This window comes from Rhyacophila brunnea, unplaced genomic scaffold (genome assembly GCF_057557595.1).
Source record: "Rhyacophila brunnea isolate RB1 unplaced genomic scaffold, BYU_Rbru_1.0 scaffold_5, whole genome shotgun sequence".
In the NCBI taxonomy this organism is placed as follows: Eukaryota; Metazoa; Arthropoda; class Insecta; order Trichoptera; family Rhyacophilidae; genus Rhyacophila; species Rhyacophila brunnea.
This window is the reverse complement of record NW_028233170.1, coordinates 30,375,296-30,663,653: the sequence shown is the minus strand read 5'-3', so window position 1 is coordinate 30,663,653 and position 288,358 is coordinate 30,375,296. Positions and strand designations below refer to the sequence as shown.

At 31.6% G+C, this 288,358-nt stretch overlaps 9 protein-coding genes across 12 annotated transcripts; 6 read left to right on the top strand and 3 right to left on the bottom strand.

Annotated features, from left to right (window-relative positions):
- Positions 1 to 4,848: 4,848 nt before the first annotated feature.
- On the top strand, positions 4,849 to 19,810 carry LOC147066277 (protein-glucosylgalactosylhydroxylysine glucosidase-like). The gene is made up of 14 exons (XM_085956033.1): positions 4,849 to 5,124; positions 6,038 to 6,369; positions 9,226 to 9,528; positions 9,820 to 9,920; positions 10,065 to 10,200; positions 10,661 to 10,808; positions 12,289 to 12,436; positions 13,131 to 13,221; positions 14,326 to 14,413; positions 15,059 to 15,253; positions 17,323 to 17,491; positions 18,545 to 18,716; positions 19,239 to 19,379; positions 19,607 to 19,810. Exons 1-14 carry the CDS (start codon positions 4,931 to 4,933, stop codon positions 19,720 to 19,722), a joined length of 2,334 nt encoding a protein of 777 aa, XP_085812159.1. The 5' UTR covers positions 4,849 to 4,930; the 3' UTR covers positions 19,723 to 19,810.
- Positions 19,811 to 24,300: 4,490 nt separating this feature from the next.
- LOC147066276 (protein-glucosylgalactosylhydroxylysine glucosidase-like) lies at positions 24,301 to 52,176 on the top strand. The gene is made up of 14 exons (XM_085956011.1): positions 24,301 to 24,470; positions 28,170 to 28,492; positions 29,204 to 29,494; positions 30,350 to 30,450; positions 31,988 to 32,126; positions 36,958 to 37,105; positions 39,524 to 39,671; positions 40,705 to 40,795; positions 42,748 to 42,835; positions 43,183 to 43,365; positions 45,438 to 45,603; positions 46,374 to 46,545; positions 50,422 to 50,577; positions 52,032 to 52,176. Exons 1-14 carry the CDS (start codon positions 24,358 to 24,360, stop codon positions 52,133 to 52,135), a joined length of 2,223 nt encoding a protein of 740 aa, XP_085812137.1. The 5' UTR covers positions 24,301 to 24,357; the 3' UTR covers positions 52,136 to 52,176.
- Positions 52,177 to 61,386: 9,210 nt separating this feature from the next.
- LOC147066275 (protein-glucosylgalactosylhydroxylysine glucosidase-like) lies at positions 61,387 to 74,919 on the top strand. Its single transcript, XM_085955664.1, has 13 exons — positions 61,387 to 61,489; positions 63,328 to 63,618; positions 65,424 to 65,524; positions 65,729 to 65,864; positions 65,985 to 66,132; positions 67,348 to 67,495; positions 69,294 to 69,384; positions 70,109 to 70,196; positions 70,799 to 70,990; positions 71,482 to 71,650; positions 73,111 to 73,282; positions 74,029 to 74,169; positions 74,275 to 74,919. Exons 1-13 carry the CDS (start codon positions 61,387 to 61,389, stop codon positions 74,430 to 74,432), a joined length of 1,938 nt encoding a protein of 645 aa, XP_085811790.1. The 3' UTR covers positions 74,433 to 74,919.
- An 8,354-nt stretch (positions 74,920 to 83,273) lies between these two features.
- On the bottom strand, positions 83,274 to 87,661 carry LOC147066274 (carbohydrate sulfotransferase 11). The gene is made up of 4 exons (XM_085955255.1): positions 87,069 to 87,661; positions 85,164 to 85,421; positions 84,699 to 84,909; positions 83,274 to 83,703 (listed from the first exon to the last, which is right to left on the bottom strand). Exons 1-4 carry the CDS (start codon positions 87,348 to 87,350, stop codon positions 83,474 to 83,476), a joined length of 981 nt encoding a protein of 326 aa, XP_085811381.1. The 5' UTR covers positions 87,351 to 87,661; the 3' UTR covers positions 83,274 to 83,473.
- Positions 87,662 to 94,804: 7,143 nt separating this feature from the next.
- LOC147066273 (lysophospholipase-like protein 1) lies at positions 94,805 to 99,281 on the top strand. 2 transcript variants are annotated; one of them, XM_085955464.1, is made up of 4 exons: positions 94,805 to 95,051; positions 95,330 to 95,599; positions 97,332 to 97,472; positions 98,728 to 99,281. In XM_085955464.1, exons 1-4 carry the CDS (start codon positions 94,964 to 94,966, stop codon positions 98,922 to 98,924), a joined length of 696 nt encoding a protein of 231 aa, XP_085811590.1. In that variant the 5' UTR covers positions 94,805 to 94,963; the 3' UTR covers positions 98,925 to 99,281. The 2 variants fall into 2 exon arrangements, with proteins under 2 accessions (XP_085811590.1, XP_085811589.1); XM_085955463.1 differs by having other exon boundaries at positions 95,330 to 95,584; positions 98,728 to 98,924.
- Oseg5 (intraflagellar transport protein Oseg5) lies at positions 98,913 to 109,688 on the bottom strand. 3 transcript variants are annotated; one of them, XM_085955461.1, is made up of 14 exons: positions 109,542 to 109,688; positions 109,057 to 109,227; positions 107,246 to 107,417; positions 106,621 to 106,799; positions 106,401 to 106,490; positions 104,874 to 105,011; positions 104,651 to 104,775; positions 103,711 to 103,959; positions 102,551 to 102,714; positions 101,225 to 101,434; positions 100,423 to 100,558; positions 100,190 to 100,343; positions 99,439 to 99,579; positions 98,913 to 99,344 (listed from the first exon to the last, which is right to left on the bottom strand). In XM_085955461.1, the coding sequence occupies exons 3-14, from the start codon at positions 107,286 to 107,288 to the stop codon at positions 99,312 to 99,314; spliced, it is 1,662 nt and encodes a 553-aa protein (XP_085811587.1). In that variant the 5' UTR covers positions 107,289 to 107,417; positions 109,057 to 109,227; positions 109,542 to 109,688; the 3' UTR covers positions 98,913 to 99,311. The 3 variants fall into 3 exon arrangements, with proteins under 3 accessions (XP_085811587.1, XP_085811586.1, XP_085811588.1); XM_085955460.1 differs by having other exon boundaries at positions 107,311 to 107,417; positions 109,542 to 109,685; XM_085955462.1 differs by lacking the exons at positions 109,057 to 109,227; positions 109,542 to 109,688 and having other exon boundaries at positions 107,246 to 107,427.
- Positions 109,689 to 110,098: 410 nt separating this feature from the next.
- On the top strand, positions 110,099 to 111,852 carry Art3 (arginine methyltransferase 3). Its single transcript, XM_085955595.1, has one exon. The coding sequence runs from the start codon at positions 110,235 to 110,237 to the stop codon at positions 111,798 to 111,800; it is 1,566 nt and encodes a 521-aa protein (XP_085811721.1). The 5' UTR covers positions 110,099 to 110,234; the 3' UTR covers positions 111,801 to 111,852.
- A 138-nt stretch (positions 111,853 to 111,990) lies between these two features.
- On the bottom strand, positions 111,991 to 204,321 carry LOC147066270 (dual specificity calcium/calmodulin-dependent 3',5'-cyclic nucleotide phosphodiesterase 1-like). The gene is made up of 13 exons (XM_085955744.1): positions 204,243 to 204,321; positions 193,916 to 194,050; positions 178,958 to 179,132; positions 174,142 to 174,255; positions 169,599 to 169,643; positions 149,987 to 150,236; positions 147,599 to 147,715; positions 146,037 to 146,177; positions 126,280 to 126,449; positions 124,222 to 124,447; positions 118,487 to 118,793; positions 117,456 to 117,542; positions 111,991 to 116,263 (listed from the first exon to the last, which is right to left on the bottom strand). The coding sequence occupies exons 1-13, from the start codon at positions 204,319 to 204,321 to the stop codon at positions 116,193 to 116,195; spliced, it is 1,917 nt and encodes a 638-aa protein (XP_085811870.1). The 3' UTR covers positions 111,991 to 116,192.
- A 48,201-nt stretch (positions 204,322 to 252,522) lies between these two features.
- On the top strand, positions 252,523 to 272,977 carry LOC147066269 (maltase A1-like). Its single transcript, XM_085955743.1, has 11 exons — positions 252,523 to 252,717; positions 255,285 to 255,464; positions 259,562 to 259,719; positions 261,189 to 261,314; positions 262,534 to 262,790; positions 264,461 to 264,659; positions 265,973 to 266,080; positions 267,537 to 267,687; positions 268,841 to 269,036; positions 271,420 to 271,560; positions 272,842 to 272,977. Exons 1-11 carry the CDS (start codon positions 252,525 to 252,527, stop codon positions 272,975 to 272,977), a joined length of 1,845 nt encoding a protein of 614 aa, XP_085811869.1. The 5' UTR covers positions 252,523 to 252,524.
- Positions 272,978 to 288,358: the final 15,381 nt, after the last annotated feature.

Sequence of the window (288,358 nt, the reverse complement as noted above, 5' to 3'; positions counted from 1 at the left end):
AAATTAGTGGGTATACTATCTTCTAAAAAAAACTTTGCTTATATTTTTTTTATTCAACGAATAATTCACAAGATTTGAAAATGTAATACATACTTCGTAATATATCCTGCATCAGGCTGCATCCATGATTCTCGTCCTGCTGGGTGTACTTTTTTCAAATATTTGTTTTAGTATGTATAATATATCTGAGTTTTTTTCTAAATATGAATATTATTTTTTGGCTTTGCAGCAAAGTCGGAAATTTGAAATAGGTACTTACATAATATATTGAAAATGAAATGTTTTTTCTTCTAAGAAATAAATTACTGCTAAATTAGATAAGTATTATGAGTGAATAGTAAACAGGAGAAAGTGATTATATAAAATACATTTTAATCTTTCCAATGAAGGACTTTTTGAGTAATCGTTTAAAAAATTCATGGTATGGGAAAGAATGTCACATAGGTCAGTCTGTGATACGAACTGCTCGATTAATTGGCCTAAGTGAGGAGAGGACATCTTCTTATTCCAAGTTTACTTGTGTATTAGTAATTCTGTCTGCTGGCTAAGAACAAAAATTGCTATTAATATTTTGTGAGCTACCTACCAGAAAAGTGGAAATAATGCTACAAAGCGGTGGTGGTGTTTCGAATTTACCGTTATAGTAATTTAAACATTTAATAATAAATAATTTGACATCTTTCGAAAAAAAAGTGACAGTGAAAATAAAATTCGATACCTATTATAATAGTGGGCCTATATACAATACTTAAAATAAAACGCTACAAAATTTAATTATGTGGTCGAGATAATATTAGAGAAAAATGATACTTAGTCAATCAAAAACAACCAATTAAATTTTGACAATAATCAAAATAAATAACATAATTTATTATGTTTGATGAATATATTATTATTTTGTTTATAATACATTTTACACATAGGTAAGTATATGAAATCTGTGGTTGCAGGGTAAAACTTCTTAAGTCGCGTTTTACGAAATTAAGATTTTAATGTGTGTACAGAATTGTGCTCTTTTTGTGTATTATAGGTTTTGTCACATGTAAGTAAAATAAATAGATATGTTAATTTGTAGAAATAGTTTAAATTCAGAAAATCATTTTAACTCAAAGTGAAATTACTTAAGTATTCAAAACATTGAATATAACCCAATATAAAAAAAATAATTATACTTACATAAATTAATATTGCAAAAGAAATAATAAAAAGATACACCAATAATTAACTTCTAAGATAGCTTATTTTTAAATCGTTGATTTATTTTAAAACCGATTATTTCAGCTGCAACTAAAATGACGAAAGAAAGCACTTTTATCCCTTAACCACATAAATCATGACTGGTTTCGTCTCAGGATATTTTAAATTAATTAATTAAGTTAACTTTGTAAGTCTAATTTATATAAATTAGTTTTTATAGTAGGTAAGTATATTTTATTGAACATATTATTATTAATAATAATTTTGTCGTCAGTTTTTTTTAAATTTGTAATTATTTCTGCCAAAATATTATTTATATGCTCTATTCATACTACGTATTAATATTTTGCAAAATCTATTTTGTTTTTGTGTGTTTCCGACGATTTGTAACTTGTCCACTAATTATTACACATAACGTAAGGTCGACCACAAAACAGATTAATAAAATAGAAATACAAAACCATAGTTTCAGTACACGGGTACAGATTACACTTTTTATGTCATTAAAGATAAATGACGCCAGAGCAAGTCAAGATTTATTTTTCTTTTCTAAAACTCTTACTTTAAGCACTTAGATGCATGGTTGCTACATCAGTCCCGTGTAGCTTTGTTTTGGGACGAGGAAGGATGGCACTAAAATCTTTTTATTCTGACACGTTTATAGCGTCATGGAAGGCGGCCGTGCACAAATCGCGGCTGCATATACATGGCTGGTAGAAATGGGGTAACTGAAATCAGACCTAGCTATTGAAAATATGTCATATAGTAATATAGTTTAAGTCGGCTCGCACATTGGAACTCGTCTCGCCTAAAAACGCATCGAATACGTCGATGTGACGTCATCGTAAACCAAGAAACAAACGTTATTAAATGGACCTTCGCACATTGGCCGTTGCAACTGCGACGCGAGACGATCCGCTGATGCAACATGTCGAATTTCGAACAGCCTGCATGTCGTATCTAATAAAAGACGACTCCGCGCAAGCGCACAGCTGGCGGCCATCGGTCATTTCTGTCTTTGTCTCTGTCTACAATGTCATTGCTCGCTCACGCCGCCGCGTTTGACGTTTGTTCATACAATCAACACAAAATAAATATGGCAGACGAGAGACTTCTCTTTTTTCGTGTTTGACGTTTGCCGCTGGGCAGATGTGCGAGGATGTACGATGCAACATTCGTCGAAAGTCTTAGAACTTTTGATTTATGGCCGTTAGGCACACAAGGCGAATTGTGATGTGCGAGCCGGCTTGTTAACAGTGTATACACTTCCCCACATTAGAGAATTAGACCTTGTTATTACCACACCCAGGACGTAACGCACTTCCCATAATATCATTTTGTTCACTGGTTCTAACCTACTTAACCTGCTTCGTATTATATAAAACTGATCATGTCACTTTTTATTTTGCCATTATTTTAGCGATCAAGACTTTCCATCCTTCTCGATCTTCCGCTTCTCTCAGCCAGCTTCTTCACTTGGTCGCTCCAGTGCGTAGGCGCTCTTCCTGGAGGCCACCCAAGACCATCAGTCTCTCCAGGTTGTCCGGTCCGCGCCGGACAATATGTCCAAAAAAACTGCAGAATATCTCAGATATATTGTCGAGAGCCGTTTCTTATATGCAGTCTCTGGATGATTAACTCGTTTGTCCTGTGTTCTGTCCAAGAAATACGAAGCATTCGACGCTAACACCACATCTCAAAGGCATCAATCGCCTTCTGCTCCCTAGCCTTCAGGGTCCATGACTCGATTCCGTATAAAAATATAAAGAACACTATTATTTGAACAAGCATAATTTTTGCGCCCACGGTGGCCGCGTGGCTTAAGCGTTGGACTATCACGCCGTGGGTCCCAGGTTCGAATCCTGGATCTGGCAAGTACACATAATATTGTTTTTCAGGGTATGAACCTAATAGGTTGAGCAAGTGGCTGACATCCATTTCTCGTAAAACAAAATCTGTTAATACAAACCTGTACTCTGTGGAGGCCCATTTATAATGATCCTATTAGGATCGGACATGGTCGGATTTTTTTTTTTTGCGGCAATCGAAATTCTCCGATCCTTTCATATAGTGAGTGGTAAGACGTGTCATCGCATTTGTTGCAATTTCCGATTCACATCCGCCTTTTCCACTAACGGTCGATACCAGATTTATACAAACTCGTTCACTGTTTCTAGGTTTTGGAGTGTACTTGCTGTTGGTAGAAGGTTAGCCCGATCGACAACCATTAACTTGGTCTTATTCCTAATATAACTGATTACAGTGACGTATATGAAATTTAATAATATTATTGACATTGGGTTGCTCAAAAAATATGTTAGTATATTGATTGGTTGCATTTGTTGATAACTTTAAATATGAGAGTGCTATTTTGTTTATACACTTTATACGTTATCAATGTTATCATTTTATTTTGTAATGTAGGTCATATGTGTGGCTGACAAAAACGTTAAATAGTCACTGCACCGATTGAATAAATTGTCACCGGCATGCAATTCGACCTTTGACATAACAATAACATACCTACCTAATGTCGTTATTGTAATGTAAGTCCCTGAAATATGCATACGTTCGTAGGATGATAATAATAATTCGTGGAATTTAGTATTACACATATGCGCCAAATATTAACAACAGTGATCTTGAAATGTTATTAAATGAGTTTGTTGATAATTTTATCAGTATTTTCTTTCATAATTCTGATAAATATGACTTATTATGAAGCGATAGTTTCGCTGATGCCAACACCAGTTCCATCTTTGATTTTATTTCTTGGTAAAATAATAAACTATACTAGAGAATTTGTTGCGTTGCCTTCGCTACAAGCAGAACCTTCTATCTCTTTCCTTAGAGTCAATGGTATTTATTACATATATTATATTATATTACTTGCCACTCATCAAATCACTTCAAATTTGAGGCATCCAATGTTTGTTTTAATATTTCAATGTGTCGTGTGACATGTCTAAAAGACAATACACTAACGGACACTAACGGCCCAAATAATTATTTTGACCATTAAGGCGTACGCATTTAATAACCTCTGGTGGATGCGACAGCTCGCAATAACTCGTAGTTAGACACCCTTAGTTAGACATGGGGGCCAGATGTTTATCACTAGACTAATAGGCCATCCATGGACTGAAACCGTATACGGTTTCGAACCGTTTGCCATACTAAAGCTTATCTTTTCTGTTCATGGAAATATATTTTCACAAAGTATATTATAAGCATCTGATCGTATCCGTTTATACCATACACTTACACTTACAAATTTAGTGAAAATATATTTTCATGGACAAAAATCATAAGTTTAGTATGGCACACGGATCTAAACCGCATACGGTTTCAGTCCATGGATGGGCCCTAAAAGTGGTGTTTAGTGCTTGGGTATGGAGATTGTACCTGGAAAAGTGGAGCATTCCACGGTTGAAGTGACGAGAAGCTTTAAGTAGTTGGCGGGGTAAAAGTAAAGGTCAGTGGCGCTGGATTTTATTATCCCCGACTCCTTCAGCCTTATTATAAATATTATTATTACCGATATTTTTTTCAAAATGGCCCCCGCAAACAATTTCGTTATAACAACATTATTAAGGTGAAGTCTCCGAACGGAATTTTACCACTATTTTACCACTATTTATAATTTCCAAGATATTATTTTTAAATAAACTTGAATTTAAAGAGCGAATAAAATAAAAAGTGAAAACTAACGTAGTCATAGTTTTATGGTTTAATGACTAAGAGCAGTGGCGGCGCGTGCAAAAGGCGCGCTTGGACAGTGATGTGTATTATGGGGGGCACTGGTTTGTTAGTGTTCGTGCTGCTTGTCGTGCACAGAAATGCTGGGGCGGCGCGAGAAAGGAGAGAAGCCCCTCTACCAGTCATAGTGGATGTAGATCCTTCACCTCATGCTTTTACGACTCACAGGTAAACAATAAATACTTCTTCTTCTCGTGTGCTGCCTTTTTTGGTTACTATCCACTTTATTAGCCATTCTTAAGATAATTTTATATAAGTACCTATTGTTTCCATTACACAGATAGATATAGTATTGATCAGGGGTGGAAAACACTTTTTATGGTTAGTTACCATAAAAATATTAGCAACGATAGGTGGCGTGTCAAAAAAAAAAATGGGTACAAGTCGGTTATGGGGAAGCCAGGCGGGAACCGACTTCGACAAAATTCATGAATTCAAGAGTGAAAACCCAACCTAACCTAAACTAACCCAACCTAACAAATAATCTAGTATATCGACTATTTTCAAAATATGTTTGCCGCTGGTTTCCCCATAACCAACTTGTACCAAAAATTGTTCTTTTCCGCAAAATTTTCAAATTTTGTGCGTGCCAGCGTTATGAGGATTTACGCATTCTGCGTGAAAGACAATATATCACATGGTCACAACTGCTAGTTAGACAGGAGAGATACACATAATTGAAATTACACAAATTTCAATTTTGTTTCAATAAACATTCACAATTATTATATCACGTTTGGGTGTAAGTAATGTTTTTCCTCTTTTGTTTTGTAGACACTTTGTAATGTAACTTTTTAAAATTAGGTACGAGTACCTACCATTAAAGTTTACTATTGAGATCTTGGTGGTGGAGTAGATCTACTACCAGATATTTGTGTTGCATACTCCACTCAATCCGTGTAGCTTTGATTATCTTGCAGGCTTTTTTGAAAAATTTAAATTAAAAAAATATCTGACTTCATTTTCGATTTTTATTTCATGTGGTGTGACATTGTTTCAATTATATATTATATAATATTATATACTAATACTTTTACTGATTTCATTTTAAACAAATAACCCACGTAAATTGTTATTCTAGGCTCCCAACAGATGATCGCTTCATGTCCTCAGTAGGCAACGGTCACGTAGCCACCGACGTGTTCAGCCCCACGGTCTACATGAATGGGCTGTACAATGGCGAGAAAGGAGAGAGTCACAGGGCCAGGATCCCGGCATGGTACAACGTCCGTCTAAACTCCACATTGAGCGGAACACCTCCTCATGGGACCTTCACCTTGGACACCGACGCTGGGGCGTTCTTCGTCAGGGTTGATAGAGAGTGGTCTACGGTTGAGCAGAGGATTTATGCGCACCGGTTTTATTCCAGGGCTATCATCAACCAGATTGTTATAGAGGCTAAACACCGAGCTGGTAAGTATACATAAATTTGTTTATTTATTTATTTTAAAAAGACACGTTGAGTACATAACAAATTATTAATTCAGGACTTTCACAACATGACATTTAGAATAAAAATTATAAATTATCAGTTAGAGAAAAAACAAGGTAGAGAAAAAAAAACAAAGCAAAAAATAGTTTTACACAAAAGAAATAAAATAAAAAAACAACAAACTATAAAACAACAATAATATAGAATTTAAAAAAACAGATAATGGATCGCCAAAATATCTACATTTCTAGGGAGTGCATTGACCAGCCCACAGCCCTCGCTATTGGTGCCTGGTATCTACCAACATATTATTATTTAGTTTGAACAAAGTTTGAAGTAAGAATATATTTATTTGATTACAACAATTTTATTGTTAATCTCTTTAATATTCTTATTTAAGTTTAAATTAAAAATATTGAAAAGACACCTTATTGTGTGGAAATAAAGATTGTAAAAATATGATAGTGCAGCTGAAAAAGGTTGCTAAAAGCGTGTGTACAGTTAGCTATAGAGCGTCAGATAATTTTCCGAAAATATCAACATATTTAAGTATCTAATTTTAAGTGTATTTTACTTCGCTCACTGCATCTAATCGATACACAATGTTGCTATCGGCGGTTATCGGCGGCTATCGAGAGTAGTTTATCATATTTATGTATTCAGATACCTATTATAATTATTTCAATAGGTTAGCCGTCTAAACTGCCTATCTCGCTCTAAAAGTTAACACATCCAAGAGAGGTGATGTTAAAGCATGGCACTTTTTGACGGTTAGTTAATTAAGTTACAATTGTAACAATTAACTACCCTCGATAGCCGCCGATAGCCGCTGATAGCAGCCTTGCGTATATAATAGATGCGCAGACGGACAAATTAACTTTTCGACCAGATGGAACGATGATCTCGCTACGAGCTACGCTCCGGTGCACTGCGTTCCATTTCGAGCCCTAGTTTTAAGCTATTTCGTATCATAGATTAAGATTAAAGTCAAGTACCTAATTATCAAAAAGTGAGATAAATTTTGCTGCATCACATCATCGTTATAAAAACTAAAATGTCATGTTGTAAAAGTCAACATCAAAATAGGTAGGTACTTTTTACTTCTTTATTTACACGCAATGCATTTGATACAACGAGTTCGTATATCTCCCTCTGTTATAGTATTCAGTAATTTGCATTTAAATAAGAGTATTATGTATTTTTGATTCAGGTTAGTGTTGAATATAATGACATGACTAGTAGGTATATATTTGAAAGCTTTGTTAAAGGATTATTTAATTAAATTTGAATAATAATTAATAGTTTACGAAATAATCGTTATCATCTATATCAGCTGTACGATTCAATGTTGATCTTGGCTTTCTTTATCCTGGCAAGGTTTCTTATTTATTTACGATAGATGGTTGATACCTACTTGATAGGCTGAGCATAGTAAGTCCATAATTTGCTATGTACCTATCCAAAATGCACATTGATAAAAAAAATGTATTTGCCAGACTCGAGATTCAGTCCCCTGACCTGTGATATTCTGTGTCAGTCCACCGTGGGTGTTTATTACACAACATAAAACACAAATATTATCCCAATTAACAAATTAAATTTAATTGTCAAATGATAAGAGTTTAAAGACGCCACATAAACAAAGGATTTTTATAGAAAGTGATATTAATTTGTTAATTAATAATTAATCTCTACAACTATAATCAATTATATTATTATTAACTAGCTATTTTTGCGTCAAACTAAAATGATTAGTTTTTTTTTTGTTAATTAAATCATCATTATATTTGTTACCACCAATAGTATCAAATGTGGATGTGGGAGTAACCGTGAAACGTCTTTATAAACTGAATTGATTGTAGTTTATATATTATATTTTTTATAATATTATTATGAAGCATTATGAAGCTTCTAAATCACGAGCTACGAGAATATACATTGAATAATATGGCCACAATACCAAAGATCGATTCAATATAATTTTACAATTTTTTAAGTTACGCACATTTTTATTACTTACTAGAATAGTGAATGTTTTTTCAATTAAATATATTTAACTATGAATTAATCAAATATTTTTTATGCGATCTTCGAAGTAAATTATTAAACAACATTTTAATAATAAATATACCCATAATAGATACCTACGATGTAATAAGAAAAATCGGCACATTTTATAACAATTATCTTTCAATATAAAATATATTTACATAGTTTTTAATGTTTTTTGACTAGCTATGAAAGTAAAATAAGTAAATCCAAAGATCGTGCAGAAACCCATCAAATCCTTTGAAATTTTCAGATACTTGTGTTAGATACATTGCTTCGTAATTTGTCGCTAGATATCGTTGGTGGAACTATTATAGTACTTCACGTCGCCTTATATATTTTCACCAGTAAAATAAAAATAATATAAACAGAATACATAACCAGTTCATACAGTACAGTGGTAATAATATGACGATACATTAATGAAGTAGTTATACATAAAATAAAACTTCGATATCATTCAAAGAATAAATAAACATAATACACAATTATAAAACACTTGCTGTGTACATAGCAACTGAGTAGTTGTTGCAATGCTTGAGTGAATGAACAGAAGAATTGAATATTTCAATATACGAACTATTCGAAAGAGGATGAATTATTGATATTGAGAATGCATTGAGACGTTTGATTCATAATCATCACAATTTTTCGTATTACTAGTGGGCAAACAAAACTGGATCATTCATACTGAAGAGTTAGGGGCAGTCAAATATAGAATTTACAGTTTTAAATATGATCAAAAAGGTAACTGTTTGGGGTTTATGAAAGTTTTTTGCAACCTTTAGCGGATTGGAGAGACCATCTCGCTCGCTACGTAGATCTGAGTTTTCTCCCAGGACCGGACAGCAAGGACATTGAGTTTGAGACGCCTATGGTCCTGAAGGAGGAAAACAGGGTCCTGTTCTCGTCATGTGGGAAAACCATGGTACCAGAGGACAGCCGATACCAGGAGGAAAGGTCTGAAGTCTGCGCGTATTGGACATACGTTCCTGCGCGTCTGGTAGTTCCTAGGAGAGGAAAGGTTTTGCACACCTTTGTGATGACGGTGGACAAGAATAAAGACATAGCCTTGAAGGAAATGACGGATGGTAGATATTTATTTAATTATTTAGAAATAACCAAATATTAAAATTATGTTATTTAATTTATAAATATGTAGACATCTATTGTAGTACTGTGTAACTTTTAAATATTTACCAACAGTGACATCTATTTATTTAATGAAAAAGTGTTGAAAATTTCCCTTATGCAACAAAGATAACTAAATAATATATTCCATGATAATAATAGTATGATTCCATGATAATAAATTGTTGAATCTTTAGTGTAAGTATATTTTATATGCCATTACATTTGTGTGTTGTTGAAGATGACATTAGTTTTACAGGAGATTGGTGACCAACTTTTTACCAAGCATAAGAAGGAATGGAAAACTTTGCACAGGAAGGGAAAAATAACTGTCGGAGGAAATAATAATTTGGTAATTCGGCTTATTATTAATATACTTCCATTACTTCTAATTACTTCCTATTTATATCATTCAAAAGGTACTCGTATTTATAAAATGGTTTTAACAATAATTATATTTATATTCATGATATCAAACCAAATGTTTTATTTTCAGGCAAAAATTGTAAACGGCGTGTGGTATTATTTATTAAGTTCATTACCATCTTTTCACACCAATCAGCCACAAGGCATGTTTTATGGTTTGAGTCCGGGTGGATTATCTAGAGGAGGACTATTAAAAGATTATGAAGGTAAATATTATTATATTGTGCATACTTAATATCTATACCTAAGTAGATGAGTTAGTTAGTTACCGAGTGGTCTTTTTTAACACTACTCACAATGGACTAGAGAGGGCTGAAGGAAGCCCTTGATTCTTGAGACTATTGCTCTGTCATGTGAAAAAAATAAAAATTGCGTTCTGTTCGTAAAATAGGATATCAATATAATAAAATATGTCATTTCGAGAACCGATCTTTTGAAGATTGAAACTTATTAGAATGACATAAATCTATGTACATTTATGGTTTTAGATATTTGGGATACAATAATTACTTATCTGGAGTAACTTTGAACCACTTAATTTCGCTGCATTAGCTTAATATTACTTGCACTTATATTACTTGCCTTGTTTATAGATAATTAACATATGCGCAGATTCATAATTCAAATATTACGTTTTCACATTATTTCTTTTGCCACTTGTTACAGGACATAATTTCTGGGATACGGAGCTGTGGATGTTTCCATCGATTCTTTTATTATATCCAAACCATGCGGATACTTTGCTTCGGTATAGATTGGCCATGGCGCCGGTTGCTGTTGATCTGGCACGAGCTACTAAAAACAAGGGACTCAGGTACAGAACATAATATTAGGTAGACGCCTACATGAAATTTTGTTCAACGACCCATCTTTGGATAGTGATGCAACTGAAATCAAGCCATGACGTCCTTTATAACAGTACTCCGCAACCTTTTCTCACCCACGGCACACTCAAGGTCTTCCCAGAATTCCGCGACACACCACACATAAAATACTTTATATAACATAACATGGACCCCACATCCTGAAGGGGGACCCCGCTCCAAGATCTTCGGCGACTCCCCCTACTTATCGCCAAGGGTGATACTCTAAAATAGCATTTTTCAAATGGTGTTCGAGGTAAAATAATTAATAGTATTGATTGTATGTTTAGCGATTTTTTGTATTTATTATTACATTCACTTGAATTATGGTTAGTTATCGGGATAAGAATAATTATTTGTCGAGTATTGGCACAATAATAATGAATTGTATCCCACAATCGTGTTTTACAATATTAATGCCAGCGAAGTAAAATAGCTTTTTTTTAGTTAGAGCAAATTTGAAATTTGTGTTTATCTCACTTATATGGTTGACCTGCCACGTCGGGCCTCCAGGCTAGAGCCCTGTCAGCCCCTTGTGTACTTTAAATCAAGTACTTTAAAAATTACATTACTTTATGTTTTTTTATTTGATAAATAATTAAATATACATAACACACGACGAAGAACCAAATGTATATATTTCCACGTATTTGTATTATCAATATAATAACTAATTAATGTGATACCTGATGTTGTTTCAATGAACGTAAAAGTTTTATATATTTTGACTTGATATTTGAAAGAGCAACCCGAAGTTCTTGGTCAAGACTCTTCAACTTCAAGCATGACTATTTATTATTTTTAATTATAACTTGAGTTGAAAAACTTTGCCCACCTAGATGTGTCGTATAAAATGAAATCTGAACAGCGATAGCTTTCACGGATAACGAGGATAATAATATGCTTTATTAACTAAAATTCAGAAAATAGCCAATGTAATATCGGCGAAGTTCAGTTTTAGCATCCCGTTGTTTCTCAATTCAACAAATACTTCTCGAATTCATAGAGAAAGCCCTTCTATAGAATTGTCGGCATTGGTTTCGAATCCAGTCGTAGTGATTGTATGAAAGTAATGATGTAATTTTTTTTGTAGCAAAGTTAAATGTTTTTGAAACGAATCCATAAATAATTGCTTGTTTTCAATGGTGGTCTGGTAGGTCCTTTGGTTTATTTGTAGAGATCATTGTCTTAACTCCTTTTAATTCATCAGAGCACATCAATATATTTTCATTCTGATCTTGCATTGTTTTATTAAGTCCATGCAGATGCTCAAATATATTACTAGCCATGTACGCAAATTTGGCTATTAAGTATTGTATAATATATAAAATTATATGTGTATATTATTCAGTTGCATTATTAGTCGTACAGTATAAAAACATTCCAACATGAAATGAGTTTGATCATAATAAATTGGTCGGTCTAGTTTAGGTTCCCATGGGAGAGTGCTTACACTGGTCAAGAAGTAACTCAGCCTTGCTGTCAAAATGTTGCTGAGTTTGAGCATCATATCTCAGGATGTATCGCGTTTGCAGCAAGGCAATATGTTGCAGTAGCAGCAAATGATACTTGGCTCAGGGTAGGTAATTGATAAGATTACAAATGTATTTAATAAACTATTTTTTGTATTCAACGAATAACATCCCAAAGAAATATATACCCACTAGAGAAAAAAAAAATGTTTAGATATGACGCCCAAACGGGATTCGAGCTCGTGCCCACTGGATTTGCACCAATGTGCTCTACCAATTAAACTACGTGTGTCTCATCTAATTGCGACGAAACTAACTAGTAACTTTTTACACCTCTCTATAGGTAAAAAATGCATAACAAATATAAACGAACATAACGCATCACCGATAGTGCACAGATAGTGCATTGATGAGTCGAAAAACATATCTAACTATAGATCCACCGATATAAGTCATCTGCTGAGTGAGGGCGCCACAATATGCTAACATTTGACATAGCATTCAATAATTTTAAGAGCTTAGCTCTAAATTCTAACACCGGACAATTTATGATGGTATATCTATAGCGTCTTATTAGGCCGACACAAATGAAGTCATAATATACCATCCATTTAAAATATATGAACAGCAAAGTAATTTATAAATCTTAATATATTATTATAGAACCATACATTGACATAATAAATTGACTTCATTGTTTCAATAAAAACATTGAATCATACATTTCACTACATATATGAAATATTTAATACGCTAAGCGTAAAAAAGGATGGAATTTATCATATTGTATTTATTTTGTAGGATGGAGGATGCTCGTTAATTATGAATATTGCTGATTTTTGGTTTTCCAGAGCTAAATATAACGAATCCACATTTTACTATGATATAAACAGTAAGTAAGTCAATTTATTAGGTTTTTGATTTATTATTTTATAACTTAACTCTAATTAATAACACAGTAAGCAACCGAAGAAAATAAACCAAACATAATGCTTTATCATTTATATAACGAAATATATATATAATATATTATATACCTACTGACATTTCAACAATCGGTTAGATTAGTGTTTCCCAACCTGTGGAAATGGGGAAAATATTTCGTGGACCGCTAACGCAGAAATTATTTAAATACTATTTTATTTGTTAGGTAGTTTTTAAATCATACATTATAATAGATAGATATCACAGAACAGATAATAAAAATAGAATACCGATAGGTTATATTCAATACGCCCAATGGTGAAGCAGGCTTTTGAATGTGTGAGTGTCCTACGAAAATGAAGCACGCACTATGCACGTGCAATAGTGTGTGTAATACGCCAAGATTAAATGAGCGTAAATGCATAAACCGAGAGCAGTTTTCAGTATTCGACGTAAAACTGATTCTAGACACGTGTGTAAGTTTAACCCGGATTCTTCCTTACTCGAGTCGGTTACCTACTATCGCCTTACCCGTTGTGTATTTCAGTTCCCATTATTTCTGAGTTCCCTGATAGATATACTTAATATATACGTATAGCATTTAGATATGTATATTCTTCTTTCAGTGATATCCAAAACTGAGACCACTCGATTATGTTTATTTTTTCGAGTATTAAGTGCGTATGAAATGACGTGTTCCGTGACGGGATCATTAATATTGCCTTTACGATGATCCTCGTTTTCGAGGTAATATCGATTAGTATTCTGAAATAACTTTATATAAATTAATAATGTTTATCCAGTTGACGTCAACAACAATTGCCAAAAAATATTTGTGGAAAATTTCTGAAGAAAAATTATTATATTGATAATGCTTGGAATTTTGCATTTTAAAATCGCATAATCATTCGTGGACCGGTATAAAATCACTGCGGACTGGCGGTTGGGAAGCACTTAGATAGATTATATTCGATTACATTCGATTACATTCGCTTAACTTACATCAAATTATTGTAAGAAAAAAGGACAATATCAATCTAAAATGTCTATAAGTTTATTTACGTTTTTACAGATGTAATGGGTCCTGATGAAGACCACGTGAATGTGTCAAACTCAGTTTTTACAAATGTTGTGGCTGGATATTCTCTTTATTTGGCTCAGTAAGTATTTTTCATAGTGTCACAATTTATTTAAAACCAAGGCAATTTTAAAGTGCTAATATGCACAATCTCATTAAAAATACAATACTTTACAAATTTTTAACAGTTTTACTCATTTTTATGTTACGAACAAACACGAATTGGTTTTGGCTGATTCTATTATCAAATCCCATCCGGACTGAGTGGTTCGGGAAGGTTTTTGAATGCCCCCCACAACCCGAAGCGGACCCCCAGGCTAGGATCTTTGACGAACCCCTGCCTATCGCTAAAGATAAATGGAGTGTGACGCTCTACAGTAGCGTTTTCCAAAAAATGGTGTACGCATTAAAATTAATGTGTTTTAGTGTTTTTTGTATATTATTTTTTTTATATATATTATTTTGATACACAATTAAAAATTGTATCGTAACAACCACATAATTTTAAATAATAATAACATTGAAGATAAATAGCGTCGCAGGCGACTTTTTTTTTAATTCGAGAGAATTTGTGATGTGTGTTTAAATCACTTATCTGTTCGATTCGCTATGCCAGGCCCTTCCTGAGCCCGGGCCCCCAGGCTAGAGCCCTGTCAGCCCCCCCTTTGTGGGGGCCATGATCATGGATACAACATTGGGTAGTTTAATTATTCTATTTTTTTTTCAGATACGTGTCCTGCTTATGTGGTTCTCGTCCTCCAGCGAGAGCTAAATCCTGGGGCGACGTAGCTGCACGCCTTGCACTTCCAATGGATCCTGTCCTCAATTACCATCCCCAATTTTCTGGATATCAAAGACCAGATAGAATTAAGCAGGCTGACGTGGTGCTACTTGGGTTTCCATTGCAATATTCAATGAACGAGTAAGTACCTGCCGTTCAATACATCGTATTCAGTATTACTTTACACCAACACTTATATGTTTTTTTACTCTTTCCTTTTTCGGTTACAGGCTGATAATATTATTAGTTTTTGAGAAAATATTGTGACGATATTTTTACATGGATTTTATGGTAGGTTAGATTATGTTCAAACGAAGATTATCAAATAGGAGTAATGGAAAAAGCGTAGCGTTGCATCATTTTCCTTTTGAGAGATATTCCTCATTGTTTCAGGTAGATATGAAGTAATTATATTATCTACTATATTTACTGCAATAGGCTACGATGCTAAATTATTATAGATACTTAGTGAAAAAACATTCCAGTGTCACATAGGCATGATCAAATTATATACTTACCTAGATGTATTGTGACCTTATCATGCATGTTGGGCCAATGTAAGTACATATCTCACAGCCCGTTGATGTGATGGAAGACATCCACTATATGGGTATAGACTTATAGAGCATAGACCATCGCAACCACTTTTGAAATCAAAAAAGCTTTTTTAGGTCATATAACAAGATCTTGAAGCCACCTTCATCTGAAATTATAGAAAGTTGAAACGAAAGATGCAACTAGATCAGATTAATGATGCCCAATGACATAAGACTTTGAAGGACGATGGATCGGGTGAGAACCAAAGTGACCAGAACAATATGAAGAAGTGGGGATACTTATGGGGTGATTTTTAAACTGCGGAAACTTGCTGAAGAAACTGCGGAACAGGCGATGGCTATCCACCGGTTTCATCTAACTGCATTATTGGTGACATGTTAAAAGTCAATAACACGGCCACCACGGTAGGCCGAGGCGTGATTGAAAAGAGTTTAGATGCATCTCTTGCTCGGACACGACAAACGAAGAAGAATTCATCATCCTGATGACGACGATAAGACGAACCTGTAATCGCCTATATGTGCCAATGCCTTGTGCATTGGACTACGAGGATCATTTTAGCCTGATTTTTATCATTTAAAAAAACATGCTTACTTGGCTACTTACAAAGATGACTCGGAAAGGACTTAGCTATGCAGTATTGAGGCATTTATGACTGAAATATCCTTTTATTGGTTTCAAGGCTGATATGTTTTGAGATTATATTATGATTATATTCGATTATACATGATAATACATCAAAATAGTGACAGCAGAAAAAAAACAAAAGAACGCAATTTTGAATACAGAACAAAAGAGCATCGTATTTATCAGAGCAGTATTGCCAATTGTATTATTAAAATATCATTGATTATGCAAAGAATATGCAAGATTCCTCACAATTATTACTGTCTAACATAAAATTTACAATATAATCAGTTAATATGGGTTTAATGATTTATTTCCTTCCCAACTCAATAATTTTATTACCCAGTAGGTATTAATTAACCATAACTATAATAATAATAATAATAATTAAGAGGTGAAATTATTTTAATTTATTTTTCGATTGTTAATTATCGAATAATAATTGGAATTCTAAGTGAATCAAGTACTGAGAATAGAATTGTTATTAATTAAAACCAAATTTCGCTGGATTTGTTTTCTTAAAAAATGACAACACATAAATCTTTTACATGCGACTTCATGTTATCGCCATGATCGTGTTGTGGACAGTAGTTTAATAATTATTCACATTGAAAGTAACTTTGACAATTTGCTACGTGTAATACGGGCTGTTCCATTCTTAGTCGCTCCTGTACTGGCCGAAAACACCCGAATCCAACCGAACATCAAAAAGTTAACGTTTATGTTGTCGGACTATACTAATGTGTGTTTTTTAATCTTTTTTAAACATTTTCAATAACTACTCTCCAATTATATTCATTACATATTATTTGATCTAATTTAATTTGATTTATTATGCTTTTTATGTCCGCCTGTTATTGGGACCATCAAATATTATTTTATTATTTATTATAATTATACTAAGCTTAGTATGTGGTTGATCCTGTTGGTTGACCTAAATAAATAAAAAAATGAATGTGGATGAAACAAAAATGCCACTATATAATGTTTCATGATTTCTACATATTTGTTTATGCTTAACATAGATCAACACGAGCAAATGACTTGACATACTACGAACGAGTGACCAGAGAGAATGGACCAGCTATGACTTGGAGTATGCATGCAGTAGGTCACCTGCGACTTGGAGACTACGTTAATGCCAATTCACTCTTTACGAAGAGTTATCAAGGATATGTGAGAGAGCCATTCAAGGTATCGTCACAAAGTTAATATTGTAATCATCACTGAAATATTTTTTTAAACACAATAAATATAAACACATATTGTACCTCCCTATAATAAATAAAGCAAAAATGGGAAACTGGGAAAATGGAATATTACAAAAATATTTGAAAAATTACAAACGGGTTGATTGAGTATGGTAAGATTTTTCAATTTTTTTGTAATATTGATTACCATGACAAATAACAAGGAAAGTAAAACATTACAAATTATATGGAGTTTAGAAGATCTCGCAGCCATGGATGGATACTGCTATCAGTTGTCAAAATAGTTAATTCTTCTTCTTCTTCTTCTTTCTCGGCACTACATCCCGGGGCGGGATTTGGCCTCCTCTACAATTGTCCTCCACACGCTCCTTTCCCTGGCTGCTCCTCTCCAGTCTCCAGCCCTCCCCATCTTTCTCCAGTCCTCTTCGATACAGTCAGCCCACCTCTTCTTTGGTCTGCCCCTAGACCGTTTCCACTGTGGGATCCACTTGGTCATGATTTTAATAAATAAAATAGTTAATAATTTCATTATTTTTCTTCGAGGTCCTTATAGGATAAGGCCAGTCCTAGGCAGGCAGTTGAGGCTTTTAATGTCAGACTGTTATCAGGCGTCGTTGTTAATCATTCTTATCTCCTGATGTTTGATTTATATATTGTGATGTCCGGTTTTCATAATTTAAGTCATGGGACATAAGTGAAAGCTTCGCGTCGATTATATTATTATGTTATGTCTCATTCTGATTGATTATGTAGGTATTTAGAGTCACTTATAACACAATTTCTCCCTTCGATGCTGAATTGATTTACGGACAGCATCTGACTCACATACTTCGAGTCAGTCATTCATTAGTGACGAATGTCTACTTCATATCTCTGTTGATAAGTTAACAGTGATAGAAATATATCTCAATTTCATTAATTTTCTTCGGGGTAAAGGCGTTAATGGAAATGGTACGAGATTTGCAGATATTTGGGATACATTCGTAAACGTCAAACTATCGGACACTTTATGATTATTTATTCTTTTATATTTCAGGTATGGACAGAATACAGAAAACCGCGAATCGGTGCTGTAAATTTCTTGACTGGGATGGGAGGTTTTCTTCAGACCATTATATTTGGCTATGCTGGAGTTCACATACATTTGGACAAATTAGAAATCATAAGACCTCAGCTGTTGCCACAGTCGAGTCGTTTAAAAATAGACGGTAATATGATTTATTTGATCATTAAAATGTGCCCAAAAAAGTTTTCTTTAACATTGTGGTATACATCACTATTTTATCTTATGCAGTGACGTCAATAAATAAAGTAATGTCATTAAACAGATTCAATTTTTTAGTTGTTTACAACTTCATTAGGTAGTTTCGATATTGTATTATTTAATCTCGGTTATCCGGACAAATGAAAAGTCAGTACCCACCGAGCACTAGATATGTTATATTATGGTGCATGCTGTTAGCGTAGCTGGTGAAAAACTCCACGAAATGTAGCATTGTAGAGGTTTTACCCAACTCTCCAACTGACATGTTGTTGTCTACGTTATGTTTCCTTTTGTAAATACCCACATAATACCACATCAACACATCTAAAATTTAATTTTCCGCTTCTTCACGTAAGCAGGTAGTATTTATAGAATTTTGGTTGCGTAGTAGTAATAGTTATTATTGTTCTATGGTACATATTGATATGCTGCCTTCATTTAACGTTTTAATTGTGTTTATTTACAGGAATAAATTATTTGGGCACAAGTTTAGTTTTGGACATAAACCTTTCAAATACAACGTTGAAAGTAACTTGTGCAAATGAAAATGTACCTTTGGTTATTATTATAAGGAATACAAGAATGCCACTAAAAGATGGAACGAGAGGTTTGTATAATATATTAATCCACTAGTTTTTTCTATTGAATTACCTTTGATCTAGCTAAGAAAAAGGGCTTCAGTAAATTTAGAGTGTAGGCGCCAGCGTTGCCTACTAGTAACCTAACCTAATTCAAAATGTATCTTTGATGGTGTCCCCGTGAGAATAGTTAACAATATAGTTTATTTATTATAATAATAATTTCAAAAGTGTGATTTAGTGTCTTACCTTTCAGTAAATTTATATGGAGATGGTCCATTTGAAATTCGAAGAGAAGCGTCACACAAATGCCCTTTGCCGCTGGACCTGATCGGCCAAGCGCGCGGTAAAATTTCACCCACGCCACCATAAAAATAAGTTTGCTTCAAGCAGCCAAAAGGAAATAGTGGGATAGAGAAACAGACTTTTAACGTATTTAGTGGTTTACGAGAACATGTAAAGATGGTCATTTGATTAATATAAATTATATTAATATGACAGATTGTTAACAGGATTTTTTATTGATTTCAATATCCATGTTTTGATTATTTGTGGGAAAATCTTTACATTATTAATTGGTAATTTTAATAACAATTACTGATTGTTATTAAAATATAAATATAATATAAAACTATTCATGTGGATGTGGTCACTATTATATCTTATCACAACGATACATACGATGGCGCAAAGATTTTGTTTATAGAAGGCTGTTTGATTTTTAATTATATTGACTTAGTCTAATGTAAACTTTTCAGATTTGCAGATTCCTGAAAAATAGTATAAAACCCACAATAATTGGAATTGAAATATAATTTATTTTAAATTCAATTTCATTCAATACATTCGATAGTGTAAATTTTATAAATATTTCATTTATTCAGGAATCCTATGATCGGGAATTGAAAGTACTAATCCAGAAATTGAAAATTCTGTTAATCCCTGAAAAATCCCTAATAGGTATTGAAATTATTATACCTATTACCTACAAATTTTATTGATTTTCCATCCATTATACTAAACCTATAGTCAAGCAGTTCATTATTTTATCAAACATAACGGTTGGGTGAAATATTTAGTAGATTGATATAATTTATATTATATTTATAAATATTATTTTCTAAAAATTATCGAGCACTTCTGTTCAAAAAATTTTCCATTCGAGCGCTGGCTGCTATTATACATTATTTGTATCATAATAATTTATTATCAATGTGATTGATTAAGTGTACTAGGATTGAAGAATTTATTATATGAATATAAATGATTATCAATTACCTACCTTTATATATACTTTAATTTTCATAGAATAGGAAATTAAAATATGTAGAATATATTATATTAGGAGAAAATCCGGCAAGATACAATGCTATCTAATTATTGTGTATCTGTAAATCCCTTAACTGATAAACCGTATCATTTTTCAGACATTTTATTATGTATCTTAAGATTTGGTATAATATGTCAATTTAAAAAAAATTATCTAAGTAACATTTTTGCAACATTTTTTAACTTTTAAAAATGTTTACAATTCAATATGTAAGCACATATGTCCATCATATGATTTCTTTGTTTAGTATTTCAATAATTCTATTAAATATGATTATTTATTATGTCTCATATCTAATGGTTACTGTATAACGATGTTAAAAAGTAACGTTATAATGAGTGTACAATTAAAAATTGAATCATATAAATTATTGTATTATTTTTATGATATTATAAATATTATTTTATATCGGTATAAGTGCCTAAATATGTACCTGCTACCCCAAATATGATCAGCTCCAGAATTGCTGACATTTTTTAGTGTAATTATTATTTATTAAAACATGCGTGGTGTAAGATTCTTTAATTTTATTATAGACTAGCTGAAGTACCCGGCTTCGCACAGGGTCGCTTCGTGGTTATATTTATCTTAGATATTTAAAAAATAATAAGAGGTAATTATTTTTTAATATCAAAATATCTGTGTAATACAATATGGCAATATGAAAATAATTCTAATAGGAGTAAAGGTAAACCAAAAGAACACTAAATTAAAATCGAATCCAAAATATGAAAACGTTATTAATTTTATTAATATGTAGTAAAAAAAATCAAAATTGGATGGAACAAACAAACAACAAACTTTGTATTTTATATAATACTAATTTAGAAACCTTCGCAGGTGTGCGCACAGCAACTGACAAAAGTTTCATCGCAAGCGGATGAATGGTATAGGAACGCATACGAATAGAAGAAGAAGATGATTTTCTAATTCAGAAATCTTCGTGGGCATGCGCAAGACAAATCATCAAAGTTTCATTGCAATCGGATTAATGGTATAGGAACGCATACGAATAAAAGAAGAAGAAGATGGTTGTACTAATTCAGAAACCTTCGCGGGCGTGCGCACAACAACTGGTCAAAATTTCATCGCAATCGGATGAATGGTATAAGAACGCATACGAATAGAAGAAGATAGAATAGAAGAAAAAGAAGAAGAAATGGTTGTACTAATTCAGAAACCTTTGCGGGTGTTACCACAATAACTGACGAAGTTCCATCGCAATCGGATGAATGGTATAGGAACCATATGAATAAAAGAAGATATAATGAAGAAGAAGAAGATGGTTTTTATAATTTAGAAATCTTTGCGGGCGTGCGTACAATAACTGACGAAAGTTTCGTCGCAATCGGATGAATGGTATAGGAACTATACGAGTAAAAGAAAATATAATGAAGAAGAAGAAGATGATGATGATTTTTTCTAATTCAGAATCCTTCGCGGGTGTGCATACAACCACTTATCAAAATTTCATCGCAATCGTATGAATAGTATAGGAACGCATACGGGACAGACAGACAGACAAACAGACAGACAGACATTCATTTTTATTTATATAAGATATAGCCTATACTCTTCGCGCAAGTGCAAGCAATAAGTCCACAAAGTTTTATCGCAATCGGATGAACGGTATGGCAGCGCATAAAATACGAACAAACAAACAAACAAATATTGATTTTTATATATTAGATAATTGCCGCCATTTATACGTATTGTTAACAGACTTACATACTTATCTGGAGAACGGCCAAAAATGGAACTACGCACTACTATAGGACGCCATACTGAAAAACGTCATTCGAATGTCAGATTTTGCCAGTTATGAGTCGTGATTGGGTAGTTTTCGACAGTGGCTCCCCCATGTCATTCTCCAGATAAGCTTGTAAGTCTATAAATGTGTTTCTGACAAGTTTTCTACCGGCAAAAATTTTACGTTTTGTTTGTAAATTGACATTTTTCGAATCCTCTCAAATTTTCTTATGGCCAGGACAATTCATAAGTATTTGAACGTATTGATTTATTTCAAATTATAGTAACAAGTGTGATCATTTGAGCTATATGTTATATTATCTAAGCTTTGCGATTGTTTAAGAAATCTTGTAAGTATAAAATTAATACATATTTATTTATTATTTAACGACTGAAAATCTGCCTGGAAACATGCATATTCTAGAAGTCGATAGTCGTTTGTCTGATAAGACTGCGCTGGACAACCTGGAAAAACTCATTAAACATATTGTTAAGGGGCTCGAAATGGACCAGAGCACATCGGAGCGCCGTTCCGGTTCGTGAAATGGGTAAAGTTATCGTCTCGTCGAAAAATTGATCGTCTAAGCTAGCACACTTATTTTTATAACAATACACATACAATTTGATAACTTGTTAAATTTGTTAATATCTTCAGAAAATTGTCGAACGGTCCGGTTCGTAAACTTTTACATTTCAAGCGCTGGTTGAAGTCAAAGAGGACGAGGAAGAGCCATACTGATTGATTAAATGTTCTGTATGCTTAATGTCGAGAGGGGTAGAGTTGTGCCGCGTATTAGGCTGCTGCCCGAAAGCCAAATCATCCGGGCCATGATCCTCAGTCAAAAGATCTCGACGAAAAAGAAGACGAATGATGTTACCAAACAATACATTCGTACATATCACATACATTATAGTATTCGTACGAAATTTAGTGTGCGTAAGCGGTACTTTTAAAATACTCAGTTAGGAGGGCAAGGAGTGGGACCCAGGATTAGTTCCGGGACTGGCATCATGCCACATCGTATACACCAGTGGTGACCAAACCGTGGCGCATTGCATCTTTGCGCCTACTTATTCTGTTGAAGTAGTTTTTAAAATCAAGATATTGCAAGGTTCATTTGAAAATCGTTTTCATGATATTGCTAAAGAAGAAAACTGCATGCTCGCATTTATAAACCCATTTTCACTTAGTGAACAAAATGTAATGCAGATGCCTAGTAACATACAAATGGAACTGATTGATTTAAAAACAGATTCATTATTGAAAATGAAATTTGATGAACTTTTTCCAGATGAAAATGCTTGACAAGATTAATTTCTGGAGTTCATTACCCTGTGAACATTTCCCAGAGCTAAGAAAATTTGCAAAAAGTTATACCTATGTCACTTTAAATCGTTATTATTGTAGATTGGTGCTCCAATAAACGTGTGTTTTTTGAACTGGCATAAATTAATTAATTTAATTGCGTGATTGAGTTATTTCTTTTCCTCCCTTAAGCGAAGCAGATCCTACCCATATCCTTATGTTCCAACCTCAACCATGAACGTAAGAAGGTAGAAAAGGTGCTTGAGTTGTATGGCGCATCTGAACTCGTCTGTGAAAAAAATTGGCGCATGGTATGCAAAAGGTTGGCTACCCCTGGTATACACTAACGTATCAGGTAGACGAAACACAAAAATACGTATATTTTTTAGTTATCATAAAATAAATTCTAATCTATTGTGAAAAGATACGATTATTGAATGTTATAAGTTAATGTAGTGAGTTATACTCAAATAGGTAAACAATGTTATTAAGATAAGCTGGGGTATAATATAATTGAATGTATTAAGCAATATTTTTAGTATGAATTTTATATTGATACTTTGATAGTCTTCATTGAATTATTGTGTTGAATGGACGTGTTTTACCATTAATATCAGACAAGATGGGTGCGATTATATTGGTCGGAGTTTGCCTATATTTGGCCATTGTTAATACTGCATCTCAAATTGTTTATGAGGATACAAATCCACTTGATTATGCCTTCACTACAGACACGTAAGATTTATTCAATAGTATAATATACAGTGGAACCCCGATCTACCGTTCTCGCATAAATCCTTTTCCCGCACGGATCGTTCATTTTTGAAAGTTCCGCCAAACACCCATAAGAACAGTGTTAAGCAATCCCGCATTAACCGTTCCCCAATTTATCGTTTTCCTCGATCTATCGTCTAAATATTATGATCCCGTCACAAATATTATCCCGATTGACCGTTTTTGTTGAATATTTTTCATTTCGCTTTCGTAGAATTGTTTATGTTACATACATACAGACCTTTATGTCGCGTCGCTTTGTTTGCACAGGTCGGTCGGCGCTCAGGCTTGCCTCGATTTCGTATCACGAATTTTTATAAATCGCAACTAAAATGCCCCCTCCCCCCATGGAGAAAACTAGAAGTCTAGTTGAGAAACTGGAAATAATTCAAGACGTCGAAAAAAATCCAGGAAAAAAACCAGTTTAAAAAAAAATATATATTTATATATCCCGCATTTATCGTTTTTTCCAGGGTCCCTTGAAAACCGTAGAATCGGAGTTTCACTATATTATAGTAATATGGATTACAGGGTGTGCGGTGTATGACTTTAGGAGCAACGACGAGATAAGAGAACACACCAAGCAGCCTCTCATTATGCTGAGAGTGAAGAGGCCACGTGTTTTGCCACAAAATTTCGTCGCGCCTATAGTTGAAAATTATTTGCCGTTTCACTGATGTATTGCCTTAAGAGAATACTTCAGTGAAACGGCAAATAATTTTCAACTATAGGTGCGATGAAATTTCGGACTGGCTGCCAATCGGAGAGCGAAAGTCGAACTGTGAACACGTCAATTTGTTTTGTGATGGCGTCGGGGGAATTAATTCTTAAATCATGTAAAGATGACTAAAAAACGTTACCCATTTACTTGAAAAAGAAAACATGTCAATGAATATATTATTATTATTACAAATAGAACAATAAACATAACACTAAATGGACGCATGTTGAATTTTTATGACAAATTATGTTTTGTTCTGCACGCGTCGTTTGCACATTCTTCGCGTCGCGCAATCACGATCGTTTTAGACCGTGCCCCAGTTGAAGTATAGCCCTAATAGAGTTTACTAATGAGAAATTGCAATAATATATATACATATTATATATAACCTATTAATAATAAATAACAATAGGTATTAATAATCCACTAGCAGAGCCAGCTGGCAGTCGCCAGTCTGTCTCGCTAGGTCTTGCAGACGGCTTGGCGGTTTTGGATATTACGAGTTGTGAAGTATGCATAGACGGCGCGATAGTTTTCGTTTCGGGATGGATTTTCATTCTCATCAGACAGTTTGCCAGTTCGCCGATTTGCAAGTCACCACTGCTAATATAAATTTGGGGTCATATGAGTAGTCTATTCTGGAGTCTGGCCTTCACAATATCTTCTGACACCACCTCAGGCTGATAGGCCTGGCAGAACAGCTGGCAATCGCCGATTGCTACCACTGACATTTTAATAGAATATAATATGTGTATATATTGCACTTTTTCATTCATACTTAGTTGTTTTCGTTGAACTAAGACTACATATTATTACACATGTTGTTGGTTAGTTTTTTATAATTCATTAAACCCTGCCTAAGCCAAACAATAGTTGTTAAAAATATTATTCTATGTATTGAAATCGTTACAGCGCTGACGGCACAACTGTTGTGTCCGCATTAGATGGCCATTAGATATAATTAGCATGTTCTTTAAAATTGTTGGTATTCCCAGGGTTTAATTGATTTAGAAAACTAACCAACACCATCAGCTGTAAATTGTAGTCTTATTTCAATATAAACAAATACGTATAACTGACAAAGTTTAGTCTGTACTATCTATGGTTGATCCACCCTACCTCCACCCATCCCCACAACAGGATAGTCTAATTTTTCATACATTTAGATTGTTGCGTTACAATGCGTTTTATTTTTTCTATGGGGGAAGATCCCATTAGATTGAAAAAATGTAAATACCATCTCTCTAATGTCTTTTAAGATACTCATAATTACCACTCTGAAGAGGTGTGTTCATATGCTTTGCTTAGGAGCAAAAATGGTATTAGTAGGTTCTTAATAATACCTACTACTGAATAAATTCCAACATGCTTAATTTGTTATTTGACAAATTATCTGGGTGAGGAAATAAAAATGATATTATTTTTATCACGTACAAAAATGGAAAAGTAGTAGCTACTTACTTATAGTACCTACCTAATTATGGCGTAAAATAGTAATAATTGACTAATTATTATATTATTTGCCAATAAGCGATAAGATATAAGCGATATTACAGGTGATAAAGAATAAATGATACGTAATGTCATTTTTTACAATATTCATAATTTACAATAACATTACGAATTAATTATTTGTAATAAACATCATATTAATTTCATTTATCTACCCTAGCTAAATGTAAAAATAATACTATTACATACTATATCAGGATAACCCTATATTTTATATGGTAGTATGTAATACATATTATTATAATATCCTATATTGTATCTGAAATTATTCATTGATAGTAATACCTATTAAAATTCTCCATTATTATTATTAGCAATGAATATTACGTCATATAATATTGCAATAAATGTCTATGCTATTTGAAATGTCACATCACTGTTCGATGTTTGCTTGGATTTTTACAAATTCTAAATTTGAAAATATACTGACACGTCAACTTATAAGCGAAAGAAAACAAATGATAATCATTAGTCTATTAGCTTGACAGATAAAAGACAGTGACGTGGTTTTAGATTATATTTTCGTAGTAATTAGTGAGGAAATATGCATTTACCTATTAAAATTCTCCATTATTATTATTAGAAATGAATATACGTCATATAAAATTGACGTCATTTTCCAAAATCTCTTAGGATAATAATATATAGGAGATAGGAGATGATTATTGGTAAGAATACATATTGTCTGTCCTGAAATGGTTCCATGACTAAATATAACATGAAGAAACAGAACGGTGACAAAACACAACAGCGATAAATATAAAATATTACTTTTCAGGAAAAATATAACATTTAATATTGAAATTGTCGTATTTCTATTATGTTATATCTATAGTTTTTTAATAACACCGGTTTTCAATACGCCGTAAAAAAAATTAATTATATAATTTCTGAATTTATAATGGCTGGGAAAGCCTCAATTAAACGGGACTTAGCTCGGGGTCGTAAACATAATATGTTCAAAATGCTTGGGTGACTAGGTACAACGAAATAATGAGTTTAATAATTCTGTGGAGTTGTGCATGATTATCAAAATCAAGTAGATAAATTGTTGTTTTTACGCCTAGTGGCTAACGTGGCGTGATTATAAATAATATAATTAAAAATTATATATTAAATATTTATATATAATTTGTTTATAAACTTAAGTTTTATAAATATTTAATTAATAAATAGATACGACAAAAATAAATGTTCTATAGGTATTTCCTCTAGTTGTTCTGTTTCTCATGTTCTGTATTATCCGGTTACCTCCTGAAATTAGTGCCGATGAAAAATGATGTGGTAATTATTATAAAATCATATGTACTTAATCAAATTATTTTAGCATTTATTAAATGGAAAATAATGGACATTGGATTGGATAATATGCAAACACCTTATATTTATTTATCAATGATATTTTAATTGTATTCTTATTTCCTTAGCTTACCGCCTGACCAGCTACTGTGCTATATCGGAAATGGGCATTTGGCCACCGATATCTACAATTCAAAACAAGACACCTTCATGAATGGATTTTACAACGGCAAACGCATCAACAGCCACAGAGCCAGAATACCTAATTTCATTAATGTCAGACCAAATATATCAGATCAAAATCCTACGACCACATATACCCTGGATACGTCCACCGGAGTCTTTAATGTAAAAGTGGAAGCTGAAAATATTTTAGTGACGCAGAGACTTTATGCACATAAATATTACACAAGGGCATTGATCAACCAAATTACTGTCCAAATTCCTCCAGGTAAATATATAAAATGAGTATACAATATTCATTTGTTAAGACCACTCCAGACGATGCTTTCAAGACTGGTAAAGCTTAGTCAGGTTATCCGTCCAACATCTCCATCTCACTGAAAAATACAAGATGCAGACGACATAATCTGGGAACATCCTGAAATGTGTACGGGAAGATACGTGCTGCCCAAGTCAGCCAAACAACTAAAGGGTTCATTCAGCTTCTTGGATGTTATATTTTAGCATTTAAAAAAAACTGTGGCATCACATTGCAAACATGAAGATTATAAGGCAGTTTTGCATCAGCTTCAATTATTATTTGTTACCATTTTAACTTTGCTTCTCTGTCGCTTATGAGGCCCTTAACTTAAAGACATGTAAACTCAGTCAAAGTACACTTGAGTGTGTGGCGACCTCAGTCGTAGGTTACTAGTCTTTATCTCCCGTAATACGCGCGATTAAGACCGGGCGTGGAACGGATGTGGATTTGGTTTAGTGGAACCATTGATTTCAATGACCAAATACGTCGAGTTATCCCAGACTGTCATCCTTCCTGAAAAAGGTCCGAGAGTTCGGTGCAGGCAAACTGAGTAATTTGTTGCAAATTTGGAATGCTCGTCTGTCTAGTCGTTCATGGGAAACTCGGCATCCGGCATATTTATACATTATGTTTTAATATTCACTAAGTAAAATTATTTAAATACTCTTTTGTTGTCAGGTAGTCCGGACCAGAAAATTAAGCTTTCATGGGGTGGTGGTGAAAACACCCAGGATATTAATTTTTTCCTTGGGGGAACGATAACAGTTCATGGAAAAACTGTGTATGAGAATGGTGGTCAGACACGTGATATAGAAGACAGTCGATATCAAAAAGCTCCGATTCCAATTTCCATGTTTATGACCGATATTCCCGAATACATAACCGTAACAGGAGATAAAACACTTGTTCATACACACGTTTATACGGTGGATACCGTCAGGGAAGTGGCGCTGAAGGAAATGTCTGATGGTAAAATAATAAAATGTATTTTATTATAATATAAGTTACAGGATGCCCGTAACTACTCCTTATGGGAGAAAATGCGGTGCGCTGTGAGATTTGTTATTTGGTAGTGACAAAATGGTATTGAGGAAATTTTTAATTTAGGTTTTAATATAGGGAAATATTATTATCATCATAATTATTGTAAATAAGCTATTAAAATCTATCTTGCTCACTCTATCACATCTTACATCTTAGATCTCTCTCGACCATGTCCGATCCTAATAAGATCTTGAGTGGAGGTTCATTTTATTGTATTAACAGATGTAGTTTTTACGAGAAATGGATGTCAGCTACTTGTTCAACCTATTTGGTCCATACTCCAGGTCCAGACTCATGCATACATTGAATAACAATATGTGTACGACGCCATAGGGCATAGGCCGACACTTAAGCCGCGCGGTCATCGTGGGGTTAAATCTACGTAAGGCAAAAAACTAAATTAAATTTTGTTGCTAGATGAAATACATTTAAAAAATTCTGAAGGCAAGTTGTTCTGCTGAGCTTCAATAATACCATCACATACCTGTAGTTTGGTTCAAATTACTTCGAAGCAGGCTACATCACTGCTGTAATGCTGCCGAGAGCTGGTGTAGGCATGCTGCTCTTTGTTCCAATATCTCCAGCGGTCATCTTCATTATTGTTCAGCCGCTAGTTATCCGCTATTGCTGAGGTGTTGGTGGTTTTTAATTTTAACCTTAAAAACTCACATGACAAAGCTGGTTTAATGTGAACTAAATGAGAAAAGTAATTTTACTTTTTAAAAATATTCTGGCAATACAGTAATGAAAATAATCCATACACACCTATGTTAATTGCAGTGTTGAAGGAACTCCCAGAAAATTTATATTTAAAGCACACTTCCGAATGGGAATACCTCTGGAAAAATGGAAAAATCGAAGTTGGAGGAAATCTTAAACTGGTAAGAATAATATACATTGTATGTAATACATAATTTAAATTTTACTTCTTAATCGTGTCGGGTGATGGTGAACCTTTTTATGCTTGCGTGTTAAGCTGACAAAATATTTGTAAAAATGGGCGGCGTGCCAACTGTTAATATTGGGGGAAAATATTAATTTGGAACAGCATGATTTGCTTACCTATTAATAGTATTACCCAATTTATTATTGTAAATGAAGTAATAAACCCCTGTGGCACAGCCTCAATGTTCGGCGGGCCCTCCCTCACCCTGCAGCGGTACTACAAAAGCGACCTACGTGGTGCAGGTCTAACATGGCGGAAGGCGCAAAGGTTGGTGATGGACCGAGGGAAGTGGCGCAAACTTGTGCTTGCCCTATGCCCCAATGCTGGGTCGTGACAGGGTGATAGAAGAAGAAGAGAATATTTTCAAACACACAATTAATACAGTTACCATTAACTTCTGACTTACCTAGTTTATCATTATTTTGTAGAGAAGGAAATGTAGAATCATATTCAATAGCGATTTAAAACAAAAAGTGAAAATCAACTTATCTATTTGTAGTATTGAGGTGACGATATTGTCTCGAGTACGCCTTACCATGGTTATGTATATGAAGAGGTTTTCATGTTCCACACTCCATACTAGCTCCCTCTAAAAAAGCTCTGCTGGCCTTACTCATTCTTAGAGACCCTCAGAGGCTAGATTCGCTTCTCATGTGGACAGTTGGTCTTATTCTTGTAAGACTCCAAAAGTTATGGTTATCGAATGCCGCCATAAAGGTTCTTCTGTATTTAATCCTTGTTTTTCACATTTGGCTACCCATGCATGCCATGTCGGAGATCCAAGGTGTTCGAAGCAGACTTGTATAATATCGAGCAAGCATACTTACTGTATCGCCGAGTTAATAGTACAATACCTGTAGCTCTATTTCAACATGATACTCCAAAATCAATGAAAACAGTGATATAAATGGTTTGAAGCATTCGAAGAGTAAACTATCTCGAGGTATGAACTATCGAATGTAACGTTACATATTATCTTTCTCAGCGGGTCTATTCTATACACAAGGCGACTATAGACCGCTAAGTATTTATTACATAGTATGTATTGAGGTATCATAATTGTTACAATAAGTTAGCCGTCTAAACAGTCAAAACTGTCTATCTCGCTCTAAATTTTATCACAGCCAAGAGAGGTGCTGTTAAAATATAGCACTTATTGCAAAAATTACAACCAACTTATTGTAATTGTTACAATAAGTGCTAATACTTCGATACAAACCTACCCTAGTTAGCCGTTGTAGCAGCCGAAACCAGCATTGTGTATAGAATAGACCCGCAGGATAGCTTTCCTCGGATTTTCTACTGAACTATCACTATGTAATATGTACACCACAGCACTTAAGAAAATAAAGACATATTATTAATTTAATGTATTTATTTTATAAATGTATCGTAATACAGTTTAACTAAATAAATCATGTTTCTGTGAAGCCACATATAAAATGTTTATAATGTGTTATATTTCTGACTAGGCGAAGATTGTCAACGCGATGTGGTACTATCTGATGAGTTCCATGCCTTCTTTGAAGTCTAATCAACCTCCGTCACCATTTGGCGGGCTGAGTCCTATGGGTCTATCCAAAGGCGGTTTTATTAACGGAGCACACGAAGGTGAAGTTACAAAGTATTAATAATATAATTCATATTCAGAAACGTTTAAGCTGCATAAATTTGGCGTCTAGGTAAAGCGCAATCAGACGTGTGGTACCACGAAGCGGGATAACAATGTAGATTTAGTATAGATAATATGTAGAGCTGAGCGTAATAGGAATATCTACAAACATCGTAACAGTGAAAAATTGATTGAATTAATCCAATGCCAAAGATCCCATTAATTAAATAGTCATTATTTTTTGTTATATATTTTTTGAATACGAAGTTCATTTATATAAAAAAAAAACATACTTACATATTTCTAATTATCTGTTTCATTATATTTAATAATGTTTTAAAATAGTATTTCATATTCATTAATACAGCGTTATTCACTTGGAATTGGTTGTAAAAATAAAATTAACATTTATTCATTCATTCATTATTCATTAGGTAATAATTAGAAAGAAGATTTATATGCAACATAAAAATGAGTAGGTATATGCATGCACATAATAATATGCACTAAAAATGAAAATATTTTTTTTTATTGATTTTTCCACCCACTTTACCCAATATTACTGATAAAAATCGAATAAAAAGTTAATAATTTTAATCAATATAATAAAACAACAAAAAACACAAATAATTAATATAAAGTTACCTTACAATTTTACACATAATTGAATAATAAATCCTAAAGTTTTAAACTAAACTCAACTTTAAAAAACAAAAGGGACAATCTTAATTGACCTTAAATACTATTTGCTGTATTTTTTCGAAATAATAAGTTACGATTTTTTTTCAATGTGATTTGGCAATAAAATTTTCCGCATATCTATCGGTATTTGTTTATATGCGGAAAATGACCTTTCTTCCACAGAGGTGATTGTGCAAATTTAAATAAAGATACCTGCGTGCACTTTTCTAGTTAAATCCAGTCTCAAATATGCACAATAAAATTTTACATTTGGATTCTGCGTGCTTCAAAACAGATTTATGTGCAACTCTCATTTCTGTGTATAGGTATACCCACAAAACATGCACTATATAAATCCGCTCCCTAGTTATAATATCATCATCATCAGCCGGGGTCAATCCACTGCTGGATGAAGGCCTCCCCAAGCTTTCTCCAACTCTCTCGGTCCTGTGTCGTCCGCTGCCACGTATTTCCGCCGAACTTTACCAGTTCGTCAATCCAGCGGCTTTTAGGGCGACCCTGTGGCCGTTTCGTACCCCTTGGGTACCATTGGATGACGGCATTTGTCCAGCGGCCGTCCTTTTGGCGAGCAATGTGCCCCGCCCATCTCCATTTCAGCTGTTTGGCAACGTCTATTACATCGCGTACTCTTGTCTGCTTCCTAACCCATTCGTTTCTCTTACGGTCCTTTCGCGTGATGCCCAACATGCACCTCTCCATGCCTTGCTGTGTGACTCTTAGCCTTTGGACATCTCTCGTGTTGAGGGTCCACGTCTCGCAGCCATACGTGAGCACGGGTAGCACACATTGGTTGAACACCCTACGCTTAAGATATAATGGTAGGTCACTCTTGAAAATACTATTCAGACGTCCGAAAGCACTCCATCCCAGCTTTGTTCTTCGAGCAATTTCATCGTGCATGCTTCCGTCTATGGACACCTGCTGTCCGAGATAGACGTAGCTGCTGACTTGCTCGAGTTGGGTGCCAGAAATACAGATAATCGCAGGGTCCGAAAAACAGTTCCTCATCACTTTTGTCTTTGAGACATTTATCTTTAGACCGACCGTTTGACTGACATCCACGAGTTCTTGCATTCTACCTTGGAGGTCTTTCGGGTCTTGTGAGAGTATAACAATATCATCTGCAAAGCGCAGGTGACTGAGGTGCTCTCCATTAATTGGAACACCTTTTTCCTCCCAATCATATTTCCTAAATAAGTCCTCAAGAGTAGCGGTGAATGGTTTAGGTGAAATGGTATCACCTTGCCGGACACCTTTGTTAATGGGGAGAACATGACCGTTTGTGGAGTTTCACGCATGCTGTGGCATCACTGTATATACTGTTCAATATGTTTATGTAGCGTCTGGAAATTCCTTGGTTGCTAAGGGCGTCTATAATTGAGAATTTTTTGATGGAATCAAACGCCTTTGCATAGTCTATAAAACCAAGATATAATGGCAGTTTGTATTCCTGGTGGCGCTCTATGATTTCCCTGACGACTTGTATATGATCCATAGTACTGTAGCCTCTTCTGAATCCGGCTTGCTCTCTTGGTTGGTTCTGTTTCGAGACGATTTGAGAGTATTTTCGTGAAATACAGAATTGGCAGTAGACTAATTGGTCGATAGTTTTTCAGATCTTCAGTGTCTCCTTTCTTAAGAAGAATAATAATGGAGGCATTTTTCCATGACTCTGGGATGTTCTCTTCGTGCAGACAAGACGTGAACAGACGTGCGAGCACTTCGCTCACCGTCCTCCCGGCCCGTTTGAGAACATCGATAGTCAGCCCATCTTCTCCCGGAGCTTTTCCACTCTTCATGCGCATTATAGCATATTCCACCTCTGTAATAGTAACCTCGGGAAGAGGATCTCCATATTCTCCGTTCACCGGAATATCTGAATTGATGTCAGTGTCATCTTTGTATAGAGCGCTGTAAAACTCTACAACAGTGTCCAGTAGATGATCCCAGTTACGCACGATACTTCCATCTTGCGCTTTCAGTGTCGTGATCTGCCGTCTCCCTATTGATAGATGTTGCTTGTTCTTATGTCAGCTCCTTCCTGACGCAACAATTGATTCTACAAGGTTCATATTGAACTTACGAAGATCTTCTCGTATGTTTTTACGTAGAGTTTTGCACAGCGTGGAGTACTCAAGATCATTTGCAACTTGTTGCTCGCTTTTCGTACTCCTTCGCAGCTTCATAAGATCCAACGTTTCCTTTGAAAGTTTGCTTACTCGTTCAACCACAGCAGCAACTGTCTCTTCCGAAGATTCTATAATGATTTTTGTTATTGCCTCGGTGTTTTGTAGGGAGATGGGGTCATTTTCAGCCTGGAAAACCGCTAGCCTGTTCTCCAGCTCTTGTTGGAATTCGACTCTGCTTCTCAAGCCTTTGCGGACTCTGGGCTTCTGCATCAGTTTGGATCTCTCACGTTTGATGTTAAATCGTACTTTACACCTTACCATTCGGTGGTCGCTGCCAGTATTAAATCTGTTAATGACTGTGCAGTCTAGAAAAATATCCTTCTTGTCGGTGAGGATGTAGTCGATTTCGCTGGTTCGTTTTGCTGGGCTTCGCCATGTCCATTTTCGGGAAGGCTTCTTTTTCAAGAATGAGTTCATGATGTAGAGATTGTGGTTTTCCGCAAACTCCACTAACATGTCTCCTCGGCCATCCCTGGTGCTATGTCCGAAGTGCCCGACCGCTACATCATCCTGGTGTTGAGATCCGATTCGTGCATTAAAGTCCCCCATGATGATAGTGAAGTGACATTTCCGTTTATTTTTCAACGTACTGGTTTCTTCATATACCTCCTCCAATTCTTCATCAGGTGAGTTTTGGGTGGGCGCATAAACTTGCAAAAGCAGAATCTGGTATCTTTTGCTGAGCTGAAGTGTTAAACTTGCTACTCTATCTGAAGAGAAATCAAATTCAACTATGCGATCTTTCCAGAGTCTGTGGATTAAAAATCCGACACCGCTTGTGCGTCCGGTCTTAGTCCCATTATAACAGAGTACATGTCCGCTGTGGAGATTGACGATATTGTCTCCTTGTCGTCTTACCTCGCTGAGTCCGACAACATCCTAATGGATTTTTCGAGTTCTTCTTCGAGCTCTAGAAGTTTGGCGTTCCTGGATAATGTTCTCGCGTTATAAATAGGTGGCAATGGTCATCCATCATAAAAAGGATTTCAAGTTATACACATTTATATTTTTATAAAAATCGATGTTTTTTAAAATATATATAAAAAATATTAAAACGATGAATTAGTCAAACATCTAAACGACAAAAAATCTAAAACTCAATAAACTAATTTTTTATAATAAATATGGCCATAAAATATAATGTAATAATAAGATTTGACCCTGCAACGAATTTACATTTTATTACATTTTTTTACAATTGCCAGTTTATCTTTAAATTAAAAAAATAAATAAAAAATCTTTTTATTGTTTTCAGATAGGTACATATTTATTAATTACTATAGTTGAAATTGTAAATTATCAAAAAAAAATCTCAAATTGCAAGCTTCGTATTTTTCCGTAAGGTGCCTCTTTTCGCCTCTGATAGTATAAACATCCCTTTATGATAAAAATGAGGTTGGGGTTGTAAAGTGTAGATGTCTACCAGAGGCACCTAGAGGAAAAATACGAAGCTTGCAATTTGAGACATTAGACAGACAAAGATAAACTTACAATAATAATTATAATAATAATTATAAAAAATGTTATAAAATGTGAATTTGTTAAAGGTTCCCATCTTATTATGACATATTATTTTATGGTCATATGTATTATTAAAATTTAGTTTATAAAATTTTCTATGTTGAATCTATAAGAGATTTTTGACTAATTATTAATATTTATTTAAAAAAATATCGATTTTAACTTGAAATCATTTTCATTTATATCAAATCTTATTTAAGCATGGTCCCAATATTGAAGCCCACATTAGACTAGTAGGTAATACTATTTTTTTCATATTTTTTACCGGATGTTAGCGATATATGTATATGTATATATATATATATATATATTTGTCATTTTCCTAAGCAAATATTTCCTAAGCTTATAGGTAGATACCATGAGTATAAAGTTCTAGAATAGATTGATAATATAACTTATTTTTTATTTTACTTTTCAGGAAGTATTTTTTGGGATCAAGAGAGCTTCATGTTTTCTCCTATTCTGCTATTGCAGCCATCTCTGGCGAAAGATATTCTTCAATATAGACTTAGCAAATATGAAGCCGCACAAGATTTGGCTACCTTATCACATAACTCAGGCATAAGGTAACATTTATTAGTCTAAAAATCTGGAGGAGACAGCATTTACGCTAGATTATTCAAAAAGTTAAAACCCCAGACTTTCGCGCTTTATCGCTGGTGTTTGAGAAGTTAACATGTAAGTGAGATTTCATGTCAAGCCTAGCTTATAAAATGTGGTCTCCTAGGACCTAGAGTTCCCACTGCCAAAGTGAGACTGTCAAAATGTAACATAAATGGCAATTTTATATTCGAGAAATCAGACTTTTAAAATTGTTTAAATCAAATGAAACATGTGAAGCCTACCGTATGAAATACGTATTTTCAATAAAAATAAATTTTTAAATTGTTCTTTAAACTATATAAATCAAATTATCATAGTACATCAGCGGGTCTATTCTATCAACCGCTAAAGTGATAAGGTGGTAGTATTTATTACATATTATTATATTTTGTATTGAGGCATTGTAATTAATTGTAAGCAGTTAGCTGTCTAATCAGTCAAAACTGTCTCTCTCTCTCTCTCGCTCTCGCTCTCAATTTTAGCACAACAAGGAGAGGTGCCGTTAAAATATAGCACAATATAACTTACTGTAATTGTTACAATAAGTGCAAATAATTCGACACAACCTACCCTAGTTAGCGGTTGTAGCGGCCGAAAGCAGCCTTACGTATATAATAGACCCGCTGGGTATGCATACTCGAGTACCTACCTATTAAAATACTTCTTTGTTATTCTCATTGTTAATAAACGTAGTTACTGCACATTTACCCATGTTTATAAATCATCCATGAAACAACAATTAAGAATAATTTATTTTTTGATTATAACTTTTATAATAACTTTCTAGTTGATTAAATAACGCCCACGACAGCCGAGCGGCTAACGCGTTGGCTTATAATGTCATGGGTTCTAGGTAAGAATCCTGGATTTGGCAAATACACATATTGTATTTCAACGTGTCGCTGGAGTCCAGAATATGGTCCTAATAGGTTGAGGAAGTGACTAACACCCTTTTCTCGTAAAAACAAATATCGCTTAATGCAATGTTTCCCACGGTGGGGCGTACGCCCCACCGGTGGGGCATGACGCCTCAGAGGTGGAGCACCACGTTTCAGAGATGAGACACGTCGGCATTTCACATATAAAGGGGAATACTCATCGGTCATACAAAAAAATGCCTGAGATGTACAAAATTGAAATAAACGCAAATTGTACTTAAAATAGAATGAAACCCATTACATAACAAATAAAAAAACGTCAGTATTCGGAGGAATTTTTAAAATTTGGTTTTATACCTGCTGTGCACGACGAATGCCTACCTTTTTGTCTGCTGTGTGAGAAATCCTTAACCAATAACGATAATACAAATACGAAACATAGTACTCATATTAATTCAGGTATTATTTTATTTCGAAATCTTAAGGAAAAATTTAGAAAACGTGCAACATTAACAAATCTATTTTCTGCCCAACTGCAAATTTCGATCGTAGTCTTGAGGCTAGTTACCAAATTTCATTGCTCATCGCTAAATGTGGAAAAAACCATACTATAGGAGAGGATCTAATCAAGCCATCAATATCAGCATTTCTTAAAACAGTTTTACAACAAGATGACAAACTCGTGAGGGCGATGCCGCTCAGCAACACTACTGTTTGCAGAAGAATAGACAAATTGAGTGAAAACGTTGAAATACAGCTAGTTGAAAAGCTGAAAACACGGAAATTTTCACTACAAATCGATGAATCTACTTTAAGAGACAGTGAAGCCGTGTTGCTAGCTTACCTAAGATATATTGATAAGGGGATATTTGCTCGATTGGATATAACTAATAGAGGGGACCTAATGCCGGGTCCACACCGAAAACAAGTCGCGCGACAACTCGTTAAATTTTACGATAAGCATGATAATTATCGTAAAATTTCCTAAGCAATTATGATAATTATCGTAAAATTTAACGAATTGTCGCGCGACTTGTTGCCGGTGTGGACCAGGCATAAGACTGAAATTAACTAAGTTATATACGGACATAAAATTTTCAAAAAAAGATGCCGGTGGGGCATTTGACTTTTGAAAAGGCTACGGTGGGGCATGGCATGAAGAAGGCTGGGAAACACTGGCTTAATGGATACCCCTTCTCTGTGGAGGCTCATAGTATTATCTTCTTAGGATCGAACATCAAAAAAGCAAAACATACTATATATAACATTTGTCTCATCACTTACCATTAAAGTGGTTTCACGGCAGTAAACTCTACGCATACGTTAAAATGTATTCCATCTAAATTTGACTCTGAAATCTTTCTTTGTCTCAGTCGCATGCCGGTTTTGTTCATATCTTACGCTGATCCATTATTTTTTAGCCGGAAAACGCATTTTCGTGATGACGTTCTGTAAAAAATAGTAAAAACCATTGTAGGTACTAAAATTCATAATTTTTCACAGATTCCCTTGGCTTAGTGGGTTTACTGGAGCAGAGCTAAGCGTTGACTGCTGTCCAGAAGGACTTATGATTGATGAACACATTGGAGGATGGGTGTCTTTTGCCGCTCGCCAATATATATCAATGACAAGAGATATCGAATGGCTGAAGGTAACCAGAGATTTTTTTATATTTTTACACAACATAATCATCACGATTATCGAATTCATAAAAATGCAAATATACGTTATAGGACAGTGCCTTTTCAAGGAATATTTTTCGAGCCACGGCACACCATTCAAATTATACATTTTTCGGCACACTGGATAATAGCTACTTAGATACCTACCGACCTTTTCTGAACATACTCATGAAAAAAATATCCAAATGCAACTCTTTGTATAGTAGGTTTTTCGAATAGTATACCTACTATAATATTATAATTGTAGCTATTCTATGCAAGGCTTCAAACTGGAACTGAACCGAAAACCGGAACCGAACCTAAAAAACATATCGATTTTTTCGATTCATTACATGTTCAAAAATACGCTCGTTAACATGATCTTACTCCATATTTCAGTTGTAAATATGCTGTTGTTTTCCATTCGAAATGTGACGTGTGTCAAATTCAAGGCGCAAAGAAATCTTTTACGATCGTGTGACGCATCTCGACACAATTCTTATAATTTATAAGATGTTATTTTAAAAATGTATGGCTACGCCCGTGAGGTGCATCATAACCGTTGGTTTCCGAGCCTGGCGGCGGGCTATCACACAAGTACCATAGAATGATCAAAATTATGCTAGAAAATATTTTATTATTACAAATAGAAACATTTAAATTTTATTCACTCGGAGCTGAACCAAAAACCGAAAACCGGAAAAACCATTTTTTTAACGAAAACCGAAACGAACAAAAAATAACGGTTCGAAGCCCTGATTGTATGATAGGTACCATAGTGATGAATGAAAAATGCATGTTCAGGCATCAATAATTGAAAACGACAAGGCACAAATATATTAACCGTGTTATATATTTGGGATTTTTAATTGTAATTGTAAATAAATAAATAAATAAAAATCTTTTACTATGAATGCAACTACTTACAACACTGTTCTATGGGATGTGCGAAATGTGTTTATTTAAGTTAGCTATCAACTTATTCGAATAACTATGTAAATTACATTTTTTTTTCAATTTCAGCAAGGTGGATGCAAACTAGTCAAAGGTATAGCCGAATTTTGGGCTTCAAGAGTATTCTTCAACGCTACAAGTCGTAATTATGATATCAATGGTAAGATGTTATACATAAGGTCTCTCTATCAATAATTGGCTTAGTTATTGGTAACTTAGTAACTGGTTAGTTTTTGAATCATCGTGCGACATGGAATGCTCAGCAATACCTACAATATTACATTACATAAACATAAGTGATACTGTAGAACCTCGATATAACGGGGTAGAGGGGGGGTCAGTTAAAGTCGAAAGTCGATTATATAAAAATACAAACAAAATCCTGTTTATTCGTCTTCGGATGATAATATATTCAAACGCACCCGTTGTGAAGTGACGTTAATGTTCATGTCGACGCGCTTGCTTTCAGTAAGCTTGGTTTGAAAAAAGAATCAAGTTTTGTTTGTACTTTTGAAGTCTACTATTTTTTATAATCATGTAACAAAGTTGAATTTCGTTATCTGACAAATAGTCAATAAATGTTATTAAATCGTCAAGATGCGATCTTATCATTGATAACTTTGTTTTTGGATATGTTGTTTCTTCTTCCTTGCTATCTTCACTTCTATTCACATTTTCTAAAATCAACAAAACAACTAATACCTGGGTCCTAGGGTCAATTTCATCTACTTCTAACCATTGTAAACTTTTTGAATGTAGTAGTAATAAATGCTATAATTCACATTAATTCGCAATATACCTATGCGGCCAGCGTTGCAAACATCAGTGCCATAGATCTACCATCATAAATTGGCATTTCAGCGAGGGCGCTAGTATGACATTGAGAATATTACCATAACTAACAAAAAAAATGGTAATTTATAATTTTTTATTGGTAGTAGATTTCTGTACAAATATTATGCAATCCATAATTCGAGAAACATGTTGTAAAATTAAATGGCATTTGTAACAAATTTATCCTCGATAGACAATTTTAGTTTCAAATTCGACCGGCTGCCAACTTACGATGGTAGATCTTTACTACGTTCTGTTTACGAGCCATTATGATTCGAATTCGAGGACGAGACGTATGACGTGATTATCATGATCAGAATATTGTTTACGTTGTTACATGTAAATTATACGTAAAACATATCACCGTGGCACAGTTCACCGTGAGCTTTCTTATCGTAAAGAGATGACCGTATACTATACGGTCTCCAATTTTATTAGAATTAATATGAACGATAATTCAATTGTCATAGCTGATTTCGGAAAAATTCAAGAATTTAAGAATGAAAAGCTAACCCAACCTAAGAAATAGTCCAGTATATCAGCTATTTTCAAAATTTGTTTGCTGCTGGCTTCCTGTAAAGTGTAAACCGAGAAGAACCGTGTTTTTAGACATGAATTAATTTTATGTCAGTACTATACGACCCCAAGAGGATGAACGGTCTTTAATATATGGCCATATATTTCCGATACAATATTTCAAGATGAAATGTGATACGGCGAACTGCGTACGTACAAGTTTCTGGACACGTGTTCACAAGCGGTGACACTAGGATTTAAATATGTATAACATTAAAAGGACGTTTTTAACAATTTTCACATTTGACCGGATATTTTGTCCGTTATATCGAGGTTCTACTTGTTATATTTGTTATATACCTATCTACATTATTATACAGTAGCGGCTCTACCTTAGGAGCTCTAGGGGATGGCACCCGGTAACGAGTAAATGAAAATGACGAAAGAAAACAAACGTTTCTTTCATTATCATCAACGGTTTCATTTAACTATACGACATATTTATTCTATTACAAACAGTTTCAATATACCTACCGTAGAAATTAATTAAATATGTAGGTAGGTAGGTACCTAACCTAACCTAACTTCATTTAATATTTTGTTGATGTACGTATAAAAATAGTAGATCAATTTAATCGTTTAATAATATTTTTTACTGTTTCGTAATGCGCGCGAGTCAAAAAAGCTATCTGGACAAGGCCTTAGAGCCGCCACTGTACATATATGTAAACACTTTGCATTAAATTGATGTTCCCTTGGCAGGTGTGAGGGCGCCAGACATCTCATATACAAACGTGAGAAATTCAGCATCTACTAATGTGCTTGCAGGATATGCTCTTTACTTCGGAGAGTATGTGTTTCGTTATATATTATATATTTTTACTTGATAAGTCGTAATATCAGCGTTTTAAATGGAAAATTTTACGATCCGGAGAGCTTGATTTTTCCGAAAATATTAACATATTTATCTAATTTTGTGTGTATTATATAAAAATAAGTGCGTTAGATTTTTTGTTATACTCAACTTATTATTTTTATTGTGACAGAACAATAATCTCGGGGATTTCATGAACCGGTGCGTTCCGTTCCATTTTGAGCCCTGCTAGTATTTATATTGAAGCAAGCCTCTATAAATCATTAGAAAAATCAATATTACAAAAATCACTATTACAACCGTTAATTTTTTTCACATATTAGATACGCATCATGTCTGTGCGATGAGGAATATCCAAAATGGGAAGAAATCGCTCGTCACATTGCTCTTCCTTACGACCAAAAATCTGACTACCACCCTTTATTTGAAGGATACGAAAGACCTGGAGAGACCTACCAAGCAGACACCGTTTTCCTGGGTTTTCCGCTACAGTATAATATGAATTCGTACGATTTTTTTTTTTACTTTGATAATAATGTAATTTATACATAATATGCTTAGAATAACTCTTGCAAAAATTGAGCCATAGATGAATTTGAGGTAAATGTGGACACACCGGATAAAGCCACATTTTTTTCCAAATGCTACTTAAGGCCATAGCTTTCAATTTTTCATACAACCCACCCCTTCTGGTGGCCATTTTGTATTTTATAGGAGCCACCTTGAAATAGCTATATCATCAATATCCCGGCTTTTAATGCACTCAGGATCACAATCATGGTAAATAAATAGACATTTTCAGAGTCAGGGAACATAAATAAACATTTTTAAAATGCATTCATTGAATGATCTATTTAACCTCAAAATGATATTTTACTGGTGTACCAGTGTACTATTTAAAAATTATTAACCACTTACTGAAATCTATAAGTACTGTACTAATCTACTAAATACCAGTGGCGAAGACTCCATACTAGGCGATTATTTAAAGCCTACCTTCTAAAGAAAAATATTTTTTAATTGCATATTGACATAGGTATTTGTATACTTAATCACTTCATTATTTTATGTTCTATAAAAATAATTTATTTTGCCAAGGAGAGATGTTGTATATGTAGGAATGTATTACAGTATTACATAGTTACAAAACAATCTGCAAAGGTATTAAAAAATATACCACATCGCGCCATTTATGTTATGTATAAAGGTCCGATTATGTGTGAAATAATTCAGATTTTTTTTCGTATGGACTTTACGTCTCGTAACCTTCGCAAGTCTGTCGAATTGTATGAAATAAGGTAAGCTTCTCTCGCAAAGCCTAAAACATTCGCGCATAATATTTTTGTCATGACTGCGCACTTTGTCCAAAATCAATAATTAAGATAATTTAAGAAAATAATTTCTACGGCGTTTAATCGAATATTAATAAATACGTATAGATTGTTTCTAAAAATAAAAAGAAAGTTTATCTAATGATTTTTGATGGGTATAAATGTATCGAAAAATACGTAATTTAAACACATCGCTCATTTTTATGTCGTCAGTGAGTTTTTGAAGTTTTATTGAATTAGTGTGTCGTTGTCATTTATTAGTGTATTCATAAGTATGTTACCGTATTATCTTTTTATTTCTCTATAGTCTTATTATAGTATACCTGACAAGTGTGCTCTTTTTATCAGATGTCCACAGCCTACCTCTTTCCAAAAGTCACCCTTCGCCACTGCTAAATACACATTTAGATGCTAAGCTGCCTGACATTTTTTTATCTATTCATACTACAATGTAAAAATTGGTATGACAGTAAATGATTCAATATAATATATTTTTATTATTATGTATTTTATGTTTTGCTGGTGCGACGACAGTCATGGTTTTCGGTTACCATATTCTGGAAAACCGACATTAAAACGGCAACTCGGTAAGACTCGCCTATTAAATCTCAGAAACGGAAATAAAAATGAAGTTGTACCTACACTATGGCATGCAAAATACCAAGGTAACGAATTCGCGTAAAAATATGAAGTGAATTCGGTTTACCGGTAATTATTATGGTATTATTTATATAACATGAAGGTAGTTAATAACTCTTCGAATATCTAAAATTGTTGAAGTGATTTTCACGATATGAACAGTATTACGTTGTCTCAGATCGTATGGTATTTATGAATTTTCTGTGTTCGGAATTTTCGTGTACGGAATCTTCTGTTCACCGTCTCCATTATGTCAACCATTTTGTGCAGCAGTGGATTTAGACGGATTTAGATTTAGAAGATTAGGACGAAGTAACCAATGCGGGTGTAGAGCTTTTTTTTTTTTTAAAGGCGACGAACATTTACGGTATTGAAAATAGGTAGGTACAGTAAAAACGAAACAATAATGCGGTCGGTCGATAGTGTGCGAGCGTATGGGGAGCCGTGATAAATGCCTGGCAGCCGATGACCGCGTATTCGTACGTATACGTTCATATAGAATCGACGAACCGCATCATTGTTTTGTTTTTACTGTACATGATTATTCCGCAGTTTTTTTTTATATACTTTATCAATATGATGAATTTTATTAATTTTTACGTTCAAAGCTCGACTAGATGGAACGATCTGGATTATTATGAAAACACAACTGAAAATGGTGGTGCCATGACATGGAGCATGTATACTATTGGCCAATTGAGAGCGGAAAATTTTGAAAAAGCTGATAACCTTTTCGAAAAGAGCTACGCTAGCCACGTTATGGAACCTTTTAAAGTAAGTTTTTATACGTCAATCCTATCCATAATGATATACTATTAGCATGAAGTCCAATCATTTATAAAATTTATGTACCTATGTGTAATATAATAAAATAAAAATGATCGACACTTGTGTCGGTATTATGTATCACCAGCATTGACCGAGCAGTTACTGCGTCGGCTTTTAATGTCGTCGTTCCCGGGTTCTAATTCCGGACCTGGAAAATTCACATGTTGTTTTTCAATGCGTGTTTGAACCATAGTATGGACCGAATAGGTTGAGCAAGTGGCCGACATCCATTTTCCGTAAAAACACAAACCCGTTAATACAACCTCCATTCTATAGAGGCTCATAATATGATCATTTTAAGATCGGACATGGTTAAAAAATATGAAAAGATGTCAATACTGGAAAAAGTTAAGCGAGTCTGAATTTGAACGATTTTTTTCGGAAACAAAAGCTGCCTGGGCGAAAAAAATCGGTGTGATAGTGATAATTTTTCTTTTGGAAGAAAAGCTGTTCTCGCCTTTCGTGTTTCTTAATCTGTACGGATAATTAAAAATAATAAATACCCACAAACCTACTTAATGTCCTATATTTACATAATATTATGCAAGCGCTCCATTGGCGAGCCAAAAGTCCGAGGACAATAAAACGTCTGACTTGTGTGCCAATGGAGCACAGGCATTATAGTAATCGTATTTATGTCAAGTCATTATGCCAAACTATCTATATAACTCAATTTTACATATTTATAATTTAAATAATATATTAATATATTACAGGTTTGGTATGATATCCAGACACCTAATGTCAGTAGGTTCAACTATCTGACAGGAATGGGAGGGGTTCTGCAGTCAATTATGTTTGGATATGCAGGAATCAGTATCTACTTAGACAGACTGGAGATTACAAGGCCGCGAATTTTACCGAACACCACTGACCTAAAAATTGGCGGTAAATATAATAAAATTATTAGGTGAGGTTATTGGTTTTAAAATCGGTAACTTCCATTTTTAGTTTATTGATATTTTTCTTTTTTTATTCTGATTCTGTCAGGAACTTTTCCATTATAATAATATGTATATTCATAAAATATCTGCTCAGTTTATTAGTTAAATTTAAACCGGATTATACTCATTACTCGCTATTTTTTATATTGCATGACTCACTTTAAAAATGTTTTTTTTAATGATGTTAAACACGTTTAATTTTTGCCATTCCTATATTATTTGATGTAAATGGCACAGCAGAAGTTTCAGGATTATTGGAAATTATGATAAGTTTAACTATTACAGCTCGACTTTTTACTCGTTCTTTAATCGTCCGTAGTAGAGCATAGACAAAGCGGACGACTTATTGTCCTCGGACTTTTGGCTCGTCAATGGAGCGCCTGCATAAAGGTTTTTCCAGGGATAACAATAATTGTATATATTTTTTGTTTGTTTTAGTTATTAAATAGTTGTGGCGATCGATATTTCTGTGAGAACCAAGCAGTATCAGTAGAATCCATGCCATACGACTAATTGTCGAATTAATATTATTTATTACTACTTAGTAAGCATTTTTTCACTTTAGCAATATTTATTAAAGCGAAGTCTTCACTGAGCCTTTATTATTGTAAATTATCAAAAAATGTCTCTAATTGCAAGCTTCGTATTTTTCCGCTAGGTGCCTCTTTAAAAAAGGCTCAGTGAAGACTTCGCCTTAATGTTTATTATATTAGGTTAAAATGTATTTTTCCACTGAGGCCTGAGATACTCAGTGTAAGCATTTTCCATCTCACTCTGTATAGTAGCGTTGAAGGCTAAACTATGTCACTCCTCATTGTATCTCAATCGTGTAACTGTCACTCTGCATCGGGCTATTTTATATTGTGTAATATTGTCTGTACGTACCTACGTAAACGGTGCCTGTCAATCTGGCAAATATACTCGCCAGATCAGCTAACAACTACCAGTCTTCATACTTCCGTTCATTCGCGTATCACTTTCCTCGTCCACTTCACATACTGCCAAAGTGGTGACTTAACCAAGTCGCCAAATACTTTTAGTTAGTATGATAAGCAGAGCCCATACGATTTGTCATACGGTCTGAATGATTTTGAATGCTGCCTGCACAGATAAACGTTCGGCCACCAACCAATGATTTTATAAGAATAACTAGCTGACCCGGCAAACGTTGTTCTGCCATATAAATTATTTCTAGTGAATATTTTGGTTGTTAAATAAAAAATAACGAATGTATCGTGAGTGTGTGGGGATGGGATATATGACAGAAAGAGGAATATAGCGCTGCAGACGATGACCGCCGATAAAAACAAAAAAACATCAACCATTCATTTTCTCAATTCAAAATGAGTAACGATGTTCATAATGAATGAATTACCTGTGACAGGATCTCGTTGTTTAATGTTTATGCAATATCCGTCTTGTCCCTTCGAAAAAATTAGCGGATATTGGAGAGCGTCGTATGAACGGTGTGTGTCAGCGATGAACTCCAGATTATTGTTTCTTCTTCGAATCACGATTTCTCGCGTCGATGTGCGGTCGCAAACCATGATTCCAGCAATGTCGTCAACAACAGGTGCATTGAATCGAAGCACGTGCTCTCTAGCTGGTGTTTTATCAGGATTGATGACAATAGCGTGATTGTCACTTTGCAATTCGTGCATGTGTGCTTTGAAGAATTTTAATAATTCATTGTGCTCATTCAACATGGCGTCCAGTTCGCCGACGATGCGCCTGGCATTAGGCGAATTGAGGCTATTATAGCCGCAACGTACATCCACATGATTGATGTCCTCACCGCCCATGAAGTAGATTTGTAAAAATTTATGTGGTTCGTTTGGCATTGGCAGCAATGAGCCTACTTTGTGGTATACTTGGCCTTTGATTTTGAACGTAGAATGGAATTGTTGACCATTTGCCGCAGTATTGTGAACTATTTCTGTTGCTCCGAACGAAGTCTTTTGGAAGCATGAATTGAATGTGCGAATGGACTTCAGGAATAGGTTTGAATCTGGAACCATGCCGATGAGCAAGCCGTTCAATGGTTCTGGTGGTATCTCAATTTCTGGTAGTTGCACTTTTCCTGATGCGCAATACATCCCGGTTGACTCATGTTTGAATTTGAGCGCATGACAATGGAGACATTCTTTGTTCATAGCACCAATCAGTACTTTCGGATGAGCGGAATATTAAATATCTGGCTCGTACTGGAATGCGAGACGAAGGAACGAAGCGGATGTAAATGTTCGATGTACTTGTTGGCGTTGTCGGTCATTTGCTCTGCGTGTGTTAACTACGAATCGGCGCGCTTGGCTCCGTTCCAATTGTCGTTGTTGATTTCGTTCAGCTCGTGCCTCTTGTGATTAGGATGCACGCAATTGCGACATACTTACACGCACGTTTTTGTTATCTTGTTGGATTTGTTCGTCTGTTCTTTCTGCTCTACTATTTTGCATGTTTGTTGCTTTATTCGTTCGACGGCCCAAATGGCCCCCCTTGAGTCTTGATGGCATTATGCACTGTAATACACGCACATAAAAATAGATAAATTAAAATAAATCGTACAAAATTTTGCACGCACTGCGTTGTGATATGCCGAATGAAATGTCAAAATGACGCGACACTTCTCTTGAATTCTTCTCGGACGTAGCGCCATCTGTCATTCAACAACATAAATAATTTCGTTCTGTTTGAAATACGAACGACGGTAAAATTTGTTTATACAAAAATAATAAAAACGCGAATAAAAAATAGGCGGGTGGGGGTAGGAGGGTGAAAATTTGGGGTTATAGGTATTTTTTGATGCAAAATAATAAAAAAAATACAAAAAGAAATTTTCAAAAAAATTAAGGAAAAAATTTTCTGGATAGAGATACCCTAATCACCTAGCGGTATGAAATATACTTGTTGACACAAAACAATTAATAAAAATCGGTTGAGCCATTTCGGAGGAGTTCGACCACAAACATCGTGACACGAGATTTTTATATATATAGAGATTAATTATTGTTTTAAGGGGGGACATCATGCTCAGCGTAGGTCAAAATGGAGCTTTTGTTCTATTTTCAAAGCATGATCCTGGACATACCTTAAACGTTGTAGATAATCTATTGATATAATTTTGAAGCCTTATTATCCTTTATATTTATTTTAAACATTTGATGACTGCATAAAGTATTTTTATTACATAAAGTTTTAGAATACAGTCATATTTCAGTACATAAATGTGCAGTGGTGTTAAATTTTTTTACATTTATTAATTTTTAAACGCATTTATAAAACCATTAGTATAATTTATGACGAGATAATTTTAGTAAAATATTCACAATAAAAAATTATATTGATAATCTCTGTGATCCCAAATTTGACAAGAATTAGGCATTTTATTATTCAAAAAATGGGCAAGATTAATACATTTGAAGATAATTCTAAAGATACTCATTATAAGCTATGTCTTTGACCGTTCAAGTGTGATAAATATCCTACGAATAATGATTGCTTTATAATAATTATTATTGACCTAAGAATAAGGTAGTGTTTTTTTTAAATACACCATTTCTTTTGGCATTCCCCAGTGGTTAAGCTACAACATACGGCCGTAGCCATAAATTGACAAACTATAATTGAAGTAGGGAGTAAAATGATGTTAACGCGCGTATTTGAACATGTACCGTTTAAAAAAAAAATCGGTTAGGTTAGGTCAGTAGGTTAGATACCTTGCTTTTTATATGGATAAGTGAGACAAATTTATTGTTTTAATTAATTTTAGCCATGCTTAAGTTTAGCTACTTTACTAATAGAAAAGAAATAATTATTGTTCCAGGAATAAAATACATGGGAGCCGAACTAACACTAACTATAAATAGCATGAACGCTTTTCTAAACGTCGATAAATATGACAACGACAATATTGAAGGCAGTCGTCCTCTACTCATATCTAGCGTAAACGCTACAGTACTCCTAGAAACAGGCATTAACGGTAACATATTTATGTATATACATTTTAGGAACCAAGTTTATTCCCGTATTCAGATGGAGCACAAGAGACGCGCCAAGCGGGGGAGTTGGGGTGTAAAACACTCAGCCAGCAAATGTCCGAAAAACACATTTTTAAATAATTGTATTAAAAATATATATTTTATTCAATTAAATAAACCAAATTTTACTATGATATATATGAAGTCTACGTGTACAATGTCTACTGCTATAGGGCGGTAATTACAATAGAGCGGCAAATCGAAGAGTTAAAGCGAAACATACCAATTTTAACTATTTCTTATTTAGACGCTTAAAATCTACCAGCATCACAATAATTGTATACAGAAACACCGAAGAGTATTCTTTCAAAGTCTCACTAGGGTGGGACAGTATCATAGCATAATAAATTAAGTGATTCTGTAAATATATGATCTTTCTATTAATTCTGTAAATATCACGGATAGTGTTTCTTTATTATTATTAATTTGTGCTCGGTTTAGCTATTATTAAAATCTCTACACGTTATAATTCAAAATATTATATATTTATTAGTTAGGTAAAATGTGCCATATTTTTTGTTATGATAGATATAATTTCGTTGATTACTTTTATATTTCTACTAAAAAAATAGAATTTGATCTCAAAGTTATACGGCCATCTGCTTCTGATACAACAGGTCACGGTGAACTGTGGTACGTTGAACTGCATACATCAGTAGTGAAGGGTGGATGTAGACTGTTAAGATCCGCCATAAATAGTGTACATTAAACGTTGTTAGTCATACGTACCTATTTGTTTCAATTGAACTAAGACTACAATTCACAGATTATGTTCTTTAGTTTTTAGAAATCAATTAAGTCCTGTTTAAACCAAACCATAATAATTTTCGTATATTTTGGGCGATACGACAAAATTGTCACACTTTTTCATTCATTCTTATTTGTTTTCGTTGGATTAAGAATAAGTACACATTACACATATTGTTGGCTCATTTTTTTAAGTTCAGCCCTACCTAAACAAACCATACTATAATAGTTAAAAACATATTATTATATCGATAAAATATCCAACGTTATACATAATTTAATTGCATAATTTTAGATATTTTATAGATAGACAAGTATTTTTTGACTATTATCTATTATGGCTTGGTTTCGCAGGGTTTAATTGAATTTTAAAAACTAAGCAAGAAGCATTTGTAAATTGTAGTCTTATTTCAATGAAAACAAATGCGTATGATTGACAAAGTATAATGTGAACTATTTAGTGCGGATATAAACAGCCTACCTCCATCCTTCGCCACTGGCATACGTACAGTTTTCTAGACACGGTGATCGTTGGGTCGATGCGAAGGATGCGATGGTCTGACGAGGTGATCCCGGCAAGCAACCCACCCCTCGGACTGTGTCTCCGTGTTGCTACTGCCTATTAATTATTTATTAAATTGTGTTTCAGTAATGCTACAGCAAAATACAACTTACACAATCAGGAGTGCAGTGTACGATCAATGTAAATTACCTGCCGATGTAATTGGACAACCGAGTGTACCTGAAAAATAATTGTTATAATGAAATTACTAATAAAGCGCTCTAAACACTTGAGTTTTTATTTTATTTCTACCTAAATATTCTCATAATTCACAGGAGTGGCCAAGGGTCCATACTAGTGCGATTATTTAAAGCCTACTTTTTTTTAAATAACGTAAAGATATTTCAAATGTAAAAATTTACCAACATGTTATATATACAATATTATTCTATATGCAATAGAGCAGTGGTTCTTAACCGGTGCATCGCCAGCTTGTTGCAAGACCACCGCGAAAAAAATGATAAAAGCAGAAAAATCCGCGAAGTAGTGAAAACCAAAAAAGTCCTTCGCGAAATTATGGGAGCCGACAAAAGATCTAATGTGATTTCGATTTTGCTAAATCGATCGATACACAGGGAATCTCTAGTTTCGAAAACATTACCAGCAGCATTACAACACCAAGTTGTAAATATGATAAATTTCATCAAATCGAGATCTTTAAAAATACGCATTTTTAAAAAAAACTTTGCGTTTCTATGGAAGCTAAGTAACGAATGTTTGCTTTTTCACAGTGAAGTGAGCTGGTTATCTAAGTGTAATGGCGATTCATTACGTATGAATAAATTGTTAATTTTTTTTTCCAAAATGAAGGTATGGATGATTTGTAAATTAATGTCTTCAGAATAATGATTGTTATGCTAAAATGGCATATTTAGTAGATATTTTTAATTACTTAAATAACATTAACACAAGCATTCAAGGAAAAACGAAAAAAATTTGACATCCACTGACAAATGACAGGATTTCGAAAAAAATAACTCTTTGGAAAAATCGAATAATAGGGGAAAATAAAGTAGATATATTTTCTTCACTTAACGAAAACATTGCCAAAGGAATTATTTCCGCTATAACAGAACATTTTACGTTATTGGAAGAAAAGATTGCATATTACTTTGCTTCCTTAAATATAGAAAATTATGACTTGATACGAAATCCATTTGCTACGATTGATAATCGAGTTGCGAATTTTCGTACCAAGAAAAGAAGAATTGGTCACATTGTCAACGTATCGTACTTTAAAAATTAAATTTTCTGAAATAACTATGGAGGTATATTGGATTTCCAATATACCTCCATGGATGTCCAAGACGAATATCCAGCTCTCTACATGGGGGCACTGAAAATCTTATTACAGTGTTTAACAGTGTGAGCTCGGTTTCTCAACAATAACTATACTAATATAAAAACTAAAAAACGAGAAAAACTTATGAATTTAGACGAAGAATTATTGAGGGTAGCTATATCAAATATTCGACTCTAATATTTCGAATATCTGCAAAATCTGACAAGCACAGGTATCACATTAATTGATTTTCCCATCAAATAAAATCCATTTTGTTAAGGGTAATTTTAGTTACGGTTTTCCATATAATATGTATTTATCTTTTCTTTCATATTTTTTTCTTTGATTGTTATGTAATCTCTTTAATTTGGAATTAAAGGTATGTCATATTTTTCTTTGTTTTCTGACCGTTTGATTTTGGTGCACCGCAATTTTTTCTTATGATCAAAAGTGCACCGTGACTTCAAAAAGGTTAAGAGCCACTACAATAGAGCAATCTATCCGTCTCTAAGTATCAAATCTTCTACTAAAACATGAAAACAAATGCTTGGTATAATACATTGTTTTTTTGTTGATCTGATACCTGTATATTTCAATATAATGCAATGAATAATGCTTTCATGACAACGCCTAGGTACCTACGTTTGCATATTTTTTATGTTATTTTGCGTACATTAGGCAAAATCAAGTTGGCCTACCGGACTAGAAGTCTAACTAACAAAGCTGTTATAATGAAATATAATTTATAAAAAAGTATAAGCAATACAATATTATGTGCAAAAAATTGTATCGGTAATATAGGTAAGTACGTACTGAAGATTCAAATTCAAGTCCCGTAAATATAAGACTGTCTGAGGATTTTTTTCCATTTATCTTTCACAGCCAATCATCCTACAGCAGGCACTTTTCGCCACCGCTTTATAGCGATATGCCGAGACTTCATCCGCATGACATATGGAAATAATAAGTCAACACGTCATAATATACAGAATGACGAAATAGACTGACTAAATTTGAGACTTTCAAATCTATAAGATAAGCAACGGTTGAATCTAGGCGCGCATCTATCAACTCAGCCTACCATGTCTATGAAGTCCGTGCCTTTAGACATGCACCTGAATATCACACTCGATTATGGCTGGATGTATGCGCTTCTATTCCCATTTCGCTTCACCACTCTACCGTTACTCGTGATGAATCGTTGCAAGTGCGTTATTGTCGAGAAGATTCTAGATACAATCTAGATCTAGTCAATCTAGTCCATTAGCTGTGCGAATTTCATCAATATTGGTTAAGTCGTTTTTTGCTTATAGCTTATATTATATGAACAGACACTCCAATTTTAATAATCAATATATATAATAGTAGAGGTAGAGATAGAGATGTATAGTAAAAACGAAACAATAATGCAGTCGGTCGATAGTGTGCGTGCGCATAGGGAGCCGTGATAAATGCCTGGCAGCCGATGACCGCGTATTCGCACGTATACGTACATATACAGTCGACGAACCGCACCATTGTTTCGTTTTTACAGTAAGTAATTACAATATTATTTTGTTGTTTCTGGTTACTATAAAATCACTGGCGTCTTGTAGTCCACCAGTGACGTCCCTAGACAAAATGCCATCTCATTTTTTATCTCCTCACGTATGTATTTGAATTAATGTGGAACCTTAATATAAGAGAAAATAAAAAAAATACGAGTAGCGCAGGGTGGCATGGGAAAGTGCATCATAACGGGGGAAAAACGCAAAAGATACCAATGGATAAGGATACATACAAGAGTACGCAATGTTATAGAGGTCGTTAAGCCAATGACATTATTAATGGCCAACGCACTCGATAGAGTACCTAGCAAGTAAATGCATAGCGACATTCGCACATGTATAGGTTAGACGTCACGAAATTTCCATTATACGATATCACGCATCGGAAATTTATAGCAATATCACCTTTATTGTAATTGCGTTAGAACAGTGTTTCTATTGTCAATGTTTATTTGAGCGAACCCGTTCGAACCGAACCATTCGGCAGACCCGACAAAAAGCATCGGGAATTTATAGCAATATCACCTTTATTGCAATGGCGTTAGAACAGATTATGCCATTCGGCAGACTCGACAAAAAAGTGAGTGTCATTTTTTTTCCAGATGCTTCGTCCATATTAATGTCATTGCATTAAGCAGATGAAATGGCGATGCGTTGAACATGTCGCCCGACTGAATACCCTACGGGTCCTAAACGACCACAAGGACGCCCTAAAACTTAATCATAAAGTTCGGTAGATGTACGTGGAATCAAAGAACTAGGGACCGAAAAGAGTTGAGAGAAGTTTAGGGAAGAGCAGTGGATTGAACCCAGCTGATGATGATACATAAGTACGCATAATATTGTTACTATAAATTAATTATAATCTTACATTGTGTAAATATCAAATATTGAATCTTTATGGAGTTTAGATCTTCAGATAACATTTAAATTAGTTTCTTATCAATTAAGGAATTAGTACCCATTGATTATGAATAATATTGTGCAGCTAAGCAACAAAAATAATTTAAAAAATATAATCTAAAGAAATAATTAGATACATATAATGATAAAATTCATGTAATAGATATATTATTTTGGAGCTCTCTTTGTTGTCAATATTATAAAGCACCACTCGTCTATTTGCAGTATCACACCTCGCTGAGACGTTTCGCCAAGTCATTCGGCGAGACTTTTCCTGCTACTTTTTTATGCACGAGGGGTGCCGAGCGCGCCTACCATACTCTCGTGCTAGACCTCGCTTGGGTAGTCTAGAGCAGTACTTCCCAAACTTTTTCATAACATGGCCCCTAACACTAAAAAAATAATCCCCGGCCCCTTTCCGCCGTAAAAATTTCCGACAGAAAAGCAAATCGTCATACTGATATCTAATAAAAACTATTAAATGTGCGCAATTTTGATTACAAAGAACTTGCTATGTTTAATCCATAATATTAATTATATTGTCCCTCATGTATTCAATTCTTCTTTTGATATTATTCAAATCTTTTGAGTATTATTTTCGGTTAATATAAATATTTTAATAAAAAAGTTGCATAATGTGTTTTTATTTGAAAAAAATAAATATATGCATATTTACCTACATAGGTATTTAATTGTAAAATAAATATTCATAATAGATACTTACAGTTCTACTGAAACATTTCGCTTCCCCCCTCAAGAGTCTTGCGGCCCATGAGTTTGGGAAGCACTAATTTAGAGAGATTGTGTCATAAGACGTCATATTAAGACGTAAATAAACATAAAGACATCATAAAGACAAGACATAAAGACGTCATATTAATTATTAATATTTAAATCACATTGTTAGATTAGGAAACAATGTGCTAGAAATGGAAAGAAAAAAAACTTGCCTATGTCTTACTTACAGAATAAATTTGGCGATAAGATAATAATAATATATTCTAATTGGAAAGTAGTTAATTTAAGGGTAGTGCAGTAGCGCAATGTTTCTCAAACTATGTTCCGCGGAAGGTGAATAGGTGTTCCGAGAATGTATCAGTTTGTCAAAACAAGCTATTATTACTATTAAATTTTACTTTCGTTTACTACGACATATTTATGTGAAGCAGGATTTTCTTATAATGCTGTAACAAAGTCCAGGAACAGGCTTGACGCCACTCCAGATAATATAAGAATTCAACTTTCTAATAGTGTGTCTGATCACCGCCATCGTTAGATTAATAAAACCCGATCATAATTTTGCACAAGCAACGAGTGGTCCACTTCCATACTATTTATTAATAATGACAGGCAATGACAGGTCATCCATAGAGAACGGGAGGGGCGGAAATGTAGGACCAGTCGTGAAATGTATCGGCTTTTCTCTCTTCAGTCGGCAATGGCCTGATATTATGACAGCAACCCAAGGTTCCAAAATCATCGAAGTCATTAAAAACTTCATTCATTTATATTTTTATGTGTTATGTTGTAAAAGTAATTACTAAATAGTATTGTTTCTATTTTTTTTAAATTTTGATTAAGGATAGTTTATTTACATACCCTACAGAATAAAAAAGGTGTTCCATTAAAATTTCAGGATTTACGAAATGTTCCATCGCAGCAAAAGTTTGAGAATCTACTGAGTAGCGGATATTCAAATTCTGGTCCCCCTCGTTAAAAATATCAGGGGCTCCCTGCAGGTATCACAGGGCCTCCAAATTTATGGGGGATCCTGATCTTTCAAATTTATTGTTCGAATGGTTTTTTTATCAGTTGGTATACATACAATTATCCGGCTAATAGTAATGGTCATGATAAAACGGAAGAAGTATTGTACCACACTGCTGAGGAATTTATTGATGAGCTATTCTGCCTGAAGTAAGAAGAGCATTAAGATCGCTGAAAAACAATAACGCACCTAGAACCGACAGGTTAACAGCCGAGCTGATAAAGAGTGGTGGCCCAACACTGGAAGCAAATATCCACAAGATAATTCTCAATATTTGGGAAAAAGAAATTCTACCTGAGGAATGGAAGATGGGTATAATCGTGCCTATTCTGAAAAAGGGAGACAAAATAATGTGCGATAACTACAGAGGGATCACAATTCTAAACACAGCTTATAAAGTTTTCTCATCTGTACTGTATAGCAGGTTAATGACCTATGGTGAAGAAATCATGGGAGAATACCAATGCGGCTTCCGACCAAATAGATCCATCATAGATCACATCCATCTCATGAGGCAAACTATGGAGAAACCGCACGAATACAACCTTACACTCCACCACCTGTTTATTGATTTTAAACAAGCTTTCGACAGCGTGAATAGGGATAAGATGCTGCAAAGCCTAAAAATACTGGGAATTCCCTTAAAACTAGTAAGGCTAATAAAGACCACACTGACGGATACTCAAGCAGTTCTGTGCAAAATGAGCAAACTGAAAGCTTCAAAATCGAATCAGGTGTGACACAAGGGGATGCGCTATCCACTATGGTATTTAACCTTGTGGTGGAATCCATAGCTCGTGAAACCAACATAAGAGGATGGGTAGATAACAGTACCTACAACGCAGATGTGCGCTTATGCTGACGACATAGTAATTACAAGCAGATCCAAACAGAGGATGATCGACCATGGTGGCACTATGAAAATAAAAGCAGAAAACGCTGGGCTGCAAATAAACCAGTCAAAAACTAAATATATGGTCAGCACACGCGATCAGGTACCGCTGCAGAATATAGACATAGGACAGCATGCATATGAAGGGGTGGACAAGTTCACGAATCTCGGATCCAGCCTAAATACCCAAAATAAGACAGCAGAGGAGATAAAAATCCGCCTTATCTCCAGGAATAAATGCTGGCATGCCTGCAAGCGACTGGTGGAGTCGAAAATTCTAGGCCGAAGAAGTAAACTTCTAATTTATAAAACAATTATAAGGCCAGTGGTCACTTATGGCTGTGAGACTTGGTGCTTAACTCAAAACGAGGAAAACAAATTAGCTGTCTTCGAGCGCAAAATACTCCTCAAAATCTTTGGACCCACGTTGGAAAATGGGAACTACAGAATAAAAATGAACCACGAGTTGGAAGAGCTGATTGAACAGCAAACAATCATAAGATACCGTAAGTCCCAAAGACTACGATGAGTGGGACCTGTGGAGAGAATGCCTGAAGTTGGAGCGCCAAGGATCATGACGAAGTGGTTACCCTAACGGAAGAGACCCAGAGGCCGTCCAAGAAGAAGATGGGCTGACGCCGTAGAAGTGGAGTGGATTCATATAGGAAGACCCGGTAACTGGAGAAGTGTGGCGAGAGACCGGAGTGAGTAGAGAGCGGTTGTGGAGGAGGCCAAATCCCACCCCGGGATGTAGCGCCGTGGAAGAAGAAGATACATACAATTAAATACAAAGGCGAATGGTCATTTTATATTTATTAACACGGATTAAAAATTATTTGTGCAACACTATTGATCCAATTGCAATATAATTTGTAAATACACAGTAAATAATACGTGATTTTGCGAATGAAAAAGCAAAACGAATATTATTAAAGAAATAAAATTCATTTAACGATTTTTGGGGGTTCAAATTTATATTATCCCTTCAAGCGTCAGTTCAGCTCTGAGCACAGTAATATTTTATTTTGTCCAAAACTAACAGAGCTAATACAAGATCGCATCTCATACCAAATTCACGGGCTTTGTCAACATAGTAACAAGAGATTAATTAATTAGATACCTATGTAGGACTGTAGGAGTGTTTGATTTATTTTTCGTAGATAACTTTTATTACATATCGCTATATATAGGTATTATTGTAGGATTAATCTAGATACTGATGTAACTATCTACATACTCATATGAAATAACAGAACAATAGAATATTATTTTAAGTGCAGTAGTTTTCTGGCGTCGGAATGAACGACAGCTAGTATTTTTAATTGATAATTTAATCCATTCTATAAGAGTGTAAATTTATTGTGAATGGGTAATAATAGGATGCTAATGAAATTGGTTTATTATAAATGATTTCATTGATAATGTGTAGAATGGAATCAATACGGTGGCTTCTGGTTTTTAGTGCATTTTTATTTTTGCAAAGCATCACAGCTGACAACAGAGTGGACGATATAAGCTTATTGGAGTACTCATTCACATCAGAAAGGTAAATACTTCCAATTCTCTTCGGCGCTATAATTATCTCAGGATGGCGTTTGACCTCTTCCATAACTATCCTACACCGATTTATATTCTAGTTTCCAGGCTATCCCATGCTTCAGTCCTTTTTCACAGTCACTCCAATTCATTATTAGCCTCCGTTGAAATCGCTTCCAAAGGCATCAAACATTTTCTTAATGCGCCCCGCCCCGTCTATCCAAGTCTCTGCGTTTTACAGAACTTACAGAAGGGATTGGTATTCCATTAGGATATCCAGTTCATGATTCATTTTTCTTCTATATGTCCCATTGTCTAAAGTTGGTCCAAAGATGCCTCTCAATATTTCACATTCAATGACTGCTAAAGGGTGAATAATATCAAATATGTTTTATTAACATTTACCTACATACTTCAGGTACATGTAAGGTTAGTTGGTGAATTTTTATTATTTTTATCATAGAAGAGGGAAGACCTTCCAAAGACGTTGTAGAAAACCTTATCTTCTTGACTGAGCCTAAATATATGAAATTGAAGCTGAAAAACGGACTCATGATTTACTATTTCAACTAGTATTGCGGATTCATTTGTAGCAATCTTTTCAACATTGTTTTGAAAATATTGAACATTAAAAACATTGAAATATTTGAAGATTCATTTGAACAGTGAAATGTTTAAATTATTAGAATTATACCCAATCCACGTAGTTACCGAATCTCTGTAGTTTTAACTTTAATTTCCATAAAATGGCGATAATGAGTGACAAATGCAAGACTGGCTATACCCAGGGCTCGAAATGGACCGGAACGCACCGGAGCGCCGTTCCGGTTCATAAAATCCTCAAAATTATCGCTCCGTCTCGTAGAAATATTAATTTGAGCGTCTGAGCTAGATATTTCACATAATAAAAAATAACACACTTATTTTTATAAATCACATTTACAATTAATGTAGTATAGCATTATATAATTGATATTTTCGTAAAATTATCGAGCGCTCCAGTACGTAAAATTTTCCATTTAGAGCGCTGTAATACCAAACAGTGGATCGTTAAATGGTTATTCAATATGGAAATGGATTGTAAGATTAGTAATAACTAGCACTACCATCGAAATTTACAGTTTCGTGGCACGGCCAGACTATATTGGGCCCCGACGTTAGTAAAAAAATTGATAGCAAAAGAAATAAATGAAGTCTCTTAATTAATAATGTACCAATTTAAAATACTTTATGCCTTCTTCACAAATGTTACAGTAAGTGTGTTTTCAATGTGCCTAAAAATTATTTATAGCTTACCAACTGATGACAGATATATGTGCTCAATTGGAAATGGGCATGTGGCCACCGATGTCTTCAGCACAAACGTTTACATGAACGGGCTTTACAACGGAGAAAATGGAGAAAGCCATAGAGCACAAATTCCTGCTTGGAACAACATACGAGTGGCATATATTCCCTCTAAACATAACGCAACTACTAATTATACTCTGGATACATTAACTGGAACCTTCACCATGAAAATGGAAGCTCCAGAATTTTCGCTAAAGCAACGGCTCTATGCGCACAAGTATTACACAAGAGCTTTGATCAATCAGATAATTGTTGAGACACCTCCAAGTAAGTGATATTATTATTTTGCTTTAGCCGTGAATTTATGAGAATAGTGAACTTTAGTGGCACATTGTAAGATGAAAGTTCAGTGTATTCTTTCGTGATCACAGTGAGTTATGATTATTTGTTAGTAATCTTTCGCATCAGATTTTATTCGTCTACTTTGCCGGTATTCACCAGAGTCTTCGTATCAATAGTTTCGCGTTTTATACCCACTTCACTCAATCAGACATTTGTTGGTTTCAATCAATGACATTATTAATGAACAATGTACTCATTACTGTAGCTAGCAAGTAAATTCGCGCATAGCGGCATTCGCACATGTATAGGTAGGCGTCACGCAATTTCCATTATGCGATATCAGGCATCGGGAATTTATAGCAATATCACCTTTATTGTAATGGCGTTAGAACAGTATTTCTAGTGTCAATGTTTATTTGAGCGAACCCGTTCAAACCAAACCATTTGGCAGACCCGACAAAAAGCATCGGGAATTTATAGCAATATCACCTTTATTGTAATGGCGTTAGATCAGATTATGCCATTCGGTAGACCCGACAAAAAAGTGAGTGTCATTTTTTTTTCCAGATGCTTCGTCCATATTAATGTCATTGGTTTTAATGCATTCATTATCATTTATACCGCTGTTCAAAGCTTTTGTTCAAAACTGAGAGAAAGTTTGAATAAATAGGTACAGAATATGTGTCCCCATAAGTATCTAATTATGTCACAATATTTTAATATCGGTGCGCCTGGAATGGATTTTGAAAGGCAAATTTAGTTTTTGAACATATTCATTCCAGATGTAGTTCCATGTCAAGGAAAATGTTTAGCAACATTTAATTCATATGTACCTACAGTAAAAAAACAAAACGCATGATTTAACTATAACTCAAAAGTCACCGATCAGTGAAGAATTTATGTCAAACTAACATTACAGTGAAAATCCATCCCAAATGAAACACCATGCCGTTATAATAGGGCGATATTTTATTTAAAAAAAGGCGTTTAAATGTATAAAAAAGTAAACTTTTTTCATAAATACGATTAAAGCTCGCGGGGCCCACAGAAATACTAAACTTGGCTGGCCGTACTTTGCCCAGGCCTGCACTATCCTATAGTAATCAGGCATTGATAAACTGTAGTAAGATGGCAAAACATGATAATATCTCCGTTTTTTGACAAATTGAGTTATGTATACCTTCAGAGGTCTAGATATCACCTTCAGAGGTCTAAGATATGGTATGTTAAGGTCTTATAGTTTGGGAGAAATAAGCTGTGTCAATATGTGATTTGTTCATTGTTTGAATATTTTAATTAATTAATTTCGAGAAATAATTTTTCCGAAAATTAATAAATTCTCATTTGGTTCTTTTAAGATTCTCGAGGAATCGGAGAATCGTTATTAGGCTCGCATAAATTGGTATAAAAAAAAACAAAAAACTTTCTCGGCAAAAAAAATTGGGCGGAAGAGCTAAAACAAGAATGGAATGGAAACAAAAATTTCGAAAAGCTAAATAACGAAAAAAAATCGATAAGAAGAAGACGTAGTTTCATAATATTTTCGATTTCTCTAAATTCTAGTATCTAATATTACTACTCATGTGATGATAAAACATAATAATATGGAGGTATGTTCCTACAGAAACAGATAGACAATATTAATGTTTAATTAATACAAAACAAAAAAAACAATGGGTAACTACACATAATCTATTCAATAGGTCAACAAAAAATAATTTAAAAGATACATGAACCATAACAGTGGTATCAAATAGGTCAATTAATATACCACGTATGAGTTTATTGACATTTTTTTTATTTGTTTGATTTGATATCCTCAGCCAGCGGAGATGAAAACATTGGCATCGCTTGGATAAACGGTGAAGCAAGCGACGACATTCTCTTCGAGGACCTGAAAACTATAACGATCAATGGCAGACTTCTTTATGAATCCTGTGGGAAAACAAAAATTATTGAAAACAGCAAATATCAAAAAGTACCAACGCCTGTTTGCTGGTTCGCCACTGCCGCTTCGGAATTCATCACTGTGACAGGAGGACAGAAACTTTTACATACTCACGTCATGACACTGGACTCCAAGCGAGAGATCGCCTTGAAAGAAATAACTGATGGTAAATAACGATATACTGAGGTTAATTGGTAGCGTTTAAATAAGATATTTTTCGTTGCACTGATGGAGATGGAGACACCCGAAGACACAAAAGTCTTACTCCATTTTCAGTTTTGACTTACTACGATGTTGACCGCAAACCGCTCCGTATCAATGAAGCGATATCTCATTGGCTGCATATAGCTGATAGGCCGACAAATGAACGGCCGCGATTGTCTTACGAAATGTCAAAAAATACTTATGCACCAAACATAAATTCAACAAACTACTCGTAAAAGCATATCATAAATCGTAATGGTTTGAATAATATTAGACTGTATGGGTACAAATTAATGAAATTCGCACTACTAGGTATAATAGAAGGAATTTTAAGTTTTTTGTATTTTTAGCATTTGACAAGGGTTTTAGAACGTTTTTATTATGGTTGAAATCACGTTGAATTGGTAGGTAACTATTGAAAACGATCCCCAGAATTTAGAAATATTCGAGCGTGGAATCTTGTAAAAGATCTTTGGTCGGCGGTGAGTTGACTACATGACGTACATAATAGCTGAAGACTGTGAGGAGACTGATTGACGTGGCTAATGTCCACCTCGGGATGAACCTACTATTGCCACAAAAAAATGAAATATTTATGGTTTCTTCTTATATAGGTGCGGCTCTGACAATTAAATTTAAAACCATACGTTTGCTTCAAATGAATCTGCAATGTGAAATGAGTTGTAGATAATGTAATCATTAACCGCAGTTACCTTTATTCAGCTTCAATTTCATAAATATTACAAATCTTCCTACAATAAGTTTTTTTTGCAATATCTTTGGGTCTCAGCCAATGTTGATGAACACAAACAAGAGTGTTACCTATCGAAAGTAACTAATAATAAATTTTTCGATACAAAAAATAAATATTTTGTAAATTATTGTAATAATATTTCACATGTGTTTTAATATTCATATAATATTGAGACTTAAAATTTCTGAACTGTCATATTTTGCTTTGAGTCATCAATAATTTTTCTTACAATATTGCTAGGGCATCTAATCGACCGGGATTTTTTTTACGAATAACTGGTTATTAACCGCTTTAAACTGTCAAAATGAAAATAACATATTTTGTATGTAGGTGGGGATTAATGAAATTATATTTGTATTCCAAAAAAAGTATATTACTGGCCACTACGATAGACTAGGTCTCAGCAATTTAAATTATCAGATAAAAATTGTAGGGTTGTAAACAAATTTTACGAGAAATGGATGTCAGCCACTTGCTCAACCTATTAGGTCCATACCCTGACTCACACACAAATTGAAAAACAATATGTGTACTTGCCAGACCCAGGATTCGAACCTGAGACCCACGGCGTGATATTCCAACGCTCATGTGTAACGCCCACGGTGGCCGCGCGGCTTAAGTGTTGGACTATCATGCCGTGGGTCCCATTACATTAATTAATTAAGTTAATACAAACCTCTACTCTGTGGAGGCCCATATGATCCTATTAGGATCGGACATGGTAGAAAAAAAATAGTTATATATTTTTATTTTTATCATGCGTGCGAAGTTATTGAAGTGTCTTTTCATATACCTAATTCTATATTTTATTTGCTCGTACAAATACATAGGTATTAAAAATTCGATCGCTTAACCGTCTAAAATAACACAGTTTTCGGTTTTCTGTTACCCGGTTAACCGATTTCGTTTTAAACCGGTTTGGATGCTCTAAATATTGATATACAGTTATTGAATATATTATTGTATAATCTACTCATTAATCAAGGTATTGTAATAATAAATGTTGGTTTTAGTGTTGGCCGAAATTGATGACAACTTATACAAAAAACACGCGTCGGAGTGGGAAGACCTTCATAAGCAAGGGAAAATCGAAATTGGCGGCAATTTGAAATTGGTAAGGTACAGACAATCATTGGGTACAGACGATAAAATACGTTATCGTAGTAGTTACTAATATAATGTATTATACGAAAGGCGTCTGTGTAATAACACTGCAAATTGTTCCGAACTACGGCTTGTATTAAATAGAAAATTTCTATACCTATTTCATATAATTATTAAACTTATTCCACATAACTAATTGCAACAATGTTTTCAGGCAAAAGTCGTAAGTGGTATGTGGTATTACTTGATGAGCTCTCTTCCATCATTCAATACTAATCAAGAACCACATCCTTTCTATGGAATAAGTCCTGGTGGATTATCTAGAGGCGGATTATTGATGGATTACCTAGGTAAGTTTTATGTATCATGGATTATTTGAAGAGAAGATTTTGTCAGGCTGATACTTACATAATTATTAATACATTTAATGTCGTAAATTAAATTTGGATAACTATGATTAATTATTAAAGGTCACAATTTTTGGGATACGGAGACCTGGATGTATCCACCGATTCTTATGCTGCAACCTAATCTAGCAAAACAGCTGCTGCAGTACAGGGTCAGGAATTATGGTCCTGCTAGGGATTTGGCTATTCTATCAAAACACAAAGGCATCAGGTAAATAAATAAAAATATGAAGTGGAGAAATAATAATACTATATTTCACATTGAAAGGCGGAGAAGATATATTGCGATTCTGGGTAGCCAACAATATTTTTTTGGCTATCAACATAATATTTTAGATTCTAATGTATTCAAGCTCTTAGTACCTTCAGTCGATAGTATTACTATTATTAATAAGAAGCAGACGTGAGAGTGGGTCTATCGTTTGGGCCCCGCATCTGTTGAAGTACGGCCTTATGGTGGAGAGAGCCCAAAAGAAGTTTTTGAGACTCCTTTACTTTCGGCTGTATGGATATTATCCGTGGCTCTATCCGATTGATTTTCTCTTAGGGATGCTTACATACTGTAGCTTAAAATTTAGAAGGGATCTTTATTTAGCTACATATTTTTCAGACTTATACGCGGCGTAAATGTGAACTCTGCCATTCTTGGTGGTGTTGGCTTGTGTGTCTCTGATAATTACCTTAGGAATCGAGGGCATCCGTTGTTTGTTCTACCACGGTACAGAACTAACCTGCCATTAGTAATTCCAATTGGGAGGGGAATAACCATGCTTAATGAAATCGCTTCGGATATTGATATATTCCACTTACAAGAGGGTGAATTTATGTGGACGTTGTTTTATAAGTTTTTAAGATAATGTCTATCAAAGTTCACTCTGTGTGCTTCCATCTACTTTTACTTTGTTATTTTTGTTATTTTATTTTATTTCTTTTCTTATTTTATTTCTTATTTTATTACCTATTGCATTATTAACTCACACTTTTCGGTATTTTTTTTTAAAATTATTAACACTTATTTTATGTCATGTCGTGAACGCTTTGAATTTATAAATTGTTATGTTCATTCTATGTAAAATAAATAAATTTGATTTGATTTGATATAATATTTTAGCTCGATGGAAATAATACCTAACCCAATGCATGATAATATATAGTTTTTGCATATGTACCCACTAATTCAATGATATTAAATTACCTAATGGGTACCTACTTCCGGAATAAGAAAAAAGGGGCAGTTATAAGTATATATTTGTTTGTTGATTATATTCCTATTGCGAAATAAATCTTTTTGATTTATTAGCAATATTTACCTATCTCAAAATATAATACTACATAAATGTGCAGTAGGTAAAGCTTTAAAAATAGCCTTTAATCAATGTGTATAAAATTTATATACTTCCTGTTATTATATTAAATTTGTTCAAAGATTTCCCTGGGAAAGTGCATTTACGGGAGGTGAAGTATGTCCAGCAGAATGCCCGGAATGCATAGAATTTGAAATTCATATTACTGGATGCATTGCTTTTGCTGCACGTCAGTATATTGCAATGACTGGAGACAAAGACTGGCTGAAGGTACGTAGGAAATCGTTGGTTGATGTAGATAATATACAAAATTTTGGTATCATTAATTTAAATCAGGACACGGATTTACTTCTGAAAACAGGGTGGGATATTCTTTGGAAGGACACATAATAAAAGCGTTCGACCTGTATTCGGGACGGATATTTTTTGAACAAAATTGTATTGTGGAGAAAATACATAGTTTTAAGGTAGAGCTATAAATTATTATATAATTTAGTAATATAAGTTAAAGGGTATAGAAATAAACCAATGGCGTACCAATAAGCGGTCATTTTTCTTGAGTGTGTAATTTAACAAGATAATTAAGACCTATTCAAAAAATCTAGTTTGTCACAAGTTTTGTTTTTGTTTTTTCACGCCAAAAAGTATAACTTCTAACGCGCGTAGGTAAACACACACCGATTTTTTTCGGCAAGGGAGCTAAAAAAGCTTTTGATATTTTCATGAAAATTCCCCGCGAAGCCAAAAATCTGGATACCTACGGCCATAATAGCTATCGTCTATAAAACATTTTTTTTTCTCGAAGGTTAGCGACCATATTACAATATTTACCTACATCTAGGCACTTGTATTAGCTCACCAACGTCTTGGAATTCGAGCCATTTTTGAACCTTCCGTAACAAAGACAATCTCTTTCTGCCTACGTCTTCTATACATTTCCCTAAATTGTGTGAGTTGGAATTCAACATATTATTTTTGATCGCGAAAAATATGGCCGAAGTATAGTCTTTTAGGTATGATGGGTAGCTACAAGTTATCTAAGCTCGTCTTAAAACTTCCTCACTGGTGATAATAATATGATCAATCTAAAAAATTCAGTAACATCAAAGCCATTTTTAGGTAGGTACGTACTTATTGTATATTTATACAGTCAAGCCCATCCCCAGCCCTCCAGGTTTGTCGATCAATTTCTTGGGTGGTAACATGTTCACACCTTTTGTGACATGCTCACCTGCTAAAGTCGTTGCGTTACTACTATCTACCCCGTTTTACTGCTCTTTGGTAATAATAATTAGGCATAGGATTCTTAGATATTTAAATTTTTTTTTTGAGTGGCCCCACAACAAAATATCAAAAATATCTATCTGTTTCAGACAATTTTGAAACATTTAAGTCCTATTTGTTAGCACCTATTTTTAAATATTTTTGAATAATTACATATTTTCACATATTTTAGGTTTAGGCACATATTTTCACATAAACACAAAATTAATTAACACAATAACACTAGTAAACACAATTGAAATGTTAGAATCATCTACAAAGTCACTAGAGGAGCAAATTAATATTTTAAACAATACTGCTGCTAAAATAAGGAAATGTTCCTGGACCAATTGGAATAAAAATAAGTACAAAATTAAATAGTGTTTTAAATAAAAATACTGGACTTACTAACGCTTTGGAAAATCCATCAGATGTTTCATTTTATTCTACTTCAGAAATAGTTTCAATGCAATAATAACATCCGTAGAAGTGGAAAGAAGTTTTTCCATGTATAAAAATTTGCTAGCATCAAATCGTCAAAGATTCACTTTCGAAAATTTGAAGCATTATTTTATTATTTATTGTAATAAAGCGTTTTCTGTTTGTGAATAAATAATACATTAAACTGTTGAAACATGTATGATTTATTGTAATACATACATACTTAAATTTTTAGCACCTATTTTTGTTTTTTAGCACATAATTATGAAATTTTAATAACATATTTTCCAATTATATCTACATATTCGACGTACCTATTATTCATTTTTAGCCTAGTAATAATAATAGGTTTTAATGCTTACAGAATGGTGGATGCAACTTCACTAGAAGTATTGCTGAGTTTTGGGCTTCAAGAGTTGACTATAACAACAAAACTGGATTTTATGACATAAATAGTAAGGACTAAACATTGTCTAAATACATATATATTAATATTATTTGTTATGCCGACAGGTTGATGAAAACATTGAAGTCATTTTCTCTGTAGATAGTCGATATTTAACAATCGTCCGTTCCTTTATTTTATGAATTTCATTATTAATATTGTTATGGTTGGTTTGGAGACTTCTTCCAAATACATAATCATAATACACCAGCATAAGTAGTTCCTACGTTATGTCAGTGATGAAAATCCGATACTAATCAGTTATTTAACGTTTTCATTGACTCTCAAATTCATTTAAATGTGCGAATTCATTTATTATTCCTTGAAGTTCCAAAGTGACGTTAAAAATAGTGACACCTTTTTTAATGCTATGAAACTACTATGTCCGTAATCGTAATAAATATGTGTAGAAACAGGTAAATTAACTGAACACGTTCAGATTATTTTGAAATTTACAAGTTAAAACGAATAGAACATATTGCTGCGTGTTTAGTGACAATACATTGCATATACTTATATTTTGACACATTGATTAGTGTCCAAGTGTGTCTCGTTATTCTTTTCGTTTGTTATAATCGTTTATCCCCATCCACCGGGTAGTCTTCGCAACTGCATTATACTGCTCATAGACTAATATACTATATATACTGATGTTTATATAATTTATAATCCGATAGCTGTTTTGTCATTGTGAAAAATAGAAAATTTATTACGTATTTTAAATTTCTGTTTAGATGTAATGGGGCCCGATGAAGACCACGATAATATTACAAATTCAGTATTTACGAATGTCGTCGCTGGATACGCCCTCTATTTGGGAGAGTAAGCATTTATATTATTATATAGGTACAAGTATGTCCTAATACGTATTTAAAAAAAGTTAAGTATATTATACCTATTTAAATCATTTATTAGGATGACAAGAAAATCTTAGCACCCCGTTTTCAGTTTTAATAGTACCTATATATAAAACAAATATTATGTTGTATAATCTGATTTAAAATTTAGATAAATTGAAGCATCTACGTTTTAAATTAAATAGTAATAAGTGTTTAAAATATGATATCGTTTTCATACCTATCCATTTTATGTAACTTCTTCACATCTCTCAAACTTTAAAACTATGTATGTCGATAATTTAGTAATTTGTCTGAATAGTATTTTATATTCAACTTATTAATTTATAGGTTATCCCAGTTAGTATAGCTAATACGTAGCAACACAAGAATTTTGTTGTTGTATTGAGAATCTGAGAAAATGTAAATGCCTAAAGAACAATAATTTATTTATTATAATAATGTATGTTTATACGTATATTTACTGTAAGCTTAATTTTGATGATAAGTAAAAACAAAAATTTAATAATACTAAGTATTTATAGTATGTAAGGTTGGTATACCTAATATTATTATGTAATTTGATAGGTATTCGTCGTGCCTTTGTGAAGAAACAACTCCTCAGAATCCATCATGGGGAGAAATAGCGTCCCAAATTTCACTTCCATACGACAGTGTCCTGGATTACCATCCTGAATACGAGGAGTACAAGAGACCAACCGTCGTCAAGCAGGCAGACGTTGTTCTTCTTGGTTTCCCATTAATGTATGAAATGAATGAGTAAGTATGAAATTGTACTATTTACAAATTTATTGAATTACATTGATAAGTCGATAATAATTTGTTAAAATATTTTGAATCGAAGAAACATAAATTAAATTAACACGGTGATACTAAGAGAAGTGTTTGTTTACAATATTACTATGCGGCATGATGAGGACAACGCGGCGTGGATGACACAAACGGACAGTAACACTCCTAATTAGGACTTTTGTTTACAGTTATTCGCGTCAATGTATTAGAGATAAGATTGAATTCACATTGACACGTTGCCATCAATAATATTCATATCTGAAATGGATTTCTTTGATCAGTTTTAATTTATTTAGAAAATTTAGATGGATTATTGGTGATCTTATTCTATCGAAATGGTCCTCGCTTTCTTCTTTCAAGAATTGTCAGTCTTTGAAAGCTGTTCAGAAATTATAATACTTAGATATTATTTTGTCATGAAAACTTATCCAGCATAAAACTTTTGTTTTGATTTGTAGATCCACTAGAGAAAATGATCTAATGTATTATGAAAATGTAACCCGAAAGAATGGTCCTGCCATGACGTGGAGTATGCATACAGTGGGGCATCTCCGTTTGGGAAACGATGATCAAGCAGCACGCCTCTTTAATAGAAGTTACCAATCATATGTTAGAGAGCCATTCAAAGTAAGTTTAGTTAAGAGTGAGGTCAAAAGGCTGTTTCGGTGTTTGGGGGATGGTTGAAAGACAGTTCAAATAAAATATATGGTCGATTTCATCTGTTTATTAAAACACTCAGTTGGCAAGGCAATGTCCTTCTAACTATATAAACGAATACCGTTCTGACAATAAAATTATTACAGAGGAAATTAACAATAGAATCGTGTAATAATGAACAATTAATGATACTTCGGTCTATTACGACAAGTAATTGAAGTCTCCCTAACTATATTGGTGGACTAAAAGCACGCATTACAAGACACTTGAAAGCCTGTGCTCACACATGCCTCATAAATCTAGATATTAACTTAAATGACTTAAATTCCACCCAGTGACGTCCCTAGACAAAATGCCGCCCAGGCAGCGCCAAATGGTCGCCCCAATTATTTATATAGTATATTGTATCATCCTTTCATGACTCCAATATCTAAGAAATTTGTTGTATGGATCCACATTATCACTCAAAATATATACCACCAAAACATACAAAATTAAATTTAGATATTAAAAACGAATAAGCACCTAATAAGTTAGAACACTTAAGTAAGAACACCCAAATCACCAGAGTCTGAGGTCCTATTTGGTTGATATTTTTGACACATTGGTTTGTATTATTTAGCAACACAGATTTATTATCTTCACACCATTTTTATGTGCTATTGTTGTACCTACAACATGTAAACAAAATAATTGTCCTTATTATTTATTTAATATACACCTAATTTTAATCATAAATACATTATTAATAATAGACTCAACACTTAATACTTTGGACGCGGAAGACGCACACGGCGCGTAATGACCAGGCAGCCGATTGATGTAATTAACGTGCATTTTAAAGGGGGCAATTAAAATCTCATTATCTATTCAGCAGCGAAAGTGTTAAGGGGGGACGTGCGCTGCGTAGGTCAAAATAGGGCTTTTATGGTATTTTCAAAGCATGATCCTGGACATTCCTTAAACGTTGTAGATAATGCTAAATTTTAACAGCAGCAAGAGAGGTGCTGTTAAAATATAGCATTTATTGCAATAATTACAAACATCTTAGTGTAATTGTTACTATAAGTGTTAATACTTTGATACAAACCTACCCTAAGTTTGATAATATTTATCACTTTAGCGGTCGATAAGTATAGAATAGACCCACTGGGACGGGCACAATATTTGAGGAGACCAGCTTCTCATCGCGCATAACTGGAAAGGCTGTGTAATCACATCTCTCGCGCTATCTCGCTATTCTTTCGGCTTTACCGCTCCGAGATCTCTTTGGACAACTGCATTATTATATCACTTAGATGTTGACTGTTTTTGTATTTCTGCTTGAAATTTTAGAAGTAAAATAATAAAATCATTATTACTAACTTAGAACAAACTGTATTCATTGCAAATTTAAGGTCTAATCATTAATGTCATTTGATTCGTTTTAGATATGGACGGAGGTGATCGAGCCCGAAATCGGAGCAGTCAATTTCATTACAGGAATGGGAGGGTTTCTTCAAGCTATATTGTTTGGATACGCTGGGATCAGTATACATCTCGACAGATTGGAAATCGCCAAGCCGCAGTTGATTCCCGAAACAACACAGCTGAAAATTAACGGTGGGTACTTAATATTATTTTTAAAAAAAAGAGGACTGTGCCAAATTTTTTTCTACATGTGATTGTAGGTCCATAGTTCAGCGGGTTCCAACCAGTGAGTTGCGGAAAATGATGAGACTTAAAATTTCATGACCAGGATGTATGAAGAGCGTTTTCAAGCATTGACCAATACATCAAAAATAGTAATCTTATATGTCGTTGAAAGAATAGATTAGCTATCTATCATTTAACTTAGTAAGTTAGTTCATGTTTTTGATGGCATTTTAATTAGTTTTTTATTTACTTCTAAAGTAAACTGATAATATCCATACATAAATAATTATATAGGTATAAATAGATATTATATATTTATGCATACCCGCCGCAATGTTGTTACGAAACATGCCTGTCGACACTTTCACACGCCTACATTTCTATCGGTTTATTAAAAAGATAGTTTGAGCAATGTGTCATGCTGCGAAATAAATTGGGAAGCACTAAATTGTAAGATGGTAGAAGATAGTATGTGGGTTATTCTGAAAAGTATATTGTTCTGGTAACGATGCAATGAAAATGTCGTGTTTGCAAATCTACTAGAAGTACGTTGCTAAAAACCTATTAACAGGAAATTTACAAAAGGATTCACAAGTTTTATTTCAATGTGTCTTTCGTTGGTCCTTTATCTTGTTGGTTATTATTATCTATTCTAAATGTCAAGAAAACGCCGATCACATAATCTATAATTTATACTGGTATTTTTTTTACAGGAATTAAATATCTGGGCGCTACGTTAACATTGGAAATTAATAGCTTCAACGCGTCCCTGACAGTAATTGATATAGATGTAAACCGACCACTCATATTGATCAAGGAAACTCATTCAACAAATCTTTCTAAAGGCGTAAAAGGTAAATGAATTTAATTTGTAGTTTTTACTGATAGTGAAGATGACCATGGTACATGTCAGTGGCTTATACATGCGATACTTATCATTTTTTTTTTCCAAATTTCAGTTATGCTGGTGAAAGATGGAATTTATAAAATTCAAAAAGCGTCACCAAATGAATGTCCGATACCTTCAGATAAAATTGGGCAAATTAAAAACAAAGGTCTTAAATTGACTAAATCCAATTCCATGCAAGGATTTGAAATATTTCACCCATTATTATAAATAAACAATGACGGTGCCTTCACTAAAATTTCTTAAATTGTTACTATGCAGAAAGACCATAGCCGATCGTCAAACAACCATTTCAACAATCGGCGATTGGTGTACAGGTGTTTGTTGCAAGGTATTTTAAAATGATAAAACATGTCAACCTACCCTACCTAACCTTAAACACTTTGCAACAGACCATTATTACTATTATTCTAATTAAGCTGATTTTCGTATAAGAGGTGAGGGTATCTGTGTATTCTATTATTCGACTGAGATACCCTCAGATGTTAAATCATCAATAATGTTTGATGCTTTCTGCAACGCACAGATTTCTCATTGATTTAAAATTATATATTTTTTTTGCCCATTTTGTAAGTCTTTCGAAAGATTATGGCAGTAAATATAAAAAAATATATATTGAACATTTACTTTATGATAGGTTTCATATAAACAAGAATCATGCGTATTGGATGGAAAAATAAAACAACTTTTTGTTTACATATTGTGTTGAATTATTTTAATATAAACAAAATAAACAAATGCAACCCTGTTCGGGCAGAAGTCACTAAACTGGAAAAAAATACAGTTTTGACATATTATTATGGTTGGAAAGAAAAATTAAGAACCTTCGGTGGTAAGTATTCTGGTTACTATTAATAAATATAATCAATCACATTTTCATAATGCATATTATTTATTGACAGTTAAAGACTTCTGCTTAACAGAAAACCAGTGAACGAATGATTTATAGCAGATTTCTAATCAGATTGGTAAAAAAAAATATTTATATTATTATTGGGTATAGGAAATAATACAATTACCAATATTTTTTTAGAAAGTTTAATGCTATGTATATTTTACAACATTGACTAGATTTTAGTCAACAGACTATCAGAGCGACCACACATAAAGAAAATAAAATATTATTGGGATTTTATTATATTATTAACTAAATAGTACGGCAGATGGTTAATCACAATCGTTGGTATGCATTGAGATGACAAATTTTGTTTGAAAAGAAATATCATAATGACAATCTAAATGTGAGCGAAATGAAAACGTTTAAGTTTGTGATATTGTTGAATTTATTTCAATGCATGACATTTGACAGCCGCTTGTGAATTCATTTTAAGTCCCTAAAGGTCACAAATGTCATTTGTTACGAGCCAAATCAAATTTCAATAACTACGAATGTAGCCAATTAAGTACGAAGAATGAGTTTATTTAAATATTCACTCGGTATGCAAAACCGTGTGTGATTGCTGGATCCTATAGTAAGTTTATAGAGTTTATTCCTGTCTTGGTTTACAATGTATCTACATATTATGATATAATATGACACCATTTTCAAATAATACATACACAATATGACTCTTTTTCTTCTTTGTATGTGTAGTAAATAAAATTGCATTTAATAACGACAATGAGTAAAATATCTAGTAAATATTTTGAATTAAAAATAGTATGAAACAAACACGCTCCACAATAAAACAGTCCACTAATTTATGAACATATATAATTTCAAGCACAGTACACTCTCAGTAATCCGCCGCTCGCTTATCTGACAACTACTATCAAGCTCTGTAATCGATTGTCAAATTCAGTAGTCCGCCGCATGCAAGTATACAACGGGTGACGGGTTTATTCAGGAAACTTCTCCTTCGTAAAACGTACGTTCATCGCGAAGAAAGTAATGTACCGGGGAGGAAAGTGCCCAAGGACCGCATCTCAATTATGCCATGCTCCAATGCAACCGGGACACACAAAATGAAGCTTTTGGTCATTGGGAAAGCCAGAAATCCTAAGCTATTCAAAAATATCTGCCCCACTGAACAACTGGTTGTGTCAAGTGATAGTTTAATATTTAGTTAATAAACTTAGTATATAAATATATATAATTTAGTAAATGATTTTGATCATAAATAAAACCGTAATTTGCTACCTAAGAACAAATTTCTCAAAAAAAAAAAAAAAACCATTTTTACGAAATACGTTTTAATTTTTACCATATTTTGTATGTAGGCATGCACTATAATCCGCCGCTTTCACTAATTGGACACTTGTCTGGTTTTTGGGGTGGCGGATTACTGAGAGAGTACTGCACAACGGAAACTTTTGAATTAGAAATAGTATGAAACAAACACGCTCCACAACAAAACAGTCCACTAATTTATGAACATTATATAATTTCAAATACAACAGAAACATACCCATTAGAAGAAATTTAATATTTGTACCGGACGAGACTCGAACCTACTTCCATTGTATTCTGACTAACGTGCTTTACCAATTAAGCAATCTGTACAAATACTAAGCACACAATGAAAACTGAAATCACTCTACAGTGACACTATTAAGTACAGCAAAAATCATTCGCAGTTATATTGGTTTTGTTTGCTAACATTGTAATTTGTATGGCATTGTAGCAAACCATAGAACAGATTAAAAAGATACAAATGTAAAAGCCATCACTATTGACCAAAGTTTTGAAGCACTTTATGATGATCAGGCCATAAAACCCAAGTAAAACAAAGTGCGCCGACTACCCACAAATATTGAATGCTTGTTACATTTAGACGACAAACTTAAATGCATATTTTTATCATATAGGCTTATTCTTTAACATATGAAGTTTACCTCATATTTTTCCACACTCAAGATCTGTAGCATGTTATACCACAGTTAGTAGAGTAAGCCAGTTCCCATTAATTATTGTGTTCCTTGTTGTAGTAAACAATACAAATGCTTCTGTGAATTGCCCATAGTGCCACTGCAGAATGATTCTAGTGTACTAACAACTACGCATATTAGGTTTATCTCAAATTCTGTTTATTTATGTATGTTTATAATGAATTTTTCCATAATTATGTGTACTATCCATTGAATAATAGTGGTTTAATCACAATTTATGAGTTAAAAGAATATACATATTACAACTCATTAATAATAAAATGTATTGGTAACGTGCATCAGTAAATAAATGTGATAAAATACGATTTAAATGTGCTATTATTTGCATCTTGAACAGAACTCAAATTATTTCTCTGTTCTTATCAGAGATATTTGACCGAGGATTGAGTATTTACCCATTAAGTACATGATACTACATGTCTTCAGAGTAATAAATATATACAACAACAGTGCATGGACAATTAAACAAATTATGAAGATGTACATTCAAGACAATACTAAAATTATTTACTTTCAGAGATAGGTACTGGTAGTATTTATAGAGAAGAGTTTGCCAATCTTTATACCATGTAGGACACAATGGATAATTTGATAATTGACAAGAATCGATTAAAAAATAATATATCATAAGAATTGCAATAGAGGATGATAAAAACATTTGGAAACACATAATATTAATATATAATAAAAAAGTAACATTAAATATGAATAGTGGCCATATTTCAATTCATAAGTAAATTGAATTAAAACAGATGAGAATATAAACATAAATGTATTACACTGTGATTCAATTTATATCTACTACATATATTTATATGATTAAAAATTAAGACAACTAAGTAAAAGGACCAATATACAGTGAAAATAATGATATAATTGAGAAAGGGATATCTTTATAAAATTTGTGCAAAATATTGTCAATCAAGACAATTTTCGTTGTACAAAATTATTACATTTTTTAAAGATAATATAAACATTGTAAACAAATCGTGTTGAACAAAAAATGAGTTAGTTTATCATTTAAGGTAGCCATTCACCTGTGCGTTTTATTCGCTCGCATCGCTCAACTTATGAAGCTCGTATCGGCTTACGGGAAAGAGCAAACTTGCAACGAATATTCGGTGTGAATTCCGATGACGCAGTCGACTGCGTATTTTTCGCTACTCACTGATTTTAAAAGGTAAATCAAAATGGCGACAACTGAGAAACTTATCGAGTTGGTCTGTAATTATCGCATACTTTACGAATTATCTGACAGGGGTTATAAAAATATTCATAAAAAAGTGGGATAGAAATGAATAGAGGTCTCTAGCTAGTCATATAATATGTAGAGTAGTATTATGCTGAGGATTGAACATTCTGGAACTGTCATTTTGACAGTTACATTTATTTTCATAAAATTATAAAACATTTTGCGTGAAGTGATTGGTAACTGGCCAAACACGAAATTCGCATCAAATGCAAGCACAATATTTTCGGTAGCGGTTGCGTTGCAAATGTTTCGCACCGGTGAGCGGAGGCTTTTTATTCATAATCTAGTTATTTCATTACTGGCAATATATTTTAATTTGCTATGATTGCTTGCAATATGTAAATGCATAAAAGCATATTATACAAAATTGAAAGATTAGTCTTCACACATTTGAAAAATATATTAATTAAAAATAAATAGAATATATAACGATCTTAAAGTAATTTTTATAATTATAAATGTTTCTAATATAATAGAGGTAACCCATAAAATCAATTATTTGTTATCACTTCTGTAAATTTTCAATTTCTGTTATAAAAATTTGCTTGGTGCGATGAAAAATATGATTGGAGGTTAATTTGAACGTCACTGATATTTGGAAATATTTTATTTTTGAAGGAATGTTCCATAGATTCTAAACAAATGGTAATACGATGGCGCAATAAGGGGTGAATATGATGAATGTGGTAAGACAGCTCCACTGGAGAAGTTATTGGGTTATTATGCTACAGGTGAATGCATTTTCTGCTGACTTGCCTAGGTACCTTTCCGATTTCATGAAGATGTCTTTGCACTATCGACCAAGCGACTATGAGTGTGTCAGTTATTTCTTGCACATTTAAACTCACATACGACTCAACCCCGTCAATATTAAAGCATTATTTTCGAATTCAGCATAGATATCATAATTTTTCATGGCTTCGGATGTTGCTTTAAACTCTGATTGAAAGTGAAACAACATGCAACAACGCATGTGTTCTTTTGAAAGTTGGTATGTAGTGCGTTATTTTGTTTTGTGCAAGAAACTTTGTTTTTCTTCAAAACAGAGAATCCACAATCTAGTTTCCAATATACAACAGTAAAACATGTCTCAACAAATCTTACTAGATTTAGTTTAAATTAATGCCAATTAATTTATTAAAAACAATTCGATGACTTATGGGTACCCTTAATATTACATTAATTAAAAAAACCGTATACACACATTGAGGTGTTGAGGCACCATTTTTAAAATACATATATGTAATAACAATCATGTTTGGACTAGCAAACTTCATAGATTTATACTTAGGTATGTATACAAGTTTATACATTTTAATAGATTAACAATATAGCACCAAGTTGATTATATCTACATTTTTATAGTCTGTATAATATAAAAATGCTATAGCGAAAATAATTCAATGCTTTTAAATGATTAGGTATATTTAAGTAAATTATTTGTTCAATAGCGATACATGTACTAGAAGTATCAGTATAGAGACAGAAGTTTCAAACGACATGCAAAAAACATAGAAAATATTTGATGGGTACATACAATGACATTATTAATGGACAACGCACTCAATACAGTCGCTAGCAAGTAAATTCGCGCATGTATAGGTAGACGTCAAGCAATTTCCATTATGCGATATCACGCATCGGGAATTTATAGCAATATCACCTTTATTGTATTGGCGTTAGAACAGTGTTTCTAGTGTCAATGTTCATTTGAGCGAACCCGTTCGAACCGAACCATTCGGCAGACCGACAAAAAGCATCGGGAATTTATAGAAATATCACCTTTATTGTAATGGCCTTAGAACAGATTATGCCATTCGGCAGACCTGACAAAAAAGTGAGTGTCATTTTTTTTCCAGATGCTTCGTCCATATTAATGTCATTGGGTACATACAGGTGAAGAATATGTTATGTCACATTTTTGATTTTTTTAAACAGGCAATACAGTCTCGTAGATCGAACCGAGTACTACAAGAGGGTATTTTATTTTCAGCATCAACAGTAATAGTCAAAGTATTATAGAGCATTACAGGCTAAAAACAAGAAATGTCCATTTCGTTCAGGGTAAAAACATGTATTGTCTATGATCTACGATGAAACGCCGGACAAACAGATGAGCATTATAAACAACGCCAAACAAAAACCAACGCCCTTTAGAGTCGTTGACTTTAAAGTCAACGATATCTCAGTTTGACATAACGTGTTCTTCTCCTGTACCCTTCATTTATATTCATCATAAAAGTTAAAAGTATAAGATTATCAAAAGATGAATTGATAATTTAAATAAAAAAAAGATTGGTCACTACTTACACAATAAGATTAAACATTAAACTCTAAAATGAAATTTTATCTCATACTATAAAAGAGTAAGTACTAAAGAAATTTGCTAAGAGCTTGTATATTAATCAAGAATATAAATTGTTTTATGCACAAGTGTTAATGAAAAATACAATTTTGTATTTTTTAGTTTGTAATGTAGAAAATGGAATTTTATTCAGAAATGTATAGTAATTTACCTATTGTTGTCATGGAATGTTGGGTTAGGTTAGATTACACAATATAATAGTTTTTAGTACATAATAGTAAACTAAATGGAAATTTTGTAGCGTTGGAAGAATTTTAAGGTATTAAGAAATAATGTTTGGTTGCAATTGAGGTTATAACAATGTAACGTGTACCGGAAATAATTCCAAGAATAAAGAGCACTAGATAAATACCACGAATACGTATAACATAATTAATATAAATAAATTTAACTTGTATAGTTAGCACCACAATAAGTTAAAAGTGAAAATTCTACTATAAATACTTCCAATTTGAAATACTGGAAAACATATAATAATATACGAGGGTGGGTCAATAAGTCCTTAGAAAAGCCGACAGGTGGCGCGACTAGTACTGTAAGCGGTTTGTTTTCATGCAGCGGCACTACCGATTCAGTATGCTGCGAAGTTTCAATCAGATTGGTTGGGTTGTTGTTTTTTATTTTCGTACATTTAAAAAAAAAATTTGCTTGTTTACAAAAATGGAGAAAATTGAGTTTAGAGCTGTTATTAAACATTTTAATATAAAAGGGTTAACAGCAAAGGAAATAAAAAATGAGTTGGATTTAGTTCACGGCATATCTGCTCCTTCACTTGCAACTATTTATAACTGGTTAAATGAATTTAAACGTGGTCGTACATCAACAAAGGATGAACCACGCTCAGGACGTCCTGTAGAGGTGACTACACCAGAAATGATCAATAAAATCCACGATATGGTGTTAAGTGACCGAAAATTAAAGTTGAGTGAGGTAATTGAGGTTACAGGGATCTCAAAAGGTAGCGTCATTTCTATTTTACATGACAAATTGGGCATGAACAAAGTTTCTGCAAGATAGGTGCCGCGTTTGCTCACAGTCGACAATAAACGCAATAGGGTGGTGGCCTCTAAAGCCCTGTTGTCGCTCATGCAACGCAATCCGGATGAATTTTTTCGTCGCTTTGTGACTGTAGATGAAACATGGATACACCACTATACTCCCGAGACGAAAGAACAGTCAAAGCAGTGGATTGCGAAAGGCGAACCATGTCCAAAGAAGGCGAAAACCGTAAAATCAGCTGGTAAGGTTATGGCTACTGTATTTTGGGATGCACGTGGAATTATTTTCGTTGACTATTTGGAAAAAGGAAAAACAATAACAGGGGATTATTATGCATCTTTATTGGACCAGCTAAAAAACGAAATTGAAGAAAAACGGCCTCATTTAAACAGGAAAAAAATCCTCTTTCATCAGGACAATGCCCGTGTTCACACATGTTTACGATCAATGGCTAAAATTGAAGAATTGAAGTTGGAATTGGTCGACCACCCACCGTATTCGCCAGATTTAGCCCCCAGTGACTTTTTCCTTTTCCCAAACTTAAAAAAATGGCTAAGTGGACAACGTTTTTTTTCAAATGAAGAAGTCATCGATCGGACAAATGCTTATTTTGAGGACCTTCCGAAAACTTATTTTTCTGACGGTTTAAAAAAAATGAGAAACGTCTAACCAAGTGTATTGAGCTCCAAGGAGATTATGTTGAGAAATAAAAAAAAAATACAAAAATAAAAACTGTTTTAATGCTTTTTTCTAAGGAATTATTGACCCACCCTCGTATTAATGGTAACATTCTATACATATTACAATGTGTATTTAACATTTGATTATTCTAATAGTTGTGTATAATATTACTCAAGCGTTGGAAAGAAAATGTAACGTTTCAAATGGCATTTTGTATTTCTACCATACAATACCTACACAAGTCATGTAAATACAAACATTTGACATCTTTCATGCACCATATTTCATTTATACAATACAATAATGATAGTGTTGAAGTATTTTACTTGGTAAATGGATTTAAAAAGAATCACAAACCAGGAAGAGATATAGATTGTCTAATCATATTGAACTAACCGGAATTAATTTTGAAAATGTATTAAAAATTTGCTTAAAGTTACTATATTTTAATAAAAAAAAATAGTACTTATTTCAAAAGATTATAACAAATAATAAAATCAAGTCCAAAAGGAATCATTGTTTTTTTTATAATATCATAAAGAATATAACTGAATTTGATAATGTAAATTTTACCAAATAAATTTGTACAATCGAATTTGTGGTCGAAGATTAAATAAGACTAAAATATATTAACTTGTAAAAGAATATAAAAAGGTTGTCATAAGTACTTCCTTAAATATTTGTTCATTGTCTGTACGTATAATGGAAAGTATAAAGAAGTGGAAGAAAAAAATTCATTAAAATACTAGCTATTTTAATGAATTTTATGGAATATATTTTGCCTGCAACATAATATGATATATTGAATTGAGAATATATTGCATTATATAATGTTGAATCAATGTGATAATAAATGCTATTTTTTGGCCATCAAAATGAAATCACAGTTAAGATATTAGACTCAGTACAAGTTAGTGTACTATTATGTTACAGTCAAATACATAAAAGAAGAATGTAAGGTCCCAAATATGTAACATAAAGATAAAGGTACTATTATACTATGTACATGGAAGTGGTAATTAGTCATATATCACATGAAATACACAATATTGCATATCGGGTGGTTTATCCCAGATCGAAACCCAATATTTCTTCTAGATTGTAATTAAATAGTTTAAAATCATTGACATAAATCTGGTAGAGTTTCGTTATTAATTCAAGAGGTAGTGGGACATAATATCTCTTCATCTTTTCCGCGGTTCCGGAAGTCCGAGTGTCTCGAGGAAAAGGAATATTTGAAGCGTTCACAGAATGAAGAGCCAGGATCGAATCGTCCAATAGAGTTTCGTATTTACCTGCAAATACGCAAACAAACAAATCACAATCACACAAGCAGACATTTATAATAGTTATCAATCAAAATCAGTAGACATAAATCAATATTAAATTATTTTTTTATTTATTTAAGATGATAACATCAGACAGTATGTCATCAGTTGATTACACTATGAGAAAAAAATACTCTAGAGAAATAATATTCAAAGATAACGATATATATTATGTAAGCTTATCAGTTACTTTGAAAAAAAATATGTAGGTAGTCAGTTTGCGCAATAAATAAAAACGAGCAAATAGTTGATAATAATATGTACAGTACACTCTCAGTAATCCGCCGCTCGCTTATCCGACAACTACTATAATCTGCCGTTATTTTTACTGGTTGAAAGCACAAAATCAAGCTCTATAATCCGCCGGTATGCGTATGTCAAATTCAATAGTCCGCCGCGTCCCAATATTATGACTTACGACTCTTATGAGCTGTCCACCATCAAGCCCAGTTCCGTTGACCATTAATTTTAACCTGAGTTTTGACCGTCCAGGTCTTCTCTTGCCTTCGGGGGTTGCGTACATAGCACCACTTGCTGGTATATCTTCTGGCATTCTATGCACGTGGCCGATCCAGCGCAGTCTTTGTATTTTCATATGCCACATGATCTTCTCGCCCTTATAAAGTGTGTACAGCTGCTCATTATACCTTGACCTCCAAATGCCACTTTCTTGAATAGCCACAAAGATTTTCCTCAAAAACGTTCTCTCAAAAATATTCATATTTATCTCATCCTGTTTGCTGAGTGCCCAGAATTCTGATCCATGTGTTAATACTGGACGCAGGAGAGTTTTATATAAGGTTGTTATGGTTGGAAATAGATAAGAGTTTTTTTTAATAACCAGTTATTTATGAGGTTTATGATTACATGATAAATTTTCGATACAACAAAATCCAGTAACCTGCATAGTGTATATTAATAATACACAAGATACATACACCAATGGGTGCTGAAAGACTTACCTACTATGGTGTATTTGATTGCACAAGGATGACACAGTTTATCTATAGATTTCCAATGTTCATTCAAAGCATAGGGGATGCTCTCTGAGCCAGTTGCCGGAGAACTGATGAACTGGATGAATTCTTTAAAGGATACATCGTTTCCCAGCAACAATGATGAATTTGATGCATTCGGTCTGAATTTGCTGATTATCATACGTCCCACTCTTTGCTGAAATGGATATTATAAAATACTCTATTTTTTTTCTTTTTTATATTTCTGTCACTGATAGGTACAGATAAATTACAATGCTACAAGTACTGTATACTTAAATACATATAAATTTTATCTTATCTTACAATTATTATTTCTAATTTGGAGTCTAATTTCTTTCTATTTTACGTAAGCAGTGAGTACAAGAAAATAAACAAATAGAGAATTACTGGATTTCATAATAAGTACTGTAGTAGCAATCAGAATTATACCTGAAAGTAATGAGAGCTTGGAGAATCATCTTCTAGCTTATTTCGATAGGCAGATAGAACTCTCTCGAAGGGATGTCTGACAAAAATTAGTTTGGTATAATTTTCTAGAACATTTTCCCTTTCGGCTTCCGATAGATTTCCGAGGGTGGTGAATATGCCCGGAGAATGAGCTAAGGTCGCCGGGACCGATAGCACATTCGTGTTGTTCCATTTCCCCGATAGGATCAAAAATATTCGTTTCCAATTGGTGCAAGCAACCTATGGGACATATATACATAAGATATTCTTTAAAAAACATTATATTCATTACTTCATACCTAAATAGATAAGTAGATACTTATCTATTTAATGAGATTATCACTAAACCTGTCCTTGACAGCCAGAGTATCTTAAGTCAAAAAAATACACTAAAAATAATAATATAGAAAATGTACAGTGGTGGATTGGTGGCCTGAGACCGGCAGTTTTCTCGTTAACCAACTCAAAATTGAATTATACATTGAATAAAAACGAATTAAAAACAAAATTTAAAAATGAAAATAAAAATAAAAATAAAAGAATCATATGGTCGAATATTGAATGGTCATAAAAATGTAATAAACATAACACGTCATGTTTATACCATATTTAATGGTGGCTTTATTTAAATTTTCTGTAATATCGTATTTGGAATCTATAACTGTGTTGTACCATCTTTTACAATAAAAATGTTTAGTAAATAATTTTACATTTGGGTTTGGTCGACTTACCGGGATTTCTACCAATGTTCTGCTGAACCAATCAGCGCTAAAGAATATTTATTACATTACATCACATACCATGTATCCTAAGAGAATCATATTATCGGGCTCCGCAGAGTGGAGGTTATATTAACAGATCCACATATTGAAAAACAACATGTGAATTTGCCAAGCCAGGGACACATAACATTAAACCACGTCATTACGTCAAGAGTATATAAATATTATGTAACAGTTAATTTTGAAAATGTCCGAATTAGTAGGAATTTAAAAAATATTCTTTCAACAGAGTTTGGCCATTCTCAAATGGATAACTATAAGTCTACGGCCTGAGTGGTCAGCGTTCGGCGGGGTATGAGCGGCGTGCGCAACTCAAACGTATAATCGTGTGTTAAGATGTTCGTAGACAATGCCTTTTTTTTTGTTATACGTTTGAGTTGCGCATGCCGCTCACGCGCCGGTGTTCACTCAGGCCGTACACTTAGTGTTAATACTATCAAATGAGGGTACTTGATGGAAATTGAATTTAAATTGACGAGCATTTTGTACTATTCCATAGATTTCCTTTCACAATTTAGCATGTTCAGACTCAATGTATAATAATCTACCAGTGGTTATATATATTTACCATAAGTAGGTAGTTGCACATAGAGCCTGAAGTTGCAAAAAGGCGAAACACGTAAGTCAAGTTAAACTTTAGTGAGTATCACATAACATGTTTTTTTTAAAACACACTGCAATCATCTCAAGGGTGTACTTCCCATCATAATAGTCATACCAGCAACTCACACTATCATCACTGCCCCTATATTTGCTATTAGCAAGTTGTTGAGACAAACTATTCTCGCAATGATAAATACTTTACGTATTTACCGTTCAGACCGTTATGGCAATTTTACATTTTACCACCACAAAATCATTCTGTACAATTGCCAGTGTGATTCTCAGAAGAGGTACTTAAATGTAAATTGATATATTATGTATTTTCGGTTCGGTTTACAGGAAGCCAGCGGTAAATAAATTTTGTTAAATAGCCGATATACTGGATTATTTGTTAGGTTTAGTTTTCATTTTTTAATTCACGAATTTTGTCAAAATCGGCTATGAATATTGGCGCGGTTCCCGCCTGGCTTTCTGTAAACCGACTTGTACCGTATTTTCTTACCTTTGGGACATAGCAATACAGAAGCTTGTGACTATGATCCACCAGTATGTGGCGAAGTTTTGCTGGGCCTAAATCATGTACAGTGTAATTGGAATGATAGTTATCACAGGTCATCTGGACATGTTCTTGTCTGGCTAAATTCGTCGACTGTGTTAGTTCAAAAACATGGTTCGTCGAAGTCTCGGGGTAACCTGATTCACTGACATCGTTAGTATACTCAAACTGACATATTCCGATTGTAAAACATGTGAATAAAACAATGACTATGTCGTAACGAAACATATTCTTCTGATACACCACATTTAATGTGTATAAAAATGATAAACAATCGAATATAATCCGAGGTCGTTTATCTTACTAAGCACATTATTGTTAACACACCTTACTTAAATCGGTTAGATCAAATGGAATATGGCAGATGATGGATTTTGAACATTGAGCTTTTTATGGTAATTGCAAATACCATTCTTGAAATTGCACAAAAAGATTGTTCAATGCCACTACTAAAATCACCAAATATAATAAATTGAATTGATAAATATGTCAGACTTCATACGTCACAAAGTTGCCATCTCTTAATATTGTTTAAATCTATAGTCTATGTATCATGTAAAATGTATATAGGTATAGTCTATGGTTTAAATAGTTTACACAGATAATTAATTTAAGGGTGGGAATTAATCGCACAATGCAATAATCAAAATTTACAAAAAAAAAATAACTTTAACATTTGGAAAGTGGTTTTCACATATATTAAATGATTTCACAAATAAATAGATGAAATCACATAAAATAGTTTGTTTCACAAAACAAAAACCATAAATCACTCATTGTAAATATAAGTTCACTCAATTTTGACAACTGCACACATTTTTATAATTGTTCATCACAAAGAAAAGGTAGAAATTCACAAATATCAAACTAATAATTGTAGCAGCAATACAATTTATTAGAAGGCAATCGCAAAAATGATGCTTAGGTGTCAATATAATTAATGTTTAACGCAGTAATATAAATATGTGTATATTCGTGCTGCTATCGTTCATATATTATTTGATGTAAATCTACAACCAAATAACACCACCTAGGTATATCTTTTTCGGTTCATCGATATAAATTTTGGTAAATGTGGCGCAGATGCCGTCATGAGATTGTATAAGTATCATTTTTGAAATAAACCCAACCTAACCTATTCTAACGTAATCTAACCTAATATAACTTAACCTAACCTAACCCAACTTTACCTAACCTAACCCAACCTAACCTGACCTGACCTGACCTAACCTAACCTAACCTAACCTACCCCAACCTAATATTAGGTACCTAATAATATAATCTTAGATTGTGATAATGAAGTATCAAAATCTATGAGCATTTCAAATTTTAAATTAACAATTATTTGATCGAAAAACCTATGTGCCGACAGAAAAAGGTATTTATTATAATTGTCTACTGGACTAAACTGTTTTCGTAAAAAAAATCATAAAAGCTCATTACGGCATCTGCGGCACAATTACCTAACTTTTAATTAACGTCACTTTCTAAATAGGTATTTATAGTATTATTTGAATCTGAAAGTAGGTGCCTAATACATACTTATCTTTTGCCAAAATATTGTTTAAAATCATTAAACCTAATTTTCATAGTGTTTGTATTCTTTTACGATTAATTGGTTACAATAGTATATTGATACGTGAAGACTACTTTTTCTTTAGTGCAAATCGATCATTTGAGTGTTGTAGTTGATTTGTGAATATCATCCATTTCCGATGTGACGAACATCTTTCAGCGCTTTGTGAAAACAGTCTATTCAATTGTGCGAATATATATTCCCCTTAATTTAATGTCTGTTATCCGCATTTCGGACTTATAAATTTAATATAATCTTTCAAGATAATTTAAAATGTACAATCCTACTCAAAAATATTATTTAGTTATCAGGGCAGACAGAACTAGGTAGGTACCTTCTACCTACCAACTCTGAAAGAGTGTGAAGAAATCTAGAAAATAAAATAATGAAAGGAGTTTTACCTACCAATAAAACTCTTATTATTCATGTTGACTTTGAAGTCCTTGAGATAGGGTTTGCTCTTTCTTCTTCGCGTGAGGTTATATTCTACTAATTTATTTTCCTTTTTCTTGTTGTTGGTCATTCCTCCCTTTTTATTTACTGGTCATACCCGCGCGTCTATTTTTTATGTAGGGAGTTTGGGACCCCTTTGTCTTCATTATGCTATGGCTCAAGGAACCAGGTAGAAGTTACCTGGACTTCAAAGTCAACATGAATAATAAGAGTTTTATTGGTAGGTAAAACTCCTTTCATTGTTCGAATTTGAATTTGAAGTCCTTGAGATATCTGTTTGTTATCACCTGGTGTTGGGTATGCCAAATTCCTGTATGTGACAATGATTCATTGACGAGGTATAGAACATCGTGACTTTCAATGTATATGGTTGAATAGAGAAGTTAATGGGTTCTTTTCCCCTTCTGATGGTGGTGTATCCATCGTTCTCTGGTAGTTGTCGTGAAATGTCAAGTCACTACGCCAAGTACCTCTCTTTAAGATATTATCTATTGGGTATATTTACAGTTTAAGGAAGCCACCACTGAGCGGACACTGCCTGGTGGTTCTTGTAGCCCTGCTTCCAACAGTACTGACCTTATCCAATTCCCTATAACTGTCCTGGTGGCTGGTTTTTGGTGGTCCTCTTGAAGATATAAATAATTCCGAAATATCCCCACCTTCCTCTCTCCTTGGGTTTGACATGCAGACGAGTTTCCGTAACCAGACTACTGGGTCGATGTTTTGACACGTGGAAGCGTTTCGCTTCCATTCCGATTGACGATGCTTGGCGGTATCTGTCTTTGCGCCAAATATTGGCCATACAATTATGTGGCACCTTTATCCACTAATCCATTGTCTACTATTACTGAGTAGTGTGAGGTCATGAAACCTTCGTCCCGATGCGAGAAGCAGCCGCGTAGGTAGCTGTCCTGCGAGACGTTTCGAATAGGTTGTACTCCACCGGTGTTGTTTGCCTATGATGATCTACCACTCGTCCTGGATCCTAAACCGGTGGTTTGATGGGTTTCATTCTATGTACCGAAATTGCCCGTAACATATTATTGTGCTGTACTACCACGTTGATGCTGATATCTACAATGATAATCGGTTTGCAAAATGTGACTATGGCTGTCTTATGCACCAGGATGGTGTTGTACGACAAACCCTCCATGTTGTGCAAGTAGCCTAGGTATCTGGCCAATTCCATTGGTTGAGGGCTATTATGATCCATTAGGTTCATGTTACACCATGTCATTGTCTTCCATTTGTTCCAAGCTGGTTTGTAAGTTTTTAGAGTCGAAGGCCGCCATCTGGAAGTAAGGAGTGCCCTTTCTTCCACCATTCAATTTGATGTTATTTCATCCCACCCGAAATTATCCATAGTTAAAGGGACTGGTCCTGGGTCCTTGGAGGTGGACGGTTGGTCTCCATACCTACTAGTGTCGTATGTAGGTGAGGCATCGTATAAGGAGGTACTATCGCCCTTTTTCGTAAGTCCACTCTCCAAAAGCATTGTTTCCAGCTCGGTGCCACTAGTAAGTACTTCCCTTTTGCTGAGTTCAGGTGCACTAGGACTCGTGAAAGTAAGTTTGGTGGGGAAATATACACGCCAGTCTGAAGTCCTATACTCGGCTGAAGGCGTCGTGAAACAGTGCGCCACTGCCTGTAACGTCTCATGACCCATACGTTGCAACGACATGTGCTGTTTCGCTTGCGAATAAATCCACCTCGGGAACACCCCATCTTGAAACAGGGGGGTGGTTGCGGTGATGCCATTCGGGAATGAGTTGTCTGCGGGAGAGATGATCTGCCACGCAGTTGTAATTTCTGCGGAAGTATTGTGCAGTAAACGTGATGTTGGCTCGACTGGTAAATACTAGTATCTATCGGCATAGGTTTAGGAGGGTGATAGATTTTGTGCCGCCCTCGTTGTTGATGTATGCCACCACTGTTTTGTTGTCTGTCTGCAGAAGCAGATCTGATCCTATGATTGCTTGTACCCGAAATTGAATTGCAAACATTTCCTTCCTGTTGGAATGCCATGCCATTCTAACTGGTCTTGTTCCCACGTACCTGATAGGTGGTATTCATTCAGTTGGGCTCCCTAGCTTGTGTCGGCTGCGTCTGTCATCAGGAAGTTATTGAATGTCGTTCTGTGTGTCAACTCTGAGGAGCCTATCACCTGGAGCCACCACATGATGTCCTGTTAGGCCTTTGGTGGGATTGTCGCCTATTGGCGAGAATGGGACCTCGACAATATTGATAACTGGAGCTTTGTAGCCTTCGGCAACGCAACCTTCCTCGTGGAGGTAGGATGCGAAGTTAAGTCGGCCCAGAAGGGATTGAACATGTGCCTGCCTGAGGGACCAACTGCCTTTTTGTACCTACGTTGTGTCAAATCTGAGGATCCTATCGCCTAGGGCCACCACATGATATGCTGTTGGGCCTGTGGTGGGATTGATTTCCATCAATTGGCGAGGATGGGACCTCGGCCACATTGATGACTGGAGCGTTGTAGCCGTCGGCAATACAACCTTCCTCGTGGAGGTAGGATGTGAAGTTGAGTTGCCCCAGAAGGGATTGGATATGTGCCTGTCTGAGGGACAAACTGCCTTGTTGTACCTGCGTTGTGTCAACTCTGAGGATCTTATCGCCTAGAGCCACCACATGATGTCCTGTTGGGCCTGTGGTGGGATTGTCATCAATTGGCGAGGATGGGACCTCGGCCATATTGATGACTGGAGCGTTGTAGCCGTCGGCAATGCAACCTTCCTCGTGCAGGTAGGATGTGAAGTTGAGTCGCCCCAGAAGAGATTGGATATGTGCCTGTCTGAGGGACCAACTGCCTTTTTTGTTCCTGCATTAGCTGATGGTGACGGAGTGCTACACACTTCTTCGGCGACAGAAACCTCCGCTTGTTATGTGTGTCCCACTTGATGTCCAGGAACCCTCATTGTTGGCTTGGGTTCAGACAGGATCTTTTAATATTTATTAACCACCCTAAAGACTGTAGGAAGGTTGTCCTGTATTCCACCTGAACCGAGACTGTTTCTCGGATTGGTTGGCTACTAAGAAGTCGTTTAGGTAAGTGAATATTCTCAGCCATTCTTTCGTAGGCTTTCGGCGACCCAATTGGTCAGCGATGCTAACATAATCGGAGCGGCTGACAGCACGAACGGGAGACACGTGAATTGTAGGAGCTCCCCTTGGTAGGCTAGTCGAACGAATCGACGATGTTGAGAAGCCATGGGTACCTGGAGGTACGCCTGCTTAGATCGATTATTACTAGCCAGTCTTCTGTTTGTAAGACGGCTGGAACCTTGTAATCGTGAATTAGTTTGAATGGCTTTGGCTGTAGGAACGCATTCAAACGCTTTCGGTTGAAAACAGGGCATAGGGTCCCGTCTTGTTTCTTGATCAGAAACAGGGTTGAGAGAAAACTGGGGGTTGGACCCGCTTCTTCTAGAACCCCTGAGTTCTTTAAGTCCTCGATCTCGAGAGTGACCTCTGCTGATTGTTGGGTTTGAAATTCTTTCCGTAAAAGTAAAGAAGGACTTACCAATGGGTGGTGTCTGCACAAAAGGTATGTGGGCTACGGCTATTGATTTTTCCAATGTTAGGTGGGGGGGGGGGGGGTACACTACGCCATCCAGACTCCAAGTCTCTTAGGCGGCCCCCAATGTTGTTGGTCGTCCAGATGCGGTCACCTTCGCTCAGTGGCGCACCCAGGAAGGGGAGGCAAGGGGCCCTGGGGGTGCCAGGGGCCCTTGCCCCCCCTTCATGATACATGAAAATTATCAGAATGATTTTAAACTTGAAATTGAAAGCCAATAAACTATACCTTTGGGCTTAGACAAATAAAAACACGGCAAAAAAATGATTTGTAATTCTCCAGCACCCTTTTTAGAAAATTTTCTTAGATTTTAATTTCTACCACAAAAATTTTGAAACACGTTTTTTTAGAAACCCAATCCCTAATGGAACTGTCAAAAAATTCTCGGTGTCCACCCGAATTCCGGAGTGGTGTAGGTCATAGCTGGCGAGGGCTGACAGGGCTCTAGCCTGGGGGCCCGGGCTGTGGGGGGCCCGGCGTGTCGGGTTGACCAGATAAGTGAAATAAACACACATCATAAATTATCTTTAATAGTAAAAAAAGTCGCGTGCGGCGCTATTATACTTCATGGCCATGAGCATTTTGAGTTATATAATTGTGCAATATATTTTTTGATTATTATGTGTCGATACTCGACTGCTCCATTATTAAAGTAGATTTATTAAAATCGCCAACAATTCGCTGTATAAGTACCCTTAATTTGAACTGAAACACAATTTGAAGAACGTTAATGTAGTGTTTCATACTGCCTTTAACCTTAGCAGTAGGTAGGGGGCCCGCCAAATATCCTAGCCTGAGGGCCCATTTCAGGATGTGGGGACCATGGTGTAGGTACACCGAGTGCAATAGACAAAAGACCGATAAACGAGAAATTAGGCTGTGAAGAAGAAAAAGATCCTATGGGACTAATTTACATTCTCCTCCTTGCCCCCCCCCCAATATTAAATCCTGGGTGCGCCACTGCCTTCGCTTAGAGTACGGATCCCTGGTGGAGCCCGTACCTCCGATGGAGAACTCCCTTCCCACAGGACGTCGCCCCTTGGGAGTACCCCGGCCATAATGTGAGTTCGAGGGCCTTCCGAAACTCTGAGCTCGGAGGAATCCTTGATAGTGCCTCCCGAGTGAAGGTATCCTACCGGTAAGGATCTGAGTCATGTTCTCGCAAATTTTATTGTGCATTGTCCCCAAAACCCTTTTCGATTTTTTGGTACAGGCCCATCGCTGTTATAATGTTTTGAGGATTGGTTGCGCAATCCACTAACCCTTGCATACCTTTCCAGAAGCTGTCCCGTTGGGAAAACATCGCATTCTGGAGGGCCACGATGGTCCTCTCCGTCAGATGGTTAGCTGATGACGAGTGATCGCACCGACGCAACTTGTCATTTAGACCTAACTCTACGACCGTAGGGACTGCCAAGAATTGTTTTTTGGGCGTTGTGCCACTCTTTTTCGGCCCCCCTGCTGAAATAAGGTACGTAACGAGGATATCTCAAACATCAGCATCTTAATCGACGCTCGTAGGTTGAACTTTTCCTCCTGTAGCAGTTCTGCTTCGCCGTCATTGAGATGTTGCGCCATAATCACTGATCACTTAACTATCCCTTAACGTTCGTCCAAGAAATTTTTATTGATAGTTAGAATGAACTGTCAGACGCAACATGTAAACAATAAGAAAGTCAAATCCAGAATGAAGACAAAGGGGTCCCAAACTCTCTACATAAAAAATAGACGCGTGGGTATGACCAGTAAACAAAAAGGGAGGAATAACTAACGACAAGAAAAAGGAAATTAAATTAGTAGAATATAACCTCACGCGAAGAAGAAAGAGCAAACCCTATCTCAAGGACTTCAAAGTCAAATTCGTATAATATACAATTTTACCTAGAGACGCTCATAGAAGGTATTTAATTTTTATTTTAGTTGTGGCGTTTTTTAATATGCCATTTGTAGGTCGAATCTACTAGGTACCTACGAAAATTATTCGGGCGACCGGTAAATAAAAAAATAATACCGTTTTTATTATAGTTATGGCAATCCGTCAATGTCAGTTTTTAGTCTATGGTCAGTTTTGTTCGTTTTTTGACAGCGCATATTTTTGGTCACATAAATATTAATTTATTGTTGGCTCACGTAACTCCAGTGCAGGCACTGATATAATATAAAATTAACTTTGAATTCAAAATTTAGTTTGTGTGGGTATTAAAAGGAATACCAGAAATGTCAACTAATCTTTTAGCGCCAATGGAGATAATAAAGAACACCGGCCGATCGCATACTGCCACCGTATTTCTCTTTCATGGGTCTGGTGAGATTTTTTAAAGAATATTTGATTAAATACATAGGTACATAAAGTATCTATTAGAAAGTATACTATTTTTCTATAACATACAATGTATGACATTTAAGTCAGAAAATGATTACTATAAACAATTCCCTGACACTGTTTAGTTATGCAACTTTTATTTTAAATTATATAAATTGATTTGTCTTATTACCTATACAATATTATTTATTACATAGATAGATTCAGTGGGTAATTTTATCCAGAAAAATCAAATACCGAGATGCACATTTTGTTTTCAGGATCAACAGCTGATCAATTTAGATATGGGATAACAGATTTATTGAGAGAAGAATTCTGCTTTCCTCACATAAAAGTTGTTTTCCCTACTGCTCCCCTCCGACCCTATACTCCTCTCGACGGTGATTTGAGCCGTGTTTGGTTTGATCGGCTAGCAATTGATCCATCTGTACCAGAAGACTTGGAAACTATCGAAGACATAGGAAATGATATTAAACAATTAATTAAAGAAGAAAATAATCGGGGTATTCCTAACAGTAGAATAGTGGTTGGTGAGTAAGCACATATAAATACCTAGGACTATTTTTGAAAAATTTGATGATAGCGGAACGATTTAACCATGTATATGTGCACCGGAATTATACCCCGTTTACACGTGCCATGGATTTATTTCTGATAGTATGTATTATCGCGGCCATAACAAAAAAATGTTGTAAATTGCATGAATAGATCAAAAAAGTTAGAATTTAGAAAAGCGACAATTAGATTGCGCATTAGAATGATAGTGGTGAACCTACTGGAAAAAAACGAACTACACGGCGCAGAGACTCATTTTGACGTTGACCGATATTTACAACCTGTCAAATAGCATCGTATTATAATGACAACATCGCGTCTCGCTTACTCTTGAAGAATGGGATTGGCGAGACAGTCAGCACTTATCGCGATATTTTAAAATACACACTATTGGTGCAAGTAAATCCATGCACATGTAAAGGCGCTATTAAGCAGGGCTATTGTAATTATTGTTAACTGTACTTTCACCAACAAGACCCACTATTATAGTCAGGCCGTGACACGCGATGCAATATGGTAAGTACTTACTATGTAAAAAATGATGATTGTTGCATATTAAAATAAATATTAATAATTTCAATGAAATATGCAATCGAAAACCTTCATTTATTGCTAACAGGTTACCGCATTGCATTCGAAAATAATCAATAACGTCAAGCGTATTCCATTGCTTTCTCTTACTCGGTGCACGTAGGACTATGTCTTGTTTCGTGCCAAAACAATCGAACCTTATGGTAATGTGGTATGTTGATAGTAAAACGCATGGTGTAAGCATCTAACGCTTGTATTAATAGGAGCGTGTAGGTGCATTGCCATCATTGGCTACCAACATTAATTATAGTGCAGGTAATCTGACACAAACTTTTGAGTAATTTTTACATATCCCACTCACATATCGAATTCGAAGATTGCCGAAGTATTTCCAAGTAGATCTGAACATTCGCATAAGTATTTCCAAAAATTCACGGACGCCAGGATTAAATGAGCGTAGTTATACACAAAGCAGCCAAGCCACAATTTTGAAGAAAATGAGTTATTGTGATTTCCATAATCTCACACGTTTGTTTTACGTTCTGCACAAATCAGCCAAGCTGCTGTCATACAAAAATTTCATATAAATGCGTGTTAAAGATTTTTCAAATCGTAGAATGACATTTTCGATTTGCATAAAGCAACCAAGCTGCTGTCATACAAAAATGTCATATAAATGCGTTCTAAAAATATGCCATATTCGTTCTGCAAAAAGCAGCCAAATGCAGCAAAAAGGCAGCTAAATATTAATGTATAATTTACAAGTTTTTCGAATTATTTTCAGAATTTTGAAATTCCCATAATACTTGAATAACTTAGAAAGTTTTTTTTTTAAGAAAATAGATGCAAAACAAACGATTTTTCTTACAAAAATAAGAGTTGGCTGCATTCAAGAATAAACATTCTAAAAAACCCGTTTTGCACAAAACAGCCTGGACTGCTAAAACACCAAAATTTTTATCTCTATAAGTTACACAAAAGTATAAATAATATACAGAGGCTTTATGGATTTAAAGAAACACACTTTACATAAAAGTGCTTCTATCTCTGTTTGAGGTTTGTGTGGCTTGGCTGCTTTGCGTATAACTACGCTCATAATGTAACTACTCTAGGTGTATTTATTTCATTGAATCATGTATATAAATGATTGTCTTATCTTTTAAATACTATATTAAGGTGGTCTCTCTATGGGTGGAGCATTAGCACTTTATACCGGATATAAATGGGCAACATCACTTGCTGGAGTCTTTGCTATTTCTGCGTTTCTGAATAATGGATCGGATGTATTTAAATGCTTGGGAAAAAATCCTCAAAACAGTAAGTTCATTCTTTTTTATTTCGTTGTTAAATTTCTATTAATATGTTTACGTGACAAATAATATACCTACTGTCCAGCATTGGCTAAGACTGACAGTTGGATGGAGGTCAACGAGTATAACAAATGAAAAGTTATAGTAATGCCAAGGAGCATGCAATAATTTATTCTATCATACTCAGCACATAACTTAAAAATATCAGAATAAAATGAATATGTTCAGTTATTATTGTTTTTATTATGTAGATTGTAGAAACTGATCATTCTTCATTCTTCAAAGTGTGGCGCTAATCAGTGAAAGTATAAACATTAATTACGATTACAGACCTAAAAATTTCATGGCATGTAAATGTGCTAGTACTAGTATTATTACTCTCTAATATTAATCTTAATCAATTTGAATTTTTTTCTTTTATGGTATTAACTGTATGTAGATTCTTAATGGAAATTAATTAAAATAAAACAATAAATGTATGTATAGTGGAACAACTTAACCTTGAAATTGCGCAGATTGCAATTTCTTCTACCGCTAACTACATAGGGTAAAATGAATTATTGTTACCGTTATTATTTCCGACTGTTCTTACATTGAGCCTAATGCATAGTTTTCTCTCGCTCGGCACCATTCTAACTACGTCATATTTTTTGTCAAAACTATCAAACTTCACGCTTGTGTGGAATGTTTATACCTAGTACTAGTTCCACTTATTTTAATATTAGTTAGGACAGGTTTCATCTGCTTCAAAGGTATATTGTCAACAAGCAGACAAAACCGGTCCTGGTTAATATCAAAATAAGTGAAACTAGTATTACATGTTGTGTTTTATTTTAATGAATAAATCAATTTATATTATCTGTGGCAATTGCTTTGTAGGGAGGAATATGTTTAAAAAATTCTCATGTAGGTATAAATATTTTATAAATAAAATAAGGTAAATGTTAAATAATACATTGGTATTGAGTCTCCGCCACTGCTATCCAGTATACTTAGTTTCAGTCAATTTTGATAAAACTAAAATTCTGAACATGCAAATTATTTTCATATATTTATACACCCTTTGATATAGTCGTTATGTGTGGTCAGATTACGAGAATTTTAGATATTCATTCTATTTGCCACTCCATTGCCTTGAAGTTGTATTTAATAACGCGCTTTTTCAGCCTCATACTTTTATTCAATATTATGAGATAATAGTGCACACACTTCTACAGATTGTGGATGATATCGTTAACTAAAATAATATTCTCTTCCTGTAGCTCCGGAATTGCTTCAGTATCATGGCGCGAAAGATGATCTTGTCCCACTGAAGTCAGCGAGAGATACATTCCAAAAATTGTCATCGCTCGGCGTGAAGGGAAATTTTGTTGTTGATCCAGACGCCGAACATTATTGTTCTGAACTCGAGCTATTACGCATTCGTGCGTGGATTGAAAGCAAGCTTCCAGTTTCATGAAAAGTATTTATTATTTAGAAACTCATCAAATTAATCTTGGATTATCATATTTAAGTAGCCATTAAATTCAATACAAATAGTAATAGATACAGTGTGTATTTATTTATGAGTTATGTAATCGTACGTATTATGTGTTTTTTTGTGCAATATTTGACAAATAATTTAATACAAAAATTCCTATTAAAACAAACTTTTAGTGTTCTCAAAATAATTTGTGAAAGATCTTACATATTATAATAAATAGGTTAGTGATAATCAACCAAAGAATTTACGAGTGTTGTATTATTACATAAATTTTTGTACTGTTGGTGTTTTGATATTTAATTTTGTAATAAAATGACAAAACTTTCCATTGTCTACTTTATTTTCCTTTGAATATTGTATTATTCAATTTGCCTTTACGTCTGATATGGAAGGATTCTGTAATAAAAAAAAACAATCTTGTTAAACCTCATTGAGATATTAAATTTCAAACATCGTTTTATTACCATGAGTTCAAGTAAATACTATGTACCTTTAAGTGTTGTATGTACTCTACTTGATGAGGTTGTTTTATGATTGCAAATGCTTCTTCCGCAACGTCCAACTCTCTATACTCCCATGCCAATGCAGCCAAGCAAGCCCACAATGTTTCATCTTTAATTAGTCGACATAACTAAAATGTTTAAAAAGTTCACTTATTTATGGCCCACAGAATCACCTTCAATAAATTATATTGCAAAATTAATGTTACATATTATCCTCATTAAGACTTTGTGCACCTTTTCCAAGAGTATACAATAAATAATTCAACAGTTAATTTGTCATGAGATTGCTTTAAATATAAAGGGCCCTGTGAATTTTTACACAATTGGCATATAAAATAAAAAAATCGGTGTGTGTACTTATGTATGCGTGTTAAAAGTTATACTTTGGCGTAACAAAACAAAAACAAAACTCGTGATAACCTAGATTCTTCGACTAGCTCTTAATTATCTTGTTAAATTACACACTGAAGAAAAAGGACCGCTTATTGGAACGCCGTTGGTTTATTTCTATGTACTTCGCAGTGCCTTTCCTGTTAAGTTTTGCAAACAACACCTGCCTCAGGTTTTAAAGGGGCAATGACGACTTGATAATTTAGAAAATATTTTAAGTCTCACAATTTTCAAATATCAACAATTGCGTAATTATTGTCATTCGCTCAAATTGAATTTAGCTGCGGTATTCAGCATAATACGTAGTATGTATTCTGTCGCCCATTTGTGAGCACAAAAACTGCTTACCTTGAGGGCTTGTGTCCATTGGTTGGCCGCTACTTTTTTAGCAAGGTGAGCAGGGAAAGGAGACACTGCAATGTGCATGAGAGATCCATCTCCCCGACGAACAACCACCCTACCATCTTCAACACTGACCAACTTAGGATTTTTGCCAAGGTCACTAGAAACAATGATTATAATTCAGCGAAAGAATATAATGTTAAGTATGAATTATATTTGTTACGTGAATGCCTCATTACCTTACATCTCTGTGGATTGTTGTTAGTGAAAGAAATGCCGGAGCCCTAGGACATCCAAAAATGGCCAGACGACCTTCTTGTATAGCGACTAAGATTGCAGCGTCTTCACACCAGATTATTCCTCCCACTTGTACGGCTAGAAAAATTCAATGCTTAAGAAATGAACAGCTTTTCTACATATTAACCTTTTTACTGCCGGTAGGTGTATGTATGGCGGTACCTTGCACGCCACGATTTTATTGCAAAAATAATAAATTAAATTAATTTACATTTCAAGTGGTAAAAACGAATTCTGTTTCAATTCTGAGTATGTGACGATATTACCAATATATTATGTCGTTGTCGTTGTGTGTTCAACATATTTGTATGTTTAAAATAATTGATTTACGTTAGTAAAATCCCGTTTAAAGCGGGACATCCAAAGACGTCATTTTTGTATGAGCGGCGTTCCGTTCACGGAAAAGTTCACGTCTAAAGACGTCATTCATTGGCAGCCATCCGGTTAATACAGTTTAATACTATGTATAGAAGAAATTATGTGATTGACTCAGAGCTTAATGCATAGATTCTATGCTAATACTAACTAATTACAATCCCTATACATAGATGACATTTTACCAAAACAGTCAATAACATGGCGACATCGTTTGACATGATCAAAATTCCTGCTATATTTAAATTATAACATTCTGTTCACAAAATGTAATTATTTGACACCAGCTCTCAGTTTCGTTTCTATTTCACTGTGAGGGGCACCAGCGGCTTATAGTTAGTTATCTATGCATTATTTCTTATTACATACCTAATTTGTGGAATTTTATTTTACTTTCTTTCACAGACGCAACATACAGATCTTTGTTAAAATCCAGTAGAGCGAGCTGTCTTTCTCCGAGTGGTCCTGATTGACTTAGAGATATTTCAGACACGGACATAGAATGTGTTACAGATGTCACAGAATGATCATTCGAGCTGCGTACTGATATTCCAGTTGGTAGATCAAATAAGTGGACAACTAAAAATAACAAAGAATAATATTAATATTGCTAGGGTTTGCGATCTATTTTGATCCCGAAATCCTGGGTATAATTTTTATATAAATTTTGTGATAATAGAAGTTGTACTATATAACTGTACAAAATTTCACTGGCCTCTAACACGCTTCGTTTAATGCATACAAATTACATTCAATACAAGCTGTCAATTTATCTGAGAAATCGAATTATTTTTATTGGAGTGAGAAGGTTATGTAAATGATGGTACCGGATGGATATACAGTAGAACCTCGATTATCCGGATTATTTTCATTAAAAGACAAATCAGATATAATCGATGCTTTGAAACGCGGTGACTCGGGACGTTATCTATCTAATAAATATGGTGTCGGAATGTCAACTATCTCGGTTATAAAAAAACAAAGTGAAACTATTATGAAGTTTAGTAATTGTTTAATGTCAGAAGATGGAAACTCAGTGCGGAAAGTTTAAGAAAGAAACAGAAGAAGAAAGAAAGAAGAGTGTATTTTTATGTGGTTCATACAAAGACGAAAGAGTCACATTGGTAATACAACCGATGGATCACGGTGTAATAGAAACATTCAAACGTTTATATAGAAAACATATGCTTCGACGATTATTGCTAGCAGACGAAAATAATGAAGAAACAGCTTCTACAAGAAAATAAATTTAATAAAAGATTGTTGTTACATGGCAGCAGATACTTGGAATTCTTTAGATGAGTCCACTTTGAAAAAATCATGGAACAAAATTTTGAAAAGAACATTAGTAAGTTCCAGTAACGCGGTAGAACCTGCTTTAAGCTTTAATCAAAATTCGATAATTGATTTTTTTAATAAAAAATAGTTTAATATACATATCATGTGTATGTATGTATATATAAATCTAGATAAATAAAAATTATTCATACTGAATATTTGTCTTTCCCTGTCAATTATGATTTTTTTTTGATTATCCGGACTATCTTCATCCCAAATTGGTCCGGATAATTGAGGTTCTACTGTAATAATATAGTAATAAGTTTTTTTAATAGTCTATTTTTAAAAGAATAAAATATTAATGAATTTCATTGAAAATGATAGCATGACTTCGAAGTATCAGACAGCATCAGTTACCTTTGGAATCATTTTGGTCTATCGCAGCCATCATGTCTGGGCCGAGACTTATAGCCTGTTTGGGCAGCGTGTCTAACTTCATAGATCCCCACCTTGGACTAGCGAGTAACCGCCCTAAATAGCTATAAACATTTACGCTAGACCGTTCTACCAAACAAAAGCATCTGCAAATTCAAAACAGAATAAGTGACATATAATATCTTCATGGATAGTAGGGTAAATTATATGTTTCAAATGAGACGACAAATTGACTTATCTTGATGACCGCGGAGCATTTAATTTCTATTTAATTACCACATTTAATATTTAAGAATGGCCAATTAATGAGGGCACAAACGGGTGTGCCGTCCGCGTGGAAAGGATTAATAATAATTGAGATTCATGTAAGGTCAGTGAAAAAATACTACATTGAATATTAATAAAAAAATTACATTTTTGATATGAAATGAAACATTGTAGACAATGGATTTAACCAGGGGTTTTCAAAGTGCATGCCTTGATTAAGTCTCATGGGCGCATGCAGGATAATCAAAAACTTTAATAATCCCTGGTAATCTTAATTTAATGTGCTGCTGGCATGATCAAGTGATAGATTTGTATATTTCAGTCACTGTTTTCTTCTATATATCTGTTATCTTCTGATAGCATAATGGTCTTCCCTTATCCAACACGTTACACATGATCATATTGAATATAAATTCACTTCAATTCTTCTGCCTGCCTAACACCCAATCACCGATTTACACAATGAATTTTTAAATACTACTACGATTTAACACGTGTCGCGTCATTGCCTTTGTACAACTTACTGTAGTTTCATTATTTTTCTGATAGCCTCTGCACATGTATTTTATCTATGGTAAAAATGTTTTTAGAGGAGTTAGAAAACAACTGATTTAAACTCAGTGTGTGTATGCTGGCTTTGCGGTAATTTTAAAACTCAATCTGATCTTTGAATCCATCGATTTATTTTTATAAACGTCCCAAAATTCTGCAAGTACTTCTGGAGAAAATAATTAGATCTAAGTGTATTAATTAACATCTATCTAAATTTAAAAAAAATGGTTATTTAAGTAGATTTTGATTCTTATCAACCCAATAAATTGTCAATAGAATTAGAAAACCATGTAGAAAATTGTATTTTAAAGAATTAAAGTAACCTTTCTGATAGGTGAATCATACAGATGGATCCTTCTTTCATATCAAATATTACGGGTGTATTCCAACTGTCTGAGGAGTGTATGTAGCACTGCTTGGCCGTGACTGCAATTAGATGCCCGTGCGCGATAGACATCTGAATGACACGGTTTGGAAAATCCAATTGTTCCTGTGTGTCGTTAGCTATGTCCTTAATGCTAATTGTTTTGCGGCCAGTTAATACACAAGTAAAATTTTTCCAATCCAACTGCCTGCAATAAAAGTAACAACAAATGAAATCAAAATTACTATAGGTATATTAGTGGTTAAATCTGATATGACCAATCATTGAATTCGAAATATATTTAAATGCACCAAAGATAAGCATTATTTTCATGGTAAGATAGTATGTAATCTACTACAAAGCGATTTCTACCTTTGAAATTTTTGACCGAAAAAATGACATTGTGCTCTTATAAAATCATCTCCATAGATTCTTGCCGTGATATTCATCTTCTGCCTGGATTTATTTTTCTCGGAGTTCTCCCCCGTATGATAAGTTGTAGGAGGTGATAGGTTTCATCACGCATGATGTGACCAAAATACTCAAGTTTTCTGAGCATTTATTATCTTATTGTATCATGATATTTTAAACACCAAAAACTCAAAACACTGGATCTATTCTATAACGAGGACTTTGAAAACCTAACATCATACAGTATGTATACGGAGATCATAACGCAGATCTTTTTTGCATAAAGCCTTCTTCATTTCGATGAATACCGTTCTGGCTTGCTCTACGTTCTAAGCGGTATTTAATTTCTTACAGTATGCAATAGGGATGTTAAAATATTAACTGAAGAGATAAATTCAGAAACCAGATTCCCAATACATAGTCAAATAGTCTAATAATTATGTTATTTAGTCTTTGAGACTCACTACTAAATAACTAATTGTACAAACCTTTGAATTATATGAGCAAATAAAACTTGTCCATTAGCACATGCAGCCGCTATTTGTGTACCATCTGCAGACCAGGCAATATTTTGAATACCACCCGTGGTCGGTCTTTCCAAGCAATGAGACCACTAAAAATATGACACTTTGTTATTGTTAATTGTAGGAGTGTATAAAAAGAATAAGTATTAAAAGTATTTTTATTCCATAAAAACTCAAAAATGCATACCCCAGTGCAATCGCAAAGTTTTAATAGATTATAGCCAGAGATCGCAAACATATCACCAGATGGAGACCAGCTGACTGACATGATTGGACTATCATGTCGGATGCTGCATGAAAATTGCTGTCCAGTTGTATCCCACGTCTGTAAAAAGTGTGCTTTATGTTCACATGCTTAGTAAAGAGATTTTGATGCTTTGATACAGTGGTTGGTAAATTTTTCAAATATATGCACTACATTTAAATTAAACATAGGCCTCGCAATCTAACACCTTTAATTTTTCACATCACATTTTGCTTTTTATTTCACTGATGAATAGATACTATGAATGTCGGTATATTTTTATTTGGTATTGATTTTTGCAATGCTCTCTCTTACCTCCTCTCTAAATAAGACTTAAGCGAATTGTTTACTACCAATCCTCACAAAAATGTCTGTTAAGTTACTTACCATAATTATATTGGACGATTTATAATATGTTCTGTTTGGAATAAAAATGGAGCAAAACAGAAGGTGTTCATTTGAGTCGGTTAGTCGCTAAACCTGCTCTGGAGGTTTTTTTGAGTTTCGAGTAAATCACGAAAAACTGTTTTATGCATTTACGATGATGTTGATGCTAGTTATAGTAGTGGTGACGTTTGTATAGCGATTTGGTTTGAATCGCGATGTCTGATTGGTCAGCTATGTAGAGCGGATTTAGTAACCTGTAATTTATCCTAGAGCGGTTTGGCGACTGAAGTCAATATTCATTTTGAATTTTTGACGAAACAGGGCGGAATTTAAACCTCGATAGGCTGGTAGATCTATCGATATAGCACATATGTACATTCAAAATTAATTTTATTGAAAAATCGCCCAGAGCGGGGGCGGGTTTGGCGACTAAGCGACTCATTTATATTATTATAATAATGCAAGAAATTATTTATTATCATGTTGAAATGATCAGTGTTATTATTTTTTTTATTCAATACTGAATATACACAATGTTGATGTAATGGGTCGATGTCATTGAGCTACTTTACAAGCTACTTGTTGTTGAATTTACAATCTGCTTGTAAACTCGCCCAGTGTCATCATCGAACAAGCTAACAAGCAGATTGTAAACAATCTACCGAAAGTTGAAAGCCGGTCTACTTTACACGCTACACGCTGGCGTGTGGGCCGATATCAGTAGAGCGATAGTGGCGACCTCCCGATAAAAAAACGAACTACGCCCTATCAAAATAGTCCCTAGCTTGTGGCCTCTGAGCGAGTTGAAAGTTTTGTGTGTCATCAACACAATCGCACTAGCTGACTCGCCCGCTTTTAAATTCCCCAAAAAGCAGCTTGTAAAGTAGCTCAATGTCATCGAGGCTTTAGATTCTTTATTATAGAAAAAAATATAATTTTGAAAAACCTCAGAAACATACCTATTAGATAAAAACTTGGATGGAGTGCGACTCGAACCTCGACAATGACTTTTGATTTTTTCCAAAATGTAGGTATGTTTCTGAGGTTTAACAAAGTTATGTTATTTTTTTTGATTACTTGCACCTTAAAAAGTCCATCCTCACTTCCAGAGAGTAAAAGATTGTTGTTAGAATTCCAAGCAATTGTCAGAATTAAGCTTTCATGAGCTTTCCACTGGAAAATATAATATAATAATTTAAAATCGGTTCATAATAATGTGTAAATCAAGAAACTTAAACTATCTTTTCTATCATATTATATTGAAATGATATTAAATTATTAATAGAGATTCTTTATTGTTTACCTGCACTGTCTTCGTGGTGCCCTGAAGATGAGTAATGACAAGTATGTTGGATTGGGCATGAAGAATGGAGGAGCCTGTTGGACCCCAGGCTGCACAGTAGACTGGTACTCCAGCGTTAGCAAGCACAGAGCGAGCCAAACCACTTCTGGACCAGACTCGTACCAAGCCATCCTCTCCGGCTGAGATAATTATATTAATAATATATTTATTTAGAATAAGCAATGCAAAGTCTATTAAATTTATCAATTACTATGGATTATCCATCTAAGTTAAGTACAAAGATGGTTCTCATTATTGACAGAATTTGTAAGACATGCATGAGATGTTTTCAAATTATGTATGTTCAATATAATATAGAATGTTACATTCTCAAATCTTGTGTATTATTCGTTGAAGAAAAGAAACACTTTATTATATTCTGATATTATTATACATACTAGCATATTTCTGAGGCTTTCCCAAGTTCCATCCAATAAAAAATGTTACAGCCTTAAATCTTTTGTATAGCCATGAATAAAACATAATTAAACCAATAATTTTTATATGATGATAAATTATATTTTTCAATGTAGTGGAATGCAGTTAAATAATAGTGTTGTAGTGAGCAATATTTAAAAAAGCTTACATTTATAAAAGTGTAGGTGCATTATTTGTAGAATTATGTGCATGATGATAGGGAGAGCCCTTAACCTGTCATAAAGCCAGCTCCGTCAGGGCTCCATTGTCCTGCCAAGCATGCGCCCTGATGAGCGGTCACTGATTTTTCAATGCGTCCATTTTGACTCATTATATGGAACCTTTCAAGTAACAGAATGATTAGAATAAATCTCGGTACTGTTCGGTTATCAGGAATACAGCGGAAAACACATTTTGAAAATACCCGATATACTGGATTATTTGTTAGTTTGGGTTAGTTTAGGTTGGGTTGGGTTGGGTTGGGTTAGGTTAGGTTAGGTTAGGTTAACCTAACAAGTAATCCAGTTTATCGGCTATTTTCAAAATGTGTTTTCCGCTGTATTCCTGATAACCGAACAGTACCAATAATGATAAATAATACTCTTCAGTCTATAAATTACCTGTACAGCCTTCCGAATGAAGAATTTGAAATTTGTATACGTACTTAAATACAATAATTTGTTGATAACAAATTGGATTTAGCCTCGTCAGATCTAGCTCTTTTGGTACCTGACAAGGGCCAGTTTCGATGGGTGGAGGTAGGTTGTGGAGATATGACAAAAAAAAAATGCGCACTAAACTTGTCAGTCATACTTATTTGTTTTCATTGAACTAATAATACAAAATGCAGTTAGTGATAGTTAGTTTTTAAAATTTAATTAAACCCCATCTAACCAAACCATAATAGATAATAAATATTCTTCTATAGATCTACCATCATAAATTGGCATTTCTGCGAGGGCGCTAGTATGACATTGAGAATATTACCGTAACTAACAAAAAAATGGTAATTTATAATTTTTTATTGGTAGTAGATTTCTGTACAAATATTATGCAATCCATAATTCGAGAAACATGTTGTAAAATTAAATGGCATTTGTAACAAATTTATCCTCGATAGACAATTTTAGTTTCAAATTCGACCGGCTGCCAACTTACGATGGTAGATCTTTACCTATAAAATTTTGTAGGTATGATTTAATAGCATTATTTTAGATATTTCATAGATAGAAGAATATTTTTTATCTTTCATCTATTCCATAGGTATTGGTGAATCGAAAAGTGTCAGTTTCTCCGGGAGGAATGAAGAATTTACGGTCGCCGCTATAAAACTTGATTTTGAATTTGAATGTCAAAAGAGGAAGTATACATCCCTACAGCTCTTTAAATTTATTGTGAAATATATTGTGTGAGATACTCGATAGCTTATTGTTATTGAGCGATGGAGAGGAGTGAGAGGAAATGTTGCTAGAAAATCCGAGATGTATAGGAATAGTGTGTCTAAAGCGTCAATGACATTGAGCTACTTTATGAGCTGCTTGTTGGCGAATTTACAATCTTCTTGTAAAGTCGCCCAATGTCATCATCGAACAAGCTAACAAGCAGATTGTAAACAATCTACCGAGAAAAGTTGAAAGCCGGTCAACTTTACACGTTACTCGCCGGCGTGTGGGCCTGCCACATCTGCTTAGTAGAGCGTAGTAGCGGCCTCCCGATAAAAAAACGAATTACGTTCTGTCAAAATAGTCGCTAGCTTGTTGGCTTCTCAGCGAATGGAAAGTTTTGTGTGTCATCATCACAATCGCAGTAGCTGAATCGCCCGCTTTTAAATTCGCCAACAAACAGCTTGTAAAGTAGCTCAATGTCATTGACGCATAAGGATGGTAAGATGCGGAAGGAGATGTCTCCTGACCATCAATTATTGGAGAGTAATTGGAAGAAGAGATTTCAATCATTGTGACATAAATAACATTTGGTTACCTTCCATCAGCAGTTGTTAGCAATAAGTTTTCTTGAGACTGCTTTGTAGCACTTCCCATACCAATTTTTGGAAATAAGTGAAGTCCGGTGGGGAAAAATGTGTCAGGTAATGTAGCAACGGTAAACGTCTCTCCAGATATGAGATTCCATTTAAGTAGCAGGTGATCATCTCTGTAAATTAGTATCTTGTTTTAAAATCAGTACCTACAGGGTTAACACGTCAATAAGTATGACATATAGTAAACACTTTATAAACTCTGCCTAAATTATATCGTTGATCTACTGAGAATTTTTTACAATGAAATATGGGCTATTATGATAGGTAATCATGGGTTATTCTAATTAAAATATCGGGCATTATAATTATTGATAACTTTTTACATAGATATTTTAAAATAATCCAATAGATAATTTTAATATTGTGCCTAGCAACGGCAAAACACTGAAATATTTATAGAAAAATTGAAATGCAATCATTGACTTGCCCACATGAGAAAATTTCTTCTGTGTTATTCCATCCAACACATGTCACGGCATTTTTATGCTTAGGATCTGAGAAATTTGATATTTTAAACTTCATTTTCAAGACAGGCAGTTCGTTGACGACCATTGACGACGGCGAAAAAGTAAACAAACCGCTGTCAAATTTGAAAATTGTTACCACTGGAAAAAGAAAAATATACAACATTCCTTAGGTATTTATTTTTCATTAATTATTAAGCATCACTAAATAAACCTGCATCCAAAGAGATTGGACGTATTAATTAAATATTTTTACAATAAAACGGTAATATTGTTAATTAGTTAGGTACTTAAAATAATAAAAGCAACCAAAATTTTCGTTTATTATTAAACTTTCTTTCAAGTAGGTAACTTTATAATTTATTCAAGAGTATGAAAGCTATCAATTTAATAATATGTGATTGTAACCTTTTCACTAGGTACTTGCTCTCAATTCTTGTAGTTTGGCAAATATTTTGTATTAAGGAGTTCTAATTTAAATACGGATCTTGGATCACATTGGTTTGTTGACTTTAGTATAGCAACACAGAGAACATGTGCTCATTCTAACCCTATTTTAATGTCAGAATTTTGATTACCCGATTTCAAAAATTAAGCTTATTGTGTTTGTATTTACGTGAAATTCAATATAGTGTGGTTGAAATTAAACCGCGAATATGGATGACGTTCCAGATTTACTGAGCGATGAAGAGACCATCGAATCGGAATGGGATGAACCAGAAACTGAAAGCACGTCAGTTGAATGCTTGTTTTGTAAAAATCTATTCCCGGACGTTGACATAGGGTTTGCGCATTGTAAAGAAAAACATGCCTTCGATATATCTGCACTGAAGTTTAAACATTCAATGGATCATCATTCCTATATAAAGATGATTACTTTTATAAGAACCCACCGGGCGGACGCGATGTCTGTTGCAACCGCCGTGAAGCCACTATGGCTTGACGATAAATACTCGAAACCAGTGAGGCACGAAGAATGGCTGATGTACGATTTCGACTCCTTAAATGAAAATGTAGAAGCTCCTAAATCGACTTTTCATGCCAATGTTGAGAATGGAATAGTCACATTAACAGAGACACATTTCACTGAGCTTCTAAAAACAATACAATCTCTAACAGCTCAGTTAAAGGAGTCTCATTATCTTCTAAGATTCGCTAAGGAAGACATGGAAGTTATGAAGAACTCGATGCAGACACTCATGGATGACGGAAGTGGAAACAGTTCTAGTAAAGTTGAAGCGATACCGGACTGCGTTGCTACGATGGATGTCGAGGATGACCAAGGGTATTTTAACACTTACGCTCATTTCAGTATTCATCACGATATGCTGTTCGATAAAGTGAGAACTGAATCATACGAGAAGGCAATCGTAGAGAACCCCGGTGTCATCAAAGATAAAACTGTTATGGATTTAGGCTGCGGAACGGGTATTTTATCAATGTTTGCAGCCTCAGCGGGAGCCGCAAATGTCATTGGGATTGATCAATCTGACATTATCTACCACGCTATGGATATCGTCAGAGAGAATAATTTGGATGAAAAAATTAAATTGATCAAAGGCAGATTAGAAGATACAAACATCCCTGAGAAAGTTGATATAATTGTTTCCGAGTGGATGGGATATTTTCTGTTATTTGAAGGTATGCTAGATAGTGTTATTTACGCCAGAGATAACCATCTGAAACCTGGCGGGCTCCTTCTTCCTAATAAATGTTTTATTAGTATTGTCGGCAGCGGAGACATGGAAGCGCATAAGAAGTTCATCGGCTGCTGGTCTGATGTCTACGGTTATAAAATGAATTGCATGAAAAGTGAAGCAATAAGAGAAGCCAGTATTGAAATAGCAGAGTCGGCAGATCTGATAACATCGGTTGCCGAATTATGTGAAATTGATATTCATACGTGCACAGTGAACTCTGTAAACTTTTCCTCCGATTTTAAATTGGAGATTTTAAAAGACGGAAGTTTAACATTTTTAGTCGGGTATTTTGATACATGTTTTGATCTACCGAATCCTGTCTCGTTTTCCACCGGGCCTCATGTTCCTCCTACCCACTGGAAACAGACCCTGTTTTATTTAAGAGATCCGATTCCTATGAAGAAAGGAACTTTCCTAACCGGTACTTTTACTTGCAGTAGAGACGCAAAAGATATTCGCGGAATTATAATAAACATTACAATTTTAGGCAAAACTCACAAATATATTTTGAGTAAATCGTAAGCTATTTTTTATATGAATGAAGTAACTATTGAAATAAAACACCAGGAATATAAAAAATGTTTTTATTTTACATTGATATAGTTTTATGTACATGATAAATACTTTGAATTACAATATATAAATAATAATAATACAATATGGATTAACCTTACAGGTGAAATGAATTTTCAATAATGATTCTCGGTTTATAAATTCAAATAAGATGTAAGTAAGTATACCTACATGGTTTTGAAACACAAATTTTCATTTTATTTTAGGCCTTAGCAGTTGTAACCGAATCTCTTCTCTGTTGAAACAATTCAAATTGTCGAGACATTTACAGGATATGTAAGTTGGTCGTTTGTCTAAAATTGTGTTCTGGTAATTAATTAAACAAATATATTTTCAGCTAGAATAATATAATATGATTTTGAAAACGTATTCAGTCTATACTGAACTATATAAATATATGAAATTTCAATATTTATGAATCTATGTATCTATTCAATATTAATATCTATATACGCCATACGGTGTGTTTGAATGAATGAGGTGTAAGTGTATATATGTAAGATCAAAGTATAAATAATTTATACTATCTACTAATTCCTGCAATGATCTGCCGAAATATGATTTATGGATGCTTGTGAAAATACATTTATTAAATATATGAGAATATCCACTCGGTGAACGTGTTTCTATGTATTATTTTAATGAGTGATTATTAGACATGCAATTAGTTACAATATTCTTAATGATTCTACAAACTACACTTGATAAAGCTATGTTCCCGGTCAGCTGTCGGTACCTAAACTAAACTACGCCATCTACCAACACATCATGTCACTATTTGGGCCGATCGGTGTTTCTCTTCGAGGTAACATCTCGGTGCCTCTGTTACTAATAATATCGGAGCCAGAAAAATATCCTTAAATCTATAAAATGGAAGGCCGAATAGAAATAGATGCGCTGATAGATAAAGTTAGTAAGAGTGGTCCCTCAAGCCAAAATACAAAATTATAATTACACAATCATTAAATATAATAACACTAAAATTCAACAAACAGAAAAATCCTAGAGGCCTAAAGATTTGGAACCTAATAAAAGTATTTGGACGGCACATCTACGCAAATTATACACAGGTTTTAAGAGTGTTTCATGTAATGAGTCCATCCAAAATTAATAATAATGAATTTAGAGATTGTCAGAATAAATTAGATTGATATTTAAACAGTTGGTAAACATGTAAAGCAATATGAAAAGTGCTAGATTATTTTTTAAATCATGTACATGATCAATAATAAATTAAACTCTTCCATTGGTAAAAATAGAAGGATAATCAAACTGTATTTTTTGAAATCATTGCCAAACAAATCTTAATACAATTAAAAATAATAATTATTATGATTGTGCTAGTTTAGGTAAGATATTTCACAAACATCGTTCCCTCCTTTATAGTAAGTAGTGCATCTATGAGAAATATGTAAATATTAGTTAGCTAGGGAACACATTTTATTGTATTCACCCACCCTGTGAAAGAATATCAAGACGACACACGTTGAGTGTAGATGCTGACTTTGGCTTTGTCGAACACACATCCATACAACGTGGACATCGTTGAGAAATCAATAGGTAAAATAGAGTATGTAGTGTAAATAAAAAGTATCTAATCTTAACACTTAATCCTTTTATGACTAGTTCAAAGAGAAGAAACGAAACAATGACTCCAAATACCAAGCAGAATATTATTTTTTAATTTAGATGTGCAAAATCATGGGCATGGGTATATTTTACTGTCATTTTACCTCCAAATACCCGTCTGTATCTTTCAATACTTGAATTACTAACAAAATATTGATTTCAAAATAATTTTTAAATTTGAATCTTATATCTTAAATTATGACATTTGGCTTTCATAATATTATGTGAAATGTTTTCGTAAATAATAAATTTAATAACCTTTGCAATTAATATTCCAGTAATAATTATTTAGTTGGCACAGTTGGGTTAAGTATCCACAATGCTTGTTTATGAATATGGCCTTTATTTAATAGGTAGGTAATTCAGAAGTAATAATATTCAAAGGCATTGCTTGAATTTGGAAGAAATTGTTAATAGGGTATTTATGGTAGTTCTGCTGTTATAAAATATGTGTATGCATAATATTATTATTATGACAACATTGAGATTGTAGTTTTTAGTAGGTACACCTCTGTTATAAGAAATAGTCATAATTTCTTATACATTATTGAATACAAGGAATAATACATTCTCTCTGCATTCTTAAAAATGTTACTATTTGAAAATATGGTGACTATTTATAAAATTTAATCAACCCTGAATAGCTGTTGGTCATCAATTTCTTAATACCGATAAATATGAGCATTCGGCTGAACTGGACGAGCGTTCAATGGAAATGCGCAAAAGCATATGCCATCAATGTGAGCGAGATCATTCAATGTTGAATTTATACTCACCTTTTATTCTGATAAATTTTGTCTGAATACTTAATATTTTCGGCATCATTATTTCATTAGAAAATATCGGTTGGTATAATGCTGAATTGAGCAAAATAAACCATTATATTTCAATACAATAAATATCACCTCCATTCTTTCCATATCTAATGGGTATCACATAGTTACCGCAAATTACTTTTGATAAAATTATACTAATGGAGTAGGTAGAATGTGCTGAATTTAATGAACAGCAAGAATACGCACAATAATGTAAAGGGAAATTCATATTATTATATGAGTAAGAGTTTTCTTTATAAAGTAATCTTAAAAATCCAAAGCAACCATTGAACTATCGAGTGAAATTAATAATCGTAACATTTTGAATTCACGGATTGTTTAAATGTTAGCTTTATCTCCTAATTATTAATACATATTGGTGTCTAGTTTTGGATTAATGTTAGAGGTTATTGATAATAGTTTCATTAATAAGAAAAGATTTTTAATGCATATATTTTTTTAAATAGTACATACAATAATTAATCATTTAATACAATTTACATTTTTGGATAGATGTTTAAACAATGCTGACGAGTCAATATTAATTTAGTAATGAAAATATTTTCTTCAAATAAAGGCTTTATAAAATATGTGCATTTTTTTCCGCAAGATTTCTCGAGTGCCCCACATTGGTCATAGAAATTGAATTTCAAATCAACGAGATAATACAATATTCTTTCAATTTTCAATAAATTAATATTTTTTTGTCAGTAGGTATGACTTAAAGCTTTATACCTCCATAAAGATATATTTTTTTTTGAAAATATTTTACTAAGTATTGGTATTTTTTCATAATTAGAGTATGTTATAGATAAATATATCAGGCTTGGAGGGAAATTTTGTTTTGAGATTATTTAATACAAGTAGGACATGTCAAAAGTGTTAGATTTTTGTTTACACAATTGCAGACCTGCTGACATAATAATTTTACTTTATATTTTATAAATAGGTATGTGAGTGTTTACTTGAGTTTGTATGCAGAATCCATTGAAAGATACGCTTAACCGCGAGTAAGACTTTTTGATATGTTAAAAGTCTGGAATACAGGGTCTTTTTTGTTAAATCTAATGTTACTTTCTTAGGGACTCTGCATACCTTCCTTTGTAAGCGTAAGGTATATTGAATCAATAGCTTGATGCAATTCCATAAGCTTCATTTTTTAAATTTAATATTCTATAATCTATTGAGATATTATAATAGAGATTTCATGAATACGGGAATACGTGAACTTTATAATAATATTATGAGATTGGTAGCTGAAGAAATACTGGAGGGCAGTACACATCAATATCTACATAATAAATATTAGAAAAGTTTTACTTGATCCATCTAATTCCGAAAAGCGTATGAATATTTTAAACTGAATCGTACCTTCACAGGTCGACTCATTACAATACTAGCTAAGACTTTTAAGGCGCAATGTAAATTTTAATGATATAGTCTGAGTTACAAAGCTCGCCGATTCAAAGGAATACTCTAATATGTTTATTATACAACGTAAAGAGTACATACTTATTATAATATTGTATGTATAGTATATTATATATACAGAGTTAACTACATATTGAATTTTACTTTATTTAAAAAGCGTGTCATAAATACTTATGCTATAAATTGTGCGAAATCATGGCTTCTAATAAAATTACAAATTTATAACGAATGGACATAGGTACTCATTAACAATAAGAAAGGAAAACAATATTGTTCTAACGGAAACAAAACAAGCAATTTACACATAAATTTCATATCATTATTACAATATTATTACAGTATCCTGTACACATACTATATACATCTCAGGATTTTATACAATTCACTAAATATTGTGTTACAAAACACCGAATGAGTATTATTATTTCAGAATTTTATTCATTATTGATAGTATTTTGGTTATGAATCATTCTTCCGCAGCCACGGGCGGGTCCTCCTCTGTCTGGGTCTGATTCTGTTGTGCGCGTATTTCTGCATCTGATAACATACAAAATTTCTCATTACATATTATATTATATCTTATTACCAACATATTATTTTATCAGTAAACGTTATATTGTTGCATGATGGCCAAATGGGTTCGAATCTCGGGACAGTTTATTTTTCAATGTGTGTTTGGACCAGAGTATGAAGAGAAAAACAAAAATCTGTTAATACAACCTCTTTAGTGGGTGAACAAACTACCAGTTGTTTTTGATGTACACTGATACTGGCACACCCCGAATTTGAGCGTGTGGTGTGTGCATCACCATTTCAATCATTCCAAAAGATTCAGCGTTCTCATTCAAGTTCTCGGTGTTAGAAATAACAAACATTACAAATGTTTAGTTTTATTAGTACTTTATTTCACAGTTATTATAATATACCCATGGTTTCATCCTAACGATAGAGTGAGTTTATCCGCTTAGTATTCACCACATAATTAAAGATTGTTTTACAACATTGTGTTTCGCTCATCATGTGTTATAAAACAATCTTTATATTATGTGGTTAATACCAGGTGATAAACTCATTTTATCACTTATTCATTTTTAAATTTCATAATAAAAGAAAAAAAGTTTAGTAAATGTCAAAAAACACAGTTTTAAAAAATCAAGATGGCCGTTGTTACTGAAACCGGGCGTGTTTCATTCTCAAAAAATGCAATGCAAATAAACAAATAACAATTTCTTTGCTTTTATAGAACCGTTAATATTACTATCAGTGATTCATCAGTCATCACCATTCTGCACAATCTCATCAATATTACTAATAGAACCTGTAGTGTCTGATTCGAATTAGGATGGAATATAGCTGGAATATACATGCTTTCACATTTTATAAAAACAAAAATTTACATTGTGGTCTAATATCAACAGTAGTTGTCAATATGATTTAATATTTTACAAGCATTGGTGGTATTTTGTTTATATGTATGTATATAATGTAGTGTTCTTGCGCTGTGTTTTGATAATGACATCAATTACAAAAATGATTAAAGGACAGTGTCATGAATTCATAGTTAAACTACATGATTGTTTGAATTATGGATTTAACATAAGTCAAAAGATGGACAGCATGTCTGATTTAGCCACCTACCTGACATCTTACGGCTAGACTATAATAATTATTAGTGACAATTACATATTTTTCAGGACATATTATTATTTAGTAAGGAGTACATAAATACCTTTGGCAGCCTGCTCCTTCCATATTCGCTTGTTGTCTCCAAGACAAGTTGACCAAGGTTTCTTGATTTTAAATTTATTGGGAGTTGCTGAAATCATAGTAAACAAAAAAATGTTTTATTAGAGAAGTGGATTCTAAACTTTATACTACACAAAATATAAATAAAATAACCCCTATTTCAAATGTATAAAAAAATCATGTAAAAAATGATTTAAAAAAAAAAAATTAATACGTTATGAAGCAATAAAGGATTACAGGTTATATTATATATAGGTCATTTACTTTAGTGCCCCCCCTTTGAACAAGTTGCGCTCACCAGTTTCGAAACCACTGCATTAGAGTATCTACGTCTATCCAACATACATAATATTTTACCATTATACCAATTTGAAAAAAATAATTTTAATAGATGGTTCCACTTATTTTTGGTCAGTGCAGTATTTATTTATAATATTAATATTAGGTTAGTATTAGTTCTATTAATTTTATAGCATTACAATGTAAATTTGGAAATCGTTAAACTATAAATTACTTAATGAAAATGTAATACAAAATAATATGGTAGATATTATATGATGTGTAGAATTTTTGTCTATCTACAAATATAATTATTGGTGATAGTGCCTGTCACTGAAGCCGTGGGTGTGGGTTTGAATCCCTCATTAGACACAACTTAACATTCTGGATTGGGCAAATGGCTAACAACCATTCCTTGTAAAATTTTTGTTCATATAACGTTTGGTCTACGGAGCCCTATATTAGTGGGAAATTACTTTTTATTTTACTTATTAACAGATTAAAGAATAATACACAGGAGAATGTAACGTTTTACATTATATTGAACATACATAATTTGAAAACATCTCATGCATATACCCACTAGAATTTTTTTAGTGATCTATGACATCGGTTAGTACCTAATTAAGGAATTAATTGATACATACCTTAATTTAATATACAAAAACCGATAGCCAACATTATGATGTGTTATTAATGAGTGTTAAATTATCCTGAAAAAATATGAAAAATTACCATTTTTTGGTCTCACTGCATCCGCGTCCTCCTGTATTGGCTCATGCCCCCCAGGGGATCCTTGGGTGCCAGGCTGATTCTTGCAGCCCGAATGGAGAGGTCCAAGAATGCACTCCATCATGTCTGAGCAGACTCCCATGCTGGGCTCCACAATGAATTCGATGAAGCCGATCTGCGATTCGGCTACCAGTGTGTTGTTGCGATCGCACAGCGGGCTGAAGGGGAGACCCATTTCTTGCTCTTTGTCGCCCTGGCGGAAGAACTCCTCGAGAAGGAGCATTGTCCATCGGTGGTGAATATCCCAACGCTGTTATGTAATGCAAAATTAACACATTTTCAATATAAAAAATTTGGATAAGCAGTATTATGTTTGTTGATGGAAATGCTGATCTTAGGTACCTACCTATATATTACTATTTTATTGTTTTAAAAGTTGGGTATGAATTTTAGCAATCATAATATACATACATCATTTTCTTAACAAGATTAGGTAGGTTTCTTCATCTACATCAATAGTGGTCGATCGGTTACTGAATTAAAGCCTATGCCAATGCATTGGGGTTTCGGGCAGTTGTGTCGCCGTTTAGTGCCTCTTGACTCAGGTAACTAACTGTATGATTGCAATACATTTTGTTTGATAGTTTCAATAGTCCCAGTTCATTAGCTGGGCGACTTCTATCTGCTTCCACATCCATCGGATTTGTTTATGGAGCATTATATTGTATAATGGCACAAACCAGTTACAAGTTACATAATGTACTTATGTGTTATTTGATTACCTACCAACTTTCATTTAAATTTCTGCCTCATGTCCTTTATTCACTCATTATTCCATCTTGTGATACGGCAGGCGTGTGGCGTTTTTACATGACATTCTAATTTACTGACAGGGCCTGATTTATCATAGGAGTAAAATGGTTATAGTCCAGGGCCTTGAATTGCTAGGGCCTCCGGAGACCGAAAAATAAATTGAAATGATGCTGTAATTATATCCCGAAATCAAGCTACCAGACAAATACAATTTGTGGGTGAATCAATTAATTATAAGGAGGAGTGTGTCTAGTGTCACTATATTTTACATCTTGGAAGATGCGTTATAATAATTACGATTAAGTAAATATATCACATATATTTTATGAAATAATAATAAAAAAAAAATATGTGTTAATGTTGGGTTTTTGGGCCCCCAAATTAGTATTGGTCCAGGCCCCTCCTTCAAGGGTTGATACAACCCTTTTTACTACACATAATATGATAGTACCTAAGTGTTAAAAAATACCTGTCGTATGTATGGGATTATTCAGTTCGCATATTTTAATTTAAAAAAAACCTTGTTTCATACAACATTCTTTCTTTGTAAAATCAGTCGAAATAATTACTATAAAAAAACCTTGATCGTTCTTATAGCTGAGCAGATTAAAAATGTTAAAATTTTATTATATTTTTAAAATACTTACGATATTAAAATAGGTACATATTATCCATTATTAGGGATGTTGATTTTTGCATCCGATTCTAGTATAAAAAGCGAATCTAAAAAAAGATCGAAAACAAAATATTCATTCTTCAAAATATTGATTTTTCTAAAAATAAAAGACGTCAAAATAATTTTCCTCATAAAATAATCATCTATAATTTCAACACAAAAATCTAACGAACGTTGAATTCAAATTATAATATCTGTCTAAAATTCTAAAACAACACTGAAAGAACTTAAATTACCTACTCATTTACATTATAATATAAGCAAGTGATTATAAATCAGCCAAGAAATCCCCTAAAATGATAATTTTGAAGGTAAGTTTAAATACGATTATTTCCATTAGAATATCAAAAAAATCAATCAAACCTATAATTAATCGATATGCGAAATGATTTAATCGAGATCAAAACTATGTAGGTACTTCTTAGGTACCGATTATATTTGTTTATTTGTCGCATAACACTAGTATGTACGTAACAGTAAATATTTTCGGATGTAGGTACCTATGTATTGGCCAAGTAAACTATTGACCTTATAGTGCTCTAAGTTGAAGTAGTTTCCGATCGACCCGACGGTTTTTCTGGACTCTGTTCGGAAAACTCCTTTGAAAGTTTTGCATGTAGTTTGCCGGAGTGGCTTTCCGATTGTGCCGGGAATTCAATATAGTCAGTAGGCGAAGAGCCCGGGGCTGTCCCTTTTCATCCAGTATGAGTCTCCTAGCGACGAACACTTCGTCATCGATCGGGTATTTCCCGGGAAACTGGATCGTTAGGTGAATAAAAATAATCAAGCTTGTTTTTCTCTCCGTCTGTCTGTTTTATATTTAGCGGTTTAAACGCTGCCATGGCAACGAAGCTTCGTGCCAATAAACGAAATTGTAATTTTGAAATTGTGGCGTACGAGAAATCAAAAGGCAATTGTAAATTCTGTGTTGTAGCAACGATTAGGGCAATGATTGTCTCTATTCCTGGTGTGGATTTACTAGTACCTACTCTTAAGTGCCCGTAGGAGTAGGTAGAGCCCGCGGTGACAAAATTCAAAACACATTGAGTAAATAAAACCGGGGATAGGAAAATGTTCGAAACTATGAAAATGCTGGTTTTACAATACTTTGAAACCGTCTATTGCAAAGAATGAACCCAGTAGGTAACTGAAGTAAAAAATGATCATTTAGTTACTTGTAGAATAATTATTATCGTAGCATAAAATATCCATTAGCAAAATAATAAATATTTTTTCGGGTAGTAGAAAGGTAATTTTTAACAAAGATTATCTCGATTACAACTCAAAATAATTACAAGATAAAAAGAACTTTTTATAGGTATACCACGTTTTAAAATTTTCTGTTGAATCATATAAACTTGACAATTCTATGTATTAATAATTTACGACAAATAAGGCAATTATTGTCAACAAATCATTTTTTTGTTATTTTGCAACAAACAAACAGATATAGAATACTGAAATGTCATTTTGATTTCCATAGTAACGCACGTAGATATTAATAATTTTGTTGCTAGGACCACCCCCTTAGCAACCAATAATAATGGATTGGATTACGGATTTCTTCCGAAATAACTCTTCATACAAAACAGAATTAACTGAAAATGAATTCAATTCTACTTAAATATGACTAAAAGTATTAAAAGAATACATTGGCATCGTATTCTGATAATATATTCTAAAAGTTTCAAATGTTTAGTTTGTCGGGAAGTTAGTTAAAAATCGATTGGAAGATTTGTACTGGATAAACAACCACCGGACAAACAAGAATACGAGCTAAGAAAAACGTGGTAAAATAGACACGTAAAAAATCGTAAAATAATATTTAAGCATAAAGATACCGGAAACAGTTTAAAATTGCAACCTTATTCTCAATTTTAAAACTACAACGTAGGTACTATTATATTAATGTATATATTAACATATTTTATGACTTTTATGTGATCATGAAATGAGATGTCACATAAGTTCACACATATCTGCCGCAATTTCAAGCAATCCACCTGGTAATCCATGATTGTAGAGTACCTCTAAAAGGAATGTATATCAGGTAATCATTCAATATCTTCATTCAAAATCCCACGGAATGTTATTTAAATACATTTTCCCCAGGTCTTGAAATGGACCGGTTCATGAAAAATAAATTTGACCATTTGGTTTAGGTGGTCCATGTAACAAAAGAATAACAAAATGATTTTTATAAAATATACATAAAATTAGATAAATGTGTAGGGACTTAAATATTTTTGAAAATTATCGAGCGTTCCGGTTCGTAAAATTTTTCATTTCGAGAGCTGGATTTTTCGAGACCTTCATCATTTTAGGTAAACAATATGTTCAATTTCTCTAACTTATTTAAATATTATAATTTATTTTTTGTTAACCAAGTATTTATTATATAAGTATAATATAATATATACTTCCGGGGTTTAACAAACAACAAAATAATAATACTTAAATAAGATAGAGGAGGACTACCCCATTGTCGTAGAGACGATAGGATAAACAGATATTAAGATATTAACATAATATGTCTATACCCTCCCGCTCTATCACAACCGTCCGATATTGGAAACAGGTTGTCCACATCTTTAACTTTACTTATACAGGAGGACCTCGACTTTCGCACATAATTGGTTCCTGAAAAGGTGTGCGAATGTTGAATGTTCGAAAGTAGAGGGAAGCAAAAAAAATTAAATTGTGTGTATTTTGAAATATTTATTTATCAAGTAAATATAAGATGTTTAAAAGACATGTTTAAGTGGGGTTTGCGGGTGTTTCCCTTAAAAAGTTATCAAGAGTTAACTCTTTGCCACTCTTCTTTATCTTATTTTAAATAAAATATTTTAAATGGTAAATCATTAATTTTACAATATTGCTTAACTGCTGGCACGAAATGTAAAGTGAACCAATCTTTTAATATTAACGCAGTAAACCCAGGCTTTTTTATTTGATTACTGTAAGCAATTCTTTATCCTTCCCTTTCAATGCTCTGGGATTTTCTGGTTGATAAATTAACATTGGCATCAATTTTAAATCACCAGCCAAGTTTCCACCAAGAAGCAATGTCAATCGGTTTTTAGAAGGTTTATGCCCTGGGGCAACTGATTTTTCCTTAGATAAGAATGTACGACTAGGCATTTTTTTCCAAAATAAACCTGTGTCATCTACATTAAATATTTGGCTAGAGGAATATTCTCCATCTTCAATAATTTTGGATAATGAGAAAATAAATTCTTTTGCAGCACCTTTATCCGCATCAGCCGATTTTCCAGTGAATTTAATATAAACCAACTGTTACTTGCTTGAAAAATCGTGTTAGAATCTTCTTTTTCTAGCCTTCCAATCTTTGTACAAACTAGGAGCCTTCGCTTGAATAAATGAAATATTCAGAGGGACATCTTTTTGATGTTGGTCGTCGATCCATGATGACAAATATTTTTCCATTTCATCCATAACTATGCCGTGTCCTTTAGAAACAACCTTTAAAGATAATATATTTCCACAATTTTGAACGTATTCCTTAATTTTATTTTTATTTTTCAAAATTGAACATATCGTAGTAGACCTGTTTGTATCATACGAACGTCCGATTGAAGTAAAAGATTCACCGCAATCAGAACGTCATGTGATTGATTTCTTTTTGATTGTATCAACACTGCAGTTTTTCCGTTTCTCACTCATGTTTATAAATTTTTAGGGTGAAATATTTCAAATGAAGAAAATTAGCAAAACGCACAATATGACACGCCCGCACGCGCTTCTGCGCAAGCCACCTATCCTAGCTAACTCACAAGCAAAGTGACGGGTGCGAACAGGATGCAAGTGATGCAAGAAATGCACTTGCTTGTGAACGAGCGAGAAGGGGATATCTTAACCCCACGGCCAGCGCGACGTTTAAAAAAACGATTTTTTTTGAAATGTGCGAAATAGCGAATTGTGCGAAAGTCGAACGTTCGTAAGTCGAGGTCCGCCTGTAGTCGACTGTTCCGAGGATGGGTTTATTAAATAGGTATCAACGTTAATGACTCAGTTAAAATAGAAGTAACTAAAATAACTTTGTTTAAAAACCATTATAATGGAGCTCCACTACGTAAACGCAATTAATAAATGAATTTTCATTTTTTGAATGTTGGCCGTGTTAATATTTTATGGAAATGTCTGGAAGAGGTCAGGTTTCACAATGGGGTGTAGTGTTAATAATTTTAAGGCTATAGATTGTAATACAAAAATTTGCAGCAATAATTACCTTGGCAGGGTGAGCAATATCGCAGCAATGGAGTACCAGTGACACAGCTTTCGATTTGTCCACGCTCGGTTCAGCCAAAGATAACAGATTCCGCATGTTCTTGAGCTGCTGGAAGTGGAATGACATGTCTGTGGCGAGAACCATGTCGATGACCAGGGTCCTGAACTCGCGAAACTCGTCGCGCGACAGATTCTGAAGGATGTTGCATTCGTCTTCCTTCATCACTCTGGGAAAATCGTGAAAAAATATAATGAAAATTGAAGGATCATGTATTGTGAATTAACAAAGGCAAGTGCATGAATTTCACGCGTTCTTTTTTTAAAATTGTGACTTCGCAAACGAGTAAATAGATTTTTAAATTTTTTTTTGTTTTACTTGTATCCAAGTTGCAAAAATATACGTTTGTCATAATTTAACCTACCTACCACTCATGGAATAAGATGGTTAGGTATTTCATAATATTGTGTACGTGTAGGGGCATACAGACCTACAAACTTATCTGTAGAATGACCAAAAATGGAACTACGAACTACCATAGGACGTCATATTGAAAAACGTCATCCGAATGTTAGATTTTTCCAGTTACGAGTCTTGATTGGGTAGTTTTCGACTTTGGCTCCCCCATCTCATTCTCCAGATGAGTTTGTAGGTCTGTAAGTACGACTTAGTTAACTGCCGAATTGACATTCAACCAGAAATCACACATACAAAAAAAATAATGCAATGGAATGTTTTTCGATTCGTCGCTCTGTTCAGTTTGATGTGCACCTATTAATTGGTATAAATAATTAGTCCTATGGGTGAGTAAGTACGTGTTACCTATTCGTATTGGAAGAATAATTATTAACCAATTCCTAAATTTTATTGAATGCCATTGTGACATACCTAATATTATTATTATTATTAATAATATTAAAGCAATACAATCGTAGAGGTAAACTATATTAATACGTATGTACATTATTAATACGTTGATTTTAATCATACTAAAAGTTATGCGATTATATTTGACGCAAATGACGCAATTGATAGCAGATAGGCAGATAATTTAAATAAGGATATCCTAACAATTCAAATGGTTCATAAAGTTATTAAAGTATACCAAAACCTTAAAAAATGGGTATTTCTCACAAACTGTCTGTACAGTATTTCCCCAAACTTAACAGAGTCCCTACATTTTTAAGTTTGTAATATTTTTATTTCATAAAAATAACTTTTATTTTTGGTGTTTACTCGTGCTGGAAAAAGCGTCAAAATCAGTCAGTGCGTTGGAGCTCTACGTCTAGTAAACATGTCACTGCTTAAGATCACCGTTAGACCTACAGAACAGTTATAACGAAACTATGTTCAGTAGTTAGACTACTCATTTTTATGGTTGCAATGGTTTAATCTCAATAAAAATGCAGATTTGGGTACAATATTTAATGAAAGAATAAGATTTTTATAGGACAAATAATGGCAACATTCCTAAAATGGAAACTGACCAAAGATGTTGAAAAAACCCTTCTTTTATGGAGATAAAGCCTAAATGTATGACATTGAAGCAAAAAGTAGGTCGTTCCACGAACTACCTACAATAATTAATGGCTTTGCATTGCAGGTTCATTTGCAGAGAATTTCACACTACTGCAATGATATTATTTTATTTGCCAATTTGTAGGGCTAATGAAAAGACAATCCGTCACGATAAGTACATACGCAGCCAATAATATTGCATTTTCGCATTATTATTTAGTTGAAAAACCCTATAAAATTTGTGTAAAACTGTTTATAATTGCACTCGGGTAAGTAATCATAATGCACATACAAAATGGCCGCCATTTATTTGTGGAGTTTACCAACTTAACCTCATACGTTTGATGAATAGTTTCTAAGTCATACCCAATAACAAATAAAGTTCCTTTTAAATATTTATAGTCGGAATTCTTTGTCACTGACCAATAAAGATTAGATTTTAATATATATTATAATATTAAATCTATATAAATGAAAAGAAAATTAATAAAAAAGTAGTTTATTAAATTGATGTTTTATTTTTCTATATAATATATATTTTACCTAAAGGATGCGCTGATGTGGTGATTTTCTAACACAGCTCTGTCGTTGTAGAGCAGGGCCGTGTCGGAGCCGGACATGACGTGGAAATTGTTCGTCGTGCCAGTGTGCTCAAAGTCATGAATAAGCGCAGCAACCAAGGTGGCAAATATTTCCAGGTCTGTCAGCCAATTCTGAAAATAAAATGATATAGGGTGACTGCTATAGTAATTGGCCGTGTTATAGTAATTGGCCATTTCAACTTCTAGTTGATAAAATAAGGTGTTAGCCATCCTTTTCTCACATTTGTCGCCATGTATAACTCCCCCGTCCTCTTCTTAGTATGCCATATTTCAGAAGTTACCACCAGAAGGTGCTAGTGTCTTCTTGGCTGTCAAACCTAAAAGTCTGTGAATTTGTGTGTCATTTCTTAAGAAATCCTTAAGGTAAGCTGCTTTTGAAATACCTAAAAAACTATATATCCCAGCATATATGTATGTTTTTTACAAGATATTCTATTGACCTGCATTGCATGGAAACCATGGATCTAATTGTTTTTGACATTTGCAGCAATTAATGTCACTTTTCAAGGGTGGCTAATAACTGTATCTGAAAAAGCGTGTTTTACAGTAGTTGACCAATTATGCCAATAACTGTGTTTTAGAAAAATAAAAATAAATACGATTTTTTTACATATTCTGATAGAGCTATGGAAATTAGCTAGTCCATATTTTTTTCGTATAATTGTGACACCAATGAACAGTTATTAGCCGGGTGGCCAATTACTATGTTCGTCATATGCCAACTACTGTATTTTTTTTGCAGATTGTACATGATGTCAAAAAAACCCTATATAGTAGCCAGCAGTTAGATAAAGCTCATGAAGAAATTAAAGATAATATATCTGTGAGAGCTACCGCGAAAAAATATTGCATTCCTCGAGCTACTTTGCGATTCAAAATGAAAAATCCTACAAGTCGACCTGAATATGGACCCCATCCATAATTAACCAAAAAAGAAGAAGAATGTGATCTTGCAGAATGGATAATAATATATGTGACCAGGGAAACAAAGGATTTCCCAGAAAGAAGACGATATTGTGAATAGAGTGCAACTTTTTTAATGAAAAATCCACGACCGAACCATTTTAACAATAATAAGCCAGGGATAAGTTGGTTGAAATCTTATTTTAAAATGTCATGCAAATAGTCAAAAGAACGAGTGAAGCAAGTTCACGTGTATGCAATTGGTAAAGGAAAGACAAAAGAACGCATTTTTTTGTATTATCAGCAAAATATGGCGACACTCGATTGCCAGTTCCAGATTCCAGTAATTTTATTCGTCGATGTACAACAAAACGCATATGACGTACGAACTAAGTGTAATATTATGTAACACATTGCAAATCGACGTAATTGCATTATATCGTAATGCAACGAGAATACTTCAACTAGCAGATGTATCAGTTTTTGGACCGGTGAAGAAAATGTGGAAGAAGGCTGTCCATGAGTGGTCTCCAAAAACAATTTCGTTTCGAACAAGTTGTTAATAAAATTAAGCCGGAATATCTAATTAATGGTTTCAGGCATGTGCCCTCTTTCCCTTCAATGCAAACGCTGTTGATTATACAAAATGATTAGCAAAACGAATTTTAACTAACCAAAATTCTAACATTGATATATAAATGAAGTCAAAACTATACCCTTTGATTTTTTCAAAGAGGTTGTTGGTAAAGAGAGAATACAACAATTTGAGAATGGTAAACACCAAATAGGCGGTGAAAAAAGCTCCAAAATTTCAAACGTTTTCTATCAATTGTGGCAATATTTTAATACATCATAAAGAACATGCCCCAGAATTAGACACTTGTGTTATGTGGTACCAAGTGATGTATCTGCCATGATATGGACATATCGACCAGAGAGAATCTATCAGAAGATTCTGACTTGATGGATACAAAAGAGATGCTTAACTTGTTTCGTAATAGAGATTACTAAAAACTAGATTCTCTTATTAATTACTGAGCATATATTTTTTTTGTATTTTTTCATATTTCGTCTATGTTTTTTTCAATTTAATATATTTGTTCTATAAAATTCTCATGGTTTTCTTTATTTACTCTGAATTGCTAATAATCAAAGGTTGTGTTAGCACTTTTATGCACACATTTTGATCAGATTTGAAGTGGCCAATAACTATAGAAAGGGGGGGCCAATAGCTATATAAAAGTGGCCAATTACTGTATTTTTGCTCTCCATCTAGATAAACCGTAATAATCAAAAAATGGTCGAAGGAATGAAGTATGTATTAAACAAAATGAAAACGCAAAGCATTGATCAGTACAATTCCATTCTGAAACTTCAAAAATGTTAAATATCAAGAAAGTTATAACCAGCCAAAGTCAAAAAAATCATTAACCGGCCAATAGCTATATGATTCACCCTAGGCACTTTTCATTATTTCCCTGATTGAAGCCGAATTATGTGAATAAAATATGTAAATTACGTGGATACTATATATTACCATATGTTTTAATAAATAATTATAATGATGATGAAATTTTCGCTAAGTACTCGTATATCTATAGATAAATAAATTAAGGAGATAAACTGTACGTAGTTACTCGCTCTGAAGAAGTTTGATAATAGTTATATTTAGGGATCCCGGGATCCCGAGCTATTCTCAATACATATGAATCCCGGGATTGATAAACATAATCCCGGGATTTCGGGATTGTTTTTTTTATCAATTTTTATGGAAAATAAAATAAAAGCGAAAATATAACAGAAAAAATACTTTTAATAAAAAATAACTACATTAGAAATAAACTGAGTTTGAATGAAGTTTGATTTATACCCATGTGTAGGTTGCCGATTCATTTTATTGTTTCTACTACTAGATTTATTTTTGACCGATTTTATCAATGTTACTTGTAAATATAAAAATTTTATATAAACAATGGAAAAAAATGCCAATCCTCGGACCAGTCCCGGGATCCCGGGATTGTCAAACTGTAATCCCGAAATCCCGGGATCAGAATTTTGGCTCGGGATTGGATTCCCTAGTTATATTGTATGAGTACTAAAAGCTTGATCCATTTAATTGGTGTCCTAAATATACCATGTAATCGTTTATATTCAATTTATATCCGTGCAGTTTTATTGTTTTTAGATAAATTAATAACCTGAATAATTGCAATATTGTTTAAATATACCATATAATATAAATATATACCCATACGTAATTGAATAATTCTTGTAATAAGTTTGTTCTTATTAGAAATTAAATTGTGGGTACGTTAGTGACGTCCCAAATGTCGTCCCATTTTTGTATACAGTTTTTTTTATCATCCTTTCATGACTCCAATATCGAAGAAATGTGTTGTATGGATACATTACTAACAAAAAATATAGGCAAAACATACAAAATCGAATTAAAAAATATGTTCTCCCAAAAATTGGGATTTTTTTAAACATTGGTAGTGGTTTCTTATATGTCGTTTTTGCGATACTTATATTAATTTTCTCTGTCTTGAAGAATTAAGGGCGATCCGTGTCGCTTTTCTTCTTCACAAGACTTGGCAATATTTGTGATTATATTTTTAGCCTGCAATCGCATAGGTTTAGGTATTATTAAATCGATAATCGAGGACGATGCGACGCTTTGATACAAACTGAAATCGTGGACCAGGTACGGTAGGTAGGACGCTCTGTAAGATGGTACTGCATCTTCAGTTTAGACGGCCAACGCAACTTCTGTGCGCACCGATTAAGGCGATAGGTACTTCAGTGAACCGGCAAATAATTTTCAACTATAGGCGCGACGAAATTTTGGATTCGCTGGCATTCGGAGAGCGAACGTCGAGGTGTGAATACGTCAATTTATTTCATGATGGCGACGGGGGTAATAATTCTTAAATCGTGTAAAGATGACTAAACACGTTATCCATTTACTTGACAAAGAAAACATGTCAATGAATATATTATTATTGTTACTAATAGAACAATAAACAGAACATTAAATGGATGCATGTTGGATTTATATGACAAATTATATGTCGTTCGGCATGTGTCATTTGCACCCGCGACCCGCAATCCGCGCATCGCCTAGCCGCGATCTTTTTAGACCATGCCTCAACTGAGGTATAGCCTTAATAAGTCAGACTATCATTATTCGCAAATCTGCACGTATCGTTTCCGGTCACCAAGAACATCGAAGAGTAACGGAAGTAAACTAGACATCGCGAACCCGAAAAAACACACAGTCCTGTTAAACATGTTATGTTAATTAAAACATGTTGTTTTCAACCAGTGAGTTGATTTTTTTTTAATGGAAAGATATTTTTGTTATTACTAAGTTTAAGTAGCTATTTCTAAATATTATACCAAATGATTCTCCTTGAATTGTCGCCCTTCGAGTAAATGCCGCCCTCAAGCGACGCTCAATATGCCTACCCCCACGGGACGTCACTAAGGTACGTACATATGTATTTTCTTCAGGATTTGATTAGTATCAGTAAAATAGTTATAACGTAAAAACAAAACCGTGAAATGGCTCTAAGTATTTATTATAGGTACTTATTTTTTTTAAGACTTTTCACTCGTTCGTTGACATTTCATCAGTTCCTTGCTATACTAATGAAGTGCGTACTTTGTTTTATGAACGTGTTATTATGTAACAAAAATACAAAAAATAACTTAACGATACGACTGGCAACATTTTTACGACTCGTAAAACTTAAATCGGGAAAATCACACGAAAGCTCTCGTTTTGGCAGACAAAGAGATCAAAAAAGCTTATGACTTTTTTCATTGCTTTATTCTTTATGCGCTCTGAAAGCTTCCATTAAAATATTATTTTGGTCGCTAGTAATAATTATTCATGGTTCGTATTACTAATTATTTATAAAACAATACTCCATTGTAAAGTTACGGTAACAAACCATTCTCCCGAATTTAGCCATCTCTATTTTTGAGTATAAAGTCACTGAATATTTAGCAAAATATATAAAAAAAAACAAGTAATTCATGATAGAAAATTTTTTCCATTTTTAACAGAATCACAAACATCTTTGTTTTGTAGAACAATATAATATTAGAGTTATATTAATTAACTATTTTTGTTATTCAACAAATAATTCACAAGATTTAAGAATGCAACATTCTTTTTATTGTACATATAATTTTGAAAACACTTCTGAGAAAATATATAACCATGAAAGCGCTTCAGAGAGTATTGTAAGAGCCATTGTGTGGCAGAGTGAGCGCTAATCGCGAGAGACGCAGGTTCGATTCCTGCTGGGTGTCGATTTTTTTTTTCAAAAAAGATCTTTTCTATTGGTAATATAATATTTTCTAATTTCTAATATATAAGTGTTTTCAAAATTATGTATGTTTAATTGGTAAAATTTTAACTTTAAAACTTAAGATTTTGGATGGCGAGTAACAGCAGCAATGACATCTAAAAAGAATATTTTTTAAAACTTTATCATTCGTTGTAGATATTATGTAGTCGTATTGTATTATATATGTCATCTTATATCTATGTTGAGATGTATATTATTATTATGAAGTGTGTGTGAATATACTCGTTACGTATAAATACCTTGAAATTGATATTTTATATTATTTTCAATAGATCCTTTGTTTTGTCATACAAAGTCGTTACCGTTCCAATCTAACTCATTATTTTTGTCTCCGTCTGAAAGATTTTGTAAGACGAGCCACAAAGAAACCAGTTGAAACATATTTCAATATGTTCACAATAATAATAAATTGTTGTTTTGGATTGAATTTATTATCTCCTCTTAGTAGTTATAATATGTACATATGTATATTATGCTATATAATGGTCTTATGGTACGTTTACATGTGACACTAATATCGTCATATTTATGTATGACACCATATTCACTTAAGTGTAAACAGTTAGTATATTTGTATCTGCCACTTATTTTGCGTGTGTCGACTCTCACCTACCACTTATTCAATCTACTTATATACGCAAATGTAAACACCGCGTATTCGACAAGTTCGAACTTGGAGCGATATATCACCGAAGTTGGACCACCGTCTACTTTTATGTCAAGTACCTGACACAATATTCGTAGTTTGACAGGTACCTAGTGAATTGCATATGTATATTTCTAAAACAACGGACAATCAATAATCATAGGTAAACCATGAATGTATGCCCAACGTTTACGTTAATAAATGTACTGTAGCGATCTGTCAAAAATCATAGACAATGAGAAATAAATCGGATGTGCCGTGTTCTATGGATTTTGTTCGAAAATAAAATATCGCTTGTTCTCGGCACATACCTACGATTAATTCTGATGCACTCTGTGAAGAAAAAATGCGCTTCAAATGGTATTACCTAATTCATTTTGGCCCACACCTGCACTCGTATTAGGTACGATAATATTATATTGAATATGCAATGACGATCAAGTGCTAGATATCGCAATGTTACTGTTAATCGTTCTTCTACGCATTTCTGAATTGTGTGTCTTGTTTTTTGGCAAAAGGTCCAATCTTGCAAACTAAAGTTCACAAATTGAGTTGGATCTTCGATTTTAATAATTAAACTCTGACATTAAACGGAAGGCACCTAGTTCTTCTCGTCGCTGAATCCATTCCCGCACCCATCTAGACCATTTTTTCCTCCTTTTTGTTGCCAAAAGACTTAAAATAATAACACTCGCTGCTTTCTTTTTTAACATTCCCATATTGACAACTGACATAACGTTTTTGAGAAGTATACAAAATAAGTGTCCGAATAAATTACAATATCATATGTAAACACCGCATATATTTATTCCAATGTTGCCATTGAATAAAGTGTCGAGACTTTATTTCAACGAGAAGTATACCAGAATTTTATGTCAGATCCATGCAGGTGTAAACAGTAAATGAAATTTTATGTCCGACACATAAAATAAGTATACGGGTATAAGTGTCAGATGTAAACGTACCATTAGATTTGAGTATTTAGGTATACCTACATACGTCATATTATTATGATATGAGACGTGGATAAATTATTGAAACACAATATTGTTATATGGCCATAGATCGCCAAGTTGAAATTTCGTGTCACATCACATATTAATTTATTTTGATTAATCTATGTTGATATAGGAAAGGTGATAGATAATACTAATAATTATTAGTTTAAAAAAAGAACTAAGTGCCACGACTTATATCGAAAACGAAGAACTAAGTCTCATGAATAATATATTAACCAAACGGCAGTTAGTGCCTATAAGTCTCGTGAGACATATAAACTAAACGGCACTTAGTGCATATTTTAAAAATAGTCACGCTGCCTCTTACACCCAAAGCCATCTTTGAATATCCATAGAAGCTATTAATTTTTTTTGGCACTTATACAATATGTATTTAGGATATTATTGGCGATGGCGCATTAAAAAAATCTGCATACTCACTTTTTTTTCGATTTTCGGACACTTAGTGCCTAATTTATTTCGTGTATTCAACTTACAGATCGTTCATTGAAAGTTTTCATGTTGTTATTAGATAGATATGTTTTTTTATCGTGTTAATGTGAATCTTTGATTTTTTTTGGTTTTATTATTTTTAAATAGGTACGAATTGATTAATTACAAAATTTTAAAATGAGAATGTTCATCAAATTGTATACAATAAAATTGTACGTTTTGTAATCCGTCTTAACATTACATCGCCCATTAAAGTTTACTAATTGGTAATAAACGTTAATTTTATAAGCATAAAATTAAAATATTAAATTATGGCTTAAAGCTAACATTATATTTATTTAAAAAAATAGTGCACATCCCAGGAACGCGTAGTAATGAAGTTTTTGATCCGCAAAAGGCGTATTAGACACCCGCGGCAGAATCAAAAATTGCACGTTATTTCAATTAATAAATAAATCAAGGTTAAAATCATAATATTATGTTAAGCAAATGACTGACCACAATATTATAATATATAATTTATTGTGCTTCCACATGTTTCATAGTTTACCTTGTGTTTGTACTGGTTTTCGATAGATGTCAGATCGAATGCGTTAATTACCCTTTGCCAAACTCTAAACTTTAACTCCAAATTTGAAATGGTGTTTAACGTTTTATTAAAATATCAATATCTATAGAAATAAATAATCAAACAACGCTGATGAAAACCATGCTATTACGGTTAACTCTTCTTTGACCACTTCTGCTACATTATTATTATAATAGTTATGTTATGTACTGTCTTTGAAGTGTACACGGATCAGATTGTTTTACGAAACTTCCAAAATAATTTTGCCCAAAGCGTATAGACTTGCGGTCTATAATTTAAAGGGTTAGGAGCCTGCTATAAATTTATAATCTACATTCTACGCACTCCAAATAAGGTATATTAAAGTCTGGAATATTAGACCAGCTACCTACAACTTTCTTAATATAACGCAAGGGAATTACTGGAAACCGATTGTAAGTATTTGCAGAATATTAGCGTGAAAGTCTGGGATCAGTCATTCCAAACTGATAATTTACTTATAGACTTTTATTGAAACACATAACATATTGTAAGAATAGAAGAAGGGGTCCATTTTGACGTAGAATACGTTTATCGGTAGGACCTATATCGAAAAGTCATAATGCGGCGGCGTCATACGGAGGTCTCACGTTTTTTGTAACATTTATTTAAAAACGAAATATTTTTTCTTTGATGTAGTAATCGTGGTTCGATACTTAACGCTCGTCCAGCGTAGGCGCGTTCGGCGGAGCGTTGAGCGGTGCGTGCAACTCAAACGTATAACCGTGTGTGAAGATGTTCGTGAACAATGTCTTTTTGAAGTTATACTTCTTTAAGTGCGTTTGGAAAATACATAATTTATTTTTTCACATGAAAAAAATCGCACTCGATTGGATTCGAACCACGATTGTTCGGTTATCAGCCGAACGCACTGCCTTTACGCCACAGTATGATAATGCAACTGTGACGATTATACAGTATAATATTATAGTTTATTCCGTTGCCTAGGCAGCGAATTTATTATTATATGTACGAAGAATTGTTCCGTTGCTTAGGAAACGAATTTATTATTGTCGGCATTTGCAATTCCTTATGTAAACAAACCATTAAACGCAGTTGTTACTTTAAAAATAATAAAAAAAACGATACATAATTATTATATAATTTAGTAGGTAATATAAGTTAAAGTATAATATATAAATAAACCAACGGCGTTCCAATAAATTGTGTAATTTAACAAGATTATTAAGAGCTAGTCGAAGAATCTAGGTTATCACAAGTTTTGTTTTTGTTTTGTTACGCCAAAGTAGTATAACTTCTAACGCGCGTACTTAAGTATACACAGCGATTTTTTTTTTATTATACGTTTATACGTTTGAGTTGCGCACGCCACTCAACGCTCCGCCGAACGCGCCTACGCTAGACTGGGCCTTAGGTTCACAGCAAGAACATTACTTCTTGGGTTATGGTTAAGCGGAGCCAGAAAAAATAAGTATTTACACTAACTAGTCCGGACATAAACCATGGTATTCTACGCATGATGTTTTTTTAAAAGTGTTTGGATGCCTACTGGTTAATTAATAAACTTGGGGTGCTTCAAGCATACCCTTCCATTTTGATCGGCCTAACTCTCTTCTTCTCTTGTTGACAAATCCCACCGCTCACAAGTCTATGTATTCCATAAGCATAAAGTCACCGAAGCCGTGATCATCTCGCACTCAGTTTTCATTGTAATTTACTAAACGTGAGACACTTCATCGTTGAGACGTATCACGTGGTCGGCCTACCTCAAGTGTTAGGGTTGGTTAAATCTTACGACACCAGGCTCACCAAAGACCTTATATAGCATATAAGTGTAGCGGCATCGTTGGATGTCATTCGTCCAGATAGACCCAAAGAACTTTTGCATTATTATAATAATATATATATTCGATTACATGTAACCTTAGGGAATTAACGTCACCACAAATGACTGTCACATACATACTGAAGAAAAAGTGGTGCTATATAGTGGGCGTATGTCAGTGTTTTTTATGCGATTGTGGCGCTTCTAAAATACGTTAATGTATAAGGAGAAAAATGTCCACGCCTCTGAAACGTAACGTGATATCAATCTTAACAATAATTTCTATAGACGGAGTTTTTTGTTATTGATCATCAAATCTGGAGAAATGAATTCCGAAATGATAAGAGCACAGTGATTTAACATAATATAGCAGTTTTCAAGTAGTTTGTCTTATCAGTTTGTATATGTTTTTACTAAGCGACAAGTTACGTTAACCAGTTAGAGCATTTTTTTGATATTCCACAATTTTACAATTCAAAATTGAGTAATTACTTACATATTATTATACATAGTGATTGAAATTTGAAACTCCACTTCAAGGCTTTTCGAAAATTCTTAAATTTCGATAAATACTCAATTAGTACCGAGTGTCTCAGCTGGCGACATCCAACAAGCCTGTTATTTAAATGTCATTCGAATCAATAATGATTCCTTTGACTTCTTAACAATTAGGTAACTAACTACCTTCTAAAATATATAATAAATAGACGCGTTGGATTCTCGTGGAATTTACTAATATTTTCAAAGGCGAAACCTGTAATTATCCCAAATAATAAACAACATACAATCAGAAGGCGTTTCATTTGCTGGATTCTTCACTTGAACAAAATTTACCTAATTAGTCATTACATTTTGCCAATATAACAAATTGGATACAAAAATGAATTTGAGATAAAAGACAAAAGGTTTCCAACAAACGGGAATTTTAATATTATTATTTCTCTCAAGATGAATGTTATTATTAGTAAGCACTGTTGTCAAAGGTAGACACTCTTTGTTTGTTGGCAAATATTATCGTTTGATTGATGTTTATTTAATAAAGCATCTTTATTAATTATAATATACTGCCCGACGACACAATTTACTAAAGCTATTTACAGATTTTAAGCAGAAGCTTGAATTTACTTAATACTATGCTGGTTTATAGTTTAAGATTATAAAACAGTTTATTTCTCAAATAATTAAATTTTTAATTTTAACAATCGAAATATCTGTAATAATAAATTTAAAAGTCTGTAAGCTAAGAGAATTTCAGAATGAGTCAATTATGATTAAGATACATTATTCAAATGTAAAATGGCTTAAAACCTATCGTAAGTTCTTTTTCCTCATTGTAACAGCGTTAAATTACTTACTATTATAGCCCAGTGGTATAAATCCAATGAATTGTGCATTCTATATAAAAGCACGTGTTTTTTCCGCCATTTGGTATTTTATGCGCACCCAGTTTCAAAGTATCTGATGAAGTATGAAATCTGGATCAGGACAGGTGCTATTACACAAGACGTTGGTTTTCTTCGCGTTGATTTTCAAACTAACGCGAGAGGAGGTGTTATGTAACCTGTCGATTGTCTCTTGAATGCTCTCGATTGAGTTATCGAATAGGACAGCGTCATCGGCGTATTCCAGGTAGCATAGCTTCATCGTAGGGGTAACAGGTATGCCTAGGTCGGGTGGAATTGACTTCCGTAGTACGAAGTCAAAGAGAATGATGAAGAGAAACGGTGCAAGGACACCCTGTCTGACTCCGGTCGTGACCCCGAACCATTCTGTGACAGTGACTCCAATTCTGACACAGCATTTGCTATTCTCGTGCAGGCTTTTGATTATGACAATGGTCTTGGAAGGGATCCCGTATGCTCCCAGAATCATCCAGACGGAGGGGCGGTGCGGACTGTCGAAAGCCTTCTCATAATCCACAAAGCAGCGAGCCATCGGACTGTTCAGCTCATGGCTCTGCTGGAGAAGACATCGAAGGTTGTGGATTTGGTCTGCACACACTCGACCAGGTAGAAACCCGGCTTGGTTTTTCCTGAGGACGTGCATTATTGGGTCTCTTATTCTCATCAAGAGGATGTTTGCCAAAATCTTTCCCGGAACACTGAGTAGCGTAATACCTCGGTAATTGTCGCAGTTTAGAGGGTCACCCTTTTTGTGAAGTGTGATGATTTCACCGTTCACCCAGTTCCTTGGACAGCGCTCTTCTTCCCACTCCTTTGTCATCAGATGAAACATAGGGAGCAGGATTGCGCTCAGGCTGTACTTGAGGAATTCAGGATGAACCCCGTCTTCCCCCGGAGCCTTTCTGTTATTGAGCCTTTTCACAGCCGATTTTTATCTCGGTATGCGTGGGCGGGTAATCGGAAATGTCGGTCGCTCGGGGAATGTCCAAAAGTAAAGCTTCCGCAGATATGTCAAAGGGATCCAAAGGGGGTAGGCGGTTCAGCACAAATGATTCTTCCAAATCTTCTTGACGCATTCTGCGTCAGACTCTACTGCTCCACTGGGACCACGAATGGCTCGGGAGTCGGTGGTCGCCTGCCGCAGACTTCACGGGTGATTCGGAAGAGTTTCCTGGTGTCATTTCTGCTCGCTGCCTCCTCTGCCGCTTCAATTTTTGTTCATAAAATTGCGCTTGTCCAACCGCACGGATCATTTGACTACCCTGTCTTGGGTCTGGTAGTCAGTCCGGCGGTTCTTGGTTCGGTCGGGGTCTGTCTCCTTGTCTCTCAGGGCTTTCAGCCTGGCTCATTTTCCAATTTCAACCCACGTTTCGTCAGACATCCACTTTGGCTGCTCACTCCTTCTTGTACCAAGGACGGTACGGGCCGACGACACAATCGCACTCTTTATGTGGCTCCAGTCCGCCTCAATGAGGTCGGATTCAGATTTGTGCCGCTCGTAGATACGATCTACACTATCTCGTACAGCAGTTTTGAAGTCGATCCGAATTCTGCGGCGTCGGAGCTTCTCAACGTCAATTCGTTCGCGCTTTGGAGGCCTCGCCTGGCGACTGAGTTTTACTCGGATGTTTCCAATGAGTAACTCATGATCGCTATAGATATCGGCGCCTCTGTAAGTACGTACGTAGATAAGTTCTTTTTGGTGCTTCAAGCTGTACAAGAAGTGGTCAATCTGCGTCCTAGTGCGTCCATCAGGAGACGTCCACCTATATGTGTGAATGTCTTTGTGGGGAAAAACAGTGCCTCCGATGGCGAGCTCGTTCAGAGTGGCGAATTCTACGAGCCGCTAACCATTATCATTGGGGTTGGATTCTTTAAATAACACTTATTGAATTGATCACTTATTAATTTATTAAGGGTTTTTAAGGAAACGATTGTGAGAGATTTGCCTTCTTACCTTTTTGGTTAACACCCTGGATTAAAAAAAGCAAATAGGCATTTGTAGATATGAGACTTGTACCCACGACTAAGGACTTTAAAACCGGATATTCTGCCACTCACCTACAGGCACACACCTACGCATCATATTCAAATTTATTTATAACGCAGGGTTTTGTTAAAGCGTAGGTACCATTACCACCTCAATTGAGTTCTTTCGATTTACATGAAAAGAGTTTTTTCTTTTACTTTCTCAGTGGTAGAGTGGGCGCTAAATCATCCTAAATAAACATTCTACGAATATTTTATGAGCTCTCTCAACTTTTATCCTAAATGGCTTACATTAAAAATATAATATTATCCAATAAAAAACTCAGAAACCCAAAAAATAATGTAACATTTTTTTCTATAAGTCAACGAGACCAATCAGGCAAGCTGGTGGGTTGTTATTAAGTTACAATATTTATAAGAATATTTTATATTATAATATTATTATACTAATTCCATGAACGGAAAAAAGAATGAATATATCCGCGTTGTCTGCAGAGTATGTCTACAGAGTCCTTTGGTCACGTAGCCGGCAATAAAACGATAATTTGATTATTTGAAAGGTTCATTGTCAGCGGAAATATCGGAAATCAACGCAAATGAAGCGTAAAATCTACGGATCTCTCAATATATTTAATTATGCGGATGGCGGAATGCAGGGATTGCTGGAGAGATATAACTTAGACGTTTAAAAGAAATCATTATCCTCAACAGTGAGGAAAAAAATAAATTATATGAAGTCAAAAAATAAATAAACTAGGAAGCTTATATAGGTACTTTCTTTTATTATGTTAACTGTCAATTCATAGTGGAACTGCATTGCACTTTTATTAATAAAAGTGGAATAAGTACTAAAAAAATGCGTTTTATTATTTAGGTAGGTAATGAAAATTAACAAAATATAGATATACATATATATGGTTAGGTATAAGATGATTTAAAATGTCACATTGTCCAATGAGAAAAACTGGCACGATAAAAGGCGTTTAATAATTATTATCATTTTAGATGGCACATTTCGTAAATGTAATAATTAAGTATGTATTTATATAGCGAAAGAATGGATGAAAATATGAGCAGATAATTATTATTTAGTCGCCCATAACCTTCCGGTGTCATTAGGCGCCACTCTGTTGTCCTATGACCCGGAAAGGGGCTCTGTCAGGCAAAGGAAGCTCGTCACATTGACCGCTACTCCGCCCTTCCAGACAAGATGGCCGACTTCCGCCGACGGCCTGAGAACCTTCCGGCCTTACTAAGTATCTCACTGAATGAAACTCTGACGATTAGCCCTTGACATTCGGGAGGCTATGATTGCGAGAAAGATTACGTTATGGCTATAGGTGCTCATATTAATAGGTTAGGTTGAATTTGTGAAACTTTAACGCGCAGTGTCAGATTTATAATAATAATATTATATTCTTCTTCATATTCGTCCTTTCCTCATGGCTAAGGATCGTGATCACCTTGAAATGTTGTCATCTTCATCTGCTTCGCCTTCCCTGAAGGTTACCCAAAACCACCAGTCTCCACGTTATGAATAAGCCGCCCAACAATATGTCCAAAAAACTGCAGAATGCGTCTCAGTATCAATATCTAAAGTCTCTGGGTGATCGATGGGTTCATACTGTGCTTTGTCCAAGAAATACGAAGCATTCCTCCACCATATTTCAAAGGCATCAATTGCCTTCCGCTCTCTTACCTTCAGGGTCCATGATTAGACACCGTACAAAAATATGAAGAACACTAATGTTTGTACAAGTGAGTCGCTTAGAATCATAACTCACATATTCCAAAAATCAAGTTTTGAGATAATCGCTAAAAACCAACAGAGCACTATTTTTTGTAATTAGAAGAACAGTATTGAACTCCCTAGAATATTAATGAGTGAGAGAGTCGAATAACTTTTTTTTTTTTTTTTAAATATATATACCTAATACTCCTAACGTTGCAGACATACAGCATACTATGAGAAATAGAGCTCCCCGATTGGTTAGGAAGGCGTTGGTGACAAAACTCTATTCTTTGAAATATACGACATATTACACCAACAATGAACTTTGTCAACGATTTTCACATGGTTTAAATTGACTTTTAATACTCAACTATTTTTCGGTATATAGATTAATTCATTTAGAATCACTTGGCATATTTAACTAAAAAACGACAAAATTGCAATATCTGAGTTATGATTCTAAGCGACTCAAGTATCATTTTGTGGCAATTTAAATTCCCCGATCCGAATATTATATTAAAAGTGTTGAAACAGGATTTTTTTTTTAAATTTGCTTTTTTTGACGTCTTTTGCAGTTGAAATAAATAAATATTCAAGGGAATTAAAATAATTCATGTTTATTGCAATGAACTGGATGCCACACGTTATTGCGGTGATATAAATTGTTGTACTTGGGCTGGGAAAAGTGACCAGAGACTCTCAAATTAAATTAACATGGGTTATAATTATACAATAAAGCCGCGCAACTCTTCGAATATGCTGATGATATAAAATTTATATATATATACTAGTCCTGAAAGAGGCATTCAGCGCATTGGAAAGAGCTGTAAAGGAAATGTGACTCCAGGTCAATGAAGTTAAAACAAAGTACCTAAATGTCTGCGTGTGAGGTTCACCACTTGGGTCGGATATACACTTGAAAGAGCCCTGGGAAATACTTAGTGAGAGTCCCAAAAAAAACCTTTAAAAAAGACTCAGATTTTTATAACTTAATTTTCATATTATATTATACTAATATATACTTGACCGTAATTTCGTTTGTGCATGTTCATGTTATAAATAATTACAAGATAAAAAGAACTTTTTATATACCACGTTTTTAAATTTTCTGTTGAATCATATAAACTTAACAATTTTATGTATTAATAATTTAGGACAAATAAGGCAATTGTCAATAAATCATTTTTTTTTGCTATTTTGCAACAAACGAACAAAATATAGAATACTGAAATTTCATTTTGATTTCCATAGTAACGCATGTATATATTAATAATTTAGTTGCTAGGACCACCCCCTTAGCAATCAATAATAGTGGATTGGATTACGACGGATTTCTTCCTAAATAACTTTTCATACAAAACAGAATTAATTGAAAATGAATTCAATTCTACTTAAAGATGGCTAAAAGTATTAAAAGAATGCATTGGCATCGTGTTATGATATATTCTAAAAGTTTCAAATGTCTAGCTAGTCGGGAAGTTAGTTAAAAATCGATTGCAAGATTTGTACTGGACAAACAACCACCGAACAAACAAGAATACGAGCTAATAAAAACGTTGTAATAATAAAATAGCAACTCAAACGCAATACGTTGGGTTGTGGTGCCGATTGTATGATGATGGTTGTGATACTTAGGTATTTTATATTAAATACTAGTAATTAATTAAAAAATATATATTTTCAAGGACGTTTTGTAAGGAGTATTTTTATTACTGATACGTAAGTATATTCCCATGCTCAACACGTGATATCCGATCAATGTATCGTATAATAAATATGTAACATAATATGTATGCATTATTCCCATGCAACAATCTGAATTCAAAATTATTTTATGCAATGCACCGTGCACATGCGATAGAATGTTTGAATAAATCGATCCCGACAGCTACTGATTTAGAGCGCGTGCATAGAATTTATACTGTCCGTGTTGTTGTGGCTATTCCATAAACCACGCAACATGTAATATTCAAAATACTTCACAGGGTTAAGTCACGGGAAATGCATTCATTTTTATGTAACTGACTGCATACAATTGTCAAATCATCAGGATATTGCATTAAAATGCTATGACGTTTGTTCTTCGTAGGGATTTTCGCGCTAACTTTTTTACACTTATTTATGACTGAATGCATCAATGATGCTTGTAAAGCGATGCATAATTATGAATATGATAACTTGACGTAAATATTGTCATTAGAATGTACTGGCCATTCTCATAGTCGCGCTGATTGAAAAATACGTAAAGATCCTGTATACGGTGTCAGAGAGAAATATTCGTGAACCTTTTCTCATCTTCCCGACCAGAGCGTTGGAACGCAGCTCGGTGCAGGAGCACGGAGCAGTAGAGCAATGGGGTTTTACCCGGAGCAGGAGCGGAGTCAGAGCACTGAAAAATTGTAGTGCTCCACTGCTCCAGATGTTTTTTTTATTATTAATTTTTTGTCCTAAAATCCAATGAAAATATTAAGTAGGTATATTTGACACTGGAATTATTTTAAATACGCCATCACTGCCGAGTGTAAAATAACCGCACTTTTTTTGAAAACTCAAAAAAGGGTCCACTTCAACCCCCTATTCCCAACGACGTCATCATAGAGAACTGTTATTTAATGTTATGTAACTGACCTGCACTGAAGCCACTTCCGATACGTTAAAAATCAATTGTATAACCATGTCCAACTACCATAATATTGACGTACTCTATTCAATGCATAAATTAATATAAAAAATGGACGCCCTTGAACTTCTGCTGACACATAGCCAAAATCTTTTTTTTAATTCAAATTTGGACTATGCCACTGAAATCATTTTCAGACATAGGTAAGTGTTGTTAATAGTAATAAGAAATAAGGACTGAAATTCCATGTCACTTTTAAGCGATATTAGGTATAGGGATTGCAATATCGGTATTTAAAAACGGGTATTCCAGGATTTATCAATACCGGAATTTTCGGTAGGTATTAAGAAAGCACACTCGTTTACGTTTTTTAAAATGTATTATAAGTTATGTGCTGCTAAAATGCAAATATATTGAATGAATCCAACAGAGGTGAAAAATAATAAAACGAATTTCATCAAATATATTATTATATAAGTAATTGTCGTGATGAATTATCATAATATTATTTCGAAATAGAAAACATCCGTGACAAAAATGTTCAATTATTCTAAAATTATTGATGACTGCACAAGCGTTGAATTTAAGAAGCTTTTCCTGCAGCCGAGACTTACTTGCAGTTGATGAACTTCTGAGGGCCTTAGTTAAAATTATCAATATATTAAAATTATTCGTTAAAAATCACTAGTTCTACAATAATGATCAATACATATTTTTAAATGTCAACATAATAAATGTAGGTATGTAGGTTTTTGCAATAAAATAATATTTTAAAAAGATTTTAATTGCTATATTTATTGATAAGCACCTACTTTTGTTTTTTTTAAATTTTTAAGAAATACCGGTATTCAATAAGAAATACCGAAAAACCGGTATTGACCTTTTTATTCGGTATTGCAATCCCTAATTAGGTAGTGGGTATACAAATTGAACCAATATGTTACTACATATTACATCGTTTTACGATTCTTAAATTGTAACATAAATAACATCGTAATCGACCTATAAAATCGTCGGATAAAGGAAAACTACGAATTGACTATAATACGTGTTCAACTCGGAAATATTAACTGGTACAAATAATAATATATGTTATAATAACCATGTTTTAATTTTTAAATCACCTCATTACGATAAAACGTTCAATTCGTGTAAATTGAAAATAGTATATTGGGTATGGCACTCTGAGTGCTCGCACTGGGCACTCAGGATTTAATATGGGGGGGGGGGGGGGGCAAGGAGGAGAAAGTAAAACTTAGTCCCATAAGGTCTTTTTCTTCTTCATATAATTATTTTTACATATTTTCACAATACACGGCTGCATATTTGTACAGTTTCTCCTAGTTTTTACTAAATTGGAGGCATAGTGGTGTATCATCAGCGACTGGCGGATTGGAAGTGACTAACAGCGACCATGCTGGACATGTGCGCCTAGTATGCTAAAACATTACTCAAATAATATCGGCTGTGCTACCCGCTTGGTCTAGAGAGCTACAATATTTATGCCGAATTCCACTAAAAAAATGTTCTTTTGATTTACACCACCACCACCGACTGTAGTGGGTGAAGTCGTTCTTTACGCAGAATGTTTATCAATTTTTGGTTTTTTAATATTGAGGTTCCAAAATATTAATTGAAAATGGACAAAAAAGTGTTATTGCATTTAACTAATACACAAACCTACTCAATAGTTCCATTAGGGATTGGGTTTCTAAAAAAACCCGACATTATTGTTTCTAAATTTTTGTGTTAGAAATTAAAATCGAAGAAATTTTTCTAAAATGAGTGATGGAGAATTACAAATCATTTTTTTGTCGTGATTTTATTTGTCTAAGCCTAAGATATAGTTTATTGACTTTTAATTTCAATGTTTAAAATCATTCTGATAATTTTTATGTTTGGGGGGTGCCAGGGCCCCTTGCCCCCCCTCTGGGTGCGCCACTGATTCTACAATCATCTATTTTTTTCTGGCATTGAAATACCACGAATATAACTGCGAATTACTTTTGCCGTACCCATGGTATCACTGTAGAATGATTTTAGTTTAAGTTATTATGTTATTGATGTTTAATCACGAGTGATCTTTTTATGACAGATATTTACATAGACTTACTTTTATGGTTTTTTTTATTATTAAATTGCCTATTGGTAATATTGTATTAAAGATTTATTTGAAGCTTACCATCAATCCAGTTTGACAGAGCATGTAGTGCACTGTTTGCGCAACATCAGCAGCATGCAAGTTATTGTGGTAAGGGTTACGATGCCGGCAGTAGCCTTCTTCTATCCTCGTCAGGAAAGTCTCCAGAATTGATGGTGGAACCTGAACACAATATAAACAATAAAATTAATGTTTTAATTTTAAATCCATGTTTCACTTAATCGAGAATTATCCAGTTGTAATCAAACGCATGACCGATCTTTTAATTTGGCATTATAATTAAGCATTGGTTTACAATGTCATTACAATATCAAATGAAACGTCATTTTGTTCTCTGACTTATGTGAGTATTTGGGACGTAATACAGTACGTGTTTTGTATATCATAAACCGTGAGTGACATAAAAGTAACTAAATTTGCATTAACTATAGTAAAGTCAATAAAAAATATTTTGGTGTAATATTTTTTATTGACTTTACTATAGTTATTAGTATTTTACAAAAATAATTTTCGAAGATAATCATGTGACTAAAAGATTATTTAAACAATTTGAATTGAGTTTCGTGATGTTTAAATTTATATGAAATCTGTTATATTATTGTAGTATCATTTGAAAATAATCCGTAATATTATATACCTACGTAAATCTACTTGATAAAAATATTCCAATGCTTTTATAGAAATTGATCAAATAATTATTTGATGATTGTATAAATTTTAGTCCAAATAAATACATTTAAATTCCCCATATATACCGTTATATAGGCCCTTTAAATACAATAACATTAATTTTGACACACAAGTATTATTTATATATATATCCTTTTTGAAGTTATACTTCTTTAGGCGCGTTTGGCAAAACAGATCAGAGTGTATTTTGGCGTGGGACGAAGTTGAACGCGCAAATGTAACGCATTAATTTGGCATGGGACGGAAGTTTGCCCGCCGATGCAACATAATTTATTTTGCGCGGCGTTGTTCGGCTGTTCTAAATGCTGGAGGTTTGTAATTTTCAGCTGTGGTATTGAGGGGTGTGGCTTGGGCCGGTTGGGTAAATACTGAATATTGCAACTTGTATTTATGAGTAAAATTATATATCAATAAATAAATAAATTTTGTAAATGTTGAGTTGGTTAATAATTCAAACAATGGTATGTTGCAAATTTACAATATTTAGACACTTCATTTACACAAAAATACTTATTTTTACAGTTTAGGATAATATTTGTCGTATATCCCATGTCAATTTATTTATTAGCGGTTTATAATAATTGAAAACATTAATAATTATTATGTTTCATCACAAAAGCAAATATCACGTTTCAGTTAAACCATTAAATAGGCTATGTTTTACTTTTGATTTGTAATAAATTATTATTGTTAACGAAAATAGTTGTACAGTCATCTGTTTAAGAAAATATGGTCGAAATAGCGGTTTGCTAAATTTTGACAGGGAATTAGGGAAGACAATTAAAAACAGGGAGTTTGAGATTTTTTTCGCCTTCATATAATAAGTTACAATTGGGGTTGTGATTTAAGGTTGATTATTTTATAGTATTGCCATAGTTTTGATTTAAACTTGCCTTAAATTTATGTATCATTCCGTATCGATTGAGTAAATCGTAGCCTAGGAACTTGACAGGTTGACTATTAGCCGCCTCGCTCAGAGCAAACACATCAAAGGACCAGTCATCGAGTGTCTGAAACAAACAACACACATTACATAACACCATTGTTTTGTCAAAAAAAAACACACACACAAAAATAATTAGGAGTAATAAAATTACGTAGAGTCGCACGAACACCGAAACGAATATGTCATTAAAATCCAATTGAAGAAAACAAAATATTGTAGTGGGCGGCATGCGAATGATGTATTAGAGCCCAAAGGGACATTACAGTCTCTTAGACATTTATTCCGCAGGTAATGCTATCATGTGAAATTCGAGTATATTGATTAATATATAATTAGAAATTTACTAAACGAACTAGTTTTTACAACGTTTTTATTAGCTCGTATTCTTATTTGTCCGGTACAAATCTTGCAATCGATTTTTAACTAACTTCTCGACTAACCAGACGTTTGAAACTTTTAGGATATATCAGAACACGATGCCAATGCATTCTTTTAATACTTTTAGCCATCTTTAAGTAGAATTGAATTCATTTTCAGTTAATTCTGTTTTGTATGAAAAGTTATTTCGGAAGAAATCCGTAATCCAATCCACTATTATTGGTTGCTAAGTGGGTGGTCCTAGCAACTAAATTATTAATATATACGTGCGTTATTATGGAAATAAAAATGACATTTTAGTATTCTATATTTGTTTGTTTACAAGTTTGAGCATATTCAGCATAATAATTCAACAGAAAATTTAAAAACGTTGTATATAAAAAGTTCTTTTTATCTTGTAATTATTTATCATTCAAGACATCTAATACATTATATACAGTAAGTACTCCATCGACCCCACGATGGCCGCGCGGCTTAGGCGTCGGCCTATAGCCCTATAACGTCGTGGGTCCCAGGTTCGAATCCTGGGTCTAGCAAATACACAATTCATTTATTTGTGTATGAGTCAGAAAATGGACCTACTAGGTTGAGTAAGTGGTTGACATCCATTTCTCGTAAAAACAAAATCTGTTAATACAAAATTCTACTTTGTGGAGGCCCATATAATCTTACCAGGATCAGACACGGTCAGAACTTCAATCGATTATAAGAGGTAGTCATATATTTAACGTTGCACACGTTTACTGGCATAACCTACACTTTGAACAATTGTAACGCGGAGGAGTCACGTTTTTGTCAACATTTTTATCTTACAAAAATTTATACTACCGACCGACGGTACTTGATTGAATTTGAATTTAAGTTATGATTGATTTGAGTTTCGTACTATTTTTTTGCGTCCTGGGTTTCGCCTTTCGGCATCTTCAGGCCATTTTTTTCAGGCTTGATGTAGTTTAATAATTTTAAAGCTGTTCATGTCATATACACATAAACGTGAATTTATTTAAAACAGTTTACCTGGTAAATTATCAGTAAGTAGGTACTATACTTTTAGCTTCGTTTGAATTATTGAATTTATATTAAACATACTTACCTAATTAGTATTATAAAATTAGAATGTTATTCAATAACATTTCAAAAGTAAAGTTAATCAATAAAATATATTTTTATTCATGATTGAATACACATAAAATTTAAAAACATTTTAGCTAATTAAGGTACCGATTCAAATAATATTCATATGAATAATTCCTAATTAATACACTGTAAGAGATGTGTTAAAATAATCAATAAATAGCTACCTTATTTTTTAATTTAAATCGAATTAAGAAAATAAATCAATCGAAACAATACATAATGTACTGTCGTTTTATACTTATCACAGATGCTACAATAATATTATTATTAACTATGTACTTAAGAACGTTTAAATAAAACATGATTGATGCCAAAAATGTCGTTGAGTTCATCCACAAGTAATAATTCTGTTAGACTTAATTGAAAATTATTCATGCTTCGTGTGTCAGATTTGATTGAAATCGAGGGAGAGATTTAACATTTATTGATATTTCCTTCAAATTACAATATCAGTTACATGAATAAATGACTAAATGGCCATAGGATTCAAAATGAATTAAATAATATAAAGCTTTTTCAGTTTATAAAATATAGGAAAAAATATATAATTAAAGGAATTAAACGTAGTACAATCATTTACTTGAGAAGCAACGATTTTAACATGCGTATTAAAAGAAAAATCTATGCCTATAAGATGTTTATAAATATGGCTGCTTATTACAATTATTATTAAAACATTTATTATAAAACGATTCTCTATACTTAATAGTTTTGTTTGTACTTGAGATTAAACATTATAAATTTTAATTGGAGAGAGAAGCGAACGTAGTTTTAATTTAATAGGCGAATATGTTGATAAACCCGTGCTTCATATAGCTACCTTTAAAACTTTGACGACGTCTGGTGGAAACTGCATCATGGCGGAGTTGGAAACCCGCCTGTAGATGCGATCGACGAAGATCCCCGCCCTGATGGCATGCGCCACCGACCTGAACTTGGGCTTCTCATCTGCCTTGCGCCGGGCCGTGGCCAGCTGCCTAGTGAAGGTGGACGCCAGCCACTCCCGAACCTCAGGAGGGACGGCATCTGGCTGGACCTCACTCAGTTCGTCGTCTTCGTCAGCTAGACGCCTGATTTGCGCCATTACGAGGGTGGGAAAAATAGAAAAAAACGATTAGGAAAATGATGCAGTCTTTTATTACAATAATTTTAATTCCTCGGTTTGCCGGATATGTTAGTAAAGGGAAATCTTTTGTGAGTACCTCTATATGTAATATTGTTGACGTTAAAATGGTCTGGAAATTAAAATTAAACTAACGTGTCTTTATGGCAACATGTAATAATTCAATAGTTTAATCACTTCAATGTAAAGTAAAACAAAAAATAAATCAGCTATTTTTTGTTTTACAATAAAGTGATAAAAGTAATTGTGAAGAGATGTCAGTTTGTATCTTTATAACTGACATGTCCAGAACTGTAATTGTGGTAATATGTAAAGTTTGGTAGAAAGTATGTCATCGTATTAGATACATGTTTATCTGATTAAGTCGTATACATCTAGGATACAACGTACATATTATTATAAAATAGAGAATAGAGATAATATTATTACCTGACTGAAAATTAATTTCGTTAAATAAAACACATTTGTATAATATTCTATCATCTTTTTCTCATGCATGACGTATAATAAAACCTTGTTATTACTTTATGTGTAAAAATGAAGAAAAAAGATAACACGAATATGCTAATTACCGATTTTAGTTGTATATTACCATTACACGTTGACTGGTAATAGTAGACGAGTATGTAAATACCCTACATCGTACAGATCACCCTCTACGGTTCGGCGTAGGCCGTAGAGGGGTTTACCATCGACAAAACACATTTTAATAAAGCACTGATAATAAGTAATTCAATATTGATATTTAGCACAACATTTATAGTTCTTTTGGTATTCATTAGTATAAACTGTTAGTTGATCTACACCATTAACAATCGTAGTTAAAACCTTATTGTATATCGTTAGCTGTTAGTAACTAAAATGAATTATAATTTTTCTCACATTAATGTATTTTAATATTTTTAAATACCGAATTTATTTTTGAAGGAACAAAACAATTTAAGTAGGTAATCGTTGTTAACTACTTACAAATATATTATTAATATAGTAATAAAGACTAAATAACATAACATATAAATGTAGTTATAAGTTATAAGTTAAAAAAAAATATTTTTTCGTTCATAATATAGGAAACTATTATTTGTGTGATTATAAATTTGTTTTATTATAATAATGATATGGAGAAGATGATTTACTTTTTAAATATAAATGATGTTTGTTCGATATTTAAAATTATTTTAATAAATGATGATATGGATACTTTTTGTATAATGGTGGTTTAATAATTATTGTCTATGAAATTTTCCTATAGCCACACAGTGATTATCTTAATAAAAAAATATTATACTATTAATGATAACCTAAAGATGAGACAATTAGCTCATTCAACGCTCTGAAAATAATTTGTATACAATATATTTTTTGAATAAAAATATATCATAACATTTCGAATTATGGAAAAAAATGTTTAAACAATAAAAAAATGGGCATAATAAAAATGTGATAAAAATGCGTGGCAATTAAGTATTAGGTGTACGTTGTGAAAGTATTTTTGTATTATACATAATATTACGTGATGAAAGATAAAGCATGCCTTTAATATTCTAATTTGGTGTGAGCGAGCTAAATGCCTGAAATATGTAAGTTGTTATTTTTACAATCTAGCTACTTCATTTTTTTTTGCATACAATATGAAAGCTAAGTATGTAGGCGCTTTCAGAGTATAAGTCCTCTCTCAGTACGTTTAACCTACGACATTCAACTTTGAGGAAACTTCGAAGGAAAATTGACGTGTATTTTGTGTAACATAACATCTAAACTTTTGAGCTTATAAGAAATATAAAGTTTTCAAAAAAGGCCGTAAATTTTCATTTACTTTACATGATCTTTTATTACATTTTTGTTTTTAATGACACGATAAAAATAAAGTTTTCCTTAAATATTTTGCACGTCTGCGATGCCTAACAATGTTAAGTATTGTTAAAGTTTTCATTGAAACAAGTTTTTAAAGTATAAGCATATAATGTAAATTTATCAATGTCATAAAAATAAGTTAATAATATGCACCTATTGCTTGTAAGATATTATATGTAATATAATATAATCTTATAGCACTACGAATGACAAATACGTAATAGATTTAGCAAATGGCAAATACCTATCCATTTATTATCAAGATTTGTTCCTCTTCGTTAGGCGACAAAGATATACACCGGATCATGTATATTAAAATTCGTCTATATAATTATTATTATCAAGCTAATAGACAGTTATATTACTAGCCATAAATTGAGATGTCTAATTTATAAATGTACTAAACATATATTATTTTATAACAACTTAAATTAATGAAATAAAGAATTTCGGCAGATGACCCAGAATTATTGATGAATTTAAAACAATAATTTTACATTGATTTTATTATCAATAAAAAGTCATGACTTAGCTATGATTTTTGTACAACTATTAATTTATTGCGATACAAAATGGAACGTTCCCTAAAATGATTCAAAATCAAAATCATTTTTTAATCTTACTTGACGTCGTAATATGAGTATTTTTTGGCTCATTAATCATGCGATCTAATTCATTAATCTTTGGTGAAATTTATGAAAGAAAGTAAATTAAGTTTTAAACCTCAAGTCCATCAAAAGATATTTTCATAAAATGGTTAAGATATCAGAATGACACCTAAATGGCTTACTAAACCCTGGCTTAAAATCCGTATATACAAAGAGTTGTATTGTTTTATTATAATGTTGAAATCGGATACTTTGGCATTATGTATTTATACTATATTTTCTTTAAAATTAAAGCACTTATACAATAGATAATATAAAAATTATATATTAATTAAAATTTGTCTATGTTTTCATCAACTCATTTAGATGACGTCCGTTGAATTATTTAACAACATTGCAAACAACGCCTGAAATAGGCATAATAGAAAAATCTTATGTTATTTGAGATATTAAAAATACCGATTATTAATCAATGAAATATAAAAAAAGATTTTCATTTAAAATACAATTTGTTACTAGATTTATATAAGGTACTGAAAATAAAAATTTTCGTGAGACGAATATAAAAATTAAATTAAAACTTGTCAATATCGGGATGAGTCAGAAATAGTTTTCACAGATGAAAAAAAACCAGCATAATATTTAATCTAATTGAAAGTTTGGCATTTTTAAAAATTGGTTAATGTATTTGCGAATGAGAGTGGTATATTAAGATTGATATTATTTTGTGTAAAATTAAATAATTGTAATAAAATTTGTGTGTGAATATTTTTTGCAGTAGTATTTGAAAATATTTTGGTGCTCTTAAAATTATTATAGGACAATTATCAATAAAACACACCACTTACCTTTGAAAGTTGAAATTGTCCCACAACAGTTGTGCCATTCAATAATGATGGTGTAAAATACAATAAAATAAAGTTTTCAACACAAAAGTGCATTCCCTAAATTATTCTATGCTATATCCTTTTATATATATCTACATGTCTACAAGGAAAAATAAATAACTTAATACTATATTATAATATCAATACCTAGTCACTTCTTTTGGTTCTATATAAATTAATCTAACTATTTTTAATCTAAGATATAACACGTAATTAAAATATATAATTGTAAATGACACGTGATAATAAATATATATCGTATATTTATAGAAAATATATTGAAAACATCTTTGTAACAGTGGAAAATTTATCTTCTCGGTGAGTTATTAACATTTAAGACGATTAATAAATATATTATTAGATATTTTCCATACCATATACGGATCTCGTGAATATTTCCTTTCTGTTGATCATTAATTGGTCCCAAACAAATGGTAAAATTCCTTATTACTCTCAGCAACATTAATATTTTTTTATTGTTATTGGTTGAAAATTTTAGTCTTCTAATATTTTGATAAGGATAATATTATCACCATCAGTATTACTCAGACCTGGTGAGAAAATTTACAAAAGTTATAGTTTTTTTTAAATATAAAATTAAATATTCACGAACTCGATAAATACATTATTTTAAAAAGCAATATTATAAATTATTTGTCGGATTTTGTAGCATATTTTACATCGTATCATATTGGGATGAATTTAAATATATTTTTAACTTTTCTAACAATTCGTCTACTTCTTTCTCTTGTACAGTAGATATAAATTTTTTCTTTAAATTTATTTAGGTAGATAGGCGCCACATACATCGATACAAAATATATATTCTAATTATTGTACTGAAATGATTAATTACTTAATTGATTTAATTCAAATAGTTTTAATATACTAGTGAAAAACATGGAAAAAATTGCGTTTTAAAAGTGAATACTTATGGAATACGTGTGAAAAGTATGTGAGTAAGAAAAATAAGTGTGATTTATAAAATAAAATTAATATCTACATAAGTCGGATCTATTTACCTGATAATAAAATTAATTATGTCAAACGCCACTGAATTATAGCCATTGACATTTTTATGCATATTTATTTGCAATGTGGTTTTTATGTGGATCTCTTGTTGGTCTTAAAATTTACAACATCTAGCCCAAGCTAAAATTCAACAAGTCCTGTTTCTTGAATATCGAGACAAACTAACATTCACGTGTTTTCACACGAATTACTTGGATACTACTGAAAGAATTCTATGTCTAAATGTTCGTGTCGGTCAAATTATTTTAGTGACAAAGAAATTGAAATGATGTCAATTGTGTGGGTAAGTGTATCTCTGAGGACGGAAAATTATTAAGTCCGTGTGTAGCTTTAGTTTGGAATCAATAAAAAGAATACAAATGAATGTATTCCAAATAATATGTCTTGGCTATAAAAACACAATCACGCAAACCCCTTTGGGTGTTGGAAAAAAGTGAAATAGTCATCTATGACGGCGTTGGAAATGTCTTAAAAAGTTATTTGAATTTAAGTGTCGGAAATTTTAATCAATATGTAACATCTTATGTATATTAAAAGAACAAACAAAGTAACACAGTAGAATTCGTCCAAAATTAAACGAATCGTATATATACGTAGCTAGAAAAGTTGTTAATTCCACTTTTGGCAAGAATTGAGTTAGCAGCATTAGTTTATACAACTTCTAAAGCTCCAGTAAGTAATAACTTATAAAGATAATAGTTTGACTTGAAAAATATTTGAAAAATAATAGTTAATTTCAAACATTGTTAATCTCCACTTCCGAATTTAAAACGCTTCATTCTAATTAATTATAATGACACTGTGTCATTTTTCACGTGAATTAAGTTACCTCTGTTCTGCATATTCATAATATGTGACATTTCAACATTTTTCAATTACTAAATTAGTGTTAAGTATGTACCTACTGTGACACCCCCGTATGGTCACCATTTGGAAATGTCTTTGTGTATCTGGAGAGGCCCGAATCGGTATCAAATCCAACAAATAGTAACGGCTGATTGCGAAAATAATTAAATAATGTTAAATATCTGCCGGCAACATTGTCTGAATAGCGTTAAAAAAAATACGAATGGCAACGCCGCATTTTGTACGGCTCTCAAGTGACCGTTGGTTTTAGCGGGAGAAGCTTTTTTGACAGCAACGCTGTAAGCAGTGTTAACCTCGCTATACGTCAAAATCAAATCGAAAAGAATTTGTATAAACATGTAACCGTTTAGAATATATTAACGTAAATATACCTTGCCGTTTCCAAAACAATTCCGGTGTGTTATCTGTTCACCTCCACATCCCGAATCCAGACGAAAAACCAGACAACAAAATAAAAGTGACAGTTTGTTTTCACATACCAAAATGTAGGGAAATGATACTACTTACTACTACGTACCTACTACAATTTATTGAATAATACATTATCAGTTAACTTTAGATTCTCGCCGTCAGGAAGCAGTCGAAGTTCATATCACATTATCGATTCTCGCCAGAAATAAGTGAACAACAGTATTTAGATCTTTCTCGCGAATTCTTATCATAAGCAGACATTTAAATCTAACCAAAGCTCTTACTCTTGTATTAGACTCCAAAGTAGCAACTGTTATATTATGTATTATATTCTAACTTCTTAGTTTTTACTTAGGTATATGTTTATAATATTATGTTATAACGTAGGTTCTAATGGATTAAAAAACATGAACTCTATTATAAATTAATATAGTTTTAATATCCAAAAACTCATAACAAATTGAATAATTTTAAATTTTATATTAATTATAATTTAAAACATGTTTTTATAATAATAAATTGTTCATTATGATGATTTTCATAGTAACTACTGTGGTTTTCTCACCTTTTCTCGTAACTATAAAAGCATAGTTATTACATTTTGAAAGTACAATACTCAAATATACCTACTAAAGACTTTAGTATAAGATATTTGATGTCAATTCTGCAATTGGTGGCCATAGAATAAAAATATTTTGGCGAATAAAAACATGGCAGAGCCGCCATATTTGGCAGTTATTTTGATAGTTTCATATTGTACATATTTTTTTTTTTGACCATGTCCGATCCTAATAGGATCATATGGGCCTCCACAGAGTAGAGGTTTGTATTAACAGATTTTGTTTTTTTACGAGAAATGGATGTCAGCCACTTGCTCAACCTATTAGGTCCATACCCTGACTCACACACAAACTGAAAAACAATATGTGTACTTGCCAGACCCAGGATTCGAACCTGAGACCCACAGCGTGATAGTCCAACCACCGTGGGTCCTATTGTACATATGACATAGATGAATTATTATAACAAAATGGTTCGGTATGTTTGGCAGTCTGTTTATGTATATTTATTGGTAAAGTCTGTATTGTCACAGGCCGTAATACCCAAATTTACATAAAAATGCGAATATTTTGTTTTCTGTACAAATCGACCATATTTCGTGTTAAAATGATCAATGTTTGTAGTAATTAATAAAATAATACCACCTATTTGAAACAAATTCAAGTAATATAAATTATATACATTTAATAATTTATGAAATTTACTATTTCAGTGGATCTAAAGCTATGTTCAAGCGCTCCCGATTTTTGATAGATACAGGTAATACTAGTGCGTAGTTTTCTATATAATTACGAATCTGCAATGAAAAAATACTTTTAGTAGTTTTTTCTATCTTAATTTTCATATATTTATGCTACGTCTTCTAGATGAGATTTTTCAACGTATTTTGTTACCACATAATTATTTAAATCTTTATATAATTTCCGGATTATAATATAATTATTTGTCACTCGACTCGTGCATTTTTTTGATAAATATAAATTATTAGTTGATCAAGTATTAGTGTAATTAATGAAAAAATAATTACAAGATAAAAAGATCTTTTTATATACCTACAACGTTTTTAAATTTTCTGTTGAATCACATAAACTTGACTTGACAGCTTAAACGATCAAAAAATTTGTACTTGATAGAAATAATACTGAAATGTCATTTTGACATTTCATATTGATTTCGATTTTTATTGAACGCACATATACATTAAAAATTTAGTTGCTAAGACCCTAGACCCCTAGCAACCAATAATAGTGGATTGGATTACGGATTTATTCCGAAATAACTTTTCATACAAAACAGAATTAACTGAAAATGAATTCAATTCTACTTAAAGATGGCTAAAATGATTGAAAAAAAATCATTAAAATGAAGAGATGGGTATTAAAAGAATGCATTGGCATCGTATTCTGATATATTCCAAAAGTTTCAAATGTCTCCCTAGTCAGGAAGTTAGTTAAAAATCGATTGCAAGATTTGTACTGGATAAATAACCACCGGACAAATAAGAATACGACCTAATAAAAACGTTGTAAAATAATGCAAGATATTCCAAAGAGTTCTCAGTTTTGTATCGGTTAATATTATCGCAACGTGGCATGGAAAGGTGCATGCATGTTGGACATAATGAACCAAGTACTACGAAAATAATGGATACGTAGGCAGACACTATGTGATCTGATAGATGTCGCTAAACCGATGAAATTGCAATCGGTTTGAGATGTTGGTTTAGAAATTGATTGAATATGTAGTATTTTCAGTTGACAATGTCCCATTACTATTAAACCATACGGAATATCTACTACATACAACATAGGTGTGAAGTTTGATAGTTTTAATGGAAAATATGACGTGGTTAGAGCGATGCCGAGCGAGAGAAAATGATAGGATTTATTATGTAAGAGCAGTCAAAAGTAATAATGGTAACAATAATAAAATTGTACGGATGTAATTCTTGCGCAGTAGAACAAATCGCAATCTGCGCAATTTCAAGGTTAAGTTGTTCCACTATAGAGCCGAGTAAAAATACTTTTATTAAAATTAATAAAATGTTACGAAAATATCAATTTTCAATGTATTTTCAAAAGTAAGTTTGCTAAACATTTTTATGTTCCCTGAAAGATATTATGTGTAGATTATGTAGTCCTTTTAGTTTTCGTCCCAGCCCGCATTACCTGTAAGATAAGTTGATTACTTTGATAACTCACAATAGCTTTAAATAACTGAGAAGAGCTTTAATATTTCGAAAGCTTTTCAAATAAGACAAAAGGAATACCTACCCGCCTAAAAGAACGATAATGTCAAATGCGTACAATGCACAGTCCTTTGTAATGCAAAGCAATGCCAAATTTTTTGAATTAATAATTCCACTATGAAAACTTTAAAGATAAGTACACAAATGAACGTTTTATTATTGAGAACTATATTATATAATATTTATGAGACTAAACGAATGTTTAGATAAAAGAATTTTGTACTTAAAATAAATATCAGTACGGCACCTGAATGAAATTCATAAAATTAATTTTCGTTAACGATATAACAATTTTCTATAATTATCATCAGAATCAATCTATTACTGGATGAGGACTTCTTAAATCTGGTACTGAGCATTGAATTGCCACACAATTCAGCGTAGTTTAACTATTTTATCAATCCAGAATTCTCTAGTACCATTTTCACTCTTTTTAGAGATACATATTATGTACATTTTGTTTATTCCATTATTCGAATATAATATTATCGTTTTTTGTTCTTACACATTAGGCCTGGCGTGCACATTTTCGTGCAGTTTTCGGACCTTTCTTTTACTGAAACTCCACGTTTCGTATGCATATGTATCTACTAAGAGTACACACTAGTTGAAAACTTTGTTTTAAGTACAATGGAAATTTACATTTGAAGGCATATCGTAGTACTTTTAATATCTGTACATTTATTGCAAATTATCACTGTAAAAAATAGTCATAAAAATCATTGTTTGATATCTAAAATATGATAAAATATATCTATATTTGATATAAAAGGTATAATTCGATTAATACAAATATTTATTTAAGAAGCATGATGTTTAAAATTTAGTTTCTTTCCAGAACACCAAAAAATAAATACACAATTAATATATTAACTCAACCGATTCCTGTGGTATCTTTAAATAGAATAATTGCGTGTGAGTAGAGATTGTCCTGGTGTTAACTGGAGATAAAGCGCGTCCTGTTACGAGGGTGGGTCAATAATTCCTTAGAAAAAAGCATTAAAACAGTTTTTATTTTTGTATTTTTTTTTTATTTCTCAACATAATCTCCTTGGAGCTCAATACACTTGGTTAGACGTTTCTCATTTTTTTTTAAACCGTCAGAAAAATAAGTTTTCGGAAGGTCCTCAAAATAAGCATTTGTCCGATCGATGACTTCTTCATTTGAAAAAAAAACGTTGTCCACTTAGCCATTTTTCTAAGTTTGGGAAAAGGAAAAAGTCACTGGGGGCTAAATCTGGCGAATACGGTGGGTGGTCGACCAATTCGAACTTCAATTCTTCAATTTTAGCCATTGATCGTAAACATGTGTGAACACGGGCATTGTCCTGATGAAAGAGGATTTTTTTCCTGTTTAAATGAGGCCGTTTTTCTTCAATTTTGTTTTTTAGCTGGTCCAATAAAGATGCATAATAATCCCCTGTTATTGTTTTTCCTTTTTCCAAATAGTCAACGAAAATAATTCCACGTGCATCCCAAAATACAGTAGCCATAACCTTACCAGCTGATTTTACGGTTTTCGCCTTCTTTGGACATGGTTCGCCTTTCGCAATCCACTGCTTTGACTGTTTTTTCGTCTCGGGAGTATAGTGGTGTATCCATGTTTCATCTACAGTCACAAAGCGACGAAAAAATTCATCCGGATTGCGTTGCATGAGCGACAACAGGGCTTTAGAGGCCACCACCCTATTGCGTTTATTGTCGACTGTGAGCAAACGCGGCACCCATCTTGCAGAAATTTTTTTCATGCCCAATTTGTCATGTAAAATAGAAATGACGCTACCTTTTGAGATCCCTGTAACCTCAATTATCTCACTCAACTTTAATCTTCGGTCACTTAATACCATATCGTGGATTTTATTGATCATTTCTGGTGTAGTCACCTCTACAGGACGTCCTGAGCGTGGTTCATCCTTTGTTGATGTACGACCACGTTTAAATTCATTTAACCAGTTATAAATAGTTGCAAGTGAAGGAGCAGATATGCCGTGAACTAAATCCAACTCATTTTTTATTTCCTTTGCTGTTAACCCTTTTATATTAAAATGTTTAATAACAGCTCTAAACTCAATTTTCTCCATTTTCCATTTTTCCATTTTCCACAAGCAAATTTTTTTTTTAAATGTACGAGAAACACACAACAACCCGACCAATCTGATTGAAACTTCGCAGTATACTCAATCGGTAGTGCCGCTGCATGAAAACAAACCGCTTACAGTACTAGTCGCGCCACCTGTCGGCTTTTCTAAGGACTTATTGACCCACCCTCGTATCTCCAAGAGAGGTTAGCAACGTAAATTGATCAATACTGCACTAATAAAAACTATGAATGAATTTGATCTGTTTATGTACATGATTTAAGAAGTATCTGTGGATTGATTTTTGAAATTAATAAACGTCTTATGGACACAAGAATCTTATAAAAAGGTAGATATTTGATATTACTATAGTATTTCCTTAAATGGAATTTATTCATTTTCCAAGATAAATTGACGCTAATAATCATGGTATTTTATGGTTTACGGAAAATCATCCACGTCGACAATTACCTGATATATTTTAATATCAGCATATTTTTTATATATGTTTTTTGCATTATTCAGCGTATCTTTTCTATACACAAGGCTGCTATCGGTGGCTATCGGCGGTTATCTAAGGTAGTTTATCATATTTATGTATTGAGGTAACTAATAGTAGTTACTGAAATATCTTGTTAATTATTATTTTATTTCGGTATCCAATTGAGTAACTACTTAACCTAATAGTTTTCTATGAATTTATCGCAAATGATAAAGAAGCGTTGTAAACTTAAATAGTATAACGATTTAGAAAAAGATGCACTATCATTGGATAGAGTTTATGTTAGAAAAAAGGTAAAAGAAGACATTTCCTGGAAGCGTCGAGTGATAATGATGATGCCAAAGTTATGAAAACATTCAGAGGTTTATAAATAAGTAAAGTTTTCTTTATCCAGTATGTGAGTGTTACCGCATTCTATACTTGATAATAATACGTTGTTTACTCTCCTGGGGCGAACAAGAAGTAGCTTTTTTATTGTGTGTACAAGGGTAGTGTAATAATAATTTGACGGCACAATCGCGTGCACAGAAATACCTATCATCTATATTAAATTTGTAAAAGAGTACATTTTCTTTAATCCTTTGAAAGGTTATACGTATTGTAGATGAAATCAATATAAACGACGAAGTGGTATCAATGTTATTCTATATGAAAGGTTTTAGATTTTCTCATATATTCCAAAAATAAACATTTTATAAACGTAAGATTTGTGTCATGAGTATATTACTTTTGGTAATTTGTGTATAATGGTCTTTCTTGACACCTAGGTACGTATAGATTCAAGGCCAATGCCATATTAATGAGTAGATACTAAGGAAATAATTTAAAAAATGTATATCCACCGGAAAAAAATTATATTATTATGTCACTAAATCTGCTCTGAATTTGTTTTAAATCCCCTTTATTATACTTAACTTGCAGTTTAAATAGTTTTCAGCACCGTTTTATGTCAGTGAATATGATAAAAAAACAAGATGCTATATTATCAACGTTGTGGGTATGAAATAAAAATATGTTTTTTTGTGATTTTTTATTAAATAAAAATAATATATAGATAATATTACTTTAGTTATCTATTTGAATTTAGTATTTAATAGTTTTATTAATGACAAACATAATATGCGTGGAACGACTATTTAATTGAGATATTAATTTTGAAGTGCTTGATTGGAATGTTTGATATCGATTGACTAATATGATGTTCGAGTGATGAGTACTTAATTATCGTCTCATTATTTATAATTTATGTTGACAGATGTCACTATAATTTACAATTGCACATTTAACTTGGTTACCCATGTACTCGGGTAGTTTTAAACCTTAATATTTTTGAAATAGCATTGTAACTAAATTAAAATAATGGATTTGATGGACTCAGAAATTTATAATCACAAATTTTGAGTATAATTAATGTTAAAAATATAATAATTTACAAAGAGCTTAAACAAGAGCTTATGGTTAATCCATTGGCAAACAAAGGCGTCCATAACGACCGACGTCGTAAGTTGTTAGGTCATAAATGAGTTCTATCAAGTTTTCTAATTAGAAAAGCGAGCGGTGTTTGGTGTGTAGTGGTGTGTGATGGTATTTTATGATGATGGTGGTGTCAGATGTGTGTATGTGTGGGTGCATCACGCCATTTTCTAATTAAACTAGACAGCGTCACTTTGATAATTGACTACAAAAATATTTCGCATTTGAGCTACATGGTGACTTTTCTTATAAGTTTATGAATAAAAAAATCTATTAATATCTTACCCCCGCGGTGGAGTATCTGTCATCGAAGCCGGTTGATGTTGGTTTGAATACCAAGTCTGACAAAAATCACATTCGATATTTTCAATTCGTATTTGATGTACAAGAAGGATCTTTCGGAAAAAGTGGTTATATTATAATCTTTACTCTATGGAGGCCTAGACTTTCCATAGGTCTAAAAGTTTCACATAATTTTATTGTGGATAAAAAGTAAATCATATTTTTAAATGTACTAAAATGCAATAAGCAAAAGAAATGACAATCATCAAATTAATAGTCCAATAATATACCGTATCGACACTCCTGTCTCTCGCCAAGACCACCCGAGAGAGTGCGAGAGTATACTGTCCAACAAGATCTTCTTGGCTACGTGTTAAAACTGTGAATTAACAAGTTCTTCCCATTTTTAACCACACTTCGATTGAAGTGCTCTCCGGTTAGCGACGAGTTGTCTACGTGTTAAAACTGTAAACTAACATGCTCCTCCTACTTTTAACGGCATTAGCAACTTCCGGTTATTGCCTAGATATTCTTGCCAGATAGTAGTAAGCATAGATACGGCCGCCTTAGTATTCAAAATATGTAGTACCAAATAACGTCTTGGAGTGTGGATACGGCATTATAACACAATTATTTGACAGGCCAGAAGAAGTGTCCTACATAAATATATCACGATGTAAAAATGAGTAGACAATAACCATTTTGATATTTTTTTCTCATCTACCTACTTATAAAAAATGCGTTATTCTACAAATAAATGGCTAACAACAAAACTTTTATTTAAAAATCGATTTTTTACGTATTTATATAGTATTAAAATGCAAGATTTGATTCATATTATTATCCTTTACTTAGTTTATGTGAAAACGATAAAATTGCACGGATAAAAAAATATAGATATATTGTAATTAAACGAGAAAATACAATAAATAACCTGTTTTATTAGACAATTGATTCATTAAAGACAAAGCTTTAATATTAATTACTTTTTGTAGAGACAATAAAATCTTCAATTCAATTAGGATTAATATAATTAGTAGAGTTATGGAAGGTTGGAATAGACACATTTATTTTAGATGCAAGAGACTGACTAATCTAAAGTATGGAAAAATCACCACACTAATACCGGGTAATCCAGAAGAAATCGCTTAATCCTTACATAATCCAAACAAGAAAGTATAATGCATGCGTCAACTATGCGAGCTAAGACTCGAGACCAATATCATGATAATTAATTGAAGCTACTCGTATAGGTAAATCATTCTACAGTGGCGATTTGCGCGTGTCTTGAATTGCTTGCGACAATGCCTGTTTCAATGCTAGCAAACAATACCAATACAACTGCAAGTCGCATTTGCCGTACCCATGGTGCCACTGTAAAACGATTTACCTATACATACTACGAGGGATGACTTAGTGCACCAAAAACTACATTGCATATTTGGGGATAAACAAATCAATCCGTTTCAGTATATTGACCGGTGATATTAAATAACGAAACGCAATTATATTTTTTTTAATATCCATTTCCCGTAGTGTCCAATTATTTCAAATACAGTAAATAGCTTACTGCAATTATAATTGCCGCGATATCCGTTTTTCCACAAAGTCAGCCATACCAAATAACGTAAACTCCATATAGAGTAGCTGACTCAATTGTAATAGTTATTTCCTAAATATTTAAATTTATTATAAAAGTTTACAAAAATTTATCGGGAAATCGAAACCCAGTGGACAGTTGCATGTAATCTTTAAATAAGCCAAAACTTCCCAATAATTTGTGTTGGGGTTTTATTGACGTAATTAAAAATAATTAGCCTACGTAAACTTTCATATTAATTTCATAGACCTTAAATATTTATTGGTATTTACTAAAACATATGTTCTAGTTATTTGGTATTTTTGAAAGCGGCATTCGGTCACATATTATATTTTTGTTCACAACTAATATTTCACATCTATAAAATATCACTAATATTAGAATCACCCTGTATAAAAAATATGTAAAAACTATTTCATTGCATGTTTTTTATGGTTAAATATAGACTCTATTTATATAACGTCAGTGTGAGTGGGTTTTAATTAAAACATGTCGCATAGTAATTGCCACCTATTACTTCCTGCCTGCACTTTTTCCACAATATTTTTGTTAATATTAATTATTAAAATTATATATTTATTAGTATTTATTGTAACATTTATTTTAAATAATGCGTTTTTGTAGAGGTAACGTGGTAAATAAACTATTTGTTTAAAATAACACTCACCATAATACAGAAACACCGTAAAAACTCGGGGCATACTTACCTTTTTTAAATAAAATATCTCCAGTCTTATGTTCATAATAAATATTATATTATTTTGCAACAAAGGTTTTGTTATAATTGTTATACAAGCTCAACAAATAAAACAGAGGTCAAGAAGGGTCGGTACACTTGGGTCTACGCTTTCAAAGTAAAGCGTTGACTCTACGGATGGAAGTAACGTAGAAATACTATTAATAACTCTAATACTATTGTAGGTAGGTATTAGAATTCATAATACAAATTTTATTATCAATAAATGCCTTATTTTTAAATTTATAATCATTTATTATAATATATTGAAAGTTTTAATAATTACTCTTTGCAGATTTTTTTTGCACACCGCAGATAGTATAATATATATACAGTAGAAATAAATTAACTACTATGAAATACCTACTAAAATACGCCTGAACAGTATTGGTACCTATAATATGTATGTATAATATCATATTCAGTATTTTGTAAACATAATATACTATATCTTATAATATACTATGTTATCTCTTGTCATATTATTTTCAATGAAAAATATGACAATATTTATTAGGATATGGATTAGGACAGACCCTTTTTGATCCTTTGAAAATAAATATCAAATAGATTTTTCCTAAAAAAACAATGGACTGTTGTAAAAAGCATTTTATTGAATTTATCGTTATATTTTATGAAGTAATAATACAATTTAATGGATATACTAAATAAATATGCATATTATTATAAAAATTTCAGTTTATAAAGAAACTTTTGTAAAATAATCCCTAGATTCATGCAGTAAATGAAAAGTTTAAATTGTTACTTATATTTTTAATTTTAATGCAATTTTGATTGATTTAATAGTATAGTTTTTCCACGTTATATGTTTAATTGTACAAATAATATTTTCAGCTATTTACAACAAACCATTGGATTTTATAGCTGCCAATGAAAACCACTAAAAGCGTGCTCACAACCAAACCTTTGCCATGCAAAGTATTCATACAAAGCTGAGCGGAAATAATATACACGAGGAACCCCGCAATAAGGTTGTTAGAACTTCAAAAAGCTTACGGGCAATATTAAACACACACGTACGGCTTTAACTTTTATACATTAATACAATCAACTGAGGGTTCTTGAAGCAAATTGAATATAATATATTATATTCTAACTTATATTATAAATTTTATACACTTCCATTTAAATTAAATTTGAAATATATAATAGGTATTATTATATAAATGCATACTAACGAGTAATTAAAGATCTTCTTTCTTTAACAATATTAAACATATAATTAAGAAAGAAGTAGGTACCTATTAAAATAATCATAGAAAACGGTTGTATCGAGTTGGATTTGAACTCACATTTTTCACAGTCCAGCCAAGTGATCTCATTGTTTGATTTTTTATTCCGTCTATGATTCGTGCGAATTATTGACAATAGCTACGCTGAGGTACTGCCAAATAATAAATGAACGGTTTTATAATTATTTACCGGTAAATTTTATTACTGACTAAATTATCGTTAGTGTCAGCTGATAACCTAAACTTATTATTGACGATCTTGTTCGGGCAAATAATAAATAATTATTTATTTTTTTATTTAACACTGTATAAACACGCGATTTAAGATAAATAATTGTTTATATTGTATAATAAAGAATCTAATGTTATAAAGTATTGTGAATATTCGGAATTGTTCATAAATATAAAATAATAAATATAATGTTAATTCTCAATATACATTCAATTTTATACTAGACGAATTATTAAAAAGTAAGTTGTAATACTGAATACCACATTTTTAAACATATTTAAAATATCATTTTAAAATGTGTAAGTAGAACGTTTTAAAACAAGATTGTATAAGTTAGAAATATACAGGTACGATTTAAAAAGTAATATAATTAGTTTGAGCAATGTTTGTAAGCTTAATATGTAAATAAAAATAATATATTACATTATAACGTAAAAGCTTCGAATATCACGAATGTTCAAAGTTTATTGGGCTTTTAAAAGCAAACTCGGAAACAACGTAATGCACTTGTTCTATTTCACGTAACAAACAATATCAATTTACAGCAAAATTGATGCTGGTGTATTTATAGGTGTGTGCGTCATATTGCTTGAAATAGAACGTAGCCCAATTAATATTAAAAATATATATTTCAATAAGCGAACCGCAAAATGAGAATAATGATAAAATAAATGTGTTTTTTATTATTTTTATACTGTAATAATAGTATATCACTATATTTTGACTGACTTTATGTTAATTATACTTGGGGTTTGTTTCATCCCTATAGAGCCAGGCTATTCCAAGCACTATAATTTAAATGTACAGTAAAAACTATTTTCATACAGTTTACACATATTGTGTTTTATTAGGAGGCCATCCATGGACTGAAACCGTATTCGGTTTACATCCGTGTGCCATACTAAACTTATTATTTTTGTTCATGAAAATATATTTTCACTAAATTTGTAAGTGTAAGTGTATCGTATAAACGGATACGATCAGATGCTTATATAAATACTTTGTGAAAATATATTTCCATGAACAGAAAAAATAAGCTTAGTATGGCACACGGTTCGAAACCGCATACGGTTTCAGTCCATGGATGGCCTATAATATTGTTGCATTTTGTCACAATTTTGTTTTAGTATGTCAAGCTGACAACTATGTAATTTGGAAATAAATAATCCTCATTTATGATGATAACGTATTAATTATTTCCATGGTGGGGTGCACATTTCTGTAGACGTGGATATAGCTATGAATCCCACGTCTAGAAAAAAATTGAATTGATCCAGAACAAGGACCGTATAGCTTAGGCTTAGACAAATGGATGTCAACTACACCTCGTTGACGTCAGTTAATATTACCTCCACGTATGACAAATCAAAACTATTGTCCTTTTTTAGGTTTGATCTATTTTCTTGTGTGTGCCTTCATTTGCATAGGCACAACGTTTGTATGTATTTGTTTGGGCTATATTATAACTTTATTGATTCAATGACCAAAACATATCTATAATTATCTATTACTTTTTTATATAAAAGTTCTAATTGTCGTAATATTTAAAAAAGTATGAATTTTTAAGTCTATATAATTAGTATTAATGATAAAATCAAAACAAGGTTTTTTTTCATTATTAAAATTACCCTACAAAAAATAATGCAATTTAATTTTCCAGTTACGTAAAAGTTGTCACAAGTTACGCTGAATTATAAAGTTTTCAGAAAAGCTCTCCAAATTTTTTTTTCTAAACAAGATCTAGCTAGACTGTAATGACATAGACAACAATTCTTTTGACACAAGTGGTTGTTCCGTGTTATATATTTGTATTATTAGAATATAATACTATGATGTTAACAGTTAGTACTAACTATAACGAGTTAATTCGATTTACGGTGTTTTGTGAATATTCTGAATAATATGTTTCTTTTTCAAATACTCATACTGTTTTAATCGATTTTTTTCTAGTCCCAGTGTTATTTATTCATCTTTTAGGAGGTCTGCCGAGTGTTCCGTAAACACCATAATTGTTAGGGGTCATAGTTTCGTCCATCCCTTTCACGCGTGCATTTAAATTTTTTTTCGTTTTATTTCTCGTTTGATCACATCCTCAACTTCATAAAAATCTTGGATTCTACAACTATTTGAGAACACTATCTTATTTTTTGCGATTTGCAATATACTTAAATATTGCCCATATTAAGTGATAGAAGAAGTAGTTCAATCCAGTTATATAAAAAAATACTAAATTTAAAAATCAATTTCATAAGAATATTATAACCTAATTTATTTGGCAGTGTTACGGGGATAACGATATAATATTTATTAGTAAATAATATTGATGTCATTTTGACGATAATTATAAAAATAAAATATATACGGTGGAGAAATTTTCATTACATTTATACTAAGTAGTTAAGTAGTAAACATTACATACTATATTTTGAATTAGTATAACATAATACGTATATAGACTAATGATACAATTTCATTGTTCTGCAATATATACGTGATATCAAACAATGGATACGTAAACTTAAATGAAGTTTTCGCAATGCTACGTGTGTGTTTAATTTTGCTTACCATATTTACAATCTGATTACCATATAAATATACTTTTATTATAAACAAACAAAGAAAAATAAATAAAAATGAATAAACTCAAGCATTGTCCAAAAGTGGGACTCGATAACATTGACACACCTAAAGACGAGGGACGGAGCCGACTGCTGTCTTGGCACCACTGGTCTACAAATTACAACCAAAATGGTGTATCAAATATAATGGACGTGTACATACAACGACACAATATTAATTAAGAATATGATGACAGTAACCACTCTCAACAAGTATGATACACATAGTATTAATAAATAATAATGTGAATGGTAGTATCAGAGACAATTTATTGACATCCTGGATCTAAAGTTTAATGAATGTATTTTGATTATTATTATACACAATAAATGATGTTATGGAAAGATTTCTACATGAAAAAATATTGATATAATTTACTAATGGACTTTTAATTATGTGTTGCCAAAAACATTCTCTGATACTACGAAATATTTTTTAAACGTTGAAATATCTCTGTGTCATGTTTGACAGATTAAACTTTTGAACACAGAATATTATAAACTATATTATAGAACTTTTACACACAGGCGATTTATCTGGAAATATTATAGTATTTTTAGGATTAAGACTTTAATAACGTGATGGATTTAAATTCTAAAACAGAAACTAAGATATTATTTATGTTTATCACAGAATATAATCAACATTACGTATTTAAAACTGTAAAATTGTGTAGGTATGTATATACAATTAGTGAATTAAATAAGCTAAGACATTTATTTATTATTTGAATTATTTCTTGTGATGGTTTAATAAGCGATGTTTGACAGTAATAACTATTAGTATATTTTATTGAAATATTTTTCTAGACTATTCCGCAATAGTATTTTTATAGTTTTAAATACCTACATATATTTAAAATTATAATTTTTCATTTTTTTAGTCACAGAAGAAAGATATTGTGTGTACTGCGAGTTGTATCTGCCAAACAAGATTTAGAGTTATCGCAAGTATAAAACTAAAGTTCGATTTGGTTTGTTCCATAAATCAGACAATGTTTTTAGACTTTGATTCAAACAAAATGTACATTTGAACTCGACGTAAAAAGCGTATTACGTTTTAATGCAAAATAAACAATTCGTTTGTTATAGATATCAAAAGATATTGATATTTTAACGGTACGGTATAAGTTGTGTTTTTGTTTGTTTACGGAACAAAGCAAATTTTAATTGTACACATATAAACGGTAATGCATTGATAACATATTCAGGCTCAAAATGCTAGGAAAATGTTCAATGTATCCAGATTAATGCTTATCTAAATGAATGAATAACTTTATTTTTATGACTATGTATTCTAGTTTTATGGTACTCTGGTAAATGAATGTAATCTAAGTAGAAATATTATTCTGAATTCAAAAATGACGAAAGAACATTTTCATTCAAAATTCATTTCTTATATTTATTAAAAAAAAAAACGTAAGTATAAATGGGTAATATTGAGTGAATATTTATGTCTTTTGATTATTATAATATAAAAAATCTAAATTTTATTGTGTTAAAATGATTAATATTATTATAAAACTAGCTGTATATTATTTGTCTCTAAAATCATATTAATATTATACAGCGTAACCGGTGGTAGTCTCTTATTAAATTGAAAAGGAATTATGTAGGTATTAATAAAAAACAAAATGAAAAAGGAAAAGGGTCTAAGAAACCAACAAATTTAATATACGAATTTATTTTATTTTTAGATTATTTTGTTCGGTTGTTTCCTTGTGTACATTGTTCGTGAATAACAGAAATTATATTGAATTACCGTTTGGTATAGACCAAAATAAAATTAATTGACAAATACCTCAGTGTTATTATGAAAACAATTTAAAAATTATGCCTATCAATAAAAAAGATCTTTTTTTATAATTTACCAAAAAAATAAGTTAATTGTGTTAATTACCTTTAAAGTTGAATACTTAACTCTTTTTGGGATTATTCATTATTTTATTTCTGTTTGAGGTAATTTTGTATTGGAGCGTAAAATTTCAATATGTATTACTAAATAGAAAAATACATAATTCCCTAAACAAATCAAGGGTTTAACATTAAAATGACAATTTATAGCAAAAAAAAACAGAAGTAATTATTTTGGAACAAGTTTTAATAAGTTGTATTGAACAAGTATGGATTTATTATTTTTTTTTTATTTTTATACCAATCACTCTGTAAATGATAAAACTTTTTTGATCAACTAAATTAATTCAGCTTGAATTTTCTAAATATATGTAACTAGTTATTGTTATCTTAAGAGCTAATTATAATCAACTAATTCTACGTAATAAAAATCTTCTTGCAATATTATCAATAAGTGTGCTTTAATAATATGAATAAAATAATGTATTTTTTATTTATTTGTGACCTATATAGATTGAAATATATGTAACAGTGCGGCTTTTTACTCATAAACCCATGCTGAGAAGCTATGACTTCAGAAGGCAGGAACATAAATAACATGTGAGGTCTGGTGGGAAGAAAATAATTAAGTACTCAAGTATAATATTCATTTTGCAGCGAAAAGTATTGACAGTATTATAACCGAAATCTGGTCATGTAGTTAAAAAACTGTACAAATAAAACATGTAACATTAATATGACAATATAGTATTTAACTCATGCTTTACGAAGGGGCTGATAGATGAAAGTAAAAATGTAAAATAAAGTAGATAGCGAAAATTCTTGCATTAGTTTTTGTATAGAAAGAAGGAAGAATAGTTGGCATTCTACAGTAAGAAGACTCAAAACTCGAACTCCACAGTAATGACCACGTTCAGCTAAACACAGTTGTATACGAGTATACTATAGTTCCTATGACAGAAAATAACTCTACTTGAATAATAATAAAATAAAATGGAAAAAACAGTTTTATTAAGGCCAAGAAACAGTGTTGACTAATGTACATCACAGTGATGGGAATTCGAAGATATATAAAGAAAGCTTTCAATGACGGTATAATTATGTAATATATTTGATAGAAAAGTGGAGTTAGTAGATAGACAGAAAGAAGAGTAATGTCGACACAACTCTGGTGGATAAAGTTTTGTAGTAGGTAGAGAAAGTGAAAACTTTTTCAATATCTTCAAAGACCTCGCAGCATTCTCTTCGTATACCTATGTTATGCAAATCTCGGGGTGGATTCATCAGGAGGCGAGACTCTCGGTTAAAATAAATAAATATGATATGCAGAAGATGCGACATGGCACGGGCTGGTGCCACAAAGACGGTTGGTAAAGGAGGTAAACTGGTAGAGGTTTTGGCGGAGACCTTGCCCAGACTGGGGTCCTAAGTCTTCGTTTCTGGACTGCGACTGTCGTTGCTGCAGGAGGATGCTCAGGGGTGCCTTCTTCCGCTGGACCTGATTCTTCCCCCTCCCCTGCCCCATCCCTGTCCCTGTCATTCACAGCAACAATACTTGAGGGATAATTTTTGGCTTGTAACTTTTTGTGATATTAATTAAAAACACGCCGTACGGCATTTATTATGACTTTCAATTATTATAGTTTTCAAGTATTCAAGACAAATTAAATCATATCATAATTAATATTAATTATTAGACAATCGTTATGTGAATATAATTATAACGTGTGTTATAATTTATTATACATATTTTGTTATTATAAATTATTATCTTTTCAAAAATAAGATTCTCAGTTGTTTAAATCTTACTTTGTTGTATGTAAGTAAATTATTTTGACACAATTACTTTTAATACTATAATGTTACTAGTTTTGAATCCAATAAATATTCTAGATAATATATACATTTTTTTGAGATTCAATATCTATGAGAATATAATTAAAAAATACAATATCTCCAGATTTTATTTCGAAGTTAATTTAGAATTCATTAAAAGAAAAGTCTTTTCAAATATTTATTAATAAAAAATAAAATAAATAAGCTCTGATTGTTTTCGACGAAATTTCGTTGAAAATAAAAACTCGAACAAAAGAAAGATTTTTTTAAATGCAGGGAATGTGAAGAGCCCACGGATAACAAGGTAATGGAAGAAACCAAAATTCTTCGAGCCACTAGAACCAATTAGTTCTGACTCTTCGATTAGTTCCAGGTATTCCACAACAAATGGCTACAGACAACACATTCCCAGTATATATATATTCATATAAACATTAAGCTGTATATCATTATTATTTATATGTCCATATAAAAGATATTAAATTTCAAAGAAAATACAAGGGAAAAACAATCTCCTTTCTTACTTTTGTTTTTTGTTTAATATTGGTGATTCTATTAGTACGAATGTAAATAAAGTTAATAATGAAATTCATTTGTTTTTTCGAGAATATATTTTGTTGTTCTTTTATAAATTTTTAAATGAAGTCGTTATTCGAAGACAACAAAGGCATTGCCAAATTTTAATAAATTGAATAATATAGCATTCAAACGAAGCCTTACAATGAAAACTGATTTAAATTTTATTTTAAATTAGCCCACTATGCTTTGCAAATATTTATATTCAAAATAAAATAAACTGATAAAACACAAAACAAAGACATCCCTGAAAAGAATATTGGAATATAGAATAATATGTTGAAATTATGGAGGAATGTTATATATTATATCATGACAACTGTTTAAATTGAAATAGAACTTACTTGGTTTCGTCTATAAAAACGGCTTCTAGAACTCTTGCAGCGTAATTGAGATTCTTTTGTAGAACTTCGGCAGGAATTTCTCCGCGATGAAGCTGGCGCAGGAGGCATCGTAACCTGTAACGTAGACGTAATTATAATTTTGTATGATTTATTCATAACTCACAATAAATCGTTAGGGGTTGGGAGTAATTAGGGCTGAATATGTTGCTATTGATTTTATGAAAAATAGTTTACGTATGTATATATTTTTTTTCAATATAATAGTCTACATTGTATGAAATAAGTATTTTATAAAAAGTATTACCTTTTTTATCAAAGTTTAGTCTATGGTATATAGTATTTTGCAGTGTTGGTTGATGAAATTGTCAAAATTTAATAGATTGACAAAAATGTATAAAATTTGATGAATGCCTATTAGATTAGTGGCCTTCAAATCATGTTATTGTTTATAACTTCCTTAGTTGTGGGATTATCCTCAAAAGTATATTTAAACAAACACGTAATTATGATCTTAAATAACATTTTGAATATCAGTAGATTTACTGAAATTTCAGTTATTATGGATACAATGGGTCACTGTTGTGACAGCTCGTTTAAAAATGAAAGACAGCAAGAAATTTATGAACTAAATTATTGATTGTAGTTACACAATTTGTGTACACAATTTCTTTAAAAATGTTCGGTATATAAAATACAGGAAATATAAAACAACATACATTGATCATTATCCATCTTTTAAACTTAACCATTATAAAATATTTTACGCAGTGTATTATGTTAAAATAATGTTCTTAAAAAACCCTGGAAAAGATGTTTGATTACCTTACAATTTTTGAGTTATTGATATTATTGATAGGTAGTTATTTCAACTATACACTATTAGATATTATTATTAAATATCGACACTCACGATGGCCGTGCGGCTTAAGCGTCGGTCTATAATGTCGTGGGTGCCAGGTTCAAATCCTGAGTATGGCCATTAAACCATACATAATCTTAGCATAATATTAGATATCTTATAGCTAGATAGAACGTCCACGATAACCGAGCGGCTTATGCGTCGGCTAATATCATGTATTCCAGGTTCGAATCCTGGGTCTGGCAGAGTACACGTATTGTTTTAAATAAGCGTGTGAGTCAGAGTATAGACCTGATAGGTCGAGCAAGTGGCTAACATCCTATTTCTCGTAAAAACAAAATCTGTCAATACGAACCTCCACTCTGAGGAGACCCATATTATGATCTTATTAGGATCAGACATGGTAAAAAAAACTATTAGAATGACACATGTCATGACTAATGGAATAAAAGGGATGTATTCTAGTTTCTACTCTATGCGGTAGGCGCAACCAATATCTATAATACTGTCAAGTACCTACAATGATACATGTAATAATTATAAGTAGAGTTGAATATTTCCTGAGGAAATCTCAATTTCGAGATTCGTGATTTCCCGAAATGATGAAATTTTGAATTCTCGAGATTCGGGATTTCCAGACAACCGTTCTCGAGAATTCTCGAGATATCGGGAAATTTAAAAAAAACCTGTGAAAAAATCTAAAATCAGTGTAAAAACAAACAAATTCCAAATTTTTTATTTACGTTAGTAGACAAACAAAAAATAGAAGTACGAAAACAAAAATAATTCAAAACATTACTAATTGATTAAAATAGAATTTCAAAAAACACAGACTATCAATCGCTGCGTCTGATAAACGCGTACGCTTTTGAGACACAAAAATCCCTGATGTGGAAAAATTGCGCTCATTTTGAGTCGACGTTGGCTTAATTGTGTTCGATGCCCCGATCCGTTTTTGAACGTTTTGTGTTTTCTGTCCAATTTTTTCATATACTAAAATCGTTTTTTCAATTAATAATTGATAATAAAGAAATCCCGAATCTCGAGAAAAGATTCTCGAGATCCGGGATTTCCTGAAATGTTAAAAATTTCAATTCTCGAGATTCGGGATGGAAAATCTCGAAAAATTATCGAGAATTCCCGAAACCCAACTCTAATTTTAAGTATCTTATATAGATATAGTTAGATTGTATATAATATATCAAGGAGATTATTATGAAAGTTTGCGATAAATATCCAAATGTTTTATTATTTGAAATCTTTTAACGATGACAGTTTGAGATATAAATAACTTGGCTTAGTGCTACTGATTAACATTTCTCTGTCAAATGATACACAGAGAATTCATGACAACGCCATTGCTGGATACGTCCTACTATGTATAAAACATTTCACAATTTCCATCGTGACATTTAGACGTGACTTCATTGTTTATTTAGGACAGCTTTAATATTTAAACACAAAAATAAAACCCCTTTCATTACTCTGTAGGAGTATATGACGCGTACTTACAATAAAATAGTACTTTTATGTCACAAGATGAGATAACAGAATACTTGAAAATATTTTCTATTACATACTAATTCGGATTTTGGTTTAAAAATATGCAATACACAGTTAAAAACTACAGAATATCAACACTTTAAACAGATAGAAAAAATTAAAAGTTTTTAAATCAGATTGATTCTTATGTTATATTAGCATAGGTAGTTAAAATGAACAAGATACGATGGAGGCAACAATAAACTATATTATTTTAAATACACTTGAATCTGAAATTAGAAAAATCCGAGAAAATATTAGGCTAAACAGATTCGAACAATCATATCGCTTATTGAACGTATGGGGGCGGGTAAGATTGTAGAGTCAATGAAAGAAAGTGTGTTTTATTTTATTTTAATTGAGTATGTATTTTTATTACTAAGATATGTGCAATGTTAGAGACAAAGTCGTCAAGTACTGTGATAAAAAGACAGCAACCTTTAAAATAGCGTGTCATCGACAGCGATAGTTTGGAAAAAAATTGTTTTTTTTTTATAATTCAGTGGTTATGTTATGCATTTAATAAAAAATGAACGTAGATTAAAATAATACGGCACGAAAAATCATTTGAATTTTATTAAGTTAAAGTAGAGTAGTACTTGCCTTCTGAAAAGTGTACCTTCACCGATTCCGTATAAAGGATTTGAATTTATTGTTTAAGTTGAGATGACTTTCAAAATTTTTGACTTCTACGCCAGAGTGCCGTTTGTATTTTTACAAAGCCAGTTCAATTGTATTGAATATAACCCAACATAAATTTTCAAATTACTTCAATAAATTATTCGCATAAAAAGATTTTTTCTGTGCTGAATCCAAATATAAAAAAATGCAAAGAAGTAAACGAAGCTTACAGACGCAGAAGGTTTTAAGGGAAAGTAATCTCTTCGTCTCGTTGTACGTAAGTATACTTTAATCATTCCTAAGTGGTATATATCGTTCACATTTCAAATGAGTGTCATTTACGGTCTTATGCTTTTGTGGTAAGCTCTATAGAAATTTGGTAATCATCAAGATAAGTCCAAATGATTACCAGATTTTATTGTTTAGAGGAAATCTTTAGCTGGGAAAATACTGTATTTAATTATCGGAAAACGATACAGGTCGGTACTTATATTAAAAAAAAACTTTTCTGTTGCTAGCGTCCCGCATACAAACATTGTAATTTCACATGCTATTCTTTATTGTAAATTATACCACATCGACCTAATAGGTTGAAAAAATGCTTAGGAATCCATAGAAGGAAAAAAATCAACGAATTCAATCACGTATTTTATAAAAATATGTTATGTAGTCGATTAAAGTGTCTGAACTTGTTGCAATATTGTGGCTAGTTGTCAAACCTTAATTTATCTATGTAACAATAACATAGTAGTAAATATGGTAATACGTGTCATAAAGAATAGTTGACAATGAAACTGTTTGAGGAAGACGTATCCATTTTCAAACTATTTAAGAATGAAATTGACACTTTATTATAACTAAAATAATATGGTACGTAATTCATATATTGTAATTATTATTATAAATATCTAGCAAATACTGCGTCAATCATAATCCACCTCATTCAAACCGTGGCAACTAACTGATATAATATCATTAAATCGCAAGTCGCGATATAAACTTTAACCACTCCCTCGACGAGAGAGTGCAATGTATTGATCTCATCATCGGTTTCAATAATTATTGTTTCACTATAAAAATAACCATTTTTGGCAAGTATCCTAGTTCCACACTAAGAGGCCATCCATAGACTAAATGCGTGTGCCATACTAAAATTATGATTTCTGTTCATGGAAATATATTTTTTACCAAGTTTGCAAGTGTAAGTGTATGGTATAAAAACGGGTACGATCAGGTGCTTGATACTTTGTGAAAATATATTTATATGAACAGAAATTATAAGTTTAGTATGGCGGACGGTTCAAAACCGCATGCGGTTTCAGTCTGTGGATGACCTGTAAATTGACTACCTATTGGCGTATTTTAAATAAATGAGAAAGCTTTTAAAATTATTATTTTTTTTTTCAACCATATCCGATCCTAATAAGATCATGTGGGCCTCCACAGAAAGAGGTTTGCATTAACAGATTTTTTGTTTTTCACGAGAAATGGATATCAGCCACTTGTAAAACTTATTAGGTCCATACCCTGACTCACACACAAATTGAAAAACAATATGTGTACTTGCCAGACCCAGGATTCAAACCTTAAGCCGCGCGGCCACCGTGGGTGTTATAGATATTAGTATTATAAACAATAATAAATTATTATAAACAATTAATTATAATGAATTTAAAGAAAGATCTTTTTGGACTTGAAATAATAAAAAGAAAAATTACTTATAGTAAATCAAATTAATTCCTTGATTTATAAATATTATTAATAGTAGAGAAATAGTAATTTGATTTTTCAAACCTCAGCGCAGCTTTATCGCAGGCATCTGGCGTATCCACTGGAGGCAAATTATCAGTAGCAAGGTCCACCTGATCGAGGACCAAGTCTGAAGGGGCGGAAATACACCCTGGCGATGACGGTGCCCTACCAAGCCTTTTGCCGCTCGACCTTCTCACTATTGTCAAGGATCCTTGTTCTGGAAATAAAGAAAACAGCTTATTACTATATATTCATTACTACACATTTTTACGATAATAATAAATTATCGTCCATGTATAATGAAATTTTCATTAATAAAAATGGAACATAATATTCATTCACTAATGTGGCGGCAGGATGACGTAGAAGACAATATAAGATAATACACCTACTCACTGAAACAAAATCCAGACACAGTATTCGAAATAATCCTTACTAGAGAGGCACCGGTAGTGCCTCAATTCATACACACACGTTATCATAATAATATAATACGAGTATTATGCTTATGGCTCTTTGTTTTTTGAATGTATTCAGAGTCAAGTGTGTACATTTCGTCTTAATGTCTTAAAATTTCATATAAGCTATGTGTGTATTTTTCCATGCGATAAACATATTCTCAAAGAAACAACGGAATAAATGTTTTTTTTAAAAGATCACAAGATTCACAGAACACAACGTAGTAAGCAACATTTTTCATTTTAAAAACTGTCATCAGTTAACTATCACATTGATCTATCGGCTTAAGGGCCCATGTGCCGGACGTATTAAGTTTGAAAATGCAGAATTCAGGATGTGCAATCTGTAGATTACATGATCTTCACGAAAATCTTTCATAATCACATTATTATTAGGCACGATGAAATAGTGGTATTTGTTTCATAGATATCCGTGATTTTAATACTTTCTTTTTTAAAATAAGTTCATTTTATTTTTAGATGAGAAAATACAGTACACCATAATGACATATACATATATCCTACAAGGTGTACTAATTATTCAGGTTTAGCTTCCAAAGATACCCCAATTTATTAATTTATGACTATTACACGTCACGTGGCGTCTTATATTTATATTTCATGGAATTATGCTTTGAATTATATTTATATGAATTCTAGCAAGAACCTCGATTTATTCAAAAGAAATAATAGTTTGCAATCAATGTTAAACATGTAATTGGGGGATAAAATCAGAAATGACTATATCCGTTGTCAAATACGAATCTCATACACATCACAAGGATTAAGTGGCAGTGGAACGACCACGTCAGTAGAATGGATGAGCAGATGGTAATGACCTGAAAAGAATAGACCTAGAATAGAGACCTGGAACGGCAAATGTTGGATGCTATCAGAAGAGCCGCCAAACTGAGTTGGATGCGGAAAGCACAGGAGCATACGCAATGGAAGAAAATGTGAGAGGTTTATGTTTAAAAGTATACTTTATAGAATTATGATAAAGAAAAAAAAATCACGTCAGGGTTGACGATGTTTGCACAAGTATATTTTATATAAGTAGAAGATTGTACGTAAAGAGTGATCGATCCTTCAATTTAATGTATCGTCAGCTTTTTGCTACATGCTGCTATCTAACCTTATGCAGTCAAGATAAATGCTAAGGTTGAAGCCTCAGGTGAATTAGTTTTTTTTTCATATCAACTTTGAATGTGTAGAATTTAATACATCATGATACATAATGCTCTAATACTACCATTCATACCTATCTGTATATAATATAATAATATATACAAAATAAAAAGCGAACTCTTGAAACGCAGTTCAAAAATACATAACCTGAGTGTCATAATGGATAATAAGATGGATTTTAATGAAGTTATTAACGAAACTATCCGTAAAGCATTAAAATTACTAGGTTTTATTCTCCGGAATTTCTAAACCATTAGGATCAACTGAAGGTAATTTATTTTTCATATATTCGAGTTCGTTTGCTTCTGTCGTAGAGAATCCACAGTACGTTACATACATCAAGCGTCTCGAAGGAGTACAAAATAATATTTTTCGAAAGCACGTCAATTTTATAGCTAACTGTTATGATTTATATAATAACAGAAACGGCAGAGCAAATTCTATTTCAACCACTGCATCTTTCATGGTACCATATTTGGAAAGTTGATGTTCTCTATCTGACCAGCATTTTATTTTAAAAATTACGAATGGTTTTGTTGACTCACCAAACCTACTCCAAAGGGTGGGTTTCCATCATCCATCAAGATTTACGCGAAACCAATCTTTGTACCATGTCCATCGTAGTGATTATAATTACATATTATATATAATTATATATAATAATACGCGAAATTCCATTATTCGGTGCTCTTGTTAAAATTATGATATTTATTTGTCCACTGCTGATCCATTTAATAATTATTCACCTGCTTCAATTAAACGCGACATATCCAAAAAATTGTATATTTGAAACTAAACGAATTTCAAATGTATGTATCTATTCTATCTAAGATTATTCATATGTATACATTTAAATAATTATTAATGCACATAATATATATATATATATTTATTATAAAAATGTTACTCTTTCATCTATAATATCTATCAATATTATTTCTATTTTATGTTCTTCTTACTTTATAATTATCTTGTTACGCTTTACTATATTATAATTTATATATGGAAACTTTGCTAGTTGCAATATCTTCTATCTAATCTATTTTTATACATACTTATAAATAATGTAACTGTCTGTGTCCTTAATAAATAAAATAAAATAAATACCTGAATACGTTAAAAAAAAGTTTGTATTTAAGATGAAATAGTGAGAGAATATTATAAATTCAATAATTGTAAAATTAAATAAGGTATATTTTAAAATATTGCGAAGTAAAATTGTTTAAAGGTATTTAACGTCCTACGGCATTAAGTACCTATACCAAAAAGTTTATAGGTCCTGCTTTTGAAATTTCTAAACTTTTACAAAATAACAATCAATTCTCATTATTTGGTCTGCTAATAAAACGTCCATTGTAATGAAACAACAGATGTAAATAAACACAGCAATGTATTACAATACAATCAAAAAAAGTTTAAGGTAATTTCGTGGAAATTTTATTTGGGAAAACCATTTCAAAGAAAATTCGTATTTTTTCATTAGAGCTACTTACGTAGATCCACAGGGAAAACTTTAGATTAAATTCGTATAAAATAGCGTATCGCGTTATTATGATGAAGACACCACGGAAACCCCTTGAAAACACATAAAAACAAATAAAAACTCTACCACTTCTCAAAGAAAACCTTTAGCCCAGGAAAAGGTTATTGCTTATTTCAAATCCTTTAGGGATTTTTCGTTTCTTCAATAACGGCTTTTCTGCTATACTTTCCTTTCTACAAGACGTATCTATGTATGCATGTTATTATTCCAGCGTTATATTATTTGCAGAAGTGGATTTTTCAGATACAAAGAAGCTTCCGTGAGAGAAAAATTTCATATGTCACTACCTATCAAATACAAAAATAAAAATACTAAGAATTCGCAAAGATTTATATTTAAACCAATTTATATATCTGAATATTATTATTAGTAAGCGTAGGTAAATTGTACATTTTGACTAAGGACGCAAAAATATAAATATTCAAAAAACTTCAATAAAATGTTTAAGTGCATAAATATTTATATTTACTTGCTCTTAAAATATATACATATATCACTAAGTGAGTTCATAACATATAAAAATATATTTAACGATACGTATTATTTGATACAATGTGAGTAAATTAAGTGGTGCCACCGACAACATCAGATGAGTGCCCGGGGTCCATTATTCCATCATACAAATCCAATACAGTCCACTTACTTATTTACCAATATCTTATGAATTAATAAAATAACGTCCACCTAAGTAGATCTTCGTGCAAATGCAATATACCTACCGATATCCGACGCTATTTGATTGAACATAACTTTTTTTTTTACATACATACATAGATTAAAATATTATTGAATATTAACACAGTTCAAGGAAAGGCGTATTAAATAGGTTAACATCCACATTAATTAGGCCATTTCTGGATTGGTATTTATTTATCTTAACTTTGTCTATGGTATACAATTAAGTCAGTGATGTTTGTCACATAGATTTACAAGTTTGTATTATGGTATGGGTTGAATCTATAGTATGACCATTTTATAAGTGCCCGATAAATAATAATTGTAAATCTGTCTTATGTATTTTTTTATGAATGCATGTGCTGCTTATACTATTAGTAAGAAAACTTCTGCCTGTTTGACCACAATAAAGTGCTGTACTTTATTAATTATTTGACGCATTTGAGAATTTTGATATAAAATAAGTACTTAGCTGTCAAATTGAATTCTCATTTTTTTTTCATTGTACAAAAATCATTTCAATTTGATGACACCAGGCATCGCCATTATTTAAAATAGAAACATACTACAGATAATTGCTGTATATGTTTTAAAAATTAGAATAAAAATATTTTAATGCGTTTTTATTAAACTATTATAGAATAGAACTTAAAATATTTCATAATAATTTGCAACCGCTGTGAAGTAGTCAACAGACCAGACCGTCTGATTCTAAATCCGAATATGATAAAGAAATGTTACTAAAGTATGTAGTAATGATAGCAATATTGTGATTTTCATATTATGTAGATACATATAGATAGTCTTACATTGTCTAGCACTAAAGCTGTTAATCTAATTATTGATGTTTTTATTAGCTGTAAACTGTTTTAAGATTATTATCTCGCTCGTAAGGCAGAAAACCGAATGACCTTACATTTACCAAGAGGGACCCAGAAGTTCCAAAAATATAGGCAGGTATTTTATCGTTATAATATATTAAAAACAGTGTAATGTAGATTATTATCTGATTATTCTGACAGTGCAGTCGAATTGTTTATATATTGGTATTGTTTGAAAGTATTTATAAAATATGTAATAACATTGTTGTTATTTAAATCGTTAGTTATCATCAATTGGCTTGATTTCTGAGGGAGCGGAGGAAATCTGATTTAACAATCTTAGTTTTGGTTTAAAATTGTTAGAAAGGAGAATTTAGTTCCTTTGTCATTTGAAATTGTTTCGACAAAACTATTCTTTTGATTACTATGTATCGTTTATACAACAAAAAGATTAACGGCATCAAATGAAGTTGTATACAGTATGTATCAGATTAAAAAAAACGCACTTTCTGGTAAAATTGATATTGTGAACGAAGTGTCGGTTATATTTGGAGTTGCTTTAAAAACTGTTTGGTATATCTGGACAAATGTACTAGTAATAATCTAATTATCAACACAACGGACACTAATGACGATGATAGTACAACGGATGTGGATGAAATTGAAATATATGATGATTAGTTTTATTTACTGTATATCCAATATGTTTCCACTCACACTGACTCACTTAAAGCTCACTTTAAAATAAATATAATATTAATATAATAAATTTATTAGTTGTTAGAAATTTCATATGCACCCTGTTTACCAGTATTTTCAAATGTCACTAAAACCGATCCAAAGTGATTTTGTCGTGGCCACAACGCCAGAGAATACGGCACTATGTAGGTTTCACAATGCAAGAGACACGAGACGTTGAAAAATAGTTTGATCTTATGTTGTAACAAATCAGAAGGTTTTGAAAGTATGTAAAGTAATAATTTTGATTTGATTTTTTTTTATTTTTTCTTAACTGTTCATGAACTTGTCTAATTTATTAGTCTAGTATACTATTAAAAATTAATGACATAAGCAACGTCATAACACCAGAGTATACTATACATAAATAATTTGGAGGACCTAAGATATATAATATAATATTCTAATGGATTTAAATTCAAATTCCATCAAGTACTCTCGATTGACAGTATTAATATTATAATATATATATTTATTAGAAGAATATTTTGTAAAATAATAAGTATGCGATGGATCAGAATCCAATAAATGAATTTAAAAAATGTTTTTTAATATGTAAGTATTCCAAATTATTAAAATTCATTTATTTTTAATAATGAAAATGACAATTTATAAATTCAAAGTGTCCATGACATGACATAAAGCAAGTGTTAACAATTTTTAAATAAAAATACAAGGTTATATGAGTAAATAATAAAATAATAAAATAAAAGTACATGGAAGCACACAGAGTGAACTAAGTTGATAGACCCTATCTTAAAGAAACATAAAACAACGTCCACCTAAATTCACCCTCAGCTAAGTGGAATATATCAATATCTGATACAGTTTGATTAAACATAGTTAGTGCCCTCCCAATTGGCCTCACTAATGGCAGGTTAGTTCTGCACATTGGGAGAACAAACAAGGAATGCCCCCGATTTCTAAGATACACAAGTCGCTATTAAGAATGGGAGAGTTTAAATTTATGCCGCGTTAATAGGCGACTAACGTCGGAAAAAATATGAAGTTAAATAAAGATCCCTTCTAAACTTTATGCTACAGTATGTAAGCATGCCTAAGAGAAATATATATTCAATAACGAAAACTACATTATTAATTCTTAAATTTAAAATATCATTTATTTAATAAAAAAATAGTTGAAGTAAAATACATAATGTTAACCTGTTAGAGTACTAGATACTCAGTATACTTTTTATTGTGAATTTAATGGCTATATTACGACGCTACATTTAGACGATAGATTATTTAACTTTGAAGTGGTTTACGTTACTTTGAAAGCTTATTCCGGGGTATTTATTCTGTAGCAAAATGGCCTTCTAGACCAACCTCGTCTCTTCGCTTTTCACAAAGAAGCATTATAGGAGAAAACTTCTCTCGGTGGACGTGAGTGGTCGTAAACTTATATGACGCGTGAAATATGTCTGCACGGGGAGCTGTTAAAACCCGACCAAAGTAAAAATCACGACCCTGCCATGTAGGGGCGCTGCTAATAACGAAGGCATCATCGATCTAAAATGGATTAAAATTGTGCAGTAATGAGTAAACGATTGGCTGAGATGACGTAGCAAAGCGGGTTGCTACGGTGCCTCGACGGAACCAAAGATAGAAAAAAGCAATTACGTCACGGAAATTGATTTTTATGTGTTTTCAAAACCATTAAATATAATAATACCATACATTTATTATTAACTTACATCATCTATATAGGTAGAGTTTATAGCCTGAAAATAATGCATGGACGCAAGTAATACCTTGATCATATAGAATAATTTTACGGAACTTCTTTCATATACATTTTTTTAAATTAAATTGTTTCCTAATCCAGGCAGAACCAGCACACGATATAAAAATAAATAATTAAAATAACATACAATAATATGTATAACCTACTTTTTTACATTAGAAAATATAGATATTCTTTTTTAACACTACAATAGGTCATGACTCCCTGTGAAATAGTAGTGTATTTAGTAATATACGAGAAACAATCACAAACACCCAGGCTTTGAGAAAATCACTAAATATATTGAGATCTCACCGAGAATTGAACTCTCTTTAATTGTTAGTTTCTTCTTAGTTTTTTCCCCTTTAATGAGACAATCTGTCATTGAAACAGATGAAAATGGTCCAGATTATTATTAAACTAAGTGGAAAATGTACTAAATATTGTGTACTATTTTAATTTTTACAACATCTTTCCATCAACAACTGGCAGTTAACACAAATTAAAGCAAAAGTATACATTTATTAGAAAAGCAGCCTCAGAAATATACTCGTACTTATACATATTAAACCAATTTTAGAAAACATATTGGACTGCTGGGTTTCCTACCGAACCAAGTGTCGACCTTGAGAATAAATACTCTCTAATAACTACACTATCAAAACTGTTTCAAGATCCTTAAAAAAAAACAGGAGAAATCTTACTAATTAAAACCAAAGTAGTGGCCATTATTATTTTGATTTTTACATTATGGTGTCAGGATAACGGCTAATTTTAGTTTAAATGTATTTGCAATTTTATTAATTCTTATTACCAATTTAACCACAATATAATATTTTAGTATCGGTATCAAGTGTAAAAATTAACGCCTTTCGTTATAGTCCAAACCCTTTGTTCTATTCTTATGTATACTAGGAATGGATCGCTTTGTCAACTAAACATTCTGTATTAAAATCGTGCTATTGAATGTATGCAGTATTATAGACTAAAAAGGCGGTGTCTCTGTTTAAAAGGTTGGCTATTATTTTTAATATGGTTATATCGCGTCAATAATATAAGTGTTGACAGATATAATTGTTTTAGAAGTATCGAATAATACATCATATTAATAGTACTGTATGTAGCAGCCAAAATTATTTTTATGTGGATAGCTGAAAGATATTTTCTGTTTGAGCAAAATTTTACACTCGAGTTCACAATCAATTCTAACCCCTGTCAGTCAAAGACAAGACAAATCGTTTACGAAGCGCTAAACTCAATTGGCTTCTGGGTCAGCATGTGTATTATCTACCTACCGGCTATGCTATTTTAGTTTTGCGCTCAATTTTCACCAAATTAAGTATTTGATACTATTTCGGTCTCATCCTGCTTTTCAGCAACCAAGTTTAGATATTTAAAAAAAACTAAGGTTATTTACGAATTATAAAAAAATGAGTGTGGCCTCTTCACACGCGGGAGATGTAAAACATAATATTGGCCGGGTGCCGGACGAAATCCCGAAGGCTGAAATCCCGAATGCTGAAATCCCGAATGCTGAAATCCCGAATGCTGAAATCCCGAATGGCCGAAATCCCGAAAGCCTTAATCCCGGGATTTCGGCCATTCGGGATTTCAACATTCGGGATTTCGGTCTTCGGGATTCCAGCCTTCGGGATTTTGACCCAAACCCTATTTAGTAAAGTGCAAATTACATATTTGAGACTTTATCAAAATTAATAAGACTTACCGCGCGCACCCACTATAATATCTGGCCGTTATGACCTGATCCCAATATAGCCCGTTTACAAGTTCATATATTTACTGCTGACAGTATGCATTATCGCGACCATAACAATAAAATGCACGTGTAAATACGTATTATTGTGAAAGTTGCAAGATTGCATTCATGGATCAAAAAAGTTCAACAGCATCTGAATTTTCACGCGATAGTTGGAACTTGCCAGACAAAATACGAACTACACCGTGTAAAGCATTTTGACGTTTACCAAATTTTCAACCTATCGAATAATACCATACAATGACAACACCGCGTCTCGCTTACGCTTGAAGAGTGAGATTAGCGAGACTTTTGCGTGTAAACAGTTATTATCGCGATAGTTTAATTTACACATTATTGGTTCCAGTAAATTCATGCACGTTTACAGAAGCAATTATATAAAATGTAGGAGCTAGTCGGCGCGGTATGCATGCCAGGGGCTTAGAGGGTGAAAACTTATATAAAATATACTTTTATACAATCTCTCCATTTAGCAAGCTGAGGGAAAACAGTGAAATAATATTCGATTTTCCCTCCCACTGTTGTTTGTGATAAGAAACGAGTTGTCTTTTTAGTTGAAATTGTATTATGGTATGAAAAAACAGACATCGAACTATACAAAGTTTCTATTACTATAAAAGTTCTTTAAAACACTACATTATAGAATCTGCCTGGAATTAATAAATTATTTTTAAATAAAACCAATTTTTTTACAGAGTAAAATATATTCGTGAGTCTTTTTAAGTTTAATGTAAAATTTAAGAATTTTTCTGGTACGTTTTAAGGCTATATCATGTATAATAATTATTGAGATAAAAAATAACTTTCCATTTTACATCCTTAGCAGAACACATGAGCATTAAAAGTGGAGATAATATTAACACTTTCGTATGAACAATATAAAATTTGTCGTCCATTCGATTATGTTTTGTAATGGTTATATAGGTATTGAAAACCAACATTCTAGGAATTTCTTTGCTCAGTTTAAAAAACGGAAATTTTCTTGGATTTTTACTATTTTCAGTTATTTTGGGTATAAAACTTGCCAAAAATATATTTTCACCAATGATTGACAGGTCAAACGATAGTACATGACAGTGTTTACACATGCCGTATTAAGCCGGAGAAAAACTTCGCGCAAAACGTATTTTTGTTTCTGAAGCAACAATGAAAATAGACATATTCCCTAAGAACGGTTTTCCTTTGACGGAATTATTTACGTTATTCAGAGTTGTCTCTTTCAGATAGCAATTTAATTCGTTTTTCTTATTTCTTCTTTATAAGCTTCATATTTTTTTTTCAATTTATTACCTATCCAATCCAATTTCAGTCAAAGTAAGTAGGTATGTCTTCTTTCACTACAGTTTGGCCTGTCAAAATTTAAAAAAAATACAATAATACACCATATTGTGGATTCTAAATCTCTAATGATATGTAGGTCTGTCACCACACATTTCTCATATTACTCTTATCTCCTATTTTCTAGAAAGTAGGTACACCGCACCTGGTAAAGGTTACAACAACCGCAATAACACATCTGCAAAAGGTTAGCTTAGAAAGTTCCATAATACGAGTATAATATACAATATGTAACTTGAAAGTGGAGGAATTTTCGGTATATGTGAATTAGGGTATATTTATTTCATCTTGTAACTATAAAGCTATTCGATTGAAATAGCTACTTACTAATATTTAAGTCATACATTTAAAATTACACGTATTTCATCAAATAGGGTATCAAATTTTAAGTGTGCAACGAAGTTAGCCACATGAAATATATTATCCATACATAATGATATTCTAGTTTGATACGGAAACTATTTTGAATTAAAAATGACATTCGATGTAAAAAATCCTTTTTATAGACGTTTAATATACATGGCTTAGGATAAATATTTGTAAATTTATTTATTTGTTTATATGCTTTTTGAATGCCGTTTATTTATTGTTTAATCAGCATTATTAAATGTAATAACAAATAGGAAGCCTTTTTGTGATCAATCATTAATTAAATTGTATACGGAAAGGTCAGAGATGATTCCTTGTTAAAATGTAAAATTGTATTATACGTTACTAAATTCCATTAGAATAATTAATACGATAAACACATCTAAAGAAAAAAAAACATGTTTCTGTAAATAAATTTAAAATGTCATTATCTTAGAAAGTTTTGTTGATTTTATTAATTATAGAAACAATATGTCTGATATCGAAGATAGGTACCTACATATTCTTTAATTTTAAAAGTTAAACAGTGAATAGGTACACCATAACTAAAATGTAGTAAAAATACTAAACTGAAAAGAGAAAACATTGTACTCAGTAGCAAATAAGGGGTTTATAAATCGGGATAACTGGTCAAGTTCATTACGTTAACGATTATATTAATTAATTAACTCACATGACGAAAGGGTGTAGAAATAAATATAAATTTAATACGCACCGTAAAAAATCTTGTGTCACCAATTGAAGGAAATATTACAACGGACATTATTCAACGATATGCTCATACGATTGAATTTTCTGCACTCACTCAGGCATTTAATCACCCTCATGATATACGCACATCGTTTAGGTATATCCGCAGAATATGTGAGTGAGCCCTCAATAAGTTTACGAGTGAGTTCTACCTCCGAGACTATCGTCAAATGGAAGTTCATCACCGGTGGTACCTAAGACTAATAGGTAAGACTTATCTAAGTGCGTCGTTCTTTTGAATTGATTACTCACCTGCCATCCACAAACGTTTCTTTGATTTTAATCGGCATATTATGAGCGGAGAGATCACGCCACAAAACATTTTTATACTCTCCTTGTCATAAAATAACATTTTCAAATATAGACAGCTACGGTTGTTTCATTTACAATTCGCATGGTTTGCATTTATTATATTTATCACTGACATGTGCACTACTTCTTGTCTACTGGCCACAATATTCAACTACCGAGAAAACTGGGGCAAGTGAATGGGGTGCTTCGAGTATATAAATCATGATTCATTCATGCAAATTTATGAATAGTATTGACCTTACTACTAGTTTATCCCATTATCTGGTATACCCCATTATTTAACACTTAAATATTATCTACCTTGGGTTTGGCTAATGCCCTAATAGAGTTATAAGAAGGATTACTTAATTTTTTACTGATGTGCATACATTTTCGTGGCAAATAAATAAGGCAACCGTATCTTTTTATATTTAGCTTTGTTACCTATAAATACATAATAATGGTCTTAGAATAGTTTTCAGTGTAATTTAATCTTTAATAAAGATTTAATAGGATGTATATTGAATCAATGAAAAATTCTGTATCCGAAACCTAGTTAGTGTATTGTTTGTTCAAAAATAACACTAAAGGAAAATAAAATTTATGAACTTTCAGGCGTTTTATGCATGTAGACTCCTGGCTTTTTTCATATAAATTTCAAGTTTCTGTTATAAGTATACGCAAAAGATACTTTAGAATTTAGATCAAATATGTATATTAAGCTCTTTTCCCTCATAATCTTACTATTACACACTAGTTCTGAGGTATATAATTATATAAATTGTATTTTTTTATTATACATTTCGATTACAAAATTATAACCTAAAGTAGTAGGTAGTCTGATTGGAGTTAACAAAACTATACAATCGACAACAAGACTCAACTCGCTTATTAGGTAGTTATGGTAAAAATCAATATAGAAAATGTGTTATATATATTTTTTGACAAATTGTTAAGATAGTTGGCAACATAAAAGCATCCAACATAAGTCAATAAATTTTGTTACTTATAATATATTAAAATTTTGTTTATTTTAATTATTTTGGCAACTTATGCATTTGTGCGTACGCATCAGAGTTTTTGATGAATTAATTAAATCAAAACGTATTAAAATGAAGCGACAGGAAGTTTAAACAATGTATGATTTATATACTAATTTAATATTTCACTCATCGTTATCATTTCAGTATAACTTATAATGAAGTTATACTGTGTAGTGACATACAACACTTAAGTTCCTTGTTTAATTTACGTTTGGGAACGGTAAAATTAATTTGAAAACTAAAGTTAGCTAACCGACATACCTACTTGTTCAAATAATAATTATCGTATAAACTTTGCACATGTTCAGAAATAATGCACTTTGTCCATTCCACGGAGCTATGACAATAAAGGCCTTCCAACGACGTAGTACGAAGAACAGTTCTGCAATATTAAATTTTGCGGTCTTTCGTCAATTATTTATAATAAGTCCAAATTTGTAATTCCGAAATAGGTATACAATTTATTGCGAGCGCTTTCATTTAGTATTTGAGGTATGTTCATAATATAGGTCGATTATTATAAAAATGTTGTAACTTTTACTATACATGTGACTCGTAAGATTCTTTTTGAAAAAAAAACCCAGAATATATTCATCATAATAAATTTATGGAATTAGCTGTTTTTATTCCATAGTAAACCATTAAAAAGTATTTCAGTATATAACACTCCATATGATTATAGAATTTAACCTGAGACTTGATGATTAGTTTTATAAAATTCATCATTGTAGTTTCTTTTTTCAATTAATCGGGCAGAAATTTAAGATACAAACCTCAGAGTAATAATATAAAGATAGTCGGTATTGTTCGGCAAATAAAGACATGGTTTTTTCGTATAACGTACAGTAGAACCTCAATTTTATTATTATTAACTTAACTATAAAACGTTATACCATCATGTTGCTTCTCAGTACGGCTACCAAATTTAAACACACCATAGTTAACCATATTTTCTACTAAATTAACACAAAAACAATACATTTCAGTAACAAGTGCTCGCAGTTTTTAAATGACTGTAGTTATTAAAAATAATATTTACCGACGACGTGTACAAAAAATATTTAATTCAGCCGTATAAATTCTATCTTACTGTAACGCATATTGCGGAGATATAAGCGTGCGGAATGTTTTCCTCACTCGCACTTATTGTTCGTTTTTAATCAGGCCTTAACACTTTTAATGAAAACTATCAGTTTAGCAGTTTACCATATATTTAAATATCCAAAGGCTACAGCACTATTTTATAATTGATTTTAGATGTTTAGATGTTGATTTTAAATAGCAGCAAAATAAAAACACGAAAAAAAAAATTATTTATTAAAAGATTATATTTTTACAGTTGTTCTTGAATACTGAAATAAAAGGTACTTACAAAATATTTTATAAAATAAAACAGAAATTCATTTAAGATTACAATAATTACAATAAAAAATAAAATACAATCAAACAAAGTTTAAAGCATCTAAAAAAATAATAATTAATACAAAGACAATGAGAATACAAAATATTATTGATATACAATAATAATTACAGTCGATTTAAAAAAAAATATTTAAGTTGTTATAATAATGAAAATAATAAAGTAAAAATACCTACCTAAATACTACTTTTAACATAAAAAAACCACAAAAGTATCGATGTACATACTGAAAATATACTTATATTATGTACTAATATACTTACTTACATTTTTTAATAAAATAAATTTATTAACGTATGGATCTCAACCCAAATTAGGTTGATAAATATATTGTATATTCGTCGCGAACCATTTTCCATAATAAAATTTTTGTAATAATGAATATTATTTAATATATGACAAATGTACAAACATGATTTTAAAAACTTTTCGAAATTTTTGGAAGAAACTAAAAAAATTTATCATCATAATTTCTGGACGGAATTTTCAATTTGGGCGGAAAGTTTGATTATATTGAATATTTAGTTTTTTTGCCAAGAATAGCTTAAAGAAGCTCTTTTATTTTGATCGAAATTTTTCTCATAATTTGGGTTGCAGCTCAAAAGGGTTAAGAAACTCTGACATGAATAATAAAATGCAATATAAGAATTATATTTCTAGTAAACACAATATAATATATTAGTAAGTAGTTGCAAATAGATCTAATTAATATAAAAAATAGTAATAGAAAAACAGTTACACAGGCAACATTGAACATTGAAATAACAGGACGAGTGCAGTGCGACCAAAAAGTAAACACAGTGAAAAACGAGACAACACTCAATGTGGGGCCCAGACGTGAGGTCGAGAAGTGTTTGACTTACTGGCGAGCTGGCCGTTACGGGCAGCTGCGGCGGGCGGGGGTGACGGCAGGGCCCCGTGCGGTGGCGGGGGCGGCGGCCCTCTCGACGGCGGAGGCCCGCTGTCATCTCGGGCTCGCCTGTCGGGCGGACTCGCAACTATAAACAACGCAATTATTCACAGTTAGTGTCTATTTGCAACACTATTTATTAAGGGAAGGGCGCGATTCGGCTTGGACTTTTGAATCCACGAAGACTGGGATGAACTGGTTGATTTGAGATAATATGCGTCTTGAGATGAAGGCAAAGCATAGATTGTGTGTAATGAATAAATTATTTTGCGTTAGTTTGGGGTTTAAGCCTGAACAATCCGTAAATTTGTAGAAAAGATATTTGTGCATTTTATTACTTATCTCATCTTTTCTTGACATCCTATTATGATACGTAATATCTACTAAAGTTCGAAATGCGTTTCGATCGCAGCTTATGTGCATGAAAGCTCTGAGACTATGGCCCGATTCAAACGGGACACGGGTGTCGCGCTCGATATAATATAGGAGGCCTTTGTATTCGAATAAAGGGGCCTTGTAGTATGTTTACGAAAGCCCCAAAGCTAATGACTCAACGCATAATTTTACGTTATAAATTAGAACATAAAACTGGCTGCGGTAATAAAAACAAGTGTATCGGCTGCTTGAGAATGTAGCGTCCGACGAAAAGTGTACCGGACACGCGTTGACTCATTAGCTCTGGGGCATTCATTAAGATAATACAAAGACCTCTATATTCGAATACAAATGCCTCCTATATTATATCGAGCACGATACCGGTGTCCCGTCTGAAACAGGCTTATCACTCTCTCGTGAAAACAAAATATTCCCTTCTGGTTTGTGAATTATTAAGAAGTAATAAAATAAATTTTCTTATTTTATTTTTATTTTTAAGTTTATTCAAAACTTATCGGAATCATAGTAAAAAAAAATTATGAGTGACGTAAACCTCGATTTTTGTCTGCGGCGCCAACAACGTTTATGCCCTATGTTTACATGCTACAAGACTGTTATTCCAGACGACCGTCTGAACTTGACAGGTATAAAATAAAAAAAATCTAATACATACAATTAATTATTACATGAATGTTATTTTTTTCGGAAAATTTTGGGGTGCTCCGGTTCGTGAAATTTCCCATTTCGTGCGCTAATAGCTACACAGAATGCGTATATCTAGTTAGTTAGTTTATAGTAAATTTTATATTCGTAGTAATTATTTCACTATTTATATCAATCTATTTTTATGGCTGTATATAATTTTTTATCAAAATGGTTTTTTTTAATATTATTTCTACGTTTATACTAGACCGCATACCTACTTTAGTAAAATAATCAATTTTATAAATAATATATACACCCACCACTGAGATTCAATAATGAATATTACTATTTAAACTCCGATCTACCTTGTCTTATCACCTATTAATTATTGGTGCATGTGAATCGGTAAATATAACGGTTTTATAACAATATAATATACTTATATATTTTTAATAACCGTGTCTTTGGTTTTTCGTACAAGGTGGTTGTTAGTAATTTTGAATAATCATAACCACCCAGGCTTTGAGAAGATCAAATAAATATATTGTGTCCTCACCGGGTCAAACCCAGATCTCCTGGATGGAAGGCCAGTGCCTTACGTACTACACCACGAAAATCGCCTAACAAGATATATGTATATTACAATCACAATAAATTATTAGCTCTTAATTTATTATTAAAAAAAAACTATTTGCTGTAAAAAAAAAATTGTTTTTATTAATATAAAATGTATTTTTAATTTTATTATAATACTGTTCACTAACTTGTATGCACGTAAAGTGTTTAATAGTGATTAAGCTTTCAATTACTTTATGTTTAAACAGATTTATAAACTCAAATTTGGGTATGGTACTTTAATAATTAGTCGTATATGTTAAACAGAGATACTTATATGTATTAAAATTATTATAATTTACTAGTTAAATAAGTTGGAATAGCTTAGAAACAATGGTTAATGCGATAATATGTAAATCACAACATCACACCGTATACGAATTTCTGACGTTATTTTATAATTATTATTGTACCTAACTGCCATGAACATCATATAATAATGGAGTAAATTTGTAATACTTTTCACTATTATACATCTGATGAATAAATGTTAAACTTCGTATTTGGTAATATTTCAAACTCGTTGTATAATATACTGTAAATTTTGAGAAATAATAATATACCTTTGTGTAAATATAATAAGCAATCAAGCTTGCGTTGACATTTGACATTATAAGACAACATCATAATTGCGTACGTCAGTAATGACAAACTAGCGTGTCGTCGACTATACTATTTCGTAATTTACTATCATGTATGTTTTACTTGATCACGTGGTATTAATTAATTCATCTAAGCCAATTGTTATACTCAAATAAGTTAATGATAATTACTAAACTAGAATAGTAGCAGAATTCATGGATTGATTAAACATGCCAATGTTATGATGTGTTTACACAACAATAATTAGTGATGTATATTTAGTTATTTTATGTACTTGGCGGAAGTGACGAATAAGCAAAAAATAAACATGATAATTTTGGGGCAAATCAAAGCTTATTATTACATACATACAGAAAACGCACAAAATCCAAGGAACACAAAATTAATGGGAACTGGCTTACCCTACTAGGTGTGGTATAACAAGTTAAATATCTCGAATGCAGAAAAATATGGGATAAACTTAAACACGTGTTAAAAATATGCTATTTTAAACAGTTAATAATATGTTTTTTAATTTGGCACTCTAATGTAACGTGCTTTCAATATTTGTGAACAGTCGACGCGTTTTTTTTTTACTTGGGTTTTATGGTGATCAGGCCATAAACTACTCTGCTTCAGAACTTTGGTCCACGGCGATGACATTTACATGTCTATTTATTATTCTATTCTGTTTTTGAAGATGATTATGGAAATATGTAGTATGATCAAGATCAATGACAAAAAGATTCATTGTCAAATGAATAGATGGCGGATCGTTTTAACCGGAAAAATTGCGTGCAATATTTTATGATAATATTTTAATTTTATAATAACGGAAAGTACCAAATGGCATTGCCAAATGTATTTAAATTGCTACAAGAATATGATACGTCTGATTAGCGATTTAAAATATCTGCTTACAATTTTTTAATACTTTTTGCAATTTCCGTATTCCAACCTTGCCTTTGCGGTTTTTAATTTTAGACGAGAGAAATATAAGACCAGCGGGTAGGAATTTAATAATAAGGATATTAATAACAACGACTAATAATGGGGTGAAGGGCATGTTAATGATTTAATATAGTAATACAGACGAAAAGCGTTTATCAGTTTTGTTAAAAGTTAATTCTGGTAAAAGTTATTTCTTACTAAATATTCGGCTTAATTGAATTTCAGTGTCTTCAGTAAGCCATCCGAGTTGTGCTCTGTCTGACGCTGAGATTGCTTCCGACACAAAGCGAATGCACAAGATGGCGGATAAAATAATTAATAAAACTTTAATGAAAAAAGTTTCACACTGAGCCTTCGCGAAAAAATGCTACCTCTGAAAATTTATTGCACGAAATTGAACACATTTCTACGCTAATAATATCTACGAAGTGTTTACAAAATAATGCACCTTTTTATAAGCATACACATTATTTATTATTGTTTTTAGTCAAAATGGAAATATTATTTAAGTTATTTTAAAAGAAAATTTTCTTAAAAATAAACGTAACTTACCTGTTGTGCATTTTAATGTATAATGTCAAATAATTACCTTTTGTTATCTTTATTAGGTAGTTTCAATGACGGTGAAGAAAACCTTAAAGACAGAGACTAATTAATAAAATATGTAAATAAAGCTAAGAAAAATACTACTATATTCAATCCAATTTAGTAAAGCAGTTAAGTAGAATGAACATGCTGTTACTCTTTGTCATTTCCCCCGCACAATGGCAAATAAGAATTTATTAGAGTAACATGTGATTTCTAATATAAACATTGATCAGTTAGATGTGACATGTCGTAAACACCTATTTGTATAAACAATATCATGATTTTGTGTTTTTTTTGTTACAATTTTTTTAGGCGATCTTAATATATAATAAGTACCTAAATTCTGATTATTGAGAGTTTGTACCATTGGTGGTCCTAGGCTTGAACACTTAGTGGGTCATTTTTAAGTAATAATATTATTTGAACTTGGCTTTTCGTTGTATACTTAAAAAAAACGTATTGCAAATTGGGTTTTTATACATTATAAAAGAAGTGCTAGATATTGTTATAGATAGGTACCTACTTACCCTTCAAAAAAATCTCCATTTCACTCAAACAATCAAACACATTTAATAAAATCACCGTAGCTTTTTAGCTTCATTTTTCATTTAACTGTCACTGTCAGAAAAAGTGTTGTGTACTGTTATGGAACGGCGGGATTATTTATAAATATAAAATACTTTTTATATTTCCACTTATTTTATTAGAAGGTAAATTTTATGATTAATATAGCAGATGACATTTTAATCGATAACTTGTATATAATGGTTTAACACAATGGGTGCAGTCGATGCGTATTACTCTAAGGTTGGATTTAAACTAAACTGCATACAAACATTGAAATTGCATATGAAAATTTCAGACAACAATAGGAAGCGATAACAAATAAGTATAAAAAGGTTTACCAAAACAAAACACGCTCGCTCATTTTAAACCTGTTTCATTTTAACACATTGAAAATATACATCTCTTTCATTTCTGACAATGACCTAAATGACGCCTAATGCGTCAATTACATTGAGCTTCTTTACGAGCTGTTTGTTGGCGAATTTATAATCTGCCTGTAAATTCACCAATAAACAGCTCGTAAAGAAGCTCAATGTAATTGAGGCTTAATGCGGCGACAAAATAATATGAAGAAAAAGAAAAAGGCTTTGTGCTTCTCTTCGTCTGACATATGACAAATGAGAGAGAAAGAGAAATATTTATAAATATTTTATCCCGGCAGATTCTGAAATGCCCCTGTTTAAATTTTATACACACGGTTAGCGTGCATCCCGAGTTGACGAGTTAGCCGATAATTATAAGACATTGTACCTACATCTTAGAATATAACCTACATAGATTGTAAGATATTTATTTCTGGAGGGTCAATGACCAATTGACCTAAGGGAGCAACCGCCAATGGTTTGTACCATTCCATAGAATTTGGGTTTAGTCTTCCAGGATTTGTCATCCGATATCTTCAATGTCTGTGGATATTGCATTATATTACTAATCTGACTTATTAAAAGATCGTAAATAATACATTATTTATAAAGTACAAATCAGTGAGGTCCCGCGGATGTAGTCACACCATGCACTGATTATAATATGCTGCATGTACAGGAAAGAAAAATAATAATACAGTTTTTGATGAAAAATGTTGCCTGTTCGAATCTTTGGTAATGACCGTGCTTATGGGATGTCTAATAACTGTTATTGTATTTGCAGGTAGATATAATAAAAATAAATACACACAATTTAATATTTTCGGAAAATAAAATTATCCATCGATCCTCTTCATATTTTTTTTATATTTCGAGTGCTGTGTCACTTCATAAGTTTGCAAAGTCGACAATATTACTGTGGTTGTGAGGGAGTAAAGGATCTCAAGTTGCGTTTTTACGAAATTAAGATTTAAATGCCACTGTGACGTGTAAAGAAATGTGCTATTTTTGGTGTATCGTAGATTTTGTCACATGTAAGCAAAATAAATAGATAAGTATATTAATTTGTAGAAATAGCTTAAATTGAAAAAATCATCTATAACTCTAAGTAAAATCATTTTGAATAAAACACAATATCAAAAACTTAATTATGCATAAAAGAAATAAAAAAAAGATACACCATTTAACTTCTAGGCAAGAGTATTTTGAAAACTGTGATTTATTTCAAAACCTAATATCACAGCTGCAACCAAAACTGACTTAAGAACTTTTACCATAAAACCACAGATTAATAAATGCTCACTTATTGCCGTTATAAATCCTGAATTTCAATTAATTATAATTCAAAGATATTGCTTTAATAATGAGTAATTATAAATATGCAAAAAACCGTAATTATGCCATTACAAAATCAACGTCGATTTAATACCTCTTGCGCGTCTTATTCTATTCAAAAGGGTGCTATCGGCAGCTATCGAGGGTAGTTTGTTAAATTTATTATCTCAGCTGCAACCAATCTGACTTAAGAACTTTGACTTTGAAACCACAGTTTAATAAATGCTCATTTATTACCAGAATGTACTTATATTCTATATGATTAATTATGATTCGAAGAAATTGCTTCAATAATGAGTAGTTTTATTATAAATACGCAAGAAACCGTATTTATGCCATTACAAAATCAACATCGCCTTAAGACCTCCTGCGCGTCTATTCTATACAAAATGCTGCTATCGGCGGCTATCAATGGTAGTTTATCATATTTATATAATTTGTGTAATTATTACAATAAGCTAGCCGTCTAAACTATCAAAACTGTCTATCTCGCTCCAAGAGAGCTGCTGTTAAAACATAGCACTTTTTGTCAGTTCAGACGGTTAAATTATTGTAACAATTAACCATCTCTATACATAAATAATATTATAAACTACCCTCGATAGCCGCCGATAGTAGCCTTGTGTATAGAATAGATGCGCTGACGCAATACAATGAATGTATCGATAATTGATAAGTTTGATTATCTTGTATCATAGGTATAAGCAATATAAGCAATGCTATTACTAGGATGATATAGGTGTTGTAATGGCCTATTATGGATCCGTTTATAAAAAAATACTATTATGCCATGGTACTGAGACGTAAAAACTAGCTGTCAGCGAATCGCAGAATTTGCAGAGTGTAGAGCGTACAATCTTGCAAAATATCTTTACCTTCGTATGCGAGAATGCTATCTTGGGACGTCGCTACAAATTGTGAAGTCTATAAACGCTTGCGATGCGGCTCACATTTGTCACGCATGGTTGACCAAACATCGAAGAAGCGGCTCACGTTTAGTGAACCAAAAAGAAAACGGAGTGCGAGAGGACTCCGCCTTCAGTGAATTGGTGGTATACATAAAGACTAACGAGCGCTGGGAATCGTCAAATTAGCACATAATACAAATATGAAGCGTATATAATAATATAACCTTCTGCTTTATGTGAGTGCGGAAAAATTAAAACCACTGAGAATATTAAAATTGAGCTCTTGATAGTGTAATTTTGTTTCTGTGGATATTTCTATAGGTTTAAATCTTTCCGCTATACGAGTAAATGAAAAAAGAATGTACTATATAATACCACGGTGGCCGCGCGGCTTAAGCATTGGACTATAAAGCCGTGGGTCCCAGGTTCGAATCCTGGGCTTGGCAAGTACACATATTGCTTTTCAATTTGTATGTGTCAGAGTATGGACCTAATTGGTTGAGCAAGTGGCTGACATTCATTTCTCGTAAAAAACAAAATCTGTCAATACAAACCTCCACTCTGTGGAGGCCCATCTATCAGGATCGGACATGGTCGAAAAAAAATATAACCTTCTGCTTTATGTGAGTGCGGAGAAATTAAAATCACTAAGAATATTAACATACTGAGCATACTTTAAGTGTTATTTTTTTACTGAATTATTTGACTGATATTAAATTGAAGTACTACATTATAATAATATTATGTAGGTATTATGAATTTCCTAATATCCGAATTAATAATATATAATACCGTTATGTAATACCTGAAATGAAAGCAATCTTGATATATATATATATTAATTTCGGTTAGATGTTACCCACACAACCGACACTTGAATTGAAAAATAACAACCGGTATTTTTATAGTAGATTCCTTTCACTCCTTTTGGGATTCTTATACTCAAATAACAAAGAAAGGCGAGAAAAACACTCTTCAAGAAAGTAACGATATTTTTGGTTCGTTACAAATACTATCATCTTTGCTGAATACTCACTTTGTATTATATAATTGTCATACAAGTGATATCTTATTTTAATAAATAATAATAAAATAACAAAATATTTTTAATGTGTATTTAACTATTTTATAATTATAATATATAACTATTTTTAAGCCTTAAAAGTGATAGATACAGCAAAAATTATCATTATTAATTATCGCGCATTTCAATAATATACATAGGTATATTTGTATTTTAGGAGAAAAATAAGGTAGTAATGTAGTCATATAAAATTATTGTTGGAATTGGTTTACATAAAAATAATTGTTGTTGGGGTTAGAATTTTTTTTGTAGTGAAAGGTGCGTATAGTGTTTATGTATGCAGAATATTACCAACCATGACAGTGTACCAAATACCATTATAATGTCCTTGATTAATGTGGTTATTAAGTTAATTAAATAAGTTAGAACTTTGTTTACATAATTAATTTAGGAAAACCTGATGTTAGAAAAAATATGTTGACATGTTGATTACGAACGCACGTCTTTCGCTTACTGGGTTTGGGCTTTAACCACTACGCTACTGATCCAGGTATCTGTCTTGTACGTATATATTTTTAATACCCACGATAACTTAGCTAATAATGTTTTCGAATTACATCAAAAGATGGTCATTCTACAATTTTGGTGAGAAAGATATCTGTTCGAATTTCAAAGACTTTTCCAAGTGAAGACAACCAATGAATTTAGATTCTAAATACTTAAAACATTTTTTTGATAAACATAATGAATAAAAACGTATCTAGTTTACGATACCAAATATTTATATAGATTATATTAGATACCCATAGTATTTAACCCAGTCGTTGCTGTAATGTTACTTTGGGTGATGTAGCCTTTTTGATTGAAAATATTTCTGATAATCAAATTTTTTTATTGTCGAAATCGTTGTCATTATCCAGTAAATATTTTTCTACTACATTTTCCTCTTATCTACACTAATATTGTCAATCTCGTACGATAACTGAACGTGGCACACCGGAATGAACCGATTTTTTAGGATAGTAAAAGGAAGGTTAAGTAATAGTATAAGTTAATTAAGTTAATAACTTTATTATGTAATCATTAATAAAATTAATAATATTGACTCGAGTGGGTACTTGATGCAATTTAAATTAAAACTACAATTGATAAGGATTTAAAATAAACGTAATAACAATATGGAAACATAAATATTTTTTTCTTACTTACCATAAGATGCATGTAAAATACAATTGATTTATTTATTTTTTAAATATATCGGATTTCGATTGCCTATGATTAATATTTCATCCTAAAATGCGTTTGCATGTAACAAAATATTAGAGTGAAAACGTTTTTTGGAATCTCACTCTGATAATATTATAATGTGTATTATCTTGTTTGTACTTTTTGGTTTGTTAGGTTAAAGACCTTCGAGACGTGATTATATACGATTCGTTAAGGTTATACTTCAGGTAGGGCACGGTCTAAAACGATCGTGACTACGCGACGCGAAGATTGTGCAAACGACGCGTGCAGAACAAAACATAATTTGTCATAAAAAGTCAACATGCGTCCATATAATGTTATGTTTATTGTTCTATTAGTAATAATAATATATTCATTGACATGTTTTCTTTTTCAAGTAAATGGGAAACGTTTTTTAGTCATCTTTACACGATTTAAGAATTGATTCCCCCGTCGCCATCACAAAACAAATTGAAGTGTACACAGGTCAACTTTCACTCTCCGATTGCCAACGAGTCCAAAATTTCGTCGCACCAATAGTTGAAAATTATTTGCCATTTCACTGAAGTATGCTCTTAAAATTCCTAAGGCAAATTTTAATATGCTCAAATGAATGGGAAAGAATCAAGAATTTCTGTATGGTGTCAAAACTAGAAAACTAAAATACCTCGGCTATAATATTTGAGAGGACAAAAGTATAGAATTCCCCAGTTAATTATTCAAATAATTATTATTGTAATACAAAGTAAAGGAAGTCGAAACATTTCATAGCTTGGAAAACTCCGTGATTGTTGCAAGTGTACCTCCACTGAACTGTACCGGGTAGAAGAATACATTCTGTGTACCGTACCAGATAAGGGATGAAATAAGAACAAAAAGAAACTTTATGATTCACTGCAATAAATAAAATTAGGATTAAACATAATTTATCTTTATTTATGTGATCGTAATTATCGCGTAAAAGTCCAGTAATTTACTCTTATGCGTATATAAAAATAAATTTCTTGACCACAATAAACACCCTAGAGATGTTATTATCTAATAAAAGGAGCCGACCGCCGTAGATTTGGTCTTTGTTTTTTTATTATTTGAGGCACGTACCGGCCATATCTCGATGGACGCGGCGACGCTGTCCACTCTCAGTGGGGAGGCTTCTTTCTGTGACGTCACGGCGCCCCATATTTATGTCCCAGATAAAATAGCGACGTTATGGTGACTTTTTTTCGTTGAAAAATATGATCACATTGAATGAAGCTGGTTAGCCCCATGAGAAGGCATTACTTACACATAAAACAGTAATTAATAAACAGGATTTTGATTTTTCACATCAATTTTGATTTTTTTTATTCAATACTGGTATCCTACACAATATTTAAAATATTGGATCCTTGTTTCATAGGTAAATGCGTTAATAAATAAATTAATAAATGGCACTACATAAAATTAAAAAAAAAACACACATGTAAGAAAAAATAGTTATATATCTGACGCCATCTACGAGTATATAATAACTTTTCATTATATTACAAAATTGGTTATTTTTCTATTAACGATTTTTAAAATGAAATAAAGTGGTTTGGACTAATTCGCATAAATAAAATACAGATTGATAGCTTAATGAATAAATGAAAGATACGAGTTCGAGTCTCAGTCGGTTCAATTTTTTTTTAATACGCACATTTCTGTGGTTTTTGTAAATATACAACTGTATATTATAATATTACTAGAAAAAATACTAAGAAAACTAAAACAATGTTATTTATTATTCTTTATCTATTTTTATATATATATACTAATAAAACTATAATTATAAATTATTATAGGTTTATGAATATTTATATTTTTGTTTACATTTTTCATTTCATCTGCCTAAAACTGAGTAAAAAAATATTCTTGAATGTATAAAAAATAGCAACATCAAACACTAACGCAAGTTTTATCAAATAGCAAACCGATTGAACGTGTGACCCACTGTATATATTTGGGAGATGGCTCAATGAAAAATTGGACCAGTCTCAGGAAATAAAAACTATAATTAAGATCGTAAGGAGTGTCTTTTTCAAAATGAGACGCCTCCTTAGCGATCGAGACCTTAACCTAGGTCTGCGACTACGTGTGGTTCGGTGTTACTCAATTATTTTCTCTGGAATGGACGCTAAACCAAGAGATATCACGTTGTATTTAGACTTTCGAGATGTAAATGAATAAACACATCTTCAAAATTAACCTAAACCCTTAACCTTAACCCTAATCGGGTAAAAAAATGTTGAAGTACTCAATCATGTGGTAAAGGACAGAGAAGTTTTTCGAAGTATCTAAACCAGAAAACTACATTACCTCGGCCATATTATGAGAGGACAAAAGCGTACAGCGTACAGTATTCTCCAATTTGTTATCCAAGGAGGGATCAATGGTAAGCGTAGCAGAGGACGACGCTTCAGTTCGTGGATTAACAACCTCCGTTATTGGTATGAATGCAGCTCTAACGAACTATTCTGGGTAGAAGATGATAAGACAAAGAAGATCGCCTTGATGGTAGGCGACCTTTGCTAGAGAATACCATGATAAGAAGAAGAATTTAATAATGGATAAGAAAATGAAATTGGTTTTCACCCTATTACTGGGTATATTTATATTATAATATCATTGTAGGTCACACAGCAATAATTATAGTTAGATACTTATCACAGGAAAACTTTAGACTTTCTTATTATACAATTTAAAAAAAATATATAGTAGATAGGTTAGTACATAATAATAAAGAATTTAATACCTACTTTGAAATTATAAACCACAAGACTCTTAGTTTTGACTATTTAAGTGTTCAAAACTCGGCAGGTTTTATTAACAAATATTGTATATGTATATATAATACGGTGAAAAACATTTTTTTTTGTCTGTCTGGCGGAGTTTTTTCTCGTGCGTTTAAGAGTTTAGAAAAGTGTAAATATTGCCGAAACAAATTTTCCCTCGTTATTTGCATTTTTGCGAAAAAAATATAGCACACGTCTGTCGGTTAATGTTGACAAAGTAAAAAAATGCGTAAGTAAATTTGAATAATTTTTTCTATGTTGAAAATGATCAAATAAATTTTTAAGAATTTTTTAACAATCGACGTCACTGATGTGTATTGTTTATATTATTGTGAATCCTAAAAATCTTCATCAAAATGGTGATTGAGGTACTTCATCAAAACTGAAGCATCGAACATACATACACTCCAAAATTAATTCAAAAATGTCTAGTGATGCGTACTAGCAATAGGATGGGACCAAATTCATGTTCAAGATTCAGATAATTAAATCATTATATAGTTGCAAATATTGTCACCTCCGTCTCAAAAAACACCCAATTTTAATGTTTTACGATAAAAAAAACGGTGTGTATACTTATGTGCGTTCGTTAGAAGTTATACTTATTTGGCATAACAAAACAAAAACAAAACTTGTGAAAACCTAGATTCTTCGACTAGCTTTTAATTATCTTGTTTAATTACACACTCAAAAAATAGGTCGCTTATGGGAGCACCGTTGGTTTATTTCTATACACTTATATTACTAAATTATATAATTATATTTCGTTGTTTTTATTTTTAAAGTAACAACTGTTACTCTGTCGTTTAATCGTTTGTTTACGGAAGGAATTGTAAATGACGGACAATAATAAATTCGTTGCCTAGGCAACGGAACAATTTTACTATCAAACTTGCGTTTGTATACAGCTGACTGATTCGCAGCTAACTTCATACTGTCGCATACTTTCGTGACGGTGTGCGCGAGCAGCTCTCAATTTCACTCTCTACCAAACGCCCCAAAACAAGTATAACTTCAATAGTTACATGACATTAAAAAAAAATGATTAGATACGAGTACCTTAGTAGCTGTTTAGTTATTAAGTTAGTTAATATTTTTGAGTTGTGAATAAATAAATAATTAACAGTCAAAACTGTTTTCAATGTAAATTTATTGATTGACTTCTGTGACGCGACCAAAATTACAATGTATGTAAGTTAAAGTATTTAAGTAAGTATTTTCTAAGGAGTGCTGCATTACCGATTGCGACCATTGATAACAGTCTTTGTACATCTTTATATACCTTTTCTATACCTACTTAATATTTTATTACTTTGTCTTAAAACTATGAAAAAAGACTTAGAATCGTTAATTATGTGTTGTGATCAGATTAGACCATTGGTTCTTAACCGGTGCACCGCTGGCTTATTGCAAGTGCACTGCGAATAAAATGATAAAAGTAGAAAAATCCGCGAAATAGTGAAAACTGAAAAAGTCCTTCGCGAAATTATGAAAGCCGACGAAAGATCAAAATAATGTGATCTCGATTTTGCCGAATCGATCGCACGCGTCTTCCGTTGGCCTCATAGGTGCCACTTGACGGAAACTAGAATATCCAGCTCTATTTGAGGGCACTGAAAATCCTGGTACAGTTACAATTTCAATTTACAATCATATTTGTGTGAGCTCGGTTACTCAAAACTAACTAATATAAAAACTAAAAAAGGAAAAAGACTTGTGAATTTACACGAAGAATTTAGGGTAGCCATATCAAATACTCGACCAATATTAAGTTTATGAAATGTGCAAAAGCTCAGGTATCACATTAATTGATTTTCACATCAAATAAATTGCATTTAGGTAATTTTAGTTACAGTTTTTCCATGTATCTATATATCTCTTCTTTGACTGTTATGTATACTATTTGTATACTATTTGTATTTGTAATAAAAATTGTGTCAGCATATTTTTCTTTGTGTTCTGACCATTTGATTTTGTTGCACCGCATTTTTTTCTTATGATCAAAAGTTCACCGTGACTTCGAAAAGGTTAAGAACCACTGGATTAGACTAACCCGATATTTATTTCTCTAAAAAGTAAATGTAAAGATCTACTGTAAAAAACAGAAACTTGTTACATAGTCATTTATATTTCATTTTTATCTCTCTTAAATATGCACGTTTATTCATATTTAGTATAATATGTGTGATATATTCATCCATTTTCATTCTTAGCGGGATAGTTTATAAAAACCAGATTCAAATATATGTATCGTATTCTCCCAAGGTGCAGAACCAACCTGCCACTGGTAATTCCAATTGGGAGGGCAATAACTGTGTTCAAGGAAATTGCATCGGGTGTTGATAAATTCCGCCTACGTGAGAATGAGTTTAAGTGGACGTTATTTTATAAATTCTTAAAATAGGGTCTGCTTAACTCATCCGGTGTACTTCCTTGTACCTATCTAATTTATCTACTGATCTATCTCTTTTTTATATGTAATACTGTTATATTTATATATCTTTGTTTCTAAATGTCATGCCATGAACGTCTTAAACTTATAATTTGTAATGTCCACAATATGTTAAAAAAAAAATTGAAATATATTATTATTCACTATAACAGACCATGAGACCCAATGACAGTAATGTATTTATTAATATAAAAGAAACAATCACTAATACACAGGGAATTAGAAATTCATTTAAGTACATTGGGACCTTATAGAGCATCGAGCTCGAGGCCTCAGGATCAAAGGCCAGTGCTATAGGTAGGTACCTTTATATTGTGAGAGTCCATCGTTAACGTAATCCAAAATCTATTAACACGAAGACAAAGTCTTAGTTAAGTAACGTTATTACCAAAATGTGTAATTTAATACGTTTTAGTATTAACTAATTTTTTAAAGTATCTAAATACAAACAAAACTATACTTATTCATAAAATACTAGGTATGTTATAATTAAATAGAATTTTTAATACACCCCCATTTCATATTGTTTTTTTTAATTGTTGCCCACGTGTTGATTATATAAAATGAAAATATCAAATGTGTCGCTACATTTCAAAATCAGCCAAGTCCACCTTTAGGTATTTTTGATTTTTTTTGTGAATTGCTGAAGAACTACTGCTTTATAACATTTCTGCAATATCAAAATGTGAAATTCATTAATTTTAAATATTCTATACACGAAATAATATAAACTTTCACCCTTGTGACTGTGTATTTGAGAAAACAAAAAGCTGTTTTCCTCCTATTCATATATTATGGACTTAGCTGATTTTGAAATCTAGCGACACAAATAATAAAATTAAAATGCAGGAGGATTGAATGAATACAAGAACTACGGTTACCAAATTGAGTAAATTGACTTCAGATTTAATACGTTATTGTAAATTCTACATAAATGTTTTCAATATTGTATAAATGAGGTTTTACTACCATTATAAATATGAAGAAAAAGTTTGTCAAAATATGTAAATTAAATACGTTGGTATAAAATTAATAACAATATTTTATACATCATTTAAATGGGATATAATTCAATCAATCAATATATAAATTTAAAAAAAAATCATACAGAGCAGTTACATGTTTTAAACCCATTTCACGTATAGTTGGGTACGTAGTGATGTGAAAATACTCTCAACTCATTTTTCAAAATAACAAGTCAATTGCACCTTAATTGCATCACATTCTCCATTGTGACCGAAACACGTCGTGAAATTTATTAAATTATATTATAAGTTATTTGTGTATGATGAAATTTAATTTAATTAGGATATAATATATTATCTATTCAACAAGAATTGATAGTTAAAACTGTTTAAGTAATAAATGTATATTGGTCTTGCATCACGAATAATTTAATCGTACTCATTTCAATGAAAAATATTATAACATATCGTTTCAAAAACCAATATATAAGATGGAAGTATTATTGGTATTAGAGACAGATGGCAGAGTGAAGCAAATTGTGAATAACGTCCAATTTTCTTGTCTGCTCAGACGCCATAGAATATTTTATTGTTTTATGGCACCTAACTAAATATAATAATCGTAAAATAACATCGCTTCAGCAAATTTCAGTAGCCCTGTTGTTTTTCTTATTCATTAGGGGAATGTATAAATATATATTTTGAGGTTATAATATTTTGAAATACCTACATAATAATTTTGAAAAAAGAACAGTATTATTTTGCTATGACATATCATACCAAGTATCGTTTTACATCAGTTTTCTATAATAAATACGATATAATAAAATATAAAGGTGCATTAGTTAAATGTTTAACCTATTAGAGACAATCGGCGCCAATTTGACGCCGCTGTTGACTATGTTTGGTGATTACTGATAATCGGCGACAAATTAAAACTCTATAAATTTTCCTACATATCTTGAAAGACAATTATACATTAAAATGTTTAAATAACCAAAAAAACTGATAAATTAAACGGATAATAAACAAGTTTTAGTAAACTCTTGTCAAATTTATAACAAAATTAAGACTATTGGTCCATTTCCCCTCCTTTAAATCTGTCTCCAATATGTAGTAATTATAACGCACTGAAAATAAATAATATTGTAAAACTACACATTTATTTCCCTTTAAGCTTGCTTCACTTCAGGAGCTACCCTGCGATCACCCTTTCGTTTAACAGCCTATTTGCGACATAATTATTGTACATAAACATATCGCGACCCCGTTTCCATAAGGAATAGTTACCTCAAGGAAATTTGTAATCTTTTGTTTAAAAAAATCTCCTCACTATGACAATATATAAAGGCTAATTAATATATAGGTATAAATGTAAACAATTAAAAATGAGTCATAGAACTCAATATTTTCAAAGAATTTAGTGATTACCTATATTCAATAATGTCAAACATGTTATATATTATGCATACAAAATGGTACAGCGACATTTTTTTTTGAATTAATAATAACCATGTCCTTGATTTTTCGTACAAGGTAGTTGTTAATAATTTTAAATAATCACAAACACCCAGGCTTTGAGAAAAACACATAAATACTGTGTTCTGACCGGGAATTGAACCCAGAACTCTCGGATGAAAGGCAATCGCCATAAGCGTCAATTACATTGAGCTTCTTTACGAGTTGTTTGTTGGCCCTGGTACAGCGACATTGATTGATATTACCCCATTTCATTAAAGTGCGACGTCTCTGACGGTTAAGTCATGTACACTGGATTAAAGAGTTTCAGAAAGCAGAAGTAATATTCACCAACGACACTATAAATGTAAATACTTAATATTGTCCATGACGGGGATTCTGGAGGGGGTCAAGTCCCTTGAGAGATAAAAATTTCCCAATCCAATAATGTGGTATAAAGTAAAAATATATTTAAAAAACAACAATAAAAATATAAAAGTATGACCTACTTAATGTAAAATATTATAATAAGTATTGCGTTATGCGTAGTAAAACTAAAAAGCTTAATATAATTTACATGATAAGTTTTAGACTCAAAAAAATAATTGTACTTATATACAAAAAGAATATAAACGTGTTAAAATACTTACAGACTATAATATTATTCTGCTGACATATTTTTTTGTGTTTATATAGCCTTAAGAAAATAAAAAGAAGAAGAGGAGATTCAATTTCACGCGAAAAGGCGAGTTCATTATTTGCATACATTTTCATTTCCTTTTGTAAAAATCTCTTGAATTATTTATGAGTCAGCTAATTGCCTGGTTTTCTATTGAAATTTTTCACTCGCGGTTAAGCTTAATTCCGCAGTGAAAGCCTTTTAATTTACTCCGTCACTATAGAAGATTTTTTTAGATTGAAAGCTGATGTCTCCCACTCAAAAACTGGCCAAAATTTTTATATGGTTTTCATTTGAATTAGTAATCTATAGAATTTTGCTTGAAAATATTAAGGTCATACTCTTTTGATGTCAAATATTAAAAGTAGATATAGCCACAGTTACTTAAAGTAGTCTTTCTATTCCTCATGATATGTAATAAAGATATAAGTACCATTTTATCAGAGACTTAGTATATCATGAAAATTTTTGCGTCTTTTAGCGCCTCTGTAAATTGTAAAATTTGAAACCTATATCGTAAAGTATACAGTCGATTGGTTGAATATTTTAAACGACAAATTTTAATTAGATATGCCTAATTGAAATTAAAAAAACTTTATTGTCAGCTTTATACAATACTAATATGAAACCTTATGATTTCAAAGGAAATTATTAAACAAATTATTCGAAACTTATTAACTAGGTAAAAATATTTGCATTTAGTTAAATATAGTAAGATATATTTTTATGTGGATCAATTTTTGAGAACCATTTGATTTTTTATCCAGATACCTAGATAATTGTCTTTAAGAATGGATTTCAAAGTAAAAGTATATGATTAATATTATGAATTATGTAAATGAGCTCTCAACTAATCCCAACATAGAGCTTTTCGTGTAAATATTTATTTTTAGTTATTGACGAAATGAATTTTAGGGAACTATTTTCAAAGATGTACAGTGATATGAAAAAAAAAACATTATTATTTTATACATATATACGCATGTAATTAGTATATAGTTGAATCCACAGAAAAGAAAATAAATAGAACTCCGATCTCCTATTCTACAAACGTTTGAAAGTGAAGCAGGATTTTAGTAGTGTGAGTAAATGTGTGGACGCAAAAAAAATGACCTTCGTAGCACGCACAGAGCCGCATTATTGATGACTACTTTCAGTAGAAAGACTTAATACGAAACATATTTTAAATACTTACATATTACTAATATTAGTGTTTTAACGCGTTTTTAAATTAACATACATACTTATTAATTTCACACACAATTAGGAATATACTTTCTAGAAATTAAAAAAAGGATATTAATTTGGTTTTTTAGAAAGTATATTTATATGAAATGAATGAACATAAATAACACATTGTACAGAATAATTATGAAAAATATTAAATATAATTATAAAAATCCCATTCAACTTATACGTCACATAATATATAAGATTAAGTAATAACAAGATAAGTACAGCAATATTTACATACAACAGGTAATTCTATATAGGTATAACATTAATCGCATTTATAATAATATATTAACAGAAAGCATACATTTTGTCTTATACCTAACTTACTGTCATCCATCAAACACACATTTTATTAATGGTGTGGGTTGAAAAAATCAATCTAATAAACAATAATGATGGGACCCATGTAGGGCTTCCAATTATTATTAACCAGAGGAAAATTACTTACTATCCAGTTAGCGGTTAGTTTGCTTATTTACATTATTTACAATATATTTGTATACAAACAAAATTATTTACGGGCAAGACAAGACGTGTACCTACTCAATTTAGGGGATTAAGCAAAAAACCCAAAGCAGTTGTCGATATCCCACAGCTCTATAGATTTGCCGTGGATATCTAAGCCACGCGTAATCCTTAAAGACCGCCGCGCTATTATTTATTCTATGGAATTTGTCTCACACTATATCAATAACAATAAAAGTAAGCCATTTAAAGGGTAAGTAAGTAATAAAGTAATTTAGGCAGGCGATTTTATTACTTGAGTGAAGACTGAGTTGTTGATTATTTGTTACGACGCGACGTTTTTGAAAAAGCTTTCACATGTTATTTTCGCGGTTTGTCTCTTTAGTTCATATACCTACTAATAATTATATAATAATAACCCGGTTTTCGGTTAGTTTACATATCCGCGGTTACCCAGTTAGCAGGTTTCAGTAAAAACAGGGTTGGAAGCTCTAGATCTATTAACACGCTATTCATTTTTCGTATACAAATATGAAAAACGACGGTACGGACGTAAATAAGAAAATATTATACACGATTTATTCAATCGAGACAGGGAGAAAAACCAAATATCAACTTTTTTGACTTTTCTGTCGCATGTATAATGGAAGATCTCTCTAAACATGGCATTATCACTTCCCTTCCGACTAAATATAGGTAGGTACACAATACATCTACGGTGAGCAATAATACATAACTGAAACATTTAATGACTTCAAAATAAAGTGATAGTCAGCAATTACAAGGTTTTGTGTCTGCTTATGGTAGTCGAGATGGATATCCAAAACAAGGTACCTATTTGGAATGATAAAAAGATCATGGCTATGTCAAAATGCCGACGGAGATTAGGTATGTCGACGTAGTTTTAAAATTTGAAATAATATAGCTAGCCATGTGTTTTTTTTAAATTCATAATCGGCGGCAGTGCGTAAGGTACTGGCCTTCCATCCCAGATGATGAGTTCTGGGTTCGATCCCGGTGAAGTCAAAATATATTTACATAATCTAATATGTAAATTCCTTAAGCCTGGGAGTTTTACCACTATTATTGGGCTTCACGGCCTGTTATGGTGTTTAATAAAGAAACAAATAATAATTATAAAAAATAATACAGCCCCTTTATAAACATTATATATGTATACAATACTTATGTGTTTACGTTATTTCTTGATAATAGAAAGTAACATTCAGACCATCGACATCTAATTCAAATATAATTTTCTACAGTAAATATTTTACTATATAACTATAACAATACTAACCTAACGTGATCTTGATCTTGATCCCGTGGAAATCTGTTATGCCAAAAGTCAATTCTTAGTATAATATCATTAATTATTCATAAAATATTTGAAATCGTTAAACTTTGTAATTTGTGTGTTTATCTCTTCATTTTGTGATTAAAATGAATATTGACAGTAAATAAATGCACATTTACCTATGCATATTGCATACGCAACTGTATAAATCATTATTATAAACAAAACAGTTATAATTGATTATAATAAATATTATCTAATATTCCCTGTCTGAAATGCGGCCCTGTTATTCAAACAAAACACACGTATTATATGCATACAATGGTGTGCGTCGCACTTTCCAAATACACCCAATATTGTTTGTGCGTCGTCAAATACCACGCGTAAAATTAATTTTAATTCATGTTAAGATATTGACATATATATTCAAAATAACAACAAAAATATGCTTTCTTGTGAAATGTAGTTGCGCTATTTGTTTTATTTTTCATATTTGTATCGCTACTACAACCTTTTACTGAACATATTGCCATTTTCAATTTTAAATTAACATAAAACCGAGAGCACTGAGGCAGTTGTCAGACCGACGCACAAGTTTAGAGTGACGTTTTCTGAACACGCGGTTTAAGTTTACCTTACTCGAGATCTGTTGCTTGCGTAGCCTTACCGGTTGGGTATTTCAGTTCCCTATATTTCTGAGTTCCCTGGTTGAATCCTTTTCATAACGCATAAATGTGTATATTGTGGAGGTATGAAAACTGCTTATAACAAATTTTTTAACAAAAATATATTACTTGTACTCATTAACCATAACCAATTATTGCTAAATTTATATATCGAAGGTTGATACTAAATAATATGTTATATATTGTAATATACGCAAAAGTCGCGTGTGGTGACTTTTTTGGTCTTTTTAGGTGTGTTGTCAAAAAATACATACCATATCTACTATATTATTGTCTACTTAGGCCACTAAGGGTTTTGTAACTGATTTTCTTGAAACAAAGTTTAAGTTTTACACTTAAAATTTCTTACTACTGAATTGTATAATGGATACATAATATTTTCAAAACATAGTATTTTAACGAATATTTTTGGGCATACTCCGTATCCATATCATTTATTGGCCACGCGCCACCGATATGTACGTATTTATTAAAACAATAAGCGTTAATTCTGACAAAATATTACTAAAAGATCACAAATTAGAAGTTATTCGAAATAAGGCTACATCCGAATTTCATCCCTCCAACAGACTTCAAACCAGGACCTCTCACATAATAACGTGCTACCTATATGGGAGAAAGGTACAAATTTTGCACACAATGAGTAATTTATTGTATTACTGTACCTTTTTATATGCCTATATGAGAGGGTACACGTAGATTCAAAACGGCAACATACTAGCATGATTTTGTACAGGTTATTTTAAGACGTGATTTTGTTATATAGGTACTAAACTCTCGAATATATTTTCCGTGATAAAATAGTAGCGTACATAGGTATCTAAATAATACATATCGAAATCTCATAAAATATAACTTTGATATATCCTCAGGTGAATTTGAAAATAGAGAGAATACAGATATGGGTATACTAGGGATTGTAAGACTAGGCAGAATTTTCAATTTCGGCATTCTTAAATATTTCCTGCAGTAGAACCAAAGTAGATAATAAAAAAATAATATGTGGGTATGTATAGAGAATTAGAATAACCATTTGGTAACACCCATTTGAACCATCGGGTCCCTTCGCAGTAAACGTAGTGGTGGAAATTTTGTGGTATTTACTGGAAGAAAACTTATGTGATTGAAAAATGTTTTGTGATTAATAAATAAATATACATTATGTAACATCTTAAAATAAGATTGTCAATAATGTTTTGCCATTAATAATAATTTAAGGAAAGCATCATAAATTATCTAGATTTTAATAAGTACATTTATTTAGAATTATTGTCTTTAAGTAATATTGTTTGGTTATTGACAATGCGATATTTTTGGCAAACAACGATTAAAAACTGAGTCTTAATTGTCGTGATTTCAGTATTTTCAATATCAGGATATCAAGATCGAGAAGTTGAGTAGGAATCCGGAATCCCGGTATTGTAAGCCCTGGCGTGTGCGTTGATAAAAAAAGAATATTTGTGTTGCCGTTCAAAAAAATTGAAAAAAATAATCTCAAAGGTGCATTTAAACGTTTGATCGTTCGTTCCCATAATAATTTTCACTTGCAATAATAAAGAAGGCCGTTTTCTCTGCGGCAGTTTCGCGAGCCCCTGGGGAAATTCCGAAGGATCCTCGGCCGACCGAAGTTTTCACCTCGTAGATTCTCCGCCCTGCTAACGGGGAACCCCCCGGAGTGGCTCAAGATTTCCGCCCACCTGATTTCGCCCCTGCCTTGGGCGCCAACTGCCTTACCTACGCATGCTGTGATTTTGGAGATGACGGGGATATTGTACAGACTGTTTTGTTTATTATTTCATACGCCATATCCTGTATTTTGATATATCCATAGGTATGTATTCAGAAATAAAGTATACACAGATTCGAACGTTTTTCTTTTGAAAATCTATTTAAAAAAATCAAATCATAAATTCTCTGAGTTTAAAAAAAGAATGTAAGCAATATTTTACCTACATAATGATCTTTGTTAACATTACGTTATACTTGATAAAAATATCATAAAGTAATCAGGATGACAAACACACAATTTAGAAAAAAAATCACATTAAATAGTTATTCTGATATTTTAGATTATTTCAGTGTGACCTTTGATTTATTGATTTAACTTGATAATTTTAATATTATTTCGATGATACATGCCAAATAAATAAAAACACAGTGAGTACAAGGTTATTTCAAAATTATAAGAAATTCAGTTATCTCAGTTTTAATAAAGGTAGGTAGGTACTGTATTTTATTGAGACGTTTACACGAAATATAAAAAAATACAAAAGTAATAAATATTTACTATATTTTATCGACAACAGTTTACTAGGATACGTACTATAATAGTAAGCTAAATATTCGATAAAAATTGTAAGACTAATTGGTTAACATGGTTTCAAAAGTTCCCAGCCCAGTTTTAGCTTCAACTTAAAAGACATAGTATTATAGTTTTACAACTATTTTACATCAAATATTTATATTTAAATATCTTTAACTCAATTGCAACATTTTTTTTATTAAGTATTTTGATGACAGAGTAGTTACACTGTTATTTCTTGTTATCAAAACTATGAAAATGGGACTTGAATGATAAATTAGAACTCATTGTTTGTTAATATAAGACACGTTATTTTGTTGGCTAAAATAATTTAAAATTTAATATCACACATTACTCAATTTAACTTTATCAACACACATTATTAATAAACTTAATATATCTATTTATACAAATAATAGAATTACTTAATAATAGCATTTGTCAAAATTTTTGAAATATTTAAGTTTTGATCAATATTTTAACGATTTCCATCGTATTTAATTCTTTAGTTTATTTAAATTTAACTAAAAATATACTTTACTAATCGAATGCAAAATCTGTATAGACTATACAGATCTTAAAAAGGTAGGAAGTCACAAGATAAAACTTCTCAAAAATAACGAACTTACAATAATTCATCATAACTTGATAATGGTGGCAGTGGTAGAGTAGTGAGGTAAGGTATGGGTAGAAGAGCGTGATACCTAGATCCAACCACTATAATATTATATCCCATTGATTTTAAAAGACAATAAGGGAATACATTATATTATTAAGATGTAATTATTCTACTTCTTAAGAAAATCGCTGACGATCGTTTGTACTTCATACAAATCATATGAAGCAACGGACATCCTATATTTCATTAAGATGAGTTTACCGAACATTGTTTTAGAAAGTTTATTCAAGTTTGCAGGTGTGCTCATTAAATTAACGTTAGGATGTTACCGGTGAAGTGTTTCATGTTTAAGACTTAAATTAAAACACTTTGATCTGTTTCTTATCATGTTATGAATAATATTTTTGAGTGCAATCTGGAAGATGGTTTAATAAATCTTACATACATATTTAATATGTATAAAATAGCGTAATAGATTTTATAAAGATTACATTTGGTTTGGAGGCATCTTTGTGATTGCATACTGCTTGTCTATTGGGATATTGCTCACGACTATTAATATAGTGAATATAGGTTAAAAAAACGAAGAAAGTTGATTTTCAGTAAGTTTGACCCCAAACTCAAAGTATCATCCAAAGCAGTGCTGCCTGGAATAATGCAGTTACATTAGTGCCAGTTTCAACACCACTTTTAAACATATCCCACGGAGGATAGCTCGTTATTTTCATACTGACGATAAGTCACACGTTAATATAATTAGATTATTTATTTTAACATACGGGTAGTTTGAATATAAAATATTGAAATGTAATCTATGTATTATGGTATAAAGCTATAAACACAACAACAGGCAATGTGACCCAATGAGTAGTATAAGCAAAATAATTATTACATAAATATCCGTGGATTTAGAAAATCACACACGTGAATGTATTGTGACCTCACCGAGAATCAAGACTGGAGCATAATACATGGATGAGAAGCCAGTGGCTTTACGTACTAGAACTACGATGGCCCAAGAAATGCGAATGTTGGCGCTCTTCGATGTATTTTGAAACTCCAATACGGTGTTGATAGACGGCAAACATTTGCCGGTTATCGGTCACAAACATGTATCTCACTCTCTTCATAATCATGACCACCGCGTGATGACGTATACTTTACTTATGCCACCGTAGTGAAGAGGTAACATAAAGCAATGAATCGTACGATTGAAAATAGCAATACACAAAAAATTCAGAATAATTATCGGTCCAATAAAACATCTGTAGAATTAATTAATATTATTATGGTGTTCTCTCAACCCTCTTTATAGTATGGATATATGAACCCTAAACCATGATATGTCATGGGGAATTGACACTTACAAGTATGCATCCTTAAAGTTACATGGACTGACCGGGTGACGTTCTGAATCGAATGGAAAAGGACCAATAAGTATTGCGTAGGATCAGAATAATAAAACTGTACTACCTTCTACATTATGAGAGGACAAAAATACAGTATTCTCCAACTTGTTATAAAAGAAAAGACAAAGAAGAGATTAACGGTAACCGTTGTATTTCGTAGATTAGGAAACTACGTGATTGGCACGAGCGCAGCTTCGTTGAACTTTTCCAGGTAACAGATGATAAAGCAAAGATCGCCCAGATGGTGACCGATGGTACAATAAGAAGAATGATGTTATGACCGAAATAGGTATTGGCTAAAAAAAATTTGCAAAATTTATAATAATTATATTGTTTTAAAATTAATTTACTATCATTTTTTTCAAGTAAATTTAACTCAATAATATCTGTATTATATTTTATACATTATAGCTCTCTTAAAATACATCAAATAAGAAAAATACTTTTATAAAACAGTCAATATTGGTCTAGACTATAAATTGCAGAAGTTTTAAAATACAATTTTTGAAAATGATTGCTTTGGGACCGGTGGGTCAGAGCTTTTTTTTTTAAATAAATCACTTCAGATTACATACGTCTTGAAGATATTATGTCATAAAAGATCTTCACTTCACAATGGCTTTTTCAGAAAAAAAATCTCGTATATTATAACATGAAACCGAAAATGATATATATTACGTATTGTTGTGGGTACCTAATACTTTTTGACAGACGTTTGCAGCAATTTTTACAATATTAATATGAAATAAATAAAACAAAATTAATCCTTTTCGTGAAATGTAATTTTGATTGAAAATGTATTATTAATATAATATTATGTAGTATTTTTTTATTAAAAAAAACCGTATCGATACTTTCATATTATTGTAAGAAAGTTAGCTATAATTCTTTCTAAAGGTTTTATCACTGATAAATTGAGTGAAGGCTTATAACTTCTGCATCATACAAAATGATAGAGAAGACATAGTATTCATTTTTCAAATTCTAAAACATTGACTGATTTATATTGTATCAATATTATGTATAAGTATGTAAACTAATTATTATTTTGTTATTCAACTGTGGAATAAAAATATAACATATCATCACGAAGAGTATAAATATCATTATCACGTATGTATAACTTCAGGTATTTGGAAACTAGGTAGGTATGTATATTTAATAATTAATGGATAAACTCCATCACCTAGAAAGTCGTCGAGTCGCTACCGCTAAAAAGATTATTTGGGTCTTCCCATACTGGATGTGGTATTAACAGATTTTTGTTTATACACATTAAGTCCATACTATGGTTTCAAAAAAAACATGTGAATTTTTCGCCAGACCCGAGAACCACGAAAAACCTGACGCCTAACCGCTCGGACATCGTAGGTATTAGGTAAGCAATTATATGTATTGATTAATTTAATCACTTCAATAAATATACAGTCAGTTTACTTCAGTAAATTATTAAATAATCATATAAAATTGCATGTTTCGCATTCTGCCGCTAGGTGCAAAAAAAGTAGGCCGACGCTTCGCATTGAGAGTAGGTTTAAATCACGGATTCAAATTTAATAATTATGTATGTTCAATGTAGTTGAAGTTTTAATAATATACCATAAACACAAATTGGTTTAAGTAAGGTATATATCTATGTTATAATAACTATAATTTATCTATATAGTGCGATGGTAAATAGTTAAAGGAGCATTTTTCTAGTTTTCTTCCAAGATTCGTTTAAAATCAAATATTATTAATTTTTCTGTAGTACACTTCTGCAAATGTTGTATTACAATATTTAATTTGCATGACGTCTTTAAAATATAATTAAAAAATAAATGTCAAAAGACGTTAAATACACATGTTAATTAAAATAAAACCTCTATATAGGTAATTAAGAAAAAAATGGCTTGACAATAATAGATCAAACCAGAACAGTCTAGACACTCTAGACTCTAGTTCCTAGGACTCGCTGGTGATCCGCAAATTTTTGGCGACCAAATGTATTTGCTAAAAATTTAAATAAAATCTTCAAAACTCTTCCAAAGGCAAGTGTTTCTGCATTGTGATTTTGTTATTAAAATAGATTCATGGTTTTTATCTTCTTCTTCGGCCATATTATCCGCCCCTTAGTTGGAGTATATTATGAACACCACGCGGCGCCTCCAAGAATCCCTGTCACTCGCTAATCTTCTTGCTACGTTCCGGGTCAAACCAGCATCCCGTAGCTCCACCTTATACACTCTATAGATAGTATTTAGCGGCCTTCTAAGACGCCGGAATCCGGTCGGCTTGAAGAACAACCAGGATGAGATTCTCTTCTGACATCCGCAGCACGTGGCCGAGCCAAGTCCAACGTCGTCTCTTCACTTTCAGCGTAATGAGAGGCTGCTTGATGTGTTCTCTTATCTCTTCGTTGCTCCTAAAATTATACCACCGCATACCCAGTATCCATCGAAAACATCTGTTTTTTGAAGCTCAGTATACGGTTGCGCTGAACCTTTGTAAGGTGCCATGATTCGCTACCGTAAAGCAGTACCGTCAGAATGCAAGCGTTGAATAGGCAGCATTTGGTTTTGACAGAGTAAAATCGTGAGTCCCAGACATTCCGCATCGAGTTGAATGTTGATCCAAACATTCCCATTCGGATAGCGAGTTCTCTCTGCAAAATGCTATCTCCCATGATGTGTACCCATAGGTATTTGAAGTTGTCGACGCTCTTGATGTTTTGCCCATCGCTAATCAGAGGGAAATCTGGATCAGGACAGGTGGTATTACACAAAACGTTAATTTTTTTCGCGTTGATTTTCAAACCAACGCTAGATGAGTTGTTATGCAACCTGTCATTGTCTCTTGAGATTCACGGTTTTACGTGATGAAATCAACAAAATAGTGCACACCGATTAAGATCTTATTTCTAGGATACTCAGCACAATTTGAAAGGCGCCTAACATTTGTTGTCAGTGTATACATCCGCTTAACGAGTGTAGATACGTGATTATTGGTAAAAGAAAGTAGTTGATGATGATGATGCAAAATAACTTACAATCAACATTGTACGTAGATAGTAGAAGATATTGTAAAAGCATTAAATAGAAGCGTCGCTACTTAAGCTCTATTTTAAATGTCGTTTGAAATAAATTGGTTGTGCTTCCAAGAAATTCGTTTGTAAAAAAGCCACGATATCAGTTCAACAAAACCAATTTTCAAATAGCTACTCACAATAAATACACGTCGCTGAGTTAACTCTGACCTTTACAGATGTCGTAAATTCCACAACATAAAAGTTAACGTAGATATAGTGCAAAGTGGGGTAAAGAAAAGTATTTATAAAAGAAAAAATCGACAATGAAACGTATTTTATGCAAAAAATGATAGTTGGTTTGTTATCAGATAAAATAAATCGTCTGATGGATGAAGATATCCTTAAACTGATTCCATGTGTATCGGTTTTTTGCATTAGGTTACCGTCTACTTCGATAGAATTTAATCTACCCAACCTTTCTTATACCTACTCATGTCTGTCTGTAATTCTCCATCGATTGTCTCTTATTCGAACTAGGTATCCGACCAACTTCTATTTTAGGTATTTTAATGAGCTCCATATCATCGCATTTATTTGATTGTTTTGTTATTAAATTTTTTCGTGTTTTGCAGTCACGCACCAAGTATGCAGCTTTCCACAGCACAATATGCTACCATTTCTTGTGCACAAGTTTCGATGCCTCTGTTTTACTGAACCTTTATTTTTCTTTACTTTATTTTACTTTTCATATACTTATTATGATTATTATTTTTGTGCTTTAGGCACAATGGGAGGTAAATATTGAAGACATGTGTCAGATGGCTAAAAACCGAATCTACTTTTGTTCTGCGAACGAGTTCATCAAATATACAATATATCTATATTAGGCTTACCAACTTTTTTCAAAATATTTTGGAAAATTTTCTGGAAATTCCGGTCTTCTTATTGCGAGCTATTTTTTAGCTTTTACGGGCAAATTTTTGGGGTTTTAAGGAATTGCTTTCAGAAGTAAAGTTGAGAGTTTTTTTAGGTCTTTTTAGACCAAAAAGTAATCTAGTTTATTTAAGTAGTTTTTTTTAAATTTAGATGCATACCCAAAAACGCTAAGTTGGTAACGCAACCCAATGTAGTCACAAGCAACAGCACCTCAATAATAACTTCAGTCTGGTGTTTTTAAATTATCCTTTTATCATAGGTCATGAAAACAAAATTATAAAAATATATTGAGTTTATTTTTGAAAGTAACATAGAAGTCCATGTTATGAAGCTTTTAGTAAATTTTATAACGCAATATATTTTTGCATCTTCTCGAAGAACATTAACGACACCGCAAATTGAATTCCGCATAGTCGGATGTCTCTGCGGCGTAAAAGAAGACGTGCTCCGAGCATTATGAAGCCTTAAGCTTTGTGAGTAACAAGTCAAATTCTTCAATATATATTATAATATAAGAAAGCTCTACGATTCATAGAGGGCTGCCGTTTATTAAGTTATGTTGCACGCTCTCATGAAAAATATTTGCAAAGAAAAATCTCAGCTATTTAAATTTTAGTAATATTAAATTTACGCAAAATAAAATGTTATTGAAGATCGACTTTCTTTTTATTTATAAACTATCATCATCATAGTTAGCTTACACCTGCCTATCGTGAGGTGTAGTTTTTCAGTTTTAAATACCTAATGTGGTGATGGTAGCTTTGGAATACCAATTTTTTTTCAAGGGCTGCGTTTCTTTCATCTTTGCATCTCACCTTAATAAATCGCGTTATTCTTGGCTCCACAAATATGACACAGAGCTCCAAATTGTAGGTACCTTGTTCACCAGATGCCTTGTCTTTTATGGCTTAAAAAAATATTAAAAAACCTCTAATTATTTCATGTAATTTTCATAATAATATTATTGATTTTAATAATTAAACTACCCTTTCGTCTATATTACGCATTCATATTAATTATTAAAAAAATTAGTTTTCCAATTTTATACCCAAATTTTGTCGTCGGTTTAAACCATAATCGTCTATCCAAACTTTTCTTAATTTATCTTAATTATATCACCTGAAATTTAAATTCATTTCATTTTAATATTATAATATTGAAATCGTCATTAAATTATTCTTTGCGTCTTCTTAAGAATACATTTTCCAATGCCGATTAGGAATTAGAATATTCGCCTCTTGTTATATGTGTGATGGGTTCGAATACTGCGCCTGGTATCCATATATGTTGTTAATTATATATTATTACATTGTTATGGATTCCAGGCCGTTTATAGGTAAATCTGTCACAATACTTCCATAATTTAAAAGTACAGTATAATAATCTACCTTTATTCAAAATAAATTTCACTTACTCTTTTTAAAGAAAAATACAACGACGCTAACAAACCTTACATCTATCTCACTAACCAAGCTCTACATACTAACCTACAAAATAAGATCACTGTCATCGTATGAACGCTTAATAGAATTGAGAGAGACAATAAAAGATAAAAAAATCGTCATAATCGGAATACCTGAAGTGAGACGTCAAGGAACAAAGATAGAGATAATACTTACACCTGAAACTATGGCGTCGAATTCTTAATACATAAAAACTCAAGAGAATAACATAGAACTTCATAGGTATAACAGATAGAGTAGCACTATTGAATTTAAAAATACAAGGAAACGAATTATCTCTCATACAAGTATACGCACCCACAGAAATAGTGAAAGAAGAAGAAAATGATACTTTTTTATACAAATGTAAACAAAACTACTAACCAAGCACATAAAACTTTTATAATAATGGGCGACCTAAATGCAAAAATAGGCCAATCCAGACAAGACGAATACTTAGCTACGAAATCAAACGGGTATGGATAACGAAACCAGAGAAGCCAGAGATTAACACTTTGGAGGAGGCCTTCACCCGAAAAGGGGTTCTTACAAATCAAACAAACTAATTACATACCATTGTTCAATTTATAAACATTACCTAATAGTATTATATACAAAAGAATCTTAATATATAATATATATTATATGTATTATAAAATAATAATTATAATAATTAATATTATATAAACTTGATAATAAGTAGATAATACAACCATACATAGATATATATACATAATAGATAATATATTCATAGGTTATATATATATATATATATTCATTGGATATAGTCATTTAACTGTCATTTACTTTTGTTTGTAAGAAATAAAAAGGCTTTTTATTTTATTATTTTATACTATTTTTCTGACAATTATTGAGAAAAAAAAACACTAAATAGCAAAATAAACTTTATAGTAATTTGTCAATAATTAAATACTTGATTGAAAGTTTTATATTATTCTACATAAATCATTAATAATGACATAGGGTTTTCCTTTCGGCATCATAAAAATCTATGTAACTTTGATGAATCGAAAAAGATGTATGGACACTGATAGCTCAAACCGATTTCAATGGAACAGTGGAAAGCTAATATCAAAATAAGATTATATTAAAACAATACTATAATAATATATCCCAGAAATTTTAATTAAATAATTGTATTCTATATTTCGATTTTGAATTCTAAAAATATCCGATTATTGTTTTCAAACGAAATTTATTGTTGCGGAAAAATATTTCCAACAATAGATTTCGAAGGCAAAGTCCTATCCGTTTTAAAAAATATATCAATGTTACTGTATTTTTTTTTAGATTAAAATACACTTGAGACTGTTATAAACAAGATTAGGTTTTAAAGTAGCTATTTAAATATCACGGGATACGCCTTTTCGCGTAATGGTCTCACATCCAGTGAATCGTCACAGAGAGGCCGTACGCTAGAAGTGTGATTCTTAGATTTCTTGCTTACCTGTTTGTTATCGCGTGATTTATGAAGCGATAAATAAAACACAACAGAGACTTATTTTACATTCGTATACAGGTATCTGTATATAGTAAGGATGAAGTGCTAAAGTATTTTTCAAGACTTTCTTTCAGAATTTTTTTTTACCTATCATATTTCATGACAGATACATTTTTAAAGAGTGTCTATGATATTAAAAAAGTAGGTGGTTTTCTACAAAGTGACGCTGAAGATACAATACTTAAAGAGTGTTTAGTGTCTACACCAAAAACCTTAGCAGATTTTTTTTAAATTATTGCACGTTCAAAATATAATTTCATACAATATGGTATTCATGTTTTAAATCATCACGATAATAGCGACATGTATGCATAATGTAATTTAATAGTTATGAGATGTACCTTATATATTTTGTGTATGAAACTTTATACAAAGAAAAAACATGAAACAAATCATACTATGTGTAATGATTAAATAAAATTATCGAATCGTAGAATATTTTTTTTAGTACAATAGTCTATTAATATTTATAATATTAAAAAAAGCAATCATAAGAAACTTAAACAATGAAGTATATTACGTAAATTATAATAAAACATCTACACATAGACAGTATTTCAATATACCAGTATCAAGAATGTTAATTTCTCTATATTGCCGATAACGTACGTAAGATTAGTATTTTATACAATGAAAAATTATTATACTATTATGTTAATGTTGCTGATATTTTATTTGCCATGTTTAAATGCTGTTATTCATAAAATATATTTTTTTTTCAATGCTACCAATATTCAATTACAATGAAAATAATTATTTTAAATTGGAGCAATAATGCAAACAATTGCATATAAATCTCTTTACAAGTAGTACAAATTCTTGGAAAGAGTACACTTTCGGCAAGAAAATATTTCGTGGATTTATTTCACGCAGCAGAAATCATCATAATACACGGATTTATTTTAAAACTAAACCAGTGGAAAATTTCTTATTCATAAAATCTGCATTGAAATGCAAACTATGCTCCAGATAAAAAGTTAAATTATTACTGAGAATTGAGTCGCATAGAAAATATGAAGTGAAAACAAGGATTTCACTTTGAAAATTCATATTCATAGCCGGTCATGGTGCGAACTTGTGCAGCCAGAAATATTTGCTGACGATTTTAACCACCGTTCCATATATTTTATTTTCCTTTTCAAACAAAGCACACCTTTCTCCAAGTAGTAAAGAAAAAATATTCAAAATATTCACAAAGGCTCATATTCTAAAAAAATATTATTTAGTTTATTTACTATTTTAAAATGGTTTTGAAATCTTTTAAATAACCATTGCAAACCAGTTTTTGTAAATTTTTCAATTTTCATATTGTTATATGTTATTTTTATGTTAACAGCTATATCGAGTTATATTATGGAGTACTATCACGTAAATATCAACCCATATACAATTTAAAAAAGTATTTTTATCATCATCATCAACTATGGGCATCACTGCTCAATGAAGACCTTCTCTAGCTCCTTCCACTCTTCTCGATCTCTAGTTCGTAAATCTACCGAACTTTATGAGTTCATCTATAACATGGGCTTTAGAGAGTCCCATTTTACCATTTAAATTTACACTATTTTGTATAATATCTAACTACTATAATATCGCACCGTGAGTATAAAACCAAGGCATCTGCAAAAAACATATTTTGGATATACTAGGGTTTCAAGTCATCGTTTTGTTAGGAGAAATAGAGTTTCTAAAAAAAAACCATATTATTTGGTCTATATCTACATTATATTGCATGTTCTTTCAGTTACTTCACTTTTACATTATCAAGTTCACGACTTTTGCGGTTTTGCATTTAATCTCGAAATTGAAAAATTTGCAGATACCATGGTTTTACACTCACGAGGCGATATATTAGATAAATTTAAAAAATGGAGATTTGGACTCATTCAAATGGCCACAAGTATGTATCCTATCTCTGGTCTACGCTATAAGATATCTTATTAAGAAATGAATTATTTGCAACATATTAACATTTACATTACTCTCGTCTACGATAGTAAAATAAATGAATAGTTTAAGAATGGCGGCCTCACACAGAACATCAAATTAGAGGAAGATCCTTTGACGATAGATTGAAGATATCAGAAGAACGCTTGGATAGAGTTGAACGAAGAAGGTGTAATAGGCACAATGAGAGAGGCTGTGTCCAGTAATAGACATCTCCCGACTGTACAGAGAGAAGAGGGTTGATCTCTATTACTAAATATTGTTGATATATTATTAATCTGATATCTGAAAAACTAAAAAATGTTTTTTTTTTGTTTAAGAATAAAAGTAGCCTACCAATTAATAGTGATAGTGACTTTGCTATATTATAGTAAGGGCTATTAACACTATTTTTTGATTATTGCTATATTATCCTTACATGAAATTTAATTAAAATTATCATTGTTAAATTACAAAAACAGGATTCGATTTACTCATTCAGTAAACTATATTACGTACTGTATTTTAGAGATTTTCAAAATAAAATAAATTATTATTTTATCAGGAATAAACTAGAAATGAAATTGACTCATATTCATATGAAAGGTTATTATATTTTTAACCTTAATGAAGTCAGTGTTTGCCAGCTTTATAAAATATTATCTTATTATTATTTTACCATTTTTTGCGTATGCAGTGGAATCATATATTTCACATACCTAATTATCCTTTGAGCATATAAGATTCTCAGTAAGCCAGTATTAACAAAACAATGTATGCTTGTCAGAGCAAACTTATACTAGGCTTAGAATATTATACAAAACTTGACCGTTATAATTTACAGTTTATTGTATTTTTTGTTTCCTGAAGCCATTATTAGGATTATTTTTTAGGAAAAAGATTAATTGATTTACGCATTTAAATTGAATAAAGTGCACGAAAGGCAATTTATACTTGTATACATTTTAAAAGAGACGTTAATTCAACGCTTAACTATTAAAAGATATTAATTAAGGCACTGATAATTAATCAATTACAATTAGTGATGTGATTTAAAAAGAGTTACGATAAGTTTTCACAATATCACATCATTTATGCGTGAAACAGAATTGAAACTGTTTTGTATGAAAACATTTTATTTTCAACATTAAAGTGTATTGCACGACAACATCTTCTTGGCTACGTGAAGGAAGGCACTGTTGTCGACTAAATGGGAGGAGCTTGTTAGTTTATAATGGAATTACGGTTAAAATGGGAGGAGCATTTTAGTTCACAGTTTTAACACGTAGCCAAGAAGATGTTGTCATATATTAATATAAAGTAGTTAATATAGTATAGTATTAATATACAGTTGTAGTATATTAATATAAAATATCTTGTTTCCATAGCGACTGTATATCATTTTAATTGTTGGCTTGATTAATCTTCCGTCAAATTAAAGAAGTAGGCTTAGTTTATAGAATGTTGAAAACTATTAAAAATATGTTTTTATTAGCTCAGATGATTCAAGATTATATTACTTTACATTTACTTTACATTTGATTTATATTACATTTTACTTTACATTTGATAATATAGAACATAGTGACAGAAGCAGTAAGTTGTCACATCCTGTCGGTATTGCTAACCGTACCAAATGTCATAAATTATCACTATTGTCACGTCGAAAATATACTTAATACAAAATAGGTATATGGATGAGCAATTAGAAAAGACACAAGATTGATTTTCTGTTTTACACTTACTGCAACGCTGCGGCAGAAGAGAGTGCTTTAGATTCTAACGACTTGGCTATTTTAACATTGACTTTACAGATGAACGAATCTATTTAATAAAGAGTTTACCTTGACGGTTGCTGCTCGGACGGCATCCAACTTTAAATTCAGTGTGATAAGAAACTTCAATTGGAATTTTAATAAAACCAGTGAATATCAAAGGACGTGCAGATATGTATCCATATATTTATAATGTTTTTTTATAATTTCTATGTCACTGCAAATACAGATCACGAGACTCTATTTTAATTGATTTTATATGTGTTTTATCTTGTAATAAATAATTGTAATTTAAATTACTGTGTTTCATCATGTACATATTTCGATCACACTTTGCGCCCTAGTTACTAATATATATATATATATAATAATAATAATAACAAGGCTTTAATATTTAACATATTTCATATTCTATTGACATAATTTTTTTATAATATATCCTATAAATTCATATTTCATTAATAGTCAAATCCATTTGACAGCGCAATCACACGCTCCGATAATTATTAATAAGAGTCAAATAATAATTAATCTAACTTTACCGTTGAGCATTACAAAACTTTTCTACATTTTACTTTTTATGCTTTACATTTCTTTTATTTATACACCAACGTGAACTTGAAACTTGTTACTAGTATCACAATACTATGCAATGTTTTTCACTAACAAAAATAATTATGCAGAATTTACAATAATTGCATAATAAACTTTGAACATAGTTACCGGTGTACTTGCATTCGTCAATCATCTCAATCAACTAACTGAAGCTCGTGGTGGACCCTGATTACATATAATTTCATTTTCCAGCATTGCCTCTTCTTTTTCGTTGAATCACTTATTGAACATGGCGAGATTCTGAAAGTTTTTATTCAGTCACCGGAGACACTAATCATATCCTTGATTTTGTTGTCGTAAGGCGTTTTGATGATGATACATAATTCAATTTTTCTATATCTCCTGGCTCTTCGTGTTTGATAAATCTTACAATATCTACCTAAGCTTAAATATTATGGAGCTCGTGATTAAACTATATATATCAAAAGGATGGCAAAATTAAAGAACTACTGGGAGCTTTTTTATCAATTAATGTTAATATGTATGCACCAAAATATGATTAAATGAATGATATTTTAATCACAGTTGGCATAAAGTTACAATTTTATTTTTATATTAATACAAATAGATATTATATAGTAGGATTGACAAACCTTTTTACGCGCGCGTGCCAAAATTTCCCAAATATTATTTTTCGACTGCATTTTTTCATGGAGGAAAAATAAAAATAATAAATGTTTTAAAGAATTCTATTGAAAACGTATCAATTGCTTTGTGATTTGTCTCATAATACCGTTTTTATGAAAAAGTTCCAGCTCCCCATACAACAGTTTCAGAATACAAAACACATACTGCTTTACTGCCTTCGTTAATCATGCCATACTCCTCAGTCCACCAACTTTGAAAGTATCTGCTGCTTTTTTCTAATATTTTTTTGTTTATTTCTACTAGCGATGTTAAATAGGATTTATTAAATTAAATTAAATACATGCGCTTGTCTTCACTAACACCTGCTACGGCGAACAGCTTAGCTGGATCTAATAATTATTGTATGATGACAATGATACTCGTAACAAAAATTATTGGCTACATTGTCATTGACATTTAATATCAATGGTAGTGTTGCTAGTTAAAAATATACAAATGTACGAAAATGGGTATGGGTAAAAAAATATATTTGTAAATTGTTCACGTGCCAGAAAAAAATCGTATGTGACACCTCTGGCACGCGTGTCATTGGTTCGCCAACCCTGTTATGTAACATAAGTTAGATCATTTTCTTAATATTATTATATTAAAACAAAGTTGTACGTAACTCAATTTTCAGCGATTGAAGTTTCGTTGATAGGAGTAGAATACAGTATTATTCATCCGAGATAGCCTTAAGGCTTTGCTACTGTATAATATTATATAATCCTCCAAAACCGAGTGCTGTATGATAATATTACTTCATGAAAATAATTAAATCTTTCGTTATAATAATAATCATTGTGTTATTCTACCGCGCTTAATTCTAAACAAAATATTGATACTGCCTACAATAAAATTATTAGTAGGTAATTATTATGAAATACAATGTAATAGTTATCAATAAACTATTCCCCAAAAACATATTAATATTATAATTAATGTTATGGATGTAAGTGATTAATCAAAATAAGTTGATTAGGTAGGTAATATTTATATTTTGAATCTCCAATATTTATCTTTTGTGCTGATTTTTCTATTATAAATTATGTTTTTCCATTTAAAATTGGGGGACAATTTTGTGATTATCGGATATCGTTCATATTCACTCTTTGTAATAAAAAGAAGCGAATAACTAGAATACAACACATATATCTCCGAAATACGACTTTATATGTACAATGTATATAATATTATAGTGAATACGCGATGGTCATGTGGTAAATTGATGGTTTTGGGTTCGAATCACGAGTTTTTTTAATGTGTGTTTGAATCCAATACATTGACCACTAGTTATAATCCATTTCTCGTAAAAAAATCCAAGATTCACAACGGATGATAGAGGTAACTGAAAGAAATCTATATGAAATACTTAAGCACAAGATATTTTAATGCCTATTCATCCAATGGATGCAGGTTTGAGTCCCGCCCGGCACCAATTCACAAAATATTCACAATATTCACAAAATTTATTTATTTATTGATAAAACTTAATCTTTACAATGAAAAATAAATAAACACTTCAATATAAATAAAGTGTAGAATGTTAGTCTCCAGGAATTTGTTTATAAACATATATATTTATTGTGACACAATATTGGTTATGTTTACAACACGTGCTCTTTACTTGGTTGTATTGAACGATTAATTAAACGACACTATGCGCATACGCATGTACTCTTGAGACCAAAATGAATATAATCATAATAATAAATTATGTGTTACATCGGCGCGCGCAACTTCATCACACGCTAAAAATACACTCTACTCTGTTTTTTCCGAACGCGCCAAAAGAAGTATAACTTCAAAAACTACGCCACTAAATAGCCATAATAATATTATACACTCTTTAATAAAAAAAAACTACACAGCTGTAGTAATATTAAATATCTAGTCAAATACAATAAATAATACTGCATCATATTACATTATCATTGCATATCATACATTTGAAAGAAAATAGCATGAATGAAAAAAGGGTAGTATTTATTTGATATTGACACCAAGCTATATAAATTAAATAACACTAAAATAAACAATTAAATTAAAATGCTTACTTACACTGAAAATATTGATGATATTTATTTATTTATTTAATATTCATTATTATTAATTCCCATTTATTAACGTATACCATCAATAACTCCATTAATATTGATCACATGGCTGTTTATGAAACTGAACACGAAAGACATAAATATATTTGCATAGTACGTCCCAATTATTCATTTTTACGAACATTGTATAAAATTAAATTACCATGCACTACTGATAGACACATGATAATAATATTATAAAACAGAAAAAAATAGTAAAGGGTAACTAATCTCAGAAAATAATCGGTAGCGTGGCTTAAGTGCATTGAATTTATAATATATTCAGAACCTATTCAACAGAATTATGAAAATACTGTAAACAGTAGTATAAAATATAATAAGTCAGATATTTTGATGTAGATAAATAAAATTGTATTTCCCTGAATTTATATTGTCGTAGTCCAAAACTAACTGGCAAATTATGTAGGAATATATATTGCGATGTAAAATATTTATTGCGATGAGTTTGTTGGTAATTATCAGAAAAAGTAGTTAAAGAAAACGTAAAAATAAATAGTTGTACTGATCTTATATAATTTCAAACGTTTCCAAGGCCGCCATTTTAAATGGGATTTTGTTTCCATTATTCTTTGTTTTCCGTTTTCCTTTCAAAGTGGGACTACCAGAACTGCATCTACATAATACTCGAGCTGCAACGGCGTCACGTTCTTTGGCTTTCACACACTTATGCCAAACCAGTTTTTAATAATGGTATCTTAACAATCACATTGCAGATTTTCCAGTTCCTAGCTTTAGAAATAACCAACAAAGAGTGTGGATTATATTTCAGAATGAATAGAAAATCATAACGCACCAATTGCCATTCAAAAAAATTAATAATAATATTCTGTTTAAAGCAATGCACATTTCTATGCATCACGTGTTTAAAAATATACATTTCTTTAACTAAATGAAGTACCTATGTACTATTTTATTTGAAAGAAGCATCTGATTAATATTTTTAATATCGTCTGCAATAATATTCTGGTATGTAGTAAGTAAGCGCAAAATATTTTCACATTTTACATTTTCCATTTCAATGATAATATAAAATATATAAATATTTTAAAAAGCAAATTGATTAGAAAATTATTTAGTTTTGATTATTGTGATGATTTTGAAATACATAATAATTTATAAAAAATGGCAATTTAAATATCGTAAGAAATGAAGTGAATTATTTTGACATTTTTTAAACTTTAAATAAAACAATTTTAAAATCACTACGAATACATAAAATTTACCTTGTAAAATATAATTCTGATACCTACGGTATTGGCTGTTGTATAGAATTGCATTTAAGGTTCGATTTATATACTATGGAAATGTAGAGACTGCCACTATATTATATTATCAGCCACTTGCACACAATTCTGTAAGTATTGTCTGCATGGTGGACAATGTACGCATTCCCTATAGGAAAAAAATACCTATATCTCCAAAACTGAGGTGGGTGGACTGCATTATGGGGAATTTATGAGAGATTGACCAAAGTAAGTAGAAAGAAGTAGTACTAAAGTTTTTGATGAGAAGTCTCACCGAGAATTGTAGTGCCACAAATGATAGCGATAGAATGTTCATTGGTATAATTAATTTTATTATTCATATTTTGTACAATATTTAGGGCTATAAATTATGACAGATACACTACTTATATAATATTTATATGTTGTACAAGGTCTCATTAACTTTTAAATGGACATGTAACCATTATAAATGACCATTGGTAATATTGAATTTCAAATTAATATTGATACATTGTTGCCTTACAAAAGAAATAAAATTTCATTTAATTAGCGTCTATTAAATATTAGCTTAATATTAAATCAATATTCGTGATAATATCTTATATCAAAAGCTAAAAAGAAATATTTTGTTTTTAAATTGAGCCGTACTTTTTGAAATTCTAATATTTTTGAAATTAAAATATTACAAAGGGTTAATATTGAAAATATTATAATTCAAAATAAATAATGAGCTGAGTTTATAATTTTTATTAAATACCTTTCTACTGAAAGAGAAAATCAAAATTTTATCATACTCGCTGCTGTTGATGTTTACAGAATAAAAAAAAGGAAAAATGTTAGGCACGTTAAACCTACATTATTAATAGCCTAAGAGGATTTAAAAAAAGACCTTTGATATTTTTTGTTCATGTATTTTTTTCTTTTATTACTCAAGTATTCAAACGATTTTAAGTCGAGTTCATAAAATATTTACTCGACCAAATTCAAGAACACGTCTTTGCATATAATAATACGAAGATGGTTATATGAAAATACCAAATACCTAGAGGTAGTCATAAAAGGAATATTTTAAAAGATTATGTCATACCTTATGAATTTCAAATTAAAAATTTATATATAAAAAAACAATAAGTACATATATTTTAACGTATTTGTTTGTTTATATATTTTTTTTACTTGTTTTACAATTTTCAAAATCCACGGCTGCGGCTATTATGGTCGTCTATATTTAAATAAGCCATTTGTTAACCCTTATGAATATAATATGTTCTGAATTCAACCATGCATTGAAACATACGCTATTATGTGATTTAGTTTACCAACGATATTCAAATTCGTTACCCATAACTTTAGAACCCAGTATTTTCCACAAATATAAGCAATATATAATCTCATCCCTATAAATTTTCACGAAAATATCATTTCGCTTAAGACACTCAAATTGTATTGTATTACATTAAATTTAACAAAATAATATTTTCTCTGCTGTTAACGAAATCTTCGTTAACGTAATATTAAGTTATATGGATATACTGTAAAATAAATAATTGTTTATAGTAAATGTTTAACAATACCTAATTGGTAAAGTTTTGGAAAAAGACAAATTTTAATTAAAAATTAAAGGTGAAATTTTCATTTTATTAATTGTGATTCTCTCATATTGCTTTTTGACTTTCAGTATTAAATTCACTGTCATTTTTGCGCAGTTGTTCATTGTTTTGTTCTAAAAATAACGGGGGAATGAAAATTACTGGAAAGCTACTTTGAAGAGTTAATCCAGTGACGGGAGTCGTGACTGACTGATGACAATGGTATTATAATTGAATTATTTATGTAGTTAATCTATTTTTATTTTCACATAAAACTGCAAAGATGTAGATGTTATATAAAAATAACTAATTATGAACCTAATGCATGGTTCACAACATTGCAAAACAATAGATATGATGTGAACGTCACAAAATTTGCAATTTTTAAAATTCCAATATTCAATAAATTTTAAAAGTAAGAAAACTGCACAGTATAAATTATATTAATATAAATTTAAAGTTAATATAAACTTTAAATAATATAATGGTTATCTTAGAAGTCAATGTGGTTTTGTTCAAAGTTGTATCTAGTAGTTTTGGTGGTCAAAAATATCGCATTAAACATCAGGTTTTCTATTCCAAACGATACTTATATACACATTTGTCACAAAATTATTTTGAATTCCCTTATAAAATTGTAATAAGTAGCTACTTAATATTAATCTTAAACTATTCGATAGAAATATACAAAAATAATATCAACACTGCGTCAAGCATGTGGTAATTTTTGCTGTTAAATTGCATAAAAACTATATAGGTATTATAATATCACCTGTATTACTACATACAATTATCTAAACTATACAAAATGACATTTCACTGGAAAAACATGTCACATATTTGTCGATTTAAATTTTTTTCGTTGTAAATTATTGATTTCGGTAAACCAAATATTATCATGATTTCAAGTAAACACTAGTGGATAAAATATTAACATTTTCAGTAGTCTATGCCCTATGGCACCCGTGCCAAGGGAATGATGAATAATTTTAATTATGTATCCAACTGTCACGTCGCTGAAAAAAATGTTTCCTATCAAAATGAATATAAATGTGAAATAACATTTTATATTAATTAGCGTCTTCATACGTTGTTATATTGTGTGCACGCCATGAATTTTGATCAGAATTAATTAAAATCTTCTTCGATACATATTTGCTTTTAGTGAATTATAAAAATGGAATTACTATTATTAAAATATTATTATATAAAGTACCTAAAAGTAGACAGGTAAGTTTTTAATTTACTTATTTTGAGCACTTATTCACAATTCATATGTGTCATGTGAGTACACAGTCCTCAGAGAGTAGTACTCGAGTACCAATCTGTAAATCTGAAGCGACAATTCCCAGAGCAAGGACGTGGGTTAGACGAGCGAACGACTAAAGACCATTCCTCGTGTAAAGTACATTAAAACAACCTCCTTTAAGTGGAGGCACATACGCTTTGTTTATAACTGAATATGGGTAGGTACTATAATTACAAACTACTACTACTATTGCTAAAAAAATTAGTTTTTACAAAAACCAAGAAATTAAAAAAAAAATCAGTAGATTAGACGAGAGTGAGTCTGAATGGAAATCCTTTTCCGAAGAGAAAAATGTTGACGATTTTTATAGGTAACGGTCTTATATTCAAAGAAGATTATTAGAAGATTATTAGAAGATTATTAGAAGAATTTGCTTGACGATTTTCAAATTGAGGAAGGGGTTGATTACTAATGAAATGTGTAGTGCTGATATCCCATTAAATTCCACCAGTGAGTCAACTAAAAGAAATGATATACTTCAACCAAAAATAAGTTGGACGAAATGGGTACTTGTGAAATGCCTCGCGAAAAAGTGTGAAAAACATTTTATTGAAAAAATATTAAATTGGACGAAAATAAAACTGTAAAATTTGTAAGAAAATCGCATGGGAGGGCCAATAATTTTTCATACCCTAAAGTAGAAGATATATACGAAATTGGCCACGAGCATATAATTTCGGTACTACCGACACCTAGTACAGGACGAAGGGGAGAAATTATATTTTAAATGCGTTTTGATGGTGGAAACTATGTGTAATTAGGTACAATAAAAATCGAAAAGAACATTTTTTATAACATATTATGTACCTACTGTGAACATGTTGAATTTTACATTGTACATCGAATATAGTACAATTATATAGTACAATTGACTTATAATATGATTCACCCTGAATTACAGAGTAACAACTCGAAATGCTTCATGCTGTAACTAAAGCTTGGAGGCTTCACGGAAATATATCCAGCCGGCCGTTTGATTGGGCAGCAAAGCCTTTGCCTGCAAACCGTGTAATTAATTTACGTAGATACACACACATCAACATGTTGTAAGCAGAAATGCAAATGACATTTTGTGGTTTAGTGTCGTTCATACGTCTGTATGGATGAAAGATTAATATTAGCGGTACATGTTCTGAACATGTCTGTAGGTTGTATTTTTAGATATACTACGTTTATACCGATAATAGCACGTTTTGTTATATTATGTCTATAGGCTTTCTTTTGGTCATCATGTTAATAAAAAAAAAATACATCGACAGAATCACTACCAACCGGTATTAAATCAAATGATAAGTATACATACTTTTTTGAAATCCTTATTTGATTATATTTCTACCAAATTGGAAATAATTTTAATAGTACCTACCCCCTGATACTTATTTTTTTATTCTGACATTAAATTATAATGCTGATCTTTGTTATCTTGGAAATTGAAAATAATATTATATTTGTACTTCTGATAAATAATACTTCTAGTAACTGTTTTTCAACTATCTTTAAAATCCAGAATATTTCCGTCGAATAAGATGACGTGTTATATTAACAGGAATAAATCAATTTTAACTAGTTCCTCAAGCTATCTATGGTAGCATGATATTTGGGAACCAGACATACTTTGTATAATACAACCTACAGTAGTATCTACATTCTACATTATTAAAAGAAAATTAGTCGATTTAGTTACCGTCATGAGCCTCGTGATTATGCCGGTATTTGCAGTTATTTTATGAATGACACCATTTGTCAGGATAGCTCTTAACTTAGGATAGTAGTAATAACTTAAAAGAAGTAAAAATAAGTAAATGATATGGAGTGATAACGTAAAAAGGCGCATTTACTCAAGTACTTGATGACGTAGACCGTTTTTCGGTTTATCATCGTTTCCATGTACCTAATCGCTTTACAGCGGAATTAAACTATACTCTCTCTGATCTAGCTAACGCTACGCTTGCCATGTTTCTGTTTAGGGGCAGAGGTGATAAAAAATATGATTCTTATAAAATAAATATTGAAAAAGTGATTATAGAATTAATAAAACGTAATACGAGTGCTTCAAGAAGCTCTTAACTTCATCTTTAACTAATCCAGTTGAGATCCAGAATTTTAAAACTAGAGACACTGCATAGTTTCATATTGTCAAGCTAACTTGACTGAGCAAAATAAAAAAAAAACTGACCAACTTAGCATATCAAAAGCGTCGTGCAATAGCTCTATGCTATACTTTATAATTTATATAAAAACTAATAGTGGGTAGGTACTTGAATATTTCTTTGAATGTATATTTTCCTCACAAAATGATAATAAAATTTATACAGATCGGTTTATTAGTCAATATTTATTTCGGCTGTCACACCATTATCAAGACTGAAAAGATTTTTCTGCTTCACAAATGAGTATGATGAATAAGGTGAATCTGACGAAATAAATGTTTGTGGTTAAACTAATATTAACAAAAAAAACAATATTCATGATCATTAATAACCTAGCAAAGCCATTGTTTATTATTTGCCCCAGCACTTGCTTCTGACTGGTAAACAATGATATAATAACCGTCCTTAGCAAAAGCTCAACGCTGAAGGTTTATGTGCGAACGCCTTGCTTGGGAGTTTTATGATAAATCGTTGGCTAAGCCTGTAACTGTGTGATTGCAATTTGTGACTGTCGAGTTATATTCAAATTTAAATTGAATTTCTATCAAGTATCCTCAGTTGATAGTATTACGTATTATGAAGGGTCCAGGTGGCGGATAACGGTCGAAAATGAAGACTTAGGGGTATATTATTTTAGAGCTAAGTCTGAGCAATCCGTAGACTTTGTAAGAAAAATGTGTTAAGTGGTTATGATGCTTTATATTTTTTCATCCTAAATCGAAATGTAAATATTGTCGTGTAAAAATTGACAATAAAGCAATTTTTTTTATTTAATAACAGTATATTATAGTAAAATATGTTCAGTAAACTTTATATTGGAGTTTTAAATCGACTCGTAATAAAAAAAATCGCAACATTTTACATTTAGTATTTACCATGATAATATTATAATTATATTTTATGATAGTTTGTTACACCTATTATTTTTATTATTTCATATTATAGTACCTAGCTATTGGGGACATCTAGTGGCTGAATTATGAAACAAGCAATTTAATATTTTATCCTTTACCTATGAAACTCTTTTAATTTATCAATTTAGTGTATCGATTTACACCGCGAAAAAGAAATCGATTATAAATTTAGTAGGTTAAAAACAAAATGGCTATATATTATAATAATAGGTAATCGAAGTTATGTTTTTTATAGATAAACATAAGTTATCGTTACTTAGTAGATAATTTACAATATAGGTAATACTATCTGATAAAACCGGAAATTGTCAAATAAAACTATTTACATTGAAGTAATATTTGAAAGGCCAAAAGTTGAACTTGATATAAATCTATATTTTACACACATTTTACTCTTATTTTCAAGCATTGCTTGTACATATTGTAAAATACAGAGCTTTCAATGAAGGTTATTACTGTTTGATATTTTTCAGGGAACGATGTTTATTTTATGGGTGTAAAAATTAATGTCGAAAACGTTATAAAATACATTGATTTAAATAAATACTATAGAATTAAAAACATCCATATAATTTTAAATTAACTATTTCTTTTATCGAACGAATAATTCACAAAATTTAAGAATGTACCATTCTATTTATTGCACATGTAAACACTTCTGAGAAAATATATTATAACTAATAGAAAAAATATTTTTGAAAAACGTAAGACACCCGGCAGGAATCGAATCTCTTGGGTTTTTCAAAATTATGTATGTTCAATAATTAGAATGGTACATTCATAAATCTTGTGAATTATTCGTTGAATAAAAGAAATAGTTAATTAAAAATTATGAGCAAGTTCGAGTATGTTACATAATAAAATATTGGAGAGATCCGTGACGTCGGTTAGTAATTGAAGTAGTAGGTACCTACTTTGATTTAATAAACAAAAACCGATTTCCAACAGTAGCTTGATTTGGAAGAGCGTTGATGAGCAGGTATTAAAAGGCCAATTGTTAAAATTTGTCGTAACTAGTATGTCACCTAGTAGCATAGTGGACAATCCGCGGACGGGGCGTAAACCCAAGAGATACAGGTTCGATTCCTGTCGGGTGTCTTACTTTTTTCAAAAAGATTTTTTTTATTGGTTATAAAAATATATTTTCTCAGAAGTATTACCTATTAAACTTAATTCTACCAGAAGTAGAACCTATTAAACATTTTGGTGGACCAAGTATGGGATTTGAAAACATAACCTATCTGTAAATTAAATACCAACTGAATAGTTGTGAATATTGCGACACTTCATCTTATGTATTATTAACTTTTATAGAATTCTATTGTATAATTTAATAATCTAGAAGGTTGAACTGTTAGGGAGATGATAGAATTGTGAAATTTCAACCAAATTATTGATTTTACGGTTTTATAAAAATATTATCTCTATTGTTAAAATTATCTTTCTCCTTCTGAAATTTAACTCTTAAATAAAAATCGCTTTCAAAACAAGCATATGCACTTTAACAGTAGGCGATTAATATATAAACAGTTATTAGTCATTTATCTTAACCATTGCGTCCTTTCTCTGAATCAAACATACATACATTGAAAACCCCAATATTTTAAATGTGAATCATATCAAATAGGATGTAAGCCTGGTATTCAAAAAAATATTATTTTGATAAACATACGAACTTATAAACGACAACCCTAGTTATTTTCGCATTTAACCACCCCCCCCCCCCAATACACCCAATCTCTTTGCCACCCCGTTTCCAATAGCAACAATACAACATGCATGCACCAACTCCAGTGTTGTCGAAGCGAAGCTAGCTCCATCCCTAGCGACAATAACATGTCGATGTCGTAGGTCACAGTTCATAATGAATAGCCGCCGATACGACCATAAATTACACCAATAATTTGACGCCTTTGTTTACCGATTAATATTGGATTATGTAAAATCAGTTGCTGTGAGGAAAATTGTTATGAAAATATATTGTATAACTACGTTGTGTAATATTTTTTTAACGTCTGCGATGGATGGGTGGTAATGTGTCCACTTATGTAGTTGTCGGTCTCTGGTTTGATTGACAAGTCTGGAAAAATCACCTATTTAACACTCATTTTTTGTAAAAAAAAAAACTGTTAAGAAACCATTTTGTGAGGTAGCCAAAATCCACATCGAATTGAGCCAATGAAAGGAAATGTTTATTTTTTCTTATCTGGTAATAAGAAATTGACTTATCTCTCTTGTATTGAAACTTTGACCATAAAGAAAAATAAAATGCATAAAATTGATGCTTCTGAGACGCGTATGGAAGGCAAAAAAATATAGAATCGGCTGACTGAAATATGTGATAAGATAATTCTGCAGTTCTTTGTTCATATTAGCAGAAAATAAACGTTTAGTTTGAAAAAACTACGTGGAAGAGAGAGGTTTCCGATTTGATGAATGTGAAGGATGGTACAGTCCTCAAATATGAGATACAAATCGAACTGTTATCTATTATCCAGTTTCGGATCGCCACCAAGCCGGTCAAAGAGTTATGACCCGTTTTACCATGATTATTTTAATGCCATTCATTCAACAGAATTTATTCTTCATTGCCAAAGATTTATTCTCTTTCAAATAGTTATTTTATTAGCATGTTCAGTCGGTTGAGACATTTAAGCACTACACATGTTTTTTGTTGTTGTCTACACACTCAGTTTCTTCACATATTATGCTTCTTTTATTTTATTGTACTTTTTTTAAATATCGAATTTAACGATGGATTGTATTTTTTATTGTATTTTACTTGACTATAATTTAATATTAATATTATTCTGCATATGCTACTTTACTATTATATTTTATATAGGCAATATTTTTTCATATAATGTGCATGCGCCGTTTATAAATAAATAAATATACCGATCTCGGAATGCAGGAATCGCTGGAGTGATACATTTACTTAGGACATTTAAAATATTCATGATTTCCAGAAGTAACAAAATATGGAAACGGATATGATGTCGTTATGGCACTGAATAATACAATTGTATTTTTTTTTAAATTATTTTTTTTACCTTCACGATAGTCCTTTACTGCACCCCCGAGTTATCAAGCTACTAGTATCAAGTCTAAACATCCTTTTTTATATTACTATCTATTTAGTGTTATAATAATTCTAAGTTGTGGTATGAAGCCAATAAACATAATTATATAGGTACTCGGACATAAATTATTTAACAATTTTATTCGTCACCATAATAAGTAAATTGTTAATGAAGTATATTCACAATATCGACCATAGAAAGGAAAAAAGGCGTAACCGTAATTTTTTTTCAAAATAGGTTTTATTGAATAATAACGTTGCACACGACTAAATATACGATGTGTCTACAAGATGGAAGCTGCATATGCTGATTTACTATCTAAATTTAGCTAAAAATTAAAAAAAAGAACGAAGAGACGTGGGAAAAATTACTTAATCATCATCTTGGTTTTTTTAATTAATTCAATAATTAATATCAGATTAGGTATGTAAAAACTAAATTATTAATTATCGTGCATTTCAAGGTTATGTCTATTTTGAATTTTAACTTTGACCGAAAATCATAACAAACACGTTTTTGTGCTTCCTGTAAATTTGATTTGTGTGGATTACGCCCTTTTTCTTTTCCAAAGTCAATATGTTGATGTGTCACGTGATAAATTATGATTATGTATTTAATATATTGATTATAGATTCAGTAGGTTATGGCTGCCCAATCGTTTTTAATAACAACGATATATATATTTACCTTCAATACTACTGATGCGATATTTACATTAACTGGGAAACATTATAGGTCAGAGTTCAACGTGAACTTCCGGCAGAATAAAACATATATATTACTAATTTCACGCCATTTACAAATTAGAAATCTAGTGAATAATGATATATACATCAGAGACTAGAATTTGAAGTGTAGGCTTGACGCATGCGGTCGATGATTTGCATAATATTCTATAAATGTAAATCATGTACATAATATATATATAATAATTATATCAATATAATATTATGATTCATATGTTTCCCTTTCGATATCTCTTATACAAATATTGTTAAACTGACATATTACTTAATATGATTCAAATTAATAGTTAATGATATTCAGTATGAAAATTAACTAATCGCACCCACAGACCTACACTGACGTAAGTCTGAATTTTGCTGTTTTGAGTTAAATGCAGTTCAATTACATTTATTTTTCTCTATCTCAGGAGAACACTGGCGTATCTCTTAAAAAAATATTTAACTAGATATACCCTTAACTCCAGTGTTATTTTAAATAAATTTAGTCAAATATCGAGAAAAACACTCCAGTAACTCTGATACTCTTAAATGAATGCCACTAAAAAGTGCCAATTTGCCAATTCTACAAAAAAAAAATGGACATGATAAAGCCATTAGACATTAAATCAAGTACCGTAAACATGGTTCAAAAAGTTTGTTTCGGCTCTTCTGGAAAATGGCTGATTTTGACTTACTTCAGTATATGTCTGGGGGTGCGTAATATTCATAATATAACAAAATATATAATTAAGAAAATAGATTGCATCAATGAGTTCAATTTATTTGTTGATATAACCGTGTCTAAAAAATATTATTTTACCTAACTCCATTTGCCAACATATACTGGATTTTGTTTAGAGCTTACAATAATGTAAGGTAAACAAAATATAGCCGTATTATTAGTAATTAGGTAGAGTTTTTTTACAAATACTTCAACTATTCATAATTTGTTTTTTTAAGTATATTTTTTATTGTTTACTTTGACAATAGGTGGTAAAGTTTTTATCTACTTTATTGTATTAATTTGTTATATAAGTTAGAATTAACTGTGTGTATTTACCATTGGAGAGTGCGTATGTGCCTGAAGATACCAAACGTCGAAACCAGTGTTGCAAAAAAATTACTCAAATGGGATAGTACAAAATCCTAAATACATTAGAATTTAAATTCAAATTCCATCAAGCACCCTCGGTCGATAGTTTTAATATTATAAATATAGCCGTATTTATCACACCACGGAAAACTGCTTCACAAATTTATTAGAAATCTTCAACACTTTCACTTACCTCCATTCTCTCATGAATTGACATAGTGTTATGACAGAAGTAATTAACAGGCCTAACAATTCTTGTCAGCGAGTAAATATTATTTTAATCTATTATCATTCTAAGTCCTGAATCCTATCTCGATAAATTAAAAATACACCTTTAAAGACACGCCTCGAAATTTTAGACATTAACGAAGTGGACACGTCTTAATTATTTTAGAATAACAAATTTCCCATTGAATTTATGGACCAATCAGGGATGGCAATAATTAGAGGAGAAGACGAAATATTTAGTTTTCCTCTTCTATAGAAAAATTGCAGTATAATTTACTTAATATTGGTAGACTTTGTTGGATAGATCACGTGTACCGTGTAAGCCGACAAAGAGAGTGATGTCAAGTAATTGAATACGGCGCAAGAGAAAAAGTTGATATCCAATTCAATAGCTAGATGAAGCTACGGATCACCGCAGGATGTTTGTGGTAGCTACTGAGTTAGGAGCATGTGAAGATATATGCTGGAGTCAGCGAGAATCCATCCAGGGCTATCACGCTCTGAATGAAATAATCTGACCATGTCCAATCGTAATAAGATCATATGGGTCTCCATATAGTGGAGGTTTGTATTAACATATCGCATGCTTAATAATAAAGTGACTTAATCCAAAAAATGCGAGTTTTCAGGACAGTCAAAAAACAGATTTACACACGGGGCTTCTCTCAATTAAATATTGATTTTTTGAAATACATTCTTTGAATAAAGTATTTATGTCAAATACGTACCAAATTTTGTAAACATGAGTAATAACTACTGACTCATCATTTTATACATTATCATGAATAACTTATCAACAAGTAGGTAAATGCTATTTTTTTTGCAAAGATTAAGATAAAGACAATTTGAACTAATAACTTCACTTATTATATTAAGTACTGGTGGTAAAAGTGTTGAAAACCTATATTTCCGTCAGTTGAAGCCTTCTATGGTTTTCCTATTTAAATCACTGAAATAAGTTACAGTTTGTCTTTCCGTATTCTATGAAACTGTCATTTTTCCATTTAAACTTAATGAACTGTGGCTTAATCACTTCACATTTTTGCTTCACTTTCATGTCTTAAGTTAAATATTCGATTCAATTTTCTTTAACATAAAAAAAACTATCATTTTCTTTACAATATAATGACTTTACAATACAAGTGAATCCTTACTACCTTGATTATTTTTTCTTACCAGTGTTTGCTGTGCATGCAACTTTGATTTCACGAAATGATTCTGGCGTTAATTATAAGATCAAATATACAATACAATTCATTTGGTATGATTAAATACAATTTTAATGTGGATTATATGTATAATATAGATGGTTCGCAGTTATATAATACCTCGGAATATTATGTTTGATTTATTTGTTTAATTAAATGACTTCACTTCGTCAAAAAATATTATATCCCATGACCATGTAAATACACTTCTAACCATGTCATTAAGTCAAGAATTTATAGACGATAATATTTTCTATACACACTTTTTAGTTACACCCATGTTGACCATTTGGAGTTGTTTGGAGTCAATGTGTAGACCAAATAGGCTGAGTAAATGGCTAATAACCATTTATAGTAAAAACACTCTGTGGAGGCACATAATATGATTTTCTTAATATCGGATATGGTAAAAAAAAGTTTTTAATCTGTATCTAAAACACGCTTTGGATCGATACAAATCTGTTTGTAGTTATATCAGTACCTTAAAATGAACGTGGCTGAAGCTTGAGTCTGCAGAAAATAGATTTTTTAAATTAAGTTAGGTATAAAAAATGGTTAGTTAGGATTTAAAGTATGTTGGTGCTCATGTACAGATTTTTTAAAATTATTAATAACTATGTCCTTGCTTTTTTGTACAAGATGGTTGTTAGTAATTTTGAACAATCACAAACACCCAGGCTTTGAGAAAATCTCATAATATATAAGGTGTCCTCACCTGGAATCCAACCTAGATCTCCCGGATGGAAGGCCAGCGCCTTACGTACTGCACCACGAAAGCCGCATGTACAGAATTATTATGATAAATTACAATTAATATAAGAGTTATGTATAATGTTTTAAACAGGACTTATACGTACAGGTGAAACATGTGTAAGATAAATTGAGCGTTTATGTATGTGACCGGAATTCTTCTGTGAAATACAATGTTTCGCAAGAGTATTCTCTCGTGAATGAACGAGCGACATCTTGACTATGAAAAATGTGAAGATAGTGTCAAGTGGCTGTGCGAGATGCCGCTGTAGCTTATTAGCGTCTAGATGTTTTTGTCACTCCACCACTATAAAAGTTAATGAGGAAAGCTCTAATGATGCCTTGGAAGCTTTTGTCTCGGTGCTTTTGGATTAATTTAAGCGGACAATAAGACTGCTGGTAATAATATTATTCAGCAATATGAATGAAATATTTTACTTCTTTATGTACTGTCTGCCAACGGAAGGTTGAATAGAATTGTTATTACTCTTTCATATGCATCCCGATGATCGCGACTATGAAGATTTTTGATGAAATATTTCTCTAAATGATTAAGTACATTCTTATTCTATAATATAAATTGTCATGTATTTATTATCTTTGTGAATGTCCAAGTTATTCTATAAGTAATAGGTAGGTGCTTTATATTGAATTTGAGTTCAGATCAGCTCAGTTTAGATTTGTTTTTTCCAGAGATGTCATGTTTTTAGATGTCCCAACACTTCCCAGGAAAAAAATAATGGATTCAAATGTAGTAAGTAGACTAGCTTAAAAAAATATGGGAAAATAATAGGTAATAGCTAGAATAAGATAACAATATTGTAACTAAAAAATAATAATAAAACAACTTAGTCTACTAAACTATGTTTTATTCAAAGAATAATTAACAAGATTTGATGAATGTAACATTTTTATTGAACATGCACAATTTGAAAACATCTCAAATAGTATATACCGACTATAAAAAACCATTGGAGTTAACATAATTAACCTAACCCAACTAAAATTTTGGAGAAATTCAGACTTCGGTTAGTAATTAATGTACATTAATTTTATCCTAAAGACCGATTGCGCAATTTGTGGAGCACTTCAAGGTAAAAATATGATTTCACTGATGATTTTCATTATAATTTGATGGGCTCTGCACACGATTCAATTGGTGAAGTACATTAGTGAAAATCTAATGGATGCGGGTTGATAAGCTATAAGGTATACATATTATAATACATAAGGTGTTTTTAAATTATATATATGATAAATTACTGTACTCATATATTGGAAATTAGAAAACATTTGAATAAAAGTTTCTATACTACAACACATTTTTGCTAAATCAAGTAACAAGTTTCAAAGTCATGATAAAGATAAATATTTCAATTATTTCAAATGTAAAACAATGATAAACACATCATATATATCTACATCAATAATATAAGCTTTTCTAAGCTTATTGTATACTCGCTGTCATAAATATTATTTAGGGTAATCGTGTAAGGAGATGAGGATTGATGATGATGTGTGATGAGCAGAGAATGAAGACTAATTGTAGTCGCTGGTGGCGAGTTACTGATTAATACATAGGTACAACACAGACAATAATATAAGATATAAAAAACGAGTGAGGTATTTAACCTGAGGCTAGGCGATATTGAGTGACTGATATGGAGTGACAGTTACACGATCAGGATAAAAGCGGAGTGAGATATTCATTTAATCGTGATAGCCTATTATTTATTGAACCCTTCACGATTTAATAATACTGACACTGAGTATCCCATGCCTTTTGGTGAGAAATGCATTTTATTATGTAGAATATGCATGTAATAAACAATATTATTTTCGCCATCAGCGTTATTCACTGAGTAAGTACTAACTGATACCGCTAACGGCCTGTGAAAATTTACATGAATAATTAAGTAATATTATTAATTTGAGAACCACTCATATGTCACGAATTATGCTGGCAGTGCTTGGTTGTCACATGACTTAATACACACATTTAATTAAGAATTTATACTATAAACAGACATTTAGTCAACACTGATGCAATGAGGAAAGAAACGCCATGATTTAAATAAATACGAACTGAGAAATTTCCATAATAAAGTAAGTATAAAAAGGACGGCACATGTCAATATTGTGGATTAAAAAAATGGGTAAAATGTTCAATCCCAGCATCGTGTGATTGGTAAATATCATACCTACTTAATTCTGGATTGGTAGCTAAAATATTTATTAATTTGATAATTAATTTAAGCTAATATTTTTTGGATCGTGTATGCCGAGATTTATAAGAAAAGAGTTAAAAAGAAAAAAAGAACAATCATAAGGTATTGATTTTATTATTATGACGCATGGAAATACCATGTTATTTTTTCTCAATAATGTTTTTTGTATGATTATTATCTAAGTGATAATTATTATCTATTACAAACCCGAATCGTAATACATAAAAAATTGAATGTAATTTATTCATAAATGATTATAAAATTAATCTATTCATTTCCATCTACTATACAATATAATGGTTTCTTATTAGTTTTGGCACTAATTAAGATTGAAAGAAAATTAATATAATTACTCCGTGAGTTCCAATATCTTGAAGCTGAAGTTGATAATATTATATAGTGTAATGGTAAAAAAAGTTGAGATTATTTAAATTTTAGATTATTTGGATACGTAGAAAATGACGTAGGTACTAAGCCCGGGTTTTTTTTTAAATTAATTTATTGCGATCCATGCTATTGCTTTCTCGTACAAGGTGGTACAATATCCATTTATGGATATGATATGAACAATAAATGCTCGATTGCAGTTTTAGATGAAGACCATTTATTTCTTAAATTTTCATATTTTTTGACCATGCGACCATGTTTATATTAACATATTTTTAATTTTTCGAGAAATATATGTTGGCCACTTTTTCAACCTATAAGGTTTATACTTTGACTCCAAACATACATTGAAAAACAATATGTGTATCTGCCAGACCCAGGATTCTAACATGGAACCCGCGACATTATAAGACAAAACGCCAGCCATTCAGCTATCGTGGTCGTTTCTTGATGACAATAATTAGATATTTTGTGTAGAGTTATTTTGACATTTTGTTGTTTAATATTTCGTGAGATGTTTGTAGTTCAATTTTGTAATTTTGTTATCTACACAGAGCTCCAAGAGCCCATTGCTTTTTTTTTAGTATTAGGCAGTTGTTGATGATATGTCGCAATGCACCATTTGAGACGTGTAACCGTCACATGGACAGCAGTCATCGTCTCTCAACTCAACCAGTGATTTGAAACTGAGATACAGTTTTACTGATTAAAATGAACATTTTCTAAAAAAATATATATTAGGTATATTAAAGTTAATAAAAAAACTGCAAATATTTGATTTATTGCAAAATATCAAGTTTAACTTTACATTAGTATTCAAAACCATAAAATAATGTATAAACTAAAAAAATAATTTAATAAGACGGTAAATAAAGAAAACTGTTATTTTCGCGACCATCTTGGTAATTTAATGCTTTTATACAAAAGTGCACAATGCCGCTGGGCTATTATTAATTGTTTATAAATAATTTAATGTGTCATTTTTTTTTTCAACTGAAAGTATTGAAGGAACGGTTTTTCGTAAAAAGATTCTTTGAAGATTAGATAGCGTTATAAAGATTATGGGGAATCATTGATAAAATTTAATCATTTCAGATTATTTTATTTGATAAGGTATTCGTCACAAATATACGCAAAACATCGATATTTGTTTAGTTAACAAACACTTGTCACCAGAAAACGTAAGTACGCATAAGTGAATTCATTATATTCTTATACATTATCAGATTATAATTGAAATAATATATTATTTATTTGCTAGAAAGGGTATACCTATATGCCAATAAATAAAACTATCTTATACGGTTACATGTAAGTTGTACGTATGCAGTTCATTGTGGGACACTTATTCGTGCGCCGCAGTACGTGAAACATGAGTTCGTATAACATTTTATGAAATGACGAGTTCTTCGTTGAACATTTCACCGTGGAATACAATTGAACGTATCTTACAAAATGCGGCGATATTTTGCAAATAGTACTGTTCTAATTAGATTAACCCTAACTTAACCTAACCTAACCTAGTAAAGACATCTCCACATGTTGTAGCATATGTACAAATAAACTCCATGGTAAAATGTTCAACGAAGAACTCGTCATTTGATTATATGTTACACGAACTCATGTTTCACGTACTGCGGCGCTCGAATAAGTGTTCTGCGGTGAACTGTTTACGTACAAATTTCCAGATACGATCTTATATGATAGTTAAACATCTATATTTCTTTTCCTTAAATTTCCATTTTAGTTATCTTTATAACTCAATATCAACGTTCTTCTTGTCTCAATTGTTTTTTTATTGTAAAATTTAATTATTAAATGATTATATTTATCCTTAAATTTCAATAATATTTAGTTTAACTATAATAGTTAGTTTAACTTTTAATAAATAGCTTGTGATACTTTTTACATGTAATATTATAATATTCATTTAAAGTCTTTGTAGCATCTACATATATCTAAAATCATGAGGTTATGAATATTGCTTTATTAGTCAAAATAGCTATCAATGTAAGTTACTCAAATAACGTAGAATTTACAAAAACTTTATTAAAAAAACCATATTGGGAATCTTCACATAAACTCTATGTTACTTAACCACCAATTATATATATATATATACTTATATGATTTAAAGAATCCAAGATGGCTTCCTTCTCATTGAGGAGTTTATCACTAGTCCTATTAATATGTATACAAGTGATAAAATGCGCTCCAAATGATGATCATCAAGAAATGAATATGGGAGACAAAGACTGGTGGGAGACGTCAATATTTTACCAGATTTATCCAAGATCTTTCAAAGATAGTGATGGCGATGGTATTGGAGATTTAAAAGGTTAGTACGATACCTCGTTCATATAGTTTTATAAATAAAACACAATATGTAGAACTAATTCCACCGAGTTAACTAAATTTAATCAAGTGGAATTATTAGTACTACATATTGTATTTAATTTCATTATATTATGTCTTGCATAAGTAGTTATATGTGTTAATGTTAAAAATCTTCGATTAGCTATTTAAGTATAATTTAATATAGCTTTTTTTGTTGTTGCATTATTAAACTATATATCTTACACCCGAATAAATACATAAATACTACATAATATTATAAATATTATTTTAAATCTATCATTTCATTTAAAGAGATAATTATACACATTGTTTATAATATCTTGGAAAAATACTTATTTAAAAATAAATCTTGGTACGGAGTGGCACTCAAACCTGCATCTGGCCAAAGTGGTTTACGAATTATCATACGTGTGACACCTAATCATAGCAAAATTAACTAACAGTAATGCGACTTAAGTAACTGAACGGAATTCGTTAAAATTAGCGACCATCTTTAAGAATTTTCGAAGCAAAGTACCTACTCAATAAAGAAATGCTATAGTCTTAAATATAGTATGTGTTATTTTATAAATATTAAATAAAAAACAATTTATCTCCGATTTGTATAGACGATCAAAAATAGATCAGAGTAGTAAAAGAAAATTAAAATAAAGAAGTTTTTAAAATGTTTGTTTATATGGGGACTTAAAAATCAGAAGTTAATACTTTCTAAGTAACTTTTACGTTTACTAAGAGATATATTTGCTATGCATATTGATGGGTACGATTATGTTCTCAGAATAAGTTAATTTAAAATTAACATGCATTTTCAATATAAAGAAATGCACGCTACACATCGTAAGTACTTAATTTTCACAGATGATGACGTTTTTTCTTCACTATATTGCCACCGATTACGTATCTGTGTAAAGAATTTCAAATCACTTCATACCCGGAAAAAAAGCGAAATATTATTATTTACAAATAATGTAAATATTTGTTACTCCAGTGAAGTAATAATATTATGACATATTATAGTAAGTAGTAATAGCTTTAAATTGTAATGTAGGTCCGTAACTATCTAATTCAGTCTTGATATAATCGGATTAAATTTTATATAGTAGGTACACCATGTATAATATTTTAATAGCGATAGGTTGTGATTTTTGCGTTTCATCAATAATAATTATCTGGATTTAAAAAAATTCAGTGACGCTAATGCGTAGGCCGTAGGTAATGTAATGATTGATGATAAAATATTTATTCAAAGATGAAAATTTGAACAGATTTTTCATTACTTAGGAATTTACTGTTATTTTTTTTTTTAATTTAATGTACCTACTATAAAAGTCGATATAAATAATTATTGTTAGAAGAAAATTTATTGTACATTTACGCTATTTGAATCTTTGATAATTATTTTTGGATTACTTTCAGATGGTATATCCTATATCATGTACAGCATGAGCATGCATTTGCAATATATTAAGATTAATAAAAATAGTCGTATTGTATTGTATTTCAGATTATGTTGGCAACTATGTTCTCTATTTTGTTCACTAAGTTATTTTAGTTTCAGTTATTCTTTGAAGCGTCAAATATATATTTACTTTTATGCTACATTGAAAGTAAAATTTTGCTATCATTTCCGAAACGTATAAAAACGAGATAAGCATAATTATCGATATTTTCTTATGTAGTACTATCGCAGCATTATTTAAGTTAACAATCTATAAAATATTTTGTTAAAAAAAGTATATATATATATGGCTTAGAAAATTTACTTTGTCAAATATATGCTTGGACAATGTACCTTGAGACACTATTCTGGTTTTACCTTGGAAAATGAACGAATGCACTGCAAAATTCATAAGAAAGCAAAGGACTCATCTTGTATTTTCAAATGTCGACAACATCATCGTTGGTCGCAGTGGTATAGTCAGAGTGAAAGTGTTGCCAACTCAAACAATTCTTCAATTTCTTCAATATCGTATTCCCACTTGGTCTTATTTTAAAATAATCTATATTATACAATAAAAAATGTAACACAGTATATACCTTATAAAAATCATTTATTACTCAAGTTATGGTTCATTTACACGTCGTAAAAAATACAATATTCGTATATACCACTATGTCCCAAGGTAGAACCATTATTGATAACCATAGAGTGTACGTTGGGATAAAAATATCTAACTGGTTTAACGGTGAGTAGTGATGTACGCATTGATGATAGCATACATGATTGTTAGCTAAAAGTTACTGCTTATGCAGGGCTAAAAAGTGTTCTTACTCGAACAAAAGATGGCTGTACAGTAACTAAAACATTAAAGGTACAACCCTCTCCCCTACTCGGCAGTATCGGTATCAAATGATGTTTGTTCGTGAAGGATTTATTTCTGAAAAACAAAACAGAAAAATTACTCTTGATACCGGTATCGATACATATAATATGTATCTATACTTTTTTGACGGCTCGAGTTATGCGTATTAGAATTACAATGTAAATATTATTGCATTCATCGAATTGTATCTACTCTAGTTAATTGATTTTTAATATAATTTTAGGAGTGATAAGTAAATTGGATCACTTGAAAGAAACTGGAATTGGTGCAACTTGGTTATCACCGATTTTCAAGTCTCCGATGAAGGACTTTGGTTATGACATTTCTGACTTTTATGATATTCAAAAAGAATACGGAACAATGGATGACTTCGATGCTTTAGTTGCGAAAACTAACGAAATGGGTAAGTACCTACATACCTACTTAATAATTATTATAGTACTATTATGTGTAATCATTATCACAAGGTTAGGTTAAACTATTTTTAAAGTAGGTACTTAATTAACATAAGTTAATCATAGGGAATTATTTTTCTTTTTTTAAAATTACACTAATCCTGAATTTATTAAAAAAAATTATTTTCCAAAGTAATACTTCAAAATATACAACCTTCAAATTATCCAGTACACATTATGTTTGAATAGATATTAATATAATATAATGATATTATTATTATTGAATTTGCGCTAACGAGGTGAAAATTTTCTGATTTGAGCTATAAACTGATTCCCATATAACTTATCTTCTTTATATCTTTAGCTTTCAACATAAATAACGTCTTAACTGTCATAATATCAGTAGTCAAATAAAAAAAATGTTTTAAATAAATCGCGCTAATAAAATATTATCAATTGTTTTTTGATGTTAAGTGTATGAAAAAAATAGGTAGAATGAATGTCTGGATTTGACTGGAATAATTAAAAATTAAATTTACGACTGGAATATATATTTTTTAACGTTGTTAATTATCATTATTTTTTGACATGAGTAAGTTAAAAGAAACTAATCGAATTTACACTATCTTGTCATTAAAAATGCTGTAAGTATAAAAATTTCACGGAATTTTTAATGCTGATAATTACAGTCTGTTATAAAGAGTAAACATAAAAAAATTAACCAATTAAAGTAATATTATATCGAAAGATTAAATTCAAAATTCGATAATCGTTAATCATCGTGAGGAATTACTCGGTATTGGTAATTACAATGATAAAATAGACTTAGTCATGATTTAAATCTACGAATGATAAAAACTTAAAATTGATTAATTGATAAATGAATGCGATTGATATTTTTTTACCACAAATATTATACTTATATCAAGATAGATAATCCAAAAGGGCTTAATATACATTTTAGCAAAAGTAAGTTGGATATTATATTTATGGGAATAATATCATTTTTAGCATGCTAAAAAAGTCAGCAACAGTTATTCTGTGATGAAGCTAAAACTACCATAACCAACAAGACTATTATTTGAAATTATACTTCAGTAAAATTTTACATGGTATTATCAAAATGTTCATTTCTTAGTTCTTACTTTATAGAGTAATTGACGATAATTTATAAAATAACACACTCGATATTGGTTTATTGTGATATTGGTTCACCATGTACTGAATACCGAGAGATAACCCATTTAAAAAATTACATATTGTGACTGACAGCCTTTTGGGTACCAAATATTAATTAAAAAAATTGATAAAATAGGTGTTAAGTTGAAAAATAATATTACTTAAAACTTTATCATTCAATTGGTAAGTAAAAAATAGTAAAGTAAATATGTTGCGAAAAAGTTGAAATTATTATTTAATAAATATATCTCATATTTAAAGCGAATAATCAGATATTCAAGTAAATATTTGATTATTATATACATAACAATAATAATATACTTACATATTAAAAAAAAAACTAAGTTGTTTGCAATCCATTGGTGGGCACACCATGTGCGAACAATCATTTTTGACGTTCGGCGTAATATTATATTGTTATGTAATATTTTTTAGATATGTGCAAATGTCAGAAATAAAAGATGTCCATTTTTTTTGACTAAAACGTATTTTGGATGTACTCATTTCTAACGTTCTTTTTCTACGTATTGGTGAAACAAATGAAAAATGGCAAAGTCATTATATAAAGTTGGTCTACATTGTACAAAGGTATTTTACAACGTTTTTATTAGCTCGCATTCTTGTTTGTCCGGTGATCGTTTGTCCAGTACAAATCTTGCAATCGATTTTTAACTAACTTCCCAACTAGCTAGATATTTGAAAATATATCAGAACACGATGCCAATGCATTCTTTTAATACTTTTAGCCATATTTAAGCAAAATTGAATTCACTTTCAATTAATTCTGTTTTGTATGAAAAGTTATTTCAGAAAAATCCGTAAAAAGTAAAAGACTTTTATTGGTTGCTAAGGGGGGTGATCCTAGCAACTAAATCATTAATATATACGTGCGTTACTATGAAAATCAAAATGAAATATCAAAATGACATTTCAATAGTATATATTTGTTTGTTTGTTTTTTATTTACTTCATACTCGTATAAAGTACAAGTTAGAGCATATTGAGCATAATAATTCAACAGAAAATTTAAAAACGTTGTATATAGAAAGTTCTTTTTATCTTGTAATTATTTGAAATCAAATTATTATCAACTTTCGAAACCCTAAACAATATAAAATAGGTACTTAATAGAAAAATAATATTGTGATAGATAAAAGATAACTATAAGTAACACAAAGAAAAATTATAATATACATTCAACCATAGCAATGTACCAAAAAATATTTTTTTTATTATGCTCTCTCCTGAATAATTTCTAATATGTGAGACCCGTTCTTTTACTTTTGACATACTTCTGATTTAAAAAATATATATTCACTTAAAACGGTTCATTGAACAAATATATGTTTAATTTTTATTGTCGTTGAATACACAAAGTACGCATTCAAAATATTTGAATAAACTATTGGTTGAAGCACTACTCAATTATGGCATAAGTGCATATTATTATACATAAAAAACGTTGAATAACATGCCAAAATTGTGACGCAAGCATATTATTTGAAGAATATTGTAAACAGATTAATATCTTCAAATTATCAAAAACAACATAACCGTTTGGTTTTATCTTTACTGTAAACATACAATATATTTAGTAATATTTTTATAATAAAATTAGATAATAACAGATATTAATATTGTGAAGATTATCTAATATATAATGCGTTTATATTAAAAACCTAATAAATCCACAATTCAATATAATATATGGTAAACGATATGTTTGTAATACAAGCGTGAGATATTGGTTTTAAACTTAATTTTTTCATGGTATTTTCAAATTAGAATATTACGTCTATTTTTATTAATCAAAAAAAGATTTATTTCAATAAATATACTCGTACTCAAAATAAAAAGTGACAGTATTTGTTGGTATCATTTTAATTACATTATCGATATCTGTAATTCATTAGGTTTTTAATTTTTTCGTATACTTTGAGGGCTATCTATTTAAAATTAAAGATTTATACATTATGTAAGTAGTTTAAAAGAAAAAGGGCTACTAACACTCCATAATCTATTACAGTTTTTACATGTTTTTTTGTACATTATACGTTTAAATATGTTAGATTAATAGTTTATATTGAGGTAATTCAATAAAACTATCAATTTTATTCTGTCGTGGCGCTTTTAGCAAGTTAGTATACTGTATATTTTAAGGATGATGTGGATTCCGGATCTAGGAGTAGGGGCTATTTAACAGAATCAGTGGCCATTTATGATGTTGATATGGCTCCGTGGTCTGGATGCATTGTCACTCGCGTGGTATTGTATGTTTGGGTTACCCGGTGCGCGGCACTTGACGGTACACAGTTTATGGATGATATAATATGGGGTTGATGAATGATGATGATTGGTTTTATGATTGATGCACACTACATTCACTCAAACCGTAACAAACTTAGTGTAACGAAGGCAGAACAGAATGTTTTGAATCACCCGATAGTTAACGCAGCGCGACAACATGCACTCGTTCGTATTCTTAAGCTGACTGAATGCTATTTGCATCACGGTCTATAATGACCCGTAATTGCTAACTATCTGGTCTTGTGACAATAATACTGGGATTTGAGAGAGGTGGGAAGTAATGATTACGGCCACCGCAATTTGGCGCAACCATTTTGTTTACTTTGAACATTACAGATTGACATATGTGAATTTAAAAAATGGAAAGAAATCATTATGCTTTTAACCTACTCATTGTATTATATGAATTTATTCATTGAATAATATAACCTACGTATTTTTATTAAATTTCGACCATATGTATATATAGGATTTTATAAATACATGCCATAATTTTTATTGTATTGTTGTTTGATTTTTGACAATTAATAAAATAAAAGAAATTAAGGTTATTATGGATTAAGAAAAAATACGATAAGATGAAATCACTATTATTATGTTATTTACAATTTTTTTTCAGGAATAAAGCTCATTTTGGATTTCGTGCCCAATCATTCCAGCGATCAATGCGAATGGTTTATACAATCTCAAAATGCAACAAGTAAATACGCAGACTGGTATATATGGGAAGATGGTAAAAACGATGCTAGCGGAAAAATGGGACCACCGAACAACTGGGTAATTACCTTGATTATATATTATTTCTCAGACGTATAGATTTCCTATACATTTTTGCTTCGACAAGTTTTATATACTTTAAAGTATAGACCTTATTATATTGCTAAAAATAGTATCTATAAAATATAACGTTATCCCGGTTATCTTGAAATTTAGATATGTAAGTACTAGAGTACATTTCCGAATAAAAAAGATTTAAGTCGATCGATAAGATAATATGCTGATATATACTGGAAAGAGACCAAAACTACACGAATTTACTTATAATCTGATGGCAAACCAAAAAAGTAATTTGTCACTTTAACACCAAATTAGATGTTGGGGTAGCGTTTTATTTAGGCAATGTATAAAAAATAATATAATTATACGTATACAAAATTACATGAAAATAAAAATGTGTATAATTATATGGTTACGAGTCAGACCTATAATGTCATGGATCCCGGGTTCGAATCCAACAAAATTCATGTTATTTTTCAACGTGTGTTTGGACCTAAAGCCGTGTCTACATTGGCAACAAGTTGCTGGCAATAATAGAATATATTATATTGAACTGATTTTTAACTAATTTTTAGTTTTATTATTTTTTATATTTATTCAAAAATATAGATTTATATATAAAAAATGTGTAAGTATATCTTAAAAGTCTTTTTATTTATATCGTACATTTTCATTTGATACAAAATAACTTTATTACTTTTAAATTAAACAAACAAAGTAGCTGAATAATTAATTATATATTAAGGCGATGTCTTTACCTACCAGAGGCACCTAGTAGAAAAATATGAAGCTTTCAATTTGAGACATTTTTTTGATAATTTACAATTTCAACTGTATTAATTAAAAAATATGTTTCTGAAAACATTAAAAGGAGAAATATTTTTCAAAGATAAACTTACAATTGTAAAAAAATGTGAATTTGTCAGAGGACCCGATCTAATTATTACATATATTTTATGATCATAGTTAATACTAAAATTTAGTTTATTAAGTGTTTTGTGTTGTACTTAAGATATTTTTGACAAATTCATAGTTTTGATATTTTTTATAGTTATTTAAAAAAAAAACATCAATTTTTTTATAATACAAATGTGTCAATTCCATCAATTCTTACAGGTGCAGAGGTTACCAATGAAATTTGAATCGATTATAAATTGATGGTATTTTTTTATAAACAGTCATATTATAATGAAAATGTAACTATAACTGTATATGACAATAAATACCGTGGATATTATTGTACTTATGTAATAGAATATATAAAACTATAATCATTTAGAATATTTAGATGAATAATTGTAATTATGTTAAAAGTTTACAATACTGTAATCACATAACAGCAGCTGTAGCAAAAATTTCGGATAGTAATAAATAAAAACTGTGCTATCTTAGTTAAACTAAACGCTGCATTACTAAAAATCTCTCATGACGTACCTAATTGATTAAAAATATATTTCTCACATTTTCAGGTCAGCGTATTCCGAAAATCAGCTTGGGAATATAATGAAAAACGAAAGCAGTATTACTTTCATCAGTTCACTGTTCAGCAACCAGATCTTAATTATAGAAATCCAGCTGTCGTCGAAGAAATGAAAGTAAGACTTAATTAAATATAAAATGGATAATTAAAATACGCCAAATATATTCTAAAATGGCGAGTAATGTCTATTGAATTCAAGTAAACAAAAAGAATATTAATAAATTATGCTTATATATATGTTAGAGATCAAATGTTTAGTAGGGTACTATTCACAATTCCCAGACAGATACATACACATTTTGTAAATGTGTTATTTTCGCTCGGTAATTTTTTACTCAATTATTGTTGTCACATGAATATTCACAAAATTAGCATATCTTCTCTCTTTTCTACATATTACTCCCATATAAAAATAATAATGACATTTAGATTGTAAATATCTGACAAATAAAAATAAAACATTTCATTCATTTCATTTCAGCTCATAGATACTCGTACATACATTTATTTAATTGGGTAATAACATTAAATTTAGTTTAATAAGTCAAAATAATAAATTACAAAAAAATTGTTTCTCGGCCTGAGAAGTATGCATAATGTCCTATTAATTATTTGGTCCATAACATATAGCTACATATTATATCAATACACATACACCAGTGCACATACATAACGATGTGTGAAAAACTCATTAGAGTAATTGCTCAATGGTCAATTATTTTGAAGCTTTTATTTTATATGAAATATTATTATTTACCTGTAATGTGGTTATTAGTATTTCAGTATATTTCCATTATTAGAATTCATTAGCATTAATTTCATTGTATGGATGGAAAAATAAATATTTTTGGCGATATTTAACAAATTTTGTTTTTCATAAAATATTTTTATACAACAATTCAGGGTAATTGATATTCAACAATCATTTAGTACCGACTGTGTGTAACTGATACTCAATATTGACACAGAAAACAATGAATATCAGAACAGGTTTCGTTTGCTTAGACTTTTTTGACCAAACTGTGTTATATTTAGAATAATATTATGATAATCAATTTTAATTTACTTTTATTAAAATAACAAATTAGTCGTAAAGATAGTAATATTATAATAGTGTTGATAGTAAAATAAATTCTCATCAGTTTTTCAAACTATATAACAATAGGTACTACATAATGTAGCTGTAATATTTAATCCATCTCATGTTAACTGATTTATTCAAAGTATTTCATATGATAATCTGATTACATATTAAATGTATCAATATGTATGAAAATGTCAAAATGATAATTTTATGGCAAAGTGCAATAAATGATTAAATTGAATATTTTTAGAACGTTTTGAGGTTCTGGCTCAAAAAAGGCGCAGCTGGCTTTAGAATCGATGCTGTCAACCACCTATTTGAAGTGGACAAAAAGGACTTTGGTGGAAAATACCCCGATGAACCACTAACAGGAAATCCCGGTCAAGGAAAAGATGACTATGGCTACTTGAACCATATTTACACTAAAGATTTGATTGACACGCAGTGGATGGTATATGAATGGCGAAAAGTTCTTGATGAATTCACAAAAAAGGATAATATCACCAGGTACTTTAATATTCCTCTCTAAAAAGTTCTGGACTAAAAAGTGTATATAACTATTTAAAAAATTGCGTTTTGGACTTAGCGCATCTCACTTTTCGGTGTTGGACGTATTATGGAACAAAATAATGCACTATATTATAAAATGTATTATATTGCCCCAAGGTACATACTTCATGGAATTTAAATTTATTTGATTTCAGTTTTGTACTAGTGCAAAAGTGGAAAACTGATATTTTTCATTAGAAGAGTTTGAACATTTAATTTCGTTCAGTAAACCGAGACAATGAATTTCAATATTTCAGATTGGGCTAATAATAAAAAGACTAATAAAACTTGTAATTGTAAATTTATGTGAATATTGTCAATTTTATTCATACGTATTATAAATTAAACAAAACTAAAAATATATTAAATTAACTGTACCTACCGTTTATGGAATAGATTTCCAATATTAGATACTAGATTTTAAATGAAAATAGGTAGTGTGATCCGGAAGAGTTTATAAAATAATATATTTATGGTACGGAAATCCCCCTATCAAAATTTCATAGTTAACTAACAAATACTGAAAAAAAAATGAATTGCTTCAAATAAAAAATTCACCAGGCAATACTATGTTTAATTTAACTTATAAAGAAGATCTTATTAATTTAAATTAAAAATTAGTGCAATCCTTGTGCTTGGTGTGAGCTACAAATAGTTTTTATGTGAGGTACCTAGGTACTAATTTGGTCAATTTTAATCTTAAATCTCCACAGTTTGTGATATCAAAACGATTTCTATTTTTCAGTAACAAATCTTGTATAGCGCTAAAGCGCCGCATTCAACTAAATAATATGATAAGAACAGTAATTTTCTCGGAAAGTCATGGCTGCAATATCAAAAAAATATTTTCGAAAATGCGTTTTTTAACAAAAAAAATGTACGAAATATTAATGATTTGCACATTGACCCCCAAAACATTCAAATTGCCCACCGGTGGGGCGTACGTCCTAAGTTGGGAAACACTGATTTAGACTATTAGATTATTTAATAAATACTTTCTTACTTAAAAAAAATATTGTAAAATAAATATTTCATAAAAATAATATAATCAACTAAATGATTCTTAATATGAATACGTAAGAAGCAAGACTTGTCTTCATTTTTGAAACTTATAACAGTCAACTTTTGAAATATTCAGATTAAACCAAATAACTTTATTAATATTAATTCAAACAATAGTCAGTGCAACTCATTGCATTCTATTAATATAATATAATACAACTTATATAGTAACGAAAAACCTCTAAATACTGTTGCTATTGTTATGTGTATATTATGTCAATGTCATATAATCGAATAGTGGCATAATAATGATAGTTATTCAATATTAGGATACATTTTATTCTCAACTTTTATCCACGAAAGCTTTCATAAATTTGTCAAAAAATCTAAGCTTCTTGTTTACACTTTGATTAATAAAACGCAATAGAAGATTGTATTTCTGCTGCATGTAAATGTATATAAAATTTCAATATTACATTACCCCATACTTATATTTCTTATATATATAAAAAATAGAAAAAATAATAAAACGCACCATTTTCATAGTAAAATTCAATCATACTTACCCTTGAATGGAAGAGTAGTCAGAACAGATGTATTGTAATAAATTTACCTTTTCTTTTTAGAATTATGATGACCGAAGCATATACTGATATCCACAACACAATGGCATATTTAGGAAATGGAACTAGTGAAGGAGCGCATATACCTTTTAATTTCGGACTTATATCAGATGTCAATAAATTTTCTACAGCAAAAGACATTAAGTTTGTTACAGACAGGTGGTTGACTTATATGCCAATAAAAAAAACAGCAAACTGGGTGGTATGTTAAATCAATAACAATTTGAATTTATAGATTAGAGATTTTTTTTCTTATTATTCAAGACTGAATTGAGGTAGATAAGTTATATACTTATATGAATCTAGTAATTTTAATAAAAATATACTAGTAAGTCATTGAGTGTTAATAATGAGATGAGTAGTGTAATATCTACTTACCTGTAAGGTTAGAATCTTTATTGTTCATAGTGGATAAAGGTAAAGTCAGTCGGGAGGAGAGAGACTTGCGTTCGAATACCACTTGGTCCAAAAAATATCTAAGATATACATACTACGTTTCTTAAAAGTTATGTGAATGTGTGTATAAATATTCACTTTAACGTTCATACTGATACTATATCCACCTATTTATAGTTATGTAAAGTATCTCATTTATAATTTTAAACAAAGCTAGATAACGTATTAATACATTATTATGGTTGAATTGAAGTATTATCACGACAAATTAATGGATACGGACGTAGACAAAACGACAATTAACTGAATATTATGTCACTCAACACTGTTAGAGAAATTATGCTATATAGTACTAAAGTAAGCACTGCCATTACGCTACAGTATGATACTCCAATCGTGACGATTATACAGTATAATATTATAGTTTAGAATTGTTCCGTTGCCTAGGCAGCGAATTTATTATACAGTATAATATTATAGTTTAGAATTATTCAGTTGCCTAGGCAACGAATTTATTATTGTCAGCCATTTGTAATTCCTTACAAAAACAAACTATTAAACGTCAGAGTGACAGTTGGTTCTTTAAAAATAAAAACAACGAGAAACCATTATGTAATTTAGTATATAAATTAAAGTGTATAGAAATAAACCAACGGCGTTCCAATAAGCGGTCCTTTTTCTTGAGTGTGTAATTTAACAAGATAATTAAGTTAAATTAATTAATTAATTAAGTCGAAGAATCTAGGTTATCACAAGTTTTGTTTTTGTTTTGTTACGCCAAAGAAGTATAACTTCTAACGCGCGTATATAAGTACACACACCGATTTTTTTTATCGTAAAACATTAAAATTGGATATATTATATAATACAACTGAATATCATTTCATTTAATTTTATGTGAGACAATCAGACAAAGAGGCGTATCAGTGTAGTAATAAGTGCAAACAAGTTATAAAACGTATACTCTAACTGGATCGACGAACTCACTTATCTCAAAAAAAGTACGTAGGAGAACTAGGAGAGGCTTTCACCCCGCAGTGAAAAGCTATTTATATTTCATAATTTTTCAATAATTATTTATTACATTTTTGTAAAATTTATTTATTATTGTTAATTTAGATTGGCAATCATGATCAATCGAGAGTGAGCACTCGTTATGGATTTGAACGAATTGACGGAATGAATATGATGGTACTCCTAATGCCTGGTGCTGGTATTACTTATAATGTAAGTATATTATTAATGTTAAACTGAAATATTTTTTAAGGTTCTCCATATTACCCTTTATTAAGAATATTTTATTTTATTAAATAATAATCGTTGCCAAAAACAGCACTCTTTCATCACACTCCCCTCCAAGATTTTGTTTTAAAATAAAATCCGGCTTATTCAATTCCAACAGTTAACAATATTAATTCCCTTCAGAGATTTTGTTTTCAAATAAAATCCGGCTTTTTCAATTAACAGTTAACAATATTAATTATTATTTAAAACCAACAAAACTACTCTTGATTTTAAGATTTAATTAACAGAAAAATTGGAAACATCTGCGTTCATAATTTTTTATTTCAAAGAAAATTCAAAATATCGACTGCTTTATCTGCAAACCGGCTTACTCCATTTGGGCAAATTGTTCAGAAACGAGAAAAAATATAGTCATTTAACCATCGAGCGGAATTTAACAATTTCAAAAATACACATGGATTTTTTTTACAAATAAGTTGTACTATGAATTAATACACTATTATATACATAAAGATTTTTTTATATATAAAGAAAATCTATATAAAGCGCCGGAATTGTTCCATTTACGATATTGAAAATTTGTGTGAAGAACGATAACGCATTTATTGATATGTTTAGGAGTTTGAAATTTTGTGTGACCATATAAAACATACTTTATAACAAAATTCTATCAAAATCTCATTTTTGGTCAAAAGGGCAATTAGTTGGTTTGCAGATTAAGCAGTCGATATGAAAATATGTCTGAACCAACAAGGTTTGAAAGTTTACCGTTTTATTTATACAGGCAATCTTTCACAAAAAATCGTACACACATTCAGTTTTTCCTGCACCTTGCATAAAAGAATTGGCTATAAACCGTTCTATACTGTTTGAACTGACACATCATTAGCTGCATTCCACCTAATAACAATCCTATAAATGAGCTGACTTGATTTTCCTAAGCCATGTTAAAAAGTATACACCCGTCAAACCTATTCGAGTTTAGCTAAAAGCCAACTATATGGAAAGTTAATCGTCTGTAGGTAGGTTTTATGAAAATGAATATGACAATGCATAGTTCTTCATAGGACAAAACATAGATGGCGCTGCCTACGCCAAAATATCAATTTTGCGACTAAGCACCTTACGCTATTGGGATTCGTTTCTAGTGCTACTGACGGCAAAGTATGGGATCTTGCTATAAAATAGGTATACTTGGAGTGAACTAATCTTTCGGCAGGTTTACTTGAGAGACTGGCTCAAGCGCTTTTATCTTATTCATATATTGTTCCTTCTGATCAAAACCATTGTCTTAGTACGACCATTTTAATTCATATTATTATAATTATCTATGAACTCTACCTGTAGTAAATACATCTCAAGTTAATCGGCAAGTGTTTTATTATTTTATAAAGAAACAGTTTGCTAATTCATGAAATTTGTAATTTTTTGATGAAAGGGAGAAGAAATTGGAATGGAAAATACTGATATCTCTTGGGAAGATACTGTGGACCCTCAAGCCTGTAACACAAATGATCCAATCAATTACGCGAAGTCTTCAAGAGATCCTGCTAGGACACCTTTCCAGTGGAGTGAGGAGAAAAACGCAGGTTTGATAGATTATTTCCACATTCATTTATAATAATTGTTTCTAATACGTATATATTATTATATTATATAAAAATAATCGGTCTCTCATAAATAAACAGAATTCTAACTTATACCCAATTAAGTCATATTAAGAAGTTGTAAAAATTTGACATATTGAAGTGACGCTATCCAGAAAACTGTTATTTAATTTATTTTTACAGTGTGATTTAAAAAAAATATATTTATGAAAAGTTCTCTCTGGATGTTTAGTTTGGTATCTACCAGAAACAAATTGGGTGATTTATTGTAATATGTTTGAATTTTTTAAATATAATCCCAGTGGATTTATCAACGAATTGTTAAAATTTTGTTTATGAAATACAAATACCTAACTTCGGTGACCTATGATAAATAATATTATTTTTTTTTATGAAAATAATCGGTACTGTTCGGTTATCAGGAATACAGCGGATAACACATTTTGAAAATAGCCGATAAACTGGATTATTTGTTAGGTTAACCTAACCAAACCAAACCTAACCTAACCCAACCTAACCTAACCTAAACTAACCCAAACTAACAAATAATCCAGTATATCGGGTATTTTCAAAATGTGTTTTCCGCTGTATTCCTGATAACCGAACAGTACCAAATAATCATAAATTGAAGATAGCCGTGATAATAATACAATTCTCACGTCTTAATGACGCCAACATTTCATGGAAAATTTGTTTTATAAAAAGAATTGAATAAATACCGTGTTTTATAAATATTATATCTTATCGTCACCTTACTATTAAGACCTCGTAAGTCCGATATTATGGAAAAATGAAGTTTCTTCGACAAAATTTAAACAAAAAAACATTTTAAATCTTATCAAAACCTCGGTTCTCTAGACTAATATCCTATCAATCTATCGACAAATTAAAAAAAAAACTCTCGTGGTTTCAAACATGGAATTAAAACCTCGTATTTCACAACCAGTATTTAGCAGATTCATCAATTAGAGAGGTGTTTAAAACATTGTTTTTATTAAGTTTTTTCCTTCCCCTCAACATTCTTCTCAAACAGGCTTACGAGATTTTAATAGGAAGGTGACGAATTATATTAAAAGAAATTAGAATTTAGTTTATAATAAATTAAGTGAATTTATATAACTTTAATGTTTCACAGGATTTTCCAATGGAAGTAAGACTTGGTTACCTATCAACATAGATTATAAAACAAATAACTTGGAAAACCAAAAATCAACTAACAGAAGTCACTATAGAATTTATCAGACGTGTTCCAAGTTGAGGACTCTCCGTACATTTACGCATGGAAAGGTTAACTCGGTTGCTTTTAATGACGGGGTCTTTGCTTTTGTCAGGTAATTATATTGGAAATTAATTGTATATTCGATTCTCTAGAATTTCATTTGGGTCTTATCTACCTTCAGCTTTTACCTGTGAAACAACATTATTGTGGTTTATAATATTTGTGGTATAAGGTAAATGAAAGTATAATGACTTTTTATGACGTAGTATACGAATTGTGGATAACTGATACTTTTTTTATGAAAAATCAATATATTATGTGTCTTATTTAACTATACTATAGACATCACATAATTGCAATTCATGTTAAATGGCAAATTACATTTTTTTATTAAATATTTATAACCTCAAAAGAAAAAGAAAGCCAGCAAAAAAACTTTACATAGAAAACGATACAACACAATGAATAGTGTTATACATCAGTTACAATAGTGCAAAAATTCACGAAACCATCACATGCACAATTCTTCAACTCATTTCTCGGAAGGCGAGGTCAAGTGTGAGTAACGCGAGCACGCAAGTGAAATTTTACGTCGAACGGCATCACTATATCCGTCCCGCTCTATTGCGTGCCAAAGTATTAAGTAACCAAATAAAGAAAATAACAAAAAAAAAAAAATATATATATCTATCAGTAGATAAGGGTTCAATTATGAATCATCGATTAATACATTTTGAATATTTTTAATTAAGTTTAATTATTTTAATTTTAATGTTTAATGTTAATTTTATTTTATTATAGATGTAGGAATATAACATTCTTACATAATTATAAGCCATCTTAGAAGTATACATATTCGAAGTAACATCAGCTTAGACTAAATCAATTGCTGCCTGGAATTGATTCTTTTCATCAGGCCTAAAATATTATATGGATCTTGGCTGCCTCAGGTCAAGGTTTTTAACTTTAGGTGGTACCATGTCTTTCTTTATGGTACTATATAGTACAGGGTTTTATTACCGGCGAGATCGCATTATGAAATTAGAAATAATCTAAAATGGCGATAATTTTAAAATTATTGGGGTGACGTTGAACAGAGAACGGATAAAAGTTTTATGTGATAATACACGCATAACTGACAGCAGTGTGAGAAGGGAGGCTATATTTAATATTAAGCTATTGAGGCTTTGAATGTTAACAGTCATCAAACAACCAACACGGGTAGTACCCATACCGTATTGTGTACCAAAACAATAGAAGTATTAAATATATTAACGAGCTCTAGCAACATAAGCAGAGAAATAAAAAGAAGGCCGCCCGCGCTAACTAACGGTGATATAACATCACCAATTCCATTGACGTCAGGCGTTACAGCTACAATCATTAGCAATAACTATTGTTTGTACTTTTGTTTTGCACTTCAATCACACAACCCGACTCTCAATAGACTTAGTTATATGACAAACCCTGACGGCTGTGTAAAAATGTGTACTAGCCACTTGTTTAATCTATTAGGCTGTATCCAAACATACAATTTTAACCAACAACCTAGAACTATAGCAGCATGACTTCGAAAAGAGACCCATAGATGGCGCGGCCCATTGACTGGACACCGTAAGCGCTATGTAGACAGATTAGGATTTAACTCTATCATGACTCCGTAATTGATATCTCTCACAGTCTTACAGCGAGTCAGTTTAGTCTGATTAGCTCTGATCCATTTGATCATACATGTCCTCTTTTTTGAGACTAAGCACCTTACACTATCGAGATTCATTTAAAGTGATAAATGTGGTATCTAGTTGTCAAATGTGATACCTACCTGAACCTTTGGTAAGTTTATTTAGTTATTTGGTCGAGCAAGTCATCTTATCTTATTAATCTGTTTTCCTGTACCGTTTGAAGTATTCTCTGTTATTGTTGGTTAATCTCTGTGAACTCGGAATAAATACTAAAACCGGAAGTGTTTCTATTAATTTTATAACTAAAACATACTATACTGCCCTTCTACGGAAGAAGGCAGTAACTCGCAAAATTTGTGAAATTGAGTTATGAATGACATCCGTTAGGTAATTTTGAAAGCTATATATTCTGTTCACTTTAAAATCAGTATTATCACTAAAATTCCGTTAAAATATTTAGTGAAAAAATAGACATCTTCTAAAATAATACATTTTTTTTAGCAAAAAGGCACTAATTGCACATATTCATTGCAGTTACTGCTTGTTCATTATTACTTTGTTTGTATTTTAACTTCTTACTAATAAAAATTACCACCGTTTTTTATTAATTCACAGTACTAAAGTTTGAAAAAAAAACACATTGTGTCATTTATCTCGAAAGTGTGTGAGAGTTAGTTACTGCCTTCTTCCTAAGAAGGGCAGTATAACTGGCGACCAACGTGGGCCCAAAGTGTTTCTATGTTATAAATAACTAAAAACCATCATATAAAACTTAATTATTATAGTCATTAGAATATTTTTTTGTTTATACAGGTCATTGGCGTCAAATGATTCCTACGTTGTTGTCATAAATTTGACCAATAAAAAAGACAAAGTTGATTTGAGCTACTTCGACAATCTCGCCGATGAATTATATGTGGTCGAAAGGAGTATCATGTCGACAAAAGAAATAAAGTAAGAAATTTTTCTTTATCTGACATTTATATAACATAACACTTATAGCTTACATCTATGTAAGTTTTTTTTATTTCTTCCACAAAACTTAGCATTTATTATAACCGAATTCATCTTGGATGAACATTGTCAACATTTTTACAACACAATATTCATAATAATTAACTATTTCTTTTATTCAACGAATAATTCACAAGATTTAAGAATATATCATTCTGATTATTGAACATATATAATTTTGAAAAACACTTTCTGAGAGAGTATATTATAACCAATAGAAAAAATCTTTTTTGAAAAAAGTAAGCCACCCCGGCCGGGAATCGAACCCTACATCTCCTGAGTTTACGCCCCATCCGTCGCATTTAAACAATATGCTACGGCGTGACATACTAATTGCGACAAATTTCAACTATTGGTCAATTTTAATACATACTCATCAGCGTTCTTCCAAATCGCTGATGAGTAGGTACTTTTTTCAAAAATGATTTTTTCTATTGGTTATAATATACTCTCTCAGAAAGTGTTTTTCAAAATTATATATGTACAATATTTATAATATTTACTCATACAATTTTACATATTATTATAATATTTACATACCGATACCCCCCAGTTCAATAGGGGAACAACTCATAAAACCTTGTTCCAAGATAATGGCGTTTGAATTTTTTGCAGTAATTCTCATTTTAATTATTTCGATGAAAGTGCATGTTTTTTATATTTAATTTAGTGGAATTCATCAATGCACAATGAAATTGTACATTTTAATAAAGAGTAAACCAATAAATTTGATTATATAACGGAATTACTGATTAATGTCAGAAAGGGTTATTCGATTTTATGACACATTAAAGAAATTTTTGATTATTTTTTTTAATGAATTATAAAGAAAAGATTATTCTACATCGAATGGCATTCTTAACTCAAAACCCTTAAATTTTGAGTTGTTCCCCTATTGATACACAAAACTCCTTCAAGATGAATCGATTAAATCATAAGATTTCACACTAAGCATGGATAATAAAAAAATATACTTATTGATGAGTTTTTGATTTGATTTAGGGATTCTGGTTTTGTTTTGTGTACGTGGTAATTATTAATGTGTATGTAATCATGTATCAGTCAATAATGATCTTTTCCAGCAATTTTTATTTTTATAAAACCCAGTCTTTTCATCAAGTATTTTAATAGTGAAATAATAATAAGCACAATATAATAATTTCATAAAAAACTCATGCATCTTAATGATTTATTACAAAATAATTTGTTTGATTTTTTCAGTCAGGTAATACCATTATGGATATTACAATTGGAAGCATTCGAATCAGTCGTATTAAGATCACCCAACAATGGAGCAAGTCAACTGGCGTCAGGATTACTACTGATGATGGCATGTGTTCTAATTAAATTGATGTAAAATTAAATTTTACTTAATTAATAAGATTAGTAAGATATTTTAAGATTGTATATTATAATACGATTTATATTGATTTTAATGACAGTGTGTATTTGAATAGTAAATCATAACTCTGAATAAACGATTTAATAATACTATTATTGTTTTTTTTTCTATTAGGCCTTGTAATAGTGTTTATTAATTATTGTTTCTATTTTTAAATCATATAAATATTTTACATTGTACTGTATACAATAATATTGATAAAATAATTCTAATTAAATACATACGTCGATCGTCGTTTCTTCATTGTATTGGAAATATGCCTTAAGACAGGATTGATTGAAAAAAATGATAATTTGAGGTAGTCGTGGGATTCAACTTTACGAAACTCGCATAGTAGTCGATCGTGCTAATTCCCATTTAAATATTAATGTTATAAAACCATTTCTTTTATTCAACGAATAATTTACAATATTTGAGAATGTACATTTTATATTATATTGAACATACAAAACTTGAAAATACCTTCCCCTTCCATTGGGCGTTGTATTTTTTTCAAATGTCATTTTTTTATAGTACCTAGGTGTATATATATATTTGAGGTATTTTCAAGTTATGTAGGTATGTAAAGTAGTAATAAGCAGGGCTTTTTTTATAAAGACAAAGGTGCCGGAACTCACTTCTTGCCAAATTTCTTACCTACTGAAAAAAATTATATTCAAATATCATTTAAATTTTTTTCCTATACGACGAAGCGCATAAAAAATTAAACAAACAAACATAATATACAAATAAACAACTCAAGTTGTAAAAAATAAAATTGTAAAAACATCATAGATTTGATTAAAAGTATATAGTGATTTCCATGTCCCCCATATCCGGAAGCAGGCCCCCAGTCCAGGATCTTTGACGGCCCCCCTCCCTATCACTAAGGTTAAAGGCAGTGTGACGCTCTATAGTAGCGTTTTTCAAATGGTATTCCAGGTAAAATTAAGGGTATTCAGTGTAACAACAAACATTAACCAAAAAATGCAATTACACAACCACTTGTGATGTGCGTTTATCTCACTTATCTGGTCAATTCTCAAGGCTAGAGCCCTGTCAGTCCCCCCTTTGTGGAAAAATATAGTGATTTCTAAAGTTCAGTCCAATTTTCGTCTGGCAAATCGTCTTGATTCCTTTTCTTTGTGTTAGAGTTTATGGCCGAATGTCACTAAATGACCCCCGATCAACGTATTTTGAAGGATCAAAAAATGTCAAAGGTGGTCCGATGAGTTTGATTAAAAAAAGTTTCGAAACTGTTTTGGTCTTCAACGAAGCTCTTATTGGAGTAATAATTAGATTCATTTGCGAAAATTCGCGTTCACATTCACTTGCAGAAATGGTAACAGAATTCAATGCATATATCAAACGCGATAGTTTTTCAGATGCCTTTGTCTCTTCGTATGGGATAATTCAGGAAAATTAGCTTGTAGGTACTATGTAAGCGCGAACATTGTTTCGTCTAATTGCTTTTGAAACATTAAAAATGCCATGAAAAAAGGTACCGGAACGCCGTTCCACCGCGTTACATTACAAAAAAGCTCTAGACTATATATCTACCATCATAAATTGGCATTTCAGTGAGGGCGCTAGTATGACATTGAGAATATTAAAAAAACTAGCAAAAAAATGGTAATTTATAATTTTTATTGGTAGTAGATTTCTGTACAAATATTATGCAATCCATAATTCGAGAAACATGTTGTAAAATTAAATGGCATTTGTAACCAATTTATCCTCGATAGAAAATTTTAGTTTCAAATTCGACCGGCTGCCAACTTACGATGGTAGATCTTTAATAAGTAATACAATCCATTTGTTGACACATTTAATTATCATCTGAATCCCACCTTATGTGGAAAAGATCTATAAATCAGGAGGGAAATAATACAAGTTTTTCATTTAACGTAGTCTAACTAATAAATTGAATGCAGATTCTCTAAGATCTGTGAAGTAATATATTATTTAGAGGTAAAAGGTTCATGACGAGTGAATTAGGAGGCCATAATGAAACACGATAGCTGACCGCGTAATTGCCCGTCCAAACCCCCCTTCCTATCTCAACCCTCGTCGCACCCACCCACTGACACCAACTTCTTCTTGTTGTTGATAGATGGCCAGCGACAGCAGTAATTAATTAATAATTAAATGTTATATGAGAAGGTTGAAAGAAATAATCGGAAATTAATTTTGCGATAATGCCACACTATTTCATTATTATGAAGCTATATAATACTAAACTGGTTCTGAACTGGTTTCAATACTTACATAAATAATTATTAGATTTTTTGTCAACGTATCCAAGTATATAATATATTATAGTTTTGCTGTAAATCTTTTTTAATAAGTAATTATAATAACAACATTTTTGTGGTTAGTGATTGAATATACTATATTTCTATATTTTTCACTTCTGTCATCTCTAGAGAATAAAACAATATATACTATCAGTATATCTTTGGTGTTTGCATCTAATATTCATACAATATAAATTATATAAATGTTTATACCTGAGAACCAGACTGTTGCTACCAAGGCTTGAACAAAAACGATGCATAAGTGTGAGTGAGAAAGTATTCGGCACCTTTATAATCTCTGCAACACGCGCTAGAGTAAGATAAAAGCTTTACAGATGTGGGAGATGGTTTGCTACGGTGTAGCCGCCAAATCTTACTTTATTGCTTAACTAAGCGTCGATAACCGTGTTGCTAAAATTGCTATTTTTTGTGTTAAACATAAAGTCGGTGGTAAATATTTTTAGTTAATTAAGTAGAAAAGATGGTTTTGTGTGTTGCATTAAAATGTGGTAGCCGTACTGATAAGAAAGAAGATGGTATTACGTTTCATAGGTAAGTTGATACATGTTCGTGATAATTTATTTGTATATTATTATATATTTTAATATCAAGTGACCGTGTTTCTTTAAAATAACTTAAATTATGGATATTTTTACCTAATGGTTGCATTTTGACCGCTTAAAAATACTATGTAACGTAAAAAAATAGAAAAATATATTTTAATTCTGAGCGTCTAGTCCGAGAACTTTGGGCGAGCACTAGCGAAATGGTCTATGGTCTCGAACATTTGAATACGAATGCGTTCGCTCGCCCAAAAACCAAACGCACGGCATGCAGCTTCATTTAGCAATGCAATGGGTGGCGTCTAGATGTATCTATAGTCTAAGGTTGCCACTTATTATCGTGGCATAAATCGCAGCCCATATTTACAACTTACTTATTATACTCATTGTTTTCATCCAGATATTTTAATCAATTAAGGAATAACTGTACAACCGTGTTTGCAAAAGTTAGTTACCCGTAACCATGAAAGCGTCAAGAATTGCACTAGTATGACCGCTATATCTTCATCAAAGCAGTAATTTATAAAAAAAATATCATCAAATCATTACCCCCCCCCCCACCACAAGTACAGTGTATCCGTGAGATAAATCGTACTAGTTGTGCGAGCGCGTGAACACGAAACCAGCATTGCGCGCCGCCACTCAGCATTAAAGGTTAGTGCCTGGATTGAATCCCTGTGTGACTGCCCTCCCCCAGAATCTAAATCATCCTTCCTACAGTCTACTAAAAAGCGCCGCCACTTTAAATTATCTCCAAAATTTAATATGTTTCATACTTTAATGTCAATTAAAATTTTCGAGTTCCTTACTGACTACATCTCTATTTAACTCATTTATTACATAATATTAAAATATCATTATGTCATTAAGAAGAACGTATGTATTATCTATAAAGTGTTTAAAAAGAAATGATTAAAGTTGACAAAATATGTTGCTTACCATAAGAATGAAGGAATCAAAGTATCTTAATAAAGTTACTTACAATTTTAAATAGTGCAAAACATAGTATTAAATTAATCAATATCTATAAGCATTGTTATATATATATATATATATATATATATATATATATATATTTAAAACAGTGACATTATCTAGAAAATTTTACGTAAAAAATGGACTTCAATATTTTGTATTTTTGTTTTAAGTAATATTGCAGTTATTTCTAAAAGTATATCAATAATCCATTATTTAATACTTTCTGTAAAAAGTGCTGTTTTGATTTTTTCTTCAATGGCTTTATAATCTGACGTGAATCTTGGTTGCCCATGAGAATAAGATTTAAGTAATTTTTTGAACTTATTACGATTTACTAATTGCATATGTTACCATGCGGCCATATCAGGCGCCATTTTGAATAATACGTTAATTAAATATGAAACATCTCCAATATGAGTTGACAACATAATTAATATTTCAAGCACAGTCATTGACCAATGCCATTTTAATTATTGCTTGTTAAGCCTACGATAACAAGCTGATACTAGTAGGCGTTACTGTGCTGTGGTGAAAATGGGGTGTTGGGGAAATGGCTCGGGCCTACAGCGTCGCGACGCCTTGGGGACGCGAGGGGCGACGCGGCGCCAGCACAACCGAAGGAAACAAACATTATGTCAGTCGTATTTGATTCGCACGCACTTCGATTGCACCTCTACTGGCGTCTACTTTGCCTAAGCAGCTTGCCTTCTGGGTAGGCTTTTGAACTTCCGTATGATTTTATTATTATATTTATGACAACTCTTAGATAAATATTGTACCTACATACAAATGAAAATAATGTTGTTTACTATCCATGTTCATTGTATGGAATGATACTTTGAAAGTACAATAGCATAAACCGAAATGATTTAGATCGAGTTTTATTTAGTATTTAAAAAATCGGTGTGTGTACGCGCGTTAAAAGTTATACTTCTTTGGCGTAACAAAACAAAAACAAAACTTGTGATTACTAGATTCTTTGACTAGATCTTAATTATCTTGTTAAATTACACACTCAAGAAAAAGGATCGCTTATTGGAACGCCTTTGGTTTATTTCTATACACGTTAACTTATGTTACTAAATTATATATTGGTTTCTCGTTGTTTTTATTTTTAAAGTACCAACTTTATCTCTGACGTTTAATCGTTTGTTTACCTAAAGAATTGCAAATGGCCGACAATTATAAATTCGCTGCCTAGGCAACGGAACAATTCTAAACTATAATATTATACTGTATATTTGTCAGGATTGCAGTATCATGCTGTGGCGTAAAAGCAATGCGTTCAGCTGATAACCGAACAATCGGTGGTTCGAATCCAATCGATTGCGTTTTTTTCGTGTGAAAAAAATAAATTATGTGTTACATGTCACACGCCAACAATACACTCATACAATAGCTTATGGATTTTTTTTTGATAATAGCATTAAACATATATAAAAGTGTAGGTTTGTAAATATTTAATATCTAATAGGTTGAATATGTACAAATAAGCCTTCATTGAGTAGTTGATATATTCAGGCTGATGATGATGAGATACACAAAGTAAACGTTTATATTCAATTTTATATCAATTCATGTATTTAACAGTGTGTATTTTTGTATAGAATTTTTAAATATAAAGGTTTGCAATAATTAACCATTATTAGGTCAATCATTTGGGGCTACGTTTTCAATCTAAAAACACAATAATTTGAATGAAAAACATGTCTAATAAGGCACACAACATATAAGAAAGGTAAAATATAAAAAAAAAACTTGGTTGGCACGCACTCATAGGGGCCGAGTTGGTAAAGTGGCTGACTACCAACATGATTCGGTGTTGGGCAAAAAATGCACATTGTTTTTCGATATATATATATTATGTATATATATAATATATAGTTACTTTATCCAGTGCAATGACTCGATGGGTTGGGTGAATAATTATCAATCATTATTTCGATACTACCCTGATTCTATAAATAAACAAAACAAAACTTAACGGTTTTCAGTTAACGGTTGCCATTTTTTGGTGTATAAAAATCATTTTTTTTATAATTCAGTCAAAAAAATAAGCCAACAATTTCTTGAATACTCATTAAATGAAATAACCTTTATATTGAAAAAAATAGTTTATGAATAACTATTTTGATTAATCATTAATTCAGTCATTTACGGAAATCCCTGGGTGAAATCCTCAAAATCATGATTTATTTTAAAAAAACTTGTAATACGAATTTGTGGGTTATTATTAGAACTTTAGAACTAGGTTTTTTTAATCGTTTCCGCCAGAACTGTGGTAACGATTTTCAAAAAGAGAATGCTCAAATGTTCTTTATAGGAGCGAAAATGGTAATACTGGCTTTGTTACAAAAATACACGGGTGCGTTCAATATTTTGTGGTATTGACTTTTATTATCTTCTCAGTTATGTTTCAAGTCAACTATAATAGAAAAAATATGTTAGATTGGATTGAGGCTCTATCGGTAGGTGAGAGCTGTTTCTTGATAATGTGACTTCGAATTGGTATGTGACTAGTTTTGTTTATGTGGATTTTTCTTGTATATCTACAGCTTATACCCTATCGTCAGAATAATGAATTCATCAGAAAATGTGTATGTTTTATATATATATATAATACTATACTATATATATATAATTGCACACAACATTATTTTGGTCGTATAAAACAATATAAATATTCCAATACAAATATTTGTCTCCCACTATAAATTTTCTGGGACATATTTATAAAGTAATTACGTATATTAATAAACTGTTTTTATAAGAAAAGATATATTTTCAATTTACTAAATGCAATTAAAATTTTATTTTTATTTGAAAATAAATTTACAAAGAGAAAACTTTTTTATATGAACTGAGCACTTTCTGAGATGTTTAAAATTGAAAATTTACAGTTTAAATCTAGTCAAGTAAACAAACAACGAATTAGGCTTTGAATCAGAGATATAAAAGATTTGCATAAAGCTATTATTCATTTTGTTTTGCTGCTCTTTTTATATGGTGTGTTACAGATGTTTTCTCTGCTTGTATAGGTTTAACGAAGGATTTATTATAAGATATAAAGTAACAAAAACCGATCCTTACATTAAGATACATATTTTGTAAAAAAAATGTACACCAAAAATAATGATACTATTATATACTAATACAAATATGACGTATGTATCATATTAATTTTAAAAGTTAAATATGCATTTATAAAATTACTTAAATTACCTTAACCTCCACTCTTGGGTTGATTAAAGCGAAGAACTCACCTAGAAAAAGAGAAAAAAATATTTAATATACCTACTATTCAGAATATTAAAAATGTAACAATTTTACATTTAAGAAAAGTACAATAAATATAATATATTAAATTTTTTATCAATTCATGCAACATAACTAATTCTTAAATATGTCCTGCATTTATAAAATAGAAAGTTTAATATAGGTTTCCTGTTTTACATTCTTTTCATTGATTTATGAAAAGGCACATTGCCATTTTGCTTCTAAAAAGAAAAATGCGTTTGTGTTAAGTTATATGAATACTATTATGGTTATTAGCCATTCATCTGAATCAAATAAGTATTGAAAAAATAATAACCAGCACTCATGGCTTCAGAGGTTTAGTGATATTACGTCGACCTATGTGGAGTTACGTCCACAGCAGCGTTGGAGAAACTTTATCTGTTATAATAGGCTATATTTTAATTCGAGATTTAATTTCAAAAGGTAATTAAAAAAAGAAAAGTCGTGCATATTTAATTTGTTTTATTTAACTTTTAACCGGATTAATAACATTAAACTGTATACAAGTAGAAATAAAAATATTATATTTCCTTTATTGCTTTTTAAAAATTATAAAGTTAAAATTATCACTCAGGTTATGAGTTTATCGCTGGTATAGAGTGGATACTTAATTATTAATACTTTAGATTATAAAAAAACTACATGGTTTCTGAAATTCATGAAATCTGAGTTTTAAGATAATGGTGTTTAATTTATTTTATGGTTATTTAATGTTAATTCACGGTGGAAATGCATTGAATTAATAATTGTTTAAAACGCAATATTTAGTTTCACTTTTAAAAAATATTATTCTGCACCATTTTCGTTCGCTTCAGAGGGACATTATCAAATATCGTATTAGAAAAACATTATTATAATCATAATAATTTTATTGTTATGGTTGCAATACTACTTACTGCCTCCATTAAATCCGAGTTTGTATGAATTTAGTGTATATACATTATTTACAGCCGTTTTGTTTTATTTAATTATTAATCATTGAGTATTCAAAAAATCAACGCAATATTCATTACCACTCTAATAGTTATAGTGTTGTGCGTTGTTAAGATTAAATTTAATAATAACTTTTGACCTATTATACGGCGGGTTATTTAATACCTTTTTTCTGAGAGAAACTCAATTATTGATGTTTCGTCATAGTATTGATCCATTAGCAAGTCGGATAGTAAATTGCTATTGAAAAGCTTCGCCGTTTATACTAATTATTCTTTAATACACATTCTCAAAGAATTTGGAATGTAAAAACCTATTTTATATTACTATATTTACATTGACACGATTAAGAAGTCAAAATGAAATGCGAAAATATATTTCAAGAAAATCATTATTATCTAATATCACGAATGCCCTCATTTCTGTACAATAATAAAAATAATTCGTTTAATGTCTAATGGAATTCTGCTTTATTGAAATTCTTGTCTGCTTATTATTCGGGATCTTTTTCTACTCATCTGAACTTTATGAATATTTTATTTGTAAAGTTTTTTTTTTACGTATTATTGAAAATATTTTCTTCAATAAATGTATAGTTTACATTTTATATTAGTATGATTTCGTTTCTAAAAAAATACATGTTTACAAATGAAAAAACAAATTTGTAAATCATGCAATTATTTAGCTAAAAAATCTGAATGTTTTATGAAAAACAGTTTTCTCTTTTGTTCAGTAGTTCAAAGAGTAACTGTCTCTGAAATGAGTTGTCGCAGATTTGAATCCCGCAATTGACAAAAATAATATTTTGTTTTTTCTCCAATGATTGTTTGAACACTAGCAACGGATTGTCATTACTTATTACACATTTACATCAGACTCTCACCTTTATTCTTAAATTACTTTATACTGCACCTATTAACTCAAATACTATTTGTAGTATTTCAGCTGGTATTCATTGTAGGAAGAGATATTATGATTGTTAATTACACGACGTCATTATTATAACTTATTGAAATCAATAAAACTTGACAGTTTTATATCGGTTGCCTGTATTGCAGAAATACTAACTCAGTATTTATTTTATTCAATCTGATTGGATTCCTTATATACCACTATTGAAAATGTTGAAATATTTTTAAAAAATCCTGATAAAATGAAAAAATAAAAACATCTTCAGTTGCATTTCTTTAAATATCTATACACTGTAGTTATAATATTAATAAGTGAAGTTAATTTTTTTTGTAGTTAATAATGGAATACTATAATATGTACTTTAAATAATTATGTTTTTTGTGTACAATCTTAAGGGATGATTGGTTTTATCGTTGCATATTTAGTAATATAACAATTGTCATTCATAACTGGTGATGTAATTTGGACAATGCATATATATTGAGTATATATATATGATAAACTACTGTCGATAGCCGCCGATTGCCACCTTGTGTAGAGCATATACTCACGAGACAACAGAAAAAGTAATGATACTTTGGTATAGAATCTGTATCGAATGAAAATATCAATACTAAAATATTAAAGGGTCAAAATTTGTAACGTCATAATATTTTAATAAATACTGTATGAGTAACATCGTGACAAATTTAAATTAAAAAAATGAGCATTATAGAATACATAGGTACAAAATAATAACTACGCGTGCTTATTTACTTATTAATTGTGTGTATTGCGAATACACCATTATCTTGTGTTTCAATGTAATTTTGCTTGAGATTGACATTTTGATACTTAATGATGTGTGCTTTAAGCTCGATCCACTGTGATTATGAAAGCTCTGAATGAAAGTAATTTAGCAAGATAGCATTACTAAGCAAAAGCAACATCCAATTAAAATTGTTTCCTATCTATTATTCAAATATGAATTTGAAACAAATAATCATTGGGATAATTGCTATGGAAACGGATAATGATTCTTTCAGTGGCTTGCTTTGAAGTTTTTTGTAATCAATTATAAATTTATTTAAAATACTAATATGTAGGTAATAACTATTGAAGCATGTTTCCATATAAAGATAGGTACATGTAACTAAATACTGGTTCTTTAGTCAACGATAACTTGAAGAATAAAATTTATAAAAAAATAAAACTACATTATAAGCTTTTTCACATTTATACTATAAAAATCCTTATTACACATTTAAATTATTATTTGAAATGTAATAAATATAGGTGACAGTAACGCAGAGCTAAAAATAATAGAAAATATGAGTTGTATCTTGAAGTATATATTACACCGAGCTGCAATGAAACTAATGAAAATACATCTGCAGTTTTAGAGTAGAAAACTTAATTTATCTAACAAGCTTAGGTGTGGGTGGGTAACGTAAACAAACATTACAAATTAATCATTATTAGTGACAAATGATAATATTATTATTCCTATTATATGTAATATTACCACCAAAATTTAAAATTTTTACAATTTTTTATCAGGCGTAGTTTCGGGCAACCATATGTATTACAAAAATTGGGTAATGCATAAACAAATATGTTGCGCAAACACTATAAATATCTATATATTTTCCTTGTTATTTTTATTCTGTTTGTAAGTGTCGCTACAAAGTAACCGGGGGATGAAATTCATTTGAAAATACCCATAGCATCCCCTATTAACATAATATTATGATAGTGAAATATGGAAAAAGCTGTTTCAAAACCAATTATTTATTACATGGTAACTATATATAATATGCTAGTGTATGGCGAAGTATGTTCTATTTTTCCTAGTTGTTCTGCCACTGTAGTTTATTTACGGCCATCTTATATTCATCGCTCAGCAATTAATTGCCTAAAATAATGATTGAGCCAAAATGTTTGTTCAATTTAGGCTTAGCTCTAACAAGGGTCGTTTGAGTTATAAACTTCTGTATTGTATTCTCTATGAGATACCATTCAACAGAAATGTAATGGTCATTTTAAATTGATTATAATAATTTTTATGTTCATTTATTTAACTCATGCCCCATAATCAGTACCTAATGGATATAATTAGCTCAGTTTTATTTCAGTGTGCCATATTTACAATTTAAAACTTCTTACATTTACATATAATTTAATTTAAACGGATCATATCAAACCCGTTATTTTATTCCTCAAAGAAGCTTTTAAGGTTTAACAACTTTACTAACTTACGGAAATAATTTTATAAAAATGTTTAAAATATAATTTAGTAAAACCACAATAAAATTAAGAGTCACTCAAAAAGCATATTATACTTTAGAACGACTATAAGGTTTATATTATATTTCACGGGCTCCGACCTTTTAAATGGTACGGATGAGATTTCCAACAGGACGCCAGTTACTATTAAAATTCTGATGAAAAGTAACATTTTTGTACTCTTTTTTGCAAACTTGTTCCATGAATAGTAAACGAGGGACAACTGCACTATTTTGTTTCACCTGTTAATATGTTATAATATTATATAACAATACATATACATACATAGTTGCGCAATAGGTACAATATATATTTTGATTTTTAATTATTGCGGGTCAATAATAGTTAACCAATTTAATATTTTGGACTGAGAAAACACGGTAATTTTGATCTACTATATCTGTTTGGGAAATTAAATAAATCGTATATATAAAAAACTGGTTTAACAGAATATTTACTTTACTTATACTATTTCTCGTTTCTTTTGTGATCTTTCTTTGTTATTTATACCCATCCGTAACCAAATTGGATCATCAAAATGATTGTGTTCACTGAAAATACAAACCAATCAATATTATGAACTGGGGAGAATACAAGGAACCCATGTAGGCCGTTATTAGGCGCTGGTGACTATAATATAATAACATTACCAAAACATATTATAATTATTTCTATATAGTATATAATATTAAAATAATAAAAGAGGTGTATAAAGTCATTGTTTTTTAATTAAAAGAAGAAATTTATATAAAAAAAACAATTAGTGAAGCTTAAAGAGCTAACAAATATAAGAAGGGGGTTTTGTATTGAATAGAATACAACAGTGGAAAAAGATCGCTTTTATATAATAAATATGAATGGTTTTATAGAAAATTACATAAATAAAAGAACTAGTCATTTTATAGTGATGCAATAGAACACCATCGTGACAATAATGGAATTTAAAAGTAACAATAATAATAATCAAACACTTACCTATAACGTAAGAATAACCATCTAATGTGAGCACGCATTTGCGAGCACTGCCTCCAGTGGATCTATGCCTTGCTGGCCTGGGAGGCGGGGTCCTAAGTTCACTCCCACAACCTCCCCCAGGGTCACTATTACACTTATGGACCAAGTCTTTACCCCTGATGCTGCTCAAATTTGCATCGCACACTCCCACAACTCTCGAATCACTTTCTGCTGAGTTCTGTCTACTCGACTCCAGGCTGTTCGGAGTGCTTCGACCGCTGTCCATTGTACCGATTAAGCTTATTATTTGTGCTTTTTAAAAAAATTCGTGTCGGCCATTACAAGCAGCATGGCGGTTCGCGTTGTTTTTATCTTTTAACATGCATTTTTATGATAATATTTTAAACATACATTTTTTATTTATTATTGTAAATCCTCACGATATTATCCAACTGTTTTTTTAATGTATAAATTCACAATTCACAGATTTTATTTATCTATAGTTCCTTCATTTAAATCAGTTCGCAAGTCAATAGCAGATATTATTTTTTTATAATGAGTCATAAAATATTTTTTTATATTGATTATGAAAAATCTAAGTCTTTTCGTAGATTTACAAAAAAATACCCTAAATGGAAAAAAATACGTTAATAGCTTGATATTATACATTTAAATATAGTTTATAGTAACAAACTGTTATTAACTTTTATAAATACATATCGATTGAGTAATATCAATACTAAAACACCTGAAAACTTTTTAACAATATATAAATAATAATATTTATACTTATAATATTATATATATAATTCAGTGGCGAAGGGTGGAGGTAGGCTGTTAAAATTCGCTATAAATAGTGCACACTAAACTTTGTTGATCATATGTATTTGTTTTTATTGAACTAAGACTACAATTTACAGATGGTGTTAGTTAGTTTTTAAAAATCAATTAAGCCCTGTCTAAACGAAAACATAATAGTTTTGGTCTAATTTGGACGATACAACAAAATTGTACATATTATGCATAGTTATTTGTTTTAGTTGGATTAAAAATACATATTACACGTATTTTTGGTTCATTTTTTTATTTCATTAAACCCTGCCTAAATCAAACTATAATAAATAAAAAATATTATTCTATCTATAAAATATTCAAAGTTATGTATGATTTAATTGCATAATTTTAGATATTTTATAGATACACATGTATTTTTTGACTATTATCTATTATGGGTTGGTTTCTCAGGGTTTAATTGAATTTTAAAAACTAACCAACACTTTCTGTAAATTGTAGTCTAATTTCAATGAAAACAAATATGTATGTCTGAAAAAGTTTAATGTGCACTATTTATGGCGGATCTTAACAGCCTACCTCTACCCTTCGCCACTTATATATATATATATAATAATAATATATCCACAGGTAAGCAATTAGCATAATCGAATACAACTCAAAATTGTAGGCAGTAAACATTCGTTTCGATATATAACATTTATTTAGATTTAATAGAAAAAAGCAAATATTATGTTTTTATCATATTAATTTTATTATAATAGAAACCATTGCATTTCAGCTTAATATATTAAGGTTATTTGGTTTTAATAAAAGGAAACTAATAAATAAGAGAGGCTCAAAATTAAAAGGATCCAAGTCCCTTATAACCAAGTAGAGTACCTTAACTTGAGAAATAAATATGCAATTGTAAATGCTACACAATTTGTGTACCTAAATGAGGCATTTATTATCAAATAACAAATTATTACTATTCCAGAAAAAAATTATTTATGTTTATATGTGATACAAGTGAAAATGGATAAAAGAAAATGTGAATCAAAGGGATCCATGTGGATAGGCAACCAAGTTGAGTAAATTAATTCTAAAGTTAAATTGACGATTATAAATATTATGGAATAGTTGTTAATATTTTGTGAATGAAGGACTATTTGTAGATTACAGGTACATTATTCCGGGCGCCGAGATAACTGGGCGCGACCCAATCGAATGAAATTCGAAAATAAATAGACGTTCGTCAATTATAGGTACTTATATACTTTTAAAATATATATTTAAATTATTATATTATTATTTAAGTTCCAACAAAAATAGACTTCTTTTATTTTTATATAAAGCCTCAAACATAATAATTCTCAATCCGCAATAAAAACATTATGTTAAGAGTAAAATGAATTAAAACTACGAAGTAGTAAATAGAAACAGATTAAGATTCCTCGTTTACTTTCTGTATAAAATCGTAATGAACGTTTATCTATTTCATTCGACAGTGCGGCACCCAATTGTATTTGCGCCCAGTTGTCCCACTCCCATTATTCCTATGCCAATAACTTATATTGTTATTTATTTATACTTTATAGTGTTTTGGGTAAGTATAAATATAGCCAAAATAATCAAATTAAACACGTTGCTATGAAGATAAAAACAAAATTTTATACACGGAATTTCATGAAATTGAATGTAATATTAAAAATATTATTCTAAAGTTTACATATAATATAATATGTGTCGTAATGTAAAGAACAATTTTTTTGGTTTTATGTTACTTGTATTATTAATACATTAGTAAATTGTGTGATTCATTTGATTCGAATTAACTTCTACGAACACATTGTAAGTATTTAAATATACCACAATTAGTATAATATCACCAAACTCGAGAATTCCTTGAAGCATTTAATATTTTGAAGTATGCTCCATTTGGAGTAGTGTTTAACTTAACCCTTTATAGGGCAAAGGTCGAAAACGGTTTATTTATCAACCACCTCATTTATGAGCTATAAGTCATACACTAAATATGGAAATATCAACCTTAGTGCGTCAAGACGTTGTCGAGAACGTTCTCTGGTTATGAAATAAACCATCTAATATGAAGTGTACGTCAATCGCTCGCAAAACACTATTTCATCGATTGGTCGATGTATCAGCCATTGCGCGTTTGCGGTCGCGACTCGACGAATTCGCGAGTGACACTTGACTTTGCAAGTCATTTTGTTCCCATTTATATTATATTTTGTGAAAAAAAGTATGTACATAAGTATTAAATATGCATTTATTTATCGATTTACATTATATTTTTTACAAATATATTTTGACAGGGTACTTGTTTCGTCATTCTATTGCCAAGCGGGAAGTACATAACCTCA

What these genes read in the sequence shown, in the direction of transcription:
- LOC147066270 (XM_085955744.1), bottom strand. Translation starts at nt 204,321, where the DNA reads ATGGGGCGCCGTGACGTCACAGAAAGAAGCCTCCCCACTGAGAGTGGA. An exon ending in ACGTCGTCAAAGTTTTAAAG is followed by an intron (nt 147,716 to 149,986) that starts GTAGCTATATGA and finishes TGTTTGTTTCAG; the next exon opens with ACACTCGATGACTGGTCCTT. An exon ending in TGCAGTGAGACCAAAAAATG is followed by an intron (nt 117,543 to 118,486) that starts GTAATTTTTCAT and finishes CTATGATTTCAG; the next exon opens with CAACTCCCAATAAATTTAAA.
- LOC147066275 (XM_085955664.1), top strand. Translation starts at nt 61,387, where the DNA reads ATGAAAATGGAAGCTCCAGAATTTTCGCTAAAGCAACGGCTCTATGCG. An exon ending in GAGACAAAGACTGGCTGAAG is followed by an intron (nt 67,496 to 69,293) that starts GTACGTAGGAAA and finishes TAATGCTTACAG; the next exon opens with AATGGTGGATGCAACTTCAC. An exon ending in TCTTTCTAAAGGCGTAAAAG is followed by an intron (nt 74,170 to 74,274) that starts GTAAATGAATTT and finishes TCCAAATTTCAG; the next exon opens with TTATGCTGGTGAAAGATGGA.
- LOC147066277 (XM_085956033.1), top strand. Translation starts at nt 4,931, where the DNA reads ATGACTAAGAGCAGTGGCGGCGCGTGCAAAAGGCGCGCTTGGACAGTG. An exon ending in CATGCTTTTACGACTCACAG is followed by an intron (nt 5,125 to 6,037) that starts GTAAACAATAAA and finishes TTGTTATTCTAG; the next exon opens with GCTCCCAACAGATGATCGCT. An exon ending in ACTATTAAAAGATTATGAAG is followed by an intron (nt 10,201 to 10,660) that starts GTAAATATTATT and finishes CACTTGTTACAG; the next exon opens with GACATAATTTCTGGGATACG.
- LOC147066276 (XM_085956011.1), top strand. Translation starts at nt 24,358, where the DNA reads ATGGGTGCGATTATATTGGTCGGAGTTTGCCTATATTTGGCCATTGTT. An exon ending in TTGGAGGAAATCTTAAACTG is followed by an intron (nt 30,451 to 31,987) that starts GTAAGAATAATA and finishes ATTTCTGACTAG; the next exon opens with GCGAAGATTGTCAACGCGAT. An exon ending in TCGTAATTATGATATCAATG is followed by an intron (nt 40,796 to 42,747) that starts GTAAGATGTTAT and finishes TTCCCTTGGCAG; the next exon opens with GTGTGAGGGCGCCAGACATC.
- LOC147066273 (XM_085955464.1), top strand. Translation starts at nt 94,964, where the DNA reads ATGTCAACTAATCTTTTAGCGCCAATGGAGATAATAAAGAACACCGGC. An exon ending in TAACAGTAGAATAGTGGTTG is followed by an intron (nt 95,600 to 97,331) that starts GTGAGTAAGCAC and finishes TACTATATTAAG; the next exon opens with GTGGTCTCTCTATGGGTGGA. An exon ending in GGGAAAAAATCCTCAAAACA is followed by an intron (nt 97,473 to 98,727) that starts GTAAGTTCATTC and finishes CTCTTCCTGTAG; the next exon opens with CTCCGGAATTGCTTCAGTAT.
- Oseg5 (XM_085955460.1), bottom strand. Translation starts at nt 109,666, where the DNA reads ATGGTCGTCAACGAACTGCCTGTCTTGAAAATGAAGTTTAAAATATCA. An exon ending in CGGAGCTGGCTTTATGACAG is followed by an intron (nt 106,800 to 107,310) that starts GTTAAGGGCTCT and finishes TAATTATCTCAG; the next exon opens with CCGGAGAGGATGGCTTGGTA. An exon ending in AACTTTGCGATTGCACTGGG is followed by an intron (nt 104,776 to 104,873) that starts GTATGCATTTTT and finishes TCATATTTTTAG; the next exon opens with TGGTCTCATTGCTTGGAAAG.
- Art3 (XM_085955595.1), top strand. Translation starts at nt 110,235, where the DNA reads ATGGATGACGTTCCAGATTTACTGAGCGATGAAGAGACCATCGAATCG.
- LOC147066274 (XM_085955255.1), bottom strand. Translation starts at nt 87,350, where the DNA reads ATGTTTCGTTACGACATAGTCATTGTTTTATTCACATGTTTTACAATC. An exon ending in TGTATTGCTATGTCCCAAAG is followed by an intron (nt 85,422 to 87,068) that starts GTAAGAAAATAC and finishes TATGTCCCATAG; the next exon opens with GTTGCTTGCACCAATTGGAA. An exon ending in AATCAAATACACCATAGTAG is followed by an intron (nt 83,704 to 84,698) that starts GTAAGTCTTTCA and finishes GCGTATTTGCAG; the next exon opens with GTAAATACGAAACTCTATTG.
- LOC147066269 (XM_085955743.1), top strand. Translation starts at nt 252,525, where the DNA reads ATGGCTTCCTTCTCATTGAGGAGTTTATCACTAGTCCTATTAATATGT. An exon ending in TGGTATTGGAGATTTAAAAG is followed by an intron (nt 252,718 to 255,284) that starts GTTAGTACGATA and finishes ATATAATTTTAG; the next exon opens with GAGTGATAAGTAAATTGGAT. An exon ending in CTGTCGTCGAAGAAATGAAA is followed by an intron (nt 261,315 to 262,533) that starts GTAAGACTTAAT and finishes GAATATTTTTAG; the next exon opens with AACGTTTTGAGGTTCTGGCT.